The following is a 288,358-nucleotide window of genomic DNA, read 5'->3' on the forward strand; positions in this document are numbered from 1 at the left end:
CAGTCCATTGTCCCTGCATAGTTCAAAAAATTCAAAATAAATGTATTATCAATTTTCACGTACATCACCATAAAGAAACCCGAGTTTCATTTTCTAATGGGCATACACAGTAAATCAAAGAAACACAATAGAATCAATGAAAGGCCACATGCAAGAGGTCAGACAAAAAAAACAACGTACAAGACTACAAACTGCAAATACAAAAAAAAGAGCAATAAGTCTAGAAGAGTCCTTGAAAGTGAGTCCATAAATTGTGGGAACAGTTCAATGATGGGGCAAGTGAAGTTCAAGAACCTGATGGGTGAGAGGTAATCTTAATGCAGGCTTCAAAGTGGCCACCATCATTCTGGTGTTCAAGAGAGTAATGGTGACTGGCCTCAGTGATTATCACCCAGTGACACTGTCCTCAACAGTTATTAAGGGTTAGTAATGGATCATCTAAATCTCACTTTCCAGGTACATTGGAGCCTTTTCAGTTCACCTCTAGAGTCAGCCAGAGCCATGATCTCCCGTGCCATCAGGAAAACAAAGCCAGAGTACATCCAGAATACTTTCAGACACCTTTGTGGCATCAGGGACACGTGGCACATGTGGCGAGGTATACAAACGGTAACTGATTACAAGAACATCCTGAACATCAGTGACAGCAACACATCCCTGCCTGACAGGCTGAATACCTTCCATGCACATTCTGACCTCATCGTCAGGTCCACTGACGATGCCATAGCCTCAGCCCTCTACTATGTCATGTTCCACTGAGAAAACAATGCCTTGTACACCAGGATGTTGTTCATCAACTTCAGCTCAGCATTTAATACAACCATCCCTTAGAGGCTGATGGTAAACTGTCCTTGTTGGGGTTCAGCACCCCTCTCTGTAACTGGATCTTGGACTTGTTAATGAAAAAATCCCATTCAGTCTGAGTTGGCAGCAATACCTCAAGCTCCATTATGCTGAGCACTGGCGCCCTGCAGGATGTGTGCTCAGCTCGTTGCTCTTCATGTTGCTGACTCATTACTGTACTGCAGGATCCAGCTGAAACTATAATCATCATATCCGCTGATGATACAACTGTAGTGGCCTTATCAGCAACAATGATGAGGAGCTAGAGAGGCTTGTCAAACAGTGGGAGATCAACAATATGAGTCTCAAAGTGGACAAGACACAAGAGATGATTGGTGGACTTCAGGAAAGCACAGGCTGACCATTCTCCATTGCACATCAATGGCTCAGCTGTGGAGAGAGTGAAGAGCACGAAGTTCCTTGGTGTGCACATAGTGGATGATCTAACCTGGACCCACAACACCTCCTCATTAGTCAAGAAGGCACTGCAGCATCTACACTTTCTGAGAAGAATGAGGTGTGCAAGGATCCCTGCCGACATTCTATCTCCTTTCTACAGGAGCACCATTGAGAGTATTCTGTCTGTGTGGTATGGAAGCTGCAAGGCATCAGACTGCAAGACCCTACAGAGGATATTAAAACTTCTGAGCAGATCACTGGGGTTTTCTTCACCCCCCCACCCCCATTTGTGATATTTACTAGGAGTGTTGCAGATGAAGGGCCTGAAGCATTGTAAAAGATCCTTATAACTCATCCCACAATCTCTTTGACCCACTACCATCAATGAGAAGGTACGGAAGCATTAGTATTAGGACAGAAACTGGGGTACAGCTTCTTGCCCCAGGCAATGGGACTAATGACTACCCTGCAACCACTGCACACCTACATGGACAGCTGTCACAGGAAAGCAGCATCCTTTATCAAGGACCTCACCATCCAGGAAATGCTCTCGTCTTGCTGCTGCAATCAGGAAGAAGGTAAAGGAGTCACAAGACCTGCACCACCAGTTTCAGGAACAATTATTACCCCTCATCCATCAGGCTCTTGAATCAGTGCGAACAAGTTCACTCAACTTACTCGCCCCATTACTGAACTGTTCCCAGAATCTGTAGACTCACTTTGTAGGATTTTTCATCTTATGTTCTCAATACTTGTTGCTCATATTGATGCAATTACAAAGAAGGCAAGACAGTGATTATACTTCATTAGGAGTTGGAAGAGATTTGGTATGTCAACAAATACATCAAAAACTTCTATAGATGTACTGTGGAGAGCATTCTGACAGGCTGCATCACTGTCTGGTATAGGGAGGGGGAGGGGGCTACTGAACAGGACTGAAAGAAGCTGCAGACGGTTGTAAATTTAGTCGGCTTCATCTTGGATACTAGCCTACAAAGCACCCAGGATATCTTCAAAGAGGAGTGTCTCAGAAAGGCAGCATCCAATATTATGGACCCCCAGCACCCTTTTCTCACTGTTACCATCGGGTAGGAGGTACAGAAGCCAGAAGGCACACACTCAGTGATTCAGGAACAGCTTCTTCCTCTCTGCCATCCGATTCCTAAAATGAACCCTTGAACGATTTTAAATCTATTCAATATACTATACTGTAATTGATTTACTTATTATCATTGTTATTATATTTTCATCTTCTTTTATATTATGTATTTATTGTATTGAACTGCTGCTGCTAAGTTAACAAATTTCATGACACATGCTGGTGATAATATACCTGATTCTGGTTCTGATTATTTATTTAGTATTATTATTTTCTCTTTCTTTTTGTATTTGCACAGTTTGTTGCTTTTTTGTACATTGGTTGTTTGTCAATTCTGCTGAGGAAGGTCTTTCATTCAGTCTATTATGGTTCTTGTACTTCCTGTGATTGCTCGCAAGAAAATTTATCTCAGGGTTGTATTTGGTGACATATATGTATTTTGGGAACAAACTTTCTTTGTAGCTTGAACAGAGGTTTCATCACTAGGACATCTTGTTTACATAGCCTCAAGATTAACTGGAGTAGACTTGGGACGGAGATAAGCAGGAACTGCTTTTCCCAGAGAGTGGTGAATCTGTGGAATTCTCTGCCCAATGAAGCGGTGGAGGCTACCTCAGTAAGTATACCTCAGACAAGTTTGGATAGATTTTTGCATAGTAGGAGAATTAAAGTTTATGGGAAAAAGACAGGTAGGTGGAGATGAGTCCATGGTCAGATCAGCCATGATCTTATTGAATCACGTATCAGGCTTGACAGGCCAGATGGCCTGCTCCTGCTCCTATTTCTTATGTTCTTATGTTTACTGTTTACTATTTCACAGTGTTGTGCACTTCACATGCATTTTTGAATTATATTTTATTCAGTTATTTGTGGTAAAATGTTGTGTATTGTGCTTTGTGTGATACTTGTATTGTGGGTGAACAGTGGTCACCCACTATTTGGTAAGTTTCAATAAGATACATTTCAATGCGATTTCCCACTCATTCTTCGAGACTTCAGTGAGTACAGGCACAGAGCCGTCAAATGTTCCTCATACATTAACCATTTCATTTCTGGAATCATTCTCATGAACATCCACTGGACCTTCTTCAATGCCAGCACATCCTTTCTTAGATAAGGGGGCCAAAACTGCTCACAGTAAGAGCACAAGATAAGAATATAAGAAATATGAGGAAGAACAGACTGCTGAAACCTGTGCATTGTTTCATAAGGTCATAGACTCAACGTCCACCACAACGCTACTCTCCTGCTGTCTTGTAATTCAAATACCTGTGAGTGTCCATCTTGAATACATAGAATGATTCTGATTCTCTAGGTTAAGGAGTTGTACAGCCAATGATTTCAGAGAAAACAGTCATCTCAATTATAACTCCCCTCTTGTCCCACCTAGGAGAAACATCCTCTCAGCATCCACCATCCATCCCCCTCAAAATCTTCAATGTTCCAATACTATCACATCTGAGGGGAAGGATTGAGGGGAGGAGGGAGGGAGTGATTAGAGCAGGGGAAAGGAAAGAAAGGGGAGGAGAGCAGAGCAGGGTGAATGTGAGAGAGGGCCAAGGAGAAGGGTTGGTGCAGGAGGGGGAATGGTAAGGACAGAAGGGAGGAGAAGAGGGAAAAGGAAGAGGGGGGAAGGATTTAGTGGGAAGGATAGTGCCAGGAGATGGGAAAGGATGAGGTGGGGAGATAAGGATGGTGTTTGGAGAGTAGAGAAGGCAGCTGGAAGCTCTGGCACCTCTGAGATACCAAGGGAAGAATCAAAAGGCACTCTGCAGCTTAAACAGGGTCAACAAACCCAAGCTTCACACACAAAAACATTTTTCAAGCAATCTTGTTCAATTATATAAATTTGATAAATTGATCAACCAGATGATGCAGCAACAAAAGCTGTGTTGTGTCTTTATTTCTCCTTTGACGGCGTGTACATTACAATTGGTTTGCCGATGGTCCACCGCACTCGCCTACGCCGTCACTGATGGAAATCACAATGGAATCTCCCAAACTGCATTCCTTGGACGTGCCTGTAATCAATAATTTAGAAAAAGGCAGCATTAAGAAGTTTGCATGTGATGGCAGCAGTTTATCCCATTAATTGTCAAGTTCTTTATTTTTTTATATAGTGATGGGTGAAACTGAAATACTGTTTCTTCAGGTTTCCTGGTGGAGAGTTCTGATAGTACAGGCAGCTGCAGAGAAGCTGTACTGAGCTCTAATGTTGCAGATATTATTTCAAGAACACACTGACTGGATGGTTTGGTGAAGCAGGTGTTTCTAAACATTCAAATAGTATTTAGATATACATGTGAATCAGCAAAGCTATGTTCTAACCTTTGGTAAATGAGATTTGTACTCCCATCTGCTTGCACCGGGACTACAGTCCTCCATACCCCTACCATCTATGTACCTATCCAAACTTTTCTTATACATTGAAATCGGACTCGCATGCACCACTGGTGCTGGAACTCATTCCACACTCTCAGGACCCTCTGAGTGAAAATGGTTCTCCTCATGTTCCACTTAAACTTTGTGCCTTTTGCCTTTAACCTATTATCTTGGGTTATAGTCTGATCCAACCTCCAGGGAAAAAGCCTGCTTGCGTTAACCCAACTTATTCACTTCATAATTTTGTATGCCTCTTTCAAATCTCCTCTCAGTCCTTTACATTCTAGGGAATACAGTCCCAATCTGTTCAGTCTTTCCTTATAACTCCAGGTCCTCTAGACCCGGCAACATTCTTGTAAGTTTTCGCTGTACTCTTCCAAAATTCTTCACATTTTTCCTGTAGGTCAGTGACCAAAGCTGCACACTATACCTCGAATTAGGCCTCGCCAAGTTCTTATACAACTGCAACATAATATCCCATCTCCTGAACTCAAAAGCTTTCTTTACAACCCTATCTACTGAGACACCACTTTCAATGAATTATGGACCAGTACTCCCCGATTCCTTTTGTTCTACCACACTCCTCAATGCCCTACCATTCACAGTGTAAGACCTACCCTGGATGGTCCTACCACAGTGCAAAACCTCGCACTAGTCTGCATTAAATTCCATCTGCTATTTTTCAGCCTATTTTTTTCTATCAATACTGATGTTCTAGACCAGGCGTAGGGAACTTTTCTGTGATAGTGTGCTCAAATAGGCAATAATCTTCTAAAAAATTCATGTGATGTAGTAATTTTGAGCAAGGGTTATCATTGATTAATGAATTAGTCACAATAATTATGAACCTTTTAAGAAAAAAGGATGAGTCCTATGCTTACTTGCACTGTTGTTGTGCTATTAATAAGTGTACAACAGAAATGAAGCATTTTTAAAAATCTGTTCATTTGCCAGGAAAATCCTCGTCCACATCATCCTCAACAGACTGATGCCAACAGTGTCAGAAGAGAACCTTCCCGAGTCGCAATGCAGCTTTCGTCCCGAGCGCAGCTCTGTCAACATGATCTTCGCAGTGAGACAGATACAGGTTGAAGTGCCTGGAACAGAACATGACATTATACTCTGTCTGACGAAGGTGTTTGACATGGTCAACAGAAACGCGCTGTGGATCATCCTTAGAAAGCTTGGCTGCCCGCAGAAATTCACTCCACTTATCCACCTGCTCCACGATGGCATGACAGGAGAAGCGTTCTCAGATGGTTCCCCATCTGCGACTTTCAACATCTCAAATGGCATGAAGCAAGGGTGCGTTCTAGCACCAGTGCTCTTCAACCTCTTCTTCACCCAAATGCTGAAGCATGCTGTTAGGACCTAGACCTGGGTATTTACATAAGATATCGCCTAGACGGATAGATGTTTGACCTGAGAGGCCTTGCTGCAAAGACCAAAACGTTGAGGAGGTTCATCACTGAAGCCCTGTTTGCTGATGACTGTGCCCTCATGGCCCACCAGGAGAACCACCTGCAGAAGATTGCCGACAAGTTCTCCACAGCCTCAAAACTGTTCGGCCTGTCAATCAGCCTCTGTAAGACAGAAGTCCTCCTACAACCTGCACCAAACAGTCACCCTCTGCAGCCATGCATCACCATCGACAGCACTGACCTGAAGAATGTGGAGAGCTTCAAGTATCTAGGAAACACCATCTCCAGTGACGGATCCCTTGACAAAGAGATCATAGCAAGGATCCAGAAAGCCAGCCAGGCACTCGGGAAACACCATGTCAAAGTTCTGGAGCACAAGGACATTCAGCTTTCAACCAGGCTCAAGGTGTACAAGGCTGTGGTCCTTACCTCTCTCCTGTACGGCTGCGAAACCTGGACCCTATACCGCAGGCACATCAAACAGCTGGAGCAGTTTCACGTGCGCTCTCTGTGGTCAATCATGAGGATTCGATGGCAGGACCGAATCACCAACCAGGAAGTCGTTGGCAGAGCCAACAGCACAAGCACTGAGGCAAGGATCCTCCAGGCCGAGCTACGCTGGACTGGCCATGTAATCCACGTGGGTGAAACAAGAATCCCCAGGCAGCTGCTCTGCAGTGAGCTTGAGCATGGCAGTCGCAATCAGGGCCACCCCAGAAAAAAGATTCAAAGACAATTTGAAATCGTACATTAAATGGGCAGACCTCCAGCCTCGACAACTTGAGGAGTCCGCAGCCGACAGGGCTACATGTCGCGCCCTGACCAGAAAAGCTGCATCTGACTTTGAAGATGACCGAAATCAGCACCTGGCAGCAGCACGAGACCAACGCCACAAAGCTGTGCATGCACCTGTTCTAACAACCGCCATTCCATGTCCAACCTGCAACTGCACGCCTTCGGCCTCCGAAGCCACGTGCGTATCCACAGGTGACCACACAATGTTTAGTCTTCCTCGGACCCCAAGAGACAACCACCAAACCACTGATGTGCACACAAGGTCAATGAGAACTTTATCTAATGTCATGCGTTTCACAACCATCTCGCTGGCACCAAGCCAGCATAAAATGCTTTCTGGGAAAATGTTGAACTGCTCTTGAGTTTTAAAAAATCTTTTGCTGCTTCATTTGGCAGTAAAAATAATCATTATGTATCTTTTTATTTTGGGTGTGTTTCAAACCTTGCCGGCAGGTTTGCTAGAGCTATTCAGGAGTGGTTAAACTAATTTGGCAGGGCGATGGGAACCAGAGTCATACTGCTGAGGATGGGATAGTTGGTTTACAAATAGAGGAAGCGCGTAGTGAGACTGAAAGCAAGGAGAGGCTGATAATAAGACAAAATTGCAGCCAATGGGATGAGCTGCAATGTAAGAGGGGAACAAAATCAAAAAGAGTGATGAATACAGGAATAAAGGTATTTGAATGCATGCAGTATAAGAAATAAGGTAGATGAACTTGTAGCGCAGTTACAGATTGGCATGTATGACGTTGTGGGCATCACTGAACTGTGGCTGAAAGAAGATTATAGCAGAGAGCTTAACATCCCAGGATACACATAGTATCAAAAGGACAGACAGGTAGGTAGAGGGGATGGCATGACTCTGTTGCTAAAAAATGAAATCAAAACCTTAGAAAGAGGTGACATCAGTTTGGAAGCTGTAGAATCTTTCTGGGTAGAGGTGAGAAATTACAGGAGTAAAAAGATCCTGATGGATATATACAGACCCCCGAATAGTAGCAAAGCCGTGGTCTACAAATTACACCAAGAGATAGAAACTGCATGTCAAATGGGTAATGTTACAACAGTCTTCAGGGATTTCAAACTGCAAATAGATTGCAACAATCAGGTTGGTGCTGGATCTTAAAAGGGGCAATTTGTAGAATGTCTACAAGATGGCCTGTGACTAGTGGTGTGCCATAGGGATCAGTGCTGGATCTTTTGTAATTTGTCATCTGCATCAATGATCCAGATGATAATACGGTCAACTGGATCAGAAAATTTGTGGAAAACACTAAGATTGAGGGTGTGGTGGACAGTGAGGAAGGCTATGATGGCTTGTAGAGGTTTCTGCATTAGCTAGAAAAAAATAGGCTGAAAAATGGCAGATGGAATTTAATGCAGACTAGTGTGAGGTTTTGCACTCTGGTAGGACTATCCAGGGTAGGTCCTACACAGTGAATGGTAGGGCATTGAGGAGTGTGGTAGAACATAGGAATCTGGGAATACCGGTCCATAATTCATTGAAAGTGGTGTCACAGTAGATAGGGTTGTAAAGAAAGCTTTTCAGTACAGGAGATGGGATGTTATGTTGCAGTTGTATAAGAACTTGGTGAAGCCTAATTTGAGGTATAGTGTGCAGCTTTGGTCACCCACCTACAGGAAAAATGTGAAGAATGTTGGAAGAGTACAGCAAAAATTTACAAGAATGTTGCCGGGTCTGGACGACCTGGAATTGTAAAGAAAGATTGAACAGATTAGGACTGTATTCCCTAGAATGTAAAGGACTGAGAGGAGATTTGAAAGAGGCATACGAAATTATGAGGTGTATAAATTGGGTTAACGCAAGCAGGCTTTTACCCCGGAGGCTGGATGAGAATATAACCCAAAATAATAGGTTAAGGTGAAAGGTGCAAAGTTTAAGTGGAACATGAGGAGAAACATTTTCACTCAGAGGGTCATTAGAGTGTGGAATGAGTTCCAGCACCAGTGGTGCATGCGAGTCCGATTTCAATGTTTAAGCAAAGTTTGAATAGGTACATGGATGGAGGGCTATAGTCCTGGTGCAAGTAGATGGGAGTAGACAGTTTAAAAGGTGTCGGCATGGGCCAAAAGGCCTGTTTCTGTGCTTTACTTCTTTATGACTCTATGACATACACCAATTCCCCTTGACTATCCTGCTTGTTATTTCTTCAAAGAATTCCAACAGATTTGTCAGGTAAGATTTTCCCTTAAGGAAACAATGGTGACTACAACCTATTTAATCATGTGTCTCCAAGTACCCCAAAGCCACACGCTTAACAATCAACTATAAAATCTTCCCAACCACTGAGGTCAGACTTTTGTCTGACCACTGAGGCCTACAATTTCCTTTCTTCTTCCACTCTCCCTTCTTGAGGAGTGAAGTAACATTTGCAATTTTCCAGTCCAGCTTTGTGGACCGCTGGAAAATGATGCTGGAGAGGTAATAATGAGGGGAAATGAAAGAGAAACAAATTAAATAAGTATTTTGCATCAGTCTTCACTGTAGAAGACACTAGCAGTATGTCAGACATTCAAGAGTGTCAGAGGGCAGAAGTGAGTAAAGTTGCCATTACTGGGAAACTGAAAGGTCTGAAGGTAGATAAGTCACTTGGACTATAGTCTACTCGGCAGGGTTCTGAAAGGAGTGGCTGAAGAGATTGTGAAGGCAATAGTAATGATCTTTCAAAAGTCACTAATTTAGAAAACATACAACACAATACAGGCCCTTCGGCCCACAAAGCTGGACTGGAAAATTGCAGATGTTACTTCACTCCTCAAGAAGGGAGAGTGGAAGAAGAAAGGAAATTGTAGGCTTCAGTGGTCAGACAAAAGTCTGACCTCAGTGGTTGGGAAGATTTTAGAGCTGATTGTTAAGGGTGTGGTTTTGGGGGTACTTGGAGGCACATGATAAAATAGGTCGTAGTCAGCGTTGTTTCCTTATGGGAAAATCTTACCTGACAAATCTGTTGAAATTCTTTGAAGAAATAATAGACAATAGGTGCAGGAGTAGGCCATTTGGCCCTTCGAGCCAGCACCGCCACTCAATGTGATCATGGCTGATCATCCACAATCAGTAACCCGTTCCTGCCTTCTCCCCATATCCCTTGACTCCACTATCTTTAAGAGCTCTAACTAACTCTTTCTTGAAAGCATCCAGAGAATTGGCCTCCACTGCCTTCTGAGGCAGAGCATTCCATAGATCCACAACTCTCTGGGTAAAAAAGTTCTTCCTCAACTCTGTTCTAAATGGCCTACCCCTTATTCTTAAACTGTGGCCTCTGGTTCTGGACTCCCCCAACATCAGGAACATGTTTCCTGCCTCTAGCGTGTTCAATCCCTTAATAATCTTATATGTTTCAATCAAATCCCCTCTCATCCTTCTAAATTCCAGTGTATACAAGCCCAGTCGCTCCAACCTTTCAACATATGACAGTCCCGCCATCCTGGGAATCAACCTCGTGAACCTATGCTGCACTCCTTCAATAGCAAGAATGTTCTTCCTCAAATTTGGACACCAAAACTGAACACAATACTCCAGGTGTGGTCTCATCAGGGCCCTGTACAACTGCAGAAGGACCTCTTTGTTCCCTTATTATGAAGGCCAACATGCCATTAGCTTTCTTCACTGCCTGCGGTACTTCCCATGCTTACTTTCAGTGACTGATATAACAAGCAGGATAGTCAAGGGGAATTGGTGGAAGTCGTAGAGTCATAAAGAAGTAAAGCACAAAAACAGGCCTTTTGGCCCATGCCGACACCCATCTACTTGCACCAGGACTACAGTCCTCCATACCCCTACCATCTATGTACCTATCCAAACTTTTCTTATACATTGAAATCGGACTCGCATGCACCACTGGTGCTGGAACTCATTCCACACTCTCAGGACCCTCTGAGTGAAAATGGTTCTCCTCATGTTCCACTTAAACTTTGTGCCTTTTGCCTTTAACCTATTATCTTGGGTTATAGTCTGATCCAACCTCCAGGGAAAAAGCCTGCTTGCGTTAACCCAACTTATTCACTTCATAATTTTGTATGCCTCTTTCAAATCTCCTCTCAGTCCTTTACATTCTAGGGAATACAGTCCCAATCTGTTCAGTCTTTCCTTATAACTCCAGGTCCTCTAGACCCGGCAACATTCTTGTAAGTTTTCGCTGTACTCTTCCAAAATTCTTCACATTTTTCCTGTAGGTCAGTGACCAAAGCTGCACACTATACCTCGAATTAGGCCTCGCCAAGTTCTTATACAACTGCAACATAATATCCCATCTCCTGAACTCAAAAGCTTTCTTTACAACCCTATCTACTGAGACACCACTTTCAATGAATTATGGACCAGTACTCCCCGATTCCTTTTGTTCTACCACACTCCTCAATGCCCTATCATTCACAGTGTAAGACCTACCCTGGATGGTCCTACCACAGTGCAAAACCTCGCACTAGTCTGCATTAAATTCCATCTGCCATTTTTCAGCCTATTTTTTTCTAGCTAATGCAGAAACCTCTACAAGCCATCATAGCCTTCCTCACTGTCCACTACACCCCCAATTTTGGTGTGAACCACAAATTTTCTGATCCAGTTGACCGCAGTATCATCCAGATCATTGATGTAGATGACAAATTACAGAAGATCCAGCACTGATCCCTAAGGCACACCACTAGTCACAGGCCTCCAGACAGAGAGGATGTGACAATCTGTGACAGGATGTGTACTTGGATTTTCAGAAGGCCTTTGACAAGGTGTCACACAGAAGGCTGCTTAACAAGAGCCCACGCTATTACAGGAAAGATCCTAGCATGGATAGAGCATTAGCTGATTGGCAAGAGGCAAAGAATAAAAGGAACCTTTTCTGGCTAGCTGCCAGAGACTAGTGGTGTTCCATAGGAGCCTGTGTTGGGAATGCTTCTTTGTATGTTATACTTCAATATGTCTTTGTATGTCAATGGTTTTGGATGATAGAATTGACAGCTTTGTCGCAGAATTTGTGGATGATATGAAGATAGGTGGAGGGGCAGGTAGTGTTGAAGAAACAAAGAAGCTACGGAAGGACTTAAACAGATTAGGAGAATGGGTAAAGAAGTGGCAGATAGAATACCGCATCGGGAAGTATATGGTCATGCACTTTGTTCTAAGAAATAAAAGCATAGACTATCTTCTAACTGGAGAAAGAATCAAAAATCTGAGATACAAAAGGACTTAGGAGTCCTCGTGCAGGATTCCCTAAAGTTTAATTTGCAGGTTGACTCTGTGGTGAGGAAGGCAAATGTGATGTTAGCATTCATTCTGAAAGGATGAAAATATAGAGGCAAGTATGTAATATTGAGGCCTTAAAAGGCTCTGGTGAGGAGTCACTTGGAGTACTGTGAAAGGTTTTGCGTCCCTTATCTAAGAAAGGATGTGCTGACATTGAAGAGGGTTCAAAGGAAGTTAACACAAATGATTCCAGGATGAAAATGCTTATTGTATGAGGAGCATTTAATGGCTCTGAGCCTGTACTCATTGGAATTCAGCAAAATGAAGGGGGGATTTCGTTGAAACCGATTGAATGTTGCAAGGCCTCAATAGAGTGGCTTTACAGAAGATGTTTGCTGTGGTGGTAGAATCGAAGACCAGACCACAGAGCCTCAGAATTGAGGGATGTCCATTTAGAATGGAGATGAGGAGGAATTTCTTTAGCCAGAGAGTGGTGAATCTGTGGAACTTGTTTCCACAGGTGGCTGTGGTGACCAAGTCATTGGGTGTATTTAAGGCAGAAATTGATAGGTTCTTGATTAGTCAGGGCACTAATGGGGAGTTTATGGGGTTTATGGGGAGAAGGCAGGAGATTAGGGCTGAGAGGAAAATGGATCAGCCATGATGAAATAGCAGAACAGACTTGCTGGCCCAAATAGCCTAATTCTGCTCCTATATCTTATGGTTTTATGTTCTTGTGGTCTAAAAAATCAAGGAGTCACCCTATATGCTGTGTGCCAACAAATCTTCTCACATGCCATCTTGAGCACCTGTGCCATAGTTTCACTATCCCTTTGTTTGTCTCTGGCTAAACTACTTTAGAGTATTTTAAAGTGAAACACATCTTAAAAGAGAAGTTGCATCTCCAATGTCATGTGCTGCTTACACTGCAATTATGGTCAAACTTTCACAAAACATTTCTTTATGACGAAATGCCTGATGAGCTTAATACCCCATCTATCTTCATCTCTCCGAATCTGCCACTTTAATAAAAGATTATGTTTGGACAGGTTAGTGACTGGACTGTAAATTTTTAATGTTAATTAGTAATTTGTTTATTACTATCACATGTACTGAGATATAATGAAAAACAGGTGTTATGTATGCCATCCGTACAGATCAATGCACACATATGTACAAGGTAGTACACAGAACAGAGAACAATACAGCACAGGAAGGCCCTTCAGCCCACAATGTTGTGCTATGTTCTGCTAAATCAATTACACCAGTAAACAAATGGCCAACTAAACTAATCTCTTCTGCAGACACAATGTCCATATCCTTCCATTTATCCTCATATCCAAGTGCTAATCTGTAAAGTCCTGATATATCTGCCTCTACCACAACCCCAGGCAACACATTCCAGGACCCACCACTCTCTGTGTAAAACAACCGGCTCTCTCATCTCCTTTGAAATTACCCCATCTTACCTTAAATGCATGCCTTCTGGTATTAGATATTTCACCCTTGGGAGAAGATACTGTTTGTCATCTCTCATAATCATATTAACCTCTAACAGACCTCCCCTCAGCCTCTGCCACTTCAGAGAAAACAACCCAAGTTTGTTCAAACTTTCATTACAGCACAAGTCCTCTAATCCAAATAGCATTCTGGTAAACCTCCTCTGCACCCTCTCCAACATCTTGACATCCTTCCTATAGTGGAGCAATCTGAAGTGCATGCTACACTCCAGATGCAGCTAACTAGAGTCTTAGAAAAATGCAACAGAACTTCCTGAATTTTGAACTCAAAGCTTTGACTAATACAGGTGGGCATGCCATATGCCTTCTTAACTACCCAGTCAAATTGTGTAGCAGCTTTCAGGGAGCTATGAACTCGGAGCCCAAAATTCCTGTTCATCAACACTGTTAAGTTTCTTGCCCTAACAGTGTGCTGTCTCATCACAGTTTATCAACCAAGGTGCAATATTTCACATTTGGCCAGGTTAAGCTCCCTCTGCCATTTTGCTGCCCATATCTGCAACTGATCTATATCCTTTATATTCTTTGCCAGTCGTCTACACTATTCATAACACCACCAATCTTCCTTTCATTTGCAAACCTACTAATCCACCCATCTACATTTCCATCCATGTTATTTGTATATGTCACAAACAGCAGAGGTCATAGTACAGATCCCTGCAGAACACCACCAATCTCAACTAAAATAAGGCCCTTTGACCTCTACCCTCTCTCTTCTATGGGCAAGCCAGTTCTGAATCCAAATAGCCAATTTGCCATAGATCCTATGCATCTTCATCTTTCGAATGAGCCTCCCATGACGGATTTTGTCAAATGCTTTACTAAAATCTATGTAGCCAACATCCACAGCTCTATCTTCATCAATCACCCTCATCACCTTGTTGAAAAACTCAATCAAGTTGCCCTGCACAAAGCCATGATTTTCCAAATGTGCATAAATCCTCCCTCAACTTTCTCTCCAGTAACTTCTCTACCACTGACGTTAGACTTGCTGACCAGTCTATAGCTTCCAGGATTATCCTGGTTTCCTTCTTGAATAATGGAACAAAAGAATACAACAGAAAATGGAATGAAGAATCCAGTAAAGTTGAATTCACTCCTAGATTTACTGCATGCTACTTTTCAGTTGTTCCTCGTTTAGTGATTGTAGATTCCCATGGATACTTCACTGCACCTTGAACCTTGGCAGTGAGGGAATTTCTTGAAATTTCCACCTTTCCTTTGACCACTAGAGAGTGGGCATCAGGACAGGATTACTTTATGAATCTCCAAACAAAAAGAGCACAGCAGACAGAGAAGATTTCACAGTCTTTCTTTATTCTGCATATGTTCAGTTTTGGACTAATATCCCTCAACGTTGCAAGTATATAGGCATCTGATCAATACGTATCTCGTATTTTATCTTCACATTCTTCCTTTCAACTGGGTCACTTCTAAATTGTTGTAATTTTCCCTTTTTTTACTTCTTTTTCTGTTGGACTTGTCTTTCTTGTTTACTTTTAGCAACTATTTTTCTGATTTTGCTTTGTTTCTCTTTCCTCTCCAGATCCGCTGAAGTCATGGAGTCAACCACCATCAGTGTACTGCACAAAATGGCAGCCTTCCCTGTCCATTGGGGACAGAAAGTAGAATGGGTCAATTTGGAGGTATACTCCATTTAATCTTGCTACGGTCATAGAGAATGTCAAAAGTCAGCTTTGCAAAGGGTAACAAGGTCAGAGATCCTTGGCCTTTAGTTGCACTGACCTAAAATCATTGCAAAATGACATTGAAACCCTCTGCAGCAGAGAATTTTTTTCCTTATCCGTTTCAGAATGACTACAGACTTGTACAGTTCAGAATAGCAAAGATGTAAAAATAAACACTGAATGTCAGGAAACTGAGATAGAAGTGAAAATACTCAAAGTACACTGCAAAACCTATGAGGACTTCCAAAAGAAGTAACAGGATCATGGTTTGGGGTAGACTAAAATTTAAGAACTCAAATAGAGACACAAATTATAGAAGAATACAGCGCTATGAAGGAGGGAAGGGTTAAATTGATCTTCAAGTAGGTTATAAAGTCTTGTACTGTGTTGTAGTGTCTTATGTCCTATGTTCTAAGAGGTGATTAATTAAATCATAGCTGTACTTCTATGATCTAAGATCAAGATAAGAGCATGGATTCTGATACACCTCCGGTTATAAATAGCAAATTTGGCACATGAACAGTTGTTTTTCCAACTCGACAAATTCCTGAGTTCAGGAACACCTGGTACAGTCCTGCCTATCAAAACATGAAGGAACTCATCTGGAACTTGAAGTTCTACATGGCATAACTAGATGATTAATTTCTTGTCATTTACAGAAAAGTCACAGTAAATGACATTAGCTGCACACCTCCCCTGCTGATGTCAATTCCTTACATTGTATATTACCAAAATTCTACAGAATCAATTAAAGGTAACTTCAAAAGGTGATGCTTCAAAAAGGCTGCATCTGTCATTAAGGATCCCCATCACCCTCTTCACATTGCTACTATCAAGGAAAAGCTACAGGAACCTGAAGACACACACTCAATGTTTTAGAAACAACTTCTTCCCCATCACCATCAGATTTCTGAATGGGCAATGAACCGACCCATGAACATGACCTCATTATTTTTGCTATTTGCACTACTTATTAAATTTTATATATATATGTGGGTGTGTGTATCGTATTGTAATTTATAGTATTTTATGTATTGCACTCTCCTATTGCCACAAAGCAACAAATTTCATTATGTCTGTCAGTGATAATAAAGTTGATTCTGGTTCCAATTCTGTAATTTCATAGTAAGTTAAATGTCACAGTAATTGGGATGTTATTGTCAAATGAGTTATAGATGGGGATTTATATATACGGTACGCCAAGAACCTAGGAGGATCAAAGGAAGCAAATTAGTTCTTCCAGTGACAAGACAATGAGTTCATGGTTGTGAAGGACAGATTTAGGCTTAGTATTAGAAACACAGGGAACTGATCTAGGTGTCAGAAAGAATAGTGCCAATCACTAGGATTAATTTAAGACATAGGAGCAGAATGCGATTACTTGGCTCATTGAGTCTGCTCCACCATTCCATCATGGCTAATTTATTATCCCTCTCAATCCTTTTCTTCTGCCTTTTCTGCATAATCTTACCTCTACCACCATGCCTGGCAAGGCATTCCACACACTCACCACTCTGTGTAAAAAAAACTACATCTGACATCTCCCTTACATTTTGAGGGGAAAAATGTTCCTCCTTCAAACCCATTAGATGTAACTTTGTGATGAGAGCTTTCACACTTCACCTTCTCTTTGTCTATTATTTTCTCATTTCTTTATTTTTAATAATATTAATAGCTTTATTTAGAGAGCACTTTTCATAACAACGATGTCGTTCAGAGTACTTTACAATACAAAAATACAAACATAAAAATAAAATATAAAATAAAAATAAACATGAAAATAAAGGACAAAAAATGTTAGTTAAAAGCAAGGCTAAGTAAAGAGGTTTTGAGGTGGTGTTTCAAAGTGTCAACCGAGTCTGCATCACTTATAATTTTAGGTACTGAGTTCAACAGTTTAGGAGCGTAGTTTACAAGGGCTGACCAGCCAATTACCTTTTGAGGAGATTGTTTAAATTGAGACTGTGCACTTGTAATGCTACTGTAACATTGCAACTTCCTTTGGGATCAATAGAGTATTTATCTATCTATTTATTACCTACCATCTTCTATCCTACCCACTCCCCTAATCTGGCAAAATTTTCTCTTCTCTTTCACTTTTGATGCAGTTCTTGACTGTGCCTGGATTAGAGAGATTGGCAGATGAAGACTTGAGAGTTTGAGCAGGATTATAAAGTGAAAATGATTCTATGATGTGCAAGAGACCAAAGTAGACAGGCTAGTATGGAAACGATATGTCCACTCATCATGGTTTTGTTTGAAAGTTTTTGCAGCAGCGTTCTGAATGAGTTAGGGGAATGATGCAAGACACAGCTCTTATTTGTCATTTGTCGCAATGCCTCTGGTGTATTTCCAGCATTTGGCTACTTTTAATTCAAAATCCCATCTCACTGCACAAAATAATGTATCCACAGTTACTTGAAACAACAGCATTTGAAGCTGAACACAAGAGAATACTAGAAATCCAGAGCAATACACAGAAAATGCTGCCTGGTCTGCTGAATTCCTCCTTCATTTTGTGTGTGTTGCTCAGCATTCAAAGCATGTTGCTTGATAAAATTAGACAATTACATACAGTAAAGTGAAAATTGCTTAGTCACATATCAATAAAGCTTCAGCTAAGCAAATCAAATACTTATAATACAGATGTTGTAAAATTGAAATGCTACTACTTTATATCATTAACACTTTCTGTACTTTAATAAAATATTTTATGGAGGTATATGGAGCAATTTAAGGTGGACTGTTATATGGGAGGCAGGGTTTAAGGGTTGGCACAACATTGTGGGCTGAAGGGCCTGTATTGTTCTATGTCCTATTTTTGTGTACAAAGGTACAAATGCTCTGATGTATAGTAAATAAGATTTTTTTACTATATAACATGGTGCATTAAAGTAATATATATTGTACACATATACATATATAAAAGGTAATACATATATTGCACATGGTAAATAAAATATATATGTTCATATAAATGAGATAGAATGTGTAAAATAGCAAATTTACATAATATTGGGAAGGTACACAAGTGAGTGTGTTGCACATACGGACATTCATTAGTTGTTCCAATGACTGAACATGACTGAGTTATCACAACCATGCAAATCATATTTCATCCTTAGAACAAAGTAGCATTTTATCTAATTCATCGTAATCGGTGCAAGTTCAGCTAGTATCTTCAATTATTGCAATTCTTCTGTTCATCGAGGTGTAAAATAATCACAGTTAGTGACCAGAAGTTTCATTATTCCAGCTACCAGTATCCTACACTGCTGGGTCAGGTGTAGGTAGCACTACTGTTGAGTAACAAAGCTCCCTTTGATCCACCACAATCTTACTCCACACCGTGCACCTACTTCTGGTGCTCCTCCACTTTGCCTTTCTTCCATGGTCCACTGTCCTCTCCTATCAGATTCCTTGTTCTTCCACCCTTTACCTTGTCCACTTATCACTTCACAAACACAAGGGATGCTACAGATGCTGGAAATCCAGAGTAACACACACACACACAAATACTGGAGGAACTCAGCAGGTCAAGCAGCATCTATGAAAAGGAATAAACTGTCGGCATTAAACTGTCACCAGTCCTGATGAAAAATCTCAGACCAAAATGCCGACCACCTTTCATATGCCATCTGCTTAATTCATCCCCACTCACCTTGCTTCTCCTCTCCCCACCTTCTTAATCTCACTTGTTCCCCCATCCTTTCCAATCCTGATGAAGGGTTCTGGCCCAAGACATTGACAGCTTATTCCCCTCCACTGCTACTGCCTGACCCGATGAGTCCCTACAGCATTTTTTGTGTTTTGCTCTGGTTTTCCAGCATCTGCAGAATCTCTTGTGCTTACGATATCAGATGGTTGAGAGCACGGAATGTGCACTGAGGTTACAAGGTTGCTCGAACTTTACTATTCAATATAAGTCAAACTTGCAGTTATCATTATCTGTACATGTCCAATACAGACAATGGGTTGTGCGGAAGTTGCAGCCTTATATATTAATCAACATTTCTAAGCCTTTTCTGGTATGTTAATTAATTTCAAACTGATCCTCGCTGACATTTCAGTGAGATTTCAGACCATGCTTAAAATTCCCCTTGCCTGAAGCTATGTATTCACACCTCTTGAAATCCCTCCCTATCAAAGGCTCCCACAAGAGAGTGTGGAAATCTGTATCTCTCTCTGATAGTTCAAAAGACCAGGGGTTCAAACCTGAAAAAAGATAAAATAATAATCAAATATGGGCACGTATCAAGCACACAGAAATCCATAATGTAACAAAATACTTGATTGTCAAATTTATAAAAGATTATTCACCTCCTGTGTTCTGGATCCGGGCAATTCCATATTCTGAAAATCAGCCAATATTATTTTAAAAAGCTTTAGTTCAGTAACTCTGAAAAATCACTTCATCTTCAGTTATGAAATAGGACATCAATGTCAAGATCAGAGTTTATTAGCAAGCCCTTGGAATTTCATTAACTGAATGCTTTACTGGGCTATTTCACCGGGTAGTTAATTGTCAAACGCATTGGACTCAAATGTACATCACATTTCTCCACAGCTATTTGTTAGTTTTGTGCCTATCATTACTGATAATAGATATTCAAGATTTATTTCAATTAACTATGGTTGAGTTACTTAATAGTTATGGCAGAAGTTGTGGTCATGTCAATTTGATATGGGCACAAGTATAGGTAGAGTACACACAGGTGCAAAGAAAAACTTACTTAAAGCTGCATCACAGACACATAGCATCAGAAAAGCAGCATTCACATGAAAAATAACGGAATTAGAATGAAGGCTCTGCTGTGGTTTTGACTAGACTCTCATAAATCATATCTCTAGCATACTACATCCTTCCAACAACATTGCTACAGATTCCTCAACTCATCCATTTAATAATTCTATAGTTCTCCCCCCCCCCCCAATATATTAATTGCGATGAAAGAGGATTGGGAGAGGTCTAGAGGGAGAGAGGGTGTAAAAAACGCGAGGGGCGCATTGCTCATCTCTCATTTACTGTAAGTGAATGATCATCTCTCACTTACTTGAAGCACCTGATACTTGCAACATCATGATTGTTGGTAGAGCAACACTAAAGTTAAACAATGTGCATATTCATTTCCATGAAATGTATTTTCTACGCTAATATTTTAAACCCTTTTTTGACTGTTGTGCAATTACTTGATTTAGCCATTGATCTTGGACTCTGTAGGTAAGTTGGCATCCGAATCTTTCTGCAGTCCTTTCTCTTAGACAAAGAGGCAAACGGTTCTTTCTTTATAGTTGGCAGAGTTCTGAAATTTAATAAGACATTGTGTGAGGCTTCTAAAACACAGACCAGCAGAATTCCTTCAAGGAATGTTGCTGTTTGAAACAAATTTAATACAATCGACACTTTCAAAATATTGTAATTGTGATAGGGACGCAAATCTGAAAACCCAGCGCACATCAAAAATAGCCTTTTTTGTCACAACCTGGGCACTTCTACATTTGGTGTAGCAGTTAGTACAACGGTACTATTAATGAACCTTCGTCAACAGAACTAGGCTGGGAAAGTCACTACGCAACTCGTAATTAATCGAAGTTCACACTTTATTGTCTCTGCACAAAAAACAACGTAACTATGTTGACCCCTGGCAAACAACTTAGAACATGAATTCTACTGTTCCCTCTGTACTAATACTCACTCAGACAACTTTTCCAATTTATAACACTGAAATAGAGGATCTCCGTTGGCTAGACAATCGATCCTTCCTTCTCTCAGCCCCTGGCATTGGGGTTCTTCTTTGCGATCACTTTTGTATTCATTACTTTTCAATTCAATTATAGCATTCCAGTAGGCCATGTGTCTGACCTTTAACACCAGGCCAGAATCCATTTAATTACCAGCATGTGACAATTGGGAATTCATAGTTATTTGTTCTCAGTCAGCAATGAGCTCAAATCACTCCAGGCAGGCATCAACTCCGATATTCACAGACCTACATGTTATATCCAACCAAAGAGCAGATCACAAAAACTTTCTTATCTGGAAATGATCTCTGGTCCCAAAAATTACTGGAAGCATCATTGTGTCTTCTTTAAAACACTGAAAGCAAAGCAACTCCATCTCATAAAATGGAGAACATAAAACAGTTCCACAAAATGGCAGCTTTCATCTCCAAGCACATGACAGTAACAAAGACAATTAATCCATTTGCTTCCACTGTCCTTAACACATTCGAGTTCGACATTTCCTTCCATATTTCAAATCCGCCATGGCCAACACAATAGCACTATGATCTGGGTTCAATTCCCACCACTGTCTCTAATGAGTTTATATGTTCTCCCCTTACTACCTGGCTTTCTTCCAAGTGCTCTGGTTTCTTCCCATATTCCAAAGATTTACGGGTTAGTAGGTGAATTGGTGACATGGGTGTAATTGGGCAACGCGGGCTCTTTGGGCTGGAAGGGCCCATTACTGAACAGTATCTCTAAATAAAAAAAGATAAATATACTAAGAATATCAAAATAGAATATAGCCTCAATTACCTACTGTCAATATTCACAAATTTCACAAATACTGACTTTGATCCTCTACTCTCAGTCAACAAGTACGAACTCTTTTATGGACTTAATGCTTCATTGATAAACACAAGAGATTCTGCAGATGCTGGAAATCCAGAGATACAGAAAATACTGGAGGGGCTCAGCATGTCAGGCAGCATCAGTAGAGAGGAATATAAAAGGTCGACCTTTCAATGCCAGACCCTTCATCAGACTCATCCTAGATGCTGCCTGACCTGTTGAGTTCCTCCATTTTTTGTGGGTGTGCTACCCTTTGTTTATTTTCTGTTAATAGACATAATGTTCGACTTGTCTGTTTTTACCCAGTATCTGTCTGGTAATTATGATCCTCTTGTGCCTATTTTATTCTCGAGTAATGAAAAAGGTTTTACTTTGAAGCAGAGATAATTGCGCAAATTTCCTCTTTCCTCAGTTGATTGCATCCAATATTCTTCTGAATCAGGGGTTCCCAACCTGGGGTCCACGGATTCCCCAGTTAATGGTAATTGTCCATGGTATAAAAAAAGTTTGGAATCCCTCTTCTAAGCTAAGTGCAGTTTCATGAAATAATACGTTTCATGATATCTATGCCACATCTGATGGTTAACGTCATAATTCCCAACCATCCGCAATCCCCACCAACCCACCAACTCCCACAGTGTGAAAGGGAACTCAAGCACTATGTTTTACGCCAGTAGAAAGCAGACAAAAGCTACAGATATTGAAAATCTGAAATTCTAAAATGCCAATAGTGAATTTTGAGAGAGAGAACAAATTAGACAACACCTGTAGAGAGAGAAACAAAGTAAACACTTCAGATCAATGACTATTTGATAGAAGGACCTTTGAAGCAATGACCCACTCTGCTCCTGCTGGTGCTAATTGACCTGCAGAGTAATTCCAACATTTTGTATTTTTGTTTAAAGTTTAAATTTACTAACTAAATCAAATAAGTAAAAAGAAAATAGCGAGATTATCTCCATGACTACCTCAGAAATTTTGCATAGTTCATCTAAACTATGAAATCCTAAGGGTCTTTTAAGAGGCTCCTGGATAGGTACATAGAGCTTAGAAAAACAGAGGGCTGTGGATAACCTGAGGTAATTTCTAAAGTAAGTACAGAATTGTGGGCTGTAGGTTTTCTATGTTTCTATGTTTAAACCAGAATAACTGATCTAGTAATTTTCAAAATACTTTCTGGTCTTCCAGTTGAAGTTCCTTTTGAAGTACAGCTTTACCTTATAAGGTTTAAATCCCTAAATACGCCTCAATTTAACACAGAAGATATAAGGGTCAAAATAAGCTTTTATCTTTTAATAGCCAGTTTTACCCTTTGCCATCCAACAGCTAATTCACTGATCACTCCTGGTAAACATTTTCCCTGAAGTATCAAATTAATGTTTGATCAAACCAAAGTCACAAGGATGCTGGAAAAGATGGAAGATACAGAAAATTTTGCAGTCATTGGAAATCCAGACCAACAAAATACTGGAGGAACTCAGCAAGTCCAGCAGCATCTATGGAAAGAATAAACGCTCGATGTTTAGGCCTGAGTGCCTGCGACACTAACAAAGAGAAAAACAGAGGCAAAATCAAAGGTGAGGAACTGTTCTGATATAGACAAAAAGAAAGTGAATTACGTAAAGTTGGAGAACTCGATAGTGAAGCTGTATAAGGCAGCAAGATGGATCCTTGTTATAGCTGGGGGTGATAATAGGGACAAGCTCCCACTACCTATTAAATGCTCCCAATGCTGTGTGCCTCAAATACCCTCTGCAACCAAGTATAGCTCCTGGCCTTCTACTAAGCCTAGCAGATCCGTTTCTACTGACAGGAGAAGTGGTAAAGGCAGGTTATTGGCACCTTAAAACAAGTCACTTTCGGCAGATGGGGCTCATCAGCTGTGGTTGGCAACTCATCTAGAAAAACAGAAAACCTACAGCACAATACAGGCCCTTTGGCCCACAAGGTTGTGCCGAACATGTCTCTACCTTAGAAATTACTAGGCTTACCTACAGCCCTCTATTTTACTAAGCTCCATGTACCTATCTAAAAGTCTCTTAAAAGACCCTATCATATCCATCTCCACCACCTTTGCCAGCAGCCCATTCCACATACTCACCGCTCTCTGAGTAAAAAAACTTACCCCTGACATCTCCTCTGTACCTATTCCCCAGCACCTTAAACCTGTGTCCTCCTGTGGCGAGCATTCCAGCCCTGGGAAAAAGCCTCTGACTGTCCACACAATCAATGCCTCTCATCATCTTATACACCTCTACCAGGTCACCTCTCATCCTCCATCGCTCTGTCTAGGAGAAGGAAAACTCTGATCTCAAACCTCCGCTTACCCACTCATGGGGAAGGCTCCGGGAACATACCCCCAGGGAAAAATTGGGAGGGGGAGTCCCTAAGGCAGTCCTACATTTCTGACTGGCATCTCCTGTGACATTGCTGGTACCAAACAGTATTGGTCTTGGGCGTTCCTTTGGGTTCACCAGATGTTTGGAGAGGGGGAGCCTGCTACATGGGCAACAGCTTGCTTTCCATATTGTACTGCCCTGACTTGCAAATATAGACAGCTAGGATGCAATATCATGGTCAACGCTGACTGACAGAGGGCTCAGCATGGCGTTACAATGCCAAGAGGGAACATGGGGCGATTACAGAATTATTCAGCTAAAGAGTCATAGAGAGTGCAGTATTTTTTCCATAAGCTTAAATTGGGCCTTGTTGTTACTGTGTAGACGGGTTGGTCACAATGGAAGTGCAACAGGAAGCACAGGGTGTCCTGTGGATTGAATGCAGTTGTTCTACAAAGTTCAAGCTAAATTTATTATTGAAATATATACAGTACCTATAAAAAGTATTCACTCTCTTGGAAGTTTTCATGTTTTATTGTTTTACAACATGGAATCATAGTGGATTTAATGTTTTTTGACACTGATCAACAGAAAAAGACTCTCCTGTGTCAAAGTGAAAACAGATTTCTCCAAAATGATCTAAATGAATTACAAATATAAAACACAAAATAGTTGATTGCATAAGTATTCACCCCCTTCACGTCAGTATTTAGTAGATGCACCTTTGGCAGCAATTACAGCCTTGAGTCTGTGGAAATAGGTCTCTAACAGCTCTGTATATCTGGACACTGCAATGATTCCCCATTCTTCTTTACAAAACTGCTCAAGCTCTGTCAGATTGCATGGGGATCATGAGTGAACAACCCAGTCCAAATTCTCAGTTGGATTGAGGTCTGGACTCTGACTTGGCCACTCTGGATATTAACTGTTGTTTTAAGCCATTCCTGTGTAGCTTTGGCTTTATGCTTAGGGTCATTGTCTTGCTGGAAAACATATCTTCTCTGAAGTCTTAGTTCTCTTGCAGACTGCATCAGGTTTTCCTCCAGGATCAACCTGTATTTTGCTACATTCATTTTACCATCTATCTTCACAAGCCTTTAAGGGCCTTCTGCAGTGAAGAATCCCCATATCATGATGCAGCCACATCCATGCTTCACGGTAGGGATGGTATGTTTTTGATGATGTGCAGTGTTTAGGTTACACTAAACAGCATTTAGTCTGATGGCTGAAAAGCTCTATTTTGTTTTCACCGGATCACAGAACCTTCTTCTAGCTGACTTCAAAGTCTCCCATGTGCCTTCTGGCAAACTCTAGCTGAGAGTTCACGTGAGTTTTTCTCAATAGTGGCTTTCTCTTTGCCACTCTTCCATAAAGCTGCGATTTGTGACTCATCTGGGTAACAGTTGTTGTATGTGCAGTCTCTCCCATCTCAGCCACTGAAACTTGTAACTCCGTCAGAGTTGTCATAGGTCTCTTGGTGGCCTCCTTCACTAGTTCTCTTCTTGCATGGCCACTCAGTTTTTGAGGATGGCCTGCTGTAGGCAGATTTGCAGCTGTGCCATATTCTTTACATTTCTCGATGATTAACTTCACTGTACTTCAAGGGATATTTAGTGACTTGGAAATATCCTTGCGTCCATCTCCTGACTTGTGATTTTCAATAACCTTTTCATGGGGTTGCTTGAAGTGTTCTTTTGTCTTCATGGTGTAGTTTTTGCCAGGATACTGACTCACCAGCAGTTGGACCTTCCAGATACAGGTGTATTTTTACTACAATCAATTGAAGCAATTTGACTGCACATAGATCTCCAAAAACAGATCTCTATTTAACTAATTATCTGACTTCTAAAACCAATTGGCTGCACCACTGATGATTTGGTGTGTCATATTAAAGAGGGTGAATACTTATGCAATCAATTATCTTGTGTTTTACATTTGTAAATAATTTAGATCACTTTGTTCAGATTTGTTTTCACTTTGGCATGAAAGAGTCTTTTCTTCTGCTGATCAGAGTCAAAAAAGCCAAATTAAATCCACTATGACTCCGTGTTGTAAAATAATAACACATGAAAACTTCCAAGGGGTGAATATTTTTATAGGCACTGTATGTATCACTATTTACTACCTTGAGATTCATTTTCTTACAGGCATTCAGAGTAAAATAGAGAAATGCAACAGAATCAATGAAAAACTACACACAAAGACTAACAATAAAGCGATGTTCATAAAAAGACAAACTGTGCAAATAAAATATACATAAATAACTAAATAATATCTATTCATTTAGAGATACAGTGTGGAACAGGTCCTTGCACCCAGAGAGCCCAGGAACATGCTGATTTAACTCAAGCGTAACCACAGGAAAATTTACAATGACCACTAACCTACTGAGCAGTACATCTTTGGAATGTCAGAAGAATCTGGAGTACCCAGAGGAAACCCACATCCTCTATGAAGGACATACAAACTTCTTACAGGCAGTGTCAGAATTGAACTCCAAACCCCAGTGCTCTGAGCTGTAATAGTGTCCGGCTACTTGCTACGTTACTGTGGTGCCTGCAAGCATTCAGGACATAATTTGTTTTTTTTTTAGTTGGAAACGCTCGGTATTTAGCACAGACTCAAATCAATGAGAAATAGTACCGAGAACATGAGTTGTTGAGTCCTTGAAAGTGCGTCCATAGATTGTGGAATTAGTTCATTGCTGAGGTGAGTGAAGTTATCCACGCTGGTTCAGGAGCCTAAAGGTTGAAGTGTAATAAATGATCACCCAGAATGTGTTTGGTTTCTCCACTGTAAAGGAAACCACAACCCTCAGACCTGCAACATTACCTCTCTCTCACTTTCCATGAATTGCACCTGACCTGCTGAGTACAGTATTTATGTTTTTGCTTCATTTGTTAGAAGAGAAGTGAAACAGTTTAGGAACGGTCTATTGCATTTGGGCCAGCACAGTGGTGTACGAGGTGGCATGGTAGCGTAACGCTACTACAGCACCAAGCACCTGGGTTCAATTCCCACTGCTGTCTGTAAGAGGTTTGTATGTTCTCTCTGTGATCATGTGGATTTCTTCCAGATGCTCCTTTTCCCTCCTACATTCCAAGGACATAAGGTTTAGTAAGGTAATTGGTCACAAAGTTTTAACTGGGTAGCATGGGCTCGTTGGGCTGGAAGGGCCTGTTACCGTCTGTATCTCTAAATAAAATTGAAGATGTTAGAGGGTAATATAGATCATCAGGGACTAGTCTACACACACTGATATCTCCACTGCTTCAGTATTTTGATCCCATTGAAGTCAATAGAAACAGCTTTCAGCTGTTACTGAACTATGCATAGCTGTGTGAAAATGAGGATGAATAGTTTTAAGCACAGGAGGTCAAACACAGAATGGTGAGTAAGGAAAGAATCAATAATTGTCAAAACCTGAAGCAATACATAAGTGCCTCAGATGCACAGACAATTTTAAACACTTTGTAATTCCACTAGGTTTTGGACAAAGAATACGGTGCAGACTTAATAGGCTGAATGGCTTAGTTCTGCTCCTATGTCTTATGGTCTATCAAATAAACAGAGGAACAACAATGTATACCTTCCAACTATAAATTAAAATCAAAAGAAGAACTGCAAATGCTGGAAATCTGAAATTAAAAAAAATACAGGAAAGTCTGGAACCTCTTGGCACTTCAGGCAGAAGTTTGATTTCAATAGTATTTTATTTGAGGTGGCCTGTAATGGATTGTGGTGCATGAATTTAAAAGTTTTACAATTCTAACATCACTTGGTCATCAAAAACATGATCCTAGCTCTGCAAGAAAAAAATAAATGTATCATTAAAATATCTTTTTCCTAATTATTATTATTATTATACAGTGACTTATAAAGGTAAATGAATTCCTTAAAAAACAAGTATTTCAAATTCTACTTGTTATATACCACTTCTCAGAAAATTCTAACAAATGGTTATGGAGGACTATTATCTGGGTGTAGGTCAGTGGGACTAGGTAGAATAATAGTTTGGCACAGTCCAGGTAGGCCGAAGGGTCTTTTTCTCTGCTGTAGTGTTCTTTGACTCCATGTCTATAATTATCGCAGCCTTTCAGCAACATTTAACAGAAGGAACTTCGCCTGGGATAGCTGGTTCAGCTGAATTTCTGTTTACTCTTGGAAGATTCTTTTGGCTATCAACTAACAAATTATTGAAAATTTATATTAACATTTTGTCAATTAATTATTGTCAGTTTAGGAAATTTGTTGAATTATTTTCAATTGGAAACGTATCTAGTCCCACATGCTATCTCCATACCCAGATAATTTTCTATACTGTGGTGGCTTATGCCATGAATGGGTTCGCTGGAATCAGCAACCTGCACTGAAAATAACTGATCTTAGTCTTCATTAAATGGTAAAATGTTTCATTTATTTTATTTACAGATACAACATGGTAACAGGCCTATGGCTGTCCAATTTCACTCATGACCAATTAACCTACCAACTCATACATCTTTGGAATGTGGGAAGAAACCAGAGCACCCAGAGGAAACCCACACAGTCACGGGGAGAATGTACAAACTCTTTACAGAGAATGGTGGGAGTTGAACCTGGGTAACTCATGCTGTTATAGCAATACGCTAGCCACTAAACCACCGAGCCGCCCCTAAATGTGAACAGCCGTCATTTAGAAACGCTTCTTCAGACCATCTTCCAAATAGAGGATGGGTAGAATAAATCAAAATGTCACAATGCTCTATTTAAACAGAGGTTAATGATAAAATAAAATCTCATGACTTGGTAGCTTTCATAAGTTACTGTAAGTTATCACTTTTGTAAGCATGCCCACGTTAAATATAATCAAAGAACACTGTACTAACTTTTCCTGACAGGTTCCCTTCTCTTCTTGCTTTGGGATGCTTGAAGGTTGGCACTTGCCATCTTTTAGTGGAGGTAAGGTTAGATGCTTCCTCAGAGGATGTTTTAGCTGTGGAGATAAAGTAGGTTTCACATTTATCTTTAGAGAGATATTCAGGCACTTTGTAATCTTGAGACACAGAGATGCACATCAAAGAAAGAATCTGCTGGAGGGACTCAGCGGATTGAACAGCATCAGTGTGGGGAAAGGAATTGTCAATGTCGTTGGGTTGAAACCTGCAACCTGAGAGTCGTCTTGCCCAGCTCAGCTCCAAGACCAAAGCAGTTATATTGCAGGCATGGTGCAAATTTTCACTCAATTCAACACCATTGTTGGTTACCATGAAGTTTATGCAGGAAAAATCAAATCTCATCAATAAAATTAGCAAAGGATTGAAAAGCTCAAGGTGCAAAAAGCTTCGTGAAAGCACGAAAACACCAGGCTCAAGTTCAGCTTCTATCCTACTGTTAATAGACCTTTGAATGGTTCATTGGTATGATAAAATGGCTTGGCTTCACAATCGACCTTATGAACTCGTATCTTATTTACTTTCTTTGTAGCTGTTACACTTTATTCTGCATTGTTAATGTTTTATTTTATTCCGGCTCATTGCACTGTGTAATGATTTGATCTGTATGAACTGTATGCAAGACAAACTTCTCACTGTATTTAGAACATGTGACAACAATAAACCAATTCCAATTGAAGATCAAGGGGTTTCAGAGCACAAATATACTACAGTATCATTAATAGTGTTATAAGAAAGGGCATTAAAGAATGAAAACATCAGATTCAGTAATATTAATAATTTAAGTAGTGGTATATGTAGTTGTATATACACTGTTGATCGCTGTTCTCCTCTAAGTGAGCAAGGATTGACGGTGTTTTGGGACTTTTCGCTAGTTTTGATCTTTGTCACATACCATTCAGCTTGCTGGCTGTCAGGACATATTTGACATCATGTGCACGCAGCACTTGATTGAGAAAATAAACTCCTGGAAAGATGGTGCATGTCATAATAATAAACCATTTCCAATTCCAGCTCGACTTTCACGGCATTTGTCTTTCAACATATCGAGCTAAGGGAAGTTGATGAGTTAGGAGTGAAGGGAATTTTCCTCCACGGGAAAAAAGTACACTGATAGAGAAAATAAAACTCTTAACAGCCTGTTTATTTTATAAAGGAAAATGAAGTGGCCACAACAGGCTCCATTACAGCATTAGTTCCTCTGACCAGACATGAAGAGGAGTTATGTAAGGCACTGTCACATTTCTTTGCTGTGTGATAAAGCCATAAGACTTGGGAGAGAATTAGACCTTTCAGCCCATCAAGTCTGCTCTACCATTTGCTCATGGCTGATTTATATTCCCTCTCAAACCCCATTCTCTTGCCTATCCCCGTAACCTTTGATGCTTTTACTAATCAAGAATCTATCAATCTCTGCTTCAAGTATATCCAGGGGCTTGCTACAACTGATGTAGCAATGAATTTCACAGATGAAATTTCACTTCATTTCTATTCCAAAGGGTTGTTCTTCTATTCTGAGGCTGTGCTCTCTCTGGTTCTAGACTCACCCATGATTGACAATATCCTGTCCAATTCCACTCTATCCAAGCCTTTCAATACTCGGTAACTTTCAATGAGATCCCCCCCTCATTTTCCAAAACTCCAACAAGTACAGGACCAGAGCCATCAAATGCTCCTCACATGTTAACCTTTTTATTCCAGGATCATTTGTTGCAACCCTCCTCTGGACAAAGCCAGCACATCTCTTCATAGGTTGGGTGTCCAAATCTGTTCACAATATTCCTAATGTGGTCTGAACAATGTCTAATAAAGCCTCAGTATTACATGCTTGCTTTTATATCCTAATTCTCTCAAATTGAATGCTAACATTGTATTTGCCTTCCTCTATACTGACTCAACCAGCAAGTTTATATTTAAGGAATCCTGCACGAGATCTCTCAAGTTCTTTTGCATAAGTAAAATGATCAGAAGTGCATCCTAATTAGACTGACAGTACACCCAAATTTAACTTAGCGTGAAAACTGATGATCCTGAAAATCTTGGTAATATATAATTTAAGGAATTGACGTAGATTTGTTGCAAAACCACTTTTAACTCAAAGCAAAAAGTTGATTCATTGTAGAAAAAAACCTAATGAAACAGTGACTGAGTTGCTTACTGAATTGGGGAAGTTCTCACAAGACCTGTAACCATGGCAACTGTGCTGGAGGAACCCAGTAGGTCTGGCAGCATCTATAGAGAGAAATAAACAGCTTGTAATTCTTCCCCTTGCCCACCTTCTTATACTGGTTTCTCCCCCAATCTTTCCAGTCCTGACGAAGGGTCTTAGCCTGAAACATCGACTTTAATTCATTTCCATAGATGCTGCCTGACTTGCTGAGTTCTTCCAGCATTTTGTGTGTATTACTGTGATTATGGGATCGTGCACCATCAAATACTTCTGGACAAATTGGTGTGATTAATTAATGATGACTAGAATCAAAGGTGGTTGATAGCACGAATAAACCTAGCACTTGAGAGTGCACAGAGAATTATCAGAGTTCTGTATAGATAGGGGTGTAGATAGGTTAAATACAAACAGATTTTTACAATGAGATTGGGTGAGACTAGAACTAGAGGTCATGGGTAAGGAGTGAAAGGTGAAATGTTTAAGGGGAACATGAGGGGTAATATCTTCATTCAGAGGGTAGTGAGAATGTGGAATGAGCTGCCAGTGCAAGTGCTGGATGCTGGTTTAATTACAACATTTAAAACATTTTGGATAGGTACGTACATTGATGGGAGGGTCATGGAGGGCTGCAGTCAACAGGACTAGGCAAATTAATATTTTGGCAGGGACTAGATGGGCCAAAGTGTTCTATGACTATTATTGTGGAACCAGCAAGTTAAAACAAGGAGGTCTTGTGAGACAATTAGACTGCATCATGCATAGGAGCAGGCACTGTTCTGTAGTTAACTGTCCATCATTATAAATAGGTAGGTAACAGTGGTTGCTGCTGTATGCCATCACAAAGCAGGTCCGGGCAAGAAAAGTGTGGCATGTGTCATCTAAAAGCACTGGATTTTGTCAGAATAAACATAATGTAAATAATACGAAAGAGAGAAATTAAACAAAATCTCCTCAAAATTTCTCAGAATATGGAAGAAGCCAGTGAAGATCACAATTCAAAGGTGTGCTCTGCAAGTTGAATGAAAAGAGTCAAATTAGTAACCTTAGAGCAACTGATTGTTCCCATGAAAGTGTATGACAGAGATGTGACATTTGAGGTTGATACTGTGTGAAGATGCACACTGATAAGACAGACTCCATAAACCCCCCCTAGCCTGAACTTAAAAAGGCACAGCTAGGTCCCAAAACATGTTCAGATGGAAATATTGATGTTGGCAGAGTTTCCGGTGTGAAATTAAATACCAAAGACAGGTTAAAACATCATTACTAGGAGGTGTCGCGGGCTTGAACCAACAAATCTGCTGGGAAGAGGCTGGCTGAAAGAAATTCTCCTAAATTGGAGGTGAGCAACATTAGAGCTTTACAGGAAGGGCTCGGGAGATGTGAAGACATGTCAAAATTCACCAAGCACAATGTTCCAACATGGTTCTGTTAAATCAAGGTCAGTGCCCCATTCAATTGTGGAAGTTGAGGTAATGACTAGGCAAGGATAGTTTACAGATAGTGCGCAGTCAGCCCAGGCAAGAAAGGGCTTTGAAGAAAGGTTTTTGAAGAGCATAGCTTTCCTTTGCACAGAAAAGGGCCCAGAGCCATTTGGCATATGGACATAAGACTGTAATAGAAGAATGCAAGCTGCATACCAACTAGAGGATAATTATTTTACTAACTTTAAAGTATCATTGGTTGTTAGATTGTAGTTTCTATTGACTTGCAACACCTGTATTGTGAATAGTCATTGATCATGCACATAAGAAATTTGAACATGCACCCTTTCCCAAATGGTCAATATCCGTAACTGCTGTGTAAAGATGGCATCTCTCTGTTCAGACCTCAGAACAGTGTGGTGACAGGGTCCAGGCTGTTCTCCTTGTGCACAAGTAAATAAAATGTGTTTGAGGAATGAGTGTGAGTTGTCATGGTCCAATTAATTGGTGATGACATAACAAAACCAAAATTGGAGGCATACACTGACAGGCTTCTCAGAGAGAAAAATATAATTGAGCCTGTCAAAGTTCGAAAATCAAATTTCACAGTAAATTTATAATCCAAGTCCGTATATTTCACCACATACCACCATGTGATTCATTTTCTTGCAGGCATTTGTAGTAGAACAAAGAAATACAACAGAGAAAACTGCAAACAAAGAAAGAGCGACAAACAACCAATGCACAAGACCAACTGTGGAAGTACTAGTAATGATAATAACTAAGTGAATAAGTTATACTGGGAACATGAATTATCACTGAATGGCAACATCCATTGTGCCACTCTTAAAGTGTGAAGGACCATCAACATTAATGGGTGACTGTTCATCAGGTCTTGTGCTGGAGTCCATTCCTGGAACAAAAGACATATTTTCAGTCTTGTCTCAATGGCTGCTGATCACTAAGTGGGATATGCATCATGCATTTCAGCAAAGTGTCAGAGGAGAAGTCCAAGAAAATTTGGCTATCAAAGATGCAATTGATTGTTCTCCATTGTCTTGTTTGCACTTGAGTTTTTCAGAGAAACATGGAAGGTTTGCAAAAGGGCATTCTTGGTCAATTAACACTGGGGTATTATTTAAATAATGGGGGCTTCTTTTGCCTTCCTTTGCAGTCCCGAGGAAGGATTTCAATCTGAAGAATCAACTGTTTATTTCCACCAACCCACATCCATAGGTGCTACCTGATCTGCTGAGTTCCTCCAGCACTTTGTGTGTGTTGCTCTGGATTTCTGGCATCTGAAGAATCTCTTGTGTTTATTATCCAGGTTATAGGAATGTTGGGAGATGTGGGATTGGAATGATTGCTGATGATGAGCCAATTGTTGCCTTTTGAGAAATATAATAAGTGTTCATTCTTGGTGAATGAAGTATATGGGATGCCATATTGGTGCTAAAGGAAGACACTCACTTCAAGAAAAGTGCCGTTTTGTTTGCAGTTTTCCTGCCCCAATTAATTCATAGTCAGATTTATTTTTCATATGTACATCTAAACATGCAGTGAAAGGCCTTGTTTGTATAAACAAACAACACATTCTAGGATGTGCTGGGGACTGCCCCCAAGTGTTGTCACACATACTGACACCAACATATTATACTCACAATGTTCTGCAGAACAATGCAAGTAGCAGTAACAACAACAAAACAAAAACAAGACAACAAGAGCAAAACAAGCACCTTTCCCAATGTCTCTCTCTCTCTCTTTCTCTCTCTCACACACGCACGCGCACACACACACGTACACACACGCACGCTCACACACACACACACACCACATCCCCCCCCCCCCCACCTCCAAACCCAGAAAGAGAAAACAAGCTAAGTTTGTCCAGCTTCTCCTTTTAGCCACAAGAGATTCTGTAGATGCTGAAAATCCAGAGCAACGCACAGGAACTCAGCAAGTCAGGCACCATCTATGGAGGTGAATAGATTGTCAGTGTTTTGGTCTGAGACATTTCATCAAGACTGAAAAGGAAGTGGGAAGAAGCTAGAATAAGAAGGTGGGGGGAATGAATGGAGTACAAGCCGGCAGCTGATAGGTCAAACCAGGTGAGGGGGAAGGTGGGTGGATGGGATAGCGGGACTGAAATAAGAAGCTGGGAGGTGATTGGTGGAAGAAGATGGAACCAATAGGAAAGCATAGTGGAACATGGAAGAACGAAAAGGTTGACGGGAACCAGAGGGATGTGATGAGCAGATGAGGAAAAGTGACGAGAGGGTAACCAGAATGAGGAATGAAAAAAGAATATCTACTGCTCTTTGATTCAGGCAGCATTCTGGTGAATTGCTTTTGCATTCTCTTCAAAACCTCCACATACTTTTTATAGTGTAAAACCAGAATTATAGTGTAAATGTGAAGGAAAATACAAAATGTAGCCTTCAACCAAACTTTTATACAGTTGCACACGATTTGCCATCTTTTATATGTAAAGGTTGTTGTATACACATGGAATTTGAAGATTTCAGGAAAAGTATGAATCATGTAACTTCTACCCCATTTCACCCTTCCTCTAATGGTGAAAGCTGAGCAGACTTTCAAAAGAGGAATCAAAAAGTGCAAGGAGGCAGCATTAAAAACTGGTATGTCTCAGTTCCTCTTTGATCACCACACTATGCAGTCTTCTGCAGAATTACTCAAGGCACGAAAATGGAAATCAACATCAGATTTCATCATTCTCACTTGAAAATTAAAGTAAAGAACAAACATTTAAAAATGAAAGCATAGCATGACAAAATTGCATAACCAAGTATTTATGTATCTGCAAATGAAATATTTATAATTAGATTCAGACAAAAGTGAATTCAAGAGAGTTCTAGACTGATGTTAATCTGGTCATCATTAGAAATGGACAGGTTATTCACTGGCATGCAGACCTGATATGAACCCTAGTGACTAAACTACCACAGATCTCAAAGCACAACTAGGTCCTTGAAGAGAATTTGGATAACTTTACATCAATGGGAGGATGTTCCGAAGAACTGTTGGGTCAACACCTTCTAGAATGTTTAGATCAGAGGTTTCCAATATACCTGAAGGAACTGAGAAAGAACCCGCTTTGCCTCAGTGGAGGTCAAATGAAAGAGATGACCAATGTATTAGAAAAAACTTGTTAAATGATACCTCAACTGGTGTGGGGTGGGGGGAATGTAAGGGATTATTGGTGCAGGGCTGAAGTTATGCCATGCTTCTAGTGCAACCATAGCATGCCCATAACTTACTAACCCTAACCATATGTCTTTAAAATGTGGGATACAAATGATGCATTTCACTGCATGTTTTGATATTTTGATGTATGTGTAACAGATAAAATTAAACTTTGAAACTTTGAATCAAAATTTGTTTTGGTTGAAATTAATGAGTTTGGTGTAGTGGTTTGGTTCCATGCTATAAAAAATAATGCAGAGTTTGCAAAGGTCTCTAGGGATGACACCAGAAATGCAAAGGAATACATATCAGGAAAGGATTAAATGCTGACTTTCTTTTCTCTTGAATAAAAAAAGAAGTGAATGGTAGATTAATGAAACTGAATTCATATTTTCAATTCTGGAAAGCGGAGCGAAGTAAGATGCCACTAAACAGCGACTCCTTTGCTTGCAACTTCGGAAACAGCTGTATTCCATCTTTAATATCTCTACTTTTCCTTTTCAGGGTTCTTTTGAAGACCCTGACCTGGAGTTACACGCTGACTGTGGTTCTTTGTGGGAATGGGGCTCATTCTCGGGGTTTCAGGATTGGCTGTTGTTCGGCCTAAGAGTCCGGCTCGGATTTGGAAGCCAAAGATCTCGGGCTCTGAAGATGGGCAGATTGAGTGCCAGTTTCATGGCAGGAGACTTGTGTGTCGTCGCAAGAGTTGGAAAATCTAATGCTGTGTGCCCAAAGAGCCAGGATCTTTGAGATCTTTGGGAGCAGAGCTTGGAAGAAGTGACGCAATGAACTTTTAACATCGTAAACCAGCAAATTGTATGTTACGTTACCCCACTCGCTGGGGAAAAAACGGAGACACCTCCATCTCCCTTATTAGGGAGAGAGAGAGAGCCTGTGTATGTCGAATGCTGGGTGAAACGCAAAGTCTTTCGGATAACTGCAAGTCTGTGTCTTTGCTATTGCTTTGCTCATGCTCGAGTGCTCGGGGCGGACGCTGATGCTTTTTTTTTGCTGGTTGGGGGAGGGGGGATCGTTGCTTGCTGCCGTTTACGCGCGGGAGGGAAGGGAGCTGGGGGGGGACTTTGGAGTTCTATGTTAAACTGTCATTCATTCTTTTGGGGCACTCCTCTGTTTTTGTGGATGTTTACGAGAAGAAGCATTTCAGGATGTAGATTGTATACATTTCGCTGACATTAAATTGAACCTTTGAACCTTTGAACTTGTGGGGAAGAGCTTGACTAATGTGAGACAATTACAAAGAAGTCTGAAAGGGCACGCAGAAGAATTTGTTTATACCTAAAGTGAGGTGAGTCATAAAAGATATAGAACCACAGGAAGTTGCTGAGAGAAACAGTGCTTAACGCAGGCCTGGATGTGACTCATTCAGTAAATTAACTCATGGTGCCTTATCTTTGAACATCTAGATATTTGTGTCACAAAAGGCTAAGCAAAGAGTTAAAAAATCATGCTCATTTTCCATGTTATTGTAAACATCTTTGCTCTGAGGTACCGTGAACAATGGCCTGAGAAATCCACCGTTCTCAGACAGATAAACGCAAGAGATTCTGCAGATGATGGAAATCCAGAGCAACAAACACAAAATGCTGGAGAAACTCAGCAGGTCAGACAGCATCAATGGAGAGGAATTAAGGAGAGGAGAGTTCTGATGAAGGGTGTCGGCCCAAAACTTCCACTGTTAATTCCTCTCCATAGATACTGCCTGACCTGCTGAGTTCCTCCAGCATTTTGTGTGTGTTATTCCCGGATAGATGACATATTCAGCTCTATGTCAGAAAGCTGCTTGTTCGAGAGCTGAGTACAAAATCCATGTTGATCCCTGCCACATGAACTGAGGGACGGCTGCAGCTTTGAGTACCACATCTATTAGATCAAGATCATTTAGTTGTGACCCTATACCTGCATCCTTTGTATTCCAAAAGTAGCTACACTTCAATACTCCTTCATTAAAATTACTCCTGGGAAACCTGAGTTATATAAAATGCTATATATACTCAAAGGACATCATTATAATAATAATTCTGCTGTCATCCAAAGCTAGTAGTGCAGCAGATTACATCAGATATTGACCAAAGAACACATCCAGTTAGCTCAGCTAGACTCTGCCAGTGCCAAACCCCTCCTCTCCTCCTTCCTGAACTGAAGGAAAGTGGCACCACAGGAGTTGCAACAAGAGCTTTTGACTCACTGGCTTTCTTTCATCAGTGTATGAGATGTTGAAGTTGTGTAAGACATGGGTGAGGGCCATTTTGAAGTATTGCTGAAGTATCAGAACTATACCACTTTTGCTTCCACAAATGCAGCCTGACCTTCTAAGTTCCTCCAGCAGTTTGATTTTTTTTAATGTTCTAGATTATAGCACCTGCAAAATCCAGTGTTTACACACAGATTAGTGGCTCCATAAATGTCATAACCACGTTTATGTCATTTCAAAAAAGGTCTCTCAAAAAAGAGAAAAACATTTTGGGAATTAAATATGAAAACTACATATGTTGAAAATATTAATAAAAATAACATAAACCTGACAAATTTAACATTTCATGAAATTCCCCCAACCAAATATGATAGGGAAATTTGCTTAAGCTTGTCCAGATTTACCTTGGATTGATTCTTGCTTAGAAAGCGCATTGGGGAGTCCTTTCCATCCAGGTCATTGAGGTCAGCCAAAGGATTGTTGGCGATAATAACAGTGGCCCTATCTTTGTTGATGGTGGAAGCCCTCTTCATTAGGCCCAAGCAGTTATGTACATGACTGGCACTTTTATGAAACTGGGCTCGGGGGAGCTTTTGAAAATCTTCTTCCTGTCATGAATGAAGGAAAGAAAAATGTCATTTATCTAAATTGATTTGCTAGGGGTAAACTATAATTCATTGGGAAAACAAAAACATAGCAGTTCATTCAATCTCTCCAGCCTGCACTGTGAATCATATAATAGGAAAGATGTGGGCACTTTAGAGAGGATGCTGTCTGGATTAGAAAGCATGTCTTATGAGGAAAGGTTAAACATGCTAGGGATTTTCTCTTTGGAGTAAAAGAGGATGAGAGTGATTTCACAGAGGTGTACAAGATGATAAGAGGCATAGATTGAGTGGATAACCAGAGACATTTTCCTTAGGTGGAAATGGCTACTACAAGAGGCATAATTAGGTGATTGGAGGACAGTATAGGAGGAATGTCAGAGGTAAGTTTATAACGTGAAAAGTGATGAGTGCAAAGAACGCCCTGCTCGGGTGGTGGTAGAGGCAGATACATTATGGGTATTTAAGAAACGCTTAGATAGGAACAGGGATGATAGAAAAATGGAGGCTATGTAGGAGGAACACAGACAAAAGCTGGAGGAACTCAACAGGTCAGGCAGCACCTATAGGAAAGAGTAGTGTTGACATTTTAGGCCAAAACCTTGCCGAAATACTGCCAAAAGGGTATCAGCCTGGAACATCAACTTTTATTGGAGCATCTCTTTTCCATAGATGCTGCCTGACCTGCTGAGTTCCTCCAGCATTTTGTGTGTGTTGCTTGGATTTCCAGCATCTGCAGATTTTCTCTTGGCTATGTAGGGGGGAAGAGTAGGTTAAAAGGTGAGCACAACATCAGGGGGTGAAGGGTCTGTACTGTACTTCAGTGTTAGATGTTCTGTGTCCACTTGGTTCATGGTTGTTAGCCATCAAATCCCAATTTTCATAACTGTTATTAATGAAAGACTCTCATTTATAACTGAGGCAGTTTCTACTCTGCCATCAGATTTCTGAACCTGTGAAAATTGTCTTGGCATTTTGCTCAATTTTTGTGTTTTTTAAAATATTCTTATTGTATTTTATAGTACTGAACTGCTGCTGTAAACAAAAAATCATGACATATATCAATGATAGTAAATCTGATTCTGATTTGGATTGTCACTGAAAGAAATGTTGACATAATATTTGTTACTGAAATTTGGAATTGGAATTGGTTTATCATTGTCACATGTACCGAGATACAGTGAACAGCTTACCTTGCATATTGTTCATACCCATCAAATTATTACACGGTGCATTGAGGGAGAACAAGGTCAAGCAATAACAGAATGCAGCTACAGAGAAAGTACTGTGTAGGCAAACACTAAAGTGCAAGATCATAGCAAGGTAGACTGTGAGGTCAAAAATAAATCTTATTGTACTAGGAAATAATTCAAAATGATATATTGGGGGAGGGTTGAAGCTGTCCTTGAGCCTAGTGGTATGTGCTTTCAGGATTTTGTATCTTCGGCCCAATGGAAGAGGGGAAAAGAGAGAATGTCCAGGGTGAACTAATATTATAGCCTGGATTATTGATCTAGAGATATGACTTTGGATTTGGAGGTAATCTGAATCTTCACAAGCTCTGTAAGGCTTGCAACACGTATACTTACCTGATCTCATTCAGTAAAGTTTACCGTCAACAAGACTTGATACACATAGACCATTGTCCATCATTTAATCGCGGAGTCATAGAACACTACAGCACAGAAACAAACCTTATGGCCCATCTAGTCCAGGCCAAATTATTATTCTGCCTGGTCCCATTGACCAACTTATGGACCTTACCCCTCCATACCCCTCCCATCCATGCACTTGTCCAGACTTACCTTAGGTATTGCAATTGATAGATAGATAGATAGATAGATAGATAGATAGATAGATAGATAGATAGATAGATAGATAGATAGATAGATAGATAGATACTTTATTCATCCCCATGGGGAAATTCAACTTTTTTCCAATGTCCCATACACTTGTTGTAGCAAACTAATTACATACAATACCTAACTCAGTAAAAAAAATCTGATATGCATCTAAATCACTATCTCAAAAAGCATTAATAATAGCTTTTAAAAAGTTCTTAAGTCCTGGCGGTAGAATTGTAAAGCCTAATGGCATTGGGGAGTATTGACCTCTTCATCCTGTCTGAGGAGCATTGCATCGATAGTAACCTGTCGCTGAAACTGCTTCTCTGTCTCTGGATGGTGCAATGTAGAGGATGTTCAGAGTGTAGAGGATGTTCAGAGTTTTCCATAATTGATCGTAGCCTACTCAGCGCCCTTTGCTCAGCTACCGATGTTAAACTCTCCAGTACTTTGCCCACGACAGAGCCCGCCTTCCTTACCAGCTTATTAAGACGTGAGGCGTCCCTCTTCTTAATGCTTCCTCCCCAACACGCCACCACAAAGAAGAGGGCGCTCTCCACAACTGACCTATAGAACATCTTCAGCATCTCACTACAGACATTGAATGACGCCAACCTTCTAAGGAATTACAGTCGACTCTGTGCCTTCCTGCACAAGGCATCTGTGTTGGCAGTCCAGTCTAGCTTCTCGTCTAACTGTACTCCCAGATACTTGTAGGTCTTAACCTGCTCCACACATTCTCCATTAATGATCACTGGCTCCATATGAGGCCTAGATCTCCTAAAGTCCACCACCATCTCCTTGGTCTTGGTGATATTGAGACGCAGGTAGTTTGAGTTGCACCATATCACAAAGTCCTGAATCAGTTTCCTATACTCCTCCTCCTGTCCATTCCTGACACACCCCACTATGGCCGTGTCATCAGCGAACTTCTGCACATGGCAGGACTCCGAGTTATATTGGAAGTCTGATGTGTACAGGGTGAACAGGACTGGAGAGAGCACGGTCCCCTGCGGCGCTCCTGTGCTGCTGACCACCGTGTCAGACCTACAGTCCCCCAACCGCACATACTGAGGTCTATCTGTCAAGTAGTCCACTATCCAATCCACCATGTGAGAGTCTACTCCCATCTCCGTTAGTTTGTGCCTTAAGATCTTGGGCTGGATGGTGTTAAAGGCACTAGAGAAGTCAAGGAATGTAATCCTCACAGCACAACTGACCCCATCTATCCACCACTTCTGCAGACAGATCATTCCACTCACACCACCCTCTGAGTGAAGAATATCCCCCCTCAGGTTCCCCTTAAATATTTTACCTTTCAGCTTTAACCTATGCCACTTGCTCTCATCTCACCCGACCTCAATGGAAAAGCCAGCATGCATTTATCCTATCTATACTGCTCATAATTTTGTACACCTCTACCAAACCTCTCCTCATTCTCCTATGCTCCAGGGAATAAATTCCTAACCTATTCAATCTTTCCTTATAACTCATGTCCTCAAGTTCCAATGACATCCTTGTAAATTTTCTCTGTGATCGTTCAGTTTTAGTGGTATCTTTCCTATAGGTAGGTGACCAGAACTATACACAATACTCCATATCTAGCCTCACTAATGTCTTAAACAACTTCAACCTAACAGCCCACCACAGAGGCTTGATGTTGTAGGTGGATACTAAATGTTCTGAATAACTCAACTGATACTCTACCCTCATGTGCAGAGTAAACCCTCTCTTCCCCCCCTTTGAATGAGATATCTGAAGCCTGTTATTGGTCACCCAGCACTCGTGCATGGGCTTCTTCGCCAACACAAATATTTCCCACTCAGGAGAGAGCAGGAAACAGGTCTGCTTAGGGTTATGGCAGAATGTGCGACAATGATAAGCCAATAACAATAACCTCCTGATGAGGGATGGCGGCCCAAAACATTGACTGTTTATTCCTCTCCATGGGTGCTGCCTGACCTGCCAAGTTCCTCCAGTATTTTGTGTGTGTTACTCCAAAAAACAATATTATTATTTTGTCTCAATTCCATCAGCCTTACTCAAAAAGGTCCCAGATTGCTGAAGGCATTGCCATTACCTCTTTAATTTGGCAATAAACTTACGGTTCATCACCATTTCAGAGTACTATCACAGCTGAGATGAAACCTCCTCTCAGAGGACAGAGAATACACCTCTGTATTACTCCTCTGCAGTACATATGGCCCATGTATCTGGAATTACCCTGGCACTGAGGGTGCTGGAGGTCAGATAATTGTATATTTTTAAAATGGGGATAGATAAGTATCTGAAAGATCAAAAAGCTGTGACAGAAGATGCTGCAGATTCATTAAAAAAACAATTTGCACTGGAGAAACTCAACACGTTAAGCAGCGTCTGTGGGTGGAAAAAAGGAATTGTCAACGTTTCAGGTTGTGATTGTTGTACTGTCCTTGGATTTATTTTGGGCCCAGTACAACCATCAAGTTGTTGAATCACTCTGAAAAGCTCGAATTCTGCCTAGCTATGCCTGCCTCTTCACCAGTTATGTAGAACAGTTTGTGTTGGAAACTTTCCCCAGTAATGCTCCCCAACTCTTCCTCCGCTACATTGACACAGCTTCATGCACATGTGCTGAGTTTGTCAATTTTATCTATTTTCCCTCTACTTCCACTCTGCCTTTAAATTCACTTGGTCCACCTCCCTCCCCTTTCTTGTTTCCTCTGTCTTCATCTCTGGAGACAAACTGTCAACTGACATCTCTTATAAATCGATGTACTCCATGGTTATCTCAACAATACCTCTTCCCACCTGATCTCCAGTAAAAATGCTATCCCCTTTTCTGTTTCATTGCCTCTGCCGCATTTGTTCCCAGGATATGGCCTTCCATTCCACAGCATCAGATTTGCCCTCCTTCTTTAAAGAATGGGGTCTCCCTTTCTCTACTATTGATGCTGTCCTCACCCACATCTCCCGTGAATCCACTCTCACCACATCCGCCCACCACCGTAATAACGATAGTCGATCCTGTTCTTACCTACTACCCCACCAGCCTCTGCATCCAACACATTATATTCCACAACTCTCACCATCTTCAAAGGGACCCTATCACGAAACATATCCTTACCTTCTCCTCCCTTTGCTTTCTGAAGGGATCACTGCCTCGATGAATCCCTTTGTCCACTCGTCCCTTCCCACTAATCGCCCTCCAGGCACTTATCCCTGCAAGTGGCCTAAGTGCTACACTTGCCCATAAACCTTCTCCCTCACCTCCATTCAGTGCCTCAAACAGTCATTCTAAGTGAGGCAACACTTCACCTGAAAACTGCTGGGCTTGCCTATTGTTCCTGGTGCTCCCAATGTGGCCTCGTCTGCGTTGGTGAGACCATCATAAATTGGGGGACTTCTTCATCGAGCACCTCTGCCACCTTCTGCCGAAAAGTGTGACTTTCCAGTAGGCAGACATTATAAATCCGACTCCCCGTTGCTGTTCCGACATGTCAATCTATGGTCTCCTCTTGTGTCAAGATGAAGCTGCCCTCAGGGTGGAGGAGCAACACCTTATATTCCGTCTGAGTACCATCCAACATGATGGTATGAATATCGATTTCTCCTTCCAGTGAGGAAATTTCACCCCCCCCCCCATTCCCCACTCTGACATTTTTCTTATTCTTACCTGCCTACTACTACCCCTTGGGTTTTCTCCTCCTTCCCTTTCTCCTACGGTCCACTCTCCTTGCCTATCCGATTCTTTCTTCTCCAGTCTTTTATCTTTCCCACCCATCTGGCTTCAGCTATTAACTTCCAGCTAGCCTCTTTCCCCTCCCTCCAACTTTTTATTTGGGCATTTTTCCCCTTCCTTTGAAGTCCTGAAGAAGGCTCTCAGCCTGAAATGTCGACTGTTTATTCATTTCCATAGGGGCTGCGTGGCCTACTGAATACGTCAGCATTTGGAGTCTGTTGGTTTTAATTCTACCTCAGTCTACATTTCTTTCAACTTGCACTGAGGATGTTATGCTTAATTTTGCATATTCTTTCATAAAAGTTATGTATAATTTATGTTAATGTTAGTCACGTTTGTCCTGTTGTGGTGTACTGTGCAGCTGTTGCAGAAAAAACATTGATTTCTCGAACTTCCGGTAATTGCACCCTCCTCTCCCCTTCACCATTTCCTTCTCTCTTCTATCTCCTTACCTGCCCATCACCTCCCTCTGGTGATCCTCCATCTTCCATTTCTTCCATGATCTTCTCCCCTCTCCGATCAGATAACCCCTTCTCCAGCCCTTTATCTCTTTCACCAATCAACTTCCTAACTCTACTTCACCTGCCACCTTGTACATCTTCCTCCCCTCCCCTCCCCACCCTTCTTGCTCTGTCTTCTCATCTTTTTCTCCAGTCCCGATGAAGGGTTTCGGTCCGAAATATTAACTTTTAATTTATTTCCATGGATGTTGCCTGACCTGCTGAGTTCCTCCACATTTTATGTATGTTGCTTTGGATTTTCAGCATCTGCAGATTTGCTCGTGCTGTTGCAAAAAGCTAATTTCCTGGGCATTTACACCCTGGGTATGTACACTCCACTGCCCTGCCCAGAAGAATGCATTGGCAAGTCAGTTCTGTCAAAACATTTGCCATGATCACCACATCATACGAGACAGCTCAAAACAAATGATCAGTGCACACCCTTGACAGTAAACATGAATCCTATAATTTGAAACTTGAAATAATTTGGCCTCCAAATACTAAAACTATCTTTCTTTGTTCTGGGGTATATTTACTACCAGTGGAGAGTTTGAGTCTTATAAACTTCAATTTTAACAAAAAACACAAGGTTAATAAGAAATAGAAGTAGAATCAGATTAACTACTATTCAATAAGATTGTCACTGATCTGATGTTTGCCTCATCTCCATTTCTATGCTACTTCCAATAACACATGGATCCACAAGTCTGTCTAGATCAGCCAAGAAGAAAGTGATTCAGCATCTGTAGGTCTCTGTAGTTGAGAACTTCAAAGACTTATGTTACTCTGAGAAAAAGAATTACACCATAAGAGATAGGACTGAATTAAGCCATTTGGCCCATCGAGTCTACTCTGCCATTTCATCATGACTGATTTATTTTCCTTCTCAATCCCATTCTACTGCCTCCTTTCTATAACCTTTGACACCCTGATAAATCAAGAATGTATCAACCTCCATTTTTAATATATCCAATGATTCTGCCTCCATAGCCATCTGTGGCAATTAATTTGACAGATTCACCACCTTCTGGCTAAAGAAATTCCTTTTCACTTTTGTTCTAAATGTACATCCCTCTATTATGAGTATGTGCCCTTTGGTCCTAGGCTTCCCCACTATAGGATGTGTCCTCTCCAGATCAACTCTATGTTGAGGTCTTTCAACACTTGATAGATTTCATTGAGATCTCCCCCAACAATTCTACTAAACCCCAGCGAATACATGCCCTGAGCTATCAAATGCTTCTCATACATTAACCATTTCATTCTAGGGATCATTCTCAAGAACCTCTTCTGGACTCTTTCCAATGGCGGCACAATTGATCTGCTATTATTGACTAATGCCTCTTGCTCTCGATTCCTCTCTCTTTTGCCACATTTGTCCTGCCTTGATATCAGGAACACTCACCTCACATCTTATAAAACATGAAGAAAATGACATAAACTGTAGTTAATTGAGCTTCAAGTTAAAGAAGTTGGAGTCTTAAGAGTCTTAATAGTTTCAGTGAATTATTACTTTCAGAGGTGTGCAGAATGTGTCCCGCCACTGTGAAGTAAATATCATCTTCCAAACACTTTCATTTGGTTCAATATGATTTACAGATTACTGTGCAGCTCAGAATCCAAGGAAAATATTTTCGGTGAGGCAGTTTCATAAAAGCTTTTTTAGATTTGTTTTTACAAGACTGTTTAATGTCTTTTTCACAGTTAATAGATAAATATGATATCTCTAATACACATTTTTTCAGATATTTACAGGTTAGGAATTTTTTACGTGATTTTTTACCGAATTACCCCTCGCCCTGCTCTTTAAATTTGGCTTATGCTATTTTTCAGTTTAAACCTTTTCAAAAACGATTAATAGCTATCATTTATAAACAGTTAATGAATACTCACATGTCGCCTAATGATAGGGTTCAATGCACCTGGGAAGTAGAACTTCAACATTCACTTTCAGATAATTAATGGAGTAAAATTTATTATTTAGTCAGCAATTCATTTATCTGTGCACACCATATCTTAATTCAGTTTAAGATAGTACACAGGGCTCATATGTCCAAAGATAAATTGGTGCATATTTTTCCTAATATAAGCCCTATTTGTGACAGATGTAGTGCAGAAGTGGCTACTCTAACTCACATGTTTTGGTCATGTGTAAATTTAAACAATTCTTGGAGGGATGTGTTTGGAATATTATCTAAAGTTATAGATGTGGATGTTCAACCTAATCCACTTACAGCAATTTTTGGGATTATTCCAGAGGAAGCAAGCAAAGTGTCTGCTTCCGCCCAGCATGTGATAGCCTTTTCAACTTTACTGGCTGGGAGAGCTATTTTGCTACACCGGAAAGAATCTAACCCACCTGCTGTTTTTATTGGCTCTCCTCCATTACGTCATGTCTAAGCTTGGAGAAAATTAGAAGCTGGACATTTGATACATCCTTTAATTTTGAACAAGTCTGGTGACCCTTTATTCAATATTTTCACATGATTTAATTTATTTTTATTTATTTATTTTTCTTTTTTCTCTTTTTTAAAATTTTTTTAAAATTTTTATTTAATTGCGTTTTTAAGTAATTACAAGAATGGAAAAAAAAATGTATACATCCCTTCCCCCTCCCCTTAACCCCTCCCCCCTAACTTCCCTATATAAAAAAAAAGAGAAAGTAAGAAAGAAAAAAAAAGAAAGAGTGCCTGGTTGTTGGAAGATCTCCACATGCTCCATGGAGTTCTTAATAACTTTAGTATATATATCTTTATTTCTTTCCCCAAGTAACCAATTGTTTCATCTTCAGAGCACCTATATATTTAGTCCTGTCTTTTGTAAATAAGGGCACCGAATTTTCAAAAATGTTTCATATTTATCTCTTAAATTATAAGTAATTTTCTCTAATGGAATACAGCCATAGATTTCTTTCTTCCAACAATCTATACTTAAATATGTATCCGATTTCCAAGTAACTGCAATAGCCTTTTTGGCTACTGCCAGTGCAATTTTTATGAATTCTTTCTGATATTTATTTAGTTTGAGTTTCGGTTTTATCCCTTCAATATCACCTAGTAAAAGTAATATTGGATTATGAGGAAGTTGTATTCCCGTAATTTGTTCCAGTAAAAGTCTTAAATTTGTCCAAAAAGGCTGAATTTTAGAACAAGACCATGTAGAATGTAAACATGTACCAGTTTCTTGGTTACATCGGAAACATTGATCAGATAAACTTGGATTTAATTTATTTATTTTTTGTGGTGTAATATATAATTGATGTAGAAAGTTATATTGCACTAATCTTAACCGAACATTTATTGTATTTGTCATACTATCAAGACACAGTCTTGACCAATTTGTTTCTTCAATTTTAATATTCAAATCACTTTTCCATTTTTGTCTTGACTTATGGACTCCTTGTTTAATTGCCTGTTTTTGAATCAAATTATACATACAAGATATAATTTTTTTAATATTTCCTTTTTGAATTAAAATTTCTATTTCATTAGATTTCGGCAAAAAACATTGTTTGACCTAGTTTTTCTCTTATATAAGCCCTTAGTTGAAAGTAACAAAATAAAGTGTTATTTGATACTTTATATTTATTCTTTAATTGATCGAATGACATTAATATACCTCCTTCAAAACAATCTCCTATGTATCTAATCCCTTTTTGAAACCAATTATATAAAAGTTGATTGTCCATTGTAAAAGGAATAAGTCTATTTTGAATTAAAGATCTCTTTGCTAATAAAGTTTTTTTGTCTCATCATCAACATTTATCTTATTCCATAAATCAATCAAATGTTTTAATATAGGAGATTCTTTCTTTTCCCGTATCCATTTAGATTCCCATTTATATATAAAATCTTCTGGTACGTTTTCTCCTATTTTATTTAGTTCTATTATAATCCATGCCGGTTTATCTTTCTCAAAAAAAGATGCAATATATCTAAGTTGATTTGCTTTATAAAAATTCTTAAAATTTGGAAGTTGTAACCCTCCTAGATCAAATTTCCATGTCAATTTTTCCAACGATATTCTTGACATTTCACCTTTCCAGAGAAACTTCCTCACATATTTGTTTAACTCTTGAAAAAACTTCTGGGGTAATTGTATTGGTAATGATTGAAATAAATATTGTAGTCTAGGGAATATATTCATTTTTATAGTATTTACTCTACCTACTAATGTTATTGGTAATGCCATCCATTTATCAAGATCTTCCTGAATTTTTTTCAAAAGTGGTGAATAATTTAATTTGTATAAGTTTTTTATATCATTATCAACTCTTATACCTAAATATTTTATACCATTTGCCGGCCATCTAAATTGAGTTATTAATCGACATTGACTATAGTCTCCATTAGTAAGAGGTAAAATTTCACTTTTATCCCAATTTACTTTATAACCTGATATTTTCCCATATTCTTCTAATCTATAAAATAATTTACATAATGAATGTAATGGATCTGTTAAATAAAGTAGAACATCATCAGCAAATAAATTAATCTTGTATTCTTCCTGATTAACTCTGAAACCCTTAATATCTGGGTCCATTCTAATTAATTCAGCTAATGGCTCTATTGCCAACACAAACAAAGCAGGTGATAATGGACATCCTTGCCTAGTTGATCTTGTTAACTGAAATGGTGTCGAAATTTGACCATTTGTCACTACTTTAGCTTTGGGATTAGTATTTCAGGTTTTAATCCATTTTATAAATGATGTTCCTAATCCATATTTTTCCAATACCTTAAATAAAAAATCCCATTCCAATCTATCAAATGCTTTTTCTGCATCTAAAGCAACTGCCACACTCGTTTCCTCCCTCTTTTGCACTAAATGGATTATACTAATTAACCGGGTTACATTATCTGCCGATTGTCTATTTTTGATAAATCCTGTTTGATCCATATGCACTAATTTTCATAAGCATTTAGATAATCTATTAGATAAGATTTTTGCTATTATTTTATAATCAGTATTGAATAAAGAAATAGGTCTATATGATGCTGGGTTTAAAAGGTCTCTATCTTTTTTTGGCAATACTATTAAAATAGCTGTTGAAAAAGATTCTGGAAGTCTATGCGTTCTTTCCGCTTGATGTATTAACTCCATAAAGGGAGAAATTAATAAATCTTTAAACTTTTTATAAAATTCAGGCGGAAAACCATCTTCTCCTGGAGATTTATTACTTTGAAGTGATCCCAGAGCTTCTTCAACCTCCTTCACTGTAAAAGGCATACCTAATCCCTTCTGTTCTTCCGTATTTAATTTTGGGAGAGTTATTTGTGCTAAAAATCTTTCTATCTTAACATCATAATTTTTTGATTCTGATTTATACAACTCAGAATAAAAATTCTTAAAAGCCTCATTAATTTCTAGAGGCTTATAAGTAACTTTGTTCACTTTTGTTCGGATTGCATTTATTGTTTTAGAAATCTGATCTGTTTTTAACTGCCATGGAAGGACCTTATGTGATCTTTCACCTAGTTCATAATATCTCTGTTTAGTTCTCATAATTGCTTTTTCTGTCCAATATGTCTGGAGTGTATTATATTTTAACTTCTTATTAATAAGTTGTCTTCATTTTTCTTCTGTCATATTTCTTTGAGATTCTTTTTCTAGTTTTATAATCTCTTTTTCCAATTGATCTATTTCTATCCTATATTCCTTCTTAATTTTAGAAGTATAACTTATTATCTGACCTCTCAAATATGCCTTCATTGCTTCCCACAATATAAATTTATCATCAACTGAATGTAAATTTGTATCTAAAAAGAACTGAATCTGCTTTTTCATAAAATCACAAAAATCGACGTTTTAGTAGAATTGAGTTAAATCTCCATCTATAAATTGATTCCTCTTTATCTATCATTATCATTGTCATTATTAAAGGAGAGTGATCAGACAATATTCTTGCTTTATATTCCACATTTTTCACTCTATCTTGAATATTCGTTGATAATAGGAAAAAATCTATCCTTGAGTATGTTTTATGTCTATTTGAATAAAATGAATAATCTCTTTCTTTTGGATTGATTCTTCTCCATATATCAATCAAATTTAAGTCTTTCATCAATGATAGAGTTAATTTTACTACTTTTGATTTTGTAATAGCCTTTATTAATCTATCTAAAACTGGATCTAGACAAAAATTAAAATCTCCACCTATTAATATTTTATCATGTGCGTTAGCCAAATTCAAAAAGACCTCCTGTATAAATTTTACATCATTTTCATTTGGTGCATAAATATTCATAAGAGTCCATAGTTCTGAAAAAATTTGACAATGTATAATTAAATATCTTCCTGCCGAATCAATTAATACATTTTGTATTTTAATTGGTAAATTTTTATTAACCAAAATTGCAACTCCTCTCGCCTTTGAGTTAAATGAAGCTGCAATAACATTTCCAACCCAGTCTCTTTTTAATTTCTGATGTTCTATGTCTGTTAAATGAGTTTCTTGTAGGAAAGCTATATCTATTTTCATTTTTTTAATATATGTTAAAATTCTTTTTCTTTTTACTGATCCATTAAGCCCATTAACATTAAAATTTAAAAAAATTCAATAAATTAGTCATTGTTTTTAATTATGTTACTCCAATCTATAATAATACCTAATCTTTCAACTTTCATGGTATCCTGGGAAATCTTTTTAGAAGTCTCCATGTTGCTATGTGTGTCCCCACCAATCATCCAGGCAAAAAAATAGAAGAAAAATAGAGTATAAGGAAAAAAACAAAATATCCCCCTACTAATGTTGTGAAAGAAAAAAAACACAACATTACCCCCCTCTGTTGTACGGGTCATGGCAATCGCCATGATTACACACGTGAATCCCGTAGTAACCGATTCAAAGCTCCCCAGCCCCCCCGCAACGTAAAAAGTATATATATAAGAAAAGAAAAAACATATTATTCTCAATTAACATTTCTAAAATTTTACTTTTCTCCCTTGTATCATCCTTAAATGTCCATCAGTTCCATTCGCTATCTCTGTCTTCGTCTTTAACCATTACGTTTAGAAGTCTCTACGTTTAATTAGCGAATAGATGGAAGTTTTTGTGTGAACACCTCCGCATCTCGATAATCAGGAAAAAATCTTTTTCCCTCTTCCAAAAAAATTATCAGTGTTGCTGGGTGACGCATTAAAAATTTATAACCTTTTTCCCATAAAACTTGTTTTGCTGAATTAAATTCTTTCTTTCTCTTCAAAAGGTTATAACATATATCAGGATAAAAAAGAACTGGTTTCTCTGCTATCATCAATGGACCCTTTCTTCTTTTGGCACCTTGGGCAGCCGCCCTCAAAATCTTTTCTTTATCCTGGTATCTTAAACATCTTATCAAAATTGATCGTGGATTTTGATCATCTTGAGATCTTGGCCTTAAGGCTCTGTGCACCCTTTCAATCTCAATTGAAGTTTCTTCTCCCATTTCCAATTTTTCAGGGATCCATTTTTGAAAATTGGGTCTTCTCCTTCGGTACCTTCTTTAAGTCCAACAATTTTAATATTGTTACGTCTACTAAACTTTTCAAGCTTATCAATTTTTTCCACGAGTTGTTTTCTTTCTGATGTTCAGGCATTATTATCAACTTCCATTTCCTTCATTCTTCCATCCATGTCTTCCATTTTAATTTCCAAATCTGTAATTTTCTTTTCCATTTTTTCTTGTTTCTTTGTCATTTTATCAAACATAGCCTCCATGTTTATTATTTTTTCTTTAATTACTTTTTGGTTACTTTTAATTATTTTTAATGCATTTAATTTATGCATTATTCGCCTCAAAGTCTTTTTCATATTTTCAGAGGAATTTTCATCTCCATCTTCGTCTGATTTATCCAGAGAATCTGACTCTCTCTCAGAGTCACTGTCACTTTCAGTTGAAGTCGCAGCTGAAATTTGTAGTTCTGGTTGCTCTCGTTTGCGCATGCTCAATCTTTTACGCTTGCGCAGTTCTCGTTGATCTTTTCCTTTAGAAATGGCCGATGCTGCCGCAGTTTCCTGTTCTGTTTCGCCAGTGATGTGTTGTACCTGAGTCCGCGGTTCTTCGATAGAAGTAGGCCTTGATTCTTTTCGAACTTGAGCTGTCTTCGCAGTAGTATCTTTCTTCGTCCTCTGTTTATGAGGCATAGCTTAAAACAATCCGGAGTAGTTTATAAGTAACCTTATGAAAGTATTGACTAATTTTTCTTCATTTAAACATTAATTTATTGATTTTTTTACGGGAGGGCTGGGTTCCAGCGTCTCGATCCTACGTCATCATGTGACGTTCCCCCCCCCCCTTCTCTTTGGGGAAAATCCTTATCCGTGAAGGTTCGGAGATGACTGGAAGGATGTTTTTTTTCTCTCTTTTTTTAAATTTTATCCTCAATTGGACTGCCCAATCTTTCTTTTTCTTTCTTTTTTTCTTTCTCTTTTTTTTATTTCAGTTTAGTCAGTGGGTTTTTTTTCCTTTATCAATAAAATTTCCAATCTTTTTTTTATGATTGCTATGAGGAGTTGTATTTTATTTTGACCATTGTATATATAACAGCATAATACTTTACCTATTTGACTTTGACATTATATACTTTCTGTTTTTATTATTGCTGTTTATATGTCTTTTGTATTATCTGTTTGCTAAACTCCTCCTCTGATTTGTATATTCTTTATTTGAAAATCAATAAAAAGATTGAAAAATGAAATGAAATGAAATGAAATGAGGCAGTTTCTCTTTATGCCTTGACCTTCATTCTTGTTCAGATTCCCTCATGTTATTTGTTAGAATAGCTCTCTATCCCAATCAGTAACACATATCAGCTTCAGATTTATCACATATACATTGAAACATACAGTGAAATGCATCGTTTGTGTTAACAAGCAACACAACCTAAGGATGATCTGATGGCAGCCTGCAGGTGCTGCCACACATTCTGATGCCAACGTAGCTTGTGGCATGGTGGCGAGATGGTTATCATAACGCTTTACTGTGCTAGCAACCTGGGTTCAATACTCGCCGCTGTAAGTAAAGAGTTTGCACATTCTCTCCACGATCATGTGGGTTTCCTCCAGGTGCTCCGGTTTCTTCCCACATCTCAAAGACACATAGGTTAGTGAGTTAATTGGTCACATAGCTGTAACTGGGCAGCATGGGCTCATTGGGCCAGGAGGGCCTGTTACTGTGCTGTATCTCTAAGTAAGTAAAAATATCCACAATGCTCGGCAGAACAACACAGAGCACAGCAAAAAAGAACACAACAAACAACAAACCAACAAGAGCAAGACAGCATCTCTTTCCCCCTCCCACCCACACACACAGAAACATCCACTCGAAGACAGGTCTCTGGGCCTCCAGCCCCCAATCTCTAGGCTTTGGTCATTGAGCTTTGACTTCAGACTTCCAATCAACCTTTGGTCTTCAGTTTCAGATTTGCATTCAATTTCCACTTGACTTATCCATTCTAGAGTCAGAGAATCATGGGGTCATAGAATGCTACAGCACTGAAACAGGCCCTTCAGCCCATCTAATCCATGCCAAACAATTAATATGTCTGGTCCCATTGACCTGCAACCAGACCATAGCCCTCCATATGTTTTCCATCCATGTACCTATCCAAATTTCTCTTAAGTGTTGAAATTGAACCTACATCTACCTCTTGCACTAGCAGCTCATTCCACACTTTCACCACCCTCTGAGTGAAGAAGTTCCCCCTCATGTTCCCCTTAAACATTTCACCTTTTAGACTTAACCCATGGCCTCTAGTCTCATCCCACTTCAGTGGATAAAGCCTGCATTTACCCCATCTATACTATACCCTCATAATTTTGTACATCTCTATCAAATCTCTCCTTAAGCTTCTACATTCTAGGGAATAAATTTCTAACCTTTTCAACCTTTCCCTATAACTCAGGTCCTTAAGTTCCAGAAAATTCCTTGTGAATTTTCTCTGCACTCTTTCAATCTGATTTGCATTTGTCCAATAGATAGGTGACAAAAACTAGACACAATACCTCAAAATAGGCCTCACAATTTCAACATAACATCTCAACTTCTGTACTGAATACATTGGTTTATGAAGGCCAATGTGCAAAAAGCTTTCTTCATGACCCTACCTACCTGTGATAACACTTACAAGGAATTACAGATCTATATCCCCACGTCATTTTGTTTTACTGCATTCCTCAGTGCCCTACCGATCACCATGTAAGATTTACAGATGCTGGATGGCCCTCCCAGTGCAACATCTCACACTTGTCTGCATTAAATTCCATCTGCCCTTTTTCAGCCCATTTTTACAGCTAGTCCAGATCCTGATGCAAGGTTTGTTAGTCATCCTTGCTACCCACTCTACCCCCAATCTTGGTGTCATCTGCAAATTTGCTGATACACCTGTTCATTGTTGATGACAAACGAGAGGCTCAGCACCAATCCCTGGTGTCATACCTCTAGTCACTGGCCTGCATTCAGAGATGGAACCATGTACTACCACTCTGGCTTCCCCCAGAAATCATTGTCTAATGTAATTTACTACCTCATCTAGAATGCCATGCAACTAAACCTTCTTGAGCAACTTCTGATGTGGGACCTTGACAAAGGCCTTGCTGAAGTCCACGTAGACAACATCCACTGCCTTGCCTTCATCAACTGTCCTGGTAACTTCCTTGAAAAACTCTTTAAGATTGATTAGACATAAATTACCACACAAAAAGCCATGTTGACTATTGCTATCAGTCCCTGTCTATCCAAATATTTATATATTCAGTCCCTTTGAATACTTTTCAATAACTTTCCCACTGCTGCTGTCAGGCTCACCAAACTATAAATTCCTGGTTTATTCTTAGAGCTTTTCTTAAACAACAGAACAACATCAGCTTTCATCCAATCTTCTGGCACAATGCCCATGGCTAAGGATGTTTTAAATATCTCTTCTAGACCCTTTGCAGCTGCTGCACTGGCCTCTCACAGGGTGCGAGGAAACACCTTTATTAGGCCCTGGGGATTTATCCACTGTAATTTGCCGCAAGTCAGCAAATACCTCCTTCTTTGTAATCTGTATGGGGTCAATTACTTTGCTGTTGCTCTGCCTCACTTCTATAGACTCTGTGTCCATCTCTCAATATAGAGATGCAAAAAATCCATTTAACTTCTCTCTCCTATCTCTTTTGGCTCTATGCATAGATTACCATTCTGATCTCTCAGAGGACAAATTGTGTCCCTTACTATCTTTTTGCTCTTAATATAACTGTAGAAGCCCTTAGATTCTGCTTCACCTTGTCTGGTAGAGCAACCTCATGCTTTCTTTTAGCCTCCCTGATTTCCTTAAGTGTTCTCTTACATTTCTTATACTCCCCAAATACCTAATTTTTTCCTACCTGCCTAACCCTGCTAAGCACCTCCCATTTCTCCATATCTCTTGAAAACTAAGGTTCCCTAAACCGGCTATACCTGTCTTTTATTCTGACAGGAACACACCAACTCGGTATTTTCAATGTTTCACTTTTGAAGGCCTCACACTTACCAAGTACATCTTTGCCAGAAAACAACCTGCCTCAATGCTTGCTTGCCAGATCCTTTCTGATACCATTAAAATTGGCCTTTCTCCAATTTAGAATATTAACCTGAGGGCCAGACCTATCCTTCTCCATAATTAACTTAAAACTGATAGCATTCTGATCACTAGATGCAAAATGTTCCCCTTGTGTCATCTGACCTGTTTCAATCCTTATTAGGAGATCTAGTATTGCACTCTCTCTAGTTGGGACTTCTATGTACTGATGAAGAAAATTTTCCTGAACACACTTGACTAACTCTTTTCCATCCAGCTCTTGTACAGAATGGGAGTCGAAGTCAATATGCAGAAAGTTAAAATCACCTACCACAGAACCTTACGTTTCTTTCAACAGCCTGCAATCTCTGCAAGTTTGCTTCTCTAAATCCCATGGACTGTTGGGTGGTCTTTAATCTAATTCAATTAACTAGCTCATACCTTTCTTCTTCCTCATTTCTACCTATAAAGCCTCACTAGATGAGCACTCAGTCTGTCCAAATTAAGCACCGCCATGATTTTTTCCCCTGACTAGTAATGCCATCCATCCCCCTTTAATCTCTCCCACTCTATCACATAAACAACAGAACCCTGGAACACAGAGCTGCCAGTCCTGCCCCTCCTGTAGCTATGTCTCGTTAATGGCAATAATGTTATAATTCCACATGCTGATCTATGCCCAAAGCACAACCGTCTTTCCTACAATACATCTTGCATTGAATTATAACCAACTCAGAATATCAGTCCCACTATGCTCAACCTTTTGCTACCTGAATTTGTATGTAGGCTTAATAACATCTTTATCTTCAACCACTTCACAATCTGTTCTGGTGCTCTGGTTCCCACCCAAACATAAAATATTAGATGTTTATGGTATTTGTTACTCAGCTGCACAAAATCTGCCAAATACTTCCAGTAAAGACAGGAAGTATGCATGCTTTGATGTTAAATCTAGATTAACTTCTCCAACCTATCATACCTCAAGCCATTCCATACCTCGTGTGGAAGATGACATGAATTGACATGCAGTGAATTTCCTGGCAGTGATTCCATATGCAAAGTAACCACCACAAACAGCAATAACAAAGGGCTAGTTGTTGCTCAGCATAGTGAAAGCTCAGGGGGAAGACAAGGAATTGACTGTGACCTTCGGGAAGCAGAAGTTGGGAAAGCACCAGACCTTAATGAGGGATCATTGCTGGAAAGGGTGAGCAGTTTTAAGTTCCTAGGGTTAACATTCCAGACAGTCCTGGGCCCAACACATAGATGCAATCATGAAAAAGCTTTGAATTCGGACTACTTCATTAGGACTTTCAGGAATATTGGTTTGTCATCAAACGAGGACCACTGTCCGTTATGCTTCTGGTGTTTAGGACAGCAATGAAGGACTTCCATCTTTGGCATGTTCAAGGCTTCTTTCATTGTGTCAGTAGCTTCCTCTCAGTTTTCACTTCTGTCAGTCATGCAAGTCCTGGGTGGAGACTCAGGAATACTGTCGGACTCAGATATAGAAGTGTTCTTCATTGCTATTTTCCAAACAATTTTATTTTGCCGGTCAGCATTATTAGCCCTTAGGTGAACCCCTGAAACTGCAGGACCGGTTCTGTACTCTACCCTTTGGTATGGGTGACCCTACCAAGTGCCAATGCATAAAGCTCTGACTTCAGCCAACATAGCTCTCTAAGTCCTTGAGGCTCACAATCTTCCAAACCATGACAAGGTTGTGGTCCTCTTGGAGGATGTCATCAAACACTTACAAATTTCTGTGGATGTGGGTGGACGGCATTATTGCTGGTTGTGTCACCAACTGGTATGGAGGTTCCAATGCACAGAATAGAACAGGGCCACAGTGGGTGGTAGTCTCCGGTAACTCCATCACGAACACAACTTTCACCGCCAATAAGGATCCTCAGAATCCAGGGCATGTCATCTTGGTGGCACAGAAGAGTAACGACCCACACTCAATGATTCAGGAATGATTTCTCTTCACCATCAGATTTCTGAACAATGCATTTAACCCATGAACATAAACTCACTCACGAGGAAATCTGCAGATGCTGGAAATTCAAACAACAACACACACAAAATGCTGGTGGAACACAGCAGGCCAGGCAGCATCTATAGGGAGAAGTGCTATAGCGTCGCTGTCAGAACGAAGGGTCTCGGCCCAAAACGTCGACAGCGCTTCTCCCTATAGATGCTTCCTGGCCTGCTGTGTTCCACCAGCATTTTGTGTAACATAAACTCACTTTTCCTTTTCGTGGACTTTTTTTTGCTTTGCAATTTATAATGATTTTATGCTTTTGCACTGTACTGCTGCCACAAAACAATAGATCTCACATCATATAAAAAAGGGATAATAAACTGATTCTAATTCTGAAGTGTGGCATGAAGATAAGGGCTCTGGCTTAGGAGTTGATAGGGTGAGCAAGGGATTTTCTCTTTGGAGCAAAAGAGGATGAGAGGTGGTAGGTAAGATGATAGGCACAGAGAGAGTGAAGTCAGGAACAGTCAGTGGGGGCTTAATTTTAAGGTGATTGGAGGAAAGTATGGGGAGGATATGAGAAGGAGGATCTTTACACAGAGATTCAAGATTCAGGTTTATCTGTCATGGTGCAGATTGAAATATACAGTAAAATGTGTTGCTTGCATGAACAATCAACACACTTGAGGGTGTGCTGAGGGCAGCCCGCAAGTGTTACCACATGTTCCAGTGGCAACATAGTAAGACCATAGTACTTGACAGAACAACACAACCCAACAAGCAAAGCCTGTTCCTTCCTCCCACCACACACATACATAGAGGGTGGTGAGCGCATGGCACGCACTGCCAGATATAGTAGTAGAGTCAGATGAAATAGGGACACTTAGGAGACTCTTACATTGGCACATGGAGGAATGAAAAATGGGGGATTATGTGGGAAGGAAGAGTCCAATTGATTTTGGAGTAGGTTAAAAGGTGAGCACAATGCGTATGCACTGGGCTGTGCTGTTCAGTGTTCTATGTCTTGAGCAGTGGCCAATCAGAGATCAGAAGAGTGAGAAGATGTAGTTCACTTAAGTTCACTGATTGAGTAGAAAAGACATCGACTCATGGCAGTTTGGTGCTTTGAGCAGTGGCCAATCTGCATTCAGGATTGTTTGGCAAGAAGAAATTAAATTAAGGCAGGGGAAAGGGGAACAGCCATCATTGGAGTGGACAGAGTTAAAGTGGGAGTTAAGGGTCTTCGAGGCTTCAACAAGTCAGGCTTGAGTGAGGCAAGGCAAAAATGCTGTTGGTAGATTTTTATTTCTGCACAGTTTGCTGCTTTTCCTTCTTTATCTTTGCTCAGTTAGGAATGGTAGGGATGCCAGGCAAGATAGCAGAATGCTTCTCTTGCGGGACATGGGAAGGCAGGGAGACCTCCAGTGTCCCTGTTGACTATACCTGCAAGAAATGCAACCAGCTGCAGCTTCTAACACTCTGCATTAAGGAGTTGGAACTGGAACTGAATGAACTCAGGATTATTCGGGAGGGTGAGGGGGTGATAATTAAGTCATTAAGAGATAGTTACACCCAAGGTGCAGGTCACAGGAAACAGGGTGACAGTCAGGAAGAGGAAAAGGCAGCCAATGCTGAGTATCCCTGAGGCAAACTCCCTCAACAACAGGTATACCACTTGGGGTTCTGTTGGCAGGGATGAGCTACCAGAGGAAGGTCACAGCGGTCAGGTTTCTGGCATGAGTCTGGCTCTGTGACTCAGAAGGGAAATGAAAAGAAGAGGCAAGCTGTGGCGATAGGGAATTGGTTAGTTAGGGGAACAGAAGGGAGACTCTGTGCACAAGAGCGAGATTCCTAGATGGTATGTTGCCTCCCGGGTGCCAGAGTCTGGGACATGTCAGATTGAATCCTTAGCATTCTTAAGTGGGAAGCTGAGCAACCGCAGGCTGTGGCCCATGTAGGTACCAATGACATGGGTAGGAAGAGTGACGAGGTTCTGCAAAGTGAGTTCAGGGAGTTAGATGCTAAGTTAAAGGGCAGGACCTCCAGGGTTGTGATCTCCGGATTGCTAGCTGTACCACGTGCTGGTAAGGCTAGAAATAGGAAGATTATACAGCTTAACTCATGGCTATGGATTTGGTGTAGATAGGAGGGCATCAGATCTTCGGATCATTAGGCTCTCTTCCAGGGAAGGTGGGGCCTGTATAGAAGAGAAGCTTTGCATTTGAACTGGAAGGAGACAAATATCCTAGTGGGAAGGTTAGCTACTGCTGCACGGGGTGGGTTTAAACTAGAGTTGCAGGGGATAGAGTGCCAGAACAGATAGTGCAGAGGTTGTGAAGACAGGTGGTGTTAAGACCTCAGACAAAGTCAGGAGTCAAAAGGGTGAGCATGATGCGACTAACATCCTGAGCTGTGTATATATCAGTGCAAGAAGTATCGTAGGAAAGGCAGATGAATTCAGGGCATGAAAATATGATATTGTGGATACTAGTGACACTTGGCTGCAGGAGGGGCAGGACTGTCAGCTCAGTATTCCAGGAGTTCTGTTGTTTTAGATGTATCGGATCAGAAGGGGTTAAAGGAAGAGGAGTAGCATTACTAGTCAGGGAGAGTGTCATGGCAGTGTTCAGTCAGGGGAGACTACAGGACTTGTCATGTGAGGTGTTATGGAGTGAAATGAGGAATAAGAAAGATATGACCATGTTAATGGAGCTATATCACAGACCACCCAACAGTCCGTGCGATTTAGAGGAACAAATTTGTATAGAGTTTTTAGACTGTTGCAAGCAGTATAAGGTTGTTTTAGTAGGTGATTTTAACTTTCCACATATTGACTGGGACTTCCATGCTGTAAAAGGACTAGATGGGATAGAGTTTGTCAAATGTGTTTAGGAACGTTTACTTAATCAGTACGTAGATGTCCCAACAAGAGTGTGCAATACTTGACCTGCTATTAGCGAATGAGACAAGGCAGGTGACAGAAGTTTGTGTTGGGGAACACTTTGCATCTAGTGATCAGAATGCCATTAGTTTCAAAGTAAATATGGAAAAAAAAGGTCAGGTCTGCTGGCTGAGATTCTATGTTGAAGGACGGCCAATTTTGATGGTATCAGAAAGGATCTGGCAAGTGTGGATTGGGATAGGCTGTTTTCTGGTAAAGGTGTACTTGGTAGATGAGAGGCCTTAATAAGTGAAATTTTGCATGTACAAAGTACAAAGTTTGCAAGTGTCTGTCAAAATAAAAGCTAAAGATAACAGTTTAAAAAACCTTGGTTTTCAAGAGATATTGAGGCCCTAGTTAAGAAAAAAAAGGAGATACATAGTAGGTATAGCCAGGTAGCAAAAAATGAGGTGCTTATGGACTATAAGAAATGCAAAAGAACACTTAAAAAAGAAAACAGGATGGCTAAAAGGAGGCATGAAGTTGTTATAGCAGACAAAGTGAAGGAGACACACACATTTTAAGAACAAACAGATTGCAAGGGACAAAATTGGTCTTCCAGAAGATCCCAGAATAGTAACCCATGTGTGGAGCCAAAAGAGATGGGGGAGATCTTAAATGAATTGTTTGCATTTGCATTCACTCAGGAAACAGTCACAGAATCTATACAAGTGAGGCAAAGTGGCATCACCTTCATGGATCCTAGACAGATTACAGAGGAAGAGGTGTTTGCTGTCTTGAGGCAAATTAAGGTGAATAAATCCCCAGGACCTGGCAATGTATTCCCTCGGACCACAGTGTGGTAGTTGAGGGATGCCTCTCTTATTGGAGGGCTGTGATTTGTGGAGTGCAGCAAGGATTGGTGATGGGTCCATTGTTTGTCATCTGTATCAGCAATCGATGATAATATGGTTAACTGGTCAGCAAATTTGTGGATGTCACCAAGATTGAGGGTGTAGTGGACAATGAGAAAGACTATCAGGGCTTAGAGCAGGATGGGGACCAGTTGAAAAAATTAGCTGAAAAAAGGCAGATGGAACTTAATGCAGACAAATGTGAGGTGTTGCAGTTTGGTAGGACCAACCAGGGTAGGTCTTACACAGTGAACAGTAGAGAACTGACCAATGTTGTAGAACAAAGGGATCTGGGAATACAAGTCCACAGTTCTTTAAAAGTGGTGTCACATGTAGATAGGGTCGTAAAGAAAGCTTTTGGCACATTGGCCTTCATAAATCAAAGTATTAAGTATAGAAAATGAAATGTTATGATGAATTTGTATAAGACATTGGTGAGGCCTAATTTGGAGTATTGTGTGCAGTTTTGGTCACCTGCCTACAGGAAAGATGTAAATAAGGTTGAAAGAGTGTAGGGAAAATTTACAAGGAAGTTGCAGAGTCTGGAGGACCTGAGCTGTAGTGAAATATTGAAAAGGACTTTATTCCTTGGAGCATAGAAGATTGAGAGGAGATTTGGTAAAGGTATACAAAATTACCAAGGGTATAGATAGGGTAAATGCAAACAAACTTTTTCCACTGAGTTTGGGTGGAGCTACAACTAGAAGTCATGGGATAAGGGTAAAAGGTAAAATCTATAAGGGGAACACGAGGGGAATCTTCTTCAATCAGAGGGTCATGGAAGTGTGGCACCAGTGAATCATACAAGCTTGATTTCAGCATTAAAGAGAAGTTTGGATAGGTACATGGATGGTGGGGTACAGAGGGCTATGGTCCCAGCGCCAGTCAATGGGAGTAGGCAGTTCAAATGGTTTGGCATGGACTAGATGGACTGAAGAGCCTGTTTGTGTACTGTACTTTTCTATGACTCTAATTGATTGGAATTAAGGTGGTGATTAGAAGCAGTGTGAACACAATCTCAAAAGATCAGAAAATTAACCATTAATAAAACCTAAACAGGCAATTAAAATAAGCAAGAAGGTCAGTTTGTAAAAATATTTTAATGCATTTTTGGAATGGGTTGCCAGAAATAGTGGTTGAGATGGTCATATAGGCAAGAATTAAAAGCTATCCAGGTAAGTTCATAAATAGGACAGGTTTGGATGGCTATGGGTCAAATGCAGATGGGACTAGCTTGCAGGACAACACAGAGGCATGGACAAACCGGGCTGAAGGGCCTTTTCCCTGCAGCAAGACTCTGTGACTCTACTATTTTCCGAGATTCGCTTCCAAAGAGTTATGTCACAGAGAGAATCAACATAGATATGGGATCTTTGACGCACTGAGTCCACATTCACCATGAAATACCTTCCACTACCTAATTCAGGTGGTAGTTTTATATTTCCAGTTGCAGCTTCTGATTAGCTTAGTTTAGTTATCACAGCAAGAAGTCAGGGTTAAGCACAATGATAAGTGTAGACAGCAGGTTGAGTTAATCTGGCCCATTATCAGTAATTTTCTTTTTAGTTCCTGCAGTGTGGACATTAGAGAGTTTTAAGTCTAATGGCTTGTAGAAAGAAGCCTGTTGGTCCCGACTTTAATGCAGCAGTACCATTTGCCAGACAGAAGCAGCTGAAACAGTTTATGGATGGGGTGACTGGTGCCCCCGATGATCTTCCAAGATTTCTTGGATAGGCACATGAATATGAGGAAAACGGAAGGATAGGCTGAGGGGATTAGTTTAGTCGGACATTTGATTACTATTTTAATTGGTTCAGTACAACATTTTAAGCCAAGTTCACTCAACCTATTCTCATAAGGCATGCTCTCCAGTCCAAGCAACATCCTTGTAAATCTCGAGAGTATCCACATCCTTCCTGTATAGTACTCCAAGTAGGGTCTAACTAAGGTTTGATGAATGCCAACACATCATACATCTTCTTAACAACTCTGTCAACCTGTGCAGCAGTTTTGAGTATCCTATGGACATGGACCCCAAGATCTCACTGATCCTCCACACTGCCAAAAGTCTTACCATTAATATTATATTCTGTCTTCAAATTTGACCTACCAATATGAACCACTTCACACTTATCTGGGTTGAACTCTATTTTTCTCAACCCAGTTCTGCATCTTATTGATGTCCTGCCATAACCTCCAACAACCCTCCAGACTATCCATTACACCCTCAACTTTTGTGTCATCAGCAAAATTACTAACCCATCCTTCCACTTCCTCACCCAGGTCATTTATAAAAATCACAAAGAGGAGCGATCCCAGAATAGATCCTTGAGGAACACCCTGGTCACCATACTCCATGCAGAATATGACATCTACAACCACCCTTTGCCTTCTGTGTGCAAGGCATTTCTGGATCCACAAAGCAAGGTCTCTTTGGATCCCATGCTTCCTTATTTTCTGAATGAGCCTTGCATGGGAAACCTTATCAAATGCCTTACTGAAATCCATATACACTACATCCACTGTTCTACCTTCATCAATGTGTTTTGTTACATCCTCAGAGAATTCAATCAGGGTCATAAGGAATGACCTCCCCTTGACAAAGCCATGTTGACTATCCCTAATCATATTATACCTCTCCAAATGCTCATAATTCCCGCCTCTCAGGATCTTCTCCAACAACTTGCCCACCACTGAACTAAGACTCACTGATCTATAATTTCCTGGGTTAACTCTACTCCCTTTCTTGAACAAGGGAACAACATTTGCAACCCTCCAATCCTCTGGTACTTCTCCCGTCCCTATTGATGATGCAAAGATCATCAATTGAAGCTCAGCAATCTCCTCCTTCGCTTCCCTCAGTGGCCTGGGTTATATTTCATCTGGACCAAGCAACATATCTAAGGTAGTGCTTTTCAAAAGCTCCAGTACAGCCTCTTTCTTAATGTCTATATGTTCAAGCATTTCAGTCTACTGTAAGTCATGCCCACAATTGCCAAGGCCCTTTTCTCTGGTGAATACTGAAGCAAAGTATTCATTTAGTACCTCCATTACGTCCTCCAACTCTGTTCACATGTTTCCTGAATAACGTACTGATTAAGGGAGTCAGCCCAAAACGTTGACTGTTTACTGCTCTCCATAAAAGCTGTAAGACTTGCCGAATCGCTTCTGCATTTTATGCATATTGCTCAAGATTTCTGGCATTTGCCAAATATCTTGTGTTTAGCAACATCTTGTGGGTTGGCATAGCAGCTACATAATTACCTTGTGATAACAAGAGCAGACCAATGGGTGAGTATAGTACAGTGAATGAGTCACCATCTGATATCCCAAAGCCTTTCCACCATACGGAAGGCAGTAGGAATGACTGTCCAGTCAAAATACTCAATGCCAATCAGAGCAGAACAGCTTGTTGGCATTGGGCACCTCATTCATTCCTTCCACAAACAGATTGCAACCACAATGCGAACCATCCATAACACATACCACAGTTAGCATGCACACAGCATTTCCCAACTCATGTCTTCTATCACCAAGAGATGTACAAGATGATAAGAAGCATTGATAGCGTAGACAGCCAGAGACGTTTTCCCAGGGTGAAAATTGCTAAAATCAGGATTCATAATTTTAAGGTGATTGAAGCAAAGTATATGGGGGTATCAGAGGTAACTTTTACACACAGAGGGTGACAAGTGTGTGGAACGCCCTTTCAGGGGAGGTGGTAGAGGCAGATACTTTAGGGGCATTTAAAAAACTCTTAGATGGGCACATGAGTGATAGAAAAATGAAAAGCTATAAAGTATGGAAGGAAAAGGTTAGATTGATCTTACAGTACATGACAAGATCAGCACAATATGATCAAAGTTCAAAATAAATGTTTTTATCAAAGTACATATATGTCACCATACGACCCTGAGATTCATTTTCTTGTGGGCATACTTAACAAGTCTGCAGAACAGTAACTATAACAGAATCAATGAAAGACCACCCAACTAGGGCAATCAACCAGGGTGCAGAAGACAACAAACTGTGCAAATGCAAAAAGAAGAAACAATAATATTCTATAAATAAGCAATAAATATTGAGAACATGAGATGAAGAGCCCTTGAAAGTGAGTCCATTGGTTGCAGGAACATTTCAGTGATAGGGCAAGAGAAGTTGAGTGATCTTTTATTTATTTAAATAATCTTTTATTTAAGATCCTGATAGTTGAGACAAAGGGCCTGTACTCTGCTGTAATGTTCTCTGTTCTATTGCTAGAGCACAGGGGAATGGGCATCAGATTTCTGAATGGTGCACTATTACTTATTTTTGTAACTTAGTAATTTTTCAGTCTTGCTCTGAACTGCTGCCACAAAATAATAAATTTTATGATAAATTTATGATATATGGTTTCTGTAGAGGGAAATCTTGCTTGACAAATCTGTTGGCGTTCTTTAAGGAAGTAACAAGCAGAGTGGAAAAAGGAGAGGCAGTGGATATCGTTTACTTGGATTTTCAAAAGACATTTGAAAAGGTGCCACACATGAGGCTGCTCAACAAGGTAAAATCCTGTGGTGTTACAGGAAAGATACTGGATTGGACAGAGGAATGGCTGACAGGCAGGAGGCAGAGAGTGGGAATAAAGGGGGCCTTCGCTGGTTGGCTGCCACTGACTAGCTGTGTTCCTCAGGGGTCAGTATTGGAACCACTACTTTTCACCTTGTCAATGATTTAGATAATAGAATTGATGGCTTTGTGGCAAAGTCTGCAGATGATATGCAGATTGGTGGAGGGGTAGGTAGTGCTCATGAAGCAATGCATTTGCAGAAGGACTTAGACAAATTAGAAAAACAGGCAGAAAAATGGCAGATGGAATACAGTATTGGGAAATATATGATAATTCATTTTTGGTAAAAGGAACAAAAGTGAAGACTATTATCTAAATGGGGAGAAAATTGAAACATAAGAGATGCAAAGCAACTTGGGAGTCCTCATACAGGACTTCAAGAAGGTTAATTTACAGGTTGAGTCTCTGGTAAAGAAGGCAAATGCAATGTTGGGATTTATTTCAAGGGAATAGAATATAAAAACAAGGAGATAATGCTAGGGTTTTATAAGACACTAGTCAGATCACACTTGGAGTATTGTCAACAGTTTAGGGCTCCATATCTCAGAAAGGATGTGTTGTCATTGGAGAGAGTCCAGAGGAGGTTCATGAGGATGATTCCGGCAAAGAAGGAGTTGACATATGAATGAGTTTGGCAGCTTTGGGCCTGTACTCACTGGAACTTAGAAGCATGTGGGGTGATCTCTTTGAAACATATTAAAGATAGAAATAGAGCTATTTCTGAAGAAGCAAGCAAAGGAGTTGATGTTAGGCATCATTGTTCTCCTAAGCTCTACAGATTCTAAACTCTCTGGCTAAAAAAAATTCCTCCTTACCTCTGTTCTAAAGTGTTGCCCCTCAACTGGATACCACCACTAGAGAAATCATCCTCTCTATATCAACTGTTTCTGGTCCTTTCAACATCCAGTAGATTTCGTGGGAATACACAGAAGATCGAAAGCAGCAAGCTGGCTGCTGGCTGTGTGCCCGAAGTGCTGTGTTCTTTGGGCACAGAGCTTGGAAGAAGCGATGCAACAGACTTTTAACCTTGTAAATCAGCGAGTTGTTTGTTATGTCTCCCCTCTCGCTGTGAAATGGAGACATCGCTTTTTCCCTTATTAGGGAGAGAGAGAGCCTGTGGTATGTCGAATACTAGGTGAACGAGTAGTCTTTGGGGTACTGCAAGTCTTTGTCTTTATTGATGCTTTGCTGCACGTTTGAGCGCTCAGTGGGGGGCACTAATGCTTTTTTGCTGGTGGGGGGGTTGTTGCTTTGCTGCTGCTTATGCGTGGGAGGGGGTGCTGGGGGGGACTGTGGTGTTCTAACATTTAACTGTCATTCATTCTTTGGGGAACTCCTCTGTTGGGGATGTTTGCGAAGAAAAAGAATTTCAGGATGTATATTGTATACATTTCTCTGACATTAAATGTACATTTGAAACCTTTGAAACCTTTCAATGCTCTGCCACAGACTGCAGACTACCCATGACCGAGGGTATATTTAAAGCGAAAATTTATAGTTTCCTGATTGGTCAGGGCATCAAAGGTTATGGTGAGAAGGGAGGTAAATGGGGTTGAGTGGGATCCGGGATCAACCATGATGGAATAGTGGAGCAGACTTGATGGTCTGAATGGCCTAATTCTGCTCCTATGTCTTATGGTCTGAATAAACCTGATTCTGATGTTTCCCTCCACCTGCGCTCCTAAATTGCATGTTATTTATCTGGGAAAAGGTATCACCATTCTGGATTTAAATCTTGGAATTTCCTTCATACAGCCTGCACAATGAGAGCATAAGGGAAAATTGCTTCCTGGTCTCCTGAATATGTTCAACATTTTCTTGCTTTATTGCATTTTTCCTGCATTAACACAGCTTCACTTTTAGATTACTGGGAAAATTCAGCATTGCGGACATCACCAAACCATCCCACTGGCAACCAACCCATGTATATACACTGATGACTCACGAGAGAGACAGTGCCACTAAAAATCTTACTTACTGACCCAGTCATCTCTTAAACAGTCAAGATGCAGCTGTGGTTCTTGCTTCATTTGAAGGTCTCTTGTGTAGATACTGAAAACAGACTAATAAACACACTAAATGTTAAAATCCTCAACACTTACAAAGCCAAATCTAAATCAATATCTTTATTACACTAAAGACCTATTTAATCCATTGTTATATTCAAAAATAAAATTTGATATAACAAAATTTCTGCTGCTAATTATTGTACTCTGTGTTGATTTATTAATAAATACTGCTTGAGAAGTTTGCTTGTGAACCATAAGGAAAAACAAAAGACTATCCCAGAAGATATGCTTTAGTCTCCTTTGCAAGACTGGCAAGAGTGGCACGGTGGGGCAGTAGCTAGCACAGTACTTCACAGTACAGGCGACCCACTTCAATTCCTTCTGTTACCTGGAAGCAATTTGTGCATTCTCCCTGTAACCACATGGGTTTCCTCCGGGGGCTCTGGTTTCCTCCCACAGTCCACAGACGCACTGGTTAGTAGGTTTACTGGTCAGTGAAAGGGCCTGGTCCGCGCAGTTCTCAATAAAAAGAAAATTTGTAATCCATGCAGAATTTACATTTTCATCCATTTTGTTTCAAGAATGCTAGCTGGAGCTTTAGAACTGTTTATCTAAATACACTGATTGGATGTGAGATGTACTAGTCAGTGGTATAACAGTAGTTCTATTGACTGCAAGTGTAAAGAGCAGTTAGGAATAGGATTAAGGACAAAAAGGTATTTGTAATAATGTCAAAGAAGATGAAAAATATTCCAGAGCACTAATTAATGTAAAACTATAATTATTATCACCTGGACTATTATCAATTCCGGCAGCACGGCCGAGTAGCAGATAGCGCAATCACTTTATAGCAGCAGCAATCACCGATCGGAGCTCCGTTCCCACTGCTGTCTGTAAGAAATTTGTTCACTCTCCCCAAGACTATATGGGATTCCTCTGGGTGCTCTAGTTTCCTCCCACATTCCAAAGACATACTGGTTAGGGCATGCTACCTTAGCACCAGAAGTGTGGCGAAATTGTGGGCTACTGTCAGCACAATCCTCCATTTGATGCAAATGACAGATATCATTGTATGTTTCAATGTAGGTGTGACAAATAAAGCTAATCTTTAATCTAATATTACCTATTACTTACACAATTTTGCTTGCTTATTACATTAGATGCATTAGAGGTATCTAAGAAACTCTTAGCTAGACTCTTGGATGATAGGAAACTGAAAGACTACGTAGCAGTGAAGGGTTAGAATGATCTTAGAATAGGTTAAAAGAGCCTGTACTTTGGTGTAATGTTCTACATCCTAAGTTTTATGTTCTATTACCACACAGACCTGTCAAATCCACATCAGCTCCCTGCAAACATCATCATCAGTCCAATTTCCCCTCTCTTTTTCCAGCAAGACACCCTCCCCTTTTCACATGTTCTGTCTCCACTACTTTGGGATATGGCAGGAAACTGAGGCACCCCAGGGAAAACCAAGGGATCACAGGAATGAAAGTCTGGAATGAATCCAGGACCCTGCAGCTGTGGGGTTGCAGAGTTAGCCATGGCAAAAGCGTGCTGCGTATTGACATTTAGTTGGCTGAGTGGTGTACTAACAACCACCTCGCACTCAATGTCATATTTATCTAAATACACTGATTGGATGTGAGATGTACTAGTCAGTGATATAACAGTAGTTATATTGACTGCAAGTGTAAAGAGCAGTTAGGAATAGGATTAAGGACAAAAAGGTAATTGTAATTATGTTAAAGAAAATTAAAAGCTACTGAATAGAGAATTGAGGTCCATGAGCCAGTAATCATTGAAGGATCAGAGATGGAGAGGGTCAGTAACTTTAAATTCCTATGTGTCACTATCTCAGAGGACCTGTCCTGGACCCATCATATAAATATTATTGCAAAGAAAGCACAACAGCACCTCTACTTCCTTAGGAGTCTGTGGAGGTTTGGCATGTCATCAAAAATCTTGGCAAACTTCTAAGGATGTGTGGTGGAAAGTGTGCTGACTGGCTGCGTTACGACCTAGTATGGGAATGCCAAAGCCTTTGAGTGGAAAACCCTACAGAAGGTAGTGGATTCGGCCCAGTATATCATGGGTGAAATCCTCTTAACCATTGAGCACATCTACTTGAAACACTGCTGTAGAAAAGCAGCACACATCATCAAACATCCTCACCACCCAGGCTATGCTCCTTTCTCGCTGCTGCCATCAGGTAGAAGGTACAGCAGCCTCAGGATTCACACCACAAGGTTCAAGAACAGTTACTACCCCTCAACCATCAGGCTCTTGAACAAAAGGGAATAGCTGCACTCATTTAAGGACTGTTATATTGTTATTTCATGCTCGCTATTTATTGCTATTTATTTATATCTGCATTTGCACAGTTTGTTTACAGCTTACAGTTACCGTTCTATAGATTTGCTAAGTACGCCTGCAGAAAAAGAATCTCAGGGTTGTATGTGGTAATACAACATTATGTGATAATAAATTTTACTTTGAACTTTGAACTAGTTGTCCCGAATAGAGACCAGAATTTAATGCAGTTTCTGAGTAAAGATTTTTTTCTTCATAATGGAAAACATCTGGCAAAAAACCAATAACACATTGTGATAAAAAAACAACATAAACAAAATCAAGCATTATGCACTCAGTGACCACTTTATTATGTACTTCCTGTACTTAATAAAGTAGCCTCTGAGTGTATGTTCATGGTCTTCTGCTGCTGTAGCCCAGCCACTTCAAGGAACGGTGTGTTGTGCATTCAGAGATGCTCTTCTGCACACCACCATTGTAATATGTGGCTATTTGAGTTGCTGTCACCTTCCTGTTAGATTGAACCTGCCTGGCCATTTTCTTCTGCCTGGCCTCTCTCATTAACAAGGTCTTTTCACCCACAGAAACTGCACTCAATGGATACTTTTTTGTTTCTCACACACTCTCTGTAAACACTAGAGATTATTGTGAGTGAAAACCCCAGGAGATCAGCAGTTTCTGAGATACTCAAGCTACCCCATCTGGCACCAGTAATCATTCCATGGTCAAAGTCACTTAGATTCTATTTCTTCCCCATTTTGATGTTTGCCCTGAACAACAATTGAATCTCTTGAACATTGAGTTAGTTCAGAAAGTTAGATGCTAAGTTAAATGACAGGACCTTCAGGGTTATTGTTGTAGGGCCACATGCTAGTGAGGCCAGACATAAGAAGATCATAAACTTCAACAGGTGGCTAAGGTATTGATGTAGGAGGGACGGCTTCAGATCATTGTGCTCTCTTCCAAGGAAGATGGGACCTGGGACCTGTACAGAAGGAACGGTTTGCACCTGAAGGAGGGTGACCAATATCCTAGTGGAAGGTTTGCTTGTGCTGCAATGTTGGGGTGGGGAGGACAGGTTGGTTTAAACTAGAGTTGCAGTGGAATGGGAACCAGAGCACCAGAACAGATAGGGAGTGGGTGTGGTGAAAGATATTGTTAAGCCAACATACAACGTCAGGAATCAAAAGATTGAGCATGGTGAGACTAATGTTCTGAGCTGCATATATTTCAATACAAGAAGTATTGTAGGAAAGGCAGATGATAAGGGCATGGATCAGCACATAAAATTATAACATTGTACCCATTAGTGATACTTGGTTTCAAGTTGGGCAAGACTGGCAGCTCAATATTCCAGAGTTCCTTTGTTTTAGATGTGGTAGAATGGGAAGGATTCAAGGGGGGTGAGGTAGCATTACTAGTCAGGAAAAATGTCAGAGCAGTGCTCAGTCAGGACAGACTGCAGAGCTCTTCTTGTCAGTCTTTATGGGTGAAACTGAAGAATTAGAAAGGTATGAGCACATTAATGATTATATTACAGACCACCCAACAGCCCATGGGATTTATAGGAACAAATTTGTAGAGAAATCACAGACTGTTGCAAGAAACAAGGTTGTGATAGTAGATGTTTTTAACTTTCTGCATATTGACTGAGACTCTCTTACTGTAAAAAGTCTGGATGGGAAAGAGCTTGTCAAATGTGTTCAGGAAAATTTCCATAATCAGGACATATAAGACCAAATGAAAGAGTGTGCACTACTTGATATGCTATTAGGGATTGAAATAGACAGATGATAGAAGTTTCCATCTAGTAATCATAATGCCAGTAGTTTCAAGGTAATTATAGAAAACAATAGGTCTGGTCCTCAGATTGAGATTCTAAATTATAGAAAGGATCTGACAAGTGTGCATTGGGACAGGTTGTTTTCTGGCAAAGGTGAACTTGATAAGTGGGAGGCCTTCAAAGCTTGCATGTGTCTGCCAGAATAAAAGTTAAAGATAACAGGTTTAGGGAATATTAGTTTTCAAGAGATATTGAGGCCCTGGTTACAAAACAAAGGATGTGCAGAGCAGGTATAGGCAGGTAGGAACAAAGGAGGTACTTGAGCAGTATAGAAAAAATCCAAGGGAACACTTAAGAAGGAAATCAGGAGGGCTAAAAGAAGAAATGAAGTTGCTCTTGCTGACAAGGTGAAGGAGAATCGTGAGGGAACAAAAGGGCAGCAGGGGACAAAATTAATCCTCTGGAAGATCAGAATGGTAACCTATGCATGGAGCCAAAAGAGATGGGGAAGATCTTGAATGGATTTTTTGCATCTGTATTTACAGAATCTGTAGAAGTGAGGCAAGGCAGCAGCAAGGCCATGGGCCCTATGCAAATTGCTGTCATGAGGCGAATTAGGGTAGATAAATCTTTAGGGCCTGACAAGGTTTTCCCTTGGAGCAAGTGTTTAGGGGGAACATGAGGGGGATCTCCTTCAGTCAGAGGGTGATGAGAATTGGGAATGAGCTGGCAGAGCAAATGGTGAATGAGAGCTCGATTTCAATGTTTAAGAGCAAAGTAAGTAGATGCATGGGAGGGGTATGGAGGGTTATGGTCCAGGTGCAGGTCGATGGGACTAGGCAAATTAATGTTTCAGCATGGACTAGATGGGCCTATGGGCCTGTTTCTGTGCTGTAGTGCTCTATTGCCCTATGTCTTCATGCTTTTATGTACTGAGGTGTCGCCACATTATCGGCTGAATAGCTGTTTGCATTAATGAGGAGAAAAAAAGTGGACACTGAATGTGTGTACTGTATATAAGCTAATCATAAGTATTTATATCTATTGTGCTTTTTTATGATGGTTTATTATGCTACATTGGATCTGGAAGGACAATCATTTTGCTTTCCTTTACACTTGTGTACTGAAGAATGACAATAAACAATAAACAAACCTGAACTTACGAAGATTGAAGCTTGAAGAAAGGATTAGAATATAATCACCAGACCTGCAGAGCTCTAGGAAACAAAAGGTGGACAATAGACCTATCTCCTCAGCAACACCTAGCAACCGGTAAGTGACCTTTCCAGAGGAATAGATGAGGATGCATTGTTTTAAAAAAGTTAACTTGAAACTATTCACCTGCCAGAGGTGATAATAGAGAAAGATACATTAGGAAGAGTTAAGAAACTCATAGATAAACACATGGATGATAGAAAAATAGAGGGCTATGTAGAAGGGAAGGGTTAGATTGATCTTAGATTAGGTTATAATGTGGGCACAACATTGTGGACCAAAGGCCCTATATTGCACTGTAGAGTTCTGTGTTCCATGTTCTAAAATTGCCTATTTTACCTTTCTTGTCCATTCTATTGAAACTCCCAAACTTTCTGATTTGTTGGTGCCTGTGTTTTTAGGAAACTCCCTTTCCCCTTAAATGGATTTCTGTGAATTCATCTAGCCATTGTTTGTTTCAACCCCTTTCATAATAGCTTGGAAGACACAACTCTGCTGAGTTCATTTTCATGTTATCACGAAAGGCAATAACAAGAACTGTGAGAACAAACTAATCCTACCAGTTAAGAACTGCTATACTGGTTATTCATTCAGTACTTCAGCTGGCTTTACTGAAATCTGATAACAGCAACACAGAAATTATTTTGCAGTAAACACTCTAGATTCCTATCAAGGGTTATACTATTTCACCACAGATGGCCTACTGAGTAATTTTCTACTTATAAGCATTTTGATTGATATCAGTATTTAGATGTCCCAATGTTGATGAAAGACAAATGAACAACAGCTGTTGATAAAGCAATCGGATTTATGATGAATGTTTATAAAGGAAACCAAGAGAAGGGCTAGAGTACATTTAGTTAATACTTTGCAGAATGTAGAAGATTTTTGGGAAGGTTTACTGGATTGTTGGGAATGAGTATGGGAATGTGATTAAATCGATCACTTTATCAGCAAGCTGATACCATGGACCAGATAGCCTTAGCAGTTATTGTATTTTTCAACGCTTCAATGATATAGAGGACTTGGGGGGTAAAACTATGTCATGAGACATGTGGTAAAATCAGCACACGAGTGCCATATTTTAAATTTAGTTCCATTAGAGTCAACTGAACCAAAATTGGACAGAGGAAGTTTTTTTCATTCATTAGTGATAAGTAGTTTAGTAGTTGGGATCAATATGGATGGGCACTTAATGTCTGGCATGGGCATAGTGGGCTGAAAGACTCTTTGACCCTATAACGTGAAGTCTGGATGTTACTTCCAGTACCTTCATTTATTGAATGAATACAGGAGGCAGCTGGGAGTCTGGATCTGGATCACAGATAAACCTTAAGTATTGGTATTGGTATAGGTTTACTTATTATCACATGGACCAAGATACAGTAAAAAGCTTGTCTTGCATACAGTTCATACAGATCAAGTCATTACACACTGTATTGAGCTAGAATAAGGTAAAAGAGTAACAATGCAGAATAAAAGCTACCGAAATAATACAGTGCAGGTAAACAATAAAGAGTGAGATTATAATGAGGTAGAATGTAAAGCCAAGGGTCCGTCTTATTTAACAAGATTGTCATTCGAGAGACTGATAACAGTGGGATAGAAGCTGTCCTTGAGCCAGGTGATACGTGCTTTCAGGCTTTTGTAATATCTGCCTGACAGGAGAGAGAGAAGAGAGAATGTCCAGGGGGCTTCCTGATTGTTTTACTGAGTCAGCAAGAAATATAGACAAAGTCCATTGAGGGGAAGTCAGCTTCTGTGATGTGCTGAGCTGTGTCCACGACTCCCTATAGTTTCTTGCAGTCACATGCAGAGCAGTTGCCATGAACAAATCGGTGTGCATTCAGATAGAATGCTTTCTATTATGCATTGATAAAAATCAGTAAATGCCAATGAGGACATGCCTTGAATTTCTTCAGTCTCCTGAGGAAGTAGAGCCATTGGTGAGATTTCCTGGCCATGATATCTATGTGGCCAGACCAGAACAGGCTATTGGTGATGTTCACTCTTGGGAACTTGAAGTCCTCAATCCTTTCAACCTCAACTCCATTGATGCAGAGATGAACATGTGTACCTGCACCCCACCACACTTTCTGAAATCAATGACTAGGTCTTTTGTTGACTTTGAGGGAAAAGTTGTCCTGACACCATGTCACTCTGCTCTCTACTCCCTCCTGTACTCTGACTCACTGTTATTTAAGCTGTGACCCACTACAGTAGCTGGAGTTAGAGCAGATTCTGTTCACTTTGTAGTTCAGTAGTGACTGAACAGGGGCCTGAGGACACAACCCTGTGAACAACAGTGTTTAGAATAATTGTGACAGAAGTACTGACTGTGGGAGTAAAAGGGTAAATGTGAGATAAGTGAATGGGTATTGTGATATCTGTCAGAAAATTCATAAAATGGCATCAAGAAATTCTTTTGCATCAAGTCCTCCATTCCCTGATGTGGCAAGAAGTTATTTGCTTCCTCTTTAAAAACCGCCAAGGAGCTATCCCCAGTTTTAACTCAAGAGTCTTCGGATTAGATCAATCACATCAAAGTAACCCAACATGGATTGTTGGCTTGGTACATGTCAGTTAATTTTGAAACTGACATTTTCCAGGCATCAGCCTTTCACTGAGTTGAGCTGAAGTTCAAGTTCATGTTTATTGTTATTCAATCATCCACATTGGTACAACAATACAAAATAACATTCATCTGGAACCAAAGTCACAGAGTCATAGAGAAGCAGGCTCTTCAGCCTATCTAGTCCATAATGCAACATTTAAATTATCTAGTTCCATCGCTCTGCACTCAGACTAAAGCTTTCCATACCACTGCCATTCATGTATCTATCCAAACTTCTCTTAAACATTGAAATCAAGCTCACATTCACCACTTGCACTGGCAGCTCATTCCACACTTTCATGACTCTCACGTTCCTGCTAAGCTTAAAGCTCAAAACACATTACATATATCTCATACTTGGACAGGGCAAGAAATAATATTTACATAATAATATTAACAGATAATTTTAAAATATTCTGTAGATTATCTCTGTTAGTCTCTTAGGCTCTGTTTTTTTTTACTATGCATTTCTGTAAAATCAAAATAGGATGGAAATTAAACCTCAAAATTCTGTAAACCCTCAACAAATCAGGCAGCATATGTGGGAAAAAGCAACAATATTAAGGTTCCAGGTCAAAGACCCTTCAACAGAATTGGGAAAGAGAGATTCCAGCTTCTTGTCCTTTCTTAATGAAGGGTCTCGGCTTGAAACATTGACAGTTCATTCCTCTCTGTAGATGCTGTCTGACCTGCTGAGTTCCTCCAGCATTTTGTGTGTGATACTAAGAGAGAAAGCTAGTTTTAATTTTTAATGTAAGATCAACTTAAAACTAACTTGTTTTCTCTCTGTTCTAATTCTGGGAAAGGATCTTCATCCTGAAACATGAACTCTGTGTTTCTGCCTCCACAGACTCTGATTGACCTGCTATCTCCAAAAGTTATTTCTGGATATAGCTGGGTATTTCCAGAAGTTTATATTTTTACAGTAGATTTCCAATAGTTGTATATTTTTTTGATTAATCATTGCTGAACAGGCATACAAAACAACATTAGGTAAAATCTTCAAGGAAATGAGATTTAAAAGACCCTCATTCTCTTGTCAATGTAACTAATCATCTACTGAACTCCTATTTATTTGGAAAGATATTTTCACAAGCATTTTTGCTGCTACTTCAATGTCTGCAGTTTTTTAACTGTAGAAATCTCAGTGTACATCACACAGTGATCCCTCATCTCTCTATAGTGTGTGGGCACCTGTGGCACCAGACTCCACTGGGTTAGTGGTCACACACACTGCTGACTGCTGTACTCCTGGTCTTCCCTTATCATTAAGCCACCAGTTCTGCTGCTGCCTGTGAGGAGTTTGTACCTTCTCTCCATGATGGCCTTGGCATCTTCCAGGTGTTCCAGTTTGCTCCCGTACCCAAAGACATGCATTTAGGGATACTGAGTTGAGGACATGCTTTGTTGGCACTGGTAGTGGCTACACCTGTAGACTGTCCCCAGCACAATCCTGACTGATTTGATTTGATACAAATCAAAACTGTACGGTTTGATGTACTGTACATCTGACAAATAAAGCTAAGCTTTAATCTCTCTGATTGTATCCTTTAACTTGCAATCATCCCTGTGAAAAACTCAACAGAGATCATTGTTGACAATGAATACAATGGTTTCCTTAGGGATACACGTAGGTCCCATCTTTCATGTTGTAAGTTAAAAGGGATTGTTTTGAAGCTTCTTTTGGAATATTTCAAGATTTATTTTAACTTCTCAAAGGAAAAGATGAAAGAGTAGAGGTAACTTCAACATGCACCACATTAAAACAGGTCTTCAATATAACTGATGAAATGCAGTTTGGTTTGGGAATAAATCTGTCCTCATTACTTCTGTTAAAATTCAATCCCTCTACTTTATATGAAGTTTCGCCTGCTAATGTTTGTTATTTCTGCCAGACTGTTCACATTCTCTTGCAATATGTTACTGTCCTTCTGATTACAATTTCTCCAAGACAAGCAGAACGAAAAGACAAATACTGGTACATTGGGCTCTGGTTACTACTCTGGCTATCCATCCCATAGGATGATGATAGTTCCTTTCAGTCAGTCAGTGGGGTTTGATATGTGCATCCTGGAGTGGCTGTACAGGCCAATCCTTGACAGGCACTGCTTGCCACATACTTGGCAGGTGAGGCCTGGAGGGGCAGCAGGGGCAGAAGCTCTGTTGTGGCACTTCCTGTGCCTTTCCTCTGTTGCCTCTTTGAGCTTGTTCTCAGCAGCGTCCACAACTTTTCTGATGGCATCCCTCCACTGTGAGTGATCTTGAGCCAGATCCTCCCATGTTGTTGGGGCAATGTCAGCTTTCTTGAGGCTCCTGTGCAGAACATCCTTGTACCGTGGTTGCTGGCCTCCTCATTTTCGGGTACCACTGGACAGTTGGCCGTACAATATGTCCTTGGGCAGTCTTCCATCAGGCATTCTGACAACATGTCCTGCCCAGCGTAGTTGGGCTGACATCACCAATGTTGAAACTGCTGGCATTCCGGCTCGAGAGAGGACCTTGGTATTGGAGACCTTGTCTCGCCAGGTGATCTTCATCAGAGAATGTAGGCGACGCTGCTGCAGTTGGTCAAGCTAGCTCTGATATGGGCACCACGTCTCACATCCATATAGCAAGGTTGATATGACAACGGCCCTGTATATCTTGCACTTGGTGGCCAACCTGATGTTCTGTGACCACACTCGATATTTCAGTTGACCAAAGGCAAAGCAGGCTTTTCTGGTTCCTGACTCAACATCCAGAGAAGCTGAGGATGCTATTATGCCGCCCAGGTAGCAAAACTTGTTGACAGCATTGAGATGAGTGTCATCAATGAGGACAGTTGGTTCTTCGTAGCTTGAGCCAGGAGCCGGTTGATACAAAACTTCCATCTTTTTCAGGCTGATTGTCAGTCCGAAGCTTTTGGCTGCACTGGCAAAGCGACTGGTGATCTCCTGTAAGTCTTTGAGAGAGTGGCAACCAGTGCACAGTCATCAGCAAACTGTAGCTCACATGCCACAATGTCCCTGACTTTGGTTTATGCTCTCAGTCTTGTGAGGTTGAGGAGCCCGTCATCAACCCTCATTTGTAGGAAGACCCCTGACTTCAGGTCTGATGTGGCATCCTGAAGAACAGCAGCGAAGAATAGTCCAAACAGAGTAGGAGCCAAAATACAACCCTGTTTTACGCTGTTGCTGATGGGAAATGGGTCTGACAACTCACCAGACATGTTGATGCGGCCTTCCATGCGTACGTGGAACTGACAGATGATGTTGGCTAGGTGTGGAGGGCAACCGAATTTTGGTAGAAGCTTCCACAGGCCATCTGTACCAACAGTGTCAAACACTTTGGTTAGATCAACAAATGTGACATAGAGACTTCTCTGCTGCTCAACACATTTCTGTTGGAGCTGCCTCAGTGAGAAGATCATGTCCACTGTACTATGGCCTGTTCAAAAACCACACTGGCTTTCTAGAAGGATTTTTGTCACTGATGTTGGACACCAAGCATCTAAGGATTATCTTCACGAGGCATTTTCCCACAACTGACAGAAGAGAGATGCCACGGTAATTGTGCAGTCTCTCTTGTCTCCCTTGTTCTTGTAGATGGTCACGATTGATGCATCTTTGAAGTCTTGTGGTAGTTCTGCAGCTGCCCACAACTTTGTGAACAGCTGGTGCAGGCATGATGTCAGTGTGTTACCACCATACTGGTAGATCTCAGCTGCGATACCGTCAGGCCCTGGTGCTTTGTTGAGTTTTAGTTGTTTGATGGCTTTGATGACCTCGTGAAGAGTAGGGGGAGCATCTAGCTCGAACAGTACGGGTCGAGGGTGTACTCTGCCCAGTGCTTCATCGGTGATGGTTCCTGGTCTGTTCAGCAGCTCGTGGAAGTGCTCTTGCCATCTTTTCATATGCTCTCACTTCTCAGTGAAGATGGATGTACTGTCCTTGCTCAGGAGTTGTGAGGTGCCTTGTTTTGATGGACCATGCACAACCTTGATTGCTTCATAGAAGCTTCTTGAGTTATTACAGTCAGCGAAGGCTTGTAACTCCTTGGCCGTGTTCGCCCACCACTGGTCTTTCGTAGCTCTGAGCTGCCTCTGCAAAGTTGACTTTGCACTCAGAAAGGTACATTGGGAACAGCTAGCTAAATTGCATTGTTTATATTTCATCGAGAATTTGAGGAGATTTTCTTTGTCACCAAAGACTCTTGCAAATTTCTACAGATGTACTGTGTACAGCATTCTAACTGGTTGCATCACTGTCTGGTGTGGAGGGGCCACTGCACAGGATCAGAAAAATTTGATGAGTGTTGTAAATTCAGCCACTCCTTCATAGGCACAGGCCTTCCCCAACATCGAGGACATCTAAAGCTGATGACTCACAAAGGCAGCATCTATTATTAAGGACCTCAATCATCCAGGACATGCACTCTTCTCATTGCTACCAACAGAGAGGAGGTATAAGAGTCAGAAGAACCCACTCTCAAGAGTTTAGGAACAGCTTCTTCTCTTCCATCATCAAATTTCTGAATGGACAATGAATCCATGAACACTACCTCACAATTTTTGCTATCATTTTGCACAAAACTGTAAGACCATAAAACATAGGAATAGACCCATTGAGTCTGCTCTGCATTCCATCATGGCTGAAATATTATGGCTCTTAACCCCATTCTCCCTGCCTTCCTATAATGTTTGATGCCCTGACTAATCAAGAACTTATCAACCTCTGCTTTAAATATATCCAAATGATTTGGTTTCCACAGCCATCTAGGGAATTAATTCCACAGATTCACCAGCCTTGAACTAAAGAAATTCCTCCCCATCTCTGTTCTACAGGCATGTCCTTCTATTCTGAGGCTGTGCCCACTAGTCCAAGACTCCTCAATTTTAGGAAAAGTTCTCTCCATGTCCACTCTCTCTAGACCTTGCAATATTCGACAGGTTTCAGTGAGATCCCCCCCTCATTCTGATAAACTCCACAACACTATCTATTTAACTTTTTAATATATATTTCTAATTGCAATTTATAGTAGACTTCTGTGTTGCACTGGACTGCTGGGGCTAAACAAAACATTTCACAAAATACTCAGGAGATGGCTGGGGCTGCCAAACAGCCTGAGCAGCATCGCACTCTGTGGACACCACAACAAACTGCGACTGCCCTTCAAATCCCTGGAGGAGTAGTTCAAGGTAACAAGAGCCAGGGAAGTGGTACAGTACAGGGACTCAGGTGATCCGAAGGTGGCTAGAGCAGGGATCCAAGTGAGGACTGGCAGGAAGTGGAGGGTAAAGGAAGCTGAAAAAGGGTCTCGGCCCAAAATGTCAACAGTTCTTCTCCTTATAGATGCTGCCAAGCCTGCTGTGTTCCACCAGCATTTTGTGTGTGTTGCTGGTAAAGGAAGCTGTTCAGAAAGCAGAGGCAAGGCTGCGTCACAGGAGGCCGGTGTGAATGGTCACACGAGGCCGAGCTGGGCTAGGATCCTTTTCAACTCCCCAAATGGACACCATCAGAGGGAAGGAAAGGCGCCACTTAGTTCAGGAGGAGGTGACAGCAGCAGTAGAGGAGACGAGAACCTGCAAGATGGTGGGAATGAAGCAACAGGGAGCTTGGACAAGATGGGAGAATGCGGTTGAGAAGAAAGTGACCTGGGCTGAGCTTTGGAAAGCTGAGCCACACCACATTCAATTTCTCATCCAGGCAGTGTACGATGTGCTTACAAGTCCATCAAACCTGCACACATGGGGCAAAGCAGAATCATCAGCGTACCCACTGTACTCCAAGCGAGGAACCCTGGAGCACATCCTCAGCAGCTGCACAAAGGCACTGAGTGAGAGACAGTACCAATGAAGGTATGATCAGGTCCTGAGGACCATTGCTGAAGCCATCAGCACAGGAGTTGAGTGGGCAAAGCAGTCCCGACCCTCTAAGCAGGCCATTGCCTTTGTCAGAGCTGGGGAGCAGCCAATACCTGCCAAAAGAACATCTGCAGGTATCCTGACCTCTTCAAGGGACTGGCTGCTGTTGGTGAACCACGAACGGCAGCTGAAGTTCCCCAACCATATCGCAGCCACCACCCTGCGACCAGACATTGTCCTTGTGTCTGAGTCTGCTAAGCAAGTGGTGCTGCTGGAGCTGACAGTCACATGGGAAGATCACTTGGAAGAGGCATTTGAAAGGAAGCTCTCCAAGTACGCAGGATTGGTCAGCAACTGCCAGCAGGCTGGATGGAGAGCGAGGTGTCTCCCAGTGGAGGTTGGATGTAGGGGATTCGCAGCCCATTCGTTAGCCAGAGCCTTCAGCAATTTGGGCAGCGAGGGAGAGAGGAAGAGGAGAGCCATCCACAGTACCACTGATGTGGCAGACAGGGCCTCAAGATGGCTGTGGCTAAAAAGAGGGAAGCCATGGAGTCATAAGTAGCTAGCCATCTGGACACAAGCTGGGTCACCTGGAGGAGAGTGTATGATGTTGAAAGACCCGAAACACCCGATGATTCCAGGAATATCACTGAAGATGTGTCCAGAGGCATCAATAAATGTATGTATATAGTAAGTCAGTGATAATAAAACTTATTCTGATTTTGTACAAATAACAAACAGCAGCTAACAAGCTAAGATGATCAAAGTGAGCACACAGACCTTGAATGTGTTGGACATCTTTGCATCCATGAGTGCAAGTTTGGCTTCAGAATTTTCCCTGAGAAGGCTCCACAACTCAGCTGACCCAGGGTGACCTGTGGTGACAAAACCCAATGTTAAGAGGTGGATTTAAAGGATGAGATGCATTTATAGCAACTTATCGACATCTGTTTAGTGAGTATTCCAAGTTCTATAATATTTCTTGTGAAAACATGCTTCAATCTTTCTGTAATTTGAAGGTCAGGTCACATTGTTTCCTACTAGACTAGCAGAGTAAATTGATTCTCATATGAACTACATCAAAGACATTTAACTTTTTAAACAGCTGAACCACATTACTGTAACATCCTCCACACTCTTAATCGAATTTTATTATCTCATAGTTTAACTTTATAAGCCTTGAAATAACTTTGGTGGATCTATGTTGCACCTGTTTTTCTCTGAAGCATGGGCCAGTTTTATAAGGGGATGAGAACTAGAACACCAGAACTGATAGCAGAGTGGTTGTGGAGAATGATGTTGCTAAGCCTACATAGAAAGTCAGGAATCAAAAGGTTGAGCATGGTGGGACTAAAGTCCTGAGCTGCATATATTTCAACACAAGGAATATTGTAGGAAAGGCGGATAAGCTTAGGGCACAGATCAGCACATGCAATTAGGACATGGTAGCCATGAGTAAGATTTGGTGGCAGGAGGAAAAGGACTGACAGCTCAGTGGTCTGGTGTTCTATTATTTAAGATATGATGGAGCAGGATTAAAGGGGGAGGTATGGCATTGCTGGTCAGGAAAAATGTCATGTCAGTGCTCAGTCAGGACAGAGTGGAGGGCTCTTCTAGTGAGGCTTTATGGGTAGAACTGAGGAATAAGAAAGGTTAGTGGGGTTATATTATAGACCACCCAACAGTCCATGGGATTTAGAGGAGCAAATTTATAGAGATTGCAGACTCTTTTACAAAAAATTAGATTGTGATAGTAGGTGATTTTAACTTTCCACATATTGACAAGGACTCCCATACCTTAAAAGAGATGGATGGGAAAAGGTTTGTCAAATATGCTCCAAAGGTTTCCTTAATCATTTTATAGATGTCCCAACCAGAGAGAGCATGATACTAGATCTCTTATTAGGGAAAAGAGACAGGGCAGGTGATGAAGGTTTGTGTAGGAGATCACAGTGCCATCAGTTTCAAGGTATGGAAAAGGATAGGTCTGGTTCACGGGTTGATATTCTAAATTGGACAAAGACCAATTTTGATGGTAGTAGAAAGAATCTGGCAAGTGTAGATTAGGGCAGGTTGTTTCCTGGCAAAGGTGCACTTGGTAAGTGGGAGGCCATCAAAAATTAAATTTTTAGATACAGAGTTTTTATGTTCCTGTCAAAATAAAAGGTCAAGATTACAGATTTAGGGAACATAGGTTTTTGAGAGTTACTGACGTTCCTCATGGGAGGTTGATCAAAAATGTTTAATTGCTTGGCATTCAGGATGAGGTATTAATGGGATTAGATACTGGCTTCACGGGAGAATCCAGTGAGTGAGTAGTGGTAGTAGATGGTTGCCTCTCTGACTGGAGGCCTGGGACTAGTCATGTGCTGCAATGATTGATACTGGGTCCATTGTTGTTTGCTATCTATCTCAATGATCTGGATGATAATGTGGGAAACTTGACCAGGGGTGCAGCGGACGACACGGAAAACCATCAAAGCTTGCAACAGGATCTTGATCAGCTGGGAAAGATGGGCTGAAAGATGGCAGATGGAATTTAATGCAGACAAGTGTGAGGGGTTGCACTTTAAGAGGTTCATTTTGATAGGTCAAATATGATGGCAGAATATAGCATTAATGGTAAGACTCTTGGCAGTGTGGAGGATCAGAGGGATCTTGGGGTCTGAGTCCACAGGACGCTCAAAGCAGCTGCGCAGGTTGACTCTGTGGTTAAGAAGGCATACGGTGTATTGGCCTTCATCAACCATGGGATTGAGCTTAAGAGCCGAGAGGTAATGTTACAGCTATATAGGACCCTGGTCAGACCCCACTTGGAGTACTGTGCTCAGTTCTGGTCGCCTCACTACAGGAGGGATGTGGAAACTAAAGAAAGGGTGCAGAGGAGATTTACAAGGATGTTGCCTGGATTGGGGAACATGCCTTATGAAAACAGGTTGAGTGAACTTAGCCTTTTCTCCTTGGAGCAACGGAGGATGAGAGGTGACCTGATAGAGGTGTATAAGATGATGAGATGCATTAATCATGTGGATGGTCAGAGGCTTTCTCCCAGGGCTGAAATGGCTGCCATAAGAGGGCACAGGTTTAAGGTGCTTGGGAGTAGGTACAGAGGAGATGTCAGGGGTAAGTTTATTACGCAGAGAGTGGTAAGTGCATGGAATGGGCTGCCAGCAACAGTGGTGGAGGCAGATACGATAGGGTTTTAAGAGACTTTTGGATAGATACATGGAGCTTAGAAAAGTAGAGGGCTATGGGTAAGCCTAGTAATTTCTAAGGTAGGGACATGTTCGGCACAACTTTGTGAGCCGAAGGGCCTGTATGTGCTGTAGGTTTTCTATGTTTCTGTGATCTTAGAGGAAAGGCAATACTGCTTGTAGCCCTGGGCTACATCCAATGAGAATTTGAAACATTAATTAGATGACCTCGAGTCAACAAAAATAAAATATCCTATTTTGAACTGACATGGAAAATAATAAGAATAGAGGATTTGGGGAGCACAGGCAGTGACAACTCTCTGGAGACCAACCTTTGGGAATGAGAAGGACCCCATGCGGGACACTTGGAGATCACATCTGCGCTATGGGGAATACCTGGCCATGTAGACTTTTTCCCAGGTATTACCTTTTCTCTTCTTTACTGTCCATGGAAGCTCAGGGAAATCTAGTGTATGTGCACACAGGCATGTAAACTCATCAGCTGGAGAACTGTGCCTGAAAGGGAGTTGTCAGTAAATACAGATTCTCTCTGTGCCTAAATGGTCTTTACTAATTCTTGTAATGGAACTTGCCCAAGTAGATAAGAATGAAGTGGAGGGGTTGAGAAAACAGTGCAATGATTTAAAGACGTCTAGGAAAGCAATACCGAAATCAGTAAGGTACATGGAAAGAAACGTGACACTGGACATCATACAATGTGTTTAAAGCAGATACAAAAGCTTCAGGGCTAACTTGCTGCACAGAGGAATAATATATGCTTTGGATCTGAAAGAGGGAAGGAGAGTGAATATGGAGATATGAATTGGAATGATTTAGCAGATCAGGTGACCAGATACGGTTATGATGAGGACCTGCCTCTGAAGTACAACCAAAAGGAGCCAGTGCTACTGTCTGCCTGATACCATCAGAGAAGGGGGAGCCAGAGAAGGAAATCAAAACCAGCAGAGAGATTGTGCTTATGATATCAGGACATAAATGCTTGGGGTTTTCCTAAGGAGCTGTTCCAGGGAATTAATCAAGAAAGCAATACACAGTCTAAATAATTCCAAGGAAAGGAGATTGGTAATAATGTGCTTGCATCTGAACATACACTCTGCTTTGCCATAAGGACAGAGAAATGATGTGGGAACAAATGAGGAGTCACAGAATGCAATACTGACTGTGATGGATAATAACAGTGAGGATGCAAAAGGTAAGAAAATGTTACCAGATGAAATGAGAACACCCCACTGCACTTGTGTCCCTTCTATGGATGGTGTTTTAAGGGATGTATGGATTAACAGTAGCTGTAAAGGGCATTAAAGTTTCTACCTTCCTTGGAGATCATCTTCATTGTACTGCAGAACCACAGAGGTTCAGCCAATGATCCCAAGGGACCATTTGTATCAAAACAAAAAGTGGGAGAGGAGATGGAAGGAGATCAGAACAAAGACACAAACAATGGAAAAACTTCACTTAATTTTTTTTTGTTGATGGTCCCTCACCTGTACAGGATGGTGAGAGGAAAACCTCCATGTGATAGATGTGAGGGAAAAAGAATACAGAGTCATAAAAGCGAATGCTCACTCAAAAATTATCCTGAGAGGGAATAAGAAGGCTAACAAGTTTGCAAAAGAATGTGCTGCAATCTGACAGGGCAGTTACAGACTGGGAAAATTAGAAGACAGAAGGAACAACAGTTTAAGTTTATGGATTTAACAGAGGAGTGTTACGAATGTGACGCAACTCTGAGGGGCCGAAGGGTACAAAGTCACCCCCTCCTTTTTGAGAATCGCAAGATCGCTATTAATTCGGGTCTGGGACCCAGGAAATGAGAGAGAGACACGCAGAATCCACAGGGTTTGGAATGTGTCCTGGCCTCAGCGAAACGGAACCACTGATAATGGCTATTGTCTCTTGGAGACGGAATTGTGTATTGAGTACTGTACTATTCATTGGAAACCCTCAGAGGACAACCAGAGTGGTCTGGTTGAGGGATTGCATCATCCCAACCTGATTGACATCTGAGACCCCGTGAGTAAGGATAAAAGAGGGTCTGGGGAACAACCCCTTTAGACGCACCAGGAGAACGCTAGAAATCCCGTGACAGCGTTTAATAGCGATACCCGGTGGGGAGCTCATGTGCGTCCTCCCTTGCCTGGGTTGGCGGGCTCACCACGGAAGAATGGCTTAGCTAAAGGAGAGGCCACAAGTGAACGGCCACACCAACGGGACTCCTGACGGATCGAAATCATAAAAGGAAAGCCGGCAAGTTTTTCTCCTAAATCTCTCTCTCTCTCTCCAACCATTGCAACACAGCGGTCTCCAAAGGCTGCAGCCTGCATGAACTGAGTGAACTTTATATTTCCATCGGACAACACATTATCCCCTAGACAATGATAGAGCTTATTTCTTATTATTATTATACCCGCACTTTTAGATTTAGTATTGACGACGTATATTATCTGTATATTTGCATTGATATTATTTTTGTGTATTGTTACTAATAAATATGGTTAAAAATAGTATCATCAGACTTCAACGGACCTCTCTATCTTTGCTGGTAAGTGACTCAGTTACGGGGTTCGTAACAGGAGCAAAACAAAGATAAAGAATTAAAAAGAATTGATCGGAGCAGGGTCAGAATATACAAAGAGCACAAGGAAGTGCTTACTAAAAACTAAGTGGTCTTATGTGAAATTTGTGGTTCAAATGGGGTTGCAACCAAATGACCTACTGGTACCATGATCTATAGGGATACTAAGGAGCACTAAGTGTCCAGGAGAGGATAAAACAAAATGTAAACCTTTAAACCCAAGAGGAAAGGAATAATATATTTTGTTGCAGTGGAGCTAACTGTGACTGGGGCCATGGTCAGTCTTGCTCCAGAGCCACTACAGTGGACAAATGTGTCAACAGTGATGTCGATACCTGGAGACCATGGTAATCGAAAACAAAGATTTTGAATGCATTTGGGTAATACAGGGCTAACAAAGGAGGAATAGTGACTTAAACTTGTATTATGCTGGGGTAGGTGGTTTGATGTGCGTGGATAAAATCTTAGGTATCCCAGAGGGTACAAATCCATAGTTCTTATATAAAATCCTTGAGAGGACACTATCAACCATCCTAGAGGGGATAATCATAAATCAGTGTTTAGACCAAATTACTGAGCAGCCTTCAGGTGATAACCATGGTAAGAATACAGTTCTGTGGGATGACACTAACGTGAATATTGAATGGGGCTATGATTTACACAAGAGATAATAGACATATATCTATTGGGTCAGTTACAACCAAGAATTTTCCAAAGGAAGTTTTGATCATTATTAACTGTACACAGAAGGATATTGTACAGGGAGGAAGCAAGAGTGAAAAGGTCCACAATGAAAATTGTTCATTGTCTACGCGCCTGTAAATAATCAGTCTTTCTTGCAATAAAGTTCAAAGTAAAATTTATTATCAGAGTACATACTGCGCATGCCACTACATACAATGCTGAGATTCTGTTTCCTGTGGGCACACTTAGCAAATCTTTAGAACAATAACTGTGAACAGGATTACTGAGCAACAAACTGTGCAAATACAAATATAAATAAACAGCAATAAATAACGAGAGCATGAAATAACAAGATAAACAGTCCTTAATGTGAGATCATTGGTTGTTGGAATACCAGAAAAACAATGAGTGTAGTTATCCCCTTTTGTTCAAGAGCCTGATGGTTGAGAGGTGGTAACTGTTCTTGAATCTGTTGGGTGAGCCCTGAGGCACCTGTACCTTCTACCTGATGACAACATCAAGAAAAGAGCATGGCCTGGGTGGTGAGGATTTTTGACGATGGATGCTACTTTGCTTTGGCATCATTTCATATAGATGTGCTCAATGGTTGGGAGGGCTTTACCCGTGATGTACTGAGACATATCCACTACCTTCTGAACAATTTTCTACTCAAAGGCATTTGTGTTCCCATACCAGGCTTAATGTAGCCAGTCAGCACACTTTCCACTAAACAGCTATTATAGAAGTTTGTCATGGTTTTTGATGTCATACTGAAGCTCCGCAGAATCCTGAGGAAGTAGAAACGCTGTCATGCTTTCTTTGCAATTACATGATGTGTCCAGGACAGGTCTGAGATAGTGGCATCCAGGGATTTAAAGTTACTGACCCTCTTCACCTCTGATCCTCCAATGATTACTGGCTCATGAACGTCTGGTTTCCCTCTCCTGAAGTCTACAATCAATCCCTTATTCTTGCTGACATTGAGTGGGAGGTTGTTGTTATGACACCACTCAGCCAAATGAAGTATTGAGTGACTGAGACTTTAGGAATAAGTTTTGGAATTGGGGATCAAATGTTCAACAACATCCATGGCTGAAGATAGTATCAGAAAATGCTGAAATATTAATTGTATGTACGTGGATCATTATAATGTTTAACATATCTCAACACAGAACATGAAAAGCTGAAATTAATGTGAAAGTCATAGGATGATACTCTTGTAAAACAGAAGAAATGATTGTTGGTATAAAATTGTGTGAATTCAGTAAGTAAATGTTACCTTTACCTTTATATAATGCAAGTGTAGCAGACCTGCTGGAGGTCCATGGCAGTCCTATGGGCAGTCAACGGAATGAGAGGGGGATAATGATTCTAAGATAAATATCTTTAGATCAAGAGGAGGGAGATGTTGGCCAGAAAGAACTACAACTTAGAAAGCGGTGAACAGGAATGAGGCAAGGGTGGTGGAAATAGACATAACCAAAATCCTTTGTTTTTGTTTTGGTAGAAATGGAGGCAGCCATTTTGTGAACTGTTTGATGAACTGATCCTTGCTCTAGGATAACATAATCAGAGCAATTCAATTCAGCAAACTGCTGAACTCCTGGGATTTTTACGCACACCCAGTAAGTGGCAGTTCTGTGGCCAAAAATTCCTTGTTAATGAGAGAGGTCACAAGAGAATGGCTAGATTGGTTTAAGCTGACGGGAAGGTGACAATAACTCAAATAGCCATGGGTTACAACAGTGGTGTGCAGAAGAGCCTCTCTGAAAGCACAATATGTTGAACCTTAAAGTGGACAGGAAACAGAAGCAGAAGACACACTAGGCTCCACTCCTGTACCTAATAATGTATCCATTGGGTGTATATGGGTGCATATAGTATACGTGCAATGCAAAATAGCCTATGGAGCAAATTTATAATCTATCTTTGTGCTCCAGAAACATTGTTCATATTTGTCAAAACGTCCAATGTCTGGAGCAGTACTTCATCAGTATTAGTGCGACAGGAGAGGGGAATAATAAATTAATTAACCCTCTATTGACCAGAAAGAACTACAGTCTATGAATCTACAGTCTATCAATGAATTTGGATGAATCGAGGACAGTGGAAGTAGACAAACCAATTGCCTTTGTTCTTGCCTTGTGCTTGAAAGAGATAAAGAGATGGAAGTGGCCATTTTGTGAGATTGTCCTTGCAGCCACCATTTTTTGAACTGTGAACTGCTTGTTGTTCTGGGATAATCTAATCAGAGCAATTGAATGTGGACACAAGGTCATTAAACTAATGACCTGCTAAAGCTGAGACCATTCTCAGGCTACGTCCACACTAGACTGGATAATTTTGAAAATGCCGGTTTCGGGTAAAAACGATAGGCATCCACACCAAGCATTTTGGAAAGTACCTCTGTCCACATTAAAACGGGTACTTGAGCGAATCTCCCCCTACTGGGCATGCGCAGCACACATCTACAGAAAACAAGCAACATGTTTGGTGTCGAATCTCGCTGTGAAAGTGCGCGTTTGTACAGTTACAGACTAGAAAATCTTAAAAGGAAATTGCCAAAAGACGGACAGCTGTTGGCACTTGCGCAGGAGGACTTACAACTGAAAAAAACAAATACTGGAGCGTATGGAGGCAACCGACAGGGAGTTCATGGACAGTATGACCCAGCTGTTGACGAACACTGAAAAACTGACTAACTCTGTTGCATTAATAAAGCACCTTGTTAAATGTATAAAACATGTCTGCATCAGTGTTATCTTGTATTTCCATACAATGTTACATTAGGCTGTTACACATCTATTGTCAGAGAAGTACTTGCATAAATAGGTAAACCACCTTCATACAAACAAGGACAGAAAACAGGGCAAAGTAAGTATATTTATTTATTCAGCAAACACGAGGAAATCTGCAGATGCTGGAAATTCAAACAACAACACACACAAAATGCTGGTGGAACACAGCAGGCCAGGCAGCATCGATAGGGAGAAGCGCTGTCGACGTTTTGGGCCGAGACCCTTAGTCAGGACTAACCGAAAGGAAAGATAGTAAGACTTGAAAGTAGTGGGGAGAGGGGGAAATACGAAATGATAGGAGAAGACCGGAGGGGGTGGGATGAAGCTAAGAGCTGGAAAGGTGATTGGCGAAAGTGATACAGAGCTGGAGAAGGGAAAGGATCATGGGACGAGAGGCCTCAGGAGAAAGAAAGGAGGGGGGGAAGCACCAGAGGGAGACGGAGAACAGGCAAGCAACTAAATATGTCAGGGATGGGGTAAGAAGGGGAGGAGGGGCATTAATGGAAGTTAGAGAAGTCAATGTTCATGCCATCAGGTTGGAGGCTACCCAGCCAGTATATAAGGTGTTGTTCCTCCAACCTGAGTTTGGATTCCAGACCTAACCAATTCCCCTCTACCACCACTCTCCTCCGTCTAGCGGAATTAGTTCTTACTCTCAATAATTTTTCCATTGGCTCCTCCCACTTCCTCCAAACCAAGGGTGTAGCCATGGGCACCCGTATGGGTCCCAGTTATGCCTGCCTTTTTGTTGGCTTTGTGGAACAGTCATGTTCCAAGTCCATACCGGTATCCACCCCCCTCTTTTCCTTCGCTACATTGATGACTGCATTGGTGCTGCCTCTTGCACGCATGCTGAGCTCGTCAACTTCATTAACTTTGCCTCCAACTTTCACCCTGCGCTCAAATTTACCTGGTCCATTTCCGACACCTCCCTCCCCTTTCTTGATCTTTCTGTCTCCATCTCTGGAGACGGCCTATCTACTGATATCTACTATAAGCCTACAGACTCTCACAGCTACTTGGATTATTCCTCTTCCCACCCTGTCTCTTGCAAAAAGGCTATCCCCTTCTCACAATTCCTCCGTCTCTGCCGCATCTGCTCTCAGGATGAGGCTTTTCATTCCAGGACGAAGGAGATGTCTTCCTTTTTTAAACAAAGGGGCTTCCCTTCGTCCACCATCAACTCTGCTCTCAAACACATCTCTCCCATTTCCCGCACATCTGCCCTCACCTCATCCACCCGCCACCCCACTCGGGATAGGATTCCCCTTGTCCTTACCTACCACCCCACCAGTCTCCAGGTCCAACATATAATCCTCCGTAACTTCCGCCACCTCCAACAGGATCCCACTACCAAACACACTTTTCCCTCCCCCCCCCCTTCTGCTTTTCACAGGGATCGCTCCCTACGCGAATCCCTTGTCCACTCGTCCCCCCCCATCCCTTCCCACCGATCTCCTTCCTGGCACTTATCCTTGTAAACGGAACAAGTGCTACACTTGCCCTTACACTTCCTCCCTCACCACCATTCAGGGCCCCAGACAGTCCTTCCAGGTGAGGCGACACTTCACCTGTGAGTCGGCTGGTGTGGTATACTGCGTCCGGTGCTCCCGGTGTGGCCTTTTATATATTGGTGAGATCCGACGCAGACTGGGAGACCATTTCGCTGAACACCTATGCTCGGTCCACCAGAAAAAGCAGGATCTCCCAGTGGCCACACATTTTAATTCCACATCCCATTCCCATTCTGATATGTATATCCATGACCTCCTCTATCGTCAAAATGAATCCAAACTCAGGTTGGAGGAACAACACCTTATATACCGGCTGGGTAGCCTCCAACCTGATGGCATGAACATTGACTTCTCTAACTTCCATTAATGCCCCTCCTCCCCTTCTTACCCCATCCCAGACATATTTAGTTGTTTGCCTGTTCTCCATCTCCCTCTGGTGCTTCCCCCTCCTTTCTTTCTCCTGAGGCCTCCCGTCCCATGATCCTTTCCCTTCTCCAGCTCTGTATCACTTTCGCCAATCACCTTTCCAGCTCTTAGCTTCATCCCACCCCCTCCGGTCTTCTCCTATCATTTCGCATTTCCCCCTCACCCCAATATTTTCAAATCTCTTACTATCTTTCCTTTCAGTTAGTCCTGACTAAGGGTCTCGGCCCGAAACGTCGACAGCGCTTCTCCCTATCGATGCTGCCTGGCCTGCTGTGTTCCACCAGCATCTTGGGTGTGTTGATATTTATTTATTCAGTAAGTTATGGGTCAAAGTATTTGGTGAGTACATTTCTAACTCTTCTGGCTTCAGTCTCATTGCCGTCTGTTCTGAAATTGTTAGGTGTGGGGGGTTGCATTCAAGAAAACAATGAAATGCCACACTGCCACCACCATCTGTTCCAGCACATCACGACAGCATTTTTAAAAATCTCCAGTTACCCCATCTACATTACTCTGCCCAATCGACGTTTTCAAATATACACACCCTGGAGGACGTTGTAGAAAAGCTCCATTCTGGGGGAGGAAAACGCTATTTCAGTGTGGATGGAGGGTCAAAATGAACAGAAAAAGCTTCGGTTACAGATTTACCCAGTCTAGTGTGGACGTAGCCTCAGACGAGTTGTTATTTATTATGTAAAATGGCAGGTTTGCCAGAGAAGCAACCTTTAACCTCGTTAGACTCAATGTCTGGATCACCTAGTTTGTCTGGTTTGACCCAGTCTGAGGTGAAAAGAACAAAGGTACAGGGCTGGGAGCAGAGACCATAGAACAATGCTGGCTGTAGAGCTGGATGAGAGCCAATTAGAAAGTGACCCAGGTAGGTCAGGTGACTTTGATGCATCAGAATGGAGATGCATCATTTGAACTGATGAGGAATACTATTAGTATCTGGAGCTTCAAATACGAGGGAGCTTAACTCTCCAGAGACAAACCATCACTGATGTGGAAGATCCCATGAACCAGTGGAGATTGGAACGAGAAGTCGATGAATTCTGGTCAGCATAGACTTCTTTCCTGGGTAATACCTTTTATCTTCATTGACTGTTCATGCGGATTAGGGTATCCTACTGGGTGTGCACACAAGTACTTAGTTTGTGAACCCACATACTTTTTAGTTGAGACATAAAGATATTGGTCAGTAATTACATATTCTCTCTGTGTCTCTCTGATCATTATTACTAAGGGATAGAGTCTTCTTCTACTTCTGTTGTTTTATGGCGGTTGGCAAACCAGCTTTAAGGTGTATTACAGCCACCTACTAGACTGGAGTGTGGATCGTTTGATAAACAGGAGGAATGAAAAGAATTGCAGTCTCTGAATTCTATATAATAAACCAGAGTCTTTCAGATACTTCATGATATAGGTCCATATTTCTCTTGAACTCCCACCTAAAATGTCTTCTATACCCACAGCAGTTTTTTTGTTTACCTGATGTACTCCTATCATCTTCACTCTTTCTTTTTCGTACTGCTTACATTTTTTCAATACATGTTCAACTGTTTCTGGTTGATTACAATATTCACACAACCCAGTTGGATGTTTCCCTATTTTGTATAATGTGTAATTAAGACTTGTGTGACCAATTCTTAAACAACTGATGATCACTTCTATCTTTCTATGCCCACCTGATATTTTTGGTATCTGACTTGCCTTTGTATTTTGTACAGTTGTCTCCCTGTTTCACTCTCATCCCAGTGCTTCTGCCATGTCTCCTCAATACATGTTTTTATAATGCGTTTTACTTCCGTTTTGCTTAGAGGGATCTGGACTTGTTTAGCTATAATGTCCACTTTTTCATTACCCTCCACACCACAATGAGCAGGAACCCAAAGGAAGCTTACTTCTATCCCATTTTTGGTCAGTATATACAACTTGCATAGAATCTCCAATAAAATATCCCGTCTACTTTCTGATTTTCTTGATTTGATAGAGATTAATGCAGACAAATTTTCTGAACAAATTACAGCCCTTTTGACATTATTTTCTTCTATCCAAGATAATGCACTGAATATTGCCATTAATTCTGTTGCATACACTGATACAGCCTTATAACACCTACCTCAACATAATGTGGTACCACCCCATTTCTTGTTGTAGCAACTCAGAAATTAGCACCATACCCACATCGATTTTCCACGGCCAGTTTTTCTAGTTTCCATCAACTAGTTTCCATCAAAGTCCAGTTGCTAATGCCCTGATTATCCCTTCTGTCCTATTACAGGCCTTGACAAGCTAACGTGTCAGGATCCTCCTCAAGAGCTCATAGCTTCCCAAGTAGACCAGGTGAATTTTCTAGGACCATTGCACCAAACTTCCAGGTGGAATAGATTATAAAACAGAATTGGTGGACTTCAGACCACCCTCAACTTTGTTGCCAACTTTTATTTCTTGCCAATCAACTTCAGTTTTGTAAGTAGCCATTCAGAGCTATGCCTTAATCACCTCATTTATTATGCGGCATTATGGTGTAAGTGTGGTTGTCATTTGACACATCACTACTGTACAAACTCTGGATCCTTATTAAAGATGTTAATTTTGTGAGGCATATTTGCTGTGAATAGCAGGTTCTGTTCCAGGATCTGTCCTGGGTCCAACATGTAAGTGCCATTTCAAAGAAGTATGGCAGTGCTTCTACTTTCTCAGAATTTTGTGAAGATTCAGCATGTCACCCAAAACCTTGACAAACTTCTATAGGTGCACAGTGGAGAGTATCCTGACTGGATGCATCACAGACTGGAATGGAAACACCAATGCTCAAGAACAGAAATACCTTCAAAAGTGATGGATACAGCCTAGTCCATCAAAGGAAAAGCCCTCCCCACCATTGAGCACATCTACAGAGAGCACTGCCACAAGAAAGCAGCATTGATCTCAAGGACTCAGCCATCCAGGTTATGTACTCTTCTCACTGCTGCCAGTGGGAAGGAGGTACACCAGCTTCAGGAACAGTTATTACCATCAGGATCCTGAACCAGCGTGGATAACTTCACTCACCCCAGCACTAAACCAATTCCACAACCTAAGGACTCACCTTGGAGAACTCTATAACCCATGTTCTCAGTACTATTTATTTACATAATTATTTATTATTATAATAGCTTTTTCTGTATTTGCATTTATATTCTTTTGCACATTGGTTGTTTGTCAGTATTTGTGTGTAGTTTTAGTTGATTCAATTGTATTTATTTGTTCTACTGTGAATGCCTGTAAGAAAATGAATCTCAGGATAGTATATGGTGACATACACATATTTTGATGATAAATTTACCTTGACTTTTTTACATTTGTCATGAGCATATGTAGGTAGTAAATTGCAACTTTGGTGATAATATTGGAAATGTTTTCTCAGGAAGTGGCTGGTTTATTAAGTGAAGTGGATTTGACTAAATCTCCTATCTAACTACGATGCTGAAACAGGTGTGTGTTCTGAGACAGACAGATAAGTAAGTTAAAAGGGAGTTTACGAAGGCATGCGGTGTGCTGGTCTTCGTTAGTCGGGGGATTGGGTTAGAGCTGTGAGGTAATGATGCAACTCCATAAAATTCTGGTTGGACCACACTTGCACTCTCTTCTTGTGGCCCATCTTCAGTTAAAATATTTACACAACTACATGGGACAGAAAGACCTGTAATTAATTCAGAGGCCCTGGTCTCTTATGACCTGCTATCAATGAAGAAGTTGTTTGGTATGTGAAGGATGGGGAATAATGATACTGCTCTTTTTAATCTTCACCTCACATTCCACAGTGAGGGTACACAGGCATGGCTGAAACCTACTTATCAAAGTTTCTGGCATATTCCACTGCATATATCACTCACAATCCCCTACTCCCTGCTTGACACTTAAGCCATTGGTATATAAGTAACTATTTCCGCAATGTAAATGATAAATAATAAATACACTTCTATGTAATTTTTAGCAGCTATCCCAGACATGATAGATATGATCAATGATGCTACAAATAAAGGCTGTTTACACAAATTAATTTTGCAAAATGAAGAGGGATGGAATTCCAGAATGGCATTAATGATAATTGTTCCAAACTGTTGCCATTCCTAAAAGGTCAACCAATGCTTCAACTCCCAATCTGAACACAAGGAAATGCAGCCTGTTTGAAAATCAATTTAAAAAAATAGCAAATGCTGGAAGTCTAAAATAAGAGCAAAACATCCTGGAAATACTCAACAGCTCAGGTCAAACCTGTAGATAGAGAGCAGAATTAATGTTTCAGATTAAAGTTGCCTTATCAGAACACTCACAAAGGGTTGTCAAACTGAAACTTTAATGCTGCCTGTGAGTCTCATGGTCCAACACCAAAACAAAGATGTGAGATTTGTATCTGCTTCTTCCTTTATTTTGTATGGAAGCAGAATCCCGTCAGCAAATGTTTATCTGCCGATTATTTTTCACTTCAATACATTTTGGTATTTTCTCTCTTCATTTCTATTCCTCCAAAGCTGGGGTTCAGTTAACTTTAGAATCAATTATTTGAACTTCATTGGACATTATCCGAAAAATCCCTGGTACGCTTTCAAAGAAGAATGGGAAAGTCCTTCTCATTGTTCTGGCAAATATTCAACCTTCAATCAACTGTTCAATGTCATACATATTGCTGCTTGTGGGAGCTTGCTGTGTATAGTTTGGCTGCTATGTCTCTTATGTTCAAAAAATAAATTCAGGAGCAATTATTACCCTTTGTGACTGGCACAACATTGTGGGCTGAAGGGCCTGTAATGTGCTGAAAATTTTTATGTTCTATGTACCCTACAACCATGAGGTTCCTGAACCGGCGTGAATAACTTCACTCACCTCGCCCCAAACTGATCATTAAACACAACACTTGGACTCACTTTCAAAGACTCTACAACACACATTCTCAGTAGTTATATATAACATTTACTTATTGTTTGTCTTTTTTATGTATATGCATACTTTTTCTTCTTTTGCACATTTCTTTCTTTTGCTTGTGAGTCTTTGTGTGCAGTTTTTCAATGATTTTATTATATGTTCTGCTCTGTATGCCAGCAAGAAAATTAAACTCACTCTTGTATATGGTGATATATATGCATCTTGATAATAAATTTACTTTAATCTTTGAACTTTGAGTAATAGCTGCAAAGCGTTGCAAAGAACGGGGTGAACCCAAACACAGGAGTTAGGATGCAGATGAGGGTGTGAGAGTGGCTGGAGCAGAACAGCAAACAGGAGGGTGAACAGGAAAGCAAGAGGCAGGCAGAACTTATCTTGACACAGGGCGTTGCTGGCACCGAACGGCAAATAGGAGACAGGCAGCAGGCTAAACTTATCTTGACAGGGAGCGTAGATAGGCAAATGGTAGACAATACTTCTCTTGACACAGAGAGGCGGAGTTACACAGGTAAACCTCGGTACTGAAGTAAAACTTAGAAACCTTATCTTGACATGGGGAGACAGAGGTACACAGGTAAATCTTGGTACTGGAGTAAAACTTAGAATACACAATCCTAAGCGGCCGGGAATGTTAATTACCACACCGGCTAAAACAACGATCTGGCAACAAGTGGATGCAATGCTGGAGTTTTTATGCTGCAGGTCTTGATGAGAACCAGGTGTGCCACCATCAAAGGGAATAAGGAGAAAATGGGGAATTAATGGTCGGGACCGTGACACAATCAAAGAGAATTAGGAGAAAATGGGGAATTAATGGTCGGGACCGTGACACAATCAAAGAGAATTAGGAGAAAATGGGGAATTAATGGTCGGGACCATGACACAATCAAAGAGAATTAGGAGAAAATGGGGAATTAATGGTTGGGACCATGACACAAAGGTGCTTCATTGGGTGGAAAACATTTTGGGATGCACTGGGTGGGGTATGAAGGGTATCAATAAATGCACATCTAAATTCCAAATTCTGTAAGTCACCTTAACCAAATTTATTAAGACAGACAGTCAGAATCAGAATCAGTTTCATTACCATGGGCATGTGACCTGAAATTTGTTAACAGCAGCAGCAGTTCAATGTAATACATAATCTAGAAGAGAGAGAAAAAATAATAATAATAATAATAAATGAAACAATAAATAAACAAGTAAATCAATTACGTATATTGAATAGATCATTTTAAAATGTGCAAAAACAGAAATACTGTATATTAAAAAAGTGAGGTAGTGTCCAAAGCTTCAATGTCCATTTAGGAATCAGATGGCAGAGGGGAAGAAGCTGTTCCTGAATCACTGAGTGTGTGCCTTCAGGCTTCTGCATCTCCTAGCTGATGGTAACAATGAGCAAAGGGCATGCCCTGGGTGCTGGAGGTCTTTAATAATGGATGCTGCCTTTCTAAGACACCACTTCCTAAAGATGTCCTGGGTACTTTGTAGGCTAGTACCCAAGATGGAGCTGAGTAGATTTAGAACCTTCTGCAGCTTCTTTCAGTCCTATGCAGTAGCCCCTCCATACCAGACAGTGATGTAGCCTGTCAGAATGCTCTGTACTCAAACCGATCAAATGGTAATCTGATCATTATCATATTAATTCCTGAGGAGATTTGCTGAGGACAGGTTGACTATTGCTTGCACAAACTGTTTAACATTATGCTGCAGTGTGGGATCTGGTGTATGAGGAATGAAGAAGTTGCACACCACCAGGTTTTGAAACAGATATTACCCTTCATCATCAGGCTCCTGAAACAATGTTGGTCTGTTTCTGCACAGTTTGTCTTCTTTTGCACGTTAGTTGTTTGTCAGTCTTTGTGTGCAGAATTTTCATTGATTCTATTTTATTTCCTTGTCCTACTGTGAATGCCTATATGAAAATGAATCTCAGGGTAGTATATGGTGACGTATACAGTGGCGTGCAGAAGTTTGGGCACCCCTGGTCAAAATTTCTGTTACTGTGAATAGCTAACCGAGTAAAAAATGACCTGATTTCCAAAAAGCATGAAGTTAAAGATGACACATTTCTTTAATATTTTAAGCAGGATTTTTTTTTTTATTTCCATCTTTTACATTTTCAAAACAACAGAAAAAGGAAAAGAGCCCGAAGCAAAAGTTTGGGCACCCTGCATGGTCAGCACTTAGTAATATCCCCTTTGGCAAGTATCACAGCTTGTAAACGCTTTCTGTAGCCAGCAAAATGTTTTCAAAGGCAACACAGGTGAATCTGCAGATGCTGGAAATAAATAAAAACACAAAATGCTGGCAGAACTCAGCAGTCAGCATCTATGGGAGGAGGTAGTGACGATGTTTCGGGCCAAAACCCTTCATCAGGAGCGAAGTAACATGGGATGGTCAAGGGGGGATAAGAAGTGGGGGGAAGGATGAAGTAGAGAGCTGGGAAGCGATAGGCTGAAGGGAAATGGGCTAGGGGGAAGGTGGAGAATTATGGGAAATAAAAGAGAAAGAAAGGTAGGGCTGGGGGGAGATTATAGTGAGGGGGGAAAAAAGAGAGAGAAAGAGAACCAGACTAAAATTATAGATAGGGATGGGGTAAGGTGGGGGGCAAGGGTATCAATGGAGGTCTGTGAGTTGAATGTTCATGCCGACAGGTAGGAGGCTACCTAGGCGGGAGATAAGGTATTGCTCCATCAACCTGCGTGTGGCCTCATCTTGACGGTACAGGAGGCCATGGACAGACATGTCGGAGTGGGAGTGGTCTGTGGAATTGAAGTGTGTGGCCATAAGGAGATCCCACCACTGCTGGAGGACTGAGTGCCGGTGTTCGGCAAAACGGTCTCCCAGTCTGCGGCGGGTCTCCCCAATGTATAAATGGCCACATCGGGAGCACCGGATACATATATCACCCTAGTTGACTCGCAGGTGAAGTGGTGCCTCACCTGAAAGGACTGTCTGGGGCCTAGGATGGTGGTGAGGGAAGAAGTGTGGGGGCAGGTGTAGCACTTCTTCTGTTTGAAGGGATGAGTGCCTGGAGGGAGGTCGGTGGGGAGGGATAGGGGGGATGAATGGACAAGGGAGTCACATAGGGAGCGATCCCTGCGGAAAGCCGAGAGTTGGGGGGGGGGGGGGGGGGGGAGATGTGTCTGGTGGTGGAATCCCGTAGGAGGTGGCGTAAGTTACGGAGGATTATATGTTGGATCTGTAGGCTGGTAGGATGATAGGTGAGGACCGGGGGACTCTATCCCTGGTGGGCTAGCGGGGGGATGGGGTGAGGGCAGAGGTGCGTGAAATACGGGAGACGCGATGGAGGGCAGAGTTGATAGTGGACAAAGGGAAGCCCCTTTCTTTTAAAAAGGAAGACATCTCCTTTGTCCTGGAATGAAAGGCCTCATCGTGAGAGCAGATGCGGCGGAGGTGGAGCAATTGAGAGAAAGGGGTAGCATTTTTGCAGGAGACAGGGTGGGAGGAGGAATAGTCTAGGTAGCTGTGAGAGTCTGTAGGTTTGTAGTAGACATCGGTGGATAGGCTGTCTCCAGAGATAGAAACAGAAAGATCTAGAAAGGGGAGGGAGGTGTCGGATACAGACCAGGTGAATTTGAGGGTGGGGTGAAAGTTGGAGGCGAAGTTAATGAAGTCGACGAGCTCAGCATGTGTGCAGGAAGCAGCGCCAATGCAGTCATCGATATAACGCAAGAAAAGAGGAGGACAGATACCGGTGTAGGCTTGGAACATAGATTGCTCCACATGGCCGACAAAAAGGCAGGCGTAGCTAGGACCCATGTGGGTGCCCATGGCTACACCTTTAGTTTGGAGACCCAGCCAGTCACCCTCTACCACCACTCTTCTCCGCCTTGCGGAATTAGTCCTCACCCTTAACAATTTCTCCTTTGGCTCCTCCCACTTCTTCCAAACTATAATCACCCCACAGCCCTACCTTTCTTTCTCTTTTATTTCCCATAATTCTCTACCTTGCCCCCAGCCCATTTCCCTTCAGCCTATCACTTCCCAGCTCTCTATTTCATCCCTCCCCCCACTTCTTATCCCCCTTCGACCATCCCATGTTACTTCACTCCTGATGAAGGGTTTCGGCCCGAAACATCATCACAACCTCCTCCCATAGATGCTGTCTGGCCTGCTGAGTTCTGCCGGCATTTTGTGTTTTTAAAGTGTTTTCAATTATTGTTTGTGGAATTTCTGCCCATTCTTCCTTGCAAAATGCTTCTAGTTTTGTGAGATTCTTGGGCCGTCTTGCATGCACTGCTCTTTTGAGGTCTATCCACAGAATTTTGATGATGTTTAGGTCGGCGAACTGTGAGGGCCAAGGCAAAACCTTCAGCTTGCTCCTCTTCAGGTAGTCCATTGTGGATTTTGAGGTGTGTTTAGGAAAATTATCCTGTTGTAGAAGTCATCCTTGTTTCATCTTCACCTTTTCTACAGACGGTGTGATGTTTGCTTCCAGAATTTGCTTGTATTTACATGCAATTGAATTCATTCTTCCCTCTACTAGTGAAATATTCCCCGTGCCACTGGCTGCAACACAAGCCCAAACCTGATCGATCCACCCCCGTGCTTAACAGTTGGAGAGGTGTTCTTTTCATGAAATTCTACACCCTTTTTTCTCCAAACATACCTTTGCTCTCTGCGGTCAAGAGGTTTTATTTTAAATTCGTCAGTCCACAGGACTTGTTTCCAGAATGCATCAGGCTTGTTTAGATGTTCCTTTGCAAACTTCTGACCCTGCATTTTGTGGTGAGGACGCAGGAAAGGTTTTCTTCTGATGACTCTTCCATGAAGGTCATGTTTGTGCAGGTGTCGCTGGATAGTAGAATAGTGGATTGGGGTTTTGATTTGCCTTTCTAGCAATCCTACGAGCAGCTCTCTCGGAAAGTTTCCTTGGTCTTCCAGACCTCAACTTGACCTCCACCATTCCTGTTAACTGCCAGTTCTTAATTACATTATGAACTAAGGAAATGGCTACCTGAAAACGCTTTGCTGTCTTCTTATAGCCTTCTCCTGCTTTGTCGGCATCACTTATTTTAATTTTCTGAGTGCTAGGCAGCTGCTTAGAAGAGCCCATGGCTGCTGATTGTTGGGACAAGGTTTGAGGAACTGGGGTATTTATAAAGCTTTGAAATTTGCATCAGCTGGCCTTTCCTAAGTGTGAGGTGTGAGGTGATACACTTTGGAAGGACAAACTCCAAGGCAGAGTACAAAGTAAATGGCAGGATACTTGGTAGGGTGGAGGAGCAGAGGGATCTGGGGGTACATGTCCACAGATCCCTGCAAGTTGCCTCACAGGTAGATAGGGTAGTTAAGAAAGCTTATGGAGTGTTAGCTTTCATAAGTTGAGGGATAGAGTTTAAGAGTCATGGGGTAATGATGCAGCTCTATAAAACTCTGGTTAGGCCACACTTGGAGTACTGTGTCCAGTTCTGGTCGCCTCACTATAGGAAGGAAGTGGAAGCATTGGAAAGGGTACAGAAGAGACTTACCAGGATGCTGCCTGGTTTAGAGAGAATGCATTATGATCAGAGATTAAGGGAGCTAGGGCTTTACTCTCTGGAGTGAAGGAGGATGAGAGGAGACATGATAGAGGTATACAAGATATTAATAGGAATAGATAGAGTGGACAGCCAGCAGCTCTTCCCCAGGGCACCACTGCTCAGTACAAGAGGACATGGCTTTAAGGTAAGGGGAGGGAAGTTCAAGGGCGATATCAGAGGAAGGTTTTTCACTTAGAGAGTGGTTGGTGCATGGAATGCACTGCCTGAGTCAGTGGTGGAGGCAGATACACTAGTGAAATTTAAGAGACTACTAGACAGGTATATGGAGGTATTTAAGGTGGGGGGTTATATGAGAGGCAGGGTTTAAGGGTTGGCACAACATTGTGGGCCAAAGGGCCTGTACTATGCTGTATTGTTCTATGTTCTAACGATAATTGTGAACAAGTCATAGCCCTAACAAGCTAATTAAGGTCTGAGATCTTGGTAAAAGTTATCTGAGAGCTCAAATCTCTTGGGGTGCCCAAACCTTTGCATGGTGCTCCTTTTTTTTCACTTTAAGATTGTACAAAGCAAAAATAATACACTAATCTTGCTTAAAGTTTTGCAAAGAATGTTTCATCTTTAACTTTATGACTTTTGGAGATCAGTTCATCTTTTACTCACTTAACTATTCACGGTAACAGAAATTTTGACCAGGGGTGCCCAAACCTTTGCATGTCATTGTATGTACTTTAAAAACAAATTTACTTTGAACTTTGAAATAAAAGCATGTAAAACAAAAATATTTATTTTGACAAGAATTACATTAATCTCAAAGAGAGGACAAATCTCTGTCATGAGCATGGGAACAGTTTGATAACATAATCTGCATGTCTTGACCACATACGAGAAACAGGAAATTTGGCCTATCACTTGCAAGAGAATGGGCCTTACCCTAAAAGTCCACAAAAGGCCAAACCCCTACAAAGGGTGACATTCCGATAATGGAAAATTCAGTCAGTAGCTAGATGCGTTTTAAAACTTTTGCTTTTCATGCCATGCCATACTTAATGACATTGAGTAGTAGAAAGCAGAACCTAGTGTTATACAGCAATTACAGAGAAACGGCAGTGAAGGTAGAAAAACAAGGTGCAAGGACCGCAATGAGGTAGCTTTGAATCTAAAGAGCTAATTTTTTAGTGTATGAAAGGTGTGTTCAAGAGTCCAATAACTGCAAAATAGAAACTGTCTCTGAGTCTGGTGGCATGTGCTCCCAAGCTTTCGTATCTTTTGACTGACAGGAGAGGGGAGAAGAAAGAATAACAGGTGAAATTCACCGCTGCCACTACCATACCAGCATCACCTTCGGCCAAACATTAAGGATTTACCTGCGCTGCATTTTCTCTGTAACTGTATGTTTTATTCTGCATTGTCAGTGCTTTATCTTGTTCTGCCTCAATGCACTGTGTAATGATCTGATCTGTATGAACAGTGTGCAAATTAAGTTTTTCACTGTATCTGGGTACAAGTGACAATAATAAACCCATTCCATTTCCAACTCCAATACATCAACCCTGACACAGAACTCTATGTCCACTGGATAGTGGTGATGTCTACCTTCCTGATGCTCCCGAAACATGGACAAATACAGCAGATGTCTCAAAGCACTGGAGCTATATCACCAATGCTCTCTTCAAAATGTCTTCTAGAATAAGTGGGCTGACATCAGTATTCTCTCCCAGGCCAACATCCCCACCTCTGAGACCACTCAAGTCCATCTCTCAGGACTTATCGTTCACTGGCTTGTCACCAAAATCCTTCTAGACAAGCACATAACACAAGCTTCCTTGCAGCATGAGTTTATCAGGAAGATAGAACTGCGATGTTCTCATAGCCTCTTTGAAACAACTCCACCAACTCCCTTCCCATAACCACTAAGACAGAGGAAATGTAATAGAATGACACTGAAAGAAGTGAGGTGTGGAAGTGAGGGGGGAGGGGCTCTCTGTGCGCAGCCTGGGTTACAGCAGGACCCTGAAGGAGAGGATGCGGGGCCTGGACACGGGACAGGGGGCTCCGAGTTGCAGGGGGGCATGAGTGATAGATCAAGGGAGGATTCGTCAGGTAGGCCCGAAGTATCCCCAATAGCGACTGAGCCTGAAGAGTTAGGAGAGGAGGTACAGAGGTCTCAGAGGATTAGGAAACCACTGGATAGGTTGGCCTATGTAGTGCCTGGGGAACAGGGTGTGATCTCTACTGTTTTGGGGAGCTATTTCACTGCCTTTTGCACTGGGACTGGACTTTGTGTTTTGCAGGAAGGGTTGGCGAATTATCTCAACGTCATGAAGACATAACTAAATTCGGTGGGGGGGGGGGTGCGCGAGTGTAACACACTGTAAGGTTTCACTGCTAAGGCTAATGTAATGGTTTCTATGCAATGTTCCACTGCTGAGGTAATGGTTTCTCTGTGGCAGCAATGTTTGGGTTATGACTAGAGATAACGGGACTTTGGAATTCAGTGGCTATCCAAAGGGAGAAATGTTGTTCTTTCTTGTGTGTCTGGGAGCCAGGGTTTTCGCGGTCTTTTGTTGAGGAGAGATGAAGAGGGAAGACACGTGCGGAGAGAGCTGGTAGACCATTGGACGAAGTGGACTGGGATCTGCGGGTCCGAAGGTCAGCGAAGTTCGGAGGAGACCGATGGCGGAAGAATCACTACTGAGTGAGCTCCAATGTAATTTTGACTTTGACTTTGCCTTTTTTTTTTGTTTTGTTTGTTTGCATTACTAACCCTATATTCAGATTAAGATTCATAGTCTATCATTTAATTGCATATGGTGTACTGTTTGCTATTTTGTATTGTGGATTTGTAACTGGGGGTACGTTACACAGCATCTATACAAACGTGATCACCCAGTTTAGCTGGGCCGAAGGCTGATTTCCCTTGACGAACACGAGCTGGACAAGCCTGAGGGTTACACAGATAACGAGGACCACCTCCAACACAATGCACCGCCTTCCCCTTCAAACATTTCCTCTGCCAGAGTCGGGAAGTTCAACACTGGGCTCCACTCACCTTGGAACAATAAGATCTGGTGTGGGATGAAACCACCCTTGATTACAAGAGACTGCTTGTAGGTCAAACGCTGTCAAATTGGGGTCAGCTTGTGTCAAAGAATTTGGATATGGCCCAAGTGCAGAGAGAGAGAGAAACTGAACAGTCAACAGTTTACTGATTAATGGAAACTTGCAGAATTTAGAGGAAAAGAAAAGCTCAGTCAACAGGACCATTATGTAAATACTTAGAATGAAAGTTAAGTGGCTACACTGCGTCTGGAAACAATAACTAAATGCTAAATGAATAATGCTCCTTTCCAGCATCACTCGAAATGGTAGTCACATTTCCCAGACAAAGACAAGGGTAAGCACGGAACATAACAGTTGTTGTGCTTTTGGATGAATGAAAAGCTGGGTGTTACATGCCACCGTACTGAAACAGCAATTGGATGGAACATGTATACTCACAAGCACAATTGTTCCCGTTTCACAACCCGTCTGCACATGAGAGCAGACTTCGCAGGTTGTCAGTGGTTGTGACAGGGCCCTCCCCCAGGTGTAGTTCCTGAGGTCCCACAGAATTGTGCCCTCTGGAAGTCCCGGATGAGAGATTCGTCCAGGATGTCATCAGCCAGGATTCAAGAACATTCCTCAGAACCATACTCCCAATCCACGAGGAACTGGACATTGCCCCACACCCGATGAGATAAAAGGAGGTGCCGCACCGTATAGATCAGGGAACCATCAACCAACTGGGGAGGATGGGGAGGTGGGGTGACTGGAGCCAGGGGGAGGCAGTAACTGGCTTGAGCTGAGAAAAGGGACAACTGTTTCATTGGTGTAGGTGTAGTCTATATAAGACCTTGTTGATAGCCTTTTCCACTATGAATGGTCTCTTGTAGCGTGGGGCCAGCCTGCGGCTCTCAATTTTCAGGGGAAGGTTCCATGATGCCAGCCAGACTTTCTCTCCTGGCTTGAGAGGTCTCACCTGTTGGCAGAGCCGATCAGCCTGTCAGACAGGTGTTTCTGAGAACGTAGCAGGTAGTAAGCTGCAGCTTGTCTTCATGTGTGCTTGTAACACTGGATCATCTGTTCAGTAGCGGGAACTCCCACGTCAATCTCCTGGTCAAGGCAGAGCTGTCACAACCACAGATTTGGCAGCGTAACAGATTTGACAATTGTGCTCATGAATATGCAGTGTCAGCTAATTGTTACTTCATTATGGCTGTATTTGACCCCCTTCTTTTTGTTGTAGTGCTTGTTGAGATTTGAGCAAAGCACAGCAATGTTACGCTGCCTGCTTGCATTCCGCCTTGCCTAAGAGTAGTGCACTGTCGAGTCAACTGACATTGAAGATTAGCAGTATTCGTTTTATATTCAGTTATTCCTTTCAGCCGTGGTCTTGGCATCCAGTTTTCCATTTGGGCATTTTAGTTAATGGCCCTGTTTAGCCTACATTTATTTTATTTCTTTCCCGTAAAATCCTCTTTACACTGAAGTGTGAACTATTGACTCATCTCAGTGTATCTCTCTCTCTGCACTTTGGTCAAATCTGAACAAACTGACAAGAGGAATGGCTGGAATCTCTTCTGGCATTCAAAGAGAACATCCCAGCAGACAAAGACTGGGGATGTTTTGTGGGCAATCTCTGCCCAAACCAATTGGCAGCTCCAGGACGTAGAGTTGGAAGAGGTAAGGCAGTGCAGGATTGTCTCCAGCTATACCACTATATCCTGAGGGAAGCCATGCAACTTGAACATGTTCAGCCATGAGGGTAACAGTGTCACAAGCGGATGGGTGCTTAGGCAGAGCTTGGAGAATTAATCTACAAAGACCTGAATGGCAGTGTTTTCATTAGACAGGGGGCAGCCCAGTGATTAAATTCACCATGAGAGGGCACAGGCAGTGGACATAGCAGACCAGCAGGGTGCTGGCATGATGTCTTGTTCTGAGCATAAGTAAGAAAGGCGAAGATGGAATCGTGGACATCCTGGGACATTGATGGCCACCAAAATCATCTCTAGATAAATTCCCTGGTCTGTTGATTTTCTGGATGGCCAAGCAGACAGGACAAGTCACCCCATTCCAACACTTTGGAGTGCAACATAATAGGGACAAACAGCTGGTTGGGAGGTCCCAACCAGAGCCTAGATCTCACAGTTGGGTGGTCTTCACCTCCTCTATTCCCCAATTACTGGAACAGCAATGTATGAGCAAGGAAGGATAAGGTCTTCATTGGCTTTGTCCTCAGACATGTTGAACTGCTGGGAGAGAGTGTCAGCCTTGGTATTCTTGCTTCTAGGACGATAGGTGAAAATGAAACTAAACTGAGTGAAGAAGAGAGCCCAACGGGCAAATCAGGTTAAGTCTCTTATCGCCCCAAATGTAAGAGAGAGCCTTGTGATCTGTCCAAACCCAAAAGGGATGCTCTACCCCCTCCAGTCAGTATAGCCATTCTTCCAGACCCTCCTTGACAGCTAGAAGTTCTCAGTTCCTAACATCATAGGAACTCTCACCTGGAGTCAAACGATGGGAAAGCAAGGCATAAGGATGCAGCTGGCTATCGACAGAAGAGCACTGAGAGAGTACATCTCCGGTGCTGATATCTGATGCACCCACCTCAACAGGATGGCCAGGATGTGTCTGAGAGTTGCAGCACAGGGGCAGTGGTGAAGCATCACTTTAGTTCTGCGAATGCCTGGTCTGCTTCATTTGTCCAATGAAATCCCACAGTGATCTTCCAGATGAATGAATTTATGGGGGCCATGATCAAACTGAAATTTTGGATAAAGCAGTGATAAAAGTTTGCAAACCCCATGAAGCGCTACACTTGTTTGACCATAAATGTTTTGGGCCACTCCGTGACAGCTCAAACTTTACTTGGGTTCATTTCAACACTGGAAGAGGTATATAGAGTCCAAAAACAACACCTGGTCTTTATGGACCTCACACTTCTCTGCTTGAGGAGCCATCAGAAAACCCTCTGGACATGCGAGACATGTTCCTGGTGAGAGCAGGAATATAGATCAGAATGTTGCCCTAAACTTAAAGGGAAACTGATTCGACATGCCTGTATCTGGAGAGCCGTGCCTGTCACGTGACAGCACTGCCCTCACCTGGTCGGAGGTCACACCACATACCAGTCAACATTTCACCCCTCCCAACTAATCAATGCACACTTAACCACTGGCCACCTTAATTGGATTAACCCGTCTAGCACCAAGCCATTGGCCCCTGGTAAATCACCTGGGCTGGACCCTCCAGCCCCCTGACCTATAAAAGGTGCTACATGTACTTGGCTCACTCTCTTTTTGCCATCCTCGAGGGACCTCCCTGCTTCACTCCAGGCTGAAGACTGCAATACAGCACTGGAGACACGTAGTAAGTCATGCATCGAATAGGGTTGTGGAAGCGTTTATTGTTGTCCCTGTAGCAGAGAGCCGTACCTGCCCATAGTCAAGAGGTGGCAGGTATCGTAGTTACTTTTCCCTCACTTGTATGTGTACCTGTACTCTGTCCCCACACCGTTTTCCTGTGTATTGTACTGCCGACCCGACTTTTCCCACGCTCGTCTATTCTAAGCGTGTTTGTGCGAATATTGTAGCCACTTGTGTTGTTCCCAAGCTCTTCTCCCCTTGTAAATAAACTCCTTATTATTAAAACTGTGTGTCCAGAGCCCGTGCCTTTGAGACCCAAAGAATCTGTCTCATTTCCATCACAACAATGTCTCTGAGCACATCATTGACTATGGCCTGAAAAACACCAAAGTACATCACAAGGTACTCATAGTGGCCATTAGTAGTGTTGAACACTGCCTTCCACTCATCCTTTTGCTGATACAAACAAGATTATAAGCATTGTACAGATCAATTTTGGAAAATATGGTTGCTCTCTGGAGATGTTTGAATACAGAGTCAAGCCGGGGAAGAGGGTAGTGGTTCTTCATGGTGATATTGTTCAGTGGGGGACAATCAATGCAGGGATGAAACTTGCCATCCTTCTTGCTCACAAAAAAAAGATGCCCACCCCTGCTGGCGAGGTTGATGGATAGATAAGCCATAATGCCAATGTCTCCTTGATGATTTCTTCCATGGCTATCATTTCTGGATGAGAGAAAGAAAAATCTTGGCCCCAGGGACGACTAGTATTGGGTAAGAGGTCAATGGACATTCGTATAGTTGGTGTGGAGGCAGGGACGTGACTTTTTTATTTACTGAAGACCACAGGAAGATCAGAATATTCAGATGGAATGCTGGACAGGTCCACATAAGCAGTTGACACAGGAGAGGATTCACAGATTGGAGCTTGAGCTGGACCCAAAAGGATGACAGGCATGCCAGTCCACACTCTTGGAGTACTTTAAGGGATCATTTATCCATGGTCCATTTATCCAGATTGAAGGAGAGCTGTTCCCTGTGGTTGGCTTTCAGCACAAGTTGGAGGGGCTCAGTGGAAAGGTGGATCTGGTGAACTATCCGAGACCCTGACATCAATCTTTTCTCTCAATTTCTGAGTCAGAACTCCCCATCTTTGAGCCAGAGAGAAGTCCATGACATTCCCAGCTGCCCCACAATCAATAAATGCCTGAAATTCATGAGTCCAAGACCCCTACGACGACAAACCTAGGAACATCACACAATTTGGAGAAGCCGATTGCAGGGAGAACCACCCATCAGTACTCCCCTCCCTGTTGATGGGTCTCCTCTTTTACTAGACTTTTGGGACATGATGTCCAGAAATGTCCTGGATCACAATAGAGGCAGGACCCTGTTTTTCTGTGCTGATCCCATTCTTCCTGAGCTAGGCAAATGTGCCCCACTTGCATAGGCTCCTCCGTGGATTGGTTACTGGGTGATAAGGGAGAGGGTGAAGACCGATGTGGATTCAATGAGTAGGAAGTTGAGACATTCTTTCCCTGCAACTCTCAGTTACCCAGTCGTCAACTCGAATGGCCAGATTAATCAGGTCATCCAGACTGTCCTGCTTGTCATATACAGCAATCTCATGCCAGACCCTCTGTTCAGTCCCACCAAGGCAGTGATGAAGGATCTCGCATTCCATCCCATCTCTACTGCAAATGTGGAATTTAACTGCATAGTTCCTCACAGTCCCTCGATTTCGGTGCAATTCTAGGAGACAGTGGGCGGCCTCCTGACCCTGTACCGAACGGTCAAAAACTCTTCTTAACTCAGCAACAATATGTCAAGGTATCTGGGCTGAAGGGGAGCCCTGCACCCATAAAGCATTGAACAAGCAGAGTGGAGATCCATCCAGGATATTTACCATGAACACCATTTTACCCACATCACCACCAAGCCAACCGTGCAGGGCTTGGAAAGTCAGCACAAACAGAGTTACAAAATTCCTGCAGTCATCAGGGTCACTAGAGTATCTGCCCGGTAGAGGAATATTTGGATCTGGTATGGACACTGGAGTCGGTTCCGCTCTGGACGCACGAGTCAGGGCAGTACTGACTGAGATTGTTGGGGCAGCAGAAAAGGAGAATGTGCAAGATGCTGGGAGTGGGACTGATATGGTCAAAGGCTGTCGAATGGCATTGTCAGAATGCTAATGGCTCCCAATTGGTGCTGACTGTCAACTGTAAGCTTATTGGTTGGGATGTAAGAGCAGAGATCGCTGCCACCTGATTCCGATTGTCTGTGGTGAGCTGCTGAACTGTTGCTGTGAGGGATGACATCCATTGCTCCAGCTGAGACTGGGCTGCTTAAAATGTGATTGTCTTCAAATTGCTTCAGTCATTTCTCCCAACACAGATTAGATTGCCCATAACTTCTCTCCTAGCTGGTCAATAAATCTCAGGGCCAAGGTCAGTTGTTCTCTCTCTCTGCTGGGTCTAGACTTGCTGTCAGAGCATTCGGATATGGCCAAGTGTGACGAAAGAGAGACCCTAAGATACTGAGTGGGTCAACAGATCGTTAACTTTAATGAGAACTCCTGCAGAATTTAAAGAAAAGCTAGGCCAATAGGGTCACGAACAAAAACTCTCAAGCTGAAAGTTAAATGCCAACACTGTGGCTGGAAGCGATAACGAAATACTGAATGAATACTGCTCATTTCCAGTGTCAATCAAAATGGTAGTCTTCTTCCCCAGACAAGCGCGAGGGTAAGCAGGGAGCGTAAAAGTTACTATGCTTTTGATTAAGTCTCAAGAAGACTAGAATGAAAAGAGAGAGTTAAATACCACTGTAATGAAATAATAACTAGCTGGAACATGCTGGAATGAGCGCAATTGCTGAATCTGTTCCGCAGCCCACCAGCGTGGGCGTCTTGACTGTGCAGCAGAGTTCATGATTGTGACAGCCTGGATAGGCATCTTGGCCAGCATGAACAGTCTGGCCAAAGGGCCTTTTCTCATGTTGTGTAACTCTATGACTCCGGGACAATGATTGTTCAGTTTGCTTGCCCATGTTTTTACCATGCTGTTCAGTTTTGTTCTGTCTAATGTTTTACCATGAGCCAGAGAGAACATTGCACACCTGCAGTTTCATAATGATCTGGGTGCTCCTTACATTTGACATTGTGTTAGACAGTTATTTGACAACCATCCATATATAATCTACATGCCTTGAAGCAGTGTTTTTAATGAAAAACTTGAAAAGAATGACAAAGTCCGGTACTTTTCACAACCCCAGGTCACCCTGAAGTTCTAAGTTTCATTAATAATAGGAACCTGGTAAGAAGTACCAGGTAACCTGGTAACAAACTCAACTCTGTGAACTGAAAATCTTAGTTCAGCACAGAACAGTGCCAAGTAGAAAAGGAATCAAATATCTGTTTTGGTAGAAGAAGATAAACCTTCTTTAGCATTGTGGTTAGCAGAATATTTTACAGTGCCAGCAATCTGGGTTCACTTTCCGCTGCTGTCTGTAAAGAGTTTGTACATTTTCTGCATGAGAGTGTGGGATTCCTCTGGTGCTCTGGTTTCCACCCACATTCCAAAGATGTACAGATTGGGGTTAGTAAGTTGTGGGTGTGCTTCTGATGCCAGAAGCATGACAATACTTGCAGCTTGTCCTCAGCACATCCTCAGACATTGGTCATAATGCAAACAATGCATTTTGATGTTTCAATGTATGTGTGATGTGAAAGCACCCAGCGCATTCCAAACATCCCTCAAAGTGCATCTCAGGCAAACTGGCTCTCTCCTTTTGTCCCTTTTTCCTTGGAGCTATTCATCCACACAAAGCACATCTTGCAATGGGGACTCTCCTTCCAATGGCATTCTGCGGCATCTTCCCTCGTGCCTTGCTCTGCAGTTCCTGCTAAAAGACCTCAAACCAGACTGCTGCCCTTCAGAAAACTTCCCCTCAGCTCTCTAGAACCTTCTCTCATATCTCATATCATGTCTCTATTGACTTACTGTATGCAAACGTAGAGGAGGCATATAGTGCATCCCCACTGCCTTCATTGGGGAAAGCTGATCACAACCTGGTTTTGTTACAGCCCAGATATAAATCAACTGTGATGAGGCATCCCACTACCACACGCTCTTTTAGGAAGTGGACTCCTGAAGCTGAACAGGCCCTGAGAGACTGCTTCGGTACTACTAACTGGAATGTACTGCAAGGGGGGCTCTGTGGGGGCGTTGAGGAGGTCACTGAATGCACAACGGACTATATTAACTTTTGTGTGGATGCCGTTGTCCCTGTTAGAACTGTTCGCTGCTATCCCAATAATAAGCCCTGGATCACTAGTCTCCTAAACCAGAGGCCTCCTAAACCAGAAGAAGAGGGCCTTTAAAGATGGTGATCGGTTGGAGCTTAAAAGAGTTCAGAAGGAACTCAGAGTACAGATAAGGGGGGCAAAGGAGCAGTATAGGAGGAAGCTAGAACAAAAGCTGCAGAAAAAAGCATGAAGGAGGTGTGGGATGGGATGAAGATCATCACCGGATGCGGTGCAAAGCGGGGGGCGAACATAAGTGGAGATGTGGAGAAAGCGAACCAGCTGAACAACTTCTTCAACAGGTTCGACAGCTCAATCTCATCCTCACCGCAGAAACCCACACCAGGCTTACTTCCCTCTCAGGAAAATAGCCACTCACAGGAGACCTTGCCCATGCCCAGCTGAACTCATATTTATCAAGGCCCTTCTCACTGGTGAGTACAGAAGCAAGTATTCATTTCCTCTGCTTCCTCCGTCTCCAAGCATGTTTCCTCTTTTATCCCTGATTAGTCCTACCCTCTCGTGAGTCAGCCTCATGCTGTTTATTTTTTTGTAATTTATTTTTTATTTGTTTATCATCAAACAAACATTTCCATAAGATGTATTTCAGATACTGTACATATACATCAGCTTCATGCTGTTTAAATACAATAAATGTAAATATCTTGGGGTTTTCATTCATCCTACTCACTAAGGCCTTCTCATGCCCCCTTCTAGCTCTCGTAAGTCCCTTCTTAAGCTTCTTCCTGGCTACCTTATAAGACCATAAGATATTGGAGCAGAATTAAGCCATTTGGCCCATCATGGCTGATCCAATTTTCCTTTCAGCCCTAATCTCCTGACTTCTCCCAGTATCCCTTCATGCCTCAACCAATCAAGAATCTATCAACCTCTTCCTTAAATATACATAAAAACTTGGCCTCCACAGCTGTCTGTGGCAAAGAATTCCACAGAATTACCATGTTCTAAGATAAGCAGAACATGCTTATAAGAAGATAAGATACCAGCACATTCTTTCTAAGATAAGGGGCCCAAAACTTCTCACAATACTCCAAATGAGGCCTCATCAGTGCTTTATAAAGTCTCAACATTACGTCCTGGCTTTTAAATTCTAGCCCTCTTGAAATGAATGCTAACATCGCATTTGCCTTCCTCACCACAGACTCAACCTGCAAGTTAACCTTTAGGGAATCCTGCACAAGGACTCCCAAGTCCCTTTGCACCTCAGTGTTTTGTAGTTTCTCTCAATTTAGAAAATAGCCAAACCTTTCATTTCTACTACCAAAGTGCATGACCATACATTTCCTGATCCTGTATTCCAACTGCCATTTCTTGCCCATTCCCTTAATCTGTCTAAGTCCTTCTGTAGCATCTCTGCTTCCTCAAAACTACCTGCCCCTCTCCCTATCTTCATGTCATCTCCTAACCTTGCAACAAACCCATCAATTCCATCATCCAAGTCATTGACATATAACGTAAAAAGAATTGGTCCCAACATAGACTCCCTGGAACGTTACTAGCTGATACCTTCCTTTCTTCTACTTCTCTCCATTCTTGAAGAGTGGTGTGACTGTTAAAATTTCCCAGTCTTCAGGGACCATTCCAGAATCTAATCATTCTTAAAAGATCATTACTAATGCCTCCACAATCTCTTCAGCCACCTCTTTCAGAACCTTCGGGTGTACACCTTCTGGTCCAGATGACTTATCTACCTTCAGACCTTTTAGTTTCCCGAGAACCTTCTCTCTAGTAATGGTGACTTCACACACTTCCTGCCCCCGACACCTGTAACTTCCACTATACTGCTAGTATCTTCCTTAGTGAAGGCTGATGCCATATACTTTTTCAGTTCATCCGCTATTTTGTTTCCCCCCCCCCCCTCCCCACCATTACTACTTCCCCAGCATCATTTTCCAGCAGTCCAATATCCACTCTCGCCTCTGTTTTACACTTTATGTTTCTGGAAAAAACTTTTGAGACCCTCTTTAATATTACTGGCATTCATATTCCATCTTTACATTTTCAATGAGTTCCCAATCCTCTAACTTCCTACTAATTTTTGCTCTATTATATGTCCTCTCTTTGGCTTTTATATCGGCTTTGAATTCTCTTGCTAGCCACGGTTGTATCATCTTGCCTTTAGAATACTCTTCTTCTTTGGGATGCATATATCCTGTGCCTTCCAAATTGCTTCAGAAATTCCAGCCATTGCTGCTCTGCCATCATCCCTGTCAGTGTTCTTTTCCAATTGATCCTGGCCAACTCCTCTCTCATGCCTCTGTAATTCCCTTTACTCCACCGTAATACTGATACATCTGACTTTAGCTTCTCCTTCTCAAATTTCAGGGTGAATTTGATCAAACTCTGATCATTTGGCCCTCAGGTTCTTTTACCTTAAGCTTTGGTATGCATTTTCTATCTCCCTTTGTAATTTGTAGACCTCATCCTCACTACTGTTTGGGGGTCTATATATAACTTCCATCAGGGTCTTTTTACCCTTGAAGTTCCTTAGCTCTATCCACAATGATTCCACATGTTCGACCCCTGTGTCACCTCTTTCAAGAGATTGAATTTTATTTTTTTACCAACAGAGCAATGCCAGCCCTTCTGCCTTCCTGCCTCTCCTTTTGATACAATGTGTATCCCTGGACATTAAGCTCCCAGCTATAATCTTCCTTCAGCCATGATTCAGTGATGCCTACAACATCATACATGGCACTCTGGGCTCCTTTGCATAGCTATCTTAAAGTTGCAGCACAAGTTGCTGTTTTGGCATTCATTAGTTGGGAATGGAGTCAAGAGCAGACAGGTAATGTTGCAGCTCTATAAAACTCTGGTCAGACAGTCTTGGAATATTTTGTTCTGACATGGTTGTGTCTAATTGGTTAATAGGAGAGGGCATAATTTTATGGTGATTGGAGGAAAGTACAGGGGGATATCAGAGGCAGATTCTTAAATCAGAGTGGTAAGTGCATGGAACACACTGCCAGGGGGTGAGGCAGATACATTAAGGACATTTAAGAACCCCTTAGATTAGCATATGGACACTAATGGAGGGCTATATGGAAGAGAAGATTTAGATTGATCCTGGAGTAGGTTAAAAGGTTGGCATAACATTTCAGGCTGAAGGGTCTGTACTTCACTTTTCTATGTTCTAAGTATGTTCTATTTTGTCCAGTCTTCCCACTTGCCTTCCATACCTAATTTATGTTTCACTATCATAAGACATTGAGAATTCAAGCTAGATTGATAGAGTGGATTGAGAGTACCTGTTTCCCAGGGTTGAAATGTCTAATACCAGAGGACATACATTGAAGGTGAGAGGGGGTAGGTTCAAAGGGGATGTGAGGGGCAAGTTTTTTACTCAGAATAGTGGATTCTTGGATTGCACTGCTAGATATGGTGGTAGAGGCAAATACGTGGAGGATTTGAAAAGCTGTCTAGATAGTCACATGAATGTAAGGAAGATGGACATGGTGTAGATAGGAGAGATTAGTGTTTGGGTGTTTTTGATTTGCTTTTTACCTTATTGGGCAAACATTGTGGGCCGAAGGGCATGTTCCTGTGCTGTACTCTTCTATGTTCTACTACACTTCGGACTTCACTTTACAAACCCAGCCACAGTTTGGAAGCTTATGCCTGCAGAGCTGGGGTATTGCCAAAACATACAAACTATTTTACAATAATATTGATGAAGATGGCAACATTTGAGCCAATTTGGCAAAAGTATGGCAAAATATTTTTTCAGTTCTAAGTACGTGACTGTACCGTATAGCCTACATTATAATAAGGGATTACTTTATGTTGTAGTAACACGTCATTGCATGCGCTATTAGCCACATATGGATCTGTATATATATATGTGTCAAAGATCGGACTCTACCCATAAAGAATCATGAAACTTAGTTCCCATCTCCAGCGTTGTTATTAATAATATAGTTCTGTAAACAGGCCACATACAAAACAAATTGGAGACGAGAATTATGAACCTACATCTTATCGGAATGCTGTGTTTTAGTTGATAACGACACTCGGAGGAGAAGGGAGATGAAAAGGATAGATAGATAGATACTTTATTCATCCCCATGGGGAAATTCAACATTTTTTCCAATGTCCCATACACTTATTGTAGCAAAACTAATTACATACAATACTTAACTCAGTAAAAATATTATATGCATCTAAAATCACCCTCACAAAAAGCATTAATAATAGCTTTTAAAAAGTTCTTAAGTAGTTTACTTAAATACATTGAGTCCTAACCCCGGCACTTTAACATATCTTACTCCTGGCGGTTGAATTGTAAAGCCGAATGGCATTGGGGAGTATTGATCTGTTCATCCTGTCTGAGGAGCATTGCATCGATAGCAACCTGTCGCTGAAACTGCTTCTCTGTCTCTGGATGGTGCTATGTAGAGGATGTTCAGGGTTTTCCATAATTGACACACGCATCTAGACGGAGTGCACTTGTTGCGCTAGCAAAAAGGTCAAGTGAGTCAATTGAAACGTGCTGTGACTGCAAGGAGCTGGCTAAAAAGAAAACAAGGAAAAACGGGGCTAAATTAATGTAACAAAGATGGCAATGACAGGCATTGAAAACTGGATAACTTAGGCAACGTCCACACTAGACCGGGTAATTTTGAAAACACCAGATTCATGTAAAAACAATAGGCGTCAACACTAAATGTTTTTTAAAAATATCTCTGTCCACATTAAAACGGATATTTCAGCAAATCTCCTCCTACTGCGCATGCGCAGGACATATCTACCGAAAACAAGTGACATGTTTGGTGTCAAATCTCACCGTGAAAGTGCGCGTTTGTGCAGTTACAGACTAGAAAAACTTAAACGACGGACAGCTGTTGGCTCTCATGCAGGAGGACTTAAAACTAAAAAAAACAAATACTGGAGTGTATGGAGGCAACCGACAGGGAGTTCACGGACAGTATAACCCAGCTGATGACAAACACTGAAAATCTGACTAACTCTGTTGCATTAATAATGCTCCTTGTTAAATGTATAAAACATGTCTGCATCAGTGTTATCTTCTATTTCCAGACAATGTTACATAAGGCTGTTACACATCTATTGTCAGAGAAGTACTTGCATAAATAGGTAAACCACCTTCATACAAGCAAGGACAGAAAACAGGGCAAAGTGAGTACATATACTTATTTATTCAGTAAGTTATGGGTCAAAGTATTTGGTGAGTACATTTCTAACTCTTCTGGCTTCAGTCTCGTTGCCGTCTATTCTGAAATTGTTAGGTTGCATTCAAAAAAACAATGAAATGGCGCACTACCATCACAATCTGTTCCAGCACAACATGACAGTGTTTTAGATTTCTCCGGTTACCCCATCCACACTGCTCCAGCCAATCCGGCGTTTTCAAAATTACACACTTTGGAGGGCGTTTCTGAAAATCTCAGTTTTCAGGGAATGAAAACGCCGTTTTAGTGTGGATGGAGGGTAAAAACAAAGAGAAAAAGCTTTGGTTACGGATTTATCTGTTGTAGTGTGGACGTAGCCTTACATTGAAAGAGTGGAGTTGTATTGTGATGTTAACATTGTTAATGCTGAAAAGAAAGCCAGCGTCTTATTCAGTGTTATGGGAACAAAAACATATGGGCTACTACGGAGCTTGTTAACCCCTGAAAAGCCAGCTGACAAAACGTTCAAGCAAATAGTAGACACTCTTGAATAACATTTAAACCCCAAACCAATGGTCATTACTGAAAGATTTAAATTTCACAAACGGAATCAAAGCAAAAATGAAAGCATTTCTGAATATTGTGCTGAATTGTACAAATTATCAGAACATTGTCAATTTGGAGCTGGTCTATCAGACGCATTGAGGAACAGGTTAGTGTGTGGCATGCACTGTGAAACCATACAGAAGAACCTCCTGTGTGAAAAAGACCTTACATTACAGAAGGTGCTGAACATTGCAATATCACTGGAAACAGCAGCACGAGGTGCTTCAGAGATACAACAAAAATCTCTGGAATATGCTACAAATAAAATGTCCCTGAACAGAAATGAAGGAAAGAAATGTTACCATTGTTGGAACATGTCACATGACCCTGAGAACTGTTGGTTTAAAGACAAAGAATGCAGAAACTGTGGCAAACAGGGCCACTTTGGATAGCTTACACATGTCTCAAGACAAGATAGAAGCGATGCTTAAGGCACCACCACCTAAAAATGTATCTCAGCTGAGAGCATACCTTGGACTAGTGAACTGTTGCCACAAATTCTTGCCTAACCTATCCACAGTCCTACACCGACTAAATGCACTATTACAGACAGAAACACAATGGAAGTGGACTGAGAGATGTGAGAAAGCATTTCAAGATAATAAAAGACTCATAACTTCGGAAAGGGTGCTCACGCACTTTGACCCCTCCTTCCCAATCCGACTGGTTTGTGATGCCTCACCCCATGGGATAGGAGCTGTGTTATCGGACAAGTTTCCAGATGGCTCAGAAAGACCAATAGCCTTTGCCTCAAGAATGCTAACTTCAGCTGAATGCAACTATGCACAGATTGAGAGAGAGGCCCTAAGCCTTGTGTGGGGAGTCAAGAAATTCAGTAAATACCTGTATGGTCAAAAGTTTACTCTGTTGACTGACCATCAGCCTCTCGTGTCAATCTTCAACCCAAGAAAAGGCGTTCCAGTGATGACAGCACAGAGGCTGCAGCGATGGTCTCTTTTCTTAGGAGGTCACAGGTATGACATTGTACACAAGGGGACCAAGCACCATGGCAACGCAGATGGGTTGTCACATCTACCACTGCCAACTTCAGAGATAACTACACAAATGGATTCAGCAGAGGTCTTTCACAAAACAGTAGTTGAACAAATACCAGTGACAAACAGCCTCATTGAAAGAGAAACACGCACCGACCCTATGTTGTCAAAAGTGTATGACATCACAGCAAAGGGATGGCCAGCAAGTGGTAACACACTGTTTCCAGCCTTCTCAGCAAGGAAGGAGCAGTTGTCAGTGTGTCGGGGGACACTAATGTGTGGTTCACGAGTTGTGATTCCTCCCAAGCTACGCACCAGAGTGCTGGAGGAACTGCACAAGGGGCACCTGGGTACCGTGAAGATGAAAAGTCTTGCCTGTGCCTATGTGTGGTGGCCAGGAATCGATAAAGAGACTGAGGACTTGACCAAGAACTGCTCCGGATGTCAAAAGATCCAGAACACACCAACATAAGCCCCTGTCCATCCATGGGAGTGGCCCTCATCACCATGGCAACAAGAGCACATCGACCTTGCTGGACCATTCATGGACTCTGTCTTTTTAATCGCCATCGATGCACATTCCAAATGGCCAGAGGTCATCAAAATGAAGACAACCACATTGGAAAAGACCATTACAGTGCTGAAGATCATGTTCGCGGGGAATGGCATACCAGAGCAAATCTGCACAGACAATGGACAACAGTTTGTCTCTGAAGAATTCCAAAGTTTTGTGAAAAACAATGGAATCAAGCATTTTACATCTGCCCCTTACCATCCATCCACAAATGGCTTGGCAGAAAGATTTGTGCAGACGTTCAAGAAAGCCATCAAGGCAATGGACAGCGAAAATCGACCACTGCAACACAAGATAGACAACTTCCTCCTTCCCTATCATAATGCAGTAAATGCAACCACTAACCAGACTCCAGCGATGATGTTTCTGAACGGGAACCTGAGGTCCCACATGGATCTTCTCAAACCAGATGTACGGCGTGATGTGGAGAACAGACAGTTCAAACTCTTGAATGCTAAGTCAACAGGGAGCTTCAGTGTGGGACAGTCAGTTCTTGCATGTGATTACCGGACTGAAAAGTGGCAGCCGGGTACAATTTCCGTCATAGACGGGCCACTGATGTATAGAGTACAGGTGGGAGAGAATGTATGGAGACGTCATGTGGACCACATCCTGGATGCTCAGGTGAAAAACACAACAGCGCATTGCCTGGACTCCCCAGACAAAGAAGCAAACACTCCTGACATGACCACATCAGCCTCATCTACAGATAAGCCTTGCCTGGACTCCCCCGACATAGAAGCAAACACTCCTGATGTGACCACATCAGCCTCATCTACAGATAAGCCTTGCCTGGACTCCCCCGACATAGAAGCAAACACTCCTGATGTGACCACATCAGCCTCATCTACAGATAAGCCTTGCCTGGACTCCCCCGACATAGAAGCAAACACTCCTGATGTGACCACATCAGCCTCATCTACAGATAAGCCTTGCCTGGACTCCTCCGACATAGAAGCAAACACTCCTGATGTGACTACATCAGCCTCATCTACAGATAAGCCTGACATCAGTGCTGAGGACCCACCTGATGTACCTGTGGAGACTCATTCCCCAAAGCAAACGTTTCAGGACAGATGTTACCCAGAGAGGCAGAGACGACCACCCCAGAGACTTGAGTTATAAGTGGGTCTTAGACCAAAAGTAAAAAGTTTAAAAAAAAGAAGGCTTGGTATAATTTGATATTATTAAGTTACTTTGTTAGAATTTGTAAACAAATGGTAAGCATTTGTATGTTAATGGTAAACATATTTGTTTAAAAAAAACACAAACAGTTGATGCACTATTAAAATAAAAGAGGAGTGTACCGTATGGCCTACATTACCAAATGGGACTACACTTCGTTGCATGCGCTATTAGGCACATATGGATCTGTATGTGTGTGTCAAAGTTCGGACTCTACCAGTAAAGAACCATGAAACTTAGTTCCAGTCTCCATCGTTGTTATTAATAATATAGTTGTGTAAACAGACCACATACACAACAGTGACTATACACCATAGTGAATAATTCAATGAGAAACTGAAATCAGGGAAAAAGTGACAAGAATGGGATACAACCTCCATTAATCAGACCTTGTTGGCAGGATAAGCGTATGGCATAGAAGAACCCATAATAAACACACTTCCGTTTTCTGTTCCACGTGCAATAATTTGCTTTAACTGTATCATGGTCAACAATATTGTTCACGTGAACTTGGCTTGTCCCAAAAAAATGGCTTGGGACAAGATGAGGACATCAAAACCAGGGTGAAAGCAGGGAATGCTGAGAGCACTCAACAGGTCAGGCAGTATCTGTGGAAAGAGGAATAGAGTTAAGGTTTTAATAGAATTGGAAAAGAGAGAAAGAAAATTAGTTTGAAGTTGCACAACTAACTTCTTTTCCCTTTCCAACTTTGACTAGATACATTAACTCGCTTTCTGTTTCCATAGACACCACCTGAACAGAAGAATACTTCCAACATATTCCATTTTTCTATTTCCAGCCTCTGCAATAACATTCTGATATTTTATCAGCTATGTTGATAACCAGTGACTGATTGGCTAAACAGTAGTGGAAGTTCTGAAGCATGCAACCTCTAATAACAAAATATTTACATGCAGATGAAAGTGATTAATTCTGGTGATAGGAAGGGAATCTTGATCCAAAGGAGTCAGGGATGATTGTTAACAATAAATTCAGCACATTAAGAAAAAATAATATTATTGGGGTTTAATATTGCACAGAAAATTATCCTCATAATTCCAATTGATAACCTTCATTGGTATTGCTTCATTTCATTAGTTACAAAACCACCACAGGAGCAAACAAATCTTGAAGGTTATTGCTTTGGATAGAACATAGAACATAGAACACTAGAGCACAGTACAGGCCCTTCAGCCCACAATGTTATGCCAATCTTTTAACCTACTCTAAGATCAATTTAACCCTTCTCACTTACAGAGCGCTCTGTTTCTCTATCATCCAGAAAATTAGCTGTATAAGATGATGAGAGACATTGATCGTGTGGATAGTCAGAGGCTTTTTCCCAGGGATGAAATGGTTAATCACAAGAGGACACAGGTTTAAGGTGCTGGGGAGTAGGCACAGAGGAGATGTCAGGGGTAACTTTTTTACTCAGAGTGGTGAGTGCGTGGAATGGGCTGCCGGCAACGGTGGTGGAGGTGGATACAACAGGATCTTTTAAGAGACTTTTGGATAGGTATGTGGAGCTTAGAAAAATAGAGGGCTATAGGTAAGCCTAGTAATTTCTAAGGTAGGGACATGTTCAGCACAACTTTGTGGGCCAAAAGGCCTGTATTGTGCTGTAGGTTTTCTATGTTTCTATCCATGTGCATCTAAGAGTTTCTTAAATGTCCCTAATGGTGCCTCCACCACCAACATTGGGAAGATGTTCTATGCAGTTTTCTGTGTTTTAAAAAAAAACTTACCTCTGACATCCCCCTTACACTTTCCTCCAGTCACCTTAAAATTATGCCCCCTGGTATTAACCATTTCTGGCCTGGGGAAAAGTAACTGGCTATCCACTTAATTTTTGCCTCTTGTCATCTTGTACCCTTCTATCATGTCACTTCTTATCCCTTTTCACTCCAAAGAAAAAAAAACCCTAGCTCACTGTACCTATCCTCAAAAGACATGCTCTCTAATCTAGGCAGCATTGTGTTAAATCTGCTCTGCACCTCTCTAAAGCTTCCACACATTAGCAACACTTACAATTTAAAGATTGGATAATAAGGGGCTAGGAATTAGGTAAGTGAAAGTTAGATTTAGTTGAAATGCTTTTACATTTCAACCGAAACAAAAAAAACCTCATGTTTAAGTTATGTAACTTCATTTCCATACATAGATACTGCCTGACCTGCTGTGATTCTCCAGCATTTTGTGTGTGTTGCATTTACAATGTCCCTTGAATCAGGCATGAACCAGAAGAAATGAGTTACTCCTTGTATGACTAGAATTGAACATAATTTTTTTGCTAAGTGTCATACAGTGTTGTCTCAAACTCATTGTAGGAAGAATGAGGAGTCAACGGCTACAAACTCGCAACCAATTTCCACTGAGTGGGGATACTAAAAGAGGAAATTGTTCACTGGTATTCTAAATTTTATTAGATTTTATAAGAAAATCCATGTTTTTAAATATTTTGTGCTTCTCAAGATTAGTTTTCTATTTATCAAATGGAAATACTAGTCTTTATTGTCCATCTGTCATTATCCTGAGCTCCTCCAGCATTTTGTGTGTGTTGCTCAAGCTTGTGCACAATCTCTTGTGTCCACAATGTAAGTGTAATTGCCAGATTAAAAGTGAGTTAAGAGTCAACCGATTTGAGTCTGGAGCGACACAGAGGTCAAACTTGATAATATTTTCTTCCTGTAGGACAGTTGGGTTTTTACAACAATCCAGCAGCTTCACACTGTCACTCCTAACTTTTTGATTCAAAGTTAGTTCCTTGAAGTCATATTCAACAAGTATACTCAGTGGCCACTTTACTGGGTATGCCCTGTACCTAATAAACTGGCCACTGAGTATATGTTTAAGGCATTCTGCTGTTGTATTCCATCCTCTTCAAAGTTTGACATGTTGTGTATTCAGATGTGCTCTTCTGCACACCACTGTTGTAACACATGGTTATTTGAGTTACTGTCACCTTCCTGTCAGCTTGAACCAGTCTGGTCATTCTCCTCTGATCTCTCTCATCAACAAAAGGTTTCAACGCACAGAACAGCTGCTCACTGAATGTTTTTTACACCATTTACTGTAAACACCAGTGAAAATTGTGTGGGAAAATCCCAGAATATAAGCAGTTTCTGAGATACTCAAACCACCCTGTCAGGCACTAACAATCATTCCACGGTCACAGTCACTTAGATCATTTTCTATTCTCATTCTGATGTTTGGTCTGAACTACAACTGAATCTCTTGACCATGTCTGCTTGCTCTTATGCATTTAGTTGCTGCCATAAGATTGGCTGATTAGGTATTTCTTTAACAAGCAGAAGTACCTAATAAAGTGGTCACTGAGTGCAGAGCTCACTAATCCAGAGCTCTGGATACCAGTCTAATCCTTACTAGACTGAAGCTGAAGAAGGTGAAAAGGTAGCCACAGTATTTTGATCTCCAATTCTACCACTGCCTTTGAGTTTGGTTATCTGGGTGATTATATCAAAGTGCAAACTAATTGACCTACTAAAGTTAAAAATATCAAAAGAGTGGACTATAGAATTAATAGAGGTTATGAAACAATGGCTAAACTAAGGCAAGAATACCAAGTGAGGTTTTTTTTAAAGTTTTAAACTTTGCCAAAGTGTAAATTATTTGTAGGGACTCTATAGAATATTTCATCCAAATGAAAGTATCCTTGACAATATCCAACATGTTTATAGAACTGACTATCAGGGGAGATAGTTCAGCCATCATTAAACTAGAACAGTAGAGCACAGTTTGAGTTTTTCAGCCGACAACATTGTGCTAATATATTTAAGACCATGAAGAAATAGGAGCAGAATCAGGCCATTCAGCCCATCACATCTCTTCCGCCATTCAATAATGGCTGATTTATTTTGCTTTCTTTCCAAAGCTCTAGTGAAACCTACTCTACAATCTATCTCACTCATGAATCCTACATAACTCTCCATTTGTCTTAAATCATCTAAACATCTCATAAATATCCCTATCTAATCAGTTTCTAACTGCATTGCTTCTCATCTAATGCACTCAACAAAGCTAGCATTCCCTTCCCTTTGGCTATATCATTTGCTTCAAAGTATTGCTCAATTCACTTAATATACATATCCTGCTATCTCTTGCACAATCAAACATGTCTATCATACAGATGTAGCCAGCCATTTCTGCTTTTAAAAAATTATGACTATTATCACCCACGTCTCACTATTTATGGGCTATACATAAAAGTACATAAATAGCATACCGTACATCTTTACAACGCCATGCCATACCTACACGTCCAGCTTAAAATAGTAACTAAACTAAGACACGTTCTCTTGGGCTCCCACCTTTTTCTTGCCATTAGTTTTATGTTTGGAGTTACAAAGTATAAGGGTGGCAACAAGGTATTTTTAAAACGAACCCAAGACAATTACCTACCTGTTGAAGTGAAGAGATATTTACAACTTTAAAAAAAAGTACAGCAAGATATTTAATTTTTTTTAAAAAAAGCAAAGCAGCAAGGTGTTTGATTGTCCCTTTGGAAGGGAGAGAGAGAAATTAGTCAAGTTAAAAAAAAAGGCAGGGAACAGATGGGTTCCTGGATTCATAAATAGTGAGACGTGGGTGACAATAGTCATAATTTTTTAAAAGCAGAAATGGCTTGCTACATCTGTATGATAGACATGTTTGATTGTGCAAGAGATAACAGGAATATGTATACCAAGTGAATTGAACAATATTTTGAAGCAAATGAAATAGCCAAAGGGAAGCAAATGCCAGTTTTGCTGAGTGCATTAGATGGGAAGGAATGGCGTTGGCTTAGAAGTTTGACTGCTTCAAACAAAACAGCCAGAATGAGCTTTGCTGATATCATAAAAGTAATATAGGGACATTTAGAACCAAAAACATTGTTGGTTGCAGAACATTTTGGCTTTCATAAGTGGAATCAAAAGAAAGGAGAGGCAATTTCAGCATGTGTGGCTGAATTGAAGAAATTGTCTGAGTATTGTCAGTCAGCGACGGGCTTAATGATGCACAGCGAGATAGTTTAATTTGTGGAATCTTACGAGAAAGCATTCAAAATGGCTCCTAACTGAAGCACAACTCAATTTAAAAGAGCAGTTGAAATTGCTGTATCAATACAAACAGAGACACAATTGAGTTGCAGTCAGGAATGAAAGTGAACAAAATTGCAACATCTAAACAGAAACCTACCTGGCTCATCAAATTTGTGACCATTGTGGCAGGGGCACACATACACAAAAGCAATGCAGATTTAAAGGTGAAACATACAGAAAATGCAACAAAGTAGGACACATGCAAAGAGCATATCTGGCAAACAAAATCAAATGGACTGCACAAAGAGGAGAAAAAGAAACAAAATCAGGTGCACTTTAAAAAGAGCACTGCATGCTGTTGATGCAAAACTTTATGATGAGAGTGACAGAGGACTGAGTAGCCTTGAGATATAAAATGTGAAAACTAACAATAGACAAGCAGTATGGCTTATACCAGAAGTGAACAGCAAGTTAATTAAAATGGAATTGGACACTAGTTTGGCTGTTTCAGCCATTCCGTAAAATCATTATGAATGGGATTTCAAAGATACTGAAGTGAAGCCTGCAGATATCCAATTAAGAACTTATACTGGAGAAAGGATAACTCCTGTGGGAATGGCATTGTACCAGTGAAATACAACAAGCAACAAGTCACATTGGGCTTCTATGTGGTAAAAACTGGAGGGCCAGCATTGTGATATGAGAGTGGCTGAGACAACTACAACTTGATTAGAGATCCATCCACTATTTACATGCCACATTTCTGCAATTCTGAACTGAAGGAAAATTCAGAAAGGTACTAGATGATGCCACAGCAGTGTTCAAGGATGGCATGGGAAAACTCAAACATATCAAGGGTAAAATGAAAATGCCACACTCAAGTTATGCAAAGCCTGTTCAGTTCCTTTTACTATCCATGACAAAGTAGCCATGAGCTAAAAGACATGGAGGTGGAAGGAATTCTTTCCAAGGTTGATTGCAGCCCATGAGCAATGCCAGTGGTCCCAGTAGCCAGGAAGAATGGATCTGATTGTAAAGTCACCATCAACCCAGTACTGAAAGTAGATTTATATCCTCTGCCCAGGACAGAGGGTATCTTTGCTAACTTTTCTGGAGGGGAGCACTTCAAGCAAAGTAGTGTTAGCTGAGGCCTACCCACAGATGGAGACGGAAGAAAAATCCAAAGTGTTTCTCATCATAAACACTCACAAAGGGCTTTATTGCTATAATAGGTTTATTTTTGGAGTGGCATCTGCACCTGCAGTCTGGCAGAAAGCTATAGACCAGGTGTTGCAAGGCTGCCCAGGCACTCAGTGTTACCTGGATGACATCATTCTGACTGGTAAAAATGACAAGGAACATCTCCAAAAGCTCAAGACAGTGTTAAAAAGATTAGAAGATTATGGGCTCAGAGCACGATACAGCATGTATGAATTCTTTAAACTATCACTAACTGTGGTCACACTATTGACTCACAAAGTTTACACAAGTGTGCTGAGAAAATTCAAGCAGTGATGGATGCCCCAAGGCTAAAGAACATAACACAGTGGTGGCCTTTTTAGAATTTGCCAATTACCATAACAGGCTTCTGCCCAAACTGGCTACTGTGACCCACCACTTTAACTCATTGGGTGGAAATTGCAAGTGAGGAAAAATGATGTTAAGAGAGAGAAAACACAAGAGAGTGGTAGGAATGGACCTCCAAGCTTCTCTACCCTTCTCCAGCATTTAACATCATCATGGCTGATCTGCACCAGGCCTTATCTCTTCTACTGTGAAAGTTCCAAGTAGTTGGCAATGGACAAAGCATTGTAAGGTGGCTTTCAAAAGGTAAAGGGAATGGTGCCGTCAGACACTGTACTCACACATCATGATACACATTACCCAGTGAAGCTTGTCAGTGATGCCTCATCTTATGGTATAGGTGCAGTCATGTCATATGAGCAATGGAAGTAAAGCCTTAATGCTGCAGAGGAAAATTCCACTCAGGTTGATAGAGAGGACTTGAGTCTGTTTGGGGTGTAAAACTTTTAAACCAGTACTTGTATGGGAGAGAGTTTACCCTCATTACAGATCTTCAATCGCTGGTGTCCATTTTCAATCCACAGATGGGTGTTCCACTGACAACAGTGGCATAAATTAGGGATGGGCTCTGTTTCTTGGAGGGCAAAAATACAAGATCGAATTCAAGAGGACAACTTATCATGGAAATGCTGATGGATTGTCCCGCTTACACTTGGAAAAAGACATACCTGAAAAATTTACAAAGGAGGTCATTGCTCCCTAATGTAATTCAAAAGTAGAGATGATCCACCTCTGAGTTATATAATATACACATATATACAGTCGAGTTACCTGAAGGCCACAGACCGGGTGTACAGGACAACTACAAATACCCGTGGATCCTGCAGGAGCATGGAAGCCACGATGCGGACACAAGGAAGGCTGCAACATCTAAGTACCTCCAAAGAGTGAGACAGGCCAGCTGAATGGGAAGAGCAAGATCTGAGCCATCAACATATTTGCCCTACCAGTCATCAGATACCCAGCTACAATAATGTACTGGCCAAGGAACGAACTGGAAGCCACTGAAATCAAGACCTGGAAACTGCTAACAATAAATGGAGGATTCCACCCAAAGTCCAATGTCGAGCAACTGTACACCCACCAGAGTAAAGGAGGATGGGGACTTGGAAGCTTCAGGGTCATAATCATGGAAGAAATGTGAAACATCCAAGAGTATACCATGAAGATGGCCCCCAAGGAGGACCTGCTATGAAAATACCTCAGACAGCAGGCAAGGGACATGGAAATGGAAGTGGGTGAAGCAGAACCAGAGAACCAAAGGCCGTGGCAGGAGGACAAGTCACTGCATGGGATGTACTATGCCAGGTATTAGGTGGCTGACTTGAGGAGGTCCCACCAGTGGCTGTAAATGGCAGGGCTGAGGGACAGCACAGAGGCACTTCTCATGTCTGCTCAAGAGCAGGAGCTGAGCACAAGAGCAATAGAAGCAGGGGTCTATCACACCAGACAAGACCCAGGATGCAGACTGTGCAAGGAGTCTGCCAAAACCATCCAGCACACAGTAGCAGGGTGCAAGATGCAGGCAGGGTCAGCATACACTGAACGACACAACCAAGTTGCAGGAATTGAGTACAGGAACATCTGTGCTGAGTGTGGATTGGACACCGCCAAGTCCAGATGGGAAACACCCGAGAAGGTAGTGGAGAATGACAGAGCTAAGATCCTGTGGGACTTCACAATACAGACTGATTAGCAGGTATGGGCCAACCAACCAGACATAATAATACTGGACAAGGAACAGAAGAAAGCAATAGTGATAGACTTGGCAATCCATAAAGATAGTAACATCAGGAAGAAAGAATATGAGAAGCTGGTGAAATACCAAGGCTTGAAAGAGCAGATAGAAAGGATGTGGAAAGTTAAAGCCAGAGTAATTCCAGTGACAAAAGGAGCATTTGGAGCTGTGACACCTGGACTGGGAGGTGGCTCCAATAAATCCCAGTAACAACATCTGAGATCTCAGTTGAGAAGAGCATTCTACTAGAAGCAGCAAGAATACTACACCAAACAATCAAGCTCCCATGGCTCTAATAGAGGACCCGAGATTGAAGGAAAAAATACACATACATACCACCCACAAGAGGTGAGAGAAATAAATAGCTAGATAAGGTAAGATGCATTTTATATTGAGTTGCAGTTTATAGCAAAGCAGGGAGGAAACTTGTGTACTTAATATTTCAGTAAGATTTGAGTAATATTGTAAATACAAGATATTGCTTAAGTATTCTTTGTTATTTACATAATGCATTGCACCCTCATTACTCCGCCACATCTTACGTACATGGCTTTCTTAAAGTAAAATCGAAACTAAGACATGTTTTCCTAGGCTCCTATCTGTTTCTTTCAGTTAGTTTAATGTTTGGGGGTTACAAAACATAGCAAGAACCTTCAGTATTTTGTGTGTGTTTCTGAAGTGTAGGGGTTACTGTACTGAAGGAAAAGCACCAGTGAATTTGTCCAGAATGAGCTCCCAGAAACAGCAATAACAGCAGTAAAGACGAGTTGGTTGACAACTGAATGGTCCAGCAATTATTCTTGGCTACAGGAAAAGGTTGACATGTCACTAGTCATAAAGGCAAGGAGATGGTTCAAGCTCAGATCACTCTGAAGGTTGTCTGATCACTGGTCACTCAATAGGATGATATCTAATCCCTGGTCACTCAGTTGATTGTTAACTGATCCCTGGTCACTAGCTCAATATTGACCAGTTAGTAGTTATCATTACAATGATGACCAACACCTGATTATGACTAAAAAGGTGATCACCCGTTGCTCAGTAGAAGTTTGGACCATCACTGATCATTCAAAAAGACATTGACCAATCACTAATCACTAATCACTAAACCCTCCCCCCCGCTTTCTGCTTTCCGCAGGGATCACTCCCTACGCGACTCCCTTGTCTATTCGTCCCGCCCATCCCTTCCCAACGATCTCCCTCCTCGCACTTATCCTTGTAAGTTGAACAAGTGCTACACCTGCCCTTATACTTCCTCCCTCGCCACCATTCAGGGCCCCAGACAGTCCTTCCACGTGAGGCGACACTTCACCTGTGAGTTGACTGGTGTGGTATACTGTGTCCCGTGCTCCCAGTGTGGCCTTTTATATATTGGTGAGACCCAACGCAGACTGGGAGACCATTTCACTGAACACCTAAGCTCTGTCTGCCAGAGAAAGCAGGATCTCCCAGTGGCCGCACATTTTAATTCCACGTCCCATTCCCATTCTGATATGTCTATCCATGGCCTCCTCTACTGTCAAGATGAAGCCACACTCAGGTTGGAGGAACAACACGTTATATACCGGCTGGGTAGTCTCCAACCTGATGGTATGAACATTCTCTAACTTCCATTAATGCCCCTCCTCCCCTTCTTACCCCATCCCTGATATATTTAGTTTTTTTCCCCCTCCTCTTTTTTTTCTCTCTCTCTGCCCATCACTCTGCCTGTTTTCCATCTCGCTCTGGTGCTCCCCTCCCCCTTTCTTTCTCCCTAGGCCTGGCGTCCCATGATCCTTTCCCTTCTCCAACTCTGTGTCCCTTTTGCCAATCACCTTTCCGGCTCTCAGCTTCACCCCACCCCCTCCTGTCTTCTCCTATCATTTTGCATTTCCCCCTCCCCCTCCCACTTTCAAATCTCTTACTATCTTTCCTTTCAGTTAGTCCTGACGAAGGGTCTCAGCCCGAATCGTCAACAGTGCTTCTCCCTATAGATGCTGCCTGACCTGCTGCGTTCCACCAGCATTTTGTGTGTGTTGCACTAATCACTCATTACTAGTCTAATCCCTGATCACTCAGTACTAAGATAACTGTTACGTACCCGTGACACGTGACAGTGGTACCCTTGTCACGTGACTGGGGTTGAAGCTATACTGGACTTGAGGTAATGGTCTTGTGATGGTGGAGTGATGTCATTTTCCCGCCAGTAGAGATCATGTGACAGGTTTTTTTTTTACAGGGTATAAAAGGAGGACCCCTCCCTGTGAGGAGGGGCAGTTCGTGGCTGGATTTGCCATGTTGACTTCATGCCACTGCGTGATTTATTGTGATGATGCAGTTTAGTTGAAAGATGAAGTTTTATCTAATGCCTAAAGTTTAAAAGGTCATTGCCAGCAGTTTCTTTACAATACTGCTAGTTGAGAATCAGTGGAGAGTGAAGATCGGAGTTCGGGAGTTAAAGATCGAGGAGAATTGATTTTCGACGGTGAAATGGGTTCGACCTTGTTTGATCCTTATTCGGAAGGATTTCGTTGACTATTCTCGTGTTAATCCCTGGGATTCCAGAAAGGATTGAGAATAGTGCGGTAAAGGAAAGGTCAGTGCCTTTAAGCTGTTTCGTTTCGTAAAATTCTTCGTGGGAAAAGTTCAACTTCGGGGACTGAAGCAAAACGATGTGGAAGAGAATTTAAAACGTCTTAAAAAGTCTCTCCTTTAAGTGGACTGTGAGCATTCTGAACTTTTGGCAATACTACATTGAAGAACTGTTTTTGCAACATCACTTTAAGAACTATTTAAGCTTCATTGCTGTAAGAACTGTTTAAGCTGTCGCACAGCAGCTGATTTCCAGTTACGTTAGTGATTTGTTTACTTTTGGGGGGTTTGTTTTCAGTGTTTAATAAATGTGTTATTTGGTATAAAAACCCTTGCCTAACTCATATATTTATTGTTGCCTGAATAAGTAACATAACTCTCTGGGATAGTGTTCAAACTGAACCACTCCCTCTCCCAAATTTGATTTTGGAAGCTAACCAGTGACTTCCCATGGGTGCTTGGTGAACTGGCCTCACTTAATATCAAATGTAACTCAGCAGTGTGGAAGTGTACTAACTGGATGGGTACAACAGTCAGTTAACTTGGTTAAAAGAACAGACTGATTAAAATACAAATCATGAAACTACAGCTGCTGGAAATCAGAAAATTAAACCGTTACCATAATTGTATATAAAACAGTTACTCATTCTATTCCTTCTCACAGTTTGCTTATCCCCCGGAGTGGTTTTAGTAAATTGAGATTTCAGATTGCAAACTCGCGGCTCAGAGTGAGTCACAGTCTGGAAGGATGATACCTCTATAGAGGAAGGATTGGGAATCAGGCACATTCAAGTTCACGTTCAACTTCAAGTTTATTGCTATTCAATCATAAACATGTATGCAGTTAAACAAAACAATGTTTCTCTGGGGTCACGGTGCAATCCACAGGAGATATTGTCTCAAACAGCACATATAGTAGCAAGCCAGCACTTACAGTCACAAAGTAACATTGACACAATTTTGAGCGACGTGGCCTGAAGATCGATGGGTTGACATAAAGTGAGAGGTACATGTTTATGTAAGACAGTGCAATGTCACTGGCACTGTTATAGTAAAACAAGCAGTTGTATAAATACATCAAACAGCAGCAATAAAAGATGAAGTGGCCAGTGCAGGATGAGAGTGTGTCTGTGAGTTGGGGTGGGGGAGGGAGGCAGGGTGTACATGCGTGCTGGATGGCAGCATTTCACACGAAAAGCTCCAAGACACCAAAAAGAGAAATAACAACAAATGCAGAGTCAAACATGTTTGGAATTGTTCCTGAACTTTGGTGCAAAAACACACAAAACTATAGCAACTTCAGCAAGTTTATATTGCAGGGCATTAAAGGAAACTTGTGATTGCTGGTTGAGATCTTATTAATATCTAAAGGTTGCAGCAAGTGCTTTGGATACTTTTGACATTTTTCTTGCCTGAGTGCACAATGATTATTGATCTAAAATAAAAATGTTGGAAATGCTTAGCAGGTCAGACAGCACCTATAGAAAGAGAAACAGCTATCATTTTGGGCTGGGAGATTAAGGAAACAAGTTGGTTTTAAGTTGCAGTCAGGGTGAGGGAGGGAAAGATAGAACAAAAGTAATATCCTTGATAAGTTAAAGACAGGATTTCTCAAGTGATTCCACTGTTTCCAGTGATGTCTGGGTGTCTGAATAACAAAGGCAGTTAGGCTGAGAGAGAACCATCAAAGGGGCATCGAAAAATTGTGAGATAGTTCCATTCAGTCCACACTGAGCTTTCAATTGTCTTTCGCTTTAATTCTCCATCTTATCCTCCTCTGACCTATCAACCTCTGAGGCTTCCAGCACTGATCTTATGAGGCCCATGTAAGGCTAAGGAATTGCAGTATATCATCCATCTGGGCCTAGTCTAGCCTTCAGGCCCCAATATTGAAGTTGGCCACTTCAGATAATTTCTCTTCCTGTTTACATCAGAATGGGACATTCTGCAGTAAAGATAGCCTGCTGAAACTTTGAACTTTATATTGTCCTGCTGACAGACAATACCTTATGTGCTGGGCATTTTCAGAATCCTCCTTTTGGCTTAATATTCAGCAACAGCTCTGGCCTGTATTTCACAATTTTGACATATCCCACTGTTTGTTTTCACTTTCTCTCTAACTGCCCTCATTCACTTGGACAGCCCTGCTCTCATCCCGTCAGAGTTATTTCCTTTGCCTTTTCTTTTCCTTCTCCTTCTCCAACTTTCCTGCAACTGTAAATAAATTTGTTTTCTCAATTTGCCAGTTCTAATGGACAGCCTTTGACTTGTTTGCCTGACAAGTGAGAATTTCACAAGAACACAAGGCCTATTACACCTGTTCCATATGATCATGGCTAATCTATGTTTGCCTCAACTCTTGGAATTAGAATTGGTTTATTATTGTCACATGTACTGAGATACAGTGAAAAGCTTGACTTGCATACTGTTCATATAGATCAGATCATTACACAGCTTATCTAGCCAGAACAAAGTAAACCAATGACAATGCAGAATGAAGTATAACAGCTACAAAGAAAGTGTAGTGCAGGTAAAAAATAGGAGAGGTATGGCAGCAGAGTGTTTAGTGCATCCCTTGATAGCTCCAGTAATCCAGGTTCATTCCCTGCCATTGTATGTAAGGATGTTCTCCCTGTGACCACATGTGATCCCTCCAGGGACTCCAGTATCCTCCCACATTCTAAAGACCTATGGGTTAGTAGATTGATTGGTCACATGGATGTAATTGGGCCAGAAAGGTGCAAGATCATTATGAGGTGAATTGTGAGGTCAAGAGTCCAATTTATTGTACTGGGGAACTATTCGACAACATAATCGTAGGATAGAAATTGTCCTTGAGCCTGGTGGTACGTGCTTCCGGGTTTTTGTATCTTCAAGCTAATGGAAGAGGAGAGGAAAGAGGATGTCCAAGGTGGGTGGCAACGAATTTTGCCCACTAATTTTGTTTACAGCTGTGCGGGCCAACCATTACTCAGAGCAAGAAATTTGTACTCCCCTGAAAACCGCGTGACACTTTAAATACCTATTTTTAGAATATGCATACTATGAATATTTAGAATGAAAATTGTAAAATCACATACTTCTGATTTTATTTATTAAGTGAAGGGTAAAATGAAACAGAATACAACAAAGAAAAACTTTCATATTTCATAAACCTTCCAGCTGTGTCCAATTTCAGCTGCTTAGCAACAAAGGCTGTGGGCACGGCAGCATTTCAGTTACAGTGCGGCGGTGCAGGTTAGGAACAGAATCTTTGATTCTGATGGCAGCTTTACTATGGCAGCAAGAAGTATAGACAGAGTTCATAATGGGAGGCTGTTTTCTGTAAAGTGCTGAGCAGTGTCCACAACTCTCCACAGTTACAGTCATGGGTAGAACTCCACATTAGTGCCAGTTCCCCATGACACTCAATTCCTCAGCCTTTCAGATATTTATCTCTTACCACCTTGTATCTAATGATCTGGCCTCCACTCCCTCAGGGACAGAGAAATCCAGAGATTTGCTACTCTCCCCCCACCGCAGCGATAGAGAAATCCAGAGATTTGCTACCCCCACCCTCAGGGACAGAGAAATCCAGAGGGTTTGCTACCCTCACCCTCGGGGATAGAGAAATCCAGAGATTTGCTACCCTCACCCTCGGGGATAGAGAAATCCAGAGATTTGCTACCCTCACCATCGGGGATAGAGAAATCCAGAGATTTGCTACCCCCACCCTCAGGGACAGAGAAATCCAGAGGGTTTGCTACCCCCGCCCTCAGGGATAGAGAAATCCAGAGATTTGCTACCCCGCCCTCAGGGATAGAGAAATCCAGAGGGTTTGCTACCCCCACCCTCAGGGATAGAGAAATCCAGAGATTTGCTACCCCCCAACCTCAGGGACAGAGAAATCCAGAGGGTTTGCTACCCCCGCCCTCAGGGATAGAGAAATCCAGAGGGTTTGCTACCCCCGCCCTCAGGGATAGAGAAATCCAGAGATTTGCTACCCTACCCTCAGGGACAGAGAAATCCAGAGATTTGCTACCCTCACCCTCAGAGATAGAGAAATCCAGAGATTTCCTACCCCCGCCCTCAGGGACAGAGAAATCCAGAGGGTTTGCTACCCCCACCCTCAGGGATAGAGAAATCCAGAGATTTGCTACCCCGCCCTCAGGGACAGAGAAATCCAGAGATTTGCTACCCCCACCCTCAGGGACAGAGAAATCCAGAGATTTGCTACCCCCGCCCTCAGGGACAGAGAAATCCAGAGAGTTTGCTACCCCCCACCCTCAGGGATAGAGAAATCCAGAGGGTTTCCTACCCCCGCCCTCAGGGATAGAGAAATCCAGAGATTTACTACCCTCACCCTCAGCGATAGAGAAATCCAGAGATTTGCTACCCCCGCCCTCAGGGACAGAGAAATCCAGAGATTTGCTACCCTCACCCTCAGGGACAGAGAAATCCAGAGTTTCCTACCCCCGCACTCAGCGATAGAGAAATCCAGAGATTTGCTACCCCCCGCCCTCAGCGATAGAGAAATCCAGAGATTTCCTACCCCCGCCCTCAGGGATAGAGAAATCCAGAGATTTCCTACCCCCGCACTCAGCGATAGAGAAATCCAGAGATTTGCTACCCTCACCCTCAGGGACAGAGAAATCCAGAGGGTTTGCTACCCCCACCCTCAGGGATAGAGAAATCCAGAGATTTGCTACCCTCACCCTCAGGGACAGAGAAATCCAGAGATTTGCTACCCTCACCCTCAGTGATAGAGAAATCCAGAGGGTTTGCTACCCCTGCCCTCAGGGACTGAGAAATCCAGAGATTTGCTACCCTCACCCTCAGGGATAGAGAAATCCAGAGATTTCCTACCCCCGCCCTCAGGGACAGAGAAATCCAGAGATTTGCTACCCCTGCCCTCAGGGATAGAGAAATCCAGAGATTTGCTAGCCCCGCCCTCAGGGATAGAGAAATCCAGAGGGTTTGCATTAACAATCTGCACAACCGTGTCATGTGCTCGGAGCAGCTGGCAAGTGTCGTCTCCCATTCCAGCAGCAACGTAGCGTGCTCACAGTGATCTGCAGCACAACAGCTACAGCAGTAGGAAAGGTTTGGAGCAGGGGGTCGTAACGTGGGATCCGCAGACCCACTCAGTTAATGGTGAGGCTCCATGGCATAACAAAGGTTGGAATCCTTTGCTACCTTCTGAGAGAAAACAATCTCCAGCATTTTCTGACTTTATTTTACATTTGCAACTTTAATTCCTTTTCACTGGGGGCTTCCAGGCAATCAATTGTTATTATCAACCTATTTTCTATTTTGATTCATCATAGCTCAGTATGATGGTGTAATTTTAGTTTTGAAAGAGATAATAAATCGGCCATTATAGAATGGCAGAGTAGACTCAATGGGCTGGATATCCTAATTCTGAATCAATGTCTTATGGTCTTAGGATATTTTCACTTACCTGTATAACAAATTTAACACCAGAATTTGACAGCTGTACAATAAATTAAAATTAAAGCTTTCAGCTAAATATGAAGTCCATAGACAGGTGCTGTAATAGGTATTTACTCTATAGCAAGTTGCCTGAAATATTAAGTGCATCATTTTGGAGTTTCAGCATTTAATTGGGGTCATGCTAAGCAAAAAGATTAGGCAGTGCTGAGGAAAGAAGTTGATTGGGTGAGACCTCTTAACTCAGAAGTTTGGTGGGTGATCTCTGCTCATGCACACAGAGGAATTAAACACTAAAGTCCTGTTGCTACTAGACACAGAGGAACTGGGTCATGTGTAACAGCCTCTCAGACTCTCGATGTACTATATATATATCTATATATATTCAAGTTATAGAGATAATACAGCATGCAAACAGGCATTTGGAAAATAGTGGATATGGTCCAATACATCTGTGCAGTAAAGCCCTCCCAACCATTGAACACATTTACATAAAACACTGTCATAGAAAAGCAGCATCCATCATCAGAGATTCCTACCACTAGAAGATACAATAGCCTTAAGACTCACACCACCAAGATGAAAACGAGTTACTACCCCTTAACCATCAGGCTCTGAAATAAAAGAAGATAACTACCCTCAACTTCACTTGCTCCATCATTGGTTCCCACAACCAATGATCCGACTCTCAAGGATCCTTTATCATGTTATTTCATGTTCTCATTAGTTATTGCTATTTATTTATTTTTGTATTTGTACAATTTGTTATCTTCTGCACTCTGGCTGGTCTTTCATTGATCCTGTTATAGTTACTATTCTATAGATTTGCTGAGTATGTCCACAGGAAAATGAATCTCAGGGTTATATATTGTGACATATACTGTATGTACTTTGAACTTTGGTCCAACTTGTCCATGGGCACCATGGTTCCCACCAACCTGGTCCCATTTGCCCACATTTGGCCCAGGGATTCCAACCTTTGTTGAGCCATGGAGCCTCACCATTAACTGAGTGGGTCTGCGGACCCCACGTTAGGACCCCCTGCTCCAAACCTTTCCTACTGCTGTAGCTGTTGTGCTGCAGATCACTGTGGGCACGCTACGTTGCTGCTGGAATGGGAGACGACACTTGCCGGCTGCTCCGAGCACATGATGCGGTTGTGCAGATTGTTAGCGCAAACAGCACATTTCACTGTATGTTTCAATGTACATGTGATAAATAAATAAATCTGAACCCATCTGCTTATCCAAATGCCTTTTAAACATTGTTTTTCTTCTTGACTCAGCCAGTTTCCCTGGCAGCTCACTCCATATTCGCACCATCTTCTGCATGACGACGTTGCCCCTCAGGTCCTTTTTAAATCTTCCACCTCTCACTTTATAGTTATGCCCTTTAGTTTTTAGTTCACTTTCCCTAGGAGAATGAGTGTGTACATTCAGCCTGTCTATACCTTCCATGATCTTATACACCTTTGTGAAGGTCACCCCACAATCTTCTAGGAATGGAGTCCTAGCCTGCCTAAAGTCTCCATGTCATTCAGTCCTGGAAGCATCCTCATAAATCTTCTCTGTTCTCTTTCTAGTGCAACAATGTCTGTCCTATAACAGAGTAGCCAGAACTGTACACACTACCCCATGAGCAGACATGTTCAGAGTGCCATGGGTGCTCTGTAAATATTAGTTTAGTCACATGATATTATTGATAGAGGTGTACAAGATCATAAGAGGCAAAGATTAGAAACGTAGAAAATAGGTGCAGGAGTAGGCCATTCGGCCCTTCGAGCCTGCACCGCCATTCAGGATGATCATGGCAGATCATCCAACTCAGAACCCTGTACCTGCTTTCTCTCCATACCCCCTGATCCCTTTAGCCACAAGGGCCCTATCTAACTTCTCTTAAATATAGCCAATGAACTGGCCTCAACTGTTTCCTGTGGCAGAGAATTCCACAGATTCACCACTCTCTGTGTGAAGAAGTTTTTCCTCATCTCGGTCCTAAAAGGCTTCCCCTTTATCTTTAAACTGTGACCCCTCGTTCTGGACTTCCCCAACATCGGAAACAATCTTCCTGTATCTAACCTGTCCAATCCCTTTAGAATTTTATATGTTTCAATAAGATCCCCCCTCAATCTTCTAAATTCCAGTGAGTATAAGCCTAGTCGATCCAGTCTTTCTTCATATGAAAGTCCTGCCATCCCAGGAATCAATCTGGTGAACCTTCTTTGTACTCCCTCTATGGCAAGAATGTCTTTCCTCAAATTAGGGGACCAAAACTGCACACAATACTCTAGGTGCGGTCTCACCAAGGCCTTGTACAACTGCAGTAGAACCTCCCTGCTCCTGTACTCAAATCCTTTTGCTATGAATGTCAACATACCATTTGCATTTTTCACCACCTGCTGTGTCTGCATGCCCAGCTTCAACGACTGGTGTACAATGACACCCAGGTCTCATTGCATCACCCCTTCTCCTAATCAGCCACCATTCAGATATTAATCTGTTTTCCTGTTCTTGCAACCAAAGTGGATAACCTCACATTTATCCACATTAAATTGCATCTGCCATGAATTTGCCCATTCACCCAACCTATCCAAGTCACCTTGCATCCTCTTAGCATCCTCCTCACAGCTAACACCGCCGCCCAGCTTCGTGTCATCTGCAAACTTGGAGATGCTGCATTTAATTCCCTTGTCTAAATCATTAATATATATTGTAAACAACTGGGGTCTCAGCACTGAGCCTTGCAGTACCCCACTAGTCACTGCCTGCCATTCTGAAAAGGTCTCGTTTACTCCCACTCTTTGCTTCCTGTCTGCCAACCAATTCTCTATCCACATCAATACCATACCCCCAATACCGTGTGCTTTAAGTTTGCACACTCATCTCCTGTGTGGGACCTTGCCAAAAGCCTTTTGAAAATCTAAATATACCACATCCACTGGCTCTCCCCTATCCACTCTACTAGTTACATCTTCAAAAAATTCTATAAGATTCGTCAGACATAATTTTCCTTTCACAAATCCATGCTGACTTTGTCCGATGATTTCACCTCTTTCCAAATGTGCTGTTATCACATCTTTGATAACCAACTCTAGCATTTTCCCCACCACCAATGTCAGACTCACCGGTCTATATTTCCCCAGTTTTTCACTCCCTCCTTTTTTAAAAAGTGGGGTTACATTAGCCACCCTCCAATCCTCAGGAACTAATCCAGAATCTAAGGAGTTTTGAAAAATTATCACTAATGCATACACTATTTCTTGGGCTACTTCCTTAAGCACTCTGGGATGCAGACCATCTGGCCCTGGGGATTTATCTGCCTTTAATCCCTTCAATTTACCTAACACCACTTCCCTACTAACATGTATTTCCCTCAGTTCCTCCATCTCACTAGATCCTCGGTTCCTTACTATTTCCGGAAGATTATTGATGTCCTCCTTAGTGAAGACAGAATTAAAGTAGTTATTCAATTTGTCTGCCATGTCTTTGTTCCCTATGATCAATTCACCTGTTTCTGACTGTAAGGGACCTACATTTGTCTTGACCAATCTTTTTCTTTTCACATATCTATAAAAGCTTTTACAGTCAGTTTTTATGTTCCCTGCCAGCTTTCTCTCATAATCTTTTTTCCCTTTCCTAATTAAGCCCTTTGTCCTCCTCTGCTGGTCTCTGAATTTCTCCCAGTCCTCAGGTGTGCCACTTTTTTTTTGCTAATTTATATGTTTCTTCTTTGGACTTGATACTATCCCTAATTTCCCTTGTCAGCCACGGGTGCACTACCTTCCATGGTTTATTCTTTTGCCAAACTGGGATGAACAATAGTTGTAGTTCATCAATACCCAATCTAGAATGGCCTGCTCTCTAGTTGTTTCCTTGACATGTTGGTTCAGAAAACCATCCCGCATACGTTCCAAGAAATCCTCTTCCTCAGCACCCTTACCAATTTGGTTCACCCAATCTATATGTAGATTGAAGTCACCCATTATAACTACTGTTCCTTTATTGCACGCATTTCTAATTTCCTGTTTAATGCCATCCCCAACCTCACTACTACTGTTAGGTGGCCTGTACACAACTCCCACCAGCGTTTTCTGCTTGAGTGGATAGCCAGAGATTTTCTTCCCAAGACAGAAATGGTTCATACCAGAAAACATAATTCTACAGTGTTTGGAGGAGAGTAAAGAGGAGTGGGGATGTCATGGGTAGGATTTTTTACACTGAGAGTGGGGGTTGTATGGAATGCATTGCGAGGAGTGGTGGAGAGGCAGATGCTCTAGGGATATTTAAGAAATTCTTAGATAGGCAAATGGATGATAGAAAATTGAGGGTGCGTAGGAGGAGAGGATTAAATTGATCCTAGAATAGGTTAAAAGGTTGGCACAACATCACGGGGCGAAGGGTCTGTACTGTGTTGTTCTGTCATAGAGAGTCAAAACATTGCAAATGGCGTTACACAGCTTTCACCCTCCCCCCCGATCACTGATAGAACAATGGAAGGCTTCTCCTTGGTACACAGGAACTTTGTGCCACACTACATGATGTGTGCATTTGCTGAGCCGTCAGAAAGGCCCTCTCAGTTGGGATTCTCTTAATGCTTTCTTGTTCCTTAACAATACTCTGGCAATAGATGATGATACAGCCTCTTACCTCCACATTTCTTCAGGACAATCGTGGCACATCTTGCCCCCACCTCATCTGCCTTTTGCTTGGAGATTGTCCCAGTCACTGGAACTCTGCACAAAATCACATTTCAATTCATTAAAATCCACCTCAATGATGCAGGAAGCTACTCCCTTTCCTTCACTGTACAACCATACTCAAAGAATTATGTGGCAGAAATTCATCTCCAAATGCTGGTGCTAAATGTTTGGACAAGCACCTGATGCCAGTTCTATTCACCCCTCTGAAGCACCCCTGATCACTGCACCTGAGAGGTAACACACCAACAGCAAGGCCTGTTTGCGGCCACAGAAGTTCCTGCCTATTCTCCCTACCGTGGAATCTCTTACCACTATAGTTCTGCTACTCTTTTTCCAGCCCTCCTGTACAGTAGAGTTCCATTTGGTTTAAAGATCAAAGTTCAAAGAAAATTCATTCGCGAAGTACATATATGTCACCTCATACAACCTTGAGATTCATTTTCTTGCTGGCCTACTTAGTAAATCCATTATAGAATAATAACAGAATCAATGAAAGGCCGCACCAACTTGGGTGCTCAGTCAGTGTGCAAAAGACAACATATTGTGCAAATATAAAAATAAAGAAATAATAATAATAAATAAATAAAATAGCAATAATATTCAGAACATGAAGAGACCTTGGAAGTGAGCCCATAGGTTGCCAGAACAGTTCAGTGACGGGGCAAGAGAAGTTGAGTGAAGTTATCCCCTTTGGTTCAAGAGCCTGATGGCTGAGGGGTAATAGCTGTTCCTGAACCTGGTGGCATCAGTACTGAATCCTACACACCTCTGACTTCTGAACTTACTCCTTGTTTAGAAAATAAACATATTGTCCATAATATTCTTAACATTGCAGATGTTCCAAAGTGAAACCATGCACAGAACCAGGGTAGTCTATCTGAAGCTGCATCTGCATATCCTTCTTGCAAAGATAGTCAAGAGTGATTCTGGCAGCCTCACTGAGTTCCCAAATTGGGAACTAGCTTAAGAATTAATAGGAAACTACTTAAGTTGTGAGACAGATGGCAGATGCTGCCTCCTTAAAGACATTGGTGATCAGGTGGCTTTTTGCATTTTAGATACTCCATAATCACTACTACTGGTGCTTAGGTGCTCGATGTTTTTTCAAAACAATCCCAGCTCTTATAATTCCACTTAAGTTCAAGGTGAAAGTTTATCACAACTCAGAGTTCAGAGCAGTAGATTACCAGTCCAGTAACCTTCTCCTCAATGCTTACAAATATGAAAAGCACAAATAAGATACAGAGATCAAATGGAGAGAAAGAAGGATTAAGAGAAAAAAGAGAAACTGAGAAAAAAAGACAATATCTCCAAAATAATCAGAAATCTGAAGGAATGAGAGTCCTCAGTTTTGTTAAGTGTCTGTGCTGGAATGACTATCTATAATTAAGGATAATCACACTGTTAAGGACTGTTATGGTGGTAATGGATAGCTCCTAATCTTTTAATGTGAATTTAGTTGTTACTTATTGGCAACTTGAAGCTGTTTCTTCTGTTTCTGTGACATGGGCCTTATGTGAAGGACATCGTCTACCCAGTTTCCCGGATGTGATGCATATAGTTTGCATCCCAACATCCCACAGACTCTGGAGCTGGCTTGGCCACTTCTGTGGGCTGTTAAAAGTAGATTCGATGCTTACTGGTAGGCCTGGAATCATACACAGGCTAGATTAGTCTAGACTAGGCCTGTTGGTGGATTTCACACCCTGAAGAACTTTAGTGAGCTAAGCGAGTCATAACCATGAAGTCACAGAGCTGTACAACATGGAAACACACCCTTCATCACAACTTGCCCATGTTGACCAAGTTGCCTAACTGAGCTAATCCCATTGGCCATATCTCTCTCTATGGGTTCCCAACATGTGGTCCACAAACCCATCAGTCAATGGCATAAACAAGGTTGCAAACACCTGCTATAAAGCCTTCCTATCCATGTACCTCAGTCACAAACAAGAGAAAATCTGCAGATGCTGGAAATCTGAGGAAAGGGACATTGAAGGGTCTCAGCTTGAAACGTCAACTGTATTCTTTTCCTAGATGCTGCCTGGCCTGCTGAGTACCTCCAGCATTTTGTGTGTCTTGTTATCCGTGTACCTGTCCAAATTCTTTTATCCACCTCTACACCTTCCTCTGGCAGTTCTTTCCACGCACTCATCATCGTTCAAGTGAAAAGGTTGCCCTCAGGTCCCATTTAAACACTTTTCCCCTCACTTTAACCCCTACCCTGCGGAAAACACTGGCTTTTCACCTAAGCTAAGAAAGAAAGATTAGCTTTATTTATGTGCACATCGTAATATAACTGAAATGTGTAGTTTGCGTCAAATCAAAGCAGCGAGTATTGTGCTGGGGGCAAGTGTTGCCATGTTTCTGGTGCTAATATAGCAGGCCCACAACTTACTAACCCTAACTGTACATCTTTGGAATGTGGGAGGAAACCCACACGGTCAAGGGAAGAAGGCACAAACTCCTTACGGACAGTGTGGGCATCAAAGTCCAGCCACCCATCGCTGTAAGCAACGTGAAAATCGCTACGCTACCCTGCTACCCACATCTATGCCACTCATGATTTTATAAACCTCAATAAGGTCATCCCTCAGCCTTCAACTTTCCACAGAAAAAGGTCCAAGCTTATCCAGTATTTCTGTATAACTCTAACACTCCCCGTCCTGGTTACACACTTTCCAGTTGAATGCCACCCTGTAAGAGGGTGACCAAGATTGTCCGCTGTACTCCAAATGTGGCCTTAGCAATATCTTGCATTGTTGAGATTTATATCAATTCAATATTTTCATGGTCTTTATCTTTAATTGCACAATTCCACAGTCAGCATCTACTGTGGTGGAATCAAAACTTGTAGTTCATAATCTGGGTCAAGTGCCCATGTCTTTACCCTTGTACCCAGCAGCTTAACCACAATGATACTATACCCAGGGAGCAGGTGCGTGGTTTATACATTCCCACAGATTCATTCACCATTATTTCTCATGCCAGCATTTAGGCAAGAGTCATTTGGGTGGGAGTCCACAGGCATGTTGGTGCATGGGTGCACTTCCAGCATGGACTGGATCCCAGTCTGAAAATGAGTAATACACAGAACATAGACATAGAGCATAACAGCACTTTTAAACTACTCCAAAATCAATCTAACGCTTCCTTTCCTCATAGCCCTCCATTTTTCTCTTATCCATGTGCCCACTTAAGAGTCACTTTGATGTCCCTCATGTATTTGCCTCTACCGCCACCCATCAGCACTTTCCTCTACATGTAAAAAACTACCTCCGACATCCCCTCTATACCTCCCCCAATCACCTTAAAATTATGCTCCCTCTTACTAACAATTTTCACCTGGGAAACAGACACTGTCTGTCTATTCTATCCGTGTTTCACATTACCTTATTCACCTCCGTCAAGTCATATCTCATCCTCCTTCGCTCCAAAGAGAAAACGCTAGGTCGTTCAATCTTTCCTCATAAGACATGCTCTCTAATCCAGACAGTATCCTGGTAAATCTTCTCTGCATGGTCATGACAAAATGTCTTGGCTTGAAGCATTGGCTGTTTATTCCTCTCCATAGATGTTGCCTCATCTGCCGGAGTTCCTCCAGCATTTTCTGTGCGTTTCTCTGGATTTCCAGCATCTGCAGAATCTCTTGTGTATATAATTTTTTGCACTCTCTCTGAGCCTTCATATAATGAGATGATCAGAACTGAATACAATATTCCAAGTGTGGTCTAACCAGAGTTTTATATAGCGGCTCGCAGCTCTTGAACTTATTCCCCCGACTAATGAAGGTAACTTGTCATAAGCCTTCTTAACCACCCTATTGTCTTATGTGGAAGAAAATGGAATATAGGGAACAGTGGATCAGCAGTGGAGGTCTCTATACTTGGTGAACCTCTCTCTCTCTCTCTCTCCTCCCCCCCCTCCCTCCCTCCCTCCCTCGTGGGAGAGAGTTTGTTCCCAATTCTCAAGCCAGAGAACTCAGAAAAAAGGCGACGCAGCAGACTTTAACACCATAAATCAGCGAGTTGCTTTGTTGTTTTGTTTAGCCTGAGTAACAACTCTCTGCCTCTTTATTAGGGAGAAAGAGAGAGCCTGTGGCATGTCAAAATGTTGGGTGTACGATTAGTTTTTGCTCGACTGCATATCATGGTCTTTGTTGGGGAGTTTGCTATTGCTTGCATGGTGGGTGGAGGGTGCTGATACTTTTTGCTGAAGTAAGTGGGGGTGGGGAGGGTGGATGCTTTGTTGTTGCTTGTATTTGGGGGGGTAGTAGAGGGGGCTTTGGGTTCTAAAATTTTTACTGTCACTCATTCATTGGGACACTCTCCTGTTTTCATCAATGTCTGTGAAGAACAAGAATTTCAGCTTGCATATTCTGTGCATTTTCTGATATTAAATGGAACTACTGACATGGGCTAGGATCCCACTTTTCCTCCATACAGCTAGGAATCCTGCCATTAGCCCTGCACTCTGCCTTCCCGTTTGACCTACCAAAGAGAGTCACTTCACACCTTTCCAGATTGAACTCCATCTGCCACTTCTCAGCCACAGCTCTACATCCTACCAGTGTCCCATTATAACCTACAACAAACTTCTACACCATTCACAATACCGCCGACCTTTGTGTCATCTGCACACTTACACCTTTCCACTTCCTTATCTAAGTAATTATAAAAATCACCAAGAGCAAGGGTTCCAAAACAGATCCCTGCAGAACACCATGAGTCATGGACCTCTGTGCAGCATATCTCCCTACGCCTTCTCTGGGCAAGCCAATTGAAAATCCACGCAGCCAAGTTTCCCTGAATTCCATGTCTTAGCCAATTCTCAGCCCAGGTCAGCATCCTATCAATATTCCATTGTAACCTACCACAACCTTCTACACCATTCACACCACCACAAACCTTCCTGACATCTGAAGCACTTCCTCTTTAATATTGAGGTGAATTGCAGAATTTAATCATGATAATCCAACTCACCATGCATCAGTAAAGAGGATGGAACTTTATTAAACTGTATGATTCAGTCCCAGGCCAAAGTAATAGCTAGCGGCCCTCCTACATTGAATAACTTTTAATCCCCTTCTGAGAAAGTCCATTCTGTACAGAAATCTTTGATTAAAAACTTAGAAAAACTTCTTATAATCATAGATATTAAGTATTTTTACAACTTCTGGAACTTACTTGGAATTAATGCATTGGTTCCACAGGTCTCGGAAATACACATTCGGTCCCAACATTCTACCTTGGCACCTAATGTTTTTGCCTCACGTTATGGGCAATTATTGTACTGCAGCGACTGGAATGCTTTTCCCACTCTGGAAGATCTATACCCTCAGGCTATGGTGCAAAGAGCGGCCTCTGTCGCGTGTCTTCCGAAACAATGATACATAACAATAGAACACAGCGGACATTCTGAAATATACCAACGTTCGATTATTCGCCTCCCCTTCCTTCACAGAAATGTATGCAGTCCTGTGGCAGAGATAATTTTACATGTGTTGGCTCTAACTCATCTGCTTCCAATTTTAGCCCTTCATCTGATGGACAGGGTCTCGATATCTCACGTGGCGTTAGATCAAAGCTGCCAAACAAGTGACCTTTTTTTCGCAATGACAGTTTCTTTGAATTCCTGGTTTACCCCCTTGCTTATCTCTACCTTGCAGCGTTGCGTTCAGTGACTAGACTGAACAGAAGCAGGAGGGAGTTCCTTCAATGTACTTCAATGTGTCATTTAATTGGCTGAGTGTGTATCATCAATTTCAGAGACGGAGAAAGGAGCCAGAAGCTTCGGGGCACCTCGGACTCCAATTTGTGGAATAGACTGCCACCTAATGGGCTAAATAATAATAGCTAGAAGAAGTGAAATCAGGTTTAATATCACTGGCATATATCATGAAATGTGTTGTTTTGCGGCAGCAGTACATTACAATATAGAATAATAAAAACAAGAAATTAGAAGTATATATAATTTTAAAATAAATTAAATACAGTGAGGAGTGCAAAAGGGGAGGAAAAATAGCAAGGTAGTGTTCAGGGGTAAATTGTCTTCATAAGTCTGATGGCAGGAGGAAGAAGCTGTTCCTGAGACGTTGACTGTGTGTCTTAAGAACATAAAAAAGACCGTAGGATATAGGAGCAGAAGTAGGCCATTCGGCCCATCGAGTCTGCTCTGCCATTCAATCCGGGGCTGATCCAATTCTTCCAGTCATCACCACTCCCCTGCCTTCACCCTATACCCTTTGATGCTCTGGCTAATCAAGAAAGTATCTATCTCTGTCTTAAATACACCCAATGACTTGGTCTCCACAGCCGCTCGTGGCAACAAATTCCACAGATCTACCACCCTCTGATTAAAGTAATTTTTCCGCATCTCAGTTCTAAATGGACATTCTTCAATCGTGAAGTCATGGCCTTTTGTCCTAGAATCCCCTACTATGGGAAATAATTTTGCCGTATCAAATCTGTTCAGGCCTTTTAACATTCAGTATGTTTCTTTTTTTGTAATTTATTTTTTTTATTGAAGTTCATCATCAAACAAACATTTCCATAAGATGTATTTCAGACATTGTACACATATATCATATAATCATATATATCACAAATCTCCACAAAGTATTTATCTGAGGTATACACTTATAGAAAAGAGTGGAAAGAAAAAACAAGCAAAAGGAAAGAACTATGTACAAGTAGGGAGTGATTTTTATTTCACAACATATTCATTGATTTGTGAGAATAAAATCTGGCCTATGAGGCATTATGCAGTTAAACCATTTTTCCCAGTATGAATCAAATTGTTCCAGCTTATGGTTAACAGATGCTGTTATCTTCACCATTTTGTAAATGTCCATTGTAGTTTCCATCCATGTATTTAAAGTTGGGCTCTCCTGTGATAACCATTTCCTAGTAAGAGTCTTTTTACCAACCACCAACAGTATATTCATTAAATATTTATCTCTTTTCAACCATTCTTGAAGTATATATCCAAAATATATGGTCTTACTCTCTAAGGGTATTTCACATTTAAAGATGTCTTGTAGGGCATTGTGTATCCCCCTCCAATAGTTTTTGATAACAGGGCAGTTCCAAAAAATATGATAATGATTTGCATTTTGATTTCCACAATTTCTCCAGCAAACAGGGAGGTTACTATCATAATGGGATTTCTGAGAGGGTGTAATAAAATATCTTATCAAGTTTTTCCATCCAAACTCCCTCCATTTCTGTGAACTGGTACACTTCCATTGATACCTCTATATTGTTGTCCATTCTTCCTCAAATATAATTATCCCTCCTTCCTTCTCCCATTTTGTTTTAATGTATGAAGTTGAATGTGTTTTAAGATTTGACAACACCCTATACATGCTTGAAATGATTCTACTACCATTATCTGAATTATATGCTTTCCTAAATAGCTCTATCAAGCATGTACTTGCCTTGGTTACATTTTTAAGCGTCTTATTAACATACTGTTGCATCTGTAAATACCGATAAAAATCTTGTTTTTCTATTAAGTGTTTCTCTTTAAGCATTTCAAAACTGAACAGTGTTCCTTCTTTCATTATGTTGCAAACAACTGTTATTCCTTTAGCTGTCCAGTCCTTAAATCTAACATCCAATTTATTTGGTGTAAAATTTGAGTCATATGCACACCATTTAAGAATTGCAATATCTCCCTCTAAGTTATATTCTTTTATAGTAGTTTTCCATATTTTAAGAGTCAATTTCACCCATGGGTTATCAATTGTATTTATGTACCTTTTCAGGTTGTTATCAGCCAAAATTGCTTGTATGGGCATGGGAAGTACCCGCTCCTCAATGTTTTACCATTGAGCGTCATATGATGGGTTGCACCAACATATCACAGCTCTCAACTGTGCTGCAAAATAATAATCTCTGAAAGAAGGTAGGCCCCATCCCTCCTTTTCCTTTGCTAATTGCAAAGTTTTGAGATGAACTCTACGCCTTTTACCCTGCCAAATATACCTTGATAACATCTTGTTCCATTCATTGAATTGATTTTGATTAATCTCTATTGGTAGGGTCTGAAAGAGATATAACAGTCTGGGCATTATATTCATTTTAATAGACTCAATCCTTCAACTGAGACTGAAAAAAAGAATCAGGTTCCATCTTGCCATATCTTCCTTAGTTTCTTTATATAAAGGCTGATAATTACATTCCAATAATTTCGCCAAATCTTTTGACATAATGATGCCCAAATATTTGAAAGACTCTGTGTGCCATGCCCAGGGATATCTACTTTCAATTTCTCTTGGTGGGCTATAGTAATATGAAAGTAATTGGGTTTTATCTATGTTGATCTTGTATCCTGATAATTGACCATATTGTTCAAAGGATTGCATCAATTTAGGTAAAGAGTATTTTGGTTGCCCTAGATAGATCAAAATGTCATCCGCGTAACAAGCCAATTTATGCTCTGTCCCTTTAATAGTAATTCCCCTGATATCTTCATTTTGTCTGATGCATTGAGCTAATGGTTCCAGATATAATGCAAAGAGTAGTGGTGGCCATGCACAACCCTGTCTCGTGCCCCTTTCTAGGGTAAGACTATTTGATAAATATCCATTGATTTTAATCCTAGCAGTAGGATTGTCATATAGTGTCTGTATAGTTTTAATAATTGTGTCTTGGAAACTAAATCTATGTAAAACTCTGAAAAGAAAATTCCAATTAACCGAATCAAATGCTTTTTCAGCGTCCACACTTATCACTATTGCTTCAATTTTATTTTTTTGTATATGATCCATAATGTGAAGTGTCCTTCATATATTGTCTTGTGTCTGGTGTTGTCATATAAAACCTGTCTGATCGTTACGTATCAGTATGGGTAGAAACTCCTCTATTCAGTTCGCCATGATGGAGGTAAATAATCTATAATCTACATTAAGAACGAATATTGGTCTAAATGACCCACATTCCATTTTATCCTTGCCTTCTTTTGGTACAGCTGAGATTATCACTTCCTTCCAACTGGGTGGCATTTGTGCCTTTCAACTTTTCCTTCCTAATGACTTTCTTAGCTTCCTTCCTTCTTCAGGCGCTGTATCTCCTCCCTGGTGAGAAGAGGGCATGTCCTGAGTGATAGGGGTCCCCAGTGAGGGATATCACCTTGTTGAGTCATTGCTTTTTGAAGGGGGCCTGGAAGCTGTGGAGACTAGTACCCATGATAGATCTAGCAGAGTTTACAACTTCCTGCCGCTTTTTACGATCCTGTGTAGTCACCCCTCCATGCTGAACAGTAATGCAACCAGTTAGAATGGGTTCCATGGTACATCTGCAGAAATTTGTGAGTGTCTTTGGTGACTTATTAATTCTCCTCAAACACCTAATGAAATGTAGCCACTCTCATGGCTTCTTTGCAATCCTATCAATGTGTTGGGCCCAGGATAGATCCTCAGAGATGTTGACACCAAGGAACATGAAGCTACTCACTCTTTCGACTTCTGACCCTCGATGAGGACCGGTGTGTGTTCCCTCAACCTCCTTGTGTTGGCCTGGAACTTTGATCAGATGTTGCTCAATACTTGATTGCTATTTGATTAAAGGTTGACTTACAGCGGTAACAACTAACCTCCAGAAATGTAATCAGGTCCATGCCACTGTGATCTGAGTTCATCCGATAAGCATTTTCACTTAACGCCCCACCAGCGACTTGAAACCACATTATGTGAGGGTTGCAATTCCTGGAACAGTGAGAATTTAGTAATAACAGTCCAGAATGGACCTTGATATAGTAAATCTCATGATTGAACTTCCTTCCTCTGGAACTCTTCCTTTTCCTCAGTACAAATAATTCCACTTGTACCAAATCCACCTGATCCCAGAAATTAGCCCAAATCCTCGACTCGTTCCTCAACATCACTCCCCCATTTCATTACTTCCCAAACTTTGCATTCATTACGAACATCTCCAGCCTGAATATCAGTTGGCATGTAGACTACCACAATATGTAGAGTCATTTATCCTTTACTTCACCATTGCAGTCATTAGATGATCAAACCTTACTTGGAAGAGGGCACAAGAGTCTGTTGGCATACGCACCAGATCTACAATGTGGTTGTGAAGAGAATATTTTCTCTTGTGGGAGAATCAAAAGCAAGAGGTCACTTTAAGGGCAGCACAGTCTTGTAGCAGTTAGTGTTACACTTTACAGCACCAGCAATCAGAGATTGGGGTTCAATTCCTACCCCTAATTGTAAGAAGCTTGCATCTTCTCCCCGTGACCACGTGGGTTTGCCCTGGAGGCTCTGGTTTCCTCCCAGTTCCAAAGATGTATGGGTTAGGGTTACTAAATTGTGGTCTTGCTATGTTGGCACTGGAAGCACGGCAACACTTGTGAGGGGCCCCAGTACGTCTTCTGTCTGTGTTGGTCATTGGCACAGATGACACATTTCACTGCATTTTTCAATGGTTTAACGTAGATGTCGCAAATGAAGCCAATCACTAAAATCTCTTTCAAATTTAAAAATAAGGCATCACCTACATAAAGAAGAGAACAGGTGAATGGGTCATTTGAACTCTGACTCCTCATAGGGCAGTGGCAGCAGAACGTTGGTAAGGCAAGTATGTCCTTAATATGGAAAAGGAAATGTTCCTGCAGGTAGATTCTACCATGTAATCTACCATGATGAATGCTGATCACATCATGTGGTAAGGAGACTTGAAGGTATCTAAGAGTATCTTAGATCTTAGAGTAGGTTATAAGTTTGGCACAACATCATGGCCTGCAGGGCCCGTACTATATTCTATATTCTATGTATGAATGGTCTCTCTCTGCTCCTAATAATTATGTTCATAAGTTTTCTATGTTGTATGTTTATTTATAAAATGGTAGGGTCACACTGCAAAAGTTAATATACGTAAAAATTTAAACAGTTAGAACAGTGTTTATAATTTACTCTACTGGTCCTTTCCTGCAGGTTTCAGCTGTCCTCTAAATTTAATCTTACTCTCCCTTATAAGGTTTATGTTGTTAAAGCTTCCAACTATTTCTCATTTGGCACAATTTCTGAACTCTGCTTCCATTAAAGCCTGTGGTGTGATGGTAATCCTCTCCAGTCTATTCAACAACTGTTTGAACTGGTGTCAAGCGATAAATACACAAGGCTCTGCACGTGCTGGGAATCCAGAGCAACACACATAATCCAGAGGAACTCACTGGCAATATCGATGGAGGGAAATGAACAGTCGATGTTTGGGGCTGAGACTCGTCTTCAGGACTGGATAGGAAAGGGGAAGAAGCCTAAATAAGAAGGTGGGGAAGGGAGGGAGGACAAGCTGGCAGGTCCGAGGTGAGACCAGGTAGGGTGAGAAGTTCAAGCTGGCTAAGGCACCCCGAAGCCCAAGCCGGCATTGTGTGACTCTGACTTGGAGATGCTTATAGAGGAAGTGGAGAGCAAGATGAACAAAGACAATTGTCACCAGGAGGATAGACTTGTATTTCTACCAGAGCCCAAGGTATCCCAGCACACTTTACAATCAATGCAATAATATTGATCTTTTATCACTCCTTGAAAAATAAGAAACCTTGCAACTATCTACACACAGCAAATAGATTGCATATATATGAAAAGGATCTTGGCAATTGTAGGGATGACTTACAGCAGATTGAAAAGCTTGGGCATGTAGGCATTAAGAAAGAGGATGTGCTGGGGCTTTCAGAAAGCATCAGGTTGGATAAGTCTCCAGGACCGGATGAGATGTACCCCAGGCTACTGTGGGAAGTGAGGGAAGAGATTGCTGAGACTCTGGCAATCATCTTTGCATCATCAATGGGGATGGGAGAGTTTCCAGAGGATTGGAGGTTTGCAGATGTTGTTCCTTTATTCAAGAAAGGGAGTAGAGATAGCCCAGGAAATTATAGAGCAGTGAGTCTTACTTCAGTGGTTGGTAAGTTGATGGAGAAGATCCTGAGAGGCAGGATTTATGAACATTTGAAGAGGTATAATATAATTAGGAAGAGTCAGCATGGCTTTGTCAAAGCTGGTTGTGCCTTACGAGCCTTACTGAATTTTTCTAAGATGTGACTAAACACATTGATGAAGGTAGAGCAGTAGATATAGTGTATATGGATTTCAGTAAGATATTTGATAGGTACCCCTTGCAAGGCTTATTGGGAAAGTAAGGAGGCATGGGATCCAAGGGGACATTGCTTTGTGGATCCAGAACTGGATTGCCCACAGAAGGCAAAGAGTGGTTGTAGACAGGTCATATTCTGCATGGATATCGGTGGCCAATGGAGTGTCTCAGGGGTCTGTTCTGGGACCCCTTCTCTTGGTGATTTTTATAAATGACCTGGATGAGGAAGTGGAGGGATGGGTTAGTAAATGTGCTGATGACACAAAGGTTAGGAGTGTTGTGTATAGTGTGGAGAGCTGTCAGAGGTTACAGCAGGACATTGATAGGATGCAAAACTGGGCTGAGAAGTGGCAGATGAAGTTCAACCCAGATAAATGTGAGGTGGTTCATTTTGGTAGGTTAAATATGTTGGCAGAATATAATATTAATGGTAAGACTCTTGGCAGTGTGGCAGATCAGAAGAATCTTGGGGTCCAAGTCCATAGGACACTCAAAGCTGCTGCACAGATTGACTCTGTAGTTAAGAAGGCATATGGTGCATTGGCCTTCATCAACCATGGGATTGTGCTTAAGAGCCAAGAGGTAATGTTGCAGCTATATAAGACCCTGGTCAGACCCCACTTGGAATACTGTGCTCAATTCTGGTCGCCTCACTACAGGAAGGATGTGGAAGCCAGAGAAAGGGTGCAGAGGAGATTTACAAGGATGTTGCCTGGATTGAGGAGCATGCCTTATGAGGATAGGTTGAGTGAACTCGGTCTTTTCTCCTTGGAACGACGGAGGATGAGGGGTGACCTGATAAAGGTGTATAAGATGATGAGAGGCATTGATCATGTGGATGGTTAGAGGATTTTCCCAGAGTTAAAATGGTTAACACGAGAGGGCACAGTTTTAAGGTTTTTGGAAGTAGGTACTGTGGAGATGTCAGGGGTACGTTTTTTACGCAGAGAGTGGTGGGTGCATGGAATGGACTGCCGATGACAGTGGTGGAGGCAGATACAACAGGGTCTTTTAAGAGACTCCTGGATAGATACATGGAGTTTAGAAAAATAGAGGACTACGGGTAACACTAAGTAATTTCTAAGCTAAGTACATGTTCAGTACAGCATTGTGGGCCAAAGGGCCTGTATTATGCCAATAAAATTGATGCACCATCAATAACTCTCGGAGACGTGAGTCGAGATAGGCTTTTATTAGCTGGAAGAAAGCACAGTCAGCAGCAAGAGCCCACCACACAACATCCTGGAGACGGAGGGGGGAGCAGTGCCTCCAACCGCCTTTATACCGGGGTCTGTGGGAGGAGCCTTAGGAGCAGTCAGCAGGGGGGGGGGGGGCCTGTCCAGACAGGTAAATGTAGTTCACCACAGTAGGTTTTCTATGTTTCTATGTTTCTGTACTCTCATTTCTCACAAGAAATTCTGCAGATGCTGGAAATCCAGAGCAACACACACAAAATACTGGTGGAACTCAGCAGGTCAGGCAGGATCTATGGAGGGGAATAAAAAGCCCAATATTTCAGGCCGAGGCCTTTCATCAGAATTATCGTCTTTCATGGTCAATTGTAACATCTAGGAGAAATCTGGATAAGTACATGGATGAGAGAGGTATGGAGTGCTATGTTCCATTTGCAGGCCAATGACATTAAGCAGATTAACAGTTCAGCGTGGACTAAATGGGCCGAAGGGCCTGTGTCTGTGCTCTAGTGTTCTATGACTTCAGGACTCCAAAATGAGAACAAAGAACTCAATTGAGAAAGAGTCAGGATAAAAAAGTAAAAAAAGAAATTACACTCAATGGCCTCTTTATAAATTACTGCAACACCATAAAGTGTCTGCTGAGTGTATGTCTGTGGTTTTCTGCTGCTGTAGCTCATTCACTTCTAGGTTTGATGTGTTGTGCACTCAGAGATGCTCTGAATTGCTCTGTGTTGCTCTGGGCGTTCAATTTTAAATGCTCTAATGACAAGTAAAGTTGTTTAGCTGAGATTCTACATATGTAATAATAAACTTACAGCCCCAGAGTGTTGAGTGGCATCTTACTGACATTTCTCCTATTGAAACATCGACTGGACTGAGATACACAGGACTGAATTTTCTGTGCTGCATCAGGATTTTGCTTATCTTGCAAATTTATTGTAAATCATTCATGTAAAATCAGCAGGCCAAATTATGCTGTTGGACAATTGACATTAACAACATAAATCTCTGTTATCTGAAGTGTTTGCCTCACTATATTTCAGCATGAAATTACAATCCAGTTACTATATAAAGTATTTCACTCCTTTGCTCACAGAAGGATAAAATTCTTAAACACAAGAGATTCGGTAGATGCTGGAAATCTAGCATAACACACGCAGAGTGCAGAGGAACTCAACAGGTCAGGCAGCATTTATGGAGGGGAATAAAACATCAGTTAAAGGGAAGGGCAAACTTGCCAGAATAAGAATCAGAATCAGGTTTAATGTCTCTAATGTATGTAGGGAAATTTGTTAACTCTGCAGCAGCAGTACAATGCAATGTATGATAGTTAAACAAGTTGCTCAAAAAGAGAAATAAAAAGTAGTGAGGTAGTGTTCATGGGTTCAGTGACCATTTAGAATTCATATGGCAGAGGGGAAGAAGCTGTTCCTGAAGTGATGAGTGTGTGCCTTCAGGCTCCTGTACTTCCTTCCTGATGGTAACAATGAGAAGAGGGCCTGTCCTGGGTGGTGGGGGTCCTTAATGATGGGTGCCGCCTTCCTGAGACACTTTACCTTGACAATGTCTTGGATGCTACAGAGGCTTGTACCTATATAGGAGCTGACTAATTTTACAAATTTCTCAACTTACTTCAGTCTTGTGCAGTTGTCCCTCCCCCATTCCAAATGGTGATGCAGCCAGTCAGAATGCTTTCCACAGTACATCTGTAGAAGTTTTTGAGTGTTCTAGGTTACAAACCAATCTCCTCAAACTGCTAATGAACTTCCTGATGAAGGGTCTCGGCCCGAAACGTTGGCTACTCTTTTCTCACGGATGCTGCCTGACCTGCTGAGTTCTTCCAGCGTTGTGTTCGTATTCTTTGATCCACAGCATCTGCAGTTGTATTCTTGTGTAATGAACTATAGCCCCTGCCTTGCCTTCTTTATAGCTACATCAATGTGTTGAAGGTGGGGAGCCGCCTTACGGGGGGGGGGGGGGGGGGGGTAGAATTAATTTATATTGACATGATCATCAAGATACCTGAATGCAGTCAGGAATAATCGCTGAATAGTTATTCTGTTGGTGTACTGAGTTCATGCTGATGCCTTCCAGTGGCACAAGAAACCTATCCAAAATTCCAAGTTATTAAAGAACTTCAGTTGAAGCCTGTAAAGAGTGTGTGCCTTCAAATTATGGGATGAGATTCACATTCCTCAAGTTACCATTGGCTGTAGGTGGTTGTCTATTCCCCACTACCAAGGACAGTTCCAAGTTCAAAGTTCAAAGCAAATTGATTATCAATGTACATACAGTGGATTCCAATTAATTGGGCCATCAGTTAATTGGGGCAGTCACTTATTCGGGACAACTCTTAAAGAACCAAAACAAATCAAGAAAATACCTGAGATTCCCGTTGTTTATTTGGGACACAATGCCACTTAATTGGGGGAGAAGGCAGGTAGTCTTGTGCACTTGTGTGGCCTTTAGACACTATATGCCATGCTGAGATGAAACCATTCCAGTGTGCTTGTGTTATGTTATCCACCTGGGCCGACAGAAGCTGATTCTTAAAGCAGTGAATTTTGATATACTGTATTTTAAATTTTCACTTTAAAAAGTTTTTTGAGACCCTTGCCAAGGTGCCTCGAAACACCACTCATAACACACATAACACCACTCATTATCAGTTGATAGAGGTAACCGGAATGGCAAAATCTACAATTGCACACAAATGGGATTGCAAGAGGGATAACTGGAAACATCCCAAAAATGAAATCAGGAAGTTAAGGGTCCAACTGCTGAAGAAGCTCTCAGTCGATGGCTTTGCATTGCAAGTGGACAAGGTGTGTGTGTGTCATTGGACCAGTGTTTAAAAAACAAGTCAGAGGAGCTAGCTCATGAAGATTTTAAAGCAATAAATACTAAGAATATGAGATAAAGAGTTTTTGAAAGTGGATCCATGGGTTGTGGGAACAGTTCAGTAACGGGGCGAGTAAAGTTGAGTGAAGTTATCCCCTCTGGTTCAAGAGCCTGAATTTTGAGGGGTAATAAGTGTTCCTGAACTTGGTGCTGTGAGTCTTGAGGCCCCTGCACCTTCATCCTGATGGCACCAATGAGAAGATAACATGGCCAGTGTGGTAGGTGTCCATGATGATAGATGCTGCTTTCCTGTGACAATGCTTTGTGTAGATATACATACTCAATGGTAGCGAAGGCTTTACCCATGATGGGCTGGTCAGTATCCACTACTTTTTGTAGGATGTTTTGTCCAAAGACATTGGTGCTTCCATATCAGGTTGTGATGCAGCTAGTCAATATACTCTCCACCACACATCTATAGAAGCTTGTCAAAGTTATGGATGACATGCCAAATATTCACAAGTTTGAAAGGAGGTAGAGGACCTGCTGTGCTTTCTTCATAATTGCATTTACATGCTGAACTCAGAGCAGATCCTCTAAAATAATAACACAGAAGAATTTAAAGTTGCTGACCCCCCTACCTCTGATCCCCAGATAAAGACTGGCTCATGGACCTTCAGTTTCCCCCTCCTGAAGGCAATAATCAGCTCTTTAGTCTTGCTGACATTGAGTGAGTGTTTGTTGTTGTGGTACCACTCAGACAGATTTTCATCACTACCTTCTATTTGGCCGGAGCTAATGCTTTGCATCACAGTCTTACGTATAAGGTGAGTAGAGCAGAGGGCTAAGAACATCCTTGTGCTGCACCAATACTGATGGAGATTGTGGAGGAGATGTTGTTGATAGTCAAACTGACCGGGGTCTGCAAGTGAGAAAATCCAGGATGCGATTGCACCAGGAAGTATTGAGGCCAAGGTCTTGAAGCTGATTCATTAGTTTTAAGAGGATGGTAGTATTCTATGCCAAACTGTAGCCAATGAGAAGCGTCATGATATACGTATCCTCACTGTCCAGATGTTCCAGAGTTGAATGAAGAGCCAATGAGATAGAGTGTGCAGAGGACCTGTTGTGCCAATTGGCAAATTGGAGTGGATCCAAGCTGCCTCTTCGATATGTTTCATCAGCAGCCTTTCAGAGCTCTTCATCACAGTGGATGTAAGTCCTACTGGATGATAGTCATTGAGGCAGGTTACCACGTTCTTCTTAGGCACTGGTATAATTGAAGCCTGCTTAGACAGGTGGGTACCTCAGACTGCTGAAGCAAGAGGTTAAGGATATCAGTGAACACTCCAGCCAATTGATCAGCACAGGTATTTAGTATTCGGCCAGATACCCCACCTGGGCTGGATGCTTTCTGTGGGGTCAACCTCCTGAAGGATTATCTCACGTTGGCCTCAGAGACTGAAATCATGGGATTATGGGATGCTACAGGAGTTTGTGAAGGTTCCCCCATGTTTAGGCAGTAAAAGCGAGCATCGAAGGTATTGAACTCACGTGGGAGTGAAGCCTTGTTGTCACCTATGTCACTTGGTTTGATGTTGAAAAAGGTGATAGCATTCAAGCCCTGCCACAGCTGTCGAACAACCTTCAGTGATTCAGATTAGGTCTGGAACTACCATTTCATACATACAATCGCTTTCCAGAGATTGTACCTCTACTTCTTGGATCTTACTTGATTGACACGCGTGAGTGCCACTGATCTGGCCTTAGCAGTTAGCCAATTTCATGGCTCATCTTTTTTACCCAGGCTTTTTCCCAGAGCTGAGATGGCTAGCATGAGAGGGCACAGTTTTAAGGTGCTTGGAAGTAAGTCCAGAGGAGATGTCAGGGGTAAGTTTTTTACGCAGAGTGGTGAGTGCATGGAATGGGCTGCCGGCGGTGGTGGTGGAGGCGGATACAATAGGGTCTTTTAAGAGACTCCTGGATAGGTACATGGAACTTAGAAAAATAGAGGGCAATGGGTAAAGCCTAGGGAGTTCTAAGTTAGGGACGTGTTCTGCACAGCTTGATGGGCCAAAGGGCCTGTATTGTGCTGTAGGTTTTCTATTTTTCTATGTAGTGCTTCTGGTTGGGGAAGACTGAATGATTTTGTGGGGCCACACTCGTCTGACTGCTTTTGTAAAGTCTGTGAGAACCGTGGTGTATCCATTCAGATCCACTGATGAATCATTGAATACAGCCCAGTCCACTGACTTGAAGCAATCCCACAGCCTCTCCTCTGTCTCCCACAACCACCTCTTTGTTGTCCTTCTATCAGTAACCTCCCTCTTTAGCCTCTGCTGGTATGCAGGTAGGCGAGAGCAACCAAGTGACCAGATTTCCTGAAATGCAGTGTTAGGCATTTCTAATCATAGTACAGCAGCGGCTGTGTGTTTTGGGGCCCCTGGTGCTGCAGGTGATATGTTGATGATAATTAGGCAAGATTTCTTCAAACAATGTTTGGTACATTTTGTTTAAAGCCTTTCAGTCACTCTACCTCAAAATGTTGCAAATTGCCTAGTGCAAGAAAGGGCTGAAAAACTTGCTTAACCATACTTGATTAAAAGTATAACAAGAAAGGAATTGTATATTTTGCTACATTTTGTGCAATAACAGCCTTGTTTCCTTTCACTAAAAGTCACTACTCTGTGATGGTGTCATCTTCCTGAGACCTACCCACCAAGGTTGTTTTGCTCCTCCCCAAAGAAAACTGATGTATTTTGCAGTGATCTCATAAAGGTCTAGCAGGAAGGGCTCTACCCTTCGGGCAAATGGTTTATCTTTATTATGCAATTAATCACATTCAGCTTTTATTCGGAAATGAGTAGTTTCAGCCTTGTATTATTTACTTACACCCTGCCAAACTGCTCAGAATATGATTAGCCTTCCAGATAAGAATATCATGATAAGCATATAACTGAAACACACAATGCCTTTTATTTCTCTGCTGTAAAGTGAAAATAATTAATCTTTTCCTTCCAAGGCAACAAGGCCTATGAAGGATTTCTTCTGTTACATACGGGATATACATGGGGGATGGTGGTGTAGTGGCTATGTTAGAGATAAGCAATGCAGAGCCTCAGACTTTAACTATCTGCATGTATGAATTCAATTCAATCAAGGCAGTTGGGAACTTAAATTTAGTTAATGAAATAAACAGCAATAAAAAGCTAGTATCAGTCATGTTGGCAATTAAATTACCAGACTGTTATAAAATATGTCCTGTTCAGGGAAGGAATGATATTGCCATTGCCCAGCCAGCCCTGTGTGTGACTCCAGACCCAAGACAACACGATTGGCTCTTAACTGCTCTCTGAAATAAGTTCAATAGGAAATAAAAAAGTTCAAAGTTCGAAGCAAATTTATTATCATAGTACGTATATGTCACTGCATACGATTTTGAGATTCATTTTCTTGTAGACATTCACAGCAAGTATGATAGAATTTGTAAAAACTATACATAAACAAAGACTGACAGCAAACGAATGTGCAAAACAAGTTGTGCAGAAAGTTAAAATACTGAGAAAGGCGCCACGGTGGTGGAGCGGTTAGCGTGACGCTGTTACAACTTGAGGCGTTGGAGTTCAGAGTCCGGCGTCTTTTGTACGGAGTCTCTGTATGTCCTTACCATGGAATATGTGGGTTACCTCTGGGACTTCCGTTTCCTTCCACATTCCAAAGATGTATCAGGTAGGTTAACTGGTCGTTGTAAATTGTCCCGTGACTGGGTTGTGGTTAAATCGGCGTTTTAAGGGGTTGCTGGGTGGAGTGGTTCGAAGGGCCTATTCTACCCTGTATTTCTAAATAAAATTATAAGTAATTAAATAAAGCATGGAGCACACACATGCTGGAGGAACTCAGCAGTCCAGGCAGCAATTTTGGAAAAGATTAAATAGTTGGCGTTTCAAGCCCAGACCTTTCACCCGAACTGGAAAAAAAAGATGAGAAGTCAGCATAAGAAGGTGGGAGAGGGGTGAAAGGTTTTAGGTGATAGCTGAAACTGGGAGGGGGAGGGGTGGAGTAAAGAACTGGGAATTTGCGAGTTTAATGTACTTTTTAACTTTTGAATTTAATTTTTATTTTTTATTTAACCATTTCACCGATTATAGCTTCCATTGTTCACCGATTAAAGCAACGAGGGCAATTGAGGGCAAACATGCAGAAGGTGAGCACTGGCTGCCTGTCCTTTGATCAGTTGCTCTGCCACGCTACCAGAAAGGGGAGAGCCTGCCACTGCAGAGAGTGTTGCCCAGGTTCTTTCTGTTTTTTTGGATGTGGACTTGGACTATAAAATCTTTTTTTTCAGTCTTATAGTTTTTATATTCTGTGTTTTCATGCTTGATCTTCTCTTTTTGTTGTGCAAGGAGGTGAACTTGGGGGTCAACGTGCCTGATTCATTTTGCTTGTTTTTGTGTGGGGAGGGGGACTTGGCGGTCAAAGTGCCTGATTCATTTTGCTTGTTTTTGTGTGGGGAGGGGGACTTGGGGGTCAATGTGCCTGATTCATTTTGCTTGTTTTTGTGTGGGGAGGGGGACTGGGGGGTCAATGTGCCTGATTCATTTTGCTTGTTTTTGTGTGGGGAGGGGGACTTGGGGGTCAATGTGTCTGATTCATTTTGCTTGTTTTTGTGTGGGGAGGGGGACTTGGCGGTCAAAGTGCCTGATTCATTTTGCTTGTTTTTGTGTGGGGATGGGGACTTGGGGGTCAATGTGCCTGATTCATTTTGCTTGTTTTTGTGTGGGGAGGGGGACTGGGGGGTCAACGTGCCTGATTCATTTTGCTTGTTTTTGTGTGGGGAGGGGGACTTGGGGGTCAATGTGCCTGATCTATTTTGCTTGTTTTTGTGTGGGGAGGGGGACTTGGGGGTCAATGTGCCTGATTCATTTTGATTGTTTTTGTGTGGGGAGGGGGACTTGGGGGTTAATGTGCCTGATTCATTTTGCTTGTTTTTGTGTGGGGAGGGGGACTGGGGGGTCAACGTGCCTGATTCATTTTGCTTGTTTTTGTGTGGGGAGGGGGACTGGGGGGTCAATGTGCCTGATCTATTTTGCTTGTTTTTGTGTGGGGAGGGGGTCTTGGGGGTCAATGTGCCTGATTCATTTTGATTGTTTTTGTCTGGGGAGGGGGACTGGGGGGTCAACGTGCCTGATTCATTTTGCTTGTTTTTGTGTGGGGAGGGGGACTGGGGGGTCAATGTGCCTGATTCATTTTGCTTGTTTTTGTGTGGGGAGGGGGACTGGGGGGTCAATGTGCCTGATTCATTTTGCTTGTTTTTGTGTGGGGAGGGGGACTGGGGGGTCAATGTGCCTGATTCATTTTGCTTGTTTTTGTGTGGGGAGGGGGACTGGGGGGTCAATGTGCCTGATTCATTTTGCTTGTTTTTGTGTGGGAAGGGGGACTTGGGTGTCAACGTGCCTGATTCATTTTGCTTGTTTTTGTGTGGGGAGGGGGACTTGGGGGTCAATGTGCCTGATTCATTTTGCTAGTTTTTGTGTGGGGAGGGGGACTTGGGGGTTAATGTGCCTGATCCATTTTGCTTGTTTTTGTGTGGGGAGGGGGACTTGGGGGTTAATGTGCCTGATCCATTTTGCTTGTTTTTGTGTGGGGAGGGGGACTGGGGGGTCAATGTGCCTGATCCATTTTGCTTGTTTTTATGTGGGGAGGGGGACTTGGGGGTCAATGTGCCTGATTCATTTTGATTGTTTTTGTGTGGGGAGGTGAACTTGGGGGTCAACGTGCCTGATTCATTTTGCTTGTTTTTGTGTGGGGAGGGGGACTTGGGGGTCAACGTGCCTGATTCATTTTGCTTGTTTTTGTGTGGGGAGGTGAACTTGGGGGTCAATGTGCCTGATTCATTTTGCTTGTTTTTGTGTGGGGAGGGGGACTTCGGGGTTAACGTGCCTAATTCATTTTGCTTGTTTTTGTGTGGGGAGGGGGACTTGGGGGTCAACGTGCCTGATTCATTTTGCTTGTTTTTGTGTGGGGAGGTGAACTTGGGGGTCAATGTGCCTGATTCATTTTGCTTGTTTTTGTGTGGGGAGGGGGACTTGGGGGTCAATGTGCCTGATTCATTTTGCTTGTTTTTGTGTGGGGAGGGGGACTAGGGGGTCAACGTGCCTGATTCATTTTGTTTGTTTTTGTGTGGGGAGGGGGACTGGGGGGTCAACGTGCCTGATTCATTTTGCTTGTTTTTGTGTGGGGAGGGGGACTGGGGGGTCAATGTGCCTGATTCATTTTGCTTGTTTTTGTGTGGGGAGGGGGACTGGGGGGTCAAAGTGCCTGATTCATTTTGCTTGTTTTTGTGTGGGGATGGGGACTTGGGGGTCAATGTGTCTGATTCATTTTGCTTGTTTTTGTGTGGGGAGGGGGACTTGGGGGTCAATGTGCCTGATTCATTTTGCTTGTTTTTGTGTGGGGAGGTGAACTTGGGGGTCAACGTGCCTGATTCATTTTGCTTGTTTTTGTGTGGGGAGGGGGACTTGGGGGTCAACGTGCCTGATTCATTTTGCTTGTTTTTGTGTGGGGAGGTGAACTTGGGGGTCAATGTGCCTGATTCATTTTGCTTGTTTTTGTGTGGGGAGGGGGACTTCGGGGTTAACGTGCCTAATTCATTTTGCTTGTTTTTGTGTGGGGAGGGGGACTTGGGGGTCAACGTGCCTGATTCATTTTGCTTGTTTTTGTGTGGGGAGGTGAACTTGGGGGTCAATGTGCCTGATTCATTTTGCTTGTTTTTGTGTGGGGAGGGGGACTTGGGGGTCAACGTGCCTGATTCATTTTGCTTGTTTTTGTGTGGGGAGGTGAACTTGGGGGTCAATGTGCCTGATTCATTTTGCTTGTTTTTGTGTGGGGAGGTGAACTTGGGGGTCAACGTGCCTGATCCATTTTGCTTGTTTTTGTGTGGGGAGGGGGACGGGGGTTAACGTGCCTGATTCATTATGCTTGTTTTTGTGTGGGGAGGGGGACTTGGGGGTCAACGTGCCTGATCCATTTTGCTTGTTTTTGTGTGGGGAGGGGGAATTGGGGGTCAACGTGCCTGATTCATTTTGCTTGTTTCTGTGTGGGGAGGGGGACTTGGGGGTCAACGTGCCTGATTCATTTTGCTTGTTTTTGTGTGGGGAGGGGGACTTGGGGGTTAATGTGCCTGATTCATTTTGCTTGTTTTTGTGTGGGGAGGGGGACTTGGGGGTTAATGTGCCTGATTCATTTTGCTTGTTTTTGTGTGGGGAGGGGGATTTGGGGGTCAATGTGCCTGATTCATTTTGCTTGTTTTTGTGCGGGGAGGGGGACTTGGGGGTCAACGTGCCTGATTCATTTTGCTTGTTTTTGTGCGGGGAGGGGGATTTGGGGGTCAATGTGCCTGATTCATTTTGCTTGTTTTTGTGCGGGGAGGGGGACTTGGGGGTCAATATGCCTGATTCATTTTGCTTGTTTCTGTGTGGGGAGGGGGACTGGGGGGTCAACGTGCCTGATTCATTTTGCTTGTTTCTGTGTGTGTGGAGGAACTTGGTGGTCCATGTGCCTAATCCATTTAGCTCAGTTTTTATGCGACAGGAGGGAGGAGGGATTTGGGAGTCAATGTGCCTGATTCATTCCGCTCATTTTTGTGTGGGAGGAGGAATTTGGGGATCAAAGTGCCTGATCCATTTTGCTTGTTTTAGTGCGGGGAGGGGGACTTGGGGGTCAATATGCCTGATCCATTTTGCTCGTTTCTGTGCAGGAGGAGAAATTTGGTGGTCAATGTACCTTGTTTTTTGTGTGGGAGGAGGAATTTTGGGATTAATGTGCCTGATCTAATTTGCTTGTTTCTGTGTGGGAGGAGGAACTTGGTGGTCAATGTGCCTAATCCATTTAGCTCGGTTTTTATGCGACAGGAGGGAGGAGGGATTTGGGAGTCAATGTGCCTGATTCATTCCGCTCATTTTTGTGTGGGAGGAGGAATTTGGGGATCAACGTGCCTTATCCATTTTGCTCGGTTTTTGTAAGGAGGAGGGATTTGGGGCTTAATATGCCTGTTCCATTTTTGTTCATTTTTTGTCGGGAGGGGATTTGGGGGTTGATGATCGTGCTGCCTTTCTTTTCTTTCTTAGTTTCATGACTACCCTGAGAATTGAAGAATTTCAAAGTTGTATACTTTGATTACAAAATGAACCTCGGAACCTTTGAACTTCATCTCTACATAAATTATCCTTGTAACCTGAAAACATTTGTGATCAGAGCTTCACGTTCAGTCATGAAACTAAATAAAGAGAACCTGATTAAATAAACAACACAAAAAACATTATACTTGTTCATTCATTTATTGAGAAAAATGGAGACTCTGCCTCCCGCTTGTGGACATGTAAGACACAGTTTCTTTCTGTCCACCTTTAGTCTCTCCCTTTCCTGACTTAAACTCCAAAATTTCAACTTTATTCAGTCGGATCCTGTAGAGTGACAGTTATAATTATGTCTAACCTAAGAAGCTCTAAAAAGAATCCCAAAGCTGGTAATGGTAAGCTTAAGAAAGCTGAGGAGACTTCAGAGGAGCCACCCTGGGTAAATAGATTAGAGTCTCAGATCAGCTATATCGCTGCAGAATTAACTCAACTAAAAGAAAGATTTCTCCCTTGGAGAAAAAAATTGACTCTTTGAGCCTTGATCTTACAGAGGTTAGTCGAAATGCGGCTGATATTTCTTCTTGTTTGGAAAAGGCTCAACAACGGATCCTGGATTTGGAGGCTCGCTCTCATCAGAACAATATTTTTTTTATTTGACAAAATCTTTATTGTCTACATGCTTTATATACTCAAAACCTGTTTGATCATTACAAAAAACCAGAGAGAATGCATTAAAAATTACAACGCAATTGAAACTGATTAAGGCCCAGTCCAATTTAAAGCCCACCATGCAGTCTCAACACCAGATGCAGAGTTGATTCTTTCTGAATGCTGTAGTCAGAAAGGGTTCGTTCATCTTCCAGCTGCTTCCCAGCAAAGATCAGGCATTGTTGGTCTGGAGGTATACCTTCCTTGAGAAACGCTGAGAAACGACTAGGGTGACGGAACGAAAGAGTTCAAAATGCAGATATTTGTGAAGACCCTGACTGGGAAGACCATAACCCTTGAGGTGGAGCCAAGTGACACCATAGAGAACGTCAAGGCCAAAATTCAGGACAAGGTGGGTATACCTCCAGACCAACAACGCCTGATCTTTGCTGGGAAGCAGTTGGAAGATGGACGAACCCTTTCTGACTACAGCATTCAGAAAGAATCAACTCTGCATCTGGTGTTGAGACTACGTGGTGGAATGCAGATCTTTGTGAAGACCCTGACTGGGAAGACCATAACCCTTGAGGTGGAGCCAAGTGACACCACAGAGAATGTCAAGGCCAAAGTCAGAACAATATTTGAATTGTTGGATTAAAAGAGAAATCAGAATCCACCGACACACTGGATTATTTTGCTAAAATGTTTCAATCTTTATTTCCAGAGGCTTGCCTACAACCCCCGGAGATCGAAATGGCTCATAGAATCGGCTCCTTAAAATCCTTGTGTCAAGGTAAAGACCGGCATGTGTGATGCACCATCAATAACTCTCCGAGACGTGAGGCGAGATATAGGCTTTTATTGGCTGGAAGAAAGAACAAGCAGCAATTGACCACCACACTGCATCCTGGAGACTGAGGGCCGGGGCGGAATCCCCAATCGCCTTTATACCGGGGTCCGTGGGAGGAGCCACAGGAACAGTCAGCAGGGGGGCGTGTCCAGACAGGTATATGTAGTTCACCACAATGCGCTTGTGCATTTTCTTCATTTCAGAGACAAAGACCGTATTATTAAGCTTGCTAGAAAACAAAGGTTGTTTCAATTTCAAAGCTCTGAAATTCGCTTCTTTGAAGATTTTCCATGTGAAATTGTTCAGAAACGTTCTGGACTCGCTGCTGTTATGCGTACAGTTTATCAAAGACAGTTGTATCCATCTCTTCAATACCCAGCTAAATTAAGGCTTTTCGTCAAAAATTCTGGGGTTTGTATTTTTGATGACCCAGCTGAAGTACTGCGTCTTATTCATTCTCACCCTGATGAGTCTGAAGCCTGAAGTCTGAATGATTTACAACTGTTTGATTGTCTCGCGACATAAGGAGTGATGAAATTGGAAGATTTGATGGCTATAGAAAGTCTTTACCTTAAAATGTACTTTTAGCTCTGAAATAGACTGATTTGGGTGGTTTTAACCTCAAAAGTCACAGCGTAGCAACTGTCAAAAGACTGTAGATAACTTTGGACCATCTAGAATTTCTTTTTCTGTTTGCAGCATTTAAATGAACTAATTGCTTTTTTGCTTTGTATGCTTTTGTTAAGAACTTTTAAGTAATTATCCAGGTTTCTTTACACTTTAAAGATAGATTTGATATTTTAAAGATGATGATTGTTTTTCTTCTGAGCAAATATTTCAAGAATTTTTTTGGACGTGCTTTTTTTCCTTATCTAATATAATGAAGGCTGTTTTCCAAACTGAAGGTCATATCTAATAACTGTTTTCTTTAGCTCAGTTATAATGAACTGTATCTTGACTGTAATGAGTTCTATATCCGGAAGAGGGAGATAGAGATTACTTTTTTCATTTTCATCTTTTATTCAGACAGGTGGAGTTTATAATTGCTTTTTATGCATTCTTTGGGGTTGCGTCGATTGATATCAACTTATTTCTGGGCTTTGTAGTTTGGGTGGGTTTTTTCCTTTTTCCTTTTCTTATTTTTATCCCCATTATGGAGTTCTGGAGTGTACATAAATTATTATTATTGTTGTTTATCTCTACCATTCTCGACTACCTTAACCTGACATGCATCTACTTTTTTTAGATATAAAGTCTCATGATGATATTTAAACAGTTAAATGTTTTAAGTTGAAAGGTTCATGGTTGGAATCATCCTATTAAGCGCAAGAAAACATTTAAAGCTATTAACCAATTCCAACCTGATATAATCTTTGCACAAGAGACGCTTATCAAGTTATGTGATAAAAATCGATTTTTTTAATTTTGGAAGGATCCTCAGCTTCATGCAAATTCTTAAAGTAAAATTAGAGGTGTTTCTATATTTATTGATTCCAATATCCCTTTTAACCAGGAGGATATTATAGCTGATATTAATAGTAGATTTTTGATTCTTAAAGGAACAATTTATAACAGGAAAATGGTTTTGGTTAATATATGTGGACCAAATGTTGATGATCCCTCATTTTTTAAAGCTGGTTTTGCTCTATTACCTGATCTAAATGAATATATGTTATTAATGGATTTGGGATACATTAAAAGCTTATTTACGTGGTCAGATTATTTTGTATATAGCTAAGCTGAAGGAACAGACAAGAATGGAATTAGATAAAATTTCTAAATGAAGTAAAGATTTAGATAACATCAATGCAACCTCTCCAAATATTGATTTGTTTTAAAAAAGAGTGGAATTACAATCACAATATAATTTATTATTAACTTATCCTATTGAAGGTTATTTGCTTAAATTGAAAAGTCAGTTTCATATTTTTGGGGATAAAAATAATAAGCTCTTAGCTTCCCAATTAAGAGCAGCTAGAACTAAAGGACAAATTTTAAAGATTCATAAAGATAATGGGGATATAGTAAGTAACCATGAAGACATTAATAATATTTTTCAGGGTTTTCATTCTGATCTTTATAAATCTCAATTTCCTGTAGATTCCTCCAAAATGAATGCTTTTTTACATGATTAAATTTCCTCAAATTACTGTTGAAGATCAACAGATGCTTGATACGCCAATTACTGAGCATGAAATTTGGAGAGCTATGTTGTCAATGCAATCAGGTAAAGCTCTTGGACTTGATGGTTATTCGGTAGGATTTTACAAAAAATTTGAAGAATTACTTTCTCCATATCTTTTGGAAATATTTCATGAATCTTTTGAGAAGGATAATCTACCTTCTTTTTATGAAGCTTCTGTTTCCTTAATCCTTAAGAAAGATAAAGATCCTACTGAATGTTCATCATATAGACCTATTTTGTTATTAAATGTGGATGCAAAAATTCTTTCTAAGAATTTCTAACCATTTGGGAAATACTTTAACTAAAATTATTTCTATGGATTAAACAGGCTTTATTAAAGGCGGTACTCTTTCTCCAATGTTCAGAGATTGATGAACATTATATATTCATCACTATCTAAGATACCCCAATGTGTTATTTCTCTTGATGCAGAAAAGGCATTTGATAGAGTTGAGTGGACATATCTGCTTAAGGTATTAGAAAAATTTGGTTTTGGTAATAATTTCAATAGGTGGATTCAAATGATCTATAAGAATCCTACTGGTACTGTTATTATGAATAATCTTAGGTCCTCTTTTATTCACTTTCACGAGGTACTAGACAGGGATGTCCATTAAGCCCTTTATTATTTAATCTTATACTGGAGCCTTTGGTCATAACACTCCATGAAGCTAAAAATATTCATGGTATCTCTATAAACAAGACTATACATAAGATTTCTCTTTACACAGATGATCTTTTGGTTTATATTTCGAACCCTGAAGTATCTATTCCTAATCTTCTGGAAATACTAAATGATTTTGGACAATTTTCAGGATGTAAACTTAACTTAAATAAAAGTGAATTGTTTCCATTAAATGCTCATGTTTTTATATATAATGATATTCCATTTAGAATTATTAATTCTTTTAAATATTTAGGTATTATAATTACTAAAAATATAAAGGTCTTTATAAAGCTAATGTAGTTCTTTTAATGGACTTTATGAAACAATTATTTTCTAGATGGAACCCACTTACACTTTCTTTAATAGGTCATATCCATGCCATGAAAATGATGATTTTACCTAGATTTTTATATATTTTTCAAAACAAACCTATCTTTTTAACTAAAATTTTTTGATCAAATTGACTGTATTATTTCAATTGATGACTTTTGAAGAGTTAATTAGAAAATATTCTCTCTCTCATACACACTTTTTGCAATACTTTCAGGTTAGACATTTCTACAAAAATACTTATCTAAGTTTCCATAATATGCAAGAATCTGATTTGTTGGATACTATTTTGAATATGAATCCTTTAGTAAGAGATTCCATTGGTAGAATTTATAATTTAATTTTACTACAAAAAGATAACCTCTCACTAAAGATTAAATAAAATTGGGAGAGAGAACTTAATATGATCTTTGTTAACGAAGATTGGTTGTGAGTTCTGAAAATGGTCAATTCTTCTTCGATATGTGCCAATCACTGTTTAATTCAATTTAAAATTGTTCACCATTATTATTTAACAAAGGAGAGACTTTTCAAAATATTTCCTAACATAGACAATTACTGCAATAGGTGTAAAACTGAAGTAGCCACTTTGTCACATATGTTCTGGTCATGTCCTTCATTAAAATCTTTTTGGAAGTCTTTATTTTCTACAATTTCTAAAGCTCTGAAAATTAATTTACAACTTAATACTTTGACTGTTCTATTTGGAACAGTTCCACATCATATTCAGGGTATTTCATCTTCAGACCAACATGTAATTGCATTTGTTACATTGTTTGCAAGAAGGGCTGTTTTCTTCAGATAGAAAGATACCTCTGTCCCTACATTATTTCAATGGTCTTCTCAAGTAATGTTATGTCTTAGTTTGGAAAAAATTAGAAGTGGAACTTTCGATCCTCGATTTGATTTTGAGAGAAGATGGGGCTCTTTTGCCAAATATTATATTTAATTTGAATTATTTTATATGGTCTCCTTCCAATTTTATTTTATATAATCATGAATTGGCAGTTGATGATTCTTCTTTATATTTATAGATGATGGTAAGCCGTATTGCTCCGGGAGTTGATTCCTAATGTTTTCTTTTTATTTTTTTATTTTTTTCCCTTTCTTTTTTTTTCTCTTGTAGTTAGTGGAGTTTCTTTTTTTTTTTAGGAACTTGGGGTTCTCTTTTTTCCTTCTTTTCCTTATAAAAATATTTTTTCATTATCATATATTATCCTTTTTTGATAAGTTTTTTCTTCAGCTTTATTAATTGTATATATATCAACCTGTTGAAGTTCTGTATCATTTTACAGCTGTAGAAGATTATGTATCAATAAAAAGATTCTAAAAATTTTTAAAATGAGAAAAATGATCCAATATTACATGTATTTGTTGGAAAAAGTATGCGAACCTTTGGGGTATTGCATTCTACAAAAGCTATTTGGAGTCAGGTGTTTTAATCAATGAGATGAGGTTAGAGCTGTGGGTTGTAGAGGTGCCCTGCCCTGTCAAAAAGACACACATAGTCAGGTTACTGACAGAGCCTGCTCTTCTCAAGAAAGATCTGTTTATGTGCACCATGCCTCAATCAAAACAACTTTCAGAGGACCTTAGAAGAAGAATTGTAGAGATGCATGAAGCTGAAAAAGGCTACAAAAAAAATTCTAATTGTTTTAAATTCTAAAACATTTCTGATTGTTCATCAGTCCACAATAGATTGTCTATAAATGGAGGAAACTCTGTACTGCTGCTACTCTCCCTAGCAGTGGGCATCCCGCAAAGGTCACACCAAGAGCATAAGATGCAATGCTGAAGGTGTCACAACCATGGATTCAGCAGCACAACAGATACATCAATTGCGCTCATGAATATGCATTGTCAGCTAATTATTATTTCACTGTGATGGTATTTAATTCCATTCTTTTCATCATAGCAATTGTCGAGACTTGAGCAAAGCACAGCAATGGTACGCTGCCTGTTTGCATTTGGCCTTGCCTGGGAAATTGGACTATCTAGTCAACTTACACTGAAGACCAGATTTATTCATTTTATATTTACTTATTCCTTTCAACCGCAGTGTTGGTATAATTTTCTATTTGAGAGTTATAGTTAATGCCTCTCTTTGGCCTGGCCTTTATTGTTTTCCTCTCCCTCTAAACTCTGTTTACATTAAAGTCCATGAACTATTGACCCGCTTCAGTGTCTCTCTCTCTCTCTACACTTGGGCCATATCCGAACATAGAGACAGAAGGAGGTGAAAAAGAACCCAATGGTAACAGCAAAAGTCCTGCAGAAATCTCTACAACTATTCATGTGTCCACTGTAAGAAAAACACTGAACAAGAACCACAAACAAGCAGAAATCCGCGGATAGTGGAAATCCATGCAATGCACACAAAATGCTGGAGGAACTTAGCAGACCATGTAGAGTCAATGTTTTAGACTATAACCCTTCGGCAGGACCTCAGAAAAAAAGCAGAGGAGTAGATTTGAAAGGTGGGGGGAAGGGGAGAGAGAAACTCCAGGCGATAGGTGAAACTTGGAGGGGGAGGGATGAAGCAAAGAGCTAGGAAGTTGATTGATAGAAGGCCATGGAAGAAAAATGAAAGGGGGGCGAGAGCACCAGAGGGAGGCGATGGGTGGGCAAGGAGATACCATGAGAGCGGGACAAGGGGATGGGAAATGGTGAACAGGAATGATGTTCATGGAAGGGCACCACAGAGGAAACCACTGCTCTCCAAAAAATCATTGCTGTACATCTCAAGTTTGCAAAAGACCAGCTGAATGTTCTGCAACCCTCTGAAACAACATTCTGTGAAAGGATGAGACAAAAGTTGAACTTTTTGGCAGAAATGTACATTGCTATATTTAGAAGAAAAAAGCACTAAACACCAACACCAAAACCTCATCCCAACTGTGAAGCATGGTGGAAGGAGCATCATGGTTTGGGGCTGATCTGCTGCCTCAGGGCCTGGACAGCTTGCAATCATTGAAGGAACAATGAATTCAAAATTGTATCAAGACATTTTTACTGGAGAATGTCAGGGTAGCAGTCTGTCAAGTGAAGCTTAATAGAAGTTGGATGATGCAACAAGACAATGATCCGAAAGACAAGAGGAACAGAATAATTTAAAAAGAAGAAAATTCATGTTTTGGAATGGCCAAGTCAAAGTCCTGACCTTAATCCTATAGAAATGTTGTGGAAGGAATTGAAGCAAGCAGTCAAGCAGTTCATGTAAGGAAACCCACCAATATCCTAGAGTTTAAGCATTTTTGTAAGGAGGAATGCGTAAAATTCCTCCAAGCCAATGTGCAGGACTGATCAATAGTTGTTGGAAACATTTGGTTGAAGTGATTGCTGTACAAGTGGGTCACACAACTTACTGAAAGCAAAGGTTCTCATACTTTTTCCAACAAATGCATGTAATATTGCATTATTTTTCTCAATAAATAAATGAAAAAGTATAATGTTTTTCTGTTTTTATTTAATCGGATTCTCTTTATCAAGTTTTAGGATGTACGTGAAGATCTGATCACATTTTAGGTCATATTTATGCAAAAATTTAGAGAAAGTTCAACAGGGTTCACAAACTTTCTGGCAGCACTGTATCATGAAGTATTTCAAAGGTTAATTGAAAATATTACTCAACCAGACCTTCCACATGCACAATAGAGCAGCCTGTCAACATGTATCAGAAAGAAGTGTATAATAAGCTTGTATTTGAATTTAATGGCTTACTTGTCAGTCGTTTATTCATGATACCTGAATCAAGTGTAACAATTAGATTCTAGCTGCCTTATCAGAGCCATTAAGATTATTTTCTTTATTTATACCTGGCTGAAAAAAAAACTGAAGCAACATTTGAATTCTCACTGACAGTATTGGGTGCAAGCTGTAGAATCAATGTTAAAAGTTATCACTAAAATAATTTAAGCAGATACCTTCAATCTTTATTTGGGGGGGGGGGGGGGGTGATGGTAATGTTTAATATGGGATTATTTCAACAGCTCAAAATTTTTTTTTAAATGGGCAATATTTTTAACTCCGGGTCAAGTTTTGACTATCTCTGTGAGAACTTTCTTCAGCTCTTTTATGGTATTGTAAAAATAAATTAAATGATCATAAGACAGGAGTAGAATTAGGCCTTTCCGCCCATCAAGTCTGCTCTACCATTCCATCATGACAGATTTATTTTCCCCCTCAACCTCATTCTCCTGCCTTCTCCGGTAGTCTTTGGCACCCTTCCTAATCAAGAACTTATCAGCCTTCGCTTTAAATATACCCCAATCATTCATCTCCACAGCCACCTATGGCAATGAGTTACACTGATTCACGACCCTCTGACAAAAGAAATCCTTCCTCATTTCTGTTCTAAAGGGACATCCTTGCATTCCAAAGCTCTGCCCTCTGGTCCTAGACTCTCCCACTATAGGAAATATCCCTATCCAATCTATCCAGGCAGAAAGTTCCCAGCCTGGGGTCCACAGATCCCTTGCTTAATGGTATTGGTCCATGGCATAAAAAACGGTTGGGAACCTCTGATCTAGGCCTTTCAGTATTCGATAGCTTTCAAAATCAGAGAAAATTCTAAAAGAATATATTCCCTGTTCTCTGCATATTGCATGGGCAGGGTTATATATTCCCTAAAATAATGACCTGAATGTGAGGAGAATAATGATAAGTTTAAGATGTGTGTTATTATTAGATGTACAAATTGTTCTGAAGAAACTGACAAAAGTTCAGGCTGTAATGGAGACTCAAAAGACTACAGATACTGGAGTCTGAAGCCACAAAGTGCTGGAGGTCAGGTACTGTAGCATCTGTGGGAGGAAAAAAGTATCATTGATGTTTTGGGTCAAAGCCCTACAACAGAACTGATGGTTTTAACTGTTTAGGCTTTGAGCTGTAAGCTGTACATTGCTGCTGTTCCTCCGGTACTAACATTGCCGTCAGCCTCCCAGCAGCAGAGCAGTTAGTGCGACGTTCCAGCGCTACGTGGAAGGACTTTGTACATTCTCCCCACGAGTTCCCCCAGGGTGCTCCAGTTTCCTCCTGCAGTCCAAAGATATATGGGTTAGTAGGGTAATTGGTCATTATAAATTGTCCTATGATTAGACTAGGGTGAAATTGGTGGGTTGCTGGGTGGTGAATTTTGCTGGCCTGGTTCCGCACTGTTATCTCAAAATTAAAATAATTAAGTATGTTCTTGCTGGATCTGTATGAAAGTCAGGACAAATTTAATAACATGACAATTCTTAGTGCAATGTCAGTCAACTTCTGCAGCCAAGACAAGAGACTGCCAAACATCATTTCTGCAGTTGGCAAAATGATAGACAAATAAGACACAAGAGGCTGCAGATGCTGAAAATCTGTAAGAGTACACAAAGGAACTGGAGGGACTCAGCATAGCAGATGGGTTCCATGAAGGGAAATGGACAGTCAATGTCTCAGATCGAGAGCCTTCATCAGGACTGTGAGAATTTCATCTTGATGTCTACTCAGAACATTGACTTCCTATCTCCCTCCACAGATGCTGACTGACTTGCTGACTTCCTACAGCTCTTTGTGTTGCTTCATAGAAAAAGCTTTCCTTTCTGATCCCTTCTTTCTTTCCTTTAATCCAATCTCATATATCTTTATTTCTCTTCCTGAATCTGGTCTCCTTTGTTCCTCTCATTAAATCTCATTGGCAAAGGTGATATACTATTGATGGTGTTGTTCACGAGACTGAAGATATTTCACTGCCCATGGCACAACCTTCTCAGTCTGCACCTCCTACAGGCTGCAATGAGAATACCATTGAAAAAGCAAACTGCTGGTCATTGGGTCAGGCAGCATTTGTGGAGGGAAACAGAAATGTCAGATCGAGGCACTTCATCTGAAATTTCTGAAATGTTGACTGCCCATTTCCCTCCATTGAGGCTGCCCAACAGTTGAGTTCCTCCAGCAGTTTGTATTTATATTTTGCTCCAGATTCCAGCATTTGCAGTCTTTTGTGGATCTTTATTGCATTAAAGATATCAGAAGTCTAATTAGCTGCATATGCCATGGGATTCCAGCAAGATCTGGGCAAGGTATTTCAGGATTAAGATAGAGAATGATGTTGATAAATCAAAACTCGTAGAATGTTCATATGTCCGAGACCTCAACAGTGAAAAGCAGCTAGTCAGTGGGGATAAAGTGATGCAAAAAGCTGCTTTCACTCTCCTGTGCCAGCACTTTTTCTGCTCTGTTGGTTTAATTATGAGTAGCTATTTCTAGGAAGGCTCATTATCAATTCCTTCCAGAGCTCACCAGAACAGTTCCGAATCCCACAAAGAGTAAACTCCGTGCCAAAGGCAGCAACGGCTCTTTAATCCCACTTCACACGACGCCTAGCCACTCAGCATAACGAATGCTGACACAGAGCGGAAGGCTGTTCTCTGATATGTTTATTCTACTGGAATCTGAAAGGGGATGAGAAATACTAACACAGCAGCGCATCAGTATAACAAGATCTTTCAGCTCCTCTGAATCCCAACAGATATCACACATCACCCAGCTGAGAGGTGCCAGCAGGCCGTGCAGCTCCTCTGAATCCCAACAGATAACACACATCACCCAGCTGAGAGGTGCCAGCAGGCCGTGCAGCTCCTCTGAATCCCAACAGATAACACACATCACCCAGCTGAGAGGTGCCAGCAGGCCGTGCAGCTCCTCTGAATCCCAACAGATATCACACATCACCCAGCAGAAATCATCTTCACAGTACAAGTGTCTGGTCTGAGAATAAGGTACTGTACCTAACTCGTTTACTTTCATTGTATGTGTACAGGATAACATCATATTTAGTTTACTGTGTTGCGCCAACAGTGAACAGATTGCTTGCTTACTGCTGATAATTCTTTCAGAAGCTCGAACTTTAATGACTTGGGTCGGCACAATAGCTTAGGTTTGAGCAGAATTGTTTAAAATAGCACCAGCAATTACTGATAGGTGTTTGATTCCCACCACTGTCTGTCCGGGTGCTCACGTTCCAAAGATGCAGAGTTAAGGCTAATGAATTGTGGGCTTGCTATGTTGGCACCTGAAGCATGGTAACACTTGTGGGCTGCCTCCAGCACAATCTTCGTGCTGTGTTGATCGTTGGTGCAATGCAACACATTTCAATGTTTGTTTCAACGAGACAAATGAAGCTAATCTTTAAAGCAACCACTTTTCAGTTGATCAGTGCAGAAAATCCATCTCCCCACACACACGCACTGATTTTATTCAGAGAAATGTAGGAAATATCTTGTTAATTCTCTCTACCAGGGCCGCTACATGCTCATGCCAACAGTGGCCATGGTGATCTCATCTCTTACAGCAGGCACTGTATCAACACAGTGCACTAATGTTCAGTAACATAATGGAACCATCTTTAATTCACCTCTGCTAGCTCCCCCTCCCGTCTGTGAATGTAACAGCAATTTGACGTTTCAACCTTCATTTAGAGAAGAATTGCATTTATATAAAGCCTGTCAGATCCCTTTCACCATGTCCCAATTTGGTGTAAAGCACATGAAACACTTTTACTTCCACTTACTGTTGACATGGGGTTGGGGTGGGACACAGCTGCCAAGACGTGCACAGCACAATCCTACAACCGGTCATGTGATAACAGCCGGACACTCTGTGCAACAACGGGCAACTATTTGCCAGGCTCAGATAATGCAGTCACTGTCACATTGGCCGGTTTGATAACAGTGAGACACAGAAACTGGTTGCCAAAGATACTTCAGTCAGTGAGTGTGTATCCAAAAGCTTATTCCACTTCTGCAGTGTCAACCCAGAGTTTTGTTCTCAAGTCTCAGAAATGGGAATTTGAACCTCCTCTTCTGATTGAAAGACTAAGTTCTACCCTCTCGATCCACAGCTGAAACCATTTACAAAAGTGATCACAAACAGCTGTAAATGGTTTGCAATACCGCAGTGCCAGGATAATTAGTCAAGATACTTAAGAAGGAAAAGCTAACTTAGATGGATTTGTTGTAAAACAACTCAAAATCATGTCACTTTAATGCAGTGAGCATAGCCAAAGATAATCTTTTCCTCTTTATATAGGAAACAGGCACATATACGATAAGGTCTTTTTTATAAACCCAATAAAAGTTTGATCAGCCCTACCACCCTCATCTCCTGTTTACATAGTTCAGAGTCTTTTTATTCATTCTAGGGATGTGGGCTTTAAATACTGAGCCAGCATTTACTTGCCCATCCCTTGTTGCCCACTGCCAAGGTGGCGATGAACCACTGCAGTCCCTGAGTTGTGGGTACACCCACAATGTGATTAGGGAGAAAATTCAGAGATTTGAACCAGTGACAGTGAAGGAAGATAGATTTCTAATTCAGAGTGGCTTGTGGCTTGGAGGCGGTGGCTTTAACTTGCCTTTTCACTCCCTTTGGCCGCCATGGTTCCACAGCATGGTGGAGCCATGGTGGCCAAAAAGTGGTGGGACCATCTTAAGCAAATCCCTTCTCACCACTGAGCACGTCTGCAGTGAGAGCTGCCATGAAAAAGCAGTCTGGGTGAGGAACTCCAGGTGCAACTTATACATGGACAGTACACACCACAACCGTTATGCCCCGGGAATAGACAGAATAAATGTTTAAGAGGGTAGAAAAATACCAATCAACTCAGATGTTTTATTTTATTTAGAGATATCTCATGGCCTAATAAGCTTGTGTGTCCAATTACACCCATGTGACCAAATTAGACTATCAACCTGTAGCAATGTGGGGGAAAACTGGACCACCCAGTCACGGTCACGCGGTCACGGGGAGTACATCCAAACTTCTTAGACAGCTGTGAGAATTGAACTTGGGCCATTGGCACTGCACTAGTGTACACTAACTGCTGCCTGCTCTGATTTGGACAGCGTCAAGCTGATACTGCCCTCATCCAGCCTAGTGCAGAGTATTCCAACTTGCCTTGTACCCTGTAGATGGTCTAAGGGCCTTGGGAACAACAGGAGGTGAGTGACTGGCCACAGTATACCCAGTCGCTGATATCCTCCTGTAGCCATGGTCCAATTCAGTTTTTGGTCTGTGGTAATCCTCATGATATTAATGGTGAAAGATGAGTGATGGTAGTACTACTGAATGCCAAGGTCTGGGTGGTAGGACCCGCACTTTCCAGAGATGGCCTCTTCCCTACAATTTTGCAGTGTGTATGTTATTCAGCCCTTCCCCAAGTGTTGTCTGGGTCTTGCTGCCTTGTATTCTGAGGATTTTTGAATTAAATTGAACACTGTGCAAACATCAGCCACAATTCTACTTCCGGCCTTGCAGTGGAGGATGTGTGGCGTTACTGACGTGGTCAGAACTAGAAACTCGATGAAGTTGGACGTGATTGCACAGTATGCATGGGGCAAGAGTTCAATCCCCCACCACACCCCTACTGAGTCCTTCTGCAAGTGAGTCTTAGAAATGTACAAAGCTTCCAAAGGGGTGTACCAATGTGGCCAGCACAGTACAGAATCTCATTTACTCCTCTGGAGATATTTTGACAGCTGGGTGTGAGACAGAGAGTGTCATAGTTGAGAAAACGTGGTGAGGATGGGGGAAATTGTTATCATGGTGCTTGTGACACCAGCTGCCATTGGGTCAGTCTGCTCAAGATAATCGTGCCAGGATTTGAGGACCTGACTTATAGGGAATGGTTGAATAGGTTAGGAATTTACTCCCTAGAGTGTAGGAGAATGAAAGGAGATTTGACAGAGTGAAACAAAATTGAGGGGTACAGGTAGGGTAAACGCAAACAGGCTTTTTCCACCGAGGTTGGGTGAGACTAAAAGTCAATTTCATGGGTTAAGGGTGAGCGGTCACATACTTAAGGGGAACTTGAGGAGGAACTTCTTCACTCAGAGTTTGGGGAGAATGTGGAACAAACTGCCAACGGAAATGGTCTCACATCCAGGTTCAATTCCAGCATTTAAGAGATATTTGGATAAGTATATGGATGGGAGGGCTATGGTCCAGATACAGGCTGATGGGTCTAGGCAGGATAAATTTAGCACAGATTAGATTGTTTCTGTGCTATACTGCTTTATGACTCTATAACAATCAAGCAATATTGTGATCAATGGTTAATCTTGAGTTTTAATCAGGTCTAACTAGTAAGCAAACATATCAGAGTAAGGGAATACATGACACTTTAATGGACAGTTGTGCCTGTCAAAAAAAGACTAGTGTGGAGTACATGCTGACTAATGGATTGTGCTGGGAATCAGTGTGCCTATACTGCAGAGGCTGAGGTTAATGGCAGCAGCTTGTGACATTCTACTTGTTACCAATGGCAACCATGTCACTAATAGACTGTTAGAATGAAGCTCCCATTATTTCACTACCTCTGTTTGGATTATTTGACAGGTAATTTAGAACAAAGCCTTGCTCCCGTTGCCAAAGCACACGGTGCTAGAATCTAACACTCAGACTGCTTCACCTTACATTGATAATCAAAAGTGAGACTTTACCGCATGTCTTTGCTACATTTAAGTATGGACTGAGTGCCCTTCCCGGCTGACAGTGACTTAATGACTGATGTTACTCTTGAATTTTATTGTAGCGACAGCCCCAAGAAGCATGACAAGGTGCTGAAAAGATTAAATGCTTCTTTATAAAGGGAGCTGAGGGAACTGCTGGAGGAACTCAGCAGGTCAGGCAGGATCCACGGAGGGGAATAAACAGTCAATGGTTCAGGCCGGGATCCTTCATCAGTGTCTCAGCCAGAAATGTTAAAGAGATTAGCTTTATTTTTCATATGAACATCACAATATTGAAACTATAGTGAAATGCATCGTTTACATCAAATCAAATCGGTGATGATTGTACTGGAGGCAGCCTGCAAGCGTCAACACACTTCCGGTGCCAAAATAGCAAGCATACAACGTATTGACCCTAACCGGTATGTCTTTGGAATGTGGGAGGAAACTGGAGCACAGTCATGGGGAGGATATACTCCTTACAAGCAGTGGCAGGAATTGAACCCGTTAGGTGATCGCTGGTGTTGTAATAGCGCTATGCTAACTATTACACTACCAGGTTGCTACATTGACTGTTTATTCCCCTCCATAAATGATGTCTGATCTGCTGAGTTCCTCCTGCATTTAAACTGTGTCACTCAAGGGTGCCAGCATCTGCAGAATCTCTTAAGTTTATAATTTGCTGTGCATAATTGTTGTATTAGGTGGATGACTGAAAAGTTGGTCATAAAGTTAGGTACTGAGGAGAGCAGGTGGAGCTACAATGGTGCTAGACAGCAGCTTCTTCCAGTTCATCTGCAGAAGCAGCTTAATTTCTACCTTTAATGTCTCTTTTTTCCCCTTTTCAAGGTGGATGGGGAAAATGTGGTTCTTTATGGCGATGGTTTCTACTCCCGGAGCTTACCAACCGGCCATTTTTTGATATCCAAGGGTGCGGCCTAGAACATAAGTGCTCATTCGGGTTGCAGAGGCTTTGTGGCCCAGTGAACGAGCTGATTCAATGCTGGTGTTGCTGAAGGAATATCGTGAACAGCAGCTCAGCTGTCGGGGGTCTCTGTACTCAGCAAATCTCTCTCTCTCTCTCTCTCTCTCTCTCTCTCTCTCTCTCTCTCTCTTTCTCTCGATGGTGGGGGAAAGTTTGCTGCCGGTCCCTGAGTCGGACAACTCTGGATAAAACAAAGCTATGCGGCAGACTTTAACATCACAATCAACAAGTTGTTTTTTTTTTTACTTTGTTAGTCTTCCCTCTCGCTGTGTGATAGCTCTCTGTCTCTGTCCTGTTTATTATTTATTGTAATGCCTGCACTGTTTTTGTGCACTTTATGCAGTCCAGTGTAGGTCTGTAGTCTAGTGTAGCTTTCTCTGTGTTGCCTTTTTTAATATTACATAGTTCAGTCTAGTTTTTGTACTGTGTCATGTAACACCATGGTCCTGAAAAACATTGTCTCATTTTTACTATGTACTGCACCAGCAGTTATGGTCGAAATGACAATAAAAGTTGACTTGACTTGACTTGAAAGAGACCCTGTGGCATGTCAAATTGTTGGGTGAACGACTGGTTTTTGTTGTACTGCAGATCATGGTCTCTCTCGGGGGCTTTGCTATTGCTTGCTTGGTGGGTGCTGATGCTTTTTGCTGCAGTAAGAAGGGGAGGGTTGATGCTTGCTGCTGTTTGTGCATGGGAGAGCGAGAGTACGGGCTTTGGGGTTCTAACATTTTTACTGTCACTCATTCTTTGGGATAGCCTTATGTTTTTGTGGATGTCTGTGAAGAGCAAGAATTTCCGATTGTATATTGTACACATTCTCTGATTTTAAATGGAACAACTGAACTAGTGAATCTTAAAGGAGGAGGTCCAGAGGGTTAGTGAGTCCAAGAATGAAGGGCACAGGCAGGTGATCCCCAAACATCTCAGGTTTTAATACATTTTTCATCACATGTACATTGAAATGTACAACCTGTAAGGAGTTTATATGCTTCAACCTGGGTGTTCCGGTTTCCTCCTACATTGCAAAGACTCATGGTTATGGTTTGTGAGTTGTGGGCATGCTATGTTGGTACCAGAAGCCAGGAACACATGGGCTGCCCACGACAATCCTCACTGATTTGATTTGAGGCAAGCAATGTATTTCACTGTGTGTTTTGATGTACAAGTGACAAATAAAGCTAATGTCTCTTAATCTCTTCACAGCTGTATTCAACACACTCACAACTGCAGAGCTGCAAAGACCCTGGTCAGCCCTCCACTTCACTTCTAAATGAATGTTTGCCAATACCTTCCTGACAAACTTCTATATCAACATCAATTGTCTCCAGATCTATTACAAGCCAAACATCCTTTGCCATCTGCTATATCACTCACCTGATATCAGTTATCAAATAGGGTCTCGTACTTCTTCACGTTCTGGGCTAGTCCAGTTCTATTGGTGACCACAGGCAGCGAGAGAGAGAGTGGGGTTGCCCACAAAGTGTCATAGCAATTAAAGCCAATTGAAGATGGATTCAGAGCTTTTAATTGGGTTGGATCCTGGACCTCTCAAACTCACGGGTTATCGCAGATCTGCTGGCTGTAACCATATAACCATATAACAATCACAGCACAGAAACAGGCCATTCCGGCCCTCCTAGTCCGTGCCGAACTCTTAATCTCACCTAGTCCCACCTACCCGCACTCAGCCCATAACCCTCCACTCCTTTCCTGTCCATATACCTATCCAATTTTACCTTAAATGACACAACTGAACTGGCCTCTACTACTTCTACAGGAAGCTCATTCCACACAGCTATCACTCTCTGAGTAAAGAAATACCTCCTCGTGTTTCCCTTAAACTTTTGCCCCCTAACTCTCAAATCATGTCCTCTCGTTTGAATCTCCCCTACTCTCAATGGAAACAGCCTATTCACGTCAACTCTATCTATCCCTCTCAACATTTTAAATACCTCGATCAAATCCCCCCTCAACCTTCTACGCTCCAATGAATAGAGACCTAACTTGTTCAACCTTTCTCTGTAACTTAAGTGCTGAAACCCAGGTAACATCCTAGTAAATCGTCTCTGCACTCTCTCTAATTTATTAATATCTTTCCTATAATTCGGTGACCAGAACTGTACACAATATTCCAAATTTGGCCTTACCAATGCCTTGTACAATTTTAACATTACATCCCAACTTCTGTACTCAATGCTCTGATTTATAAAGGCCAGCGTTCCAAAAGCCTTCTTCACCACCCTATCTACATGAGGCTCCACCTTCAGGGAACTATGCACTGTTATTCCTAGATCTCTCTGTTCCACTGCATTCCTCAATGCCCTACCATTTACCCTGTATGTTCTATTTGGATTATTCCTGCCAAAATGTAGAACCTCACACTTCTCAGCATTAAACTCCATCTGCCAACATTCAGCCCATTCTTCTAACTGGCATAAATCTCCCTGCAAGCTTTGAAAACCCACCTCATTATCCACAACACCTCCTACCTTAGTATCATCAGCATACTTACTAATCCAATTTACCACCCCATCATCCAGATCATTTATGTATATTACAAACAACATTGGGCCCAAAACAGATCCCTGAGGCACCCCGCTAGTCACCGGCCTCCATCCTGATAAACAATTATCCACCACTACTCTCTGGCATCTCCCATCTAGCCACTGTTGAATCCATTTTATTACTCCAGCATTAATACCTAATGACTGAACCTTCTTAACTAACCTTCCATGTGGAACTTTGTCAAAGGCCTTGCTGAAGTCCATATAGACTACATCCACTGCCTTACCCTCGTCAACATTCCTCGTAACTACTTCAAAAAATTCAATAAGGTTTGTCAAACATGACCTTCCACGCACAAATCCATGCTGGCTACTCCTAATCAGATCCTGTCTATCCAGATAATTATAAATACTATCTCTAAGAATACTTTCCATTAATTTACCCACCACTGATGTCAAACTGACAGGTCTATAATTGCCAGGCTTACTTCTAGAACCCTTTTTAAACAATGGAACCACATGAGCTATACGCCAATCCTCCGGCACAATCCCCGTTTCTAATGACATCTGAAAGATCTCCGTCAGAGCTCCTGCTATCTCTACACAAACTTCCCTCAAGGTCCTGGCGAATATCCGGTCAGGACCCGGAGATTTATCCACTTTTAAATTTCTTAAAAGCGCCAGTACTTCCACCTCTTTAATTGTCATAGGTTCCATAACTTCCTTACTTGTTTCCCACACCTTACACCATTCAATATCCTTCTCCTTAGTGAATACCGAAGAGAAGAAATCGTTCAAAATCTCTCCCATCTCCCTCGGCTCCACACATAGCTGACCACCCTGATTCTCTAAGAGACCAATTTTATCCCTCACTATCCTCTTGCTTTTAATATAACTGTAGAAGCCTTTCGGATTTACTTCCACCTTATTTGCCAAACCAAACTCGTAACTTCTTTTAGCTTTTCTAATCTCTTTCTTAAGTTTCCTTTTACATTCTTTATATTCCTCGAGCAATTCCTTTACTCCATGCTGCCTATATCTATTGTAGACATCCCTCTTTTTTCGAACCAAGTTTCTAATATCCCTTGAAAACCATGGCGCTTTCAAACCTTTAACCTTTCCTTTCAACCGAACAGGAACAGGCTGTAGTTAGGAATAAAACAAGCATAGATTCTGATTTTATACCAACTTTTGCACCTTTATAGATTTGTAGGAAACAAATTACAAGTATAACTAAAAAGGGGAAAATACACTTGATTAGGTACACCTGTTTGTTAATGCAAATATCTAATCAGCCAATCACGTGGCAGCAACTCAATGCATAAAAGCATGCAGACATAATCAAAAGGTTTGATTCTTGTTGAGACCAAACATCACAATGGGCTAGAAATGTGATCAAAGTGACTTTGACCATGGAATGATTGTTGGTGCCAGCCAGACAGGGTGGTTTGAGTATCTCAGAAACTGCTGATCTCCTGGAATTTTCATGCACAACAGTTTATAGAGCAGGAGTTCCCAACCTTTAATATGTCTTTGACCCCGACTATTAAACCAGGGGTTCGTGGGCCCCAGGTTGGGAACCCCCACTCAAGAGTTCTCAGAGAATAGTGCAAAAAAACAAAAATATCCAGTGGGTGGGTGAAAACGCCTTGTTAATGAGAGAGGTCAGAAGATAATGATCAAACTGCTTCAAGAAGACCAGAAGCCAACAGCAATTCAAATAACCACGTGTTACAACAGTGGTGTGCAGAAGAGTCTCTGAATGCACAACACGATGAACCTTGAACTGAATGAACTATAGCAGCAGAACATACAATGATCACTTCAATAGATACAGGAGGTACTTAATAAAGTGGCCACTAAGTGCATATTGAGCACAATGTGCAGCTAAAGTCATTAAGCCATCAGAATTTGTCAGGGTCGGCTTCCTTAACCACGCCATACTGTGTGTCATTTAACATAAATCTGTTTTCATTCTTGCCTGCACAGTGTGAACGAGCTTTGTGACATTCTCATCCAGCTCTCCACGGCAACCAGAGTAACAGAATGCAAAGCACTGTGTGTCCATTATTGATAATTAAATGATCGAGACATGGGTTTGTGAGCTGAATGTGTCACTGCATTCCAACAGGGAAGACGGCCAACAATGACATGTTGGTAGGTACAGAGCCTTGTGTCATTACCCAGAGACCACACACCGAGAGCATTTGAATCTATTATGATCAAGTGCTTTCTATTTTGTCAACCAGCAACCTGTATGAAGAGTCTAAGTTATACAGTGAAAAGAGTGGGAATTGGTCTACAGTAGCTCCTGACGATGGGTCAGCAATGAGGACGAGGACAATGAGTCATCGCCATGTTCAGGAATCAGAGTTCTGTGCGGGCATCTGGGACTAGTGACCCCCTACGTACGGGAGTCAGTGAGAACAGAGTTCGAGACCTAGTGTTCAGGGTCCTGTCATTGATGAGTCTGGAGCTTAAGGCCTAGACTTCGGGCTCCTCAGTCATCATCATCAGCAGGCCCTGGGTCCATACCGAAGATCGAGGCGTGAAAGTTGATTGGAAGTCCGGAGGTCAAGGCCCGATGGCCAGAGACCTGAGTATGCAAGTCCCTTCGAGTCTGCTGGGGAAGCTGAAGGTCCAATGTCTGCAAATCCATGCGTTCACTGGAAGCTGGAGGCCAAGGATGACCTGCCCTGGGGTTAGAGGATTGTGTATGTTCACTGGGAGGGAGGGACAGTGCTTGTTTTACTGTTGTTGCTTTGTCTCCTGTTATGTTCTGTTTTATTTAAAGTAAATTTATTATCAAAGTACATATATATCACCATACAAAGCCCTGAGATTCATTTATGTGCTGTGTGGTTCTGCCAAGCATGGTGGGCATGTTACATTGGTGCCAGAATGTGTGGCAACACTTGTGGACTGCCCCCTGCATACCCTTGAACGTGCAATTGAAATGCACAAACAATGCTCTTGATTGTATGTTTCGATGTACATGTGATAAATTAATCTGATCCTGAAACAATCTCCTTTGTATATTCCTCAGTTCTTTCCCAACAAATTATTCCCTCCCAAGTGCTTACCCAATTCCTCTTTGAAAGCACTGAATGAATCTATTTCCACAACGCCTATACACAGTGAACTCCCAATTACCTCATTAGTAAAGAAGACTTGCCCTGGACAAACTTGATAACTATTTTGCATCCTTCTTCACTGTGGAAGACACTAGCAGTATGCCAGACGTACGAAAGTGTCAGGGGGCAGAAGTGAGTGCTATTGCTAGGAAGAAGGTGCTTGGGAAGCTGAAAGGATGGAAGGTAGATAAGTCACTTGGACCTGATGGACTACACCTTATGGTTCTGAAGGAGGCAGCTGAAGAGATTGTGGAAGTATTGATAATGATCTTTCAAGAATCACTGGATTGGGGGGACGTCACGTGATGACGTAGGATCGAGACCTGGAAATCCAGCTCTCCCGTAAAAACTAGTAAAATAAAGTTTAAGTGAAGAAGAGTTAATAAATACTTTCTAAAAACTACTTATAAACAACTCAGGACTATCTTTAGATATGTCTCCTAAACAGAAACAGAAGAGAACTACTAGTTTGAGGACAGCGCAAGTTGGTAAAGAAAGAGGCCCGGCCATTTTGGTGGAGCCTCGTATTCAAGTTGGATCTCTTCCTGGCGAAGTACATGTCACCTCCGACAATGCAGAACAGGAAACTGCGGCAGCATCAACGGTCTCTACAAAGAAACAGCAGGAACTGCACATGCGTGAAGAAACGGGTATGTGCAAACAGGTGCAAACAAAACTACAAATTCCAGCTGTGACTGAACGTGAAAGCGAACCGGAAGTAGCATCAGACTCTCTGGAAAACACAGATGTGGAAATAGATGAAGGAGAAGAAGAACAGGAAGAAATTAAAGGTGGAAGACTTTCTGGAGACATAAGAAAAGCCCTGATACAAATAATGCATGAATTAAAAGCATTAAAAGTAATAAAAACAGATATTAAAAATATGAAGATTACGCTTGATAAGGTGGTGGAAAAACAAAAGAAAACGGATAAGGAAGTTAAAAAATTGGAAGAAAAAACGGGAGACACTACTGAAAGAGTGGACAAGATGGAAGATAAAATCTTTGCCTGGACATCAGAAAGAAAATGGTTGTTGGAAAAAGTAGATGTGTTTGAAAATTTTAGCAGATGAAACAATATTAAGATTGTTGGTCTTAAAGAAGGTATAGAGGGAGAAGATCCAATAAAATTCTTTCAAAAATGGATCCCAGAAATCTTGGAAATGGAAGAGGGAAGTCCGTTAGTTGAAATCGAAAGGGCTCATAGAGCTTTAAGACCAAAGCCCCAACAAGATCAAAATCCACGATCAATCTTGATAAAATGCTTAAGATATCAAGATAAAGATCTTGAAGGCAGCTGCTCAAGGTGCCAGAAAGAGAAATGGGCCATTGATGATAGAAGGGAAAAGAATTCTTTTTTATCCTGATATAAGTTACGACCTTTTGAAGAGGAGGAAGGAATTTAACCCAGTGAAAAAAATCTTATGGGAAAAGGGTTATAACTTTATACTGAGCTACCCAGCAACACTGATTATCTTTTTGGATGAAGAAGAAAGAAGATTTTTTACTGATCATCGGAAAGCAGAGGAGTTTGTACAAGAACTTCCTAATATCCGCGAGACGCAGTAAAGAATTATGGAAGTGAAATGGATTAAAAATGAAGACTGAGATAGGGATTGGATTTGATGTATATTTAAGAGTAGAAGAATATACAAATATACTTTAAGTATATGATAGAAGGGGAGTAGAGATATTAATTTTTTTCTTCAATTATATATATCTTTTTTTTGTTATGGGGGAGCTGGAGGAGCTTCTGATCGATTGCTGCGGAATTCACGTGTAATCATGGCGATTGCCATGACCCGTAAAATGGAGGGGGGTAATGTTGTGTTTCATTTCATTCACAACATTAGTAGGGGGGTATTTTGTTATCTTTTTCTTTACTATTTATCGTTCTTCTATTTTTCTTTTTTTGCCTGGATGATTGGGGGGGAGACACATAGCAACATGGAGAATTTTAAAGAGATTCCCCAAGGTATTATGAAATGACTAATTTACTCAATTTTTTAAGTTTTAATGTTAATGGGCTTAATGGACCAGTGAAAAGAAAAAGAGTTTTAACATATATTAAGAAAATGAAAGTAGATATAGCTTTTTTGCAGGAAACACATTTAACAGAGATAGTACAGCAGAAATTAAAGAGAGATTGGGTTGGAAGTGATATTGCAGCTTCATTAAATTCAAAGGCAAGGGGAGTTGCAATTTTGGTTAGTAAAACCTTACCAATTAAAATACAAAATGTACTAATTGATCCTGCGGGGAGATATGTGATTATACATTGTCAAATCTTTTCGGAATTATGGACTCTTATGAACATTTATGCACCAAATGAAAATGATACAAAATTCATACAAGAAGCTTTTTTGACTTTGGCCGATGCACACGATAAAATATTAATAGGTGGAGACTTTAACTTTTGTCTAGACCCAGTTCTAGATAGGTCAACTAAGGTTATTACAAAATCAAAAGTAATAAAGCTAACTTTATCATTGATGAAAGACTTAAATTTGATTGATATATGGAGAAGAATTAATCCAAGAGAAAGAGATTATTCATTTTATTCAAATAGACATAAAACTTATTCAAGGATTGATTTTTTCCTATTACCAATGAATATTCAGGATAGAGTGAAAAGTGTGGAATATAAAGCGAGAATACTGTAAGATCATTCCCCCTTGATAATGACAATGATTATGATGGATAAGGAGGAATTGATTTACAGATGGAGATTTAATTCAATTTTATTAAAATGGCAAGATTTTTGTGATTTTATGGAAAAACAGATCCAATTTTTTTTGGATACAAACTCACATTCAGTTGAAGATAAATTTATATTATGGGAAACGATGAAAGCATATTTGAGGGGCCAGATAATAAGTTATACTTCTAAAATTAAGAAGGAATATATAGTAGAAATAGATCAATTAGAAAATGAGATTACAAAATTAGAAAAAGAATCTCAAAGATATATGACAGAAGAAAAACGAAGACAACTTGTCAATAAGAAGTTACAATATAATATGCTCCAGACATACTGAACAGAAAAAGCAATTATGAGAACTAAACAGAGATATTATGAATTAGGTGAAACATCACACAAGATTCTTGCTTGGCAGTTGAAAACAGAACAGGCTTCCAAAACAATAAATGCAATTAGAACAAGTGCAAATAAAATTACTTATAAACCTTTAGAAATTAATGAAACCTTTAAAAATTTTTATTCCGAGTTATATCAATCGGAATCACAAAATGAGGTTGATGAGATAGAAATTTTTTTATCACAAATAACTCTTCCAAAATTGAATTCGGAAGAACAGAAAGGATTAGATATGCCCTTTACATTAAAAGAGGTTGAAGAAGCTCTAGGATCACTCCAGAGTAATAAATCTCCAGGAGAAGACGGTTTTCCGCCTGAATTTTATAAAAAATTTAAAGATTTATTAATCCCTCCCTTTATAGAGTTAATATATCAAGCAGAAAGAACACATAAACTTCCACAATCTTTTTCGACAGCGATCTTAATAGTATTGTCAAAAAAAGATAGAGATCCTTTAAAACCAACATCATATAGGCCTCTTTGTTGAATACGGATCATAAAATAATAGCAAAAATTTTATCTAATAGATTATCTAAATATTTACCAAAATTAATACATATGGATCAAACAGGCTTTATTAAAAATAGACAATCGGCGGATAATGTAACTTGGTTACTTAGCATAATTCATTTGGCACAAAAGAAGGAGGAAATGAGTGTGGCAGTTGCTTTAGATGCAGAAAAAGCATTTGATAGATTGGAATGGGACTTTTTATTTAAGGTATTGGGAAAATATGGGTTAGGAAAATCTTTTATAAACTGGATTAAAACCTTAAATACTAGTCCCAAAGCTAAAGTAGTGACAAATGGGCAAATTTCAACATCATTCCAGTTAACTAGACAAGGTTGCCCATTATCACCTGCCCTATTTGTATTGGCAATAGAACCATTAGCTGAATTAATTAGAACGGATTCAGATATTATGGGCTTCAGAGTTAACCAGGAGGAATATAAGATTAATTTATTTGCTGATGATGTTCTGATTTATCTAACAAACCCATTGCATTCGTTGCATAAACCATCTTTTAGATTGGAAGAATATGGGAAAATATCAGGGTATAAAGTAAACTGGGATAAAAGTGAATTTTTACCCCTTACTAAAGGAGATTATAGTCAATGTTGATTAGTAACTCAATTTAGATGGCCGATAAATGGTATAAAATATTTAGGTATAAGAGTTGATAATGATATAAAGAATTTATATAAATTAAATAATTTGCCATTATTGAAAAAAATTCAAGAGGATCTTGATAAATGGATGATGTTACCAATAACATTAGTAGGTAGAGTTAATGCTGTAAAAATGAATATATTTCCCAGATTACAATATTTATTCCAAACATTACCAATACAACTGCCCCAGAAGTTTTTTCAAGAGTTGAATAAATGTGTGAGGAAGTTTCTTTGGAAAGGTAAGATGTCAAGAATATCATTGGAAAAATTGACATGTAAATTTGACCTAGGAGGGTTACAACTCCCAAACTTTAAGAATTATTATAAAGCAAATCAACTTAGATTTATTGCATCTTTTTTTGATGAAGAAAAACCGGCATGGATTAGAATAGAGTTAGATAAGATAGGAGGAAATAACCAGAAGATTTTATATATAAATGGGAATCCAAATGGATACGGGAAAAGAAAGAATCTCTTATATCAAAACATTTGATCGATTTATGGAATAAGGTAAATGTGGATGATGAGATAAAGAAATCTTTATTAGCAAAGAGAACCCTAATTCAAAATAGACTTATTCCTTTTACAATGGATAATCAACTTTTATATAACTGGTTTCAAAAAGGGATCAGATATATAGGTGACTGTTTTGAAGGAGGTATATTGATGTCGTTTGATCAATTAAAGAATAAATATAAAATATCAAATAACACTCTTTTCTGTTATTTTCAATTAAAGGCCTATTTAAGTGATAAACTGGGTCAAACAATGTTAATGCCAAAACTTAATGAAATAGAAACTTTAATTCAAAAAGGAAAAATTTAAAAATTTACATCTTGTATGTATAATTTGATTCAAAAACAGACAATTAAACCAGGAATTCATAAGTCAAGACAAAAATGGGAAACTGATTTGAATATTAAAATTGATGAAAAAAATTGGTCAAGACTATGTCTTGATAGTATGAAAAATACAGTAAATATCTGACTTAGATTAGTACAATACAATTTTTTACATCAATTATATATTACACCACAAAAAATAAATAGATTAAATCCAAATTTATCTGACCAATGTTTCCGATGTAATCAAGAAATCGGTACTTTTTTACACTCTACTTGGTCTTGTTTTAAAATTCAACCTTTTTAAATAAATCTTAGACTTTTACTGGAACAAATTATTGGAATACAACTTCCACATAGCCCAACATTATTTTTATTAGGCGATATTGAAGGGATAATACCGAAACCTAAATTGAATAAATATCAGAAAAAAATTATAAAAATTGCATTGGCAGTAGCCAAAAAAGCTATTGCAGTTACTTGGAAATCAGATTCATATTTAACAATGGACCGTTGGAATAATGAAATATATAGCTGCATTCCACTTGGAAAAATTACTTATAATTTAAGAAATGAATATGATATATTTTTGAAAATTTGGCACCCCTATCTACAAAAGATAGGATTAAATATATAGGTCCTTTGAAGATAAAACTATTAGTTATTTGGGGAAAAAAATAAAGATATATACTAAAGTTATTTTGAACTCCATGGTGCATGTGGGGATCTTCCGATATCCAGGCATTTCTTCTTTCTTTCTTTCTTTTTTTTCTTTTTTCTTTTTTTTTGATAGGGATGTTAAGAGGGGAAGGGTTAAGGGGAGGGGGGAGGGCTAATATTAATTTTCATTATTCTATCATTCTATTCATTGTATGCAATTCTCTTAAAAATTTAATAAAAAATATATTAAAAAAAGAATCACTGGATTCTAGAATGGTTCCAAAGAACTGGAAAATTGCAAATGTCACTCCACTCTTTAAGTGGAGAGGGAGGCAGAAGAAAAGTAATCACGGGTCAGTTAGCCTTACTTCGGTGGTTGAGAAAATATTGGATCCATTATTTGGGATGAGGTTTTGAGGTACTTGGAGGTGTATGATAAAGTAGGCCAAAGTCAACATGTTTCCTTAAGGAGAAATCTTGCCTGACAAATCTGTTGGAATTCTTTGAGGAAATATCAGACAGGGTAGACAAAAGAGAGTCAGCAGGTGTAATTTACTTGGATTTTCAGAAGGCCCTTAACAAAGTGCCACACATGAGACTGCTTAATAAGAACCCTTGGTATTACAAGAAAGATATTAGCATGGATAGAAGATTGGTTGACTGGCAGGAGGAAATGAGTGGGAAAAAATGGGGCTTATTCTGGTTGGCTGCTGCTGATTAGTGATGTTCCACAGAGGTCAGTATTGTGATCATTTCTCTTAAAATATACATCAACGATTTGCTTGACAGAATTGATGGCTTTGTGGCCATGTTTGCAGATGGTACAAAGATAGGTGGAGGGGCAGATACTGTTGAGCAAGCAGAAAGTCTTCAGAAGGACTTAGATTGGGACAATGGACAAGGATGGAATATAGTTTAGAGAAGGAATAAAGGTGTAGAGTGTATGGTCTTGTCCTTCGGTAGAAAGAATAAAGGTGTAAACTATTTCTAAATGGGGAAGAAATTTGAAATTCAGGGGTGCAAATGGTCTTGGAAGTCCAAGAGCAGGTATGTGATGCTTTATAAGGCATTGGTCAAACCGTATTTGGAGTATTGTGAGCAGTTTTGTGCTTCTTGTCTAAGAAAAAAATGTGCTGGCACTGGATAGGGTCTGAGGAGTTTCCCAAGAATTATTCCAGGAATGTAAGCGTTAACATGTGAGTAGCGGTTGATAACTCTGTGCCTGTACTTGCTGGAGTTTAGAAGAATTAGGGGAGATCTCATTGAAACCTACTGAATATTGAGAGGCCTAGATAGAATGGAGGTGAAGAGGAAGTTGCTTATAGTGATGAGTCTAGGATTAAAGAGCACAGCCTCAGAATAGAGGGATGTCCATTTAGAACACAGATGTGGAGGAACTTCTTTATCAGAAGGTGGTGAACCTGTGGAATTCATTGCCTCACACAGCTCTGGAGGCCAGTTACTGACTATATTTAAAGAGGGATTTGACAGGTTTTTGGTTAGTAAAAATGGGGTTGAGAGGGGTAATAGATCAGCCATGGTAGAGTAGTGAAGTAGATTGAAATGACTGAGTGATTCTAGCTACTCCATTTTGAGAGAAACAGATTTAACGGAGTTGCCAAAAGTCTTGAACCTAAAACATTAGCTTTTCCCCTTTCCACAGATAGCGTTCAGCCTGATGAGTGTCTCCAGCACTTTCTGTTTTTACTTCAGATTTGTTTTGCATCTGTAGTGTCTGTTTGTTATTTTCCTTCTCCATTCCAACCCAGCAGCTGAAAATCCTTCATTCCTGGAACCTAGTAGAATCTTTTCTGCTCTTTTGTCAGGACCTTCACCTTCAAAAGATGTTGGCAAAAATTCCAGCTGTGTTACTTCATATAGTCTTGTTAAAGTTTGCCAGCTTCAAGCAGAGGTAGATGGTCTCATGTTTGGACACTAAGATCTATCCCATAGAGATCAGCCCCAAATCATGATGCTTTCTGCTGATTCTGCATTCTGTTTTCTTTTAAATACCTTGATGAAAATACATAAGATATGATCTGTCTGGATAGCACGCAAAACAAAAGCCTTTCTGCAACATGTAACAATTATAAACCAATTTCAACTCCAGTTCCAGAAAAGTAGAAATCAGAAGTAAAGATGGGACATCATTCTTGCTGGAGCTAGGGCAGGAAGTCACACTATTCATGTGCTAAAAGCCTAAGAAGTGAAGCAAAGAACATTCTATATAAAAACTTGGGTAAAATTTAATTTCCATAGCGACATCTTTATTGCAGTGTTTGAGTGTAGAAATAGAAAATTAGTGTTACAATTTACATAGTAGTGGTAAAGCCACATATTCAGTGTTGGTTCTCTCATTTAAGGAAGGACATGTTGTCTTACCAGACTAATTTCTGGGTTGAGAGAGTTGTCCTTACATGAATAGTTTTTTAAAAATTAGATCTATATTCTTTGGAATTCAGAGAGTAAGAAGTGATCATACTGAAAGATGTATAAACCGCAGAGAGAATCTCAAGATTTTTCTATGAGTGGGAGAGTCTCAAATGAGAGAACACTGAGTTACAACATTAGATGTAGTAATTCAAAACTAAAATGACTGGGAAATTCTCACAGCAATCTCGAGAATTCTATAAACCTGAGGTATGTTGGAGCTAAGTCATGAAGGTACTTATTTAAGAAGAGTTGCATTTTTGAAAGATCAGGGAATTTTTCATTGTAAACTGGTACTGAATAGATGAGACTGGGCACAGATTGGTTATGATCGTATAAAATGGTGGGGCAGGCTTGTGGCCCAATAGCTTACTCATGTCCTCTTTTTGTATGTTCTCTTGTTTGAAATAATTAAATACGATGGAACAGAAATGGGAACAAGTGAGCATACTGATTTCTACAGCACTCCCTATCATCCTGCTCTCTCTGAGGCCTCCAGTCTTTTCCTTTTAATTTCGCTTACTCTGTTTGTTACATTTCTGGTCACCTAACCACAGGAAAAATATCATTAAGATTGAAAGAGTGCAGAGAAAATTTACAAGGATGTTGCTAGGACTTGAGGATCTAAGTTATAAGGGAAGTTTGAGCTGGTAAGGACTCTATTCGCTGGAGCTTAAGAAACTGAGAGGAGATTTGATAGAGGTAAACATAATTATGAGGGCTACAGACAGAGTAAATGGAAGCAGACATTTTCCACTGAAGTTGGGTAAGACTGGAACAAATGGGTTATGGGTGATTGATAAAATTTTTAAAGTGGACATGAGGGAAACTTCTTCACTCAGAGGGCGGTGAGAGTGTGGAACGAGCTGCCAGTGGAAATGGTGCACATGAGCTCAATTTCAACATTTAAGAGAGGTTTGAATAGGTACATGGATGGGAGGGGGTTGGAGGGCTACAGTCTGGATGCAGGTCGATTGAACTATACAGATTAATAGCTTAGCATGAACTAGATGGGTTGAAAGCCCTGTTTATGTTCTGTAGTGTTCTCTTGACTGTTTCTAATTCCTCCTACTTTGATATTGTATCATCCATTGACTCCTCCCACCCCACTGACAGGACACTTGAAAGTGTCCCCCTTCAACAACTGCACAGTGGCAAGAGTCACCAATAGCAAATAGAAAGACAAAAATGTGGAATATTTTTTAAATGTTTCTACCAAATGTATATTTTGAAGACAAAAGGCCCAACGATTAATGGTTTCCTTGCACAAATTCTGGCTACAAGTTGAATGATGCATTATCTAAGCTCACTGGCAAATCCAGAACCAGCTGGTAGTTTTTTCAGGAAGAGACATAAAAACATAAGAACGTAACAGCAGGAAACAGCCATCTTGACGCATCAAGTCTGCTCCACCATTCAACACGATCAAGGGGGACTTGGCTGTGGACTCAGTTCCACCTACCTACCTATTTACCTAACCTTTAATTCCCCTGCTATGCAAATATCTATCTTACTGTGTCATAAGTATATTTAATAAGGTAGCCTCTACTGCCTTCTCCCAGAGTGTGACGACAGTCCTTGACGAGGATGGTTTGGACCCAAATGCTAGGGTATCTAAGGCTGGGATCGAGACTTGGTCTCAAACAGGATCGAGAAACTGAGCACAAAAGAAATGCTAGATGAATCACTGGTAGGCTTATGATTGAACACTGAACCTATGTTCAGGTGTTCCTTCAATACTCAATTCCTGACACCGAAAACATGAATAACAATTACCGGTAATGGGAGCATCCTTAGCCCTTAAAGCGGTTGCACCAGCTATCTGTGCTCCAGACAGTCAGAACATTTAAATCTTGGAAGCTGGTTTGGTTGGGAATGTCTCATAACACAAAGAATTCCTCAGTTTCCACTCATCTCCATCCTACATCCACAGTATTTCCCAAAATCTTGAAGCTACATCCCTTACTTCTAGTGTCACTTATCACTGAAAACAACTTCCCTGCCTCTACCTTATCTATCCCTTTCATAATTTTATATACTTCTATAAGATTCACTCTCATTCTTCCAAACTCCAACAAGTATAGTCTTAGTTGACTCAATCTGTCCTCATAGCCAAACTCTCGCATTTCTGGAATCGGCCTGGTGAACCTCCTCGGCATTACCTCCAAAACCAGTATATCTTTCCTCAAGTAAGGAGACTAGAACTGGATGCATGACTCCAGGTGCGGCCTCACCAGTACCCAGTACAGTTGCAGCATAACCTCCCTGCTCTTAAATTCAATCCCTCCAGCAATGAATTTGTCTTCTTGATAACCTGGTGCACCTGCAAACCAACTTTTCTGATTCATACACAAGCACTCCCAGGTCCTTCTGCACAGCAGAAGAGTCTTTGAACAAATTTTACCAAGTGTTTGAAAGAAGTCTGGAACTTCACTAGAAATGGAATTATCAAACTGAACATGATCAGTGAACCGGTTAATCCTCAAACATCCCAGGGACTTTGTAACTACTCTGGGAAAAAATGAGAATGTCGAAGATACTTCTGAGGAAGTGCAGTCCTGATGAAGGGTCTCAGTCCAAAATATCAACCATTCATTCCCCACAATCAATGTTGCCTGACCTGTTGAGTTACTCCAGCATTTTATGTGTGTTGCTCAAGATTTCCAGCATCTGCAGAATCTCTTGTGTTATTGTAGAAGACCAGCTTGACCACCAGATGGCAGTAGTGACTTCCCCAATTCTGTGACCAGGCAGCTCCAATCTGTTTTGTCTGTACCACTGCTAGGAACACACAGGATCCAGCCAACAGAGTTGGAGAGATCAGGTGGTGCTCTGTAATGCAGTCTCAGGTGCTGAGAAACAAGAGTTACAGACACTGGAATTAAGGAAAGCCAAAAATAAAACATTATTAAATGTCTGGCAAAATATCATAGAAACAGATCATAGAAATAGAACATGGAACATTACAGCACAGAACAGGCCCTTCAGCCCACCATGTTGTGCCCACCTTTCAACCTTCCTTCCCACATAGCCCTCCATTTTTTCATCCAAGTGATAAGAGTCTTTTGAGTGTCCCTAGGGTATCAGCCTCTATCACCCACAACCCTCCCCCCACCCCCACCAGCAGCACATCCTGTGTAAAAAAAATCTGCCTCTGGAACCCTCCCTGTACTTCTCTCCAATCACCTTAAAACTGTACCCCCCTTGTATTATCCACTCTATCCGGCTGTCCACTCTAACTGTGCCTCTTTTCATCATGTACGGCTTACTTTTTCTGGGATGTTGTGGTACAGACAGGGCTGGCTTGTATCCTGCAACACAATAGTGATTTCACTTCAACTGTAGATGCAACGAATATGCAAGTAATTACTTTTACCATCAAAGCTGTTCCCAACTGAGCTAAGCTTCAAAACCAGAGCTTATAAAGATCATGAGAGGCATAGTTATTCTCCCAGAGGGAGATGTCAAAGAAAAGATTTACTTGTCATTTGTACATCAAAACAAACAGTGAAATACGTCACTTGTATCAAAAAACCAGGCCATTAAGGTGATGGGGAAGATTAAAGGAGATTTATGAGGTAAGTCTTTTGACACAGAGATAGTAGGTGCCCGGAATGTGTTGCTAGGGGAGGTAGATGAAGCAGATATTACGGTGATGTCTAATAGGCATTTGGATAAACACATTAGGGCGGCATGGTAGTGTAGGGGTTTAGCGTAATGCTTTATAGTATTGGTTCAATTCCCGTCGCTGTCTGTAAGAATGTTGTTTCTTCCAGGTGCTCTGGTTTCCAACGTCATTTCAAAGACATGACGTAGGATTAGTAAGATCTGAGCATGATATGTTGGTGCCAGAGAGGGATACGGTCAATACACAGACTGGGAAGAGAGGGATACACACCAGGAAGAGAGGGATACGGTCATACACACCAGGAAGAGAGGGATACGGTCCATACACACCAGGAAGAGAGGGATACGGTCATACACACCAGGAAGAGAGGGATACACACCAGGAAGAGAGGGATACGGTCATACACACCAGAAAGAGAGGAATACAGTCCATACACACCAGAAAGAGAGGGATACGGTCATACACACCAGGAAGAGAGGAATACGGTCCATACACACCAGAAAGAGAGGGATACGGTCCATACACACTAGAAAGAGAGGGATACGGTCCATACACACCAGAAAGAGAGGGATACGGTCCATACACACTAGAAAGAGAGGGATACGGTCATACACACCAGGAAGAGAGGGATACAGTCCATACACACCAGAAAGAGAGGGATACGGTCCATACACACCAGGAAGAGAGGGATACAGTCCATACACACCAGAAAGAGAGGGATACAGTCCATACACACCAGAAAGAGAGGGATACGGTCCATACACACCAGGAAGAGAGGGATACTGTCCATACACACCAGGAAGAGAGGGATACGGTCCATACACACCAGAAAGAGAGGGATATGGTCCATACACACTAGAAAGAGAGGGATACGGTCATACACACCAGGAAGAGAGGGATACAGTCCATACACACCAGAAAGAGAGGGATACGGTCCATACACACTAGAAAGAGAGGGATACGGTCATACACACCAGGAAGAGAGGGATACAGTCCATACACACCAGAAAGAGAGGGATACTGTCCATACACACCAGGAAGAGAGGGATACTGTCCATACACACCAGGAAGAGAGGGATATGGTCCATACACACCAGAAAGAGAGGGATATGGTCCATACACACTCAGGAAGAGAGGGATACGGTCCATACACACCAGAAAGAGAGGGATATGGTCCATACACACTAGGAAGAGAGGCATACAGTCCGTACACACCAGAAAGAGAGGGATACGGTCCATACACACCAGGAAAAGAGGCATACAGTCCATACACACCAGAAAGAGAGGGATACGGTCCATACACACCAGGAAGAGAGGGATACAGTCCATAAACACCATGAAGAGAGGAATACAGTCCATACACACCAGGAAGAGAGAGATACAGTCCAATTAACAGGCTGGGAGGATTAGTTTGATTGGTAGTATGTTCGTTGTTTGCATCCTGGACCGGTAGATGTGCTCCTATGCTGTACTGTATGTTCTTATCAGCCAGACTGTGACTGCACTGTCAAGAATTCTGGGATCACAGACATACTACAATGACTCACTAAGGCTTTATTGACAGAAGTTCTCAGTCCCACAAGCTACGCTCAGGAAGATCATGGTCAGCAGGCGCATGGCAACACCATTGTCTCCAAATTCCCTTCCCCAACCACATATAAAAAAACGTAGCAGCTTCTCATCTTCTTCATGACCCTTACCAATTACTATCACTACACCATGGAAAGCATTCTGTCTGGATGTGTCACAGCTTGGTACAGCAACTGCTCTGCGTGAGACTGCAAGAAAGTGCAGAGGGTGATGGACACTAATCAGCACAGCACACAAGTCTGCCTCCCTCTCACTGCCTCAGGAAAGCAGCCAGCATAATGGAAGACCCACACACCCTGGACTTTTTTCCTTCGCCTCTCTTCCATTGGCCAAAGATAGAAAATCCTGAAAGCACATACCAACAGGCTCATGTAATAGTTTCTGTCCTAGTATGATAAGCTGGATTCTTGACCTCACACTCATTACGATTTTGCACCTTATTGCTTCCTTGTGCTGCACTTTTTCTGTAGCTGTTGCACTTTATTCTGCATTCTATTATTGTTTTACCTTGTTCTACCTCAATGCATTGTGTAATGATTTGATCTGCATAATCAGTATGCAGGAAAAGCTGTTCACTGTATACGACCATAAGACACAGGAGTAGGATTAGGCCATTCAGCCCATCAGATCTGCTCTGCCATTCCATTATAGCCAATTTATTCCCCCTCTTAAACCTAATCTCCTGCCCTCTCTCCATAACCTTTGCCCATCCTGGCTATTAAGAACCTATCAACCTCTGCTTTAAATACAGTATACGCAATGACCTGGCATACACAGAGTCTGTGGCAATGAATTCCACAGATTCACCAGCATTTAGCTAAAGAATTCCTCCTCACCTCTGTTCTAAAGGGATGTCCTATCTGTGGCTGTGGCTTGTGGTTCTAACTCTCCCACTATAGGAAACGTCCTCTCCACATCAACTCTATCCCGGCTTTTCTATTTTCTATATGTTTCAATGCCCCATTATTCTTCTAAACTCCAGCATGCACAGGCCCAGGGCCATCAAATGCTCCTTAGATGTTAATGCTTTCATTCCTGGGGTCATTCTTATGAACCTCCTCTGGACACTCTCCGATGCCAGCACAGCTTTTCTATCAAAAGGGGCCCAAGGTTGTTCACAATGCTCCAAGTGCAGTCTGCACAATGCCTTAAAAAGCTTTGACACTACATCCTTCCTCTTAAATTCTAATATTCTAGAAATGAATGCCAACATTGCATTTGCCTTCCTTACCACCACCAACTCAACCTGCAACCTTGAGAGAATTCAGCAAAATCCTGATTTTTGAATTTTCTCCCCACTTAGAAAAGTCTACGCCTTTATTCCTTCTAGCAAAGTGCACGACCATACACTTCCCAACACTGTGTTCCATCTGACACTTCTTTGCCCATTCTCCTAATCTGTCTAAATCCTGCAGATTCACTGCTTCCTAAACACTTCCTGACTCTCCACCTATCTTTAGATCATCTGCAAACATGGCCACAAAGCCATCAATTCCTTCATCCAAATCAGTGACATATAACGTGAGTAGAAGTGGTCCCAACATTGACCTCTGCAGATCAAAACTTGTCACCAGCATCCCTCTTTTTTCCCACTCTTTGCCCCCTGCCTGTCAGCCAGTCTTGTATTCATGTTAGTCAACTTTCCTGTAATACCATGGGTTCTTATCTTGTTAAACAGCCTCATGTGAGGTACCTTGTCAAATGCCTTCTGAAAATCTAAGTAAACAGCATCCATTGTTTTCCTTTGTCTACCCTGCCTGTTGCGCTCTCAAGGAATCCCAATAGATTTGTCATGCAAGATTTCCCCTTAAGGAACCAGGGACTGCAACATCAGACAAACTGGCCTATAATTTCCTTTCTGCTGCCTCCCTCTCTTCTTAAAGAATGAAGTGACATTTGTAATTTTCCAGTCCTCTGAAATCAATCCAGAACCTAGTGATTCTTGAAAGATTGTTACTAATGCCTTCACAATCTTTTCAGCCTCTTTCAAACCCCTGGGATATCGTCCATCTGGTCCAGGTGACTTACCTACCTTCGAACCTTTCAGCTTCCCAAGCACCTTCTCCTTAGTAACAGCAACTACACTCCCCCTGACACTCTTGAATTTCTGGCATACTGCTGTAGTCTCCCATGGTGAAGACTGATGCAAAATACTTAAGTTTGTCCGCCATTTATTTGTCCCCCATTACTATCTCTTCCAGTGGTTCGACATCCACTCTCGCCTCTCTTTTTCTCTTTATATATCTGAAAAAACTTTTGGTATCTTTCCTGGCTAGCTTGCCTTCATATTTCATCTTTTCTCTCTTTATGGCTTTTTTAGTTGCCTTCTGTTGGTACATGTATCTCAGTTCATGTGACAACAGTAAACCAATTCCAATTCCAATTTCAATTCAATGCTAATTTGTATGTGTCATCACAATTCTATCAATGTTTCTGGGTTCTACAAACCAGCAGTGAAAGAGTTAATTCACCTGACGATATTAATATGATTATTCTTTTCTTGCTTATTTGCACCTAATGACATTAGTAACAAGGTGGCTGCAATGACCTCTGGAAGGCAATGGGAAAGAGGTGCTTTAAAAGGCAGTAAAGAGCATCTCTCTGTTTCATAAGGCTCTTGGTCGTGTTTAGGGAGAGTGCAGTGATGCTTGCTGATGTTTCAAACAACTGAGAGAATTGTAGATCTCTAACTGTGCATGCGTGATGTTTCTCATCTCAAGGTCTGTAGTCACCTTTCCCAGGAATGGAAAGGGCTACAGAAAATGGGGGACACACCTCAGTCCATCACAGGCAAAGCCCTTCCCAGCACTGGGTACATTTACATGGAGTTCTACCTCAAGTAAACAGCAGCCATAATCAAAGACACACCACAATCCAGGCCATGATATCTTCTCACTACAACCATTGAGCAGGAGGTACAGGAGCCTTAGGCCCCACACCACCATGTTCAAGAACAGTTATTATCTACAACCATCAGGCTCCTGATCCAGTGTGGATAACCTCATTCAATGTCTCTGAGGTGGTCGATGGGGCAGTTGTGGTAACTACAGACTCTACCAAAGGTGAGGTTGTAGCTGGCCGATGGGGCAAGTGGGTGAGTGTGGTGGGCAGCTTTTGAGGTGGTGGGCTTGATGTCACATATGCAAGGTTACAGTGTGCTATCGATGCATAGCCTCCAGGTTCTCAATGCTTCCCCACCCTCACTGTTTATGGGCAGGAGACTCCAGGGGCTCAGTGAAGATGCTACATTTCTTTATGCAGCATGGTAGTGAAGTGGTTAGCATAACACTTTACTGCACAAGCAATCAGGAACACGATTCAGTTCTCACTGCTTTCGTTAAAAGGTTTGTATGTTCTCCCCATGACTGCATGGGCTTCCTCCCACATTCCAGAAGACGTACAGATTAGGGTTGGTAAGTTGTGGACATGCTAGGTTGGTGCCAGAAGTGTGGCAATGCTTCTACACTGCCTCCAGCATATATTTGGATTGTGTTGGTCATTGATACAAACAAAGCATTTCACTATGTTTCAATGTACATATGACAAATAAAGATAATCTTTTATTTTTGAAGCTTGGAGCACATCACTGATCCTTCTTCTCATCTCCTCCCATGGCTGACTGCTTTGGGAGTTAGATGTTGGCCAGCCTGAGAGTAACCAGGGCCTCAGTGCTGGGTCAATGATGTACTCAAAGCTTCCCTGAAGAAACACAACATCGCCACTCCAGAACGAAGAGGTGGGGAGTTCTCCCAGAGCAGTGACCAGGTTAAATACAGATCCCGGCCATTGGAACTTCCTTTTTTCTGGGAGTTTACAATGGATAAAGTGATCTGCTGTTGCTCCTAATTGCTTCACTAGCTGCAAAAGCTGGTGAGATTGGTATAGATATTAGTTTATTGCCACATGTAGCAAGACAGTGAAAAGCCTGTCATACAAATCAATTCACTAAAACAATAACGCAAAATAAAGTGAAAAGCTGCAGAAAAAGTGCAGAGCAGGTAAATGATAAAGTTGTAAGATCATGAGGTAGACTGAGGCCAAGAATCATTTTAATCCTTCATAAGTTCTTGTTTTTCTTTTCAGTGAAACACAAAGCTGGCATTAGAGCTCCAGAAATGTCAGTCCTCCTGTGTCTTTATCTCTGTTCTCTCGGTCCCATTCCACCACCCTCTCTTCTACAGGGAAAACATGGCAACTATTTCAGAATGTGTTTCTGACAACTAATGGCTTCCTTTACATGTATATTTGTCATCAGAGGAAAGAGATGAAAAGCAAATAAAGTTAACCTTAAGATTCTCAGGTGATTAGGTAATAAGTAGCTGACAGGAATTTGGTAGCTGGATCAAGATTAATTAAATACATAAGCTCTTGCTACAAATCTCAACAGTAAATACATGGGAGGTCATCAAAGATTGATTCAAATCTGTGACCTGCAATGGAAATGGTGGCAGCAAGTTGCTAGTATCTAAGTGTATGTGTACTACAGCTCAATGAAAATAAAAGGTGAAGAAAGACAGTACATTCTCCCCATACTTATCCAGCTCTCCCTTGAGCACAAAGCCACCATGCCCATCTCAGCCCAGCAATTACTGGTTTGCCAACCTAAATCTCACCATTTCCCCCCAATTTTAATGTTTCACAACACAGGTCATTTAGCCCATTGGCTCCATTCTGATTTGACAAAATACATGCTAAAGGATGTCAAGGCACTCTGGGTTGGCTGAAGTCTCAAAATCCCTAGCATGTACCTCCCAGAGGTTTCTTGCCACTTGTCTCCCAAAGGCAGCCCTCCTTTGCCATGTATCTCCTAGGGGTGCCTTGCCATGTACCACCCAGAGGTGCCCTGCCATCTGTCTCCCAAGAGCAGAGTCAACCCGATAAACTAGTAATGTACTTAGGCAGTGGGCCAAATGCAATTCAATTCAATCTGTCTTTGAAAGGTCGATTGGCTATGAAGGTACATTGGTCTCAAGGTTCTTGTACATCCTATTATCAATTCACAATTCCAGCTGACAGAGACACAGAATAAACTGGTGTTGAGTTTGAACTCCTTCCGGTTTCTGTCCCATGACCGCCTTTCCAAATTATTGACTACTGCCTTCTGGCCTCTCTCAATGTAACCAGAATTAACCCAATTTCTTGCACGCTGTACAGTGTCAAAATGCAGAGCAGCACGCCTTCAGAGTCTGTAAGACCTATTCAGCAGTCCTTTTCAGCTTTCTCTGGCTGTCTGGGCATCATTGTTGATGTCATGGCCAAGGAACTCACCTCAGGAGGCAAAAAAAAATTGGCATATCTCCATCAATCCTTACCACTATTTACTGGTGCACCACAATACAGAAAGCATTCCATCTCAATGTGTAATGGCGCGTAGGGTAATTGCTCTGCATGGGACCACAAGAAACTGCGGAGAGCTGTGGACATAGCTCAGCACATCACAGGAACCAGTCTCCCCTCCATGGACTCTGTCTGTACTTCCCATTGTCTCAATAAAGCAGCCAGGATAATAAAAGATGCCACCTACATTGGGCATTCCCTCTTCTCCCCTCGCTCATTGGGATGAAGATACAAATGCCTGATAGAATGCACCACCAGGCTCAACCAAAGCTTCTACCCCACTGCTGTAAGACTATTAAATGGTTCCCTAATACAGTAGCTAGACTCATGAGCTTACAATCTACCTCCTAATGATCTTGCACTTTACTGTTTCCTTGCATTGAACTTCTCTGTAGCTGTTATTCTACCTCAGTGCACTGTGTAATGAACTGATCTGTATGAACAGCTTTTCACTGTATCTCACCACATGTAGCATTTATTTATTTATTCAGATACAGTGTGGAATAGGCCCTTCTGGCCCTTCGAGCCGTAGTACCCAGCATCAGCCCATTTAACCCTAGCTTAATCAGGGGACAGTTTACAATGACCAATTAACCTACCAACCAGTACATCCTTGGACTATAGGAGGAAACCGGAGCACTCGGAGGAAACCCATGTGGGTATGGGAAGAACGTACAAACTCCTTACAGAGAGTGGCGGGAATTGAACCCAGATCGCTGGTACGGTAAAGCATTGTGCTGTCCCAATAAATATTCTGCTACATTACCATGTTGTCCCAATAGATCAATAAAAGAGTTTAACCTCCCACACTAGTGCTAAATTCCAGGCAAATGAGATGGCAATAACCACTGGTGATATACTGTATTTGAATAAGTAATCAAGGGACTTGCGCGTCTCTAACTTCAGATTCCTCTTCAAAAAATCCATATTTGTGACCAGTCAAGGGATGGATTCAAAGAAGCAATTAGGAAATCATTTGAATACTTCAGTGATAGATGCGCAGAAGAGTAAAAATGTGCTAGAATCATGTTAAACACTGGTTAGGCCAGACCTAGAGCACTGTGACACAGCTGCTCACCACACTACAGGGTGAGAAGACAACTGAAGGGGCAGGAAGTGTTGACAAAAGTCCTTTTAGGACTGGAGAAACTTAGTTGTGAGTAAAGATTGAGCAGATTATGGTGTTTAGCTGAAGGTGATTTAACTGAGGTACTCAGTAAGCAAGGCAGGTTGAATCTGTTTACTGAGCAGAGATGTCACTAACTTGTGGGATGATGGTGAGAAATTAAATTTCTAGCCAGATTGAGGTCAGGAATCCGGAACTCAGAACCATTCAGGAGGTACAATGGAGGTACGACATCCTGTGGTGAGCTTCAAGAGGTACAGTATTTTCATCACACCCCGTGACTTTGTTTTGTAGTTGGACTGTGAAATGATAACAAGAGGCCAATCTACCTCATAGCCACTTAGCCTTTCAGAGTCTGGGCAAATTATGCAACACACAGAGGTGGCTGAAGAGATTGTGGAGGCATTAATAATGATCTTTCAAGAATCTCTAGATTTTAGAAGGGGGTGAGGCAGAAGAAAGGAAATTATAGGCCAAACACGAGGAAATCTGCAGGTGCTGGAAATTCAAACAACACACACAAAATGCTGGTGGAACACAGCAGGCCAGGCAGCATCTATCAGGACTGACGAAGTCTGACAAAGGGTCTTGGCCCAAAACGTCGACAGTGCTTCTCCTTATAAATTATAGGCCAGTTAGTCTGACCTCAGTGTTTGGGAAGATGGTGGAGTTGATTGTTAAGGATGTGGTTTTGGGGTACTTGGAGGCACATGATAAAATAGGCTAAAGTCAGCATGGTTTCCATCAGGGAAAACCTTGCCTGAAAAATCTGTTGGAATTCTTTGAAGAAATAACAAACAGGATAGACAAAGGAGAATCAGATGATGTTGTGAATTTGGAATTTCAGAAGGCCTCTGCCAAGGTGCCACACATGAGGCTACAACAAGCTATGAGCCCATGGCATTACATGAAAGATTCTAGCATGGATAAGGCAGAGGCTGATGGGCAGGAGGCAAAGAGTGGAATAAAGTAGTGTCTTTTCTGGTCGGTGGCTGGAGACTAGTGGTGTTCCATAGGGATCTGTGTTGAGATTGATTCTTTTTACATTATATGTCAATGATTTGGATAATGGAATTGATGGCTTTGTTGCAAAGTTTGAAGGTGATATGAAGATAGGTGGAGGTGCAGGTAGTTTTGAAGAAATAGGAAGGCTACAGAAGGACGTACACAGATTAGGAGAATGGGCAAAGAAGTGGCAGATGGAATACAGTGTGGGAAGTGTACGATCATGCACTTTGGTAGAAAAAATTGAAAGTGGTTGACTATTTTCTAAGTGGAAAGAAAATACAAAAATTAGAGGCACAAAGGGATTTGGGAGTCCTTATGCAGGATTCCCTCAAGATTAATTTGCAGGTTGAGTCTGTGGTGAAGAAGGTAAATATAATGTTAGCATTCATTTCAAGAGGTCTAAAATATTAAAACAAAGATGCAATGTTTGGATTTTATAACGCACTGTTGAGGCCTCACTTGGGAGTATTGTGAGCAGTTTTGGACCCCTTATCTTAGAAAGGATGTGCTGAAATTGGGAGAGGGTTCAGAGGAGGTTCAGGAAAATATTTCCAGGATTAAACAGCTTGTCATATGAAGAGCATTTGATGGCTCTAGTACCTGTATTCACTGAAATTCAGAAGCATGAGGGGTGACTTCATTGAAACCTATTGAATGGTGAAAGGCCTTGATATAGTGGATGTCAAAAGGATGTTTCCTACAGTGGGAGTGGCTAAGACTAGAGGATAGAGCTGCAAAATAGAAAAGTGTCCTTTTAGAACAGAGATGAGGAGGAACTTTTTTAGCCATAGAGTGGTGAATCTGTGAAATTTGTTGCCACAGACAGCCGTGGAGGCTAAGTCTTTATGCATACTTAAAGCAGAGGTTCATAGATTATTGATCGGTCAGGATATGAAGGGTTATGGGAGAAGGCAGGAGATTGGGTTTGAGAGGAAAAATGGATCAGCATGATGAAATTTTGGAGCAGACTTGATAAGCCAAATGGCCTAATTTTGCTCCTATATCTTATGGTTTAAAGTGCTGGAGAAATTCAGTAAGTCAGGCAACATCTATGGAAGGATATAAACCATCATTCCCTCCGTAGATGCTGCCTTACTTGCTGAGTTCCTCCAGCATTTTGTGTGCATTGCTCCAGATTTTCCGCATCTGTAGAATCTCTTGTCTCTGGGCAAACTAAGTTGCATTTGGCCTATTACTCACTTCAGGAGTCTCAATGGATGGTCCACCCTTGAGAGACACAAGGCAGGGCAGAGTAGCCCTCAACCGCAATGTGACCTCAGTCAGCCAGAATACTTTGACATCTTCTGGCAGGGAGCAAGGCTTCCCTGTGGAGCTGTGCCTTCTCTCAAAGCTGGAAGGTAACTTGTTAAAAAAAAGTTGTTAAATATTCCTGACATTCAGACACATTTATAAACTAAAAATGACATTGTAAATAATCATTAAAATGAATAGGAAGAACTAAAAGCACGGTAAAGCATTGAATTAAATTAAAATTGAAACAAGAAATAAATAAATTAGTTAAAAAGAAAACAAAATGCTGGAGATACTCAGTGTCCGAAGCACCATCAGTGGAAGCATTTCAGGTCCAGACCTGGGGAGCAAAGTGGTAAATGTGTCTGCGTCTGCTACGTGTCTTGACCCATAATAAATAGCCATTGAATGTCTTTATAAGGACACTGAGACACAGTTCCCATAAACCCCAAAAGGCAGTAGTTTATTGGTGAGGCACCACACCACACTTAACAATCATTTGCCTATTGAGTCATGGAGTCATAGAGCACTACAACACACAAACAGGAATCACAAAGTACACTGCAGATGCTGTGGTCAAATCAACACGTACAAAAGCAGATGAACTTAGCAGGTCAGGCTGCATCCGTTGAAATGAGCAGTCAATGTTTCGGGCTGAGTTCATCCAGCTTTTGTACGTGTTGATAACACACAAACAGGCCCTGTTGGAAATAACTCGGAAAATGTGTAGCTCAAGTGGTTGATGGTTGGCTGAGTTGAGCTGTTCTCTGATCTTTCCAAACGTTTCATCACCATACAAGGAGACATCATCAGTGTGTTGTATATTTGTGGTGTGTCCTCTGAATGCTTGGCCTTTGTATACTTACCAAACAGTTGACTGGTGTCATTACGGAAACTCAATTGTGACGCAGGGAGGGAGGTCTCATTACCAATTGGTTGTGTGGCAAGCTCTGTGTGTTGTCTGAAATTTTGCCCGCGTTGGTTTACAAATGAGTTTGAGGTCCAACTGTTTATTGAATAGTTTGCGGAAAATCATGCTTCTAGGAATTCTCTTTCATGCCACGTGTTTGCTTGCACCCTGGAAGCATGGCTTTCCACAAACTGTTCTGTAAACAGACACGTTGACCTCAATCCCATTTATAGGCCAACATGGGAAAAATTCCAGACAACGCAGAGTTTGTCACACAACCAATCAGCAATGACACCCCCTTCCTAGAGGTTCCGTAATGATGAAAAATCAACTGATCAGTAAGTATATAGAAGCCGAGCATTCGGAGAACATGCCACAAGTGAACAGCGCACTGATAATGTCTCCTTGTATGGCAACAAAATGTTTACAAATGCAATGCCAAGATCGGAGAACAACTCAGCCCAACCATCTAGTCTGGTCATTTGTCTAGTCCTATCTACCCGTACCTGGACTATAGTCCTCAATACTTCTCTCTCACATGTACCTATCCAAGCTACTCTTAAAAGTTCCAATTGAACTTATGTCTACTACTTCCACTGGCAGCTCATTCCACACTTGCTCACCCTGGAGTTCCTCCTCAGATTCCCCTTCAAGCTGCAGGTTTTAGGCCCTCTGTGACAATGTGGCATTCCCGCAAAGCAGGCACATCTCACGATTCCTCTAGCTAATCAGGATCACACCGCTGCAAAGTCCTTCAAGGAGCAAGTCTGCACAAGCCTGGTGCTGACTATTTTTGGAATGCCTATGTGCCAGTAAACCCCTTCAGAACTGCCAACACACCTAACATACTTCCTGTGCATTGCTAATATTTGAAGATTCTCATCTAAATTCATGTGGGTACATGATTTGTTTGAAATGGTTTTTGATTATGCAACTGGACACTGAGATACAGTTTATGTAAGACAGTCTCCTGCTCAGCAGCTAGATTTCTATTATTTTCAGAATTACTTGTGCATATAAATCTGCAGACCCAGTCTGCATTGGGAGGGCAGCAGAGCGACTCTACATCGTTTCCAACTGAAAACAGATTTCGCATCGATTTCATTCCCAGCCAAAATTCACAAATTTAACAAGTCCACTGCATATTCAAAGCCTATACCATGGTAGTGTGCTCTATGAGACATGGGCAGACTGATTTAACATTTCAAAGTGGGAAGTTATCAGAAACAATTACGCAAATAAAAAAAATAATGCAGGTGCTGCAAATCTGAAATTTAAAAAAAGAGAATGCAGGAGGTATAATGCTGAATTTGGGCAGCACGGCAGCGTAGTGGTTAACACAATGCTTTACAGTACAGGTGATCAGGGTTCAATTCCTGCCGCAGCCTGTAAGGAGTTTGTACATTCTCCACGTGACCACGTGGGTTTCCTCTGGATGCTCCGGTTTCCTTCCACAGTCCAAAGACACACCGGTTAGTAGGTCAGTTGTTCATTGTAAATTTTCCCATGATTGGGTTAGGATGAAAACGAGGGATTGCTGGGTGGCATGGCTTGACAGGCTGGAAGGGCCTTTTCCGTACTGTATCTCCATAAATAAATATTCAGCAGGTCAGACTGAATCTGTGGGAAGTGAAACAGAAATAACCTGTCAAATTGAAACTACTGCATCAGAAATCACGGATGCAATCTGACCTGCTGAGTACTTCAGCATTTTCTGTTTCTTACATCAGAAGCAATAAGTTATCCTATTACTAGGGTGTGCCTCTACAGCCATGACCTCCTGCAGTTAGGTTAATTCATACTTATCCCACAAAAGCTGCAGTTGAGGCGAGTCTTTAAAGCACTGCTGTGCCCAACAGCTCGCGCGGACGGGGAGAGACGTCTGGCGATGGCGTTTTGAGGATAAGGATTGTTGATGAAGACGAAGCAAATGCTGTGCTGAGTCACAATTTGCTCCAGGTCCCTCCCTGCTATTTAACTGAGTTTTGAATTTTTTCAGCTAATGTTCCTTAAAGCTCATTTTGGTAATACACCTGTGAAAGTGCCAAAGATACCATACTATGTTAAATACACCATGTACACCCTCCTTAAAAAAACACTGGCATGCATTATATATCCTGCAATCTCCTCTACAGTCTGTAATCATTGTGATTTTAGAAGGATTTACAGCCTTTGCAGAGTTAGGAAAAGCCAACATGATTGGTGGCAACACTTCTCCTGCATGCCTTTAGACATCAGGTTGGGTAACAACTTGCAACTGAGATGAAATGTTACTGTAATCCCAAGTTTATATCACATCTTATTGAGGTAATAAAATGGACACAACTTGGTTTAAGCTGGACTTTATACAAAATAAAACTCTCTGTTAGGTGTAACACACACAAAATGCAGGAGGAGGTCAGTAGGCCATAAGACCATAAGACTCAGGAACAGAATAAGGCCACTTGGTCCATTAAGTCTGCTCCATGGCTGTTTTATTTTCCCTCTCAACCTGATTTATCTGTCTTCTCCACATAACGTTTGGTCTGTTACTACTTAAAAACCTATCAACCTCTGCTTTAAATATACCCAACGATAGCTGTCTGTAGCAATGAATTCCACAGATTCACCACCCTCTGGCTAAAGAAATGACGCCTCATTTTTGTTCTAAACGGACGTCCTTGTATTCTGAAACTGCACCCTTTGATCATATACTCTTCTACTACTGGAAACATTCACTCTACGTAGGACTTCCAATATTCAACAGATTTCAATGAGATTCCCCTCATCCTTCTAAGCTCCTGTGAGCATAGGCCTAAAGCTATCAAATCCTCCTGATGCATTAGGCCTTTCATTCCCACAATCATTCTTGGGAGCTACCTCTAGAAGTTCCAAAGCCAGCACATCATTTCTTAAAACAGGGCCCACAACTATTCACAATACTCCAAATGTTGTCTCACCGAACAGTTGAAGGGTCTCAGACAGAAGCGGTGAGTGTTTATTTCCCTCCATAGATGCTACCTGGCCTGCTGAGTTCCTCCAGCATTTTGTGGGTATTGCTCAAGATTTCCAGCATCTGCAGAATCTCATGTCTGTCCAAGAAACCTTTCTGAAGAAAACTCAGTGGCCGCTAGGTGGAGTATTTCACTTGTTAGGCCACCAGCCTAATCCAAACCTTTCCCTGGAGCCAGTGGAGAAACATGGTAACTGAATAACACTGGATACACTGGCACTCCTAAGAAGCATTTTGTAATTATCAGTCGCTCAACACTCCAAGTGTTCAGCTGAGAGAACACAGCCCAGTGTGTCTCCATTCTCTACTGTACATTCGGGGGCTGGACTTCATGGGCCATGCTGTGACTATATACCACAGTTTCCAACGGAATTCAGGCAAGTAAACAGCTGAGCTTGTTTAGCTACGTGGCTCTCAGGCAGACTTGCAACCCTTGTGGAATGGGGAGGACTCGCCATAGGGATTAATCACTCACCTTCACAAAACAGAGAACAGCAAAATCGTTACACCTCCAACGGTGTACACATCAAGTGGGATTTTGCATTTCATATTATCATCTTTAATAATAATAATAACCACCATTGAGAACATCTACATGGAGCGCTGTCACAGGAAAGTAGCATCCATCATTAGGGATCCCAACCCCCCACCCAGGTCACGCTCTCTTCTCACTGCTGCCATCAGGAAGAAGGTAGAGGAGACTCAGGACTCACTCCACCCGGTTCTGGAACAGTTACTATCCTTCAACCATTAGGCTCTTGAACCAGTGGAGATAACTTCACTCAAGTTTATTTGCCCAGTCACTGAAATGTTCCCACAACCTATGGACTAAGAGGTAATATAGGGTCACGGAATGTCAAATCTTTGTGGGTGGACAAAGAAACTGCAAGGATTTAAAAAAATCATGGGAAACATATATAGGCCTCCAAATAGTAGCCAAGACTTGGGGCTGAGATTGCAAAGGAAACTGTAAAGGGCATGTAAGGGTAGTGACACATTTCTAATGAGGGACTTCAATATGCAAGGGGATTGGGAAAATCAGGCTGGTATCGGATCACAGGGGAGGGAATTTGGTGAATTTGTTTAGAGCAGCTTGTGCTTGAGCCTACTCAGGGAAAGGCTATCTTAGATTGGATGTTGTGAATTAACCCAGATTTTATTAGTCGGCTTAACGTAAACGAACCCTTAGGAGGCAGTGATCATAATATGATTCAATTCATACTGCAGTTTGAGTGGGAGAAGCATAAGTCACATGTATCAGTATTGCAATGGAATAAAGGGAATTAAGAGGCATGAGAGAGGAGCTTGCCCATGTGGATTGGAGGAGGATACTGGTGGGAATGTTGGCAGAACAGAGGTGGCTGAAGTTTCTGGGGATAGTTCACAAGGTGTAGGATAGATATGTCCCACAGAAGTAGTTCTCAAATGGCAGGGCTAGGCAACCATGGCTGGGAAATTAAGGACTGCATAAAGGCCAAGCAAAGGGCATATAATGTAGCAAAAGTGAGTGGGAAGTTTGATGATTGGGAAGCTTTTAAAATCCAACAAAAGGCAACTTAAAAAGCTAAAAGGGAAAAGATGAAACATAATTTTACCAAAAGCTTTTTCAGTTATATAAAGAATAAAAGGGAGGTGAGAGTTGATAATGGACCACTGGAAAATTATGCTGGTGAGGTAGTAATGGGGGACAATGAAATGGCAGATGAACTTAATAAGTACCTTGCTTCAGTCTTCACTGTGGAAGACACTAGCTGAATGCCAGAGGTCTGTGAATGTCAGGGAGCAGGAGTGAGTGCCACTGTTGTTACAAAGGAAAATGTGCTAGGCAAGCCCAAAAGTCTTAATGTGAATAAGTCACCTGAACAAGGTGGACTACATTCCAGAGTCCTGAGAGAGGTTGCTGAAGAGATAATGGATGCATTGTCATCATCCTTCAAGAATCATTTGACGCTGGTATGGTCCTGGATGAATACAAAATTGCAAATGTCACTCCACTCTTTAAGAGAAGAAGAGAAAAAGAGAGGAAATTATAGGCCAGTTAGGCTTACCTCAGTGGCTGGGAAAGTGTTGAAGTCCATTATTAAGGATGAAGTTTCAGGGTGCTTGGGGACTAATGATAAGTCAAAGTCAGCATGGTTTCTGTAAAGTAAATCTTGCCTGAAAAATCTGTTAGAATTTTCAAGAAAGTACATGCAGTGTGGAAAAAGGAGAGGCAATGGATGCATTTACTTAGATTTTCAAAAGGCATTTGATAAGGTGGCTCACATGAGGCTGCTTGACGAGATAAAACCCATGGCATTACAGGGATTATACTGGCTTGGTAGAGGAATATCTGACAGGCAGGAGGCAGTGAGTGGGAATAAAGGGGGGCTTTTCTGTTTGGCTGCCAGTGAATAGTGATGTTTTTCAGGGGTCTGTGTTAGGACCTCTACTTTTCACATTATTTGTTAATGATTTAGACAGTAGAATTGATGGCTTTGTGGCAAACTTTGTGGATGATACAAAGACAGGTGGATAGTAATGCTGAAGAAGCAATGCGATTGCAGCAGGACTTAGTCAAATTGGAAAAAGGGACAAAAAGTGGCAGATGGAATACAGTGTTGGGAATTATATGATAATGCATTTTGGAGAAAGTAACAATAGTGTGGACTATTATATAAATAGCGAGAAAATTCAAACATCAGAAGTGCAGAGGGACTTAGGAGTCATCATGCAAGACTCCCAGAAGGTTAATCCACATGTTAAGTCTGTGGTAAAGAAGGCAAATGTAATGTTAGCATTTATTTCAAGGGGAACAGAATATAAAAATGAAGAGATAATGCTGAGCCTTTATAAGACATTGTTCAGACAGCACTTGGGAGTATTGTCAACAGTTTTGGGTCACTTATCTCAGAAAGGATGCATTGTCATTGGAGAGAGTCCAGAGGAGGTGCATGAGTATGATTCTGGGAATGAAGGGGTTAACATCTGAAGAGAATTTGACAGTTTTGCGCCTATACTCATTGGAATTTAGAAGAGTGTGTAGGGAGCTGATTGAAACCTACCGAAACCCAGGACTAGATAAGGAAGATGTGGGGAGGATGTTCCCTCTGGTGGAGGTATCCAGATCTAGAGGGCATAGCCTCAAAATTCAGGAGGGACCGTTTAGAACAGAAGTAAGGAGGAATTCTTTTAGCCAAAGATGGCGAATCTGTGGAATACTTTGCCATAGACTGAAGTGGAGGCCAAGTCTATGAGTATCTTCAAAGCGGAACTTGATAGATTCGATTGGTCGGGGCATCAAGGGATATAGTGAGAGGGCAGGTGTATGGGGTTGAATGGGGTCCAGGAACAGCCATGATGAAATGGCGGAGCAGACTCGATGGGCTGAATGGCCTAATTCTGCTCCCATGTCTTATAGTCTTATGGACTCACTTTCAAGGACTCTTCCCCTCATGTTTTGTTTTGTTTGTTTGTTTATCTATCTATCTATTTATTATTTTTCTCTTTTGTATTTCCATAGCCTATTACCTGTTGCACATTGGTTGTTCGCCGGCCCTGTTTTTTCACTGATTCATTACGGTTACTGGGTTGATGAGTACACCCGCAAGAAAATGAACCTTATAGAGTTATATATGGTGACATATAGGCATTCTGATACTAAATTTTCTTTGAACGTTGAACTTTGAGCACATCAAGTATGATGGACAGCATATTAGAGAGAGCAGCATGGTACCATAATGGCTTATAGCACTAGCTGTAATTTCAGGGTTCAATTCCTGTTGCTGTAAGGAGGCTGTACATCCTGGGACTGTGTGGGTCACCTCCACGTGTTTCGATTTTTCCTCACACATTCTAAAGAATGGTTAGGGTAGGTGTTACGTTGGCATGGGCTGCCCACCCCATATTTATTTATTTAGAGACACATGATGGCGCAGGGCCTTCCATCCCAATGAGCTACACCATCCAGCACTCCACCCATTTAACACTTGCCTAGTCATAGGACAATTTACAATGAGGAATTAAGCTACTTGGGTTGTATTGGTCATTGACACAAATGACGTATTTCATTGTATCTTTCAATGTACATGTGATAAATAAAGCTGGAATTGTTTTTTCACTCCTAAGGTAGGCTTCCTAGGTCATCCCTGGACTTCTTGTATAGTTCTGAATCACCAACCCTGAATGTCACAGATCTAGCCCTCAGCAGACTATGGAACTCCTGGTTCATCCATGGCTTTTGATTTAAGTATGTCCAGTATGATCTTAAAGGCACACACTCATCCACACAGATTTTGATGAAGTCGGTGACAACTGTTATGTAATCATTCAGACTCGAAGATGAATTCATTGAGTCAAAGCATTCCTGTAAGTGCTCCTCCAACTTCTTTGACCATACTTTTTTGGTCCTCACCACTGGTGCTCTGGTCTTTAGTCTCTGCCTGTATGCTGGGAGTAGAAGTACAGCCAGGTGATCGGACTTTCCCAAATGTGGGCGTGGGATGGCGCAGTAAGAATTCCTGGTGATTTAACAGTGGTCAAGTGTATTGGCTCCTCTGGCTCCACAGGTGGTTGTTGATCAGAGAATTCTTCAAGCTGGCCTCGTTGAAATATTCCACAATGATAGGGATTGCATCAGTGTGTGTTGTGTCATGCCTCTCATTAGCAGCAGAGCTTAGCTCCTTCAGTGCTTTCCTGACGGTGGAGGAGGGAAACCTTATGCCCATGAGCCAGTACACATCAGGGAATCCAGTGTGTTAGCATTTCAGAAGATTTGTCTTGGGTCTGGCACATAAATGCCATTATAAAGAAAGCACGACAATGTCTCTAATTTCTTAGAAGTTAGTGAAGATTTGGTACGTCATCTAGAACTTTGACAAACTTTTATAGATGTGCAATGGAGAGTATATTGAGTGCTTGCATCACAGCCCGGTATGGAACCACCAATGCCCTTGAATGGAAGAGCCTAGTGGATACAGCCCAGTCAATCATGGGAAAAGCCCCTCCCACCATTAACCACATCTATATGGAACACTGTTGCAGGAAAGCAGCATCCATCATCAAGGACTCCCACCACCCAGGCTATGCTCTCTTCTTGCTGCCATCAGGAAGGAGGTACAGGAGCCTCAGGTCCCACCACCACCAGGTTCAGCAAGAGTTATAACCCCTCAACCATCAGGCTCTTGAATCATTCACCCCATCACTGAACAGTTTCCACAACCTAAGGACTTAGTTCATGTTCTTGATATTTATTGCTTATTTACTTACACATTTTTTTTCTTCTTGTATTTTCACATTTTGTTGTCTTTTGCACATTGGTTGCTTCTCTGCCCTGTTGGGTGCAGTCTTAAATTGATTCTATTCTGTTTCTTGGATTTACTGAGTGTACCTACAAGAAAATGGATCTCAGGGTTGTATATGGTGACATATATGCACTTTGATAATAAATTTACTTTGAACTTTGAGGATTACTGGAGCTGTCTTATCGCATCAACTTGCATTGACTTAATATCTTTAACGGAGCAATTTGCCCCAGGGCACTTCACCTCACTTGTCACGCAAAAGCCACAGGTGAGGCAACTCGTTAAACTGCTGTGCCCAATGGCTTGCTGGAGCTGGAGGGGAGGGGTGGGGTGGTGATGAGACGTCAGGGTGACTCGGTTTGAGGATGAGGATTCCTGCCTCCGTGGCAGTAAGGAAGACGATGCAAATCAAATTACTGCTGAGTCACAATTTGTTCCGCATCCTCTTCACTATAAATTGCTGCACTTAATTGAGCTTTGAATTGCCTGCCCTGATGACCCTTACATGGTTGAGTACAAAGATCGTTTTGATATTACATCCCTGAAAGTGCCTCGGATGTCAGGCCATGTTAAACATTAACATATATACGCACTTTAAAAGTAAGTCACTGCCGTGGATCCAATCTCCCCTTACAACCTGTAACCAATAGGTCCTCAGGTTGATACTGAAGATTAAAGTCTGAAAGCCGATGGGAAGTCTGTAGAAGCTGGGCTCAGTGAGTCACTGGGAAGTTGAACCCCATGTCTGCGAATCCGCTGTAGGTCAAACAACGCTTGTCATGGGGTTGGAGGACTATGTACATGTGCGGGTGGGCGGGAAGGAAGAACAAGGCTTGTTTTGCTGCTGTTTTGTTGTGTTCTGCCAAGCATTCTGGGCATGCTATGTTGGCGCTGTGTGGGCTGCCCCATCATGTTGTTAGGTTGTGTTGGCTGTTAATGCAAACAACATTTCACTGCATTTTCAATGTATGTGTGACAAATAAATGAACCTGAATAACTTGTGAGGGGGAGGTTAGAAGCATTTACACCCCTCAGAGCCTTGACACAGTTCAGAAACACCAATGTGATTGGTGTCAATCATGTCAGGTAACCAGTTTCTTTATCTCAGGGTCAAAAGGCCTAATAACAGCGGGTATACGCTTAAGGTGAGAGTAGGAGAATTCATAGGAGATGTGCGGGGTAGGTTCTGTTTTTGAAATACACAAGAGTACTGGGGGCTTGGAATGTACTACTGGTGTAGGTTGGTAGTGGAGTTCAGATGATAAGGATATTTATTAATTCAGCCAGCCTGTGGTGTAGTGGCATCTACACTGGACTTCGAGGCGGGTGGTCCCATGTTTGAATCCGGCTGGCTTTCCATCCGTGCTGGGTTGAGCATCAGGCTAGCAACTCAGCCTTGTAAATAAAAACAGACAAAAATGCTTCGGAAATGGCAAGGCTGCCACTCAAAAGGAACGATCATTTATTAGGCACAAGAATGTGGAAAGATACGGGCTATGTGTATGCAGAGACGATGAGTTGTTAATTAGTTTAGTAAATCATCAGCCTAAGGGCCTGTATACAAGAACAGGAAGTCTCTCACTCTCCTCTTCATTCCCCCTTCAACTGGTCACCTAGAGCAGGTTAACTGATTGTGTTCATGCAACTGTTGAACAGATACTCCTCTGCTGTAGCTGCCTTTGAAATACAGTGATTATACACTTCAAGACAATGCTGAACAAAGAATTTATTCAAGCCTGGGGATATTAATATAATTACATCATGTAAATACCATGTGAACACAAATAATCAGCAGACTGGGTTGTTACCACTGCATCTGCACAGAACTTTCGCTAAGTGTAATGAAGGCAGTTATTACTGGAACTCCACTGCACCCAGACAAATACAGATCAAAGCAATTGAGAAGTTTCCACGAAAGTGGTAACAGTGCAAATGTTACTTTAAGGCAGCTGCCACTCCGATCTCTCTCACACAGTTTGACTGTTGTGTTAGCTCCGAAGGTTAGGCAGCTGCAGGAGCCACCTCATTGATGTAAGAAATCAGTTCAGTTGCAACGTGCTTGAGAAAAACCAACGCACCCCTCCCTGCTCCACAGCAAAACCTTTATCGGTGAACGCCCATGGGAATGACTGCCTATATGCCATCAGGTGCCATACCGTGGATTAGTTCAGAGGCTCAGCTAGAACAGCATGAGTTCCACAGAGTGCATGGCCAATGGCTGGGGAAGCCTGCCGAGGTCACGCTGCTCGAGAACATACGCAGACCCTGAACCAGGCTGGCGTCAGTAGACTCACACAAACTCAAATGTAATACGCACTTGCCAGACCAAACTTTGGGGAAAGGGTTTATTATTTTCACATGTAGCAAGATACAGTGAAAAGTTTGTCTTGTAACTGACTGTACAAATCAATTCATTATACAGTGCATTGAATTAGAACAAGGTAATAACAGAATGTAAAATGAAGTGTAAAAAGTGTTAAAAAGTGCAATGCAGATAAACAATAAAATGCAAGATCATAACTCTATGTTGGAGAATGGAAAATGCAGGGTTAATCATTGTCAAACAATATTATTTTCACCAAGCTCTTAAATGCGCCGACTATATAGGGTGGATATCATTCCTTTGTAAACAGGGAGGGGGTTAGCAACATGGTAGCATAACTGGCTACAGTGCCAGCCAGCAATGATGGGGATTCAATTCTCTCCTTTGCCTGTGAGGAATTTGTATAATCTCCCTGCTGACTGCATGGGTTTCCTCTAGGTGCTTCCACTTTCCAGGAATGTAGAGTTTGGTTCAGTGAGTTGGCACCATAACATGGCGGCACTTGTGGGCTGCCCAGCACAATCCTCATGGATTAGATCTGACGCAAACACCACATTTTACTGCATGCTTTGATGAGCGTGTGACAAACCAAGCTAATCTGTTCAAGGACGGTCAATATTTTGTTGCTCTTGACAACATGATGCTGAACCAGAGAATCATTTGCATACATAATGCAGACTTTGGCAGTCAAATGTAAATCTTGCAGCTATCAGTCAGGTCACTTGTACATCTGATGAGTATCACTGGGAGAGTCCTATGACCAGCGTGTCATCTGTCAACCTTTGTTGAATTGAATTGACTTTATTTCTTTCATCTTTCACATACGTGAGAAGTAAAAATCTTTATGTTACGTCTCCATCTAAATGTGCAATGTGCCCAGCTTGAATAGATCTCATTGCTGTCCACTTCGAACTATGCCAGGGTCATTCACAATTTGAATTCATGAATGGCTACTATGCAATTTTGCAGAGTGACGTGTTTTTTAAGCACACACTAGGGGAAAATAATTCTAACCACCACGGGCATCCCTAATGTGTGCACTGTCTGCCAAGCCCTTCATGAAAGATACATAAGATATAGAAAAAAATGAATTGAAGTATATATATATGTATAATAACTAGTTACATTTAAAATAGTAGTGCAAAAACAGAAAGCATGAAAAAGTAATGAGGTAGTGTTCATGGGTTCAATGTGCATTTTGAAATCTGATGGCAGAGGGGAAGAAGCTGTTCCTGAATTGCTGAGCATGTACCTTCAGGCTCCTGTATCTCCTTCCTTATGAGAACAGGACATGTCCTGGGTGATGTGAGTCCTTAATGATGGATGCCACCATTCTGAGGAATCATTTCTTAAAGGTGCATCAAAATATTTGCTTTCTTTAAAATACAGTAAATAGATGCACTTTAATTTCAAAGCGGAACTCAGTAGTGAACACTACTAACAGCTCCCTACTAGAGTATTAGCAGTACAACTTCACGCCTTTCAATATGTTACTTGATCACACCCAGCACAAATACATACCTTTGCCTTTGTCAATAGTGCAAGTTGTAAGATGCAGAACATTGCCGATTATTCCTGTAGTGCTGTTTCGGTTGTAGGAGGCAGAGTAGCAAGGAACAAACGAATGGCCCTCAAACTCTGCACTGCAGTCCACGTCCTTTAATCCTTCAAAGTTGCTACGCAAGTTGGTACACATTGTTATGAAGGTGTACGGTGTGTTTGTCTTCATTAGATGGCTGGATTGAGTTCAAGAGCCACAAGATAACGTTGCAGCTCTGGTTAGTCCACACTTGGAACATTGTGTTCAGTTCTGGTTGCCTCATTATAAGAATGTGGAAGCTTTAGAGAGGTGCAAAGGAGATTTACCAAGGTGCTGCATGGATTAGAGAGCATGTCTTTAGAGGAAAGGTTGAATGAGCCAGGCCTTTTCTCTTTGGAGTGAAGGAGGATGAGAGGTGGCTTTATAGAGTTGTACAAGATGATGAGGTATAGATTGAGCAGATTGCCAGAAGCTTGTTCCCTGGGTGGAGATGGCTAATATGAGAGGACATAATTTTAAAGGGATTGTAGGAAAATACTGGGGAGGGGGTGTCAGAGGTAAGTTTTTTTCCACACAGTGGTGGATGGGTGGAACACACTGCTGGGGTGGTGGTACAGGCAGATACATTGAGGGCATTTCAAAAACTCTTAAGATTAACACGTGGATGATAGATAAATGAAAGGCTATGTAGGAAGGAAGGATTAAATTGATCTTAGGTCAGATGGTCGACATAACATTGTGGGCTGCAGTGCTCAACACAAACTTCCATTTAAGTCAATGAACTACATTTTCTGATGAGCACTAGGCCTTAATCCAATCAGGATCCACTTCCCACAGGATCTTGGTTGACATAGAATACAGTGAAGCTCAAAAGATTCTGCTCATCTGAAATCTGTAGCTAAAATAAGCCATTTGATGCTGGTTCTTATTAGACTAGAAAGCATCATCCATCATTAAGGAAGCCCACCATTCAGGCAATGTTCACTTCTCACTGCTGTCTGTCATCAGGAAGGAGGTACAAGAGCCTTATTAGGTCCTACGCCACCAAGTTCAGGAACAGTGAGAACCCCTGGACCATCAGGCTTGTGAACCAGAGAGGATAACTTCACTCATCCCAACACTGAATTGATTCCACAACCTAGGGACTCAATTTCAAAGCTTTACAACTCGTGCTTTCAATGCTATTTATTCGTTTGTTTTGCATTTGCAGTTTGTCTTTTTTTGCATGTCAGTTGTTATCAGTCTGTGTGTGTAGTTTTTCATCGATTCCATTGTATTTATTTGTTCTACTCTGAATGCCTGAAAGAAAATAAATCTCAGGGTAGGATATGATGTCATATACGTACTTTGACAATAAGTTTACTTTGATAATAAATTTACTTTGAACTTTGTGGTCTTCTTTCTGCAACATCCTTTCATGTACTCACAAGTGCAGCTCCAACAATAGAGCATTCCCTTAGCACCATGGCAACAAGTGTGTCTCTGATGCCTGTGGCAGTGTTTGAACCCATGACTTTCTGACAGAGGCATGAATGTCCCCAATGAAACAAGAACCACAGACTACAACATGCACATTCATACAAAATTGTTTAATAGTGTCAAATATCTTACATTCATGAGTTCAACTTTGATAAGAAGTCCATTGATACATGCAATTATGGGTTTGTTTTCATAAGCGATGGAAGAGTATAATGAAAACGTGTGGATTCTGGAAGCATTCTTGTTCAATATATTTCAGACTAGAGTCGCTGTATTTCCCCAATCATTATAACCGATTTCAAATGGTGCTAGATAAATATATAGACTCTGAACACCAAGAGAAATCGGTCATCTTCTAAAGGGGAAGAAGGATGGAGGGTAGAGGGCATCAGTTCACAGTCAAGAAGATTTCAAGTAGCAATAAGTGCACATGCCGAAGTATGAGCTATAGTTAACGTCACAAAATACACCGATACTTAGGTCATAGGAGAGCAGACGCACCTCAATAATTACATTGAACAACTAAGATTTTGCTTCCTGAATACTTCTGGAAGTACTTTACAGATTTTGGGTTGGTGATCATGAAATTTCCCTATCACACACCACTTTTTTGAAATAGACTATATTTGTTATAATTCAAGTCACAGTTAGGAAAGCATTTTCGTTGGTCCACAAATCAAACAGTTCTATCAGTGACAGACAATTTGAGAAACTTCTGGTGGGACTGGAGAAAAACGCATGGAAGCCATATTTTCTTGGCAACTACAAAGCACTAAACTAGGTGCAGCTGGTTGACAACATGCTTCAAGCATACAAAACCATGAGGTGCAACGTATCACTAAAGATTTGTTTTTTACATTCCCATTTAGACTTCTTCTCTGCAAATCTTGGCACTGTCAGTGACAAGCATGGTGAAAGGTTTCTCCAGAATTTTGAGGTCAATGAGAAATGGTATCAGGGCAACTGAAATCCATCAACGCTGGCTGATTATTGTTGACCACTTAAGCAAGAATTCTCAGACACCAAGTACAAATGAAAATCATCAACAATGTATTTTTTGCCTAGTTGAACTATTGCAAAGCGTCAGCACTATTATGCAATTATACGTATTATATTCAATAAAAGTTAAATTGTTTCACCAAATTTCTATATGATATCAGTAGTCTGAAATTATATTTCTGTTCAGCTTCATGCGGTCTATCATAAAAACAAAAATTCTGTGGAAGTAATACTTTTGAAAAAATTTGTTGTCCAGTGTTACCAACAACATATAAGCAAGGTCAAAACAAATCTGGAAGTTCTTCTATTTATTAAACATTTCCATATTTATTTAATATTTCCACTTTACATATCTGAATAGCTCTCATCCTTTGCCGAATGGATTGTTGCCTTACCCAGCGCAAAACTGACACTGGTGGCAATCAGTGCAAGTTCCCCCACATATCCCCACCCTATTAAGATGGGACAAATGGCTTTCACCCTTATCAAGAGGCTCTTAGTAACGCAGAGAGCCAGCAATGTTCCATTACTGTGCTCCCTGCTTGAAGCTGTAGATTCAAGAAATTCAGCTCCCTGACAGCACGTGTCCCTTATACAGCCAGGAATGTATGTGGGAATTTGTCAAGAGCCCTCCAAGAAGCGACAGAAGTAAAGATGAAAGACTGCATGTGTTTTCTGAGTGAATAAAACAAGCAAGTAGATCTCCCAGAGGGCTGCTCAGTCCGTGTGCCAAGTAAAAGTAGGTCAAATTCTTCAGTGCACAAAGTATGCTTTCCTCTTACCACAATGTCGTTAAAGATTAATAAAACCCAGAAGCGGTAAAAAAATAAGCTGTTCCTGATGCTCATGAGATTAGCTGTTCAACTGTACAGAGAATGGAAATGCACTGCAAAATTCCATGGCCTTGGTTAACAGGAAAATATTCAGCTCCATCGTTAGGACAGTACATCAGAAGTCTCTGTACTTGCAGCCCTGTGGACGTCTCAGATCGGCAGCCAGAAACATAACTAATTCAATCTGCCAGTTCTGTGTCTCAGCTCTCCAGCACAGCAGGAACTTAGACACGCTGAGTGTGGCGTCCTTGGCAGGTGTGCCTTAGCCTATGAACTGTGGGCAACTAGCATGTAGACAGGACACCTCCACAGAAGCCTGTAGCACCAGACCCTGCCACCTTCATCTTGTGCTCTGTCTGCCTTCCTAACTGGGGCACCTCAGCCACCTTCACTTGGACTGCCTCAGATCAGAGCAGGACACTGTGAAAAAGGGAGGGGAAGCAAAGGCAGTTCAAGCCCGGAAAGCAAGAATTAATGGCACAGTTTATCCTCATCAGGCCTACCAGCACCTGGCTCAGGCTAGGATGAGTGTTGTGGGGCATGCAACAGTAATGCTTTCTTACGACCACTGCAGTCCTTTCATTGCAGATCAGACGGTAAGCAGAAAGCAGAGGATCAGAGTGTCATGGCACTGAAACAGGGCTTTCAATGTTTCGGTAGTTCAATTTCATATCAGAGAATACAACCTGAAATTCTTACTCTTTGCAGACATCCACAAAAACAGAAGAGAACCCCAGAGAATGAATCACAGAAAAACTTTAGCACCCCAACGTCCCCTCTCCCCCCCCCCATGCACAAGCAGCAGCAGCGAAGCATCTGCACTCCCCCGTCCTCGACTTACCTCAGCAAGAAACATCAGTGCCCACCACCCACCAAACAAACAATAGCAAAACCCCTCAGCGAGACCAGGATCTGCAGCCCAACAAAAACTGTTGTTCACTAAAGAACTCATCATGCCACATTCTCTGTCTCTCTCTCACTAACAAGGGTCAGAAAGATACTAATACAGTGAGAGGAGAGACCAAAGCAACTTACTGATTACCATGTCACAGTCTGCCTTCAGCTCTACCAGTCCACTCTAACCAAAATGTCCAATCAAGCAAGTCCATTTGTTCACCTTTGGCCTACACCCTTGAAACTTTTCCTGTCCATGTGTCCTTTAAATATCATCGTATCTACCTTAAGCAGCTCGTTCCATATACTGACCATTCTCTGGTGAAAACATTGACCCTCAGGTTCCTATTAAATCCCTTTCTTCTCACCTTAAAGCAATGTCTTCTAGTTCTCCACCCCACTGCAGTTCTTTCTTTGCAGATCAGGTAGCATGCAGAAGACAGAGGATCACAGAGCCTCTCAGCACTGAACCAGGCCCTTCAAGTTCTACCAATTCACACTAACCCAGATGCCCAAACAATTAAGTTGTAACATTAGAACGTAAGAAATATGAGCAGGAGTAGGCATCTGGCCAGCTGAGCCTACTGTGCCATTCAACAAGATCGTGGCTGATCTGACCATGGACTCATCTCTACCTACCTGCCTTTTCCCCATAACCTTTAATTTGCCTATTATACAAAAATCTATCCAACCTTGTCTTATATAAGTCCCATTTGTTCATCTTTGACCCATATTCAACCTTTCCTGCCCATGTACCTGCCGAGTGCCCTTTAAACATTAGTGCACCTACTTCAATCACTTCCTCTGGCTGCTCGTTCCATATACTGACCACCCTCTGGGTCAGAACATCACCCTTCAGGTTCCTTTTGAATTTCTCCTTTCTTGCCTTAAATCTATACCCTCTAGTTCTTCATTCCTCTTTTTGGGTTACTGGGTGCTATCCATTAGCCATAATTCTCCTTGTTGGACACTGGGCACTTGCCCTCACACCTCTTGTTGGACATACTAGGCACTTGCTGACATCCCTTGTTGGACACTCACCCTGGCTGCCCCACCTTGTTGGACACTGAGCACTTGTCCCGACTGCCCTTATTGGGCATGGGTGCTTGGCCTGAACCCCACTTATTGAGTGTTTTTCCTGATGTTTGGGTGACACAAGGATTGATCAAAGGGAAAAACACAGTCTGTTGCCCGATTTCTACACCAGCAATAGCTGCAAATCTGTTAGTATTTTCTACCACAACATGGCAAAACTGATATCATGTGAGATTGGTGCATTAAGGCATTGTACATTCTGAATATGAGCAAATGGGATTAGTACAAAGTGCCCATACCTGTGGCTGTACAACTATGACTTCATGACACATGTAGAACACCCCAATAATGTGTCAGCAACACTGACAGGCACAATAATTCAGGCTGCATAATCTTGAAGCCTTTGCCAGCATTATCTTTGAAAACATCTTTTGCAGATATTTAGGGCTCTAGTCTACTTGAATCGTGTTTGTGCTACAATTTTTGTGTTCTGTAAAACAAGTCTGAAAAAGCTGAGCTGAAAATTGAGCTGTCGCCATCCTCTGTGAAAGCTTCATCATGATTGGCTGCTCAGCCAGCCTGATGACATCATCACTGCTGGATGCCAAGGATCATTATGAACTGACCAGTGGCACCAAGCTTTAGAGAGTCGTCCAAGCCACAGAGATCACTGGATTGCTGTGGACAGCTTCCTTTGAGATTACTGATCTGCTTCACTGTAAAATCTCAGCCAAGCTCCTGAAGACTACCACCTTCATTTTAACAGATCTGTAAATTTCAGCACAGACTTATTTAAACAGAAAACACAACAAAACTGCAGTTAGTAATAACCCTCCATTGATTAACAAACCTTTCTTCTGTGCATTCTTCCTACTTGGTCTTCAGGCAGAGCTCTCACAAGAGTGATGAAATTCTTTCTCCAAGAACACTGATTTCAAATGGTGCTAGACACTGATCTGTTAAATCTAAACCACCATATGGAACCAGTTTCCTGGAGAAATTTTGCTGTCTTTGTTGAACACAATCCAAGAGAAAACAAGCCCACTTTATTAGATATCATCAATGGTCAACCCTAGAAAAGCAAGGCATCAGTAGAAGGCAAAGATCCAACATCAGTAAAACTAAACCAACAGAAAGCAAAAACAGGCTTCAATAAACGAGATAAACATGCCAACTTGAAACATACTGTGGGTTGCTGGACAAATTATTCACTCCCTTGTTTATATCACCAATTTCTTCAGGTGGGGATAACAAGCATCAAACTGCTCCTTTTCAACACTCAAATCTGCAGTGCAGAATTAAAGTAGGGTTTCTTGAACAGTTGCCAACAATCCTAGATCACTGCACTGTCCCAATGCATTAAAGAAGTCAGTGCAGCTTCTAAAAAAGAGAAAGTAGATGCAAGTTACGTTTGTGATTTTTTTTTTTGCAACACATAAAATGCTGGAGGAACTCAGCAGGTCAGGCAGCATCTGAGGAAATGAATAAACAGGCAGAGATCTTTTATCAGGACTGGAAAGGAAAGGGGAAGCTACCCCTACCGTTGTATTCTAGCGTCTTCCCCATTCCCTTCCAGTCCTGATGAAGGATCTCGGCCCAAAACGTGGACGGCTTATTCATTTTCACAAATGCTGCCTGACCTGCTGAGTTCCTCTAGCTTTTTGTGTGTGCTGCTCTGGATTTCCAGCACCTGCAGAATCTCTTGTCCTTATAATGAAGGTCTCTTGCAAATATTGTCCTTTATGGCCTATGGGCTAGGGTTAGTAAGTTGTGGGCATGCTAAATTGGCACTGGAAGCATGGTGATACTTGCCTCCAGCACTTCCGCGGACTGGTTGGTCGTTGACACAAACGGCACATTTCACTACCTGTTTCAACATGCATGTGACAAATAAATCCAATCTTTTAATCTTACTGTCTGCTGATCACTTCTTCTGCCCCTCACATCTTGCCATGGTGTGACATAGGGCTCTGTCACTGGCCTTGGACAGCACCGCAACAATTTAACTGCCTCGTAGAAGTGCAGACACAAACACCTACAGGGAATAACAGTTAAGTTTATTAATACATAAACGTTTATTTGTTTTATGGTCGTAGTTTGTCAAACATTCCATTGGTCTGTTTCTCTGTTCATTTGTTTGTGGCTCAGCAGTTCCGGATGCGTCTCGGCAAAACCTAGCTGCTACTTCTGTGCTGGTCTGATTCATAAGAAGCTGTACATGTGCAGTGTGCAGAAGGAAAATACCACAGACAACCTGGCAGGCAGAGGCCTAAGGGTACTAAATGGGCCTGAGTGGGGTGGCTGGAGACATCCTAATTGTGGCAGGTGCTTTGAGAACTGTTGAGGATGGATTGACTATCAGTTGATCTGTGTAAATGTTATATTGTATATCTGTGTAAATACAGTGCCCATAAAAAGTGTTCAGCCCGCCTTGGAAGTTTTCATGCTTTATTGTTTTACAACATTGAATCACAATGGATTTCATTTGGCTTTTTTGACTGATCAACAGAAAAGGACTCTTTCATGTCAAAGGGAAAACAAATTACAACTTGATCTAAATTAATTGCAAATATAAAACACAAAATAATTGACTGCTTATGTATTCATCCCTTTAATACGACACACCAAATCATCGCTGATGCAGCCAACTGGTTTTAGACGTCACATAATTAAACAGAGATAAGCTGTGTGCAAGGTGTTTCAATTGATTGTGGTGAAAATACACCTGTATCTGGAAGGTCCAACTACTGATGAGTCAGTATCCTGGCAAAAAATACACCATGAAGACAAAAGAACACTCCAAGCAACTCTGTGAAAAGGTTATTGAAAAGCACAAGTCAGGAAATGGATACAAGAAAACTTCCAAGTCACTAAAATCCCCTTGGAGTACAGTTAAATCCATCATGAAATGGAAAGAGTATAGCACAGCTGTAAATCTGTCTAGAGCAGGCCATCCTAAAAAACTGAGTGACCGTGGAAGAAGGGGACTAGTGAGGGAGGCCACTGAGAAACCTATGACAATTCTGGAGGAGTTACAAGCTTCAGTGGCTGAGATGGGAGAGAGTGCACATACAACAACTGTTGCCTGAGTGCTTCACCAGTCACAGCTTTATGGGAGAGTGACAAAGAGAAAGCCACTGCTGAAGGAAAACCTGCATCAAAGCTCGGATAGAGTTTGCCAGAAGGCATGTGGGAAACTCTGAAGTCAGATGGAAGAAGGCTTTATGGGCTGATGAAACCAAAATCGAGCTTTTTGTCCATCAGACCAAACACTGCATATAATCAAAAACACACCATCCTTACCGTGAAGCATAGTGGTGGCTGCATCATGCTGTGGGGATGCTTCACTGCCGAAGGCCCTGGAAGACTTGTGAAGGTAGAGCGTAAAATGAATGTAGCAAAATCCTGGAGGAAAACTTGATGCAGTCAGCAAGAGAACTGCAACTTGGGAGAATGGCTTAAAAACAACAAAGTTACTGAGTAGCCAAATCAGAGTCCAGTCCTCAATGCAATTAAGAATTTGTGGCTGAACTTGAGAAGGGCTGTTCTCTCACAATCCCCATGCAATCTGACAGAGCTTGAGCAGTTTTGTAAAGAAGAATGGGGAAAAATTGCAGTGTTCAAATGTGCAGAGCTGATCCACACAAACTCAAGGCTGTAATTGCTGCCAAAGGTACATCTACTAAATACTCACTTTTAGAGTGTGAGTAATTATGCAATCAATTATTTTGTGTTTAATACCTGTAATAAATTTAGACCAATTTGTAGAAATGTGTTTTCACTTTGACACAAAAGTCTTTTCTGTTGATCAGTGTCAAAAAAGCCAAATTAAATCCACTATGATTCAATATTGTAAAAAAAAACACGAGATCTTCCAAGACACTGTACTTATTATATTGTTCCTCACTGTACAGACATTTTGGGACTTGGGGTGAAAAACTGGGAACACCTGCTACTGCAGCAGAGCTAGTCTTGTTCTTAGAGATGTAGAGACCATACAACATCACACAGTCTTGCCTGTCACGTGGGCACAGGGCTGCAAAAGGCTACTGATTTGTGATCTTCATACGAGAGAGTGGAGAGACAAGGGGGCCATTCTGAAGAAACTGACTGAGAAGAAGGTTTGCCTACAAGTGGACCACAGGGCCATTCAAAGTTAGTAGAGAATCAATTACAAAACAACAAATCAACATACAATTTTACACAACTGCTTCAAATAAATGAAAGATATTCCTTCAAAAATTACTACATACATTCTAATAATTATTAAATCTCAAGAATAGTATTAATAAACTCAGTTATTTGAAGTGAATTTAATAGAATCAAACTGGATGCATTTTAAATGCCATTTATCAATTTTAATATTAACATTCAACTTGCCTGCAGAGTTAATTCTGCCTACCTTCAGAGAAGGAAGGCTCTCCAACTCTGGAAAAGCCACTAAGTGGGTTGGCTTTAATTTATACTGGGCCAGGTTTAGTTAAGGAAAACATTCAGAGATGGGTGGACAACGGAATTTATTGCTGCCTCCAGAGGAAAGCTAGTGGCTACCAACAATGGGCACTAGAGGTCAAAGACCAAGGCAGCTCAACACCAACATGCACATTTACTCATGTGACTATCCAACAGAGATGAACATGGGAAATCTTTGCTCGATAACAATGCATTGAATGCTCCCTTGCTTTCAAGGCCTGACAGGTACTTGCTATGCAGATGATATATTGTGATAAGTGTCAGATATTAGTAATGGTGAGAGTACTACCACATTAAACACAAATGTGAAAATGGAAGACAACCACCCTCTATTCTGCTTGTACTTTCCTGATGTTACTCATTCACCACAACTCAAACAAAAAGGAAACCGCTATTGAAAATCAGTGGCAGGTGGGTGGAAGCAGTGACAAATAAGGAGAGAGATATCTGGAGTGGATGGAGCCAGGTGGCAGTGGAAAGAGTGGAGGTAGATCCAGAGAGTGTAAAGTGATACTTTTTATTTGGAGGTATAATTCAGTAACAGGCCCTTCCAGCCCATGTTGTCCAATTATAGCCATATGACCTATATAACCTCATAACCTGTAAACCTTTGCAATATGGGAAGGAACTGGAGCACCCGGAAGAAACTGACATGGTTACAGGGAGAACAAATAAACTCCTTACATATCACATCGGAATTGATAGTGCTATGATACGCAGATAGGGAAACAAGAAGCTGTAGGTGCTAGGATCAGATAAGGGAAGAATGGTGGGATGATGGTATCAGTTTGAGGGAGGTGAACAAAGGATAGGAAAACTCATAACGTGCATGTGGCAGGCAGATGGAACCAGGTGGCAAGAGGGAATGAAACTAGGTGACACGAGGGGGAGGGAGTGCAGGTTACCTGAAATTGAAAATTCAAAGTTCATACCATTGGAGACATGAATACAGGATGTAGTTCATCTAGTTTGCAATGTGCCCCAACATGGCAGTGGAGAAGACCAAGAATTGACAAGTTGGTGTGGGAATGGGAAGGGGAGTTACAATGACATTCAACCAGGAGGCAGGGAAGCCACTGCAGACAGAGCATTGGTGTTCTGCCAAACACTGGCCTAGCTGGGGGGGCTTTGGTGTTTTTACGTTTTTTTCCATTATTCATTCTTTGAGATTCTTCTTCTGTTTTGAGGATGTCTGCAGAGTCAATTTCAAGGAGGCTCAACACAGAAGGATTGGGATATTCTCCCCATTTCTATAAAGGCTTATCTAGATGCCAATGGATTTGCAGCATATCTTCATGTTTGGTATACATCTTCCTCAGAAGTGGCACTGTGGCAGGGTGAGTAGAGCTGCTGTCCCACTACTCCAGTAACCCAGGTTCAGTCCTGACCTCTGGTGCTGTCTGTGGGGACATTCTCTTGGTAAGTCCATAGGTTTTTACTGGATGCACCACATCCCAAAAATGCACAGGTTGGTAGGTTAATACCAGTCAAGATAGTACCAAGCTGCAGTATCCATTGAAATCACTACTCAGACTTAACTGGTTTCTTTTTAAGTTTGTAAGGATGGTTTTGAGGACAGGGGTGGGGTTAGGGTTTAGGAACATGGATGTGTGGGGTTAGAGGTCAGGATGAAGTATAGGCCTCTGCTCTGCGGTTGAAGGCAATCAACATGGATGCATGAAGGACATCCATTGACAGATGCTGGGCCTGCTGAAGCTGTGGATGAACAACAAAGATGAGGATTGGTGGCCCCCAGGTCAGCCAGTACTCCAGATCAGCAAATCTGGCATTAGGCAGGAGACACAAGGTCCAGTGAACCCCTTGGTACGCAAGTCTGTAAGTACAGAGTTCAAGGCCATGTCATCAGCAAGTCGATACTGAAGATGGAAGCACGACAGTCAATTAGAAGTCTTGAAGTTGAAGCTTGGAGGCTGAAGCCTTAGGTCTATGAGTCTACTGGGGAAGTCAGACGTCTGATCTCTGCAAGTCAACTGGAGGTGGAAGGCCCAGAGGCAGTTTACCCTGGGGTAAGAATGTGGGTGGGTCAGAAGGATGGGGCTTAATTTGCTGCTGCTGTTGCTTGTGTTGTTTTCCTGAGTGTTGTGGCCATGCCATGTTAGAGGCCAGAATGAGGCTGTGTGCAGACTTGATGGGCCGAAGGGCATGTTTCTGTGCTAAATCTCTATATGACAGTGAGGAGGGAACCTTGATCCTGATTAACAATGGATGTTTGTGGATCTCCAAGACTGCAAAGTTAACCACAAAAGAAAATAATGTTAGGACTTTGAACTTGCGTGGGAGTATTGGCAGAAAAATGATTAACTAAGATTCAGGCACTCCCTTTGTCCGCAAATTTTAATGGAGATATTAAACCATTCGATAAAAACATGTTGATACCTGATCGGGTGACCGAGAGACCAACCACACAGAGCTACCCACTTGCTCAAACTCTGAAAGTGAAAACTAATCTCTGCATCTGAAAGCAGTAAAAACAAAATGATGCGCAGCATTCTTGCATTAAACTTCATCTTGTAAAGAAAGTTCGCATGTTACTGCAGCTTCATTTGTTCCCCTCTCCCCTCCCAATATCAGCCAATCGAGACTTTTAAACAGCATTTTCATTCATTCATAAACTGTATTAAGAGAACAAGGGCTTTATTTTGGCCAAGGAAAGAAGACAAGTGAAAAAGTTTAATTCAAAGGGGAAAAGCAAGTGGATGAAAAGAAGAGGATAGAGGAACAAGAGCAGGAGTAGAACACGGGCTCTCGGGCTTGCCCCACCTTTCCACATGATCATTAAGGTAGCGTAGAGACTAGCACAATTCTTTACAGTACAGGTGACAAGGGTGGAATTCACGCTGCTGCCTGTAAAGAGCTTGGATGTTCTCCCTGTGACAGTATGGATTTCCTTCAGGTGCCCCAGTTTCTTCCCACAGGCTGGTAGACTGATTGGTTACTGTAACTTGTACCATAGTTAGGGTCAGGTTAAAATCAAGAGACTGCTGGGCAGTGAGGCTCAGGGGGCCAGAAGGGTTTAGTTCATGCTGAATCTCTATAAATAAATGCATAAGATTTGCTTTATTTGTCACATGTAATTTGAAACATAGTGAAGTGTCTTGTTTGCAACAATGACCAACAGTCAAAGGATGTGCAAGGGCAACCCACAAGAGTCACCCATGCTTCTGATGCCAACATAGCATACCCACAACTCACTAACCCTGACCCATACATCTCTGGAGTTTGAGCTACCTGAAGCCACCTCTCTTCTGTGCTCATTCCCCACTGCCCTTAATTTCCTGACTTTCAAAAATAATTTCCTTCATTAAATACCCTAATGAAAGAATGATAAGGCCATTCAGCCCATTGAGTCTGCTCTGACATTTCATCATGTCTGATTTATTATCCCTCTCAACCCCATTCTCCTACCTTCTCTTTGTAACCTTTGATGGTTTTGACCGAACTGAGTGACTGGAGTAATGGAGAGAAAAAAGCACAAGCGGAGACTATTCATCTCATTTGTGTCCTGGCTGTGAAAAACAGAACAATGATTTAAAATAATCCCTCCAACTAGCACATCGCTCAAGTGCTCATCCAGCTGCTTCTTAGAAGAAATTCACTTCAAGATTATTGCCTTCTCTATTTTTTCTGGAATCGAACTAACTTTAGCTGTCACATGATCTATCACTTCTCCTAGGATCAGTCTGCCAAATGGAGAGAGAAAGGAGGTCCATGCATGAACACACAGGGGGATGGATGCGTATGGATCATGTGCAAGCAGAAGGGATTTATTTAATTTGTCAGCATGGAAATCAAGGGCTGATTGGCCTGTTCTTGTGCTGTAATCTTCTATGTCATACAAATGTCTTTGGGTGGATGAGCCCACTTTTTAACTGTAAACTAGGAGAGACAGAACACCAAATGTGAACAAACTGCTTGCAGATGTTTGGAGTTTTCACTGAGTTAGTTCCAGTACATTATTGAAACCAGGTAGTACTGATTTGTCTCTTCGCTACTTGATCTTGGAATTTGGGACAAGTTGTAACAGCCCCATGCATAATACTCTCTTGTTGAATTAAATCATTTTGAAAGTGTGTGAACTGTGCTAGACGTGGGCAGAAGCCTCTAAAAATTTATGGACTTCACTGTACGGTGAAACATTACGCAGCAAACAATTACACTGACAATACCTTGGCTGTGGAATTCCCACAGACAATCCATTTTTGTTCTCAGAAAATATTCAACTGGAAAATGCAAGGAATGACAGTATTTCCAAATTCCAAGTTGGCTCCAAAAAGCAGTGAAAAAATCTTTGTTAATAAAATTGAGAAGATACCTACAGTACATTCGATTTTTTTTAATGGAATGTGTCCCAAGAAGCAGATAAATTCTTTGGGATTATATTTCCAAAGCCAGCTCACTAACCCTAATAGCCAAGCCAAACACATACAAATGGGATAAGCACTTGGTCACCCATGGAGTTGACAGACATCCTTCACATGACAAACAAAGCATCCTTTCAACATAAACAGCAAGCTTCATTCATTCCCACGACATAACTTTCAACACTCCCCTGTCACTCTCTCGACATGGTCTGTAAACAGTCTCACTGAGCCAAAGGCGGCTCCTCTAATCAAAGCAAGGTGAAGTCCTCACACTCCTAGAGCCTGGACCTCTGATGAGACAACACAAGCTGTCTACGAAATGCACACATGCCTGCTCTCATTCAGAGATGGAACTTGCGAGGTCAGCAATCCTCTAACATTCTTGAGGAATTTTCAAGTGTGAAATAACAATCCATTTAATACACAGAAAAACTAAATTCACCTCAGGAAGGAAAGATCCGATGCATGATCTTTGCATGGAGAAGACTCCTTCAAACCACCTTCTTTATGAAAACCTAAAATATAAATGAACAAAAAGTCAACCTCATATTCAACAGCAACTGATTTGCCAGTTCATGTCTAAAGTATTGAAGATTTCCTGAGCCTTTCATGTAAATAAATCCAAAATATTACAGAGGAAATAAATTACTTTGAAGGAGGTGGTTTATGCTATTAATTGTGTCCCCAGAGGCTTAGTCAGGTGTGTGCTTAACTGGGTGGATACTCGTGTAAAGGTATGCAGGAAAACATCATTTTGTGCAATGCTTGGCAGAGGGAGGTACTAATACAAGCCTTAGCAACAGAAATTTTACTCTACCAACAGGTCAGAAACTCCTGGTAACGTTGCTGCTAACGTAACAAAGATGCACTAAATTACAGATGGGGGCAGGGAGAGGAGCCTTCTACATTGCCTTTTATAAATTAAGCTTCTAGAATCATTAAGACCAGAAGATACAAAAGCAAAATTAGGCTGTTTGGCCCATCAAGCCAGCTCCATTTCATCATGGCTGATCCAATTTTCCTCTCAGCGCCACTCTCCTGCCTTCTCCCTGTATTCCTTCATGCCCTGACCAATCAAGAATCTATCAACCTCTGCTTTCAATATACACGAAGATTTGTCTTCCAAAGCTGCCTGTGGCAAAGAATTCCCTAGATTGGGCACTCTCTAGCTAAAGAAATTCCTCATTTCCATTCTTAAAGGACACCCTCTATTCTGAGGCTTAGACTCGCCAACCATAGGAAACATCCTATCCATATCCACTCTATCAAGGCTTTTCACCATTTGATAGGCTTCAATGAGGTCACCCCTCATTCTTCTGAATTCCAGTGAATACAGGACAGCGCCATGAAATGCTCTTCGTAATGTCAAGCCATTCAATCCTGGAATCATTATTGCGAACCTCCTCTGAACGCTCTCCAGTTTTAACACATCCTTTCTACAAACTGTAAGATAAGGTGGCCAAAACTACACACAATACACCAAATGAGGCCTCACCAGTGCTTTATGAAATATCAACACTACATCCTTGTTTTTATATGCAAGTCCTCATATAGAGCTCTACAGCACAACAGATCCTCTGACCCATCTGGTCTGTGCTGTACTATTATTCTTAGTCCCATTGACCTGCACCGGGATATCAGCCATTATGCCTCCTCCTATCCAAACTTCTCTTAAACGTTGCTGTCAAACCCACATCACCACTTCATCTGGCAGCTCGTTCCACACTCGTACCAACCTCTGAGTAGTTTCCCCTCATGATCCTCCTAAACATTTCACCTTTCACCCTTAACCCATAACCTCAAGTTCCAATTTCACCAAACCTCAGTGGAACAGGCCTGCATGCATTTACCCTAACAAATCACCCCTCATTCTTCAACACTCCAGAGAATAAAGTAAAGTCAACCTTTCCCTATAACTCAGGTCCTCAAGTTCTGGGAACATCCTCGTAAATTTTCTCTGCACTCTTTCAATCTCATTGATATCCTTTCTGAAGGGAGGTGACCAGAACTTCACACAATACTCCAAATTTCTAGGCTCAGCAACAGTCACTTTAATTATATCTCCACTTCAGAAGCAATAGTCAAAATGAAAAGGCTTTGTACTGTAAGATAGACAAAGATGGAAGTTCACCATCTATAGAGAAGCCAGAGGTGTGAGTATGCCATCAATAGAGAAGGCAGTGATGGAAGTGCACCGTTGACTGAGTTTCAGGTGGATGACATTCCATCAGAATTGGTAAAGCTGTTGTAACCATGAAGTGTGAAGTGAAATTACAGGTTGAGAGAGAGCAAGAGAAACTTTTTATCAACTTGACTAAAAGGTGTTCTTTCATTTTCCACTGCTACATTGAGTAGGATTGCAATTCATTTCCCCCTGAAGGGAGGTTTTATTGGAATCTCAAAGATGCAGGTAACAACAAAGGGGCTAGGAACAGGATTAGGCCATTTGGTCCATCACATCCATGCTGCATTCAGTAACAAAATGGCTGATTTTTTACCTCAACACCCTTCCTACACCAATCCCCTATCTCTATCCTGTATTTCAGATTCAAAGTTCAAACTAAATTTATGATCAAAGGACGTACATGTTAACATGTACTACCTTGAGATTCATTTTCATGTTGGCATTTACAAGGAAAAGGAAATACAACAGAATTTTCTGAAAAACTCTACACAAATAGACAAAGACTGGCAAACAACCGATGCACAAAAAGGAGACAAACTGTGCAAATAAAACAGGGAGAACATGAGCTGTAAAGACTCCTTGACCTGAGCACATTCAAGCTGGCTGTATTACACATTTTAAAGGAAACAGGGCAACTGGCCTGAACCAACAGTAAGTGGTTGATTAATCAGATAAGTTGTTCTTTGCTGATGCTAGTTGAGTGAAGAACTTGGTTGGTATACGTATCCCATCTCAATGGCTACCTGAAATCAGACATCCATCACATGTACAGATTCAGCATCTGACTGCAGTGTTTCTTCAACTCAACTTGCATTTCATTCTGACAGCCAACTTGGCCCAAAAGTCAGAATGCAACCAACCACATTTCATTAGTGGTGAGGATGGGGATGATCCCAGCAAAGAAACAAAGTATTTGTTGTCCATTTAGATGCTCAGGCCCGTGTTTTTTTTAAGAAATACTGTTCATAGGATGCTGGGGTCAGTGGCAAGGTCAGCCTCGGAATTCAGCAATGCTGGGAGAATGCAGACAAAATGAGGATGTTGGAATTTGGAACTACTTGGAACAAGCTCTTCCACCCACAATGTTGCTGCCAAGTAAAACTAATCCCACCTGCCTGCATTCCCTCCATTCACATTATGTCCATGTATCTGAATGCTTTTAAACATCACTACAGTATTTGCTTCCACCAATACCTTTGACAGTGTACTCCAGGCACTTACCACTTCAGAACAGCAACCACCTTGCACATCTCCCTTATGCTTTCCCTCTCTCATCTTAAAGCTCTGCCACTTCTACCCTGGAAAGAGATTAACAAATGGTCTGCTGGAGGGACTCAAGAGCAGCAGCAACTGTAGAAATGAAGTATCAATGTTCCAGGTCGAAATCCCGCACTGATTTCCTCCAGTGACGGTTGATTTAATTCTCTGAAGGGCATTAGTGAACCAAATGATTTTTTACAACAATCCTCTACTCTTGATCCTAGCTGTTTATTCAGGCTTTCATTCTGCTAACAGCTGAGATTTAGTCCTACGGTGAGATTTGAATTTGTGTCCTCGGGACATTTATCCAGCTTTTGGATTCAGTGTTTCATTCAATAACCAGAACGCCACCCACTCAGCTAGACCTTGGCTTATCTGTGATCCAATCTCATTCCATTTTTAAATGTTTCATTTTCTTTTAAACTTCCAAAATATTTGAGGAAAGAAGAGTTTGGGTTGGGAAGGCCATCAAACATGAATAAACACAAGAGTCTGAAGTGAAGAGAGTTGTAAACTCAGCCAGCTCCATCATGGGCAGTGCAGAGGACATCTTCAATAGGCAGTGTCTCAAGAAGGGTGGTATCCATTATTAAGGACCGTCACTAACCAGGCCATGCTCTCTTTTCATTGGTATGATCATAGAGGAGGTACAGGAGCCTGAATAAATGCATTAAACATTCTAGGAGCAACTTCTACCCTTCTATCATCAGGTTTCTGAACTCATTCCTCTCACTTTTTGAACATTCTTTCATACATGGCCAACTGCAATTCACAGTAAAATTCATTGTATTGTACAGTATCACTGCCACAAAACAACAAATTTCACCACATGTAATGGCCTCCAACTTGATGGCATGAATATCAGTCTCTTTTCCCTCTCACTGCCCTTTTCTATTTCCCACTCTGGACCCATGCCCCTTCTCAGCTGCCTATCATCTCTCCCTGGTTTCCCCTCGTTCCCTTTCTCCTATGGTCTACTCCCCTCTCCAGCCTTTAACCTTTCCCACCCACCTGGCTTCACTCACCACCTTTCCTCCTTCCCCTGACCCTACCTTTTTATTCTGGTGTCCTTCCCCTGCTTTTCCAGTCCTGACGAAGGGTCTCAGCCCAAAACATCGACGGTTTATTCATATCCATAGATGCTACCGGACCTGTTGAGATCCTCTAGCATTTTGCTTTGGATTTCCAGCATTTGGAGAATTTTGTCGTCAGTAATAGTAAATGTAACTGAAGGTTTTTGCAGAAAGGAGGGTGATAATTGGAGAGTGGAGTTGAAACATGGTGCAAAGAAGGGTTTCAGTTGATGCAAGCCTGCCTGTCGGAGAAAGAACATTCCAGATCTGCTGCCCTGGAGGACCTTGGCAGGCAAAGGTTTAACAAGCAACATTAATTGGAAGGCAGATATCTAGATACAAATCACACAAAGTGGAACTGTGGGGGTCAAGGAAAGCAGCTTTGAAGCACATGGAGACACAAGAGATTTTACAAATGCTGGAAATGCAGAGCAACACTCACCAAATGGTGGAGGCTCTCACACATGTAATAAATGAAGTTGAGAGACTGGGATGAGGGGAGGGAGGAAGTGGCATGGTTGACACTGGAATGGAACTGAGTGAGGTGCATACATGATAGGCATGCCTCTTGAAATTCTGATAATCATTGTTAACACCCACTACTGAGTCGGGCCTGAGCTAGCAGCCCAAATGCGAGCAAGGAAAAGACACTGGACGCGGAGCTTTGAATGGGAGTCAATCTTGCCACTATTTTATTTGAAAACATTCTTGATAAGATGAGACTATTGCAGATAAGCTACTGGTTTGGGCACAGTGACCACAAAGATGCTGCCGAGCTACGCCCACATCGGCAAGTCACAACTGGGCAAGAATAGCAATGACTAATCAATCAGATTATTTAACTCTTTGGGATACTGGCAGAGTCAAGAACTCTGGTTCCAACATCAGCTTCTCAATAGCAACTTCAGCAGTTACCACAGGTAAAAGGTGAAACTACTCAAACCAAAAATCCCTTTGAGAACCCAACACAACTAATTCAGAACTGGGGGCATGGCACTGCTGATCAGAGTTAGTGTCACGGCTGCAGAAAAGGAGGGAGTCATGGAGGGATTGTCCACTGGGTCTCTGTGAGTGGAAGCTCGAAACAGGAAGGGGTCAATAAATTGACCAGGTGTTTTTTTAAAGTCTATCCAATAGTAACAGGGACATCGAGGAGCAAATACGGAAATAGATTCTGGAAAGGTGTAATAATAACAGGGTTGTCGTGGTGGGAGATTTTAATTTATCAAATATTAATTGGCATCTCCCTACAGCAAGGGGGTTAGATGGGGTGGAGTTTATTAGGTGTGTTCAGGAAGGTTTCCTGATATAATATGTGGATGAGCCTACAAGAGGAGAGGCTGTACTTGATCTGGTTTTGAGAAATGAACCTGGTCAGGTGTCAGGTCTCTTAGCGGACAGGGATAGGAATAGACAAGTTAAGAAAGTGTTTCAATTGGAGTAAGGGGAAATATGAAGTTATCAGGCAGGAACTTGAAAGCATAAATTGGTGACCAGTGGTGTGCCTCACGGATCTGTTCTGGGACGCCTTCTCTTTGTAATTTTTATAAATGACCTGGATGAGAAAGTGGAGGGATGGGTTAGTAAATTTGCTGATTGATGACACAAAGGTTGGGAGTATTGTGAATAGTGTGGAGGGCTGTCAGAGGTTACAGTGGGACATCGAAAGGATGCAAAACTGGGCTGAGAAGTGGCAGACAGAGTTCAACCCAGCGAAGTGTGAGGTGGTTCATTTTGGTAGGTCAAATACGATGGCAGAATATAGTATTAATGATAAGACTCTTGGCAGTGTGCAGGATCAGAGGGATCTTGGGGTCCGAGTCCACAGAACGCTCAAAGCTGAAGCACAAGTTGACTCTGTGGTTAAGAAGGCATACGGTGCATTGGCCTTCATCAATCATGGGACTGAGCTTAAGAGGTAATGTTACAGCTATATAGGACCCTGGTCAGACCTCACTTGGAGTACTGTCCTCAGTTCTGGTCACCTCACTACAGCAAGGATGTGCAAACTATAGAAAGGGTGCAGAGATTTACAAGGATGTTGCCTAGAGCTCAGCCTTTTCCCCTTAGAGCAACAGAGGATGAGAGGTGACCTTATAGAGGTATATAAGATGATGAGAGGCATTGATCATGTTGATAGAGGCTTTGTCCCAGAAGGCACAGTTTTAAGGTGCTTGGAAGTAGGTACAGTGGAGATGTCAGGGGTAGGTTTTTTTTTTACACAGAGAGTGGTGAGTGCGTGGAATAGGCTGCTAGTGACGATGGTAGAGGTGGATATGATAGGTACATGGAGCTCAGAAAAATAGAGGGCTATGGGTAACCCTAGTTAATTTCTGAAGTACATGTTTGGCACAGCATTGTGGGCCAAAGGGCTTGTGCTGTGGTGTAGGTTTTCTATGTTTCTAAGACCCACAGCAAGAGTTACTCTCCCCAATGTTCCCACGAGTTCCTGGAACTTCCAATGTTTGGAATACAACATCAGCAGCAGGCTGAAAAGTTAGACAATAAACAGCTTGCACTGATCCCAGATCAACTGGATTGCTCCATTCATTCAGCCACTGACCAAAGCATATTCACTTCATTTGAAAGCACCTGCTTTTGTTCCTTGGTCTCAGTGTGGACTGCCTACAGATGCGGAATGGCACCTTTCAATCTTCACTGACGCCACAATGTATTGATTGCAGCGTCCTTGTGAGATGACATGTCACATCAGTCCCTGTAGATATACAAAGCCTGCCTTCTGTAAGCTTACAATTCCCTTCAAAGACACCTTGAAAAGAAAAAAAGGAAGATGAGCCAACAATCCATTAAAGACGTATTTCTAAACACCTACTCTCCACCCCCAGGCTAGTGCAATGCCAGATCCATTCTCGCATTCTGCCTTGTGATCCAGAATACGCCAGAAGTGGTGCAAAATCTCATGCATTCAACTGCACCCAGAACAACGCTTCACCTTGAGATATAGTATTTGCACAACATCCGTGTGCCGTACAACAACAAAGCCAACATTAGACATCACTGCTTTTCTCTGCTGCACAAGAGGATTGGAATGCCACGAGACAACGCACGGTGATGCATCTTTCCAATGGAATGGGACCGGAATGCAAAGCGAGACTCGATACTGCCAAAGTTATTCGTTCCAACCTATACCAGACTCTTCACAATTCACGTTCTCAGCATTACTTTTTATTTGCACAGTTCTCCTTTTGAACACTGGTTACTTGCGTTTGTCCGCTTATGTATAGTTTTTAGTAAATTCTATTGTAATTAATTTCTCATCTAAATGCCTGAAAGAAATTCATCTCAAACTAGTATATGGCAACTTTGACAACAATTTGACTTTGAACTTTAAAATGGATGAAAGCAAAATGAGCCATTTACAACAAAAACAAATAATCAGTCACACAGCACAGAAATGGTTCAGTGGGCCCATGTTGATCATCTTTCATCTTTTTAGTCTGCCATGTTACTGTCAAACTCTACCCAAATTCTACCACATACCCATACACCTACCAACATGCACAGCTTTGGGATGTGGGAGGAAATCAGAGAGCTAGTCACGTGGTTGCCCATGGCCACAGGGACAATGTAGAAACTCCACAGAAACAAGGACTGTACAGAGGCCAGAGAACCCGAGGGCCAACCAAACTGACAGCTGTAACACTGCGCCAATATTTTTATAAACGGCATGTACAGTCCACAAAATTAAGGAGGCATAGGAACAAAATGTTTAATCTGTGCTACTGATATGATCTCATCATATTTAAACTGACAGGTAAAAGGTAGCAGAGTATGAAAGGGGGGAGGTGGGGGAGCAGATGAATAAGTGAGGTCACAGATACAGAGATGTTTCAGGTACCCTCTGGCCCACCCAAGACTTATCACATAACCCTTTCTGTCTAATACCTCCCCCACTCGTAGCCCATTTCAGTCTCTTACCCGAACCCTACCTGGTACCATCACCCAATTGTTAGATATCCCCTTTACTCTCTGTTCCTTTCTGCCCAGTATCCTTCCCTTTCTGTTTCCACTCACCTCCTTCTTTATCAAAATCCATAGTCATCTCATCTCCACACCCCCCCCCCCCATCTGGGCCCAGCTATCACTTGCTGGCTGCTGCCTCACCCCTCTACACTCTCAGTTCTGATGCAGGGTCCTGACTCAAGACTGTTGACCATCCCTCTGTTTCGACAGACGGTGCATAAGTTCCTCCAGAGCTGGGGCTTTTCTTTGGATCAAGCAGCATTCTTCATTTGGCCAACCTGGTATTACACCAAATGATGTATTCACTTCATTCAATGTCAGATTGAAGACTAAATCTCATTCAAAACTGAGTATTACGGCTATAGTTACAAATGAATTTTGGATTAACAACCGGAAGAGCCATATAATTGCTGCTTGTTTATGTTCTGTACATCATCAAATGGGTGCTAGAGTTGGAGGGTGGGTGTGGAGGGGGATGAAGATGGAGCAAGTAAAAGATTCACTGACAACATCCTTTATACAGCATCGAAATAATTTCACGAGAATTGGAGTGGTTTTTTAGTGGAGTTACCATTTTGATGGAGAAAATGTTGCCTTTAATTTATACATACTGTAGCAAGCTCCCAGAAGCAAAGTTATAAACACCAGATTCTCCACTGGAGGGGCGGGATTTTGGAGTAGCTATTCCTGTTTCCCTCAGATTAGAGCTGAGGTCTTTACTTTCACCTCACCATGTCTTGGCTTAATGTACCCTAACAGTACCACACTGCAGCTGAGGTCTCTGGAGTGGCAACATGGTGCAGCAATTAGCAGAACACTTTACAGTGCCGGCGATCACCAATTGGGCTTCAATTGCTGCCACTGTTTGTAAGGAGTCTGTGCACTCTCCCTGGGACTGTGCTGGTTTCTTCTGGGGGCATTGGTTCCCTCCCACATTCCAAAGAATGCAAGGGTCAGTAGGAGTAGGTGCACCGTGGGCATGCGATGCTGGTGCCAGAAGAGTGCTGACATTTGCATGTGTCCCCAATACAATCCTCACTGATTTGATGCAAACAATGCATTTCACTCTATGTTTCCATGTCATGTACTTGTGAGAAATAAAGCTAATCTTATTTACTCAGGAAAAATTAGTACCATCCTCTGAGACAAAGTTGAATCTCAGTTCTGAATCACAGGCAACAAAGCTAAAGTTTTGAAGGCATGCAGTTGAATTGCCAAAACTATGAAGCAACTTGAACATTCCTGCCCTGAAGGACACATTTCTCATGATTGGAGGCCTTGGAACAATGGATTGAGGGAACAGAGATCCTTTACATCCCCATTTCCATTTCTATTGCAAACACAATCCAGTTTTGTTTTCAATAAGTTCATCTGATAGTGAGTGATTCTGGAGTTAGTCATATCCACAAGGAGTTAGGACATGTTCCTGAGGATATTGCTCATCTTTCTATTGCCTCAACGTCTTTTGTCATTTATCCAAGGCATTAGTTATTTGTTTTAACAGCCGAACATTTAACCTAAAGTCAAAGTAAGGTTATCTGTGCTCTTTGTTGAAGGGTGGGTGCACATGCCACTGGGACAGTGCATCACCACAACATTGTCAACAATCAGAAATTTTGGTTTCAAAATAAGTTGTAATTCATTTTCCTAGGCATTGCTCCAACCCCTTTAGGGACTGGTATTTTGAATGAAAACACTAACTTGCTAAGAAAAATCCCACCCTAGATATTAAATTGCCTCCTCCTCTTCACACACCAGTGGGGTTCAGTTTTGCAACCTATCGTATTTCTGTGGCCTGAAAAATGATTTAGGTTTGCGGCAAAGTCAAGCAAGGGACAACTGTATTGAAGGAGGCAGCCTACTCACAAAAACAAATTACACAGGTAGGGAGAAATAACAGTAAGTGAAGTTTAATGCATTTAAGAGTTACATAGCAATATGAGCACACCATTCAGATGGTGAAGACAACAAGGAGAAATTACCTTGTTCTTAGCAGAATTTATAATCTAATTCACTTAATAAATCAAGAGCCAACAGAATAGTCTGGTTAGAAGCGGCATTAAATTTTGGTCATGTGATCACAAGGGAAAGAAGGTGAGGTACACTGAGAGGAAGTGTCAAAGGGCCCAGAACAAAGGCACAAGAAACAAGATTTTCAGCCTATAAAGACAATAAGTTAAGGCAAGGATATGGTAAATTATGACTAGGAATATGGGTTCAAAATAATATTCCTAAATTTGATTCCTTTTTAAAGTTCTGTCATCATGATGCTTACCATATACTGGGTAGTGGAATAGGATAGAACAGATACATTTCAAGAGTTGGCCGCTTTCCACTGAGGCCGCTCGGACATTCTAGGCTATTATAGATGGGCCTCCACTTCAGTCCATTTTCCTGCTTTCTCACCTCACTCTTATGTCTTTTCAGTCTAAAATTAAATATAACCAGGCATTTTGGCTTCCACGATCTCATGCTAGGAATGTTCACAGATTCACTATCCTCTGGAAAGAAAAAAAAATTCTCACCTTAGTCCTACAAACATGAACTTCTATCTTAACTGTGACCACTGGTTTTGGATGCCAAAGCTGACGCAACATCTTATCTACACTAAGCCTGTCAAAAGTTGTCATAATTTTGTGCATTTCAACGAGGAGACTTTTTATTCTTCAAATCTCTTGTGAACTCATGTCACCCCCAGCTTAGCCTCTTGGAGAACTTGGCCTCAATAACTTCTTGTGCAATTGGATCCTGGATTTCCTTACATGTAGGCCCAAGTCAGTTTGGATTTACAAAATCTCCTCCAATCTCCACCAGCACAGGAGCACCACAAGAATGTGTGCTCTACTCGCTTTACACTTTTGACTCTGTAGCTAAGCGTAGCACCAACGCCATAATCAACTTTGCTGATGACACCACAGACGTGGGCCAAATTAAACATGGTGATGAATCAGCATACAGGAGGGAGTTTGAAAATCTGGCTTAGTAGTGTCGTATTATAACAACAACCTCTCACTCAGTGCCAGCAGGACCAAGGAACTGATTATAGATGTCAAGAGGTGGAAATCAGAGGTCCATGAGTCAAGGGGTGAGTTAGCAACTTTAAAGTTCTAGGTGTTACTATTTCCGAGGACTTGTCCTGGACCCAGTACACAAGTGCAATTACAAGAAAGCATGGCAGCGTCTCTACTTGCTTAGGAGTCTGCTGAGATTCAGCATGACATCTAAAATTTTGACAAACTTCCCTAGATGTGTTATGGAGAGTATATTGACTAATTGCATCACAGCCTGGCATGGAAACACCAATGCCTTTGAATGGAATATCCCACAAAATGTAATGGATTCAGCCCAGTACATCACAGGTAAAGCCCTCCCAACCACTGAACACATCTACATGAAGCACCATCGTACAAGAGCCTCAGGACTCACACCACCAGGTTCAAGAACAGTTACTACCCCTCAACCATCAAACTCTTGAATAAAAGGGATAACTACACTCACTTGCCCCATCACTGAAATGTTCTCAGAACCAATGATCTCACTTTTATCTCATTATCTCACATTCTTAATATTTATTACAATTTATTTGCACTTACACTGTTTGTTGACTTCTGTACTCTAGTTGTTCTTTCATAGATCCTGTTATAGTTACTGTTCTATAGATTTGCTGAGTAGGCCAATAGAAAATGAACCTCAGGGTTGCAAATGGTGACATACATGAACTTTCATAATAAAATTTCCTTTGGATTTTGGTGGAGTGCTCTCCACGTGCCTAGTTGAGTACAGTTCCAGCAATCCCCAAGCACTTCAAAGCTTTCCGATATAAAGCAGACTGCCTCGACATTCATTCTTTCCACCAGTAGGGTACAGTATATACCATCTACGAAAATCATTACTATTACTTGCCAAAGTTACTCTGAGAGAACCTTCTAAGTGTGTAATCCCCACCAACAAGAATAGCAGATTCATGTAACCACCAGAAGTAAGTATGGAACCATCCCAACTTGGAAATATCTCTATTTCCAACTATGTCACCTCTGGATTGAAACCCTGCAACTTCCTGCCCAACAGCATTGTGGGAATATCTTCAGAGATACAGCAGTGACTCCAGAACCCAACCTGCCACAACCATAAAAGGACAAATGAAGAATGATCAATACTGCTCCATTTTGATGATGTCAGGCCCCAACAATCTGATACACTGAACTAGTAACAGACCTCAACTACTGCTGCACAGATCGTGGCAAACAAGGAAGTGAAATTTAGTTACATGGATTTAGAATGAATGACACAAGGCTACAGAATTGTTGCAAAGAACTATCAAGTAGGTTTCTGAATGATCCATGAATAAAAACTACTACATCATTTTTGCACTATTTTGTAATTATTAGTGATATTTATGCCTTTGCATTGTACAGTTGCTGCAAAACAACAAATTTCATGTTGTAAGATGGTGATAATAAACTCAATTCTTATGAAAATGAATCCCAGGGTAGAATATGGTGACATTTATAATACATACTTGAATAATACATTGACTTTCAACTTCATTCTGAATTGGATAATTTGGAAATATTAATTGACTTCTGATGAAAAGATATCAATTTGAAACATTTACCCCTTTTTCCTGATCCCACAGATGCTGGCTGATCTGCTGCATATCCCAAACATGTTTAGCTTGCATTTCCAGTGTCTGCAGCATTGGATTTTCCAAATAGTGAGCTTTCGCTGTGAAGCTTCAAACCTTCCGATAATATCTGATGCTTTCAAGTCTCCACTATCAGAAGATAGATTATCAAAAGATGAAAATCTTGATAGGTCTGATTTAGTTTGGTCCGAGATAGTGTTTGAGCAAGGATTAAAATTACTAATTTGCAGTGCTTTTAAAGAGATAAAGTCATACTACTACACTGACTGCTGTACCACAAGCTTCACCTCGTTATCAGTCAGATTTAATATCACCAACATATGTCATGAAATTTGTTAACTTCGTGGCAGCAGTACAGTACAATACATGGTAATATAAGAAAAAAACTGTATATGTGTGTGCATGTGCATGCAAGTGTGTATGTGTGTATATCAAGCAGTTAAACAAATAATGCAAAAACATAAAAAAGTAGTGAGCTAGTGTTCGTAGGTTCAATGTCCATTCAGAAATCGGAAGGCAGAGAGAAAAAAGCAGTTCCTGAATTGCTGAATGTGTGCCTTCAGGCTTCTGTACCTCCTTCCTGATGGTAACAGTGAGAAGAGGGCCTGTCCAGGGTGGTGGGGATCCTTAATAATGGACGCAGCCTTCCTAAGGCACCGTACCTTGAAGATGTCTTAGATGCAATGGAGGCCAGTACCCATGATGGAGTTGTCTAATTTTACAATTTCCTGCAGCTTACTTTGATCCTGTGCAATAGCCCCACCATATCAGATGGTGATGCAGCCAATCAGAATGCTTTTCATGGTACATCTGTAGAAATTTGAGTGTTTTAGCTGAGATTTCAAATCTCTTCAAACTCCTTATGAAATATAGCCACTGTCTTGCCTTCTTCATAGCTGCATCAATATTTTGGGACCAGGTTATGTCCTCAGAGATACTGACACCCAGGAACTTGAATTTGCTCACCCTCTCTACTTCTGCCCCTCTATAAGAATTGGTGTGTGTTCCTTCATCTTACCCTTTCTGAAGTTCACAATCAGCTCCTTGGTCTTACTGATGTTGAGTGCCAGGTTGTTGCTGCGACACCACTCCACTAGGTGGTATATCTCACTCCTGTACGCCCTCTTGTCACCATCTGAGATTCTACCAACAAAGGTTGCATCATCAGCAAATTTATAGATAGATTCCTAGATAACCTGCAAAATTTGCTAAACTCGTAACACTGCATTACACCCATCAGACATAATGATAGAGAAAGATTAAATATAGTCTGCCTCAATCAATACAAAAACAACATGAGATAATGAGTCACTTAAAACAATTTTAATCCAAGTTGCCCATATTAGTAATTGCTTCCAGTGGAAAACTATTGCAAGTGTCTAAGTCAGAGACAGTTTTCATGTTGAATCGCTTCCTGAAGAGGCAACTTCCCTAAAAACAAACTTCCATCCCTCCTTCCAAACAATCTGAGTCACATTTGAGCAACCCGGTGTGGCAACAGTTGGTGCGGTTGTCTTGCAGTTCTGGGGACCCACGCTCCACTGTGAGGCTTCAAGACAGAGTGGGCAAAACCTGTCGAGTGCAGAGTTACATGGATAAATGTGAAACTCGGACTGATGATACGTAACACGAACGAGCAGATCAGCTCGGCAGATGAGCAGAAAATGGAATCCGATTCAGGGAAAAGCGAGGCAATGCCTTTGGGAGTTACAACAATTCAAAGACACTCAGGCATGAAGTGCTTACAGGTTGGAGTGGCACAATAGATCAATAAAGGTAGTTGAAACACTCAGATGTGATGCTTTCCTCTATACAACCAAGACATAGAACACAAGGGCAGGAAGGTTATATTAGCAGTTGAGTACCAGGACATGGCAGCATTAGACCTCAGAGTCAGCTGTACAGCACACAATCAGGCCCTTCAGACCATCACATCCATGCTAACCTTCTTGGCCAATGATATTCATCCCACTTGCCCACAACGGTCTGTAGCCTTCTATGCCTTGCTCATTCAGTTGCTGTCTAACTACCTCCTGAATGTAGTGTTTGTAGTTGACTGTACCACAGCCTCTGGAAGCACAATACAGATATCGACCACAGTGGGTAGCATAATGCCTGCACTACACCGGTGTCCAAGGTTCAATCCTGCTGCTGTTGGTAAGGAGCACACGAATTTTTCTTGTGACTGCGTGTGTTTCCTCCAACATTCAGAAGACGTGCAGGTTAGTAGACAACATGGATGTAATTGGGCAGTGTGGGGTTGTTTACTGGAAGGGCCCATACCATGCTGTATCTCTTTAAAAAATTCCCTCAAACTTGCTTTGAAATTTCTTCCTCTCTCTTTAAACCTATGCCCTCATTTTTGATAATTGGAAAATTACCCTCACTACCTATTCCTGCCCATATATGTCATAAACTTATATACTTCCATCCAGTCACTCTGCTCCAGAGTGAACAAGCACAGCCTAGTCATTCTCTCCCCACAACTAAAGTCCTCCAATCCAGGCAACATCCTGGGTGAATCTCCTCATCTTCTCTCTAATGCCACCACATTCTTCCTAAGAGTGGTGATTAGAAACGTACAACTCAGTGTGATCTATCCAGCATTTTGTTAAGTTGCAACACAAACTCTCCACTTTTACATGCAATGCCTTGATCTATGGAGGCAGGCTTACCATGCCTTCTACAACACCCTATCTGGGCACCCACTTCAACCAAAGGTCTCTTCATTCATTAATATTCTTTAGCGCTTTATTATTAACTGTTGATGTTCTACCCCTATTTGATGCGTCATCTTACACTAATCAAAGTTGATTTCCATGTGCTAATACTTCAGCCAAATTTCCACTGAATTAAATGTTGCTGATCCTTTATGCAACCTTTCTCTAATACTCTCTCCACCCCTGAAACGAGGTTCATTGGCTTCGAGCTACCTGGCTCATCCCTGCCTTTCCTCAATAATGGAACAGAATTAGCCATCCTCCATTCTTCTTGAAGTAAGAAAAGATTGGCTTCAGTGTTCTTCCTCCCCACCCCTGAAGCCCACAGAAGAGGCGAAGGAGAGACAGAGTGGTAAAGCATAGATACTGGTCTATTGTCCATCATGTCTGTTCTGTCCTGTTTGCCCATGTTCACTAATCATACTTACCCTCATTATGAAAATATCCTTCAATGCCTTGTCTATCCAAACACGTCTTAATGCCTCTGATATGACTGCATTGGATTCCACCACCAGCAGCTTGATTTGAGTACACCTCCCTGAGACATGTGCAGGGCCAAAGAACTAATGTTGAAAGATGGGTTCTTTTTTTTTGACGAGTACATACGTGGTAGGCTGAATGGTCTGCAAACACAGATTAATATTGACGTGACTGAAGTGGTTTTGTGGTAATAAGTTCCAGACTGGGCTTCTCCCCCATCCCCTGCCTTTCCAGTTCTGATGAAGAGTCTCCGCCTGAATCTTCAAATGTTTATTCCTCACCATAGATGCTGCCTGAACTGAAGAGTTCCTCCCGCATTTTGTGTGTGTGTGTTGCTCAAAATTTCCAGCATCTACAGAATCTCTGGTGTTCCAGACTCGGTCAACCTCTTCACCATCTTGTTTGGTAAGGCAGCCATTTATATAAGTACAACATATACAGTGATCCCGAAATTAACTTCCCCATCCCTAGTTTTTTGAACGACGATTCATCTGGGAGCAGGAGTGATGAGTTAATACTGGAGGGCCTTTCAAGTTTCCAGAGGTTCAGCACATTAACGTAGTAGAAAGAGGCTGTTCATTGACAGTGCTGGTTGAGGAAGAACTGCCCAGCCTGATACAGCTTTCCAACACCCAGTCCAAATCCCTTTGAGCTGTGCCTCAAGTACACATCCAAGCGAGGGCAGTGCGGTACGTAGTGGTTAGTGTCACACCTCACCATGCCAGCGACTGGATTCCTTTTGCTATCTGTAAGGAGTCTGTGCATTCCCCACTGTGAATGCAGACAGAGTGATTTGTTCCTCCAAACATCCAAATAAAGACATAGAGATGAGGGCATGTAAGCTGTGAACATGCTATGTTTAGGCCAGAAACATGGTGACACTTGTGGGCTGCTCCCAGTACATGCCAGGCAGCAGTGGTCATTGATGCAAACAATGCATTTCACTGTATGTTTACATGTTTCGATGTATGTGGCAAATAATGGTAATATTTCATCTTTAATCACTATCCAAACATCTGAGGCATAAAGGAAAATCAACTGAGTGCCTCCATTTTCAACAGTATCAGAGATGGGCAATAAATTTTGCTTCCCAACTGCTCCCATAATAGCCATCTGAGGACAACACCCAGGTAAGTCTCACTCATGGAGAAAGACCAGATGGCTGTGTTTCTGAAGAATAGAACTAGGTCACACTTTCTGCAGAAAGAATTTTGCCTCTAAAAGAACTTATAGAAGAATTCGGGTGGGGGATCTCATTGAAACCTATCAGATAATGGAAGACCTAGTTAAGAGTGGACATGGGGAGGATGTTACATTTCATGGGGGAGTCAAGGAACAGAGGACACAGCCTCAGAATAGAAGAATGTCCATTTAGAACAGAGATAGGGAGGAATTTCTTCAGCCAGAATGTGGTGATTTTATGGAATTCATTGACAGTTGGCTGTGGAGGTTAAATCAGTGGGTATACTTAGAGCAGAGGTTGAGAGGTTCTCAATTAGTAAGAGCATCAAAGGCTATGGAGAGAAGGCAGGAGAATGGTGCTGAGAGGAATAATAAATCAGCCATGGTAGAATGGTGGAGTAGACTCAATGGGCCAAATGGCCTAATTCTTATGGTCTTTTGATCAAAAATCAAGATGAGTACTGCTCAATAGCATTCTGCTCTCAAGCTGGCAAGAGTTAAATACAATACATAAATTACACAGCTATACTGTCTAAAATGATCCAGTGAAGGAATCTAATCTACCAGCCACCCACACTATGGGCTCAGTCAAACAGAACAAGTTCCTTGCTTGAACAAGCATTGGTGAGGGGCATTGTTTGAAGCCAAGGCGACTTAGCAGCCACTACGTTTTCAATCAAACAGGCAAAACCTTAATCCAGAAAAGATTTACAGGCACTTTCCACAACAGTAACCATTGTAAAATACAAAGCATATTTGAAAATGGGATACAAGCCCATTTATAATTTTGAATCGTATCAGTTTCACCATCAACAAATCAGGCATGCCTTCACTTGACATTTACGAGAGACCCACACTGCTATTCCTGTACCTCAAGTCACAAGGGAAAATACTATCATTCCACTGGAGAGGTTTCGGCATTGGGATCCATCTCAATTTCACTTTTTCAGAAGAAATCCATTTTCTGATAAGAACAAGACATCTAGCATGCATGGTTTATAATTTTGTAATTTCTGCAAATGCTGAGAGATAAAAGTACTCCAAGGAGATTGCAAAGGCAATCCGAATTATGGTGGATTCTGAAAAAATGCACGCCCTGACATACCCTCTAATCCCTCTAGCTGTGACGAGAGCCCATCCAGCATCCGTGATAATTAAGGACAGAGCACAGGCCCAGACTGAGAGATGCCTATTGCCAAAAACCAGCTGTGTCACCTTGTGGTTCTGGCACCAGGGATCTATTGATAGACCCAGAAAGAGGAATTATATTTCCTTTTGAACATAGTTTCCTCTTGTGTTGCCTTTCTTCTCGTTTCTTAAGTTCAGAACAGAGGGAGTGCTGCTTTCATCAACAAGAAAGCTCACACCCAAGTGGGAAAAAGAAAATGCCTGGGCAGCAGTGGGGTTTCTCCATTTAAAGTGGCACTGTCCATTCAATTAGAGCAATGAGAAGCTTCTTCTGCATCGTTTTCCTCCTCTTTCCCATCCAAGGTCTGTGACTCATTCTTGCATCCAGTCTTCCAAAAGGTAAATTTCCAATATGAATTCATCAGTTTCCAAATGCTAACTAGATATTGGCTTATGCTGGTGGTTTGGTTGGGATGAATTCAGTGTTACAATACTCAGCTGACCATGCCAGCCTCCACATTTAGATGCTCTAACTCTCCGGAATATAGACAGCAGACATGGCTCCTTTAAGGATTCAGCCCTGCTAGTTGGCACCACAGTTTTAATATTTGCAGATTCAGTGCTCAATCATCAACTCAACTTTGGATGCTTGTCTAGCGTCTAGTTTAGAACCCTGACTTCCTGACAGCCCCGTTTCGTGTCTCGATTCTGGTCTTGGATACTTCAGAACTTGGGTCCTTACCCTCCTTGCCTAGGTTTCTCATCACAGTTGGTACCTGGTGAAAAGGTGCCAGAAGGAAGAAGAAGCTGGCGCAAACGCTTCCTGTCAAGATGGTTTCGAGCTGAGATGTCAGTCAAGGTCATTGTTTTTGCTGGGTTTTTTTTTTTTAGGGTTCTTGGGATGGTTTCGGTGGCAGTGCAGAGAGTTAGGGGAAGGTTAGGATTTACGAGCAGTGATGGGGGGAGTCAGAAGTCAGGGACAGTAAAGAGTCAGGGGCAGGAGACAAGAGTTCGGACCCCAGGAGGCAGTTCTCCATTGTTGAAGGCCAGCAGTCCCTATGGGTAGATGGTGGGTCTGCAGGCGCTGAGGATGAAAACCAGAGAACTCCATGGTCAATGACTGATGCGTGTGGGCCTCCTGGATGGATGAGGGCTGGTGACCCCATGCTCAGGTCGGTGAGCTGCTCATAAGAGAGGCCTCAGTTGCAGTATTCTTTGGCTCTATTCACCACATCCAAGGAAGTATGTTAACACTGAAATGGGTATAAGGGAGATTAATTAGTCCATTGCCAGGGTTGAAGTTTATGAAGAGAAATTGTTGCAGTAGTTTCCTTTGGATAAAAGAAACCTGAGAACAAACCTAATCAAAGAATATTAAAGAGAGACTAATTCAGGGCAAACAGGAAGTACCAGTATCCCTTGGCATAGGGCATTGATCATGGGAGACAGATTGACAATAATTGGCAGAAGGATTAAAGGAGAATTCTTTTCACTTAAAGAGATGAGGAACTGAAGTTTTCTGCCTGAATGGGTGGTGGCAATTAAAATGTCACATTAAGGTGGCAAACCCAATGCACAGAAAGCACTCAGAATAAAAAAACCTTTCCTGGGATTATTTCTCTCTTAAGAATACTCTCTTGCTGAAGCTTGGGAGAGAGGTCCCACATTAACCAAGTTCAAGTTTAATTGTCATTCAACCAGATACATGTATCACATGCAAACAGCTAAGCGAAACGTCATTCCTCTGGGCTCAAGGTGCAAAATACAGTAAATACAGTCCCACAGCACACAGCACGCATTGTAACAATAGAAAAAATGTTAGCTCACATTCCTGAACGGCATGGCCTGCAGACTGACGGTGCATGGAATAGTCACAATGACAACAGCATTTCCTCGACAATCCTTCAGTGACTGTTAAATGCTCAGAGACACGGAAACAACATGGAAACCAAAAATACAGAAGCTCTGTTCAAAGCTTCCTCATGAGAATGTGAGCCATCTCTAATTGGGCACAACACAAGAGTTCAAACCAAAACAGAAATTTAACCAGCAGGTAAACATTTCAGAGGAAAGTGTAGCCCAACATACTAATTACTGATCACGTGGGATTGCTGAGAACCGCTACTGCCCGGAAAATGTTTATGCTCAACAGATTTCAACATGGAAGCATGATGATACATTTGCTGCAGTTTTTCTGCTCTCCTGTAAGAGATTGCACACGTGTGTCTGGGGGTGGAGAGGGAGAGGGAGATTAACCAAGTGCTCAGAAGCTCTCAACGGGTCAGCAATCAAAAATAATTGCTGGAAAGAAATCACTGCTTAGAAAAAGAAATGCAGTTCTGATGAAAGACTTGTGACCCAAGACATTAATCCTGCTTGTTTTTCCACAGATGCAGGCTTGCTTTTTCTGCTTCACTTCATCCATAACAAGGCCCGCTTCTACAAGCGTCCTTGCTACTTTCTGAACCACCGTGCTTCCTCAATCTTAGGGGCAACAGGGCAGTGTAACGCCTTACAGCACCAGTTGTAAGATTTGGGGTTCAAATCCCACCTCCTGTACATTCTCCCCGTGATGCATGGGTTTCCTCTAGGTGTTCTGGTTTCCTCCCACATTCGCAAGACCGTATGAGTTAGGGTAAACTACGGGCATCCTATACTGTTGGAGGTGCAGGGCGACATTTGCAGGCTGCCCCAAGTACATCTCAGACCACGTTGGTCAGCGACACAGACAACACGTTTCACTGTATATGGGTGCTGCATACCAAGTTCACTCTCCTGGAGCTGCTCATCTTTAAAAACTACTCCACCTGAGAGAGCAAATCCAGTCCCTTCTGAAGGGTTTCAGCCCAAAACGTCGACTGTACTCTTTTCCATAGATGCTGCCTGGCCTGCTGATTTCTTCCAGCATTTTGCATGTGCTGCTGAGACAGCGAATGGAGCCTTTGTCTAATACCTTACCCAGAACACAGTAATTCAGCCCCCTCACTATTGGGCCAGTCCAATAAATATTGCAGTCATCTGGTATGAGCCCTGGTGGCCTACATCAGTTCAGGCAAAACTCAAACCTACTTGATGACATAGGGAGACTGTTTGGCACTTTAAATACCTGTTTCACACCTACAGGATGCTAAATAACCCTGAAATTGAGTCACTCATAAATTTCAGGAACAAGAATGGGTAAAATCTTGCTTTAAAGGGATGTTCTTGACATTTCAGTATAGATGATGCGAAGAATTTTTGGACGGCCCTTGTGGGAAGAAGGCCCCATGTACTTTGCAACACCTAAGGAATTAGACAAAAGAATTACTAAGGGCAATTGGATATTTTCTGTGGTCCACCACAACACCGCATCCGACATGATCTCCAGTTAAAATTTCTACATAGTGTTAAAACACGTAGTTACTTCCTGAAGGTTGGGTTGTACTGTTAACAATTAATCTCCCAAGATCTGATAAAATGGTACCAGGAAGCTAATAGCAGATTATAGAGCATGCCATTTGAGAGAAATGGAAATTATGAAGCAAGCTTCAGTTTTTAAGTCGCGCAGGTGCTGGTAACAAATACTGAAAAATAACAGACAAACTAGCCAACAGCTAGAACTCAAGCTAACACAAGAGCATGGATTCCAACCAGTGTTGTACAGCATGAACAAGGGCCCTTCAACACCAAGTCCATTTATACAGGTACCATTTGATCCCCACTGACCCCATATTGCACCGTTCAGTTCATCTACACACCAGCCACGACTTACACGGATCATCGTGAGAACCTGTAAACCCCACTGAGGATTCAACCAGAGTCACTGCACCGGACACCAGCACCATGTTGACTTAAGGAACAAATGTGGTTCGGAATTCAACAGCTCCGCCCAAATTTAAAGAGTGATAAAGTTCACATTAAAGATTAGCTTTAGTTGTCACGCGAATTTCTAAACAGACAGCGAAAAACATCATTTTCTTCAACAATCAATGCAGTTCAAGGGTATGCTTCCGGTGCCGCCATGGCACAACCATCGCTCATTAACCCTGAGCAAATGGCTAGGATGTAGGAGAAACTGGAGTACCGAGAGGGAAGCCACATGGTCACAGGGGTGGGGGGAAAACACACAAAATACTTACAGCCAGCCACGGGAATTGAACCCGGGTCACTGCTATGTAATAGAGCTACGCTAACTGCTAAGCTACCGCGCCCCCTATTCTGTGCTGCATTCCCCTGGTAAAGGTATTGTCATTCTTAAATAGTAATACAATCTCCGAGCCCCAAAGGCTTGAGAAATAGAAATCCGACAGGAGTTGATGTCATCAGCAAAATGCTCCCGCTCCCCAAAGCGTACACTATCTGGAAAGGAGTTCAGTAAAGCTATCCAGCGTGGTCTGTTCCTTTGATCGGAGTATGCTGAGTCAAGGCGTGAGTGGAGTCAACTAGCAAGTGATGTGCATCACAGCTGGCTCAGAAAAATAATTGCTGTAATCAATCATTTAATTCTAAGACAGTCCATTTCCTTCAGAGCATCACCAAAATCTTTAATGATCCCCTTATCATCTTGCCCCACCTCATCGCTGTAATTCTTGCCAAAATACTGCAGTGTCTAATTCCGAGTTATTCTCACTCCACCTCGAGCTACAAGCTGCACAAATCCTCTGCCTCCTATAAATGGTTTTAAAACTGATGAAGTGTCTCGGACCGACTGCGAATTGTGAAATGCATCATTTGCACTGTCACACCAACACATCCAAGGATGTACTGGGGGCAGCCCACAAGCGTCACCACACATTCCGGCACCAACACAAAAGCCCACAATGCTCGGCAGAATAACACAGAACACAACAAGCAACAAAACAACAACAGCAAAACAAGCTCATTTCCTCCCTCCCTCCCTCCCACCCACACACACGGGCAGGACTCCAGCAGAGTCATGGCAGTGCAGGCACCAGGCCCCGTCTTTCCCAGCGGGCTTGCTGCAGAGAGGAAAGTGCAGAGATCTCACTGATCGTCGACTGGTAATTTGCTGGGATGTACAATTATGAGCACTGGTGTCAACGAGGGCCAACAGAGTGGAATTCAGTTGCTCCTGTGCATTCACTGGGGTAAACCACAATTTATCAATGCGCCGAGCCTTTGGCGCACTATTGCACGAGCTATTTTTAATGCAATTACTGTATTGTTTATGACAATCTGCAGCTGAATCCCATGAATCTCTGCCATCAGTGTTTACATATCATATCAAATTAACAGATGGTGGTCTGTAGCTCTGTAAGCAATTGCTCAGAAGTAAATGAGAATTGTTACATTTGAATTACCAGCTTCTCTATGACCCTTTTACAATGCCTGCTCCTCAAAGATGAGGACTTGGGAACCAAGGAGGAGGAGATATTCTTGGAGCAAACCTTCCCCTAATTCTGTTCATGTGTGGATATCAACTAGAACCAATCCCACAAAAACCATAAACCACAACATGGCTTATCCTGAATTCCTAATGACCGAGTCAATAAGCATATGGGCATACCACTTCAGAATCGAGGCTCTATTCAGACCTGCCTGCTTCCCAGAAAGCGATTGAACAATGTGGCATTTCAGACGACCGTTTACTGTCATTTAACTCACTGTGATATCACATAAAAAAAACCTGTTGCAAAACACCAACACCACCTTCTACCGTGAGGAAACGACAGGCAGAAGTCTGTCAGTTTCTTAGGAACACAAGAGATTCTGCAGATGCGGGAAATCTTGAGCAACACGCACAAAATGCTGGAGGAACTTAGCATCTATGGAGGGGAATAAACATTTCGGGCCAAGACCCTTCATTTCTTAGGGGTCTACTTCTCATGTATGTGACAGTTTTATGGAATTTGTTCTTTCGCTGAGGTTTTTTTTAAAAGAAAAACCTGAAAAGACCAAGCACATTTAGAAAATATTAGTATCTTAATGAACATACATTAGACTATGACAAAGATTCATTAAAAATGTGTGGGTCGAGATTTACTTAAGCTGGTCATCAATATGCCTTACATCCATTTTAGAGGTTATGTGCACTCCATCACCCTTAAACAAATGATTGTATTTATCTTACCTACACCCGTCATAATTGAAAAATTATGATGGGTATAGAGAGGGTAAAAAAAAAAGCAGGCTTTGAGAATGAGATTGGGTGAGACTGGAACTGGAGGCCACAAGTTAAGAATGAAAGGTGGAATGTTTAAGGAGAATTGGAGGGTGTGAGCAGCTTCTTCACTTAGAGGTGGTGAAAGTCTGCAACAAGCTTCGAACATAAGTGGCAGATACGGGTTCGATTTCACCATTTAAGAGAAATCTGGACAAGTACATGGATGGGAGGGGTATGGAGAGCTTTGGTCTAGGTGTGGGTCAACAGCTCTAGCAGAGTAACAGTTTATGGTGGACCAGCTCTGTGGACAAAAACACTTTGTTGATAAGGGAGATCAGAGGAGAACCGACAGACCGGTTCAAGCTGACAAGAAGGTGACAGTAACTCAAGATAACCGCACATTGCAAAAGTGATGTGTAGATGAGCATCTCTGAATGCACAACATGTTGAAACTTGAAGTAGTTGGACTACAGCAGCAGAAGACCATGGACATACACTCAGTGGCCATTTTAAATCACATTAAGTACTTAATAGAGTGGCAACTGAGTGTATATCTAAGTTTTTAGTTGAAACAAGAGGCAGCACAATAGCATAGTGGTTACAGTGCCAGTATCCCGGGTTCAATTCCTGCCTCTACAGTCAGATGTACAGTTCAGGGTTGGTGAATTGTGGGCACACTATGTTGGTGCCAGAACTTGCGGGCTGCCCCCAGTGCAAACTTTGCTGATATGATTTGACACTTGATGCATTTTGCTGCGTTTTGATATACCTGGACATATAAAGTTAATCTTGTCTTTCTTTAATCAATTACTATGTCAAAAGCTGTAAACAAGTTATTTGTTTTCCCAGAGAGCTATATACTGCATACAAAACCGCACAAACTCTCATGAGATCTTTTCCCCTCAACCACACTGTTCTACACACAAGCCCATTAACTTTTAATGAATTGAAATGTTTGAAACATTGTTTCTGTGGAGATGCAGGGCGAGCCACAGGTTCTAAACCAAACATTTATAAGTGTGACAGAACATAGCCAAAAGACAGATGCAGACAAATTCATAGCTCTGGTTGAGGAAAAGCAGGCTGGGTCTGAAGGAGCCATGCCTAGAGCAACCAACCACAGAGACATCCACCTCACTTGAGTGAAAACCCATCATCAAGTGCAACAAAATGAAAATACAAGTGTTCCAGAGTTCAATTCTAACACCATCTGTAAGGAGTTTGTACATTTTCCACGTGAACCATGTGGGAAAACGGTGCTCCAGTTTCCACTCGCAGTCCAAAGACATATTGGTGAGTAGGTTAATTGGGCATTGTAAACTGTCCTGTGATTAGGCTGGGGTTAAGCAGGTGGGTCCACAAACATGATCAAATCTGCAGATGCTAGATATCCAGAATCAGGTTTATTATCACCGGCATGTGACGTGAAATTTGTTAACTTAGCAGCAGCAGTTCAATCCAATACATGATATAGAAGAAAAACAACCCAAAATAAAATAATAATAATAAAAAAATAAATCAATTACAGTATACATATATTGAATAGATTAAAAATTGTGCAAAGAAACAGAAATACTATATATTAAAAAAGTGAGGTAGTGTCCAAGGGTTCAATGTCCATTTAGGATTCGGAAAACTCATTAAATACTAGAGGAACTCAGCAGGTCAGGCCGCATCTAGATAGAGTAAACAGTTGACATTTTGGGCCAAGACCCTTCTTCAGGACTGGAAAGGAAAGGGAGAAGTCAGAGTAAGAAGATAGGGGAGGAGAGAAGAAGTTCAAGGTGGTAGGTGATAGGTGAAACCAGGAGAGGGGTAGGAAGTGAAGTAAAAAGACAAAAGGAAGTGGTTGGTGAAGGGGATAAAGGGCTGTAAAAGGGGGGAATTCAATAGGAGAATATATTAGACCATGGAAGAAAGGGAAAGGGATGGAGCATCGGAGAGAGGTGGTGGGCAAGCAATGAGATATGGTGAGAGAGAGAAACAGGAATGGGAAATGGTGGAGGAGGGGGGTGGGTCACTAGGTAGTGCAGCTCACTGGGCCAGAAATGCCTGTTCCATGCTGTATCTCTAAATAAATAAATAGATTTGGAACATCGAGGATAGTAATTAATGTTTATGGAATAATTAATGGTTCTTGTCGCAGACCCACTTGCCACCACTCTGTGGAGCTATACTCCCAGGACTGTGCCAAATACATATTCAAGCTGTCAATGACATCATTGCTAAAGTCTCTGAATTAGATGATGTTCTGCTGGGGAACAAGAGACAACAGAGAAAGGCCAATTATGATCAAAATGAAGTATTCTTGGAAAACAAGTCTGATAGCTCCCGGCTGAGTGCCAGAACTTTCCCCAGTTCTGACAGAAGGTCACCAACCCGGAACATCAACACTTCCTTGACTCCACAGAGCTGCAGGAGGATTTTAACACATTCAGCTTTCATTTCCAACGTCTTCTTTAGTGGTTTGTCTGACTGATGCCCTGGGAGGTTCTCACTGCATCGGGGGTGCTAGGTTAATGGAGGCCGCTGCTGTAATTAAACAGAGCTGAAAGCTGCAAGCACAGATTATGCCAGTGCAAGGTGAGCTGGAGATTTTACACCAAACCTCCCATCTCCAAGCCCCTGCTCTTTTTTGCTGTTTACTATTGCTCAGGAGCCTACATAAACACATTGGCACTCTGATGGTCTGCATCACAGTTCAAAGCAAATTCATTATCAAGCTATGTATATGTCACCATATACAACCTGGAGATTTACTTTCTGGCGGGCATTCACAGTAGAACAAAGACGCATGATGGAACCAATGAAATACTGTGTACAAAGACTGAAGAATAACCAAAACACAAAAGACAAACTGTGCAAATATGAAAAAAAAGATACATAGGCAGGGAGGGTAAATAAATACTGAGTCCTTGAAAGTGATTCGATAGGTTGTAGAATCAGTTCAGTGTGGAGCAGTGTACGCCCTCTGCACCAAAACACTGAGTATGGTCAGGGGAGAGGTGGTTTGTGTAAGAAATGTGGTGGAGAAGAGATAAAAGTTACCTCCTTCACAAGGGACAAGATATCCCCACTTATTTCATTGGCTGCTTCTAGCTTGCAACAAGTCTTGCCTAGCAACACTTCGTTCATCAGGAAAGGTAAACCATTCTGCTCCCATGCAGTGATTACATCTTCTGTTCAGCCAAATTACCAGGCAGAAGTGAGAGAATATCTCCCCGCGTGATATCACACCTCTGCTCACACCTCTCCCAGGGCTCGCTATTACCCAGCATACTCAAAGACGTGACAAACAAAAGCATTTAATAAATTCGAGATCCAGAAAACTGATTCAGATTTTTACCAAGGACAGCTAAAGAATACATATCAAGAAAAATCAGAAGTAAAGAGCTCGTACACGAAAGAAAAAGCAGCTCGTCATCAAAATACAATCAGTTCACAGCCCACAACCCCTCCATCCATTTACATTGCTGCAGATTTCCAGCATTTATAGTCTTAAGTCTCCATTGGTTCAGCAATGTTCAGTGAGGACAAAAACCTGCCCATTCTGTCTGTACGTGACCAGTCTCACAAAACTCCTTCCACACATCAAGTGAAATGGATGAATAAACAACTTAACTATGAAGCCAGCATCTGTACACAATAAAGGAGGCTCACAGGGGGCGGCCTTTCCAGTATACCCCGATAATCAGAAACACAAGGTATTTGCCGAAGCTGGAAATCCAGAGCACCACACACAAAACGCTGGAGGAACTCAGCAGGTCAGGCAGCATCTGTGGAAAAGAATAAATCGTCGATTTTTCGGGCCCTTCAACAGGACATCGCAGACTAGATGAATCCGGATGAAGGGTATCGGCCTGAAACATCAACCATTTATTCCTCTCCAGAGATGCTGCCTGCCTGACCTGCTGAGATCCTCCAGCTTTTTGTGTTTGTCACCCTGATAATCAACAGCAATTACTTCCATGAGGAGAGAACTGAAGCTAAGTATCACTGACTTCAGTGTAAAATGACAGAACACGACACCCCGGGCATTCTCATTTATAACTAGCTCAACACCAGAGTGAGGAGAAAATGGGGGGGAGAAGCCGAAAAACAAAATGCATTTATAAATTTTGCAGTAAACATTCAGCAGCTTCACTCAATGAGACAGTGCAAAAGCCAAAGGGCAAAGCACCAACACAGTTACCACTATCCTAACTTTCACTGGCTCATTAAGTGCTACCTCATTCTGAGTCAAACCTCAGAGCCGTGTGTGGGATTAACCATGTGGCCTATAAACTCATCCCTTTCATTTCATTTCCTATTCCAGCAACTGAAACTATTACAATAGGGAAATGATTCACTTTACCAAAATGCATGATAAATTACCTCTCTTGGCCACAGAGTCACATGCTATACCAACGCCAATATCAGACCCTTGAATCATCAACCCCAATGATGACTCGAGGTCAAGGATTTCTTTTCATCCGTCCATCTGGCAGACTTATTTCCTGTTGAAAGCTTGCAAAACTTTTCCACAGATTGAATCATAACATGAATACCTTTGACCCACTTTCCTCCTCTGTTCTTTAAAACAGCACCTGTTCTATGTGTCCATCTTAGTCACGTCTGTCAAGCAAATTTTTCAACATAACGATTCATTGAAACATAAGGTCATTTTTGGAATTGTGAAGGCCCCTTATTCACCATTGCTTCAAGAGATCCATTAATCAAAGTGGATGTGGACAATTCACTGATGCTTGGATAACCCATTGTGATAATTCACTACAAATAATTATCAAATGACGACGACATAGGAGCAGAACTAGGCCACTTGGCCCATTAACTCTGCTCCATCATAGCTGATTTATTATCCTGCTTAACTCCAGTCTCCTGCCTTCTCCTGTAACCTTTGATACCCTTACTCTATCAAGATCCTATCAAACTCCTCTTTAAATATACCCCATGACCTGGCCTCCGCAGCTGTCTGTGGCAATCAGTTCCACAGATTCACCACCCTCTGAACAGCCTAATTCTGCCCCAGTGGTTTATGGTCTTTTTGAACTGAACAGTTAGGATTCACGGAAACACTGATGTACTCACTCATCCAAAGGGAAGTCACACAAGCTAATTGCCGTAGTTTTCACAGGCTGCTGGATTGTGTTAAAGTGTAAAAGGGGAGTATTCGGAGGAGTGGAAAATCCCAGACTAGATGAATGTTGATGAAGGACCTTGGGAAAATCATCATCTCACTGGAATTTTTTGTCCTTTCTGTTGAAACATCAGTTTCCGTATCTGCAGGATACAGTTATGGGGCAGTTCTGCACCTGCCTGACCACATTACATACGTCTTCACCATTTACAGGAAACCAGACATGACTTCAGAATACTCTGGGAGCTCTCAGAAGCTGGGAAGTGTGTGTCACTGGCTTACACATGTGGTCTGCAATTTGTGGCCAGCTTACAGAGTCAAAGATCTTCAAGTGCTACCACCATAGGAACGTACCTCCCTCACTGATGGGGCATGACTGTAGCTTTACTAACATGAGTGCACAAAAGGAAAAGCAGTCAAAGGTCAGTCAGCTGCCAAGGGCTGGCACAGTAGCTCTGCTATTCGAGTTACCATCTCACAGTTTTAGTGATCCAGATGCTGTCTGTATGGAATTTGCATGTTCTCCTTATGAGCACATGGGCTTCCTCCAGATTCTCTATATCTCACATCCTAAAAACAGGTAATTGCATGCCAGACACTCTTTAATAGTTACACCTGTACACTTAATCATTAATGCAACTATCTAATCACCCAATCATGTGGCAGCAACTCAGTACATAAAAGCACGCAGACGTGCTCAAGAGGTTCAGTTGTTGTTTAGACCATACATCAGAATGGAAAAGAAGAGTGATCCAAGTGACTTTGACTGTTGGCGTCAGATGGGGTGGTTTGGGGATCTCAGAAATAGTCTCTAGAGTTTACAGAGAATGGTGCAAAGACCACAAAAGCACCCAGTGGGTGGCAGTTCTGTGGGCGAAAATGACTTGTTAATGAGAGAGGTCAGAGGAGAATGGCCAGAATGGTTCAAGCTGACAGGAATTTGACAGCAATTCAAATAACCATGTATTACAACAGTGGTGAGTAAAAGATCATATCTGAACGCACAACACGTCAAACTTTGAAGTGGTTGGGCTACAGCAGCAGAAAACCACAAACATGCACTTGATGGCCACTTCATTGGGTACAGGAAATAGCTAAAGAAGTGGACACCGAGTGTATATTGCCCTCAATGTGCAGGGAAGATATTGGGAGAGTTAATGGGAAGGTAGTGCAAGTAAAATAGGATTTCTACAGGCAGATGCTGGGCAGTCAGCATGAATTCAATGGTTGCTTGTGTGTGGTAAGATCTGTATAATTCTTTGACTCACCCTGTTTTCTGTTCTGGAAAATTGCAATTGATATCACTGTAACCTCAATCTTACATTCCTACTCATCCATGGAAATATCACACATAATTGATCAGGAACCTAATTCTAGCTTTAAAAATATTCAAAAACTGCTTCTGTCACCCTCTCCACCACCCCCACCTTTGGAATGAAGTTCCAAAGTCACAAAAAAATCCGAGAGAGGAAATTTAAAAATCACAATCTTTTCCTTAAGTGGGTGACCATTATTGTTTTTAAAAGTGATCCCATGTTCTGTCTCCCACATTCACTCTGACAAGATCCCTCACACTACAAGCAGCAGCACATGCAAACATTTTCATGGGAGATGTGTGGTTCCATTTCACCCAACTATTCCTGGCTGTTGACGCAAATAGCACCAGTCATGAGTCTTGAAGCTAAAACAGCTAAGCAATGTCAAAGCAAACACAAACAAACTGCTGGAGGAACTCAGCAGTCCGTGGAAGGAAGTAGACAGCTGACAGTTCGGTCCAAGACCCTTCCTCTGGACAGTGTGTAGAGGGGAGAGAGCTAGCATATAGAAGTGAGGGAAAGGGCTAGGCAAGACTGGGAAACAATAGATGAGGAGGGTTGATGGTCAGACAGAGGAGAGAACAGTGGAAGAAGTGACAGGAGGTGGAAGGTGGGAGGTGGAGGTAACAAAGGGCTGCAGGAAGAGAAAGGTAAATGGAACACAGAATCAGCTAAGTGAGATGGGATGGACAATGGCAAGTCTCGTTATTCAGTCTGGCTTTTTTTAGATGCATTGCACTGTTTGTGATGTTACCTTAAGTCATAGGAGTAGAATTAGGCCATTCGACCCATTGAGTCTGCTCTCCCCCATTTAATCATGGCTGATTTAATACCCCTCTCAACTCAGTTCTCCTGCCTTCTCCAAGTTACTGAAAAGTTTAGTAATATATTGGCATGCAAGACACATGGTGCCTTTACAGATAAAAAAATATCACAATGTCACAAACTAAATAGAATGGAGAGGTATTTAAAAATAAAACCCTAATCCCTTTCATTGGTTACCTATTGAACAAAGTTACTAGTTGACCAATAATTTTAATTTTGTAAGGAAGCTGGTTCTGGATTCAGCTTTTATTTTCAAAATTATGTCTTACATCTCTGCCTTTTGAAAGGTGCTTAATCAAAGCTCAGATCCCTGTGGTACGAGGAAACAAGCCTCCACTTCCGACAGCCAAGACCTTGTGGCATCCTGATCCCATTACCACAAATCCCTGTTGAAGGGCTGCAGGATATAGATTTGAAAGGCCCGGCACTCTCTCCCCAGTCTTTGCTGATGCAGGAAGCTTCAACCAGACCAGTGTGCATGCAGGAGAAGATGTCAAGGAAGTCCAACTAATGAAGTTTTGCAAGTAATCCCAATCCTTTTACCCATGCAGCATTGGTCTCAGCCAACTCTGATTCTTCTCCTTGAATAATCAAACACTTTAGACCATAAAACATAGGAGCAGAATTAGACCATTTGGCCCATCGAGTCTGCTCCGCCATTCCATCATAGCTGATTTATTATCCCTCTCAACCCCATTCTCCTGTCTAATCTCTGTAACCTTTAACATCCTGACTAATCAAGAACCTATCAACCTCTTCTTCAAATATACTCAATGACTTGGCTTCCACGGCAATCTGTGGCAATGAATTCCACAGATTCACTACCCTCTGGCTGTAGAAGTTCCTCCTCATCTCTGTTCTAAAGGAATGTCCTTGTAATCTGAGGCTGTGCCCTCTGGACTTAGACTCTTCCACAAGTGGAAACATGCTCTCCATGTACACCATCTAGTAGACCTTTCAATATTCAATTATGTTTCAATTAGACCCCCCCCCCCCATTCTTATAAACTCCAGTGAGTAAAGGCCCAAACCCATCAAACACTCCATTTTACTTTAGAGGAGAACAACATAAAATATCCCAAAACCAATGGAGATCAAAAGAAGAAAATGATCTCTTCTGTTGCTTATATATCTCCCATATATCAAAGAGAAAACTGAACATTGACAATGTTACTTTAAAAAAACTGCTCCATCGCAAAGTGATAGAAACGCAATGCGCAAACACATGCCAGCAAATTTAATGATTATATATATTAATCAATTAACCTGGAATATGTAATGCACTGATTGGAGGCAACTTCCTTAATTTCCTGAGGCTCAATACAATTTTGTGGTGAGGACAGTAAATGGACATGGAGGACCACCTGAATCCAATAGGTATCATCCACATACTATTTTGAAACCAAGGACTCGCTTCCTCAAAAAGCGGCCTTGACTGGAATTCAAATGGTGCCTTTAATATTCCTGCTTGTTTCAAACACATCTCACTGTTATTCCAACAGCAGTGCACGCTAACCGACCAGGCCAAGGGTCTATCAGGAATTATCTCAGACGTGTCACTTGGAAATGAACTGCAACATTCTGCAGGGTCACTGCAACTAAAAACCACAATTCCTCCTCACCGTGCTAACTTGAATTAATTTTCAACCAACGTTCGATCCATTAAGCGAGCAGGTAACTGCCAATTAAAGAAAACCAAGACAGAAGCATGTGGGTTTCTAGCATGTTGTACTTAATCTTCAGGACAGAAAATTAAAGTCACTCACCTGCCTTGTGTTACATTCCAGCCCAAAGGCTGAGCACTCCTCTTCCACATCAGCACAAGATCCGTCACCGTGAATGGACAGCCTAGAGTGAGAAAAGGGCATTGAGAATTAACTGAATGGAAAAGTCCCCCAACATATTTATATAATAACTCTCGCAGGTTGTTGGCAATTCCAGATGAACAGTGAGCTGTGGCATGAACAGTGGTTTGTCTAGCTTTTGGTAATCTCTTCCCTCTTCCCATTCTTCATTCTAGCTCCCCACTTCCTCCTTCTCTTCTCATCTGCCCATCACCTCCTCCTGGTACCCCACCTCCTTCCCTTTTTCCCATGGTCCACTCTCCGATCCGATCCTATCAGATTCCTTCTCCTTCAGCCCTTTATCTCTTCCACCTATCAGCTGCTAGCTTCTCACCGCCCCCTCTTCCCCACCCACCTACTTCCCCCTCACCTGGTCGCATCTATCACTTGTCAGCTGTGCTTCTTCCCCCTCCATCCACTTTCTCATCTGGCTCATCCTATTTCCATTCCACTCCTGATGAAGGGTCTCAGGTCAAAACACTGACCATTTATTCCCCTCCATAGATGCTTCCTGACATGCTGAGTTCCTCCAGCATTTTGTGGAAGCCTACATACTTGCCTTATCCTAATTTTTCTCCTCTTAAAATGTTGCCGACAAAGGAATTAAACCAGGCAGGGTAAACTACAATATACTCAGCTTGCCAAGGCTTTCATAACATGTTCTTTGGCTGAACAAACATGGCAATGCCTAAAATAATCTGGGGGTAGGGGGCACTGATAAGACTTTGGTAAACTAAACTTTATTCACCATTGGAACGGTGAACTATTTCCCAAATTTGGCTTCAAATATACAAGTAAATAAATGTACAATTGTGGGGAATTAATGCAAGTGGTAAATGAGTTTCTTTCAAACATTTCAAGACTTGGGCACCCTAGGCACCTTGACTCGTAACTTTCTAAGTGAAGCAACAGTGACCCTGAAGCAAACAGGGCAGCAGGAACAGAGCTTACCAAAGGCAAGATGGTGCTGCGTTAATGGCAGCTTGCCGCAGCAGCTCCTGTGTTTTGCCATTTTCCAATTTCCCATTCGGAATCAATAAAGTACTTATTATTACTACTAATTTGCAACAGAAAAAAGGTACACATTAATTGCATAACCAGTAGGTTCCCTGAAGGGTTCTAGTGGCCAGGTGTCAACATTCAGAGTGAACTGAAACAGTGACAGACTTATGCACAGCCAAACTGTAAGGGAATGTTTCACTCAAACTGGCCCACACCAATGACTATCCGAGCAAATGAATATTTGGCTCTGATTGAGGCCAAATGGATGGTGCAGGTGCAGGATCTGCCACCTCTCAGTTACTTTTGATCAAAGAGCTCAGAAGGTACAGAGACACAGAGAGAGAACACTGATCAGTGTCCATTACTATGTACAATCATTTTGGTTCAACTTTCCACCAAGTTTCTTTGATCTTAAGTTTTTCTTTCAGCTTTGTCCATGCCTTCCCCATGGAAATGGAGTGGATTCTTAAAGCCTACATAGTACGCACAATCACTGCACCCATGGAGACTCTCTACATTGCATGGCAACATACTTAGAACACAGAACAGTACAGTGCAGGAACAGGCCCTTCCACCCACAATGCTCTACCGAGCCAACTACATTAGTTTAGTTAGCCATTTTATTACTGATGTCTTCTGCCTACATGCTGTCCATATCCTTCCATTTTCCTCACATTTATTTACTTATTGTGATAGACCATGGAGTAGGCCCTTTCAGCCTTTTGAGTTGCACCACCCATCAACCCCCAACTTTACCCTCGCCTAATCACAGGATAGTTTACAAAGACATGTGACCTACCAGCTGTTATGTCTTTGGACTGTGGGATCTCAGGATTGTGAGCCGATCCACAGGTTACTGAGGCCCTTAGAGATAGGAAGATCATACAGGACAGCGGTAAGAGGTTGGTGTAAGAGGGAGGGCATCAGTATTTTGGATCATTGGGCTCTCTTTCAGGGAAGGTGGGGCCTGTACAGAAGAGACAGTTTGCACCTGAACTGGAGGGGGACTAATATCCAAGCGGGAAGTTTGCTACAAAGCTTGTATGAGCCTGTTGGGTTTAGGGAACCTTGGTTTTCGAGAGATATTGATGCCCTGGTTTAGGAAAAAAATGTGCATACCAGGTTATCAGCAGGTAGGAACAAATGAGGTACTTGAGGAGTACAAGAAATGCAAGAGAACATTTAAAGAAATCAGGAGGGCTAAAAGAAGGCATGAGGTTGCCCTAGCAGACAGCAGACAGCTGAAGGAGAATCCTACAGATAAGTAAAGAGCAAAAAGATTGCAAAGGGCAAAATTAGTGTTCTGGAAAATCAGAATGGTTTTCTGATTGGCTCTTTACGTGTGGAGCCAAAAGAGGTGGGGGAGATCTGAAATGGATTTTCTTGTATTTGTGTTTACTCAAGAGAAGGATACAGAGTTTATAGAAGGGAGACAAAGCAGCATCAAGTTCATGGACCCCATACAGATTACAGAGGAGGTGTTTGCTGTCTTCAGGCAAATTAGGGTGGATAAATCCTCAGGATATGGCAAGGTGTTCCCTCGGACCCTGTAAGAGGCAAGTGCAGAAATTGCAGGGGCCCTACCAGATATATTTAAATCATCCTTAGTGACAGGTAAAGTACTGGAGGATTGGAGGATAGCCAATGTTCTTCCACTGTTTAAGAAAGGGTCTGCCCGACATCAGTACTGGGAAAGCTATTGGAAGTTATCTAAGGAACCAGATATATGAGTATTCGGATAGGCATGGACTGATTAAGCATAGCCAGCATGGCCTTGTGCGTGGTATTTTGTGTCTAATAAATCTTAAACAGTTTATTGAGGAAGTTACCAGGAAAGGCAAGGCAGTGGATGTTGTCTACATGGACAATTGCAAGGCATTTGACAAAGTCCAGCATGGGAGGTTGGTCAAGAAGGTTAATCACTTGGCATTCAAGCAGAGGTAGTAAATTGGATTTGACATTGGCTTTGTGGGAGAAGCCAGAAAGTGATAGTAGATGGTTGCTACTACCTCTCGGACTGAGGGCTAAGACTAGAGAAGTGCCTCAGGGATCGGTGCTGGGTCATTTGCTGTCTGTCATCTACATCAATGATCTGGATGATAATGCAGTTAACTGGATCAGTAAATTTGCGAATGACACCAAGTTTGGGGGTGTGGTAGTAAGCAGTGGATCTGGACCAGGTAGAAAAATGGCAGGTGGAATTCAATGCAGAAAAGTGTGAGGTGTTACCCTTTGGTAGGACCAACCAGGCCTTACACAGTGAATGGTAGGACACTGAGAAGCGCAGTAGAACAGAGGGGTCTGGAAACACATATCCATAATTCATTGAATGTGGCAGCACTGGTAGATAGGGCCATAACGAAACCTTCTGACACATTGGCCTTCATAAATCAATATATTGAGTACAGAAGATGGGATATTATGTTGAAGTTGTTTAAGACATTGGTGAGACTTAATTTGGAGTACTGTGTGCAATTTTGGTCACCTACCTACTGGAAAGAAGTAAATCAGGTTGAAAGAGTATTGAGAAAATTTACAAGGATGTTGCCAGAACTGGAGGACTTGAGTTATAAGGAGGATTGAATAGGCTAAGACCTCATTCTCTGGAACGTAGAAGACTGGGGGAGATTTGATAGTGGTATACAAAGTTATGAGAGGTATAGATAGGGAAAATGCAAGCAGACTTTTTTCACAGAGGTTTTGTGGGACTACAACTAGAGATCATGGGTTAAGGGTGAAAGATGGCAAGGTGAATGGGAAGGGGAAACTTCTCTCAGAGGATCATGAGAGTCTGGAATGAGCTGCCAGCTCAAGTGGCACATGCAAGCTCAATTTCAGCGTTTTAAATAAGTCTGAATAGGTGCATGGATGATGGGAGTGAAGAAGGCTATGGTCCCAGTGCAGGCCGATGGGAGTCGGCAGTTTAAATGGTTCAGCACAGAGTAGATGGGCTGAAAGGCCCGCTTCCATGCTGTACTATGACTATAACTAGGAAGGTTTGAAGCTCAAATGTTACGTAATGCTACATTTGTCTGATTCAATCTGGAAGACTGATTCATCCCTCCATTATTATAGGAGCAATTAGTTTGTAGCTCAGGACATATCCTGTACTGAAAAGATTGTGCATCTCAGTTCTAGGAAATATGCATTACAACTCCGATTCATATTTTTCTTACAATAAATGACGTCAAACTGAATACACAAATTAATCATAATCCACAAAACATTCTATTTTAGAATAACAGAGACGTTAGTGTAACTTCTGTTATTCTAAAAGTTTAAGCAGCTTTGCAATGTTGAGGGGATTTTCCCTACCCACACAATTCTAGTAGATCAAATGTGGAAGACTCAAGGCTACATCCTTGTACATGTGCTCGTGTGCATATCAGTAAACCTTTCCTGCGTGCTCTTGGAATAGAGATGAAGTTGAAAGTTTAAACCTGAGGAATAGAATAAACACCTGCCACTTAGACCCAGCCTCTGAAAACCAGATTTGACTCCAACTCTATAAACAAAGAAAAATTAACACCAGGCAGAAAATTCCCTGAGAGCTAGGAAAATGTAGTGGGAGTATTTTCTGAGCAAAATTACTCCCCCAGCTTTGGAGTATCATATCTACTTCCTTCTGAGAAATTGTTGATCTGCTGCCAATTAAGCTCTGCTTGGCCATTTCAGAGGAAGAACATCACTCATATCTGAAGAGCAGCATCACTCACTGTAAATCCCAATAGAGTCCCAAGTTACCCAGTACATGGATAGTTCATTGAAGGGAAAATTACAACCTTTGCAATCTTTCTCTTGTACTTCAGCATCTTGCAGCTAATTAATTACTGTGAATGATAGTGATGTGGTGTTAGGCAGAAACCTGCAGCAAATTTCAGCAAGTTTCCATGAAGAAACAGGAACAGTTATTACCCTACAATACAAGGCTCCTGAACCAGAGTGGATAACTTCATTCATCATTACTTTGAACTGATTCTATCACCTACAGAGTCAATTTCAAGGATTTTTTTTTACAACTTGTGTTGTCAGTTTTTTTTATTTGCACAATTTGACCTCTTTTGCACGTTGATTGTTTGTCAGTTGTTTATGTACAGGTTTTCCTACATTCTATTTTACTTCTTTATTTTTCCTGTAAATGCAACAAGAAAATGAATCTCAAGGTAGTATATACTAACGTTTTCGTACTTTGAACTTAGAACTGAATTACTGTGTTCAAATTGCATGAATAGCACTTTGATCCACATGTCCCAATTCAGGAGATGAGAAGGAAAAATGAGGGAAGAGTGCTGAAAAGGAATTGTTAGGTACTTAAGTCCAGCTTCTCCACAACACCAAAGTAAGCAAAAATGAAGCTCTTCCGGGACACAGACAACTCACTCCACAACAAACTGCAGAACAGGGAGGAAAGAGGCAATCCAGTGAGGCAAATATTCAAACTCAGGAAATAGTTCCGAAACACACAATTTTAACGAAGACTGCCTGAAATGTCAAATAAAGATCTGCAAGTACCATTTCCCTTTATGTTTGTGAACTTCTGTGGGGCCCAGGGCAAGATTCGCACAATTAAGTGCCTGCTTGCAATTCGCAGTGTGTCACCAACAAGGATCAATTCCTTTTCAGTGCAAATATTCTACAGGTTTACATTGACACTTCACCTAAAACTGCTGGCAGACATCTCCAATGACCCAAGTTCAATCCTGATCTCCGATGCCACCTCGGTGTAACTCGCATGCTCTCCCTGCGAATAGCATGGGTTTCCCCTGCTCTAGATTCCTCCCAAAGTGCTGGTCTTGTACATCTTCAGAAAGAGTACAGCTCAGTTTCCCTAGTCAGATTTTGATGATGGCGTGAAGGAACTATATATCAATAAAATGCAACTCTAATATCAATGTACAGTCACCATTACATCAGTTAACAGAGAACATAACAGCATAGTACAGGCCCTTTTGGCCCTCAATGTTGGGTCAACATTTTAACTTATTCTAAGGGCCATCTCATCTTTCCCTCCTGCATAGCCCTCCATTTTTCTATCATCCATATTCCTAATGTATCTGCCTCTACCACCACCCCTGGTAGCTCATTCCACGCACCCATTACTTTGTAAAAACAGCAACTTCTGACATCACCCCTTCTATGCTTTCCCTACTCACCTTAGCATCAGACCCTTTCCTATTAGCCAGTTCCAGCCTGGGGTGAAAAAATCAGTTAATGCACTTATTCCCCTTCATGCTATTTGCACATTGCTAAATGCACACTTGTGTCATTAAATAAGATTAGACTGTTTAAGACTAAGAACAAAAAGTCTACAACTGTGATTGAGAATAGTGGATAGTTATTTTTAAGGAAGAACTGACTTGCTTTAATCTGTCACACACCGTCGTAATGTACTGGCTGGAGTAAAACTTGATTCAGAAAATACAAGAAGTACTTACTCACTGTAATACATGACCTACCCTGCTAAATGGACAGACTCATTTCACCATTGAGAAAATTAATACAGTGTAGATCACCAACATTTCACTCAAAGTTGCAGTGATGATGTTGCCTAACTGGGTAACGAAAAGTCTGCAAGCTAACAAGCCAGCTCAGCAAGCTACTCAAACAACAAGAAAATTAATACCTCCCACTCTGATAGCCCAAACGATATGGGGGCATAGTGGCACAGTAGCGTAGCAATTAGTGGCACACTATGACAGTGCCAACAACCTAGGTTCAATTCTCAGTGCTGACCAGAAGGAGTCCCCAAGTTCTCACTATGACCATGCCAGTTTCCTCTGGATGCTCATGCTTCCTCCCACATTACAAAGATGTACAGGTAGGTAGGTTGATTGGTCACATGGATGTAATTGGGAAGTGCAGGCTCATCTCTCCCCCCTCCCCTCCCTCTTTCCAGCAGAAACAGTTAAGTCTGAAACAATTTCATTCAAATACTGATAATACAACTATTTATTCAAAAAAGAACTGAACACATCCCACTTGCAGATGTCAGCATTAAGCAATTCTAATTCAAGCAATCAACATTGTCAACAATGATTCGGCAGGAAGATAGTGTAGAAAGGATGAGTACACTGACACCTCATGCACGCCAGCAAGCAAAAGAACCTTTAGTCTATTGAGCAATAATGGTGTACCAATAGCCAGATTTCAATCAGATGTCTCTTGCAGGGTTAACAAATACAATGTTTAACATCACTAACCAGGCTTTAACAAGATTCCATTTACACTAAGACTGCCGTAACTTTGTGGTAAAAGTGATGGCGGTAAACAGTAACAGAATCGATAAAATTGGTCAAGTAAGACGGTTGAAAATGCAACTTTGCTTGGAATGGGGCTATGCTTTGGAGCCATGGAATGAAACCGAGACAAGAATCAGAAGAAAAATCGTCAATTATTACCAGAGGACTCAAAAAAAACCGGCCGATCAGTACCATTCAAACCCACTGCAACACTGTGCCCATAATATTCTGACCCTAGCTTACATGTGAGGTTGTTCATACAGAAGTTGCATTCTGGACACGTGTGCATAGAATATCAGATGTGCATCAGGTTAAAGGACTTTACATTTTTTGCAATTGCCAGAATTGCAAATCCACCACTCGTAATAATTTCTTCCCATCACATCTGCTTAGCAAATACTTTGCCTCAAAGAGGCTAAACGAAGGAAGTTCAAAACAAAGAAGCCCTTGTTCCCCGCTAAAAATAACTGAACATACTGACATTAATGCTGGCGTCATTGTTCTATTAAGTCAATAGTTGTTAAGTCCTGCACACTGCCAGAGCCAATCAGCAAGTCCTACAAACAACACCTCCTTTATTGTTTATTGCTGTGTTGAGATTAGAATAATTCAAGTTCAAGTTTAATTGTCATTCAACCACACATCAACACAGCCAAATGAAACAGCTTTACTCCAGGGCAAAGGTGCAAAATACTATACCAACTGTCACACATAGCACAAGGCACATATAGTACCTAAGGTAACAGTAAAATATACTCTCACAAAAAAAAATATATATATACAGTCCAAGTCCCTGAGTCCATGAATATTGCAGCAGTCTGCAGCCGAAAACAAATCAGCTCATTTTCTACCGAGCGAACACTGGGGGTCAGCACCAACTCCAGCATTGATGCTGTACCACACCACCTCCTGAGGAGCACCCAAATCCAACGCCTCCCCCGGGTGGCTGCAAACGTGCGACATCACGGCTTGAGGCCAAGTCCTCACTAAGACCAAGGCCATGCAGCTCCCCTCACCATTCGTCAACCACCGCTGAATTGGACTTGCAACTTTCCACACCACCAATGTCCAACAGGGTCTTGCAATCACAGGAAAGGCTAGCACTCGCTGTTAAGACTGCACACCACATTCATAGAACCGTAGAACACTACAGCACAGAAACAGGCCTTTTGGCCCTTCTTGGCTGTGCCGAACCATTTTTCGACCTAGTCCCACTGACCTGCACCTAGACCATATCCCTCCATACCCCTCTCATCCATGTACCTGTCCAAGTTTTTCTTAAATGTTAAAAGTGAGCCTGCATTCACCACTTCAACTCCGACATCATGACCATTCATGCTCCGACATCGCTCTGTTACAGGTGACATCGCAGTCCACAACAAGTCCAGCTCCTTCAGATTCTCCACCAACGAGCAACAATCAGATAGGGCTGAAGTACTTTAAGCTCTTAACGTCAAGTAGCATCTTGCAATATAAATAAATACTTTAAAAAATGACAATAACACCTTTGATATTACCATCTTACCGGAGGTCACCCATAATTCACTGAGTTGTCTTCACTTTCAGCTCAAAGGAACTCCAACCAGACAGCAATCTCTTTAAAAGTCTGAAAGAGGTGGACTTGTGTACAACTCTAATTCCATCTGGCATCTGACTTCAATGTTCAAAGGGAAAAGAGGTGATTCGGACTATTTGCAGCAACCTACAAGCACCAACAGGGGGACGTCACGTGATGACATAGGATCGAGACGTGGAAATCCAGCTCTCCCGTAAAAAACCAGTAAAATAAGGTTTAAGTGAAGAAAAGTTAGTAAATACTTTTTAAAAATTACTTATAAACTACTCAGGATTGTCTTAAGATATGTCTCCTAAACAGAAGCAGAACAAAACTACTACTTTGAAGACAACACAAGTTGGAAAAGAATCAAGGCCGGCCGCCATGAAAGAGCCTCGGGCTCAAGTGCATTTTACCTTCGGCGATACAGAACAGGAAACTGCGGCAACATCAACCGTTTCCAAAAAAAGAGCAACAGGAATTGCGCATGCGTTAAGGAAGGGGCATGCGCAAACATGAGCAACCCAAACTACAAATCCCAGCTATGATCGGAACTGAAAGTGAAAGTGAATATGAGGTGGAATCAGATTCTCTGGATAAATCAGACGAAGATGAAGAGACAAACAAAGAAGAGCAACAGGAAGAGATTGGAGGTGATATTGGAGACATAAAAAAATCTTTGGCGCAAATAATGCATGAATTAAAAGCATTAAAAGTAATTTAACAAGATATTTAAAATATGAAGATTATGTTTGATAAAATGATGAAAAGACAGGACAAAATGGACAAGAAGATTAAAAATTTTGAAGAAACAATGGGAGACACATAGCAACACGGAGAATTTTAAAAAGATTCCCCAAGGTACTACGAAAGTTGAAAAGTTAGGTATTACTATAGACTGGAGTAACCCTGTTAAAAATAATGACTAATTTACTGAATTTTTAAAGTTTTAATGTTAATGGGCTTAATGGACCGGTGAAAAAAAAAAGAATTTTAACATACATTAAGAAAATGAAAATAGATACAGCTTTTAGCTGCATTCCACTTTAAAAAATTACTTATAATTTAAGAGATAAATATGAAATATTTCTGAAGATTTCATGCCCTTATTTACAAAAGATAGGATTAAATATATAGGTGCTCCGAAGATAAAATTATTGGTTATTTGGGGAAAGAAATAACTATATATACTAAAGCTATTATGAACTCCATGGAGCATGTGGGGATCTTCTGATATCCAGGCATTCTTTCTTTCTTTCTTTCTTTTTTTTCTTTTTTTCCCTCTTTCTACAGGGATATGTTAGGGGGGAGGGGTTAAGGGGAGGGGGAAGGGTTGATAATTTTTTTTCCTTCTGTAACCATTTGAAAATTCAATAAAAGAAAATTTATTGGAAAAAAAGCACCAATAAAGGCAGCTCAATCCAACTGGACACCAAGTAAAAAATATTCTTTGGAACTTGCCCTCAGTTCAAAGTCAGCTGAATGGATGATGGTTTTTATTTTTGTCTTTTAGTGCAGATTAGAATTTACACTGTTTAAATTGGATTAATACATAATTTGTAGTTTTTGAAAGTACAAAAATAGATTCTCTGGATTAACAGTGTGCATTGATAAGCCTTGTTAAATGTAACAAGCATCACACAAACGGACACAGAAAAATACAAGAGGCTTTCAGGACCAGGGGCACTTACCTCACTGATGCACATTATTAGATTTATGCCAAAGGTACCACTGAAAAAGGCATATCCTTGCCCGTAAAGACTTTGCAAAGTGTAACTTAGAAGATATTGTGAAAAATGTGGAGGAATGTCCTGTGGTTGAATGGGACTAAAGTGGAACTTCTTGGCCTCAATACTCAGAGGTATATGTGCTGTAAATGTAATGCTGTGCATCAGCCAGGAAACACCAGACCTACTGTATAGTGGAGGTAGCATCATGCTATGGGGAATAGTTTTCAACAGCAGGGACTGGAAATCTGGTCAGGATTGATGGGAAGATGAATGCTGCTAAATACAGAGAGATCCTGGATAGATTTTAGTTTTCGAGCCTTTTTTGGGCTCTACAGTGAAAAAAAGAGCACATGTTTCAGAAATAAATATTCTCAGTTAAATTTATCAAAATCCCAGGTTGTAATACTCATTTATGTGAACGAAGAGTTGGGGGCTGACTATTTCTACAAGGCACTGTAAACAGAAATTAAGCGTAAAAAATACGAATTTTTACAAAAATCAGTCCCACCACAACTGCAAGTTAGGAACTGCAACATCAGCATATGAAACCTAAAGTGTGTGGTGAAAACTGTGTTACCTATGATTTTTAAAGGTATTAAAGGTAAAGATAAAGCCCGCCCGCAAGTGTCACGATGCTTCCAGTGCCAACAACATGGCGCGCCCACAACTCATTAACCCTAACCATACACCAGAATGTGGGAGAACACTACAGCACCTGAAGGAAACACACATGGACACAGGGAGAACGTACAAACTCCTTATAGACAGCAGCAGGAATTGTACCCAAACGGTGAAAGCTGGTGCTATAAAATGATGTGCTAAGCGTTACACTGCCTCATTTACTTTAGTGGCGGTGTTAACTTTTTTTACATGGTTAAGATGGTCCCTCAACGATACGGAGTTTGACGGCTGAAACTGCACTTATCTACAGTTCCCACATTCTCAACCACAGAGTGCGATATTGTACTTGAATTCACTAAAACTACAGGACAAAGGGTGGTGTTGAGCCTGACAAAAACAATACTACACTACCCTGGGGAGGGCAGCACAGGGCAAGAATACTCTCGTAATGAGTGCAGACGTGTTAATTTACATCAGCCACATCAGCGCAGCTCACTTTTAGAGAGATCTTGCCGTATGAGTAAACTGAAACTACCACACTGTTCAATGTCTTGTCTCTTTTTTGATCACCACTTCTTTTCTTGGGGCTTGCGGTCTCAAGGGTCAGATTTCATAGGTTCAGTTAGCAAGATCCATCTGTTCCTGGTTATAACAAGGGCACCACTTCTAACTGCCCATTTGGGCATTACCAAACCGGGGCAGGAACTGCCTGAGATTCCCCCAGCGCGGTACACATAACCTCAGTTACAAACTCATCTGGTGGCTTCCCTTCTTCTTCAATGGAGCAGTCCACAAATCAGTTATTCCTCTCCCCAATTAAGCTCTCTAAAGTTTCATTTCTGATGTTACTGCAGAGTGCAAGGGACTTTCTAAACACTCGCTACTTATTAGGCACACAAGTGGCAAATGCTCAAATGAGCAATGGGAGGCTGGGCAAGGACCAACATCCTACGCTATCCTCCATGTGGTGTGAAACGTACGTCAGTTACAGGACCAAACAGTCATCTCCGGAATTTACTGACCACTTCACAGGACGGTTACACACTGCAGTGCTGGGGTCTGACCAGGAGCAAGGAAGCCAGATTTTCTTTCCTGAAGCATTCCAGCATTGTTGCTGTAACTGGCTATTTCCATTCTCTGCCAGATTTAACCAGTTGGATTTATATCACCCTCCCAATTCAATGGAAGACTTGGAAGCTTAGCGGTTAGTGTAACATTACTACAGTGCTAGCACTGCTGTCGGAAAGGAATTTGTATGTTCTCCCTATGACCGCATGGGTTTCCTCTGGCTACCCCAATGTCTTCCCGCATTCCAAAGGCGCAGGGATTAGTGGGCTAATTGGGCTGGAAGGGCCTGTTACTGTTCTGTATCTCAGAGAAACATTAAAATAAAATTCAACCCCATGCCCCTGGCTCACTAGTTCAATCACCACAACACATGTACTCAGAAGGGAAAAAAAATCTAGGGTTCTTACCTTGCATCTCTTTGAACTCTGTGCACCACCCCACGAGAAAAGTTACACGGGTTTCAGTGATACAGCAATTAGTGCCATTGCCTCACAACACCAGAACCATCCAAGTACGTAAAGCTTGCTTCTTTACTCCATGATAGTGTTGATTTGCCCTGGGTGCTCCAGCTTTGTGCTCACAGGCCAGCTGGATACTGCAGATGGCCATTATAGTAGGCATGTGGCAGAAAGGTTGAGAAAGGGGATGATAGCACATAGGGAAATGGAAGTGAAAGGATTACTTCAAGTACCAGCAGAGATTGGATGGGCCAAATCAGAATCAGGTTTAATATCACCATAAAATTTGTTAACGTTGTGGTAGCAGTAAAATTCAATATAGAAAAAAATCTAAATTACAGTAAATATATATATATATGTATATTAGATCATTAAATTAAAATAAGTAATGCAAAAACAGAAATTTAAAAAGTAGTGAGGTAGTGTTCATGGGTTCAATGTCCATTTAGAAATTGGATGGCGGAGCGGAAGAAGCTGCTCCTCGGGTGTGCCAGAACCTCCCTTATATTACCTCACTTACAACGATAATCTGAAAGCACGGAAAGGTGGAAATTTAGTTACCTACTGAAACATGGATACTTAGTGTTTCAAGCTGCCAATTCCACCAAAATTGCAAATGAACTCTTAGCTATTCCTTATACAATATTGTACCAATTCTGACCCCAACCAAACTGAAAGTGAACTAGTATAATGTCAGTAAGAAAGTTGGTGATGCAAATGGCACAATCAATTCAAAATATTTCTATTTAATGGGCTGGGCTCGGAATGATTACAAGCCACCAGTGCTCGAATAGTGCTAGCCCACAAGTGGGCTCGTAGCAAAAAAGACACCAGAAACTTACTCACTGTATAATCACCTGTTATAGGATCATAGATTCCAGAACAATATAGCACTAGACTGGCCATTTCTTACAACTAGTGTTTTCTAATCCAGGCAGCATCCTGGTAAATCTCTCCATAGTCTCCTCATCCTTCCGATAATGGGGTGAGCAGAACTGCATGAAATACTCTAAGCACAGTCAGAATGAACTTCTATATAGCTGCAGCAAGGTCAAATGCAGATGAAGCAAGTGGATAAACCAACTGACAACATGTTAACTTAAATGCAACTGCTGAATGACAAAGTTGAAGCACATAGTGTTAGGTTGAAGAGTATAACAAATATTGCTCAGCCTTCATTCAGGTTCACTTCACCCCAACTGCCTACGTGTTCAAGGTCTGACTTTGCTATTCCTGAATTCTACTGACCCAGCAACTAATTTGTTCCTCAAAACACATTGTAGCATGACACTGTTCCGATTCACATCATTGAAACTTAGTGAAATGAATAACTTGCATTAACAACCAAGCATGTGCTGGGGGTGGGGGGCAGCCCGCAAGCATCACCCGCATTCTGAAGTCAACCTACGACGTTTGACAAAACAGAAACCAACACAAATAGCAATGTCAACACAGACGAGAACACCACCAGTAAAACAAGCCCCTTCCCTTCTTCCTATCCAGCCCCTCACACACAGAGACAGGCCTTCAACCCCAAGTCAGGCCTTGGTTACCAATCAGTGAAATAGCAATCCATGTCCAATATACAACCGTCGCGTCAGAACAAGATGTGCATTCTCTACAACACTGGCACCAACAATACACACAAAACAAACATAATTTCTATTGGATTTGCAGTGGTGTAGTGTAATGGTTAGTGTAATGCTATTACAGCACCAACAACCTAGGTTCAATTCCCACTGCTATCTGAAAGGAGTTTCTCCTAAGGGTTTCATAAGAACCCACCAGGGGAAGGGGTTTGGGAGTTGTTGCTCGGTGCATTTTTGTTCTTTTTTTTGTGCAGGGAGAGGGGTATTTGACGGCCAATGTTCTTGTTGCGTTTCGTGCGGGGGAGGGGGGTTTGGGAATAGTTAATCGTGTTGCCCTTCTTTTTTTCTTGGTTTCGTGGCTATCCGGAGAAG

At 41.6% G+C, this 288,358-nt stretch overlaps 2 protein-coding genes across 5 annotated transcripts; one reads left to right on the forward strand and one right to left on the reverse strand.

Moving 5' to 3' along the window:
• Positions 1-4,216: 4,216 nt before the first annotated feature.
• LOC140738841 (uncharacterized) lies at positions 4,217-150,169 on the reverse strand. Of its 4 annotated transcripts, XM_073066764.1 has the most exons (10): positions 149,682-150,169; positions 144,443-144,528; positions 83,338-83,432; positions 68,764-68,844; positions 38,608-38,811; positions 29,128-29,234; positions 20,535-20,647; positions 19,665-19,697; positions 19,449-19,559; positions 4,217-4,362 (listed from the first exon to the last, which is right to left on the reverse strand). In XM_073066764.1, the coding sequence occupies exons 1-10, from the start codon at positions 149,735-149,737 to the stop codon at positions 4,268-4,270; spliced, it is 981 nt and encodes a 326-aa protein (XP_072922865.1). In that variant the 5' UTR covers positions 149,738-150,169; the 3' UTR covers positions 4,217-4,267. The 4 variants fall into 4 exon arrangements, with proteins under 4 accessions (XP_072922865.1, XP_072922868.1, XP_072922866.1 ...); XM_073066767.1 differs by lacking the exon at positions 38,608-38,811; XM_073066765.1 differs by lacking the exon at positions 19,665-19,697.
• Positions 150,170-169,721: 19,552 nt separating this feature from the next.
• On the forward strand, positions 169,722-170,077 carry LOC140738911 (polyubiquitin). Its single transcript, XM_073066926.1, has one exon. It carries the CDS (start codon positions 169,733-169,735, stop codon positions 170,075-170,077), a length of 345 nt encoding a protein of 114 aa, XP_072923027.1. The 5' UTR covers positions 169,722-169,732.
• Positions 170,078-288,358: the final 118,281 nt, after the last annotated feature.

This window comes from Hemitrygon akajei, chromosome 14 (genome assembly GCF_048418815.1).
Source record: "Hemitrygon akajei chromosome 14, sHemAka1.3, whole genome shotgun sequence".
Classification (NCBI taxonomy): domain Eukaryota; kingdom Metazoa; phylum Chordata; class Chondrichthyes; order Myliobatiformes; family Dasyatidae; genus Hemitrygon; species Hemitrygon akajei.

Excerpts from the sequence above, each read along its gene's own strand:
- LOC140738911 (XM_073066926.1), top strand. The coding sequence starts at position 169,733 with ATGCAGATATTTGTGAAGACCCTGACTGGGAAGACCATAACCCTTGAG.
- LOC140738841 (XM_073066764.1), bottom strand. The coding sequence starts at position 149,737 with ATGTTGGGACCGAATGTGTATTTCCGAGACCTGTGGAACCAATGCATT. Across the intron at positions 29,235-38,607 it reads TAAGCAAGAATCAATCCAAG|CTAAAACATCCTCTGAGGAA; the intron begins GTAAATCTGGAC and ends TTATCTCCACAG. Across the intron at positions 4,363-19,448 it reads GTGTGAATACATAGCTTCAG|GCACGTCCAAGGAATGCAGT; the intron begins GCAAGGGGAATT and ends TATTGATTACAG.